The sequence below is a fragment of the Catharus ustulatus genome, chromosome 25, assembly GCF_009819885.2.
Source record: "Catharus ustulatus isolate bCatUst1 chromosome 25, bCatUst1.pri.v2, whole genome shotgun sequence".
In the NCBI taxonomy this organism is placed as follows: Eukaryota; Metazoa; Chordata; class Aves; order Passeriformes; family Turdidae; genus Catharus; species Catharus ustulatus.
Genome location: NC_046245.1, coordinates 1,149,626 through 1,384,232, shown reverse-complemented (window position 1 = coordinate 1,384,232; position 234,607 = coordinate 1,149,626). Strand labels below are relative to the sequence as shown.

Sequence of the window (234,607 nt, the reverse complement as noted above, 5' to 3'; positions counted from 1 at the left end):
GGCAGAGAAGGGCAGGGAGCAGGGCAGGGGCAGCTGCTGATGTTCAGGTTTGACACTGCAGGCAGGGAGCAAGAAGGGAATAGGGAGCAGGGAGCAGTGGGCAGAGGGCAGGAGCTCGCTGCTGTGGTTGGCATGAGCAGGCAGGGACAGGGGGAAGCAGGGACGAGGGAGCAGAGGGCAGCCTGGTGCTGGCTGTGCCACACGGCCGCTCCCCTGACACCTGCGGGCAGGTGAGGCTGTGAGCAGGAATAGGGAGCAGGAACTGGGACCAGGAATAGGGAGCAGGAGTAGGGAGCAGGAAGCTCTGAGCAGGCAGCACTGGGCACAGCACAGCCCTGCACTCACACGGCCACTCTGGCTGACACCCAAGGGCAGGAGCAGGCACGGAATGGGGAGCAGGCAGAGGGCAGGAGCCCAGCACTTGCACGGACACTCCTCTGACACGAGCAGGGCAGGGAGCAGGCAGGAAATAGGAGCAGGGAACAGGCAGGGAATAGGAGCAGGCAGGGAGCAGGGCAGGGAGCAGGAAGGGAATAGGAGCAGGGACTGGCAGGGAATAGGAGCAGGCACTGGGCAGTGGTCAGAGGGCAGCCTGGTACTGTCCCCTTTCGCTGCCGCTCTGCTGACACCCGCAGGCAGGGAGCAGTGAGCAGGCAGGGAATAGGAGCAGGGAATAGGAGCAGGGAATAGAGGCAGGGAATAGAAGTGGGCAACAGGCAGGGAATAAGAGCAGGGATCAGGGAGGGAATAGGAGCAGGGAGCTGGCAGGGAATAGAAGCAGGGAACAGGGAGGGAATAGGAGCAGGGAGCTGGCAGGGAATAGAAGCGGGGAACAGGCAGGGAACAGGAGCAGATATGGGCAGTGCTCAGCGGGCAGTGGGCAGGCAGGGAACAGGCAGGGAATAGAGGCAGGGAGCAGGAGCACACATGGGCAGTGCTCAGCGGGCAGTGGGCAGGCAGGGAGCAGCAGACATGGGCAGTGGGCAGGCAGGGAGCAGGAGCAGGGAACAGGCAGGGAATAGAGGCAGGGAGCAGGAGCACACATGGGCAGTGCTCAGCGCTCAGGAGCAGTGCTCAGCGGGCAGTGGGCAGTGGGCAGCAGGAGCAGGCATGGGCAGTGGGCAGGCAGGGAGCAGGAGCAGACACGGGCAGCACTCGGCGGGCAGAGGGCAGGCAGGGAGCAGGAGCAGGGAATAGAGGCAGGGAGCAGGAGCAGACACGGGCAGTGCTCGGGAGCAGTGCTCGGCGGGCAGTGGGCAGTGGGCAGCAGGAGCACACATGGGCAGTGCTCGGAGGGCAGCGCTCAGGGGCAGCGCTCGGCGGGCAGAGGGCAGGCAGGGAGCAGGAGCAGGGAGCAGGCAGGGAATAGAGGCAGGGAGCAGGAGCAGACACGGGCAGTGCTCAGCGCTCAGGGGCAGCACTCGGCGGGCAGAGGGCAGTGGGCAGGCAGGGAGCAGGAGCAGACACGGGCAGTGGGCAGCAGGAGCAGACACGGGCAGTGCTCAGCGGTCAGCAGGCAGCGCTCGGCGGGCAGAGGGCAGTGGGCAGCAGGAGCACACATGGGCAGTGCTCGGAGGGCAGTACTCGGGAGCAGCGCTCGGCGGGCAGAGGGCAGCCCGGCTGGCCCCGCTCGCCGCTCCCCGGCCAATGGGCTCGGCCGCTCCACCTGCCATCCCCGGCGCGCCCAATGGCGGCGCGGCCCCGGCGCTGCGCCCTCCGCGGCCAATGGGAGCCGCCGCTGGCTCTCGTTAATGATGCAGCAGTCCAGGGAAGACTATCACATGTGAGCTGGCCGCCTGCCAGCATGGAGACACCGAGAGAGCAAGGTAAACAACTTTCCAACGCCAAAATGATGACATTTAATCCCTAAATGCTGGCTTCCCGGCTCGACTCATCTTTAACCCCTTTCAGCTGGTGTGGAAGCGTCTGGAAGGCACCCGTCTACCTGTCCCCAGTGCTTTTAAAAACTGGACGACGTGCCCTGCAATGATCACTGCGTCACCGTTTGCCACTTTGCGAACTACGCAGTGACAAAGCTGCGAGCTGCGAATGCGGGGCGCCCGTTAACCCCTGCGCCGAGCCTGGCCGGCGTGCCAGCCTCCAGGGACACGGGGGGGGACAGAAAGCCCAGAGAAGCCGGGAAAACAGCAGTCTTTGCAAAGTTGTCATCTCTCCCCCACCACTACTACCCTCCTCTGCAGCACAGCAATGCCGGCAGGAGTGACATTAGTACAACCTGTGCCGTCGCTCCATTGAGAAAACAGCTCTGACGCAGAACAGAGCAACCCTACCCAGCCAAAATCACAATCAAGGCACTTTGGGATCCCAACTTAGGGACGCCGGGGGAAAGGGACGCCCTGCAAATAATCCAAATCCGCAACTGCTGCTCCGAGCCCCATCTTGATCAAAGGGTACGTACGTGAGGGAGACGAACCGGACCGAGGAGCCGTGCCCGTGCACCATCTGCGCAGCCCTCCGCTCGCTCTGGAGCGCCGCAGAAGAGAAGGTTCCAGAAATTTCCTTCCCGTTAACCCTTTCGGTGTCTGCCCACTCTCCCTCCCCGCGGGATTAAGCGCGCCGGGTCTCCAGCATCGTCAATGGGCGAAGCCTCCTACGCCAAGCGAGCCCCGGTCCGGGGTGCAAATGGCAGCGGATGGTGGCAGGAGCCCAGTCCGTGGTGTTGGTGCCACTTCTCTCCCTGGAGCCCTCTGTGCCTCTCTTGCTGCCTCTCTCCCCTCTTGCTGCAGCAGGGCTGTTGCTGGTAGACCTATCGACGGAGCTTGCTCTCTCACTCTCTCGCTGAGCTCTGTGACGCAGCTCTAAATTCTCCAGCCTGCTCCTTGTGTTATAAGAGCGGAACTGCAGCTTTCCAGGGAGCCCGTGCCAGCGGTGCCAGGGCCAGGCAGACCGGAGGGAACGTCGCTCCTGGACTCTGCACCTTTTTTTGGCAATTATTCTGTTCCTCACCTCTGTTTCTGCATTTCCTCCCCGGCTCTCAGCCTCGCATCTCCCTCTCTGCTTCTGAGTCATACTTACCAGGTTAACTCTTTTAGGATTGGTAGTGAGCAGTAGAAATCTCGAGTGATAGCAGCTGAAACCACAGCCAACTTTTTTGGTGTTTTCTGCTTTAAAAAAACCCAAAGCAAATCTTGCTGGCTCTAAAAAACAAAAACACGTGCACACACACACACGTTGCAGTGGAGAGTTGGTGCTTTCTGATTAACTGTTTCGGTGACAGGAACCACTGCTTGACTTCCTGAAATAAAATATTTTTAGGCCCAAGTCCTGCAAATCCTCAGCAGGCAGATCCCCTGAAGCACAAGGCACCTTAAAAAGGAGGTGCTGCTGTGAACAAATGCAGGACTTCTGGGCATTGGGCTACTGCTGGCCCTACAAGACCCTGCTCTGCTGGCCACAACACACTGCTCTGAGCGTGGTTCAGCTGCTGGGCAGATGGGTGGTGTGAGATAAGGTGCTGGAAGTGCTGGAAAGCCATAGGATCTTCTTAATCTGAGCAGTATTAATAAGTGTTATCGCACACCCAGATTCAAAACGCTCGGCGTAGGCAGGGGAACTAATAACTGTGCTCCTGGAGTCACCAGAATCCAATAATCCCCGACAAAGACAGTCCGCAGGCAGCTCTGCATTTCAGCACAGCAGGCATCCTCCCCAGGCCAGGAGCCTTTTGCAGCTGCAGCTGTCTCTTTGCCTCTGCCCCCCAAATCCCTGCAGTAACCCCGGTGCCCTGGCTCTGGGCAGGGGAAGCAGAGCTCTGCCAGCTCTGGAGTGTGGAGGAGGATCCGAGCTGGGTGCAGCTCCTGGAGAGGCAGCGCTGGGAGGGAGGTGATGTGCACACCCAGAGCAGTGAGGAGCAGTCCATCAGGAGCCACGGAATGCAGAGAGATCCCTGCTCCACTCCTCCGTCTGCCATTTTAATTCCGACTTCAGAGCCGGCTGCGAGCGTTGGGTTTTTCACTACAACCAAAGCTGAAGTCACCACGGTTTTTTCTCCTCGCAGCGTCTGAAGAGCCTGAGCTATTTTGGGATTTGTCTGTACTACACTGAAAATGACACCTGTTACGCACAGGCACAAATGAGAAAAATTACAAGTGCCTGGTTCCTCTGGCAGAATCCTACAGAAAATGGGGTGGGATCCTTGGGGCAGGGCTGGGTGAGCAGCACGGGCTCTGCTGTGGGGTGAAGGGGGTGACCCCGGGGGGCTGAACAAACACCAGGACGAGAAATGTGGAAAGTCTGTAGTAGCTGATGCAAGGGGAAATCAAGCCTCCATGTGACCAGAAGAAGTAGTGCATGATCAACTGAATGCCACAATACATGGTTTCTTATGCAATCGAGCCCATGGGACTCCAGGCCTTACACATCCACTTTGTGGCCAAAGCTGCAGGGATTAACTCCTTCCTTAATGACTGGGAGCAGCGCAGGCTCCTGGAATGAGTCATCCCCGAAGCAGCCGGGCTCTGCTGGGGCTGGAGCTGCCTGTGCTCTCTCAGTCACCCCCATTCTCTCTGGATGCTGGGCCAGGGAGGGTTTTCCACCTTCCCACTTCTCCCCGGTGGTTTGCACCACGCTGTGCAGGCAGCACCTGGAGGTGCACGGATGTGACAGAGCCAGATGAAACTGCAGAGTGGGATGGAGCTCAGAAATGGGGCAGTTCACTGGTGCTTTCAGCTCACACTGCTTTGGTCAGGCCTGAGGGGTGTTTAGAATGTGAAACCAAGTTGGATTTATTTCAAATTACTCTTTCTGGTTGCTTTCAGCATTTATTTTATGGTTTGTTGTCCTTTGAAAATCACCAGCCCTGGAGTGTTTCTATCCTTATCTGGCTCCAGGTACTTGCTGGTGGCACTCAGGCTCCCGAGGAGAGCTCAGAGCTCTGCTGCTCTGGGGAACAATCAGCTGTGTAAGAGATCTTGGGGCAATGGAAAACTTCAGCCCTAGGAACGGGGTGATGAGGCCTAAAAACATAAATTCATTTTCTGACAGTCTTGGGCAGGATTCAGCATTTTCTGGTTTGAACATCTTTGACATTCTGCTATAAAAACCTAGGCTGCTTTTCTGGTTTAACTGGAGCCCATTTCCATGTGTTGCTACTGGTTTGGGGGTTTATTTTTTTAGCTTTTTTTTCTTTTCCTTCCAGACTTTAGAAGTGGAAGGCAGAGCTTTGGTTTTGTAAGAACTGCCCATGAAGGTGCAAAGTCCTGGGTTAGAAAGCAGAGTTGGAAAATGGGAATAATCCATGGCTGTGGTCTGAGACAGGGGGATCAGTGTCACCACTGGAATGGCAGGGTAGGAATCTCTTCCAAAACTGGGGGTGACCCCATGGCTGGTCACAGCTGGGCCCTGAGTGTTTACAGTGATGATTAATAAAATAAAGAGTTTTTATAGTGCTGAATGTCATAACAAGATCTCAGGATTTGCAACTGGGGTGGTTTGGGCTGGATGTTTGGGGAAAATACCATTTTTAGAGAAGGGAAGGAGGGGATTGACCCTCCAGGCTGCCACTGACAGTTCCCTCAGCACCACAAAATAATCAGGGAGTGATTCCTCAGCTTCCAGAGGAGCTTTGGGGCTTGCCCTGCTTCTGTGCCAGCCTGTACCTGAAGCTCCATCCTCACTTCTGCTGTGCAATTTTCTGCTGGCACTCCCCAAATCCCACCCTCGTGCACATCATTATTGCTGCTGGGGGTGATAAAACAACCTGAGGGAGGCCCTTGGTGCGTTTTGAGTGCTGGAGGAAACCCTCGTGGTCCTGCCTGCACTCCCAGCTTCCTGCTGGGGAAGCCTTGGCTGGGTTTGGGTTTAAATGCCATGAGCCACACCTTCCCCCAGCACAGGAAGCACGATTGTTAAAATCAGGGCATGTTCCTGTTTAACTGAAGGGCTGAGATAAATAATCCAAAGGCCTGGTTGATGCCAAGTGAATTCCTGCCCGGGCTGCAGCAAGTCTGGGCAGCTGTAAATCTGTAACCCCTCGACCTCCAAGGGGAGTCTTGGCACATCCCTCGGGAGTGGCTGGGCACAAACGGAAGGAGCAGAGAATCGGGCAAAGGTGGACAGGGCAGTGGAAAAGTTTCTTCACTTTACCAACCCACACAGGCTTAAAAGCTGCTTCAAAATGCAGAGTAGTCGGTTTTTCTGGGGCTGGTGTGGGGTAGTGGTGTTGGGTTTGTCAGTGATGTCTCATCCTTACAAAGCACTGCCTCAGTGAGGAACAGAGTCACGGCAAACATCCAGGTCTCCTTTTATTCCAAAAGGTTTATTGTTTTCCAGACAAGCTTTAGTGAATTCCAGAGGAATGGTCAGTGATTCCTTTCTTTACCAGCCCAGCAGAATCACAGAATGGTTTGGGTTAGAAGGGAGCTTAAAGTTCATCCAGAGCCACCCCTGCCATGGCAGGGACACCTTCCACTGTCCCAGGCTGCTCCTAACCCTGTCCAGCCTGGCCTTGGGACACCTTCCACTGTCCCAGGGTGCTCCAAGCCCTGTCCAGCCTGGCCTTGGGACACCTTCCACTGTCCCAGGCTGCTCCTAACCCTGTCCAGCCTGGCCTTGGGACACCTTCCACTGTCCCAGGCTGCTCCTAACCCTGTCCAGCCTGGCCTTGGGACACCTTCCACTGTCCCAGGCTGCTCCAAACCCTGTCCAGCCTGCCCTTGGGACACCTTCCACTGTCCCAGGCTGCTCCTAACCCTGTCCAGCCTGAACTTGGGCACTTCCAGGGACCCAGGGGCAGCCCCAGCTGCTCTGGGCACCCTGTTCCATTTGGAACACTCTGCTACTCTCCCTGGGGTCCCAAGCAGCAGGAGGAAGAGCAGATCAAGAGCAATAAAAACAGATTTCAGGGCGATTCCGTGGCTGTGTTTGGGTGGGCACAGCTGACAGCCGCACAGAGAGCAGGGTGGGGGTCACAGGGAGGTGGACTGGGACAATCCCCTGGAGCAGACAGTGCTGGGCTCTAACACCGGCACTGCCGAGCCCTGGGATCACTGCCGGGCACTGTCGGGGATGTGCAGTCACATTTGCACGGAGAGTTTGTGAGCCCAGCCCACGGCACAGAGCAGGCTCTGGAATGGGAGCCCGCGGGTGAAAACCCAGCCCTCCCTCTGAGAACCTGGAATTTTTCCGCTGAATTCTAAGAAACGCAGCTGGAGGAGCCGGGATCCTTTTCAAAGGGCTGGCACCGCCTTGGCATCCCTGCTTCTTCAAAGCAATGCCGGTGTTGGAGTCGGGTGTTTGGGTATTTGGGATCCTCAGCTCGCTGCAGAATTCCCGGGTGGCACAGGGACCGTGCCGGGACCCCCGGGACCCTGCTCTGACCCTCGGGACCCTGCCCTGACCCCCGGGACCCTGCCCGGACCCCCGGGACCCCCGGGACCCCCGGAGCCGCGGTGGGGGCAGCGCTCGCTGCGCTCCCGATGCGAGGAGCCGGCAGCGCGGAGACAAAAGGAATTATTTCAGCTATTAGCTGCTAAGAATAGAGGCGGCGGGGGTGCTGAGGTGCCTGACAGCGCAGCCGGAGGAGGGGGTTGCAGGGGGAGCACGGAAAGAGCCGAGAGTCAGCCCGGCCCGGCGGGGCACAGGGGGTGGGCAGGGTCCGAACCTGTCCTGTCCATGTCCCGAACAGAACCGGGCTGGGGCACAGTGGGGTAAGCAGGGTCCGAACCTGTCCTGTCCCGAACAGAACCGGCTCCGGACAGGCACAGGTGGGGTGGGCAGGGTCCGAGCCTGTCCTGTCCATGTGCCAAACAGAACAGAACCGGACAGGCACAGGTGGGGTGGGCAGGACCCAAACCTGTCCTGTCCCGAACAGAACCGGACAGGGGCACAGTGGGGCGGGCAGGACCCAAATTTGTCCTGTCCCGAACAGAACCGGACTGGGGCACAGTGGGCTGGGCAGGGTCCGAACCTGTCCTATCCGTGGCCCGAACAGAACCGGTTCCGGGCTGGGCAGAACCCAAACCTGTCCTATCCATGCCCCGAACAGAATCGGACAGAGACATAGGTGGTGTGGGCAGGGTCCGAACCTGTCCTATCCATGCCCTGAACAGAACAGAACCGGCCCCGGGCTGGGCAGGACCCAAACCTGTCCTGTCCCGAACAGAACCGGCTCCGGACAGGGGCACAGGTGGGGTGGGCAGGGTCTGAACCCGTCCTGTCCATGTCCCAAACAGAACAGAACCGGACAGGCACAGGTGGGGTAAGCAGGGTCCAAACCTGTCCTATCCATGCCCCGAACGGAACCGGCCCCGGGCAGAACCCAAGCCCGCCGTGCCCGAACAGAACCGGCCCCGGGCTGGGTTTGCCGGGCAGTTTCGGCACCAGAGCCTGGTTTTGCCTGCGGAGCATCCTCCCAATCCCGAGGCCGTGGGAGGAAATCCCCGAGGATCCGAACCCCGAGCCCTGCTGGAGGCACCGCTCCCACCCGGGCACGGGGCAGCGGATTCGGAGCAGGGGAACATCCCCGGGCCGGAGGAGTCTCCTGGTGCCGGTCCAGCTTCGTTCCAGGGGGTTTTACCAAGCGCTAACCTCGAAATTCCCTCTGTAAAAACCTCATAAAAGGTTAAAGATACGCACGGCAGGTATTTAAATCAGTAAGTGCTGAGGTGCTCAGAGATGGTTTTCACATCTTTTCCTGCTGCTGTTTAACCAAAATCCTTTTGGTATCACTGCGTGTTTTTATCCAATATAGCTTGGAAGAGGCAATTCTCCTTCTGTGCTGTTTGTGCAGCGCAGGGTACAACACATTCCTGATCCATGACGAGGTTTCCAAACTCCAAAGTAAAATGAATAATAATGATAGTAAACGTTGTATAACTTTTTTTTTTTAATACAGCAGCCTTTAATTCTGGATTTTCCAGTTATTGTTCGTGGGGGGAATTTTTTTTTTAATAAAACAAAGAATAACAATGAAATGAAAATAAAATCGATCAATTTAAGGTTTGTAAGAAAAGAAAAATCATTCCCGGGTGCCACTGCAGAAAGAGTCGAGCTGGACAGAATTAAACATCTCAGCTGGAGCGTGGACAGGGCAGCAGACAGCCTGCTAAAAATAGATTAATCCCAATTACAGGCACGCTCCTGCTTTCCCCAGGTTGCAGGGGGCGGTGAATGGAGCGGGGCTTGGACCGGGGGCGCTCGGACCCTCCTTGCCCGACCCGGGGGCTCTGGGGTGGCCCGGTGACAGTGACAGTGACAGTGACAGTGACAGCAGTGACAGTGACAGCAGTGTCCCCTCCTGCCCCCCCTGCCCAGCTTAGCTCCGCTCCCAACCCGCGCTGAGCCAGACCCGGTCCAAACTCAGCCCGGGCAGCTCCTCCTGCCTGACCCGTGCCAGGCTCTGCCGTGCCACAAATCCCGGCCGCTCTCATTTCTGCCTCTCAGCAGCAGCCTTGCAATGTTTAGTGGGAAATAAACTGGTTTAAGCCCCTGTTTTCCAAACGCTGGTGAGTTTATTTGTGCTGTCCAGTCTGGGAAACTCTGTGGAACAACTCTTTTCCCACCGAAGGGATGGATGTTAATTGCCAATTTAAATATTTAGCCAGAAAGTGAATCCCTTCAGCTGTAATAGCTTAATTTTGTTTAGTCACAAACCAGGAATGGATGTTTTCTCTGGGTTTCTTTTCGTTTCTGTGGCAAAAATCAAACTTCAATGTCTTGCATTCACCTGAACAACTCCTGCAAGTAGAGGTGGAACAGCATGGACTTCATTTAAATGTCCAGCTGAGCCTGATGGGATGTTTTATTTCAAAATCAAAGTCCTGGTGAATGCCAGGACAGCCCTGAGCGAGGCAGGATCGTGTCCAGGTAGCTCTGATGGGGATAAAGGTTTGGTGTGCTGGGCAATTTCTGCTAAAACTGATCAGAAAAATATTTCCATTTACATTTTTAGGGTTCGTTTGTTCTTTGCACTGAATGCAGATCCAGGATTTGGGGGGGTTGGTTGTTTGTTTTTAATTAAAAGAAAGACTCAGTTGATTCTGTGGGCTGCTGGGCTCCCCTGAGCTGACAGAAATTCCCCTGCCCAGGGGAATTTTAGGGAATGGAACACAAACCTGTGAGGAATGGCTGAGGGAACTGGGGTTGTTTTTTATCCTGGAGAAAAGGAGGCTCAGGGGTGACCTTATCACTCCCTAAAATTCCCTGAAAGGTGGCTGGGTCAGCTGGGGTTGGTCTCTTCTCCAGGCAGCACTGACAGAACCAGAGCACACAGCCTCAAGCTGTGCCAGGGCAGATACAGGTTGGACATCAGGAAAAAGTTTTTCACAGAAAGAGGGATAAAGCACTGGAATGTTCTGCCCAGGGAGGTTGTGGAGTCACCATCCTTGGGTGTGTTTAAGAATGGATGTGGCACTGGGTGCCATGGTCTATGGGAGATGTTGGGGCTGGGTTGGACTTGATGATCTCGTCATTCTGTGATTGTGATTCTGGGATTCTGTGATTCTGTGATTTTTGGGATTTTGGGATTCTGTGACTCTGTGATTCTCTGATTCTCTGATTGTGTGATTCTGTGATCCTGTGATCCTCTGATTCTGTGATTCTCTGATTCTGGGATTCTGTGACTCTGCGATTCTGGGAATCCGTGACTCTGGGATTCTGGTGTTCTGTGATTCTGGGATTCTGTGATTTTTGGGATTCTGTGACTCTGGGATTCTGGAGTTCTGTGATTCTGGAGTTCTGGGATTCTGGGATTCTGGGATTCTAGGATTCTAGGATTTTTGGGATTCTAGGATTCTGTGACTCTGTGGTTCTCTAATTCTGTGATTCTGTGATACTGTGATCCTGTGATCCTCTGATTCTGTGATTCTCTGTTTCTGGGATCCTGTGATTCTGTGATTTTGGGATTCTGTGATTTTTGGGATTCTGTGATTCAGTGATTCATGATTCTGTGGTTCTGTGATTTTGTGATTCTGGGATTCTGTGATTTTTGGGATTCTGGTATTCTGTGATTCTGTGGCTCTGTGATTCTCTGATTCTGGGATTCTGCGACTCTGTGATTCTCTGATTCTGTAATTCTGTGACTCTGTGATTCTGTGATTCTGTGATTCTGTGACTCTGTGATTCTGTAATTCTGCGATTCTGTGATCCTGTGACTCTCTGTTTCTGTGACTCTGTGATCACATCCCTCTGCCCCTGTGCCCGTGCTGCCTTTTCAGGCTGGGCAGGGTTCGGGATGTGCCGCGATCCGAGCGAGCCCCGCTCCCACCCCGCTCTGCCCCAGCCCCGCTCCGGCTGCCAGGGGAACGCCCAGAGCCACAACCTCGCTGCCACGCAATGATTTATTCAGCTCTGAAAAAAAAATAAAAAATCCTGAAGTGCTTTTTATTACCGAAAATTATCATATTTGGGATTATCATATTCATCAGCTTGGCTGGCCGGGTCCTGCTGCTCCTGCTGGGATTGGCAGCGCTGCCTGAGCTCTCCCTGCCTCTTGTCTCAGCCTGCAAACTCGGATTGGAAATTATTTTGGCCGGGGATAAACTGGCCTAAATAATTTGCTTGTACAGCGCTGAGCCACAGTGGCCTCTGGGTCTCAGCTGAGCCTTCTGGAGGCTTCTAAAAATAAAGAGTTCTAAGCTATTATCTTTTAAAATACTCGGGAAAAAGAGGGGGAAAGGCGAGGATCCTTTCACAGCTGTTTTGTCCTCAAACTGCCAAGATTTATTTTTTTTAAATGTGTTTTCTTGATCAGTTCTCTCCATAGCCTTTCATTAAAAAAAGGGCCCACAAATTTAGGATAGGTGTTTTGTACTTCCTTAGCAAAAATAATTTGAAAACCACCAGTAACTTCTGAAATCCAAGCTACCACTAATAAAATAAAAATTAATCCTAAAGCAGTATTTTTATGCATGAGTTGATTGCTCTTTCCAGCCTGGAATTATTTTGCAAACAAAGCTCAATTAGAGAATGAACTTTTCTGTTTTTTCTTTCTGAGAAAAAAAGAGAATATTGTCATTTTCCAAGCTATTTTGGATTTTTCCTTGTTTAGCAAATTCTCATTAATCTCATTAGTCCCACCACAGATTTTTTATCCCCCTACCAGAATGGGAGAACTTTGAGTGATTCCTTTGTATAACTCATAAAGTAGAAAACAAAACATTAAACATTACAAACTAAAACAGATGAAAATACTTTCAGCTTTGCTCATGTACCTGCCAGTTATTTTCCTCTTAAAACCCCCACCAACACGTCCCAGTACACCCCAGTATATACCAGTAAATCCCAGTACATCCCAGTACACCCCAGCACATCCCAGCACATCCCAGTACAACCCAGTACAACCCAGTACATCCCAGTACACCCCAGTGTATACCAGCACATCCCAGTACATCCCAGCACATCCCAGCACATCCCAGTACACCTCAGCACATCCCAGTGCATCCCAGCACATCCTAGCACATCCCAGCACATCCCAGTACCTCCCAGTACACTCCAGTACATCCCAGGACACCCCAGTGCATCCCAGCACATCCCAGCACATCCCAGTAAATCCCAGTAAACCCCAGTACATCCCAGTACATCCCAGCACACTCCAGCACACTCCAGTACATCCCAGTACATTCCAGTACACCCCAGTATATCCCAGCACACCCCAGTACATCCCAGCACACCCCAGTACATCCCAGTACATCCCAACACATCCCAACACATCCCAGCACACCCCAGTGTATACCAGTAAATCCCAGTACATCCCAGTACATCCCAGCACAGCCCAGCACATCCCAGTACATCCCAGTACACCCCAGTACATCCCAGTACATTCCAGTACATCCCAGTACATCCCAACACACCCCAGCACAGCCCAGCACATCCCAGCACACCCCAGCACATCCCAACACACCCCAGCACATCCCAGTACATCCCAGCACACCCCAGTACATCCCAGCACATCCCAGCACAGCCCAGCACATCCCAGTACATCCCAGTACATCCCAGTACATCCCAGCACATCCCAGTACATCCCAACACACCCCAGCACAGCCCAGCACATCCCAGCACACTCCAGCACACTCCAGTACATTCCAGTACATCCCAGCACATCCCAACACACCCCAGTACATCCCAGCACATCCCAGCACACCCCAGTACATCCCAGCACATCCCAGTACATCCCAGCACACCCCAGTACATCCCAGCACATCCCAGTACATCCCAGCACATCCCAGCACATCCCAGCACATCCCAGTACACTCCAGTACATCCCAGTACATCCCAGTACCATTCACCAAACTGAGTGCAGGTGAGCACTGAACTACCCAATCTACACAAATAACCGGGTCAGGATTTTGGAAAATTCTTGAGAATCCTGCAGACATTCTGCAAATTTGAATTTGTGGAGATGGTACAAAATCACTGAGGCACATCCATGGGGAACCAGTGAGGAGCAGAGGAAGGAACTGGGGTGAAAAATGATCAGAAAAAATTCAGAATTTGTAGGTTCAGAGCGATGGGCTAAAAAAAAACAGAACCAAAGCCCAGGTGGGCACCCTGGGTGCTCTCAGTAGTGCAGGGGGAGCTGCTGCAGGGGTGGCAAGGGTTGAACCCCGAGCTGTGCCCAGTTTCTCCTCCCTGGGCACTCCCTGGGGGCACAGCAGCTCCTGGCAGCATGGGCAGGGCTCCTTGCTGGGTTTGCAGCGCTGCAGTTCCGTGACAAGCTGTGCTGGGCACAGAACTGTGACACAGGGCACACACAGCACCTGTGGGAGGCCAGGTAAACACGGCAGGGACAGCTCCAGGCCGTGCCCAAACACAGTTCCTGCCCATTTCACTGAGAAATGCATTAAATCTTATTTAAAGTGCAAACTCTCCATTATTCCCCCTCCCAGGGCTTTAGGGAAATGCTCAGGCTGGGAATGCTGTGGCAGGGCCAGCACTGAGAAATGCATTAAATCTTATTTAAAGTGCAAACTCTCCATTATTCCCCCTCCCAGGGCTTTAGGGAAATGCTCAGGTTGGGAATGCTGTGGCAGAGCCACTGCCCTGGAGACCCAGGTAAGAAAATATTGGGAGCACCAGGGAAATGCTCCTTTGCAGTTTAAAGGTAAATATTTCTTTCCCAGAATACCAAGGTTATTCCTGCAGCACAAAGAACAAAATCTTGCTTCTGTGAATCCCTGGAAGTGTCCAAGGCTGGGTGGGATGAGGCTTGGAGCAGCCTGGGGTAGTGCAGGGTGTCCCTGCCCATGGCAGGGGGTGGGATGAGATTTAAGGTCCCTTCCCACCCAAACCTTTCTGTAAATCCTTTTCACAGACACCAGGCAGGGAAATCCATCCCTGGCATTTGCAGGGGATGCTCAGAATGGTCCAGGGATGTTTCCAGGCTGGAGCTGCAGTCAGTGCATGGCTGGAAAGGATGGGAACCACCAAAGCCAGCACAGCTCAGAGGGAAGGAAAGGCAGAGGTTGTGGGATGGAGACCACACAGGTTCACTTGGGAAGGACCTACTGCCTCCTAATAACCTGGAATAAACCTCCCAGCTCCCCATCTCCATGGAAACTCCCTCCTTCCAAACTCTTTGAAGGCAATTTTCTTCCTGCTCCTGAGCTCTCTGCTGGTTCTGGAGCAGAGCAGGCTGAAGGGCTGGGCTGCAGGTGAGCAGCCAGCTGTGCCTTTGGCACAGGGGACAGGCAGAGCTCTGTCCCTGCCAGGACACACCTGGGGCACCTTCACTGTGCAGGAAAAAGCAAAAACCTTTGGTGTTCTTGTGCTGCCTGCTCAGAGCAGAGCTCAGAGGAGCCACCCGGGGTGATGGCACCTTCTAAACCCTGGCACCTTCTAAACCCTGGCACCTTCTGAACTCTGGCACCTTCTAAACCCTGGCACCTTCTAAACCCTGGCACCTTCTAAACCCTGCCCCACCTGCCAGGGCCACCCTGGGGCCCAGAACCATCCTGAAAACAAACACTGATTGAATGGAGCATGCACACAGCACAGGATTTGTTTCAGTGACTGAGAAAAGGGATGGGAAGAGTTTTGTCAGCCAGGCCCTACGTGAGAACAAGCAGAGGAAGCCCAGCCTGTGAAATATTAAAGCTCCAAAATGAAACTCTTGTTTACATAACCACGGTCACTGCTGCTGTGGAACACGGCCCTTTGAACCAGAAAAGACCTTTCCAGTGGGCACTGGTGTGCTGCTCTGTGCCAGCCCCCAGTGTGTCCCCATTCACCTGTGCAGGAGCAGGACCCAGCACTGAGAGCCAGGAGCTGCTTTGGGGCTGAGCCCCAGCCCTGAGCTCCTGTCCCTGAGCTCCTGTCCCTGCTGCTCACAGGGTTGGGAACCCTCCCTGGTGCCCTTCCCACAACTTTCCTTCCCAAAACTTCACAAAACTTCCCAAAACTGCCCTTCCCAAAACTGCCCTTCCCTAAACTTCCCTTCCCAAAACTGCCCTTCCCAAAACTTCCCTTCCCAAAACTTCCCTTCCCAAAGCTTCCCAAATCTTCCCTTCCCAAAACTGCAAAACTGCCCTTCCCAAAACTTCCCCAAACTTCCCAAAACTTCCCTTCCCAAATCTTCCCTTCCCAAAACTGCCTTTCCCCATCCTCTTCCATGGAACACCTGCAGGCCCCGAACTGGGTTTGGTGCCTTTAGCCCAAGCTGAAAACTGAATTTGGGGCTGTCCTGTGCAGAGGTAGAAATAGGATCTGACCATTCTGTGGGTCCCTTCCAGCTCAGGGCATTCCATGGTTCAATGTTGTTTTTTTCTCTTTGAAATAAGGAATAAAACTCTCTGCAGAGAACAGGGAAATGTCCTTGCTGCTTCAGCCTGGCTAATAACAAATATAACAACACAGCGGACTAAAAATAAGAAAATTTAAATGCAAAATATAAAAAAAGAACTTCATGGAGTTTCCCCCCTGCAGTGTCTTGAAAAAACCTTCTAAAAAGCTTTTTACCACATGGCTAAACACACCTTTATTTATTATTTTTTAAGAAAAGGGCATAAAAGAACTTAATCCAAACTAAATATTTAAGCAAACAGCAATTAACTAACAATGATGAATGGTAAACAGTCCTAGTCCCACGCTAGACCGGGACTTGAAAGCCAGTTTATCTAAGCTAAAGCTGCTCAAGGGGAAAAGCAAGTTTATTGAGTAAACTTTGCCTCAGCCACCTTGCTATTAAACCAGTCCACACACAGAACCTGCATCCTATATTCTGGGAGGAAAAAAAAAAGAAAATAAAAGAGCAAGAACGTAACAGCCCATGGCATGGAAGTTCCAGTTCTGTGTGCAGCAATTATCCCTGAATAGAAAACAGGGAAAACACGAAGCTGGGAAGCTGCTCCTTCCACCTCCGTGGCTTTGGGATAAAATCTGAAATAGTGAAAGACCCCTGAAATTCCACCTGGTGTCCCCGTTTGGGGCTGGGGCTGTCACTGCTGCACTGGGAAGGAGGGAGCCTGGGCTGAGTTACCTGAGATTTTATCCACGTGGATCCTTTTATTTAAATGTAACATACCAATACTAACACTCATACTAATACTAATACTAATACTAATACTAATACTAATACTAATACTAATACTAATACTAATACTAATACTAATACTAATACTAATACTAATACTAATACTTATTATTGTTATTATTTATTTTATTTAAATGCAATATAATTATATTATCATTATTAGCATGATAATTAGCATTATCATCATTATCATTATCATTATCATTATTGTTACTATTATTTCTAGTATTCCTATTTTTTATTATTCCTATTGATATTATTGCAATAATCATCATCATTATCAGCATTATCATGGCTTTAAACCCTCCTCATGACTCTGGAGAAGGAGGGGCCGTGCCTCCCACTCCAGTCCCTCCCCTCGGGCCCGGGGGGGTCCCGGCCCGAGCGAGGAGCGGGGGGAAAAGGGGAGGGAAGGACGGGAGTGGGGGGCGAGCCGGGGATGGGCACGGGATGGGCAGGAGATGGGAAAGGGATGCGCGAGGAGGGATTCAGGCAGGGGATGGAGCGGGATGTGAGCGGGGATGGAGCGGGGATGTGAGCGGGGATGGAGCGGGGATGGAGCGGGGATGTGAGCGGGGATGGAGCGGGATGTGAGCGGGGATGGAGCGGGATATGAGTGGGGATGGAGCGGGATTTGAGCGGGATGTGAGCGGGGATGCAGTGGGGATGAAGCGGGGATGTGCGCTGGATGCAGGCAGGGGATGCGCACGGGAGGCGCGGGGATGCGGCGGGGATGTCAGCGGGGATGCGAGTGGGGATGTGCGCGGGGATGTGCGCAGGATGCAGCGGGGATGCGAGTGGGGATGTGCGCGGGGATGTGCGCAGGATGCAGCGGGGATGTGAGTGGGGATGGAGCAGAGATGCGGGCAGGATGCAGTGCAGATGGGCGTAGAGATGCAGCGGAGATGTGCGCAGGATGCAGCGGGGATGTGTGCGGGGATGCAGCGGGGATGTGCGCAGGGATGCAGTGCAGATATGCGCAGGGGTGCAGTGGGGATGTGCGCAGGTATGCTGCAGGGATGTGCGCAGGATGCAGCGGGGATGTGCGCAGGGGTGCAGTGGGAATGCAGCGGAATGAGCGCGGGGATGCAACGCGATGTGAGCGGGGATGTGCGCGGGGATGTGAGCGGGGATCAAGCGGGATGTGAGCGGGGATGCGGCGGGGATACAGCAGGATGTGAGCGGGGATGCGGCGGGGATACAGCGCGTTGTGAGCGGGGATGCGGCGGGGATACAGCGCGTGGGACGAGCGCGGAGATCCAGCGCGAGGTGCGCGGGATGTGCGCGGGGATGCAGCGCGACGTGCGCGGGATGTGCGCGGGGATGCAGCGCGAGGTGCGCGGGATGAGCCCGGAGATCCAGCGCGACGTGCGCGCCATGTGCGCGGGGATCGAGCGCGACGTGCGCGGGATGTGCGCGGGCTGCGCTCGGGCTGTGCCCGGCCCCGCTCCCCCCGCTCCCCGCTCCCGGTACTCGCCTGGTGCAGCATTCCCGGCCCGGCCCCGCTCCCGGGAGCCCGCAGCGAGCTGGGGCGGAGCGGGGGAGGCCGAACCCCCTTGGACCTCCGGGATCCCTCGCAGAGGCGGCGGCCGCGGGGCCAAGGTCACCCCGCAGCGACTACAATTCCCAGGAGGCAGCGAGATGACGAGAAAAGGCTCGGGGGGAGCGGAGGAGGAGTGAGGGGTCCGCTCCAGACCCCTCCGAGCTGCCTTCCCCCAGCGCTCTCCTCTTCTTGCCCATCGGAGCCGGGATGTCCCATCCCAGGGGATGGCAGCGCAGCCTTTGGGAATCCGGCACCAACAGACGCGGATCTATTTCGGGATTTTCCTCGGCTATAAAAACAGAAAAAAAAAGCAGCATGAGGAGAAATAAATGTCTGGCGGTCGGGTTTGAAGTGCTGCGTGTTCCTTGCAGGGCTGCAGCCCCTGCGTGTGCCGCTGCACATCTCCGGGACCACCTTCCAGGACCTCCGCAGTCATTAGTGGGTATTATCCTCACTCCCTCTCAGGAAGTGCTGGGATAATCATTCCCCATTTAACGGCTGGGAAATTTGGCACAGCGCACATTAAGTGATTTGCTGACAGGCACACAAGAAAATTGCGCTAGTCAAGCGTTCTCCCAATTATGCCATCCTTGGAACTGCATAATTTCCCTGCGTGATTCCAAACACGGCTCAGACTCCTGGGCAGGGCTTCATCTCTGCAGCGTGTGCAGCTCAAAGCAGCCGGCAGGACCCGCCCGTGTCCCCTCCGCGGGGCTCCTGGGGACACAAACCCAGCTCCGGGGTCCCGCTCACCCACCCAAAGGCGGGCAGGACGCGCAGGTATAACCTGGGGGGGACACCGGAGCTCTGGGGATGCTCGGGGTGCTGCTCAAACCTTCCGCGAACGCCGCTTCCCTGCAGAATCCCGCAGCCCAGTGGAAATTCCCCAGCGGTGCCAGCGCCGGGGCCTCCGGGGACCGGCAAAACCTCCCTGGAGCCAGCCAGGAGCTGGGCAATGCCATGGGGAGAGAGCGGCGTTCCGGCACCGGGGAGGGACCCTGGGCAGCGGGGAATGGGGGGAGCGGGGATTTGGGGGAGTGGGGAATTGGAGGGAACGGGGATTTGGGGGGAGCGGGGAATTAGGGGAGTGGGAAGTTTTGGGAACGGGGAATTTGGGGAGCGGGGATTTGGGGGAGTGGGGAACTGGGGTGAATTGGGGGAGCGGGGATTTGGGGAGCGGGGATTTGGGGGAGCGGGGAATTGAGGGGATCAGGGATTTCGGGGAGCGGGGATTTGGGGGGATTTGGGGGGATCGGGGATTTGGGGAGCGGGGATTTGGGGAGCGGGGAATTAAGGGGACCAGGGATTTGGGGAGCGGGGATTTGGGGAGCGGGGATTTGGGGAGCGGGGATTTCGGGAATCGGGGATGCGGCCGCCGCTGCCCCCGGCGCTCCCCCGCTGCCCGCTCGCACTTTCCAGGCTCCCCTGCCCTCATTCCGATGGGCCCTGCCTGCCCAGCCTCCTAATCTGCACTAAGTGGGACTGCCGATGAACGCTGCGATAAATTTAGAAAGAAATCTTTGTGCGGGTCAGAGGAAAAACACGGCAGGGGAGGCCGAGCTGCGGCTCTGGTTTGGCCGGGCTCGCTCCCAGCAGGATTTCTCAGCGCTGGATTTCTCAGCCACAGGGCTCAGAGACGGGCCAGGCTCTGCTGGAGTTTGTGAGCCTCGGTTTAAAATGAAGATTTTAATGTAATTTAGTGGGGAAGGAGCGGGAGGAGGCAGCGGAGGCTGCGCTGTCCCAGCTCCGATCTCGACCTGACATTTCAGCCTCTTAAAGAGCAAGTTCGCCTTGCCCAGGATTGTTTATAAGCACGAGCAGGGAAAGCAGCCGTGTTTAATTCCTCTCTCTGGCTCCTGCCTGCTCCTTCCCAATCGCTTTTGTTAATCTCTTAAATTGTTTTCAAACAACAACAACAAAATAATGGCATTAGCGGTGCAAAATCCCCCGTGAAATCGCCAACCCAGCCCCGCTTCTCTCTTTAAAATCTGAACATTTCAAACCGTTTTATCACTTGCTGGTAAATTATATTGTACCATCGTGAGGAGAGGAAAAGAAATTTCTGAATGTATTTCCTTTAATAAGCTATTAAGACCTTGTACTGCTAATTAAACTATTAATTAGACGTCTTATCATTCCTAAACACGTTAGCACGTTGCCAAAGCAGCAGCGAGCCTCTGGGGCAGGCAGGAGATAAGGAAAGAAGGATGAAGCAAACATGAAGATTTAAAAAATATGAAGGAAAAAAAAATCAAAAGAACTATAAATAGCAAATAAATAACTAAGAGTCAGAAGGGTTACGTATTGCTTAATTTATAGGAATAAAAAATAAGGAACTTGAGAATGGATTTCCTACAGAGGAGCCTTTGGAGCATCTTACACAGGAGAAAAAGGGACAGGACTTTTCAGACCTTTGTTTTTCTGCAGTCAGAGCAGTGGAACCAGAAGTGGAACCCATCTTCCCCAACACCAGAAGTTGCCATTAGAAAATTAACAGAAAAAACTATTAAAAAATGGTGGGGTTTTCCTTCTCCAGAAGAAAAACACAAAGAATTTTCAATAGGAAGATCTTAACTACGAGGAATTTCTGCATCTGGCTCCCCACTGACCCACAATCAGCATCCCAGGCTCACCCAGCCTTGTCTTTTTGAAGTTAAAAAAGAAAATTTCCAGGCTCACAGCACTTGGCTGTCCCTGGTCTCTGCCTGTCTCAGGGTTTGTGACACATTAAAATGTTTTCAGACCCCAATTCCTCAGCGTTTGCCTTCGACAGTGGATCTCAAGGGATGGATAATCTCATTTATGTCTGTTACTGCAAATCAAAACAGCAGCAAATTAAATGGATCTGAAGGCTGAGATTAAAGGCTCCAAGCACATGGGAAGTGCCTGTAATGCAAAGAGATGTAAATATATATTTATTTATATTTTAAATGGAAAAGCCCTACACAGATGCTGTTCTTTGACCTGCAAAGCAAAGACGGAACCATGGAAGCATTAAGGTTGGAAAAGATCTCTAAAATCAATCCCAACCACTAATCCAGCACTGCCAGATCCACCACCATGGTTGGTAAAGGAGGAAAAAAAAACAAAATGAGCTTGATCATCATCCTTTTCCATCATCATCCTTTTCTATCATCATCCTTTTCCTTCATCCCCCTTTTCCATCATCATCCTTTTCCTTCATCCCCCTTTTCCATCATCCTTTTCCATCACCTTTTTCCATCATCATCCTTTTCTATCATCATCCTTTTCCATCATCCCCCTTTTCCTTCATCATCCTTTTCCATCATCATCCTTTTCCATCAGCATTCTTTTCCATCATCCCTTTCCATCATCCCCTTTTTCCATCATCATCCTTTTCCATCATCCCCCTTTTCCATCATCCCTCTTTTCCTTCATCATCCTTTTCCATCATCCCCCTTTTCCATCATCAACCTTTTCCATCATTCCCCTTTTCCTTCATCATCCTTTTCCATCCTCATCCTTTTCCCTCATCCCCCTTTTCCCTCATCCCCCTTTTCCAACTCTGGGAAGTGTCTCTGATGGTGGCTGAGGTTTAGGCTGGCTCAAAGCTGCTGCTCAGAGGGACTGAGCCCAGTCCTGGCTGGGATTCCAGGCATGTCCTGGCCCCACTGATGCTCCTCCAGCTTCTCCTCCTGCAGCCCCTCAGGTGGGGCCCAGGATGTCACCAGAGCCCTCCTGTGCCACTGAATCCCTGGGTCAGACCAAAAATCCTGCCTGGCCTTGCAGGGGATGCAGCAGCAAAACCCCCAGGGGTTGTGCAGGATCCAACCCTGAGCAAGCAGATGGGAAAGGAAGGGATGTGAAAAATCCACGCTGGAAATGTGGAAACGCTGGAAATGCCATCGTGGATGTGCCCACTCCTGGAATGTGAGCTCCAAGTCCCGCTGTTCACATTATCCTTCCATTATCCCTTGGTTACACCGAGCCGGGGCTCTGTGCTGGGGCAGGATCTGTTTTTTGGGAGCAGCTTTTGCCAGGGCAGCATTCCCCGAGTTCCAGGTGCCCTCTAGAGCCGGGCTGGGAGCGCTGTGGCGGAGCTCAGCCGGCAGATAGCAGCATTGGAGCGCGGATGTGCCTCCTCTGCAGCATCCCGCTGGAATTAATAACAGCAAACAGAAAGGAGCCGCTGTTCCCGTGCCACCATGGGCTGTGAAGGGGCTGTGGTGCTGCAGGGCAGGTGAGTCCTCACTGGGAGGTGCTGGTGTTACTGGGAGAGGATGAGAGACATCCAACCGAGGGGCACGGGTAATAAAAATTAATTAAAACTTGTTTGCTTTCAGCAGTTTGGCTTCAGCAGTGCTCAGAGTAAGCTGCCTTCAATTCACAGGAGAATTTTGAGGTAGTTCAGATAGGAAGGTGTGCTTTCACTTCTGGGAAAAATCTTTGATTTCAGCTGGCAGAAAGGTTTGGGGGCTGCTTGGGTGGGTGGCAGGCTGGAAAAAGGACAGGCATGGCATCCAGTGGCAGTGCTGCATTTCCATCTATTTCTATTTCTATTTCTATTTCTATTTCTATTTCTATTTCTATTTCTATTTCTATTTCTATTTCTATTTCTATTTCTATTTCTATTTCTATTTCTATTTCTATTTCTATTATTTCTATTTCTATTTCTACTTCTATTTCTGTATTTGTATTTCATTTTCATTTGCATTTGTATTTGTATTTGTATTTGTATTTGTACATGTATTTGTATTTGTGTTTGTATTTGTATTTAGCACCTCGTATCCCCCCATTCTTCCCCAGAGGATGTTTTCATGCCGGTTATTTTCCTCTCGAGGGTCCCTTTCAATACGAGGCTCCTCATCAGCCAAAGATGCTGTGGGAGCAGAGGGTGAGCTCATCAGCCAGGCAGGAGCACTTGCATCAACCTTGAACCCCGTTTATGGGAAATCAGGCTGCTGTTGGAAGTTGAAATAGATTCAACCCCCCCGACAAAAAGGCAGCTGTGAGACTGCAGGGGATGGTGAGAGCAGGGGGCAAGGAAGGGATGGAAAGGGGCTGATAAGGAAAGAATAATAATAAAAACCTTTTCGACCGGGCCAGGGCTGTTTATACACAGGCAAAAACTTCCTGAGCTGGAAGTGCAGCTTTGTCCAGCCTTGTCCAGCCTTGTCCAGCCTTGTCCAGCCTTGTCCAGCTTTGTCCAGCCTTGTCCAGCCCTGTCCAGCCTTGTCCAGCCCTGTCCAGCCCTGTCCAGCCCTGTCCAGCCTTTTCCAACATTTTCCAGCCTTCTCCAGCCCTGTCCAGCCTTTTCCAACATTTTCCAGCCTTCTCCAGCCCTGTCCAGCCTTGTCCAGCTTTGTCCAGCCCTGTCCAACCCTGTCCAGCCGTGTCCAGCATTGTCCAGCCTTATCCAGCCCTGTCCAGCCCTGTCCAGCCTTATCCAGCCCTGTCCAGCCTTTTCCAACCTTTTCCAGCCCTGTCCAGCCGTGTCCAGCCGTGTCCAGCCGTGTCCAGCCCTGTCCAGCCCTGTCCAGCCCTGTCCCAGCCTTTTCTGCTGGCTCAGCACCAGTCCTGCTCCCGGCATTTTTCCACTCTGGAGCCTTTGGAGGAACCTTTTGTTTTGCCAGAGCACTTGACTGTAAGTTTATTGTCCCTGCTTGGCCCTAGGACATCCCCTGAGCTGTGAGAAGTGCACCTGATGAGATCTGCAGCTCCTGCTGCTGCTGAGACAAAGGATTGCCAGAGGAAATGTCCCCAGCTCCTGTCCCACCTCCCGGGCTAATCAAGCCTCTGGGAGCTTTCCCTGGGAAAGGAATTTGGTTTTCCAGCCGGGCTGCCAGAGGTCAGGCTGCCCCAAAACACCAAATCAGGGCCTGGGGATGTCCCTGAGGAGCTCCTGGTGTGCCTGTGCCAGGGAATCAGTGCTGGGAAGGGTGAATATCCCAGAGAGGAGAGGCAATCAGGAGAGATCCCCACTCGAGCATCTCCACAAGAAAAGGCTCTGAGGGGCTCCCCTGCATCCCCTGCACATTTCTGGGGCAGGAAACGCTGCAGAGTGCCCAGAGTGAGGGAGCCCTCACAGAATCCCAGGATTGCTGAGGCTGAAAAATCCCTCTGGGATTATTGAGCCCAATCCCCACCCTGAGCACCCAGAGCCACCTCCAGGTGCCACCTCCAGGGCTGGGCACCCCAAACCTCCCTGGGCAGCCCTGCCAAGGCCAGGCCACCCTTTCCATGGGGAAATTCCAGCTGGTGTCCCACCTGAGCCTGCCCTGCTACAGCTTCCCTGCTACCAGGGCAAACCCCAGCCCTGCACATCACTCTGGACTCTCATTTATCCTCCCAGGAATTAACTGGGGTGTTTTAAACATCAAAAACCAAATCCAGCCAACGAGGTGTAACAGTGCTGCACATCACTCATCCTGCAGACGTTTTTTGGGAGAGGAATGTGCTCAGAGCAAGCCAGAGCCTTTAGTCACAGGGTTTGTGCTGGGAAAGAACCTCTCTGCGAGGCGTTGTCCTCCCATCCTGCTGGCAGCAGCCAGAGCCACGCATCCCACAGGGATAAACACGCCGCAGTTCCAAGGACACAACGGAGAAACCGGGGTTTAGTACTTCATTATTTTTCTTTTTCCAGCCGGGATTATTTACAAGGAGATCTGGGAGAAGCAATTCACACCAAAGCAAACAGCCTGGAATGTTTTAATTGCGTTTAAGCGACTCTTGCACCCACAAAAAGCAGCCCCAGGTGGTGATGGATGCTGCTGTCATTGCTTTGAGCACGGTACCAGAAAAAAACCCTTCCCCTCAACACCGAGAGGAGGTTGGGATGAATTCACTCGTGAAGGTAGAGCAGTTCAAGGGCCGGGTTTGGGCTCATTTTGGGTGTGGAGGTCGCTGCTGGTGCTCGTGTTGAGCCCCCACCCCTCCTGTCTGGCACCAGCAGCACGGGGCTGGCACAATCAGGGCTTTGGCTCCCTAAAACGTGCTTGGGATGGGGAACAAACCTGCCCAGGGTCCCTGGTTCCCCTGCTGTGGCTCCAGCAGCTTCCCTCAGGAGCAGGGTGAGCACAGAGAGGGCTCAGAGGTGCTCCTGTCCGTGCTGCTGGGTGTCCAAAATGAGAACTCAGCTCTGTTCCTGTCCCTGCTGGGTGCCCAAAATGAGAACCCAGCTCTGTTCCTGTCCCTGCTGGGTGCCCAAAATGAGAACTCAGCTCTGTTCCTGTCCTTGCTGGGGTGCCCAAAATGAGAGCCCAGCTCTGTTCCTGTCCCTGCTGGGTGCCCAAAGTGAGAACTCAGCTCTGTTCCTGTCCCTGCTGGGTGCCCAAAATGAGAGCCCAGCTCTGTTCCTGTCCCTGCTGGGTGCCCAAAATGAAAATTCAACTCTGTTCCTGTCCCTGCTCCTGGGGTGCCCAAAATGACAACTCAGCTCTGTTCCTGTCCCTGCTGGGGTGCCCAAAATGAGAACTCAACTCTGTTCCTGTCCCTGCTGGGTGTCCAAAATGAGAACTCAGCTCTGTTCTTGTCCTTGCTGGGTGCCCAAAATGAGAACTCAGTTCTGTTCCTGTCCCTGCTGGGTGCCCAAAATGAGAACTCAGCTCTGCTCCTGTCCCTGCTGAGGTTCCCAAAATGAGAACTCAGCTCTGCTCCTGTCCCTGCTGAGGTTCCCAAAATGAGAACTCAGTTCTGTTCCTGTCCTTGCTGGAGTGCCCAAAGTGAGAACTCAGCTCTGTTCCTGTCCCTGCTGCTCCTGGGGTGCCCAAAATGAGAACTCAGCTCTGTCCCTGTCCCTGCTGCTCCTGGGGTGCCCCAAGTGAGTCAGCTCTGTTCCTGTCCCTGCTGGGGTGCCCAAAATTAGAACCCTGCTCTGTTCCTGACCCTGCTCTGTTCCTGCCCCTGCTGCTGGGATTTGGTGCTGCCCCAAGTGAGAATCCAGCTCTGTTCCTGTCCCTGCTCCTGGAGTTTGATGCTTCCCAAAATGATGGCCCAGCTCTCTGTTCCTGACCCTGCTGGGGTGCCCAAAATGAGAGCCCTGCTCTGTTCCTGTCCCTGCTGCTCCTGGGGTGCCCAAAATGAGAACTCAGCTCTGTTCCTGTCCCTGCTGCTGGGGTTTGGTGCTGCCCCAAGTGAGAACCCTGCTCTGTTCCTGTCCCTGCTCTGTTCCTGACCCTGCTGCTGGTGCAGACAGGAACCCCCAGTGCAGAGTTTTGTCTCCCTCATCCCTCTGGGAGCTCTCTGGCACCTCTCACACCCAAATTCCTGCCCCAGGGAGGGTCCCAGCCCTGGCACCCTCAGAGCCCCACAGCCCTGCCCGGTGCTCTCCATCTCACTCAGGGATAAATCGCTGGCTCTGCCTGCCACAGCCCCCAGCCCCTGGCAGGATGAGGCTGGGGATGGTTTTTTCCTCTAAAAATAACTTCAGGACACAGTCCTGGTAGGATTCAAAGAGAAATGAGCTGACATTTCAGCCTTCAATTCCATGTGGGAAGTTTTACACAGAGCTTCAGCAAATTCTGCTGGAGTAGGAAAGAGTAAAGGAGCCCTAGAGCTCAGGAAGGGGTTAAATGCCTGATGGTCTCACAAGAGGAAGAAATCCTGCACTTAAACATAAAGATGAGATTATAAACAACTCTGTTAACCAAAACTATCTGAAACCTGAGAGGCTTTTGTCACTGCAATCCCAATTTAACTGCTTTAGTCAGCCTAACATATTGCTCCCAGAAATCTGGGCTGCTTGGAGTCCAGCTCTGCTGAAGAGCTGGGGAGGGCTAAGGGCACTGGCATTTGTCCTGATGTTCTTCTAACAACAAAAGCACAGAACAGCTGCAAAAAAGTGTCCTGTGTGGTCAGAGGGAGGAGAAGGAGGAGGAGGAGGCAGAGAAGCTGCTCTTTGGCAGCTCTGACCCTCAGTGTGCTTTAGGCTGATTTTAAAGTTCTTCACAGAGACAATAACAACAATACAGAGTGTCTGCAATTCCCTGCGTGTCCATGCACAGAAATGTGCCCTGCCTGTGCACAGGAATGACCCTGCCTGTCCCTGTGGTGGCCCTGGGGACTCGGGGCCGGTCACATCTCGGTGTCAGCGGGGCTGTGCTGCCGGCCCGAGTGGCCGTTCTTGGAGGACGCCTGGCCCGTCCCGTTCTCCTGGGTGGCCCCGTTCAGGCTGGGCACGTTGGGCTTCTCCTGCAGCTCTGCTGGCTCCTGGGACGGTGTCATCAGCAGGGTGTTCCCCTGGCTGCCGTGCTCCGTGTAGTAGGGGTCTTCAGCCTGGCGGGGACACAAGGGACAGAGTCAGGGAGGGGAAAGGGCTCAGGGCTCTGCCCACAGCCCCCAGCAGGAGGGACAAACACACCAGGCCAGGGTTTGCTGACCAGAACCAACGTGGAGCAAGAACCCCCCAGGAGCTGCAGTTTTTCCTGCAGCACCTGCAAGAGAAGCTGCCAGGTTTTGTTGTTTTCTCCTCAGCAGGTTTGGGAGCTGACTCTGCTTTGGGACAGAACCTCAGCTGGCCACTTTGGCCGAGGAAGAATCAGCACTGATGGAAATGATGGAAATTGTCTCTTTTTCTTGCCTTCCCTTTCCTTTGAAGTGCAGGGCTCGCTGCCAGGAGTGGCAGAACTTCACCTCTGCAGGGCTGGGTGCTGCTGCTGCTGCCAGGAGGATCCCAGAGCTGCCTCCAGCCCCTCACAAGAATTCCCCAGATGTTGTGCAGCCCTGGAATCAGCAGTGGTGATCCCAGCTGGCGATTCCCAGCTGGGATCTCCTCAGCAGCACCCAGCACTGGGCACTGCCAGGGGTTTCCATGGCACACAGGGGCAGTGTCCCTGCCCTGGCACAGCTGTCCCCACAGCTGGGGACATCCCTCCTGGCCAGGGAATGTCCTGGTGGCCTCCAGGACACAGCTGCTGGGGAAATCATGGCCTCACTCTACTCAGGGTCACTGGTGGGGAGGAGTCCTCAGGGTCAGCCCTGCCTGGAAATGGGAGAATGGAAATAGGAGATTTCTGCCTCTTTCTTTCTTGATATGTTTTATTACCACGGCTGGTGGGGAGGAATTGCCTTTATTGCAGCACGGGTACAGACACGGGACTCACACACGGAATGGAAATGAAAGGGCGTCACTTTTAATGACACATCCACAAGGCTCCAGTGCCTCTGGGAGGCTCTTGCTGGATGAGCTCTCAGTGCTGAGCAGAAACCAGTGCCAGACCTGGAGGTGTGCGGGAAAGGGGCGCTGCTGCTGCTGCTGCTGCAGGAGCTGATTTTGGAAGACCAGAGAGGTTCCCCCTGCCCTGCCCCTGTCCCTGTCCCATGAGCTGGGGGTGAGCACAGAGCCACAGGGCTTGGGGACCCCCCTGTGCTCCCCCCAGCCCCTCTCTACCCGCGGCTCTGCCACCTGTAAGCACTGACCAGCCTCTCTCCGGCGGGGCTCCAGCTGCGCCTCTTCATCAGGAAATAGCCAGCCAGCCCCAGCAGGGCCAGCAGCAGCCCAGATGTCACCAGGGCGATCAGGGTCCTCCTGGCAGGGTCCTGCTGGCTCCTCCCGCTCTCCTTTTTAAGGGATGCTATTCCAAACTGGAAAAAAAAACCAAAACAACACCAAAGGGAGCCGGGAGTGGGACAAACAGGAAACGTTTGCATCTGCTGCACAGGCTTCAAACAATGCTGCTCTCACCTCCTTGGGAGGCTGCACGTCAGCAGAGCTGGGATTTGCTGCCCCAGCCCTGCCCCAGCCCTGGCTGCCCTCACGTCCTCATTCCCAGCCTGCATCTCCTGTGGCACAGGGGGTTTTGTCCTCTGAGCACAGCCCGGGGTTTGGAGCGCCCAGCTGAGATCTCTGAGCTCTGCCCTACCCTGGGGCTCAGCCCCACGAGCCCCTGGCATTCTCAGGAGGAATTCAGTCGTGTCAGCCTGCTCCTTTGAGGAGGCTGAGTGCCAGCTGCATCCTGAGAGTTATTGCTGGGGTCCAACCCGTGCTGGGAACTCGCTGCAGAATTTCACTGAGCCATTCCAGCATTCCACTGAGCCATTCCAGCATTTCACTGAGCCATTCCAGCATTTCACTGAGCCATTTCAGCATCTCACTGAGCCATTTCAGCATCTCACTGAGCCATTTCAGCATTTCACTGAGCCATTTCAGCATCTCACTGAGCCATTTCAGCATTTCTGCCCCCATGGGCTGGACTGGTTCTCTCGTGCTGCCTCACAGCCTTGCTGGTGGCTGGCTCCAGCCACACAATCCCAGGCTGGTTTGGGCAGGAAGGACCTTAAAAACCATCCAGTGCCACCCCTGCCATGGCAGGGACACCTCCCAGCTGCTCCAAGCCTGGCCCTGGACACTTCCAGGGGTCTCTGCACTCCTCAGGCACCTCCAGGCTGGAGGCAGGTGCAGGTCTCAGCATCTCCCCCATCCTCAGCTGACCACCTGAACCCCTCACCCCTCCACACACGTGGCCAGGCACTTTTTGCAGCTGAATTCGCTGGAGGGATTTACCTTTTCCCAGTCAGACTTCTGGAGCACGTGCAGGAGTTTGTCAGGATCTGAAAAGGTTTAAAACAGGAGGGCAGATCACACACGTGAGGGATGCACACCACACATGGCACATGTTAGGTTTGTACATCACACATCACACACATGAGGGATGCACACCACACATGGCACATGTTAGGTTTGTACATCACACATCACACACATGGCACATGTTAGATGTGTACATCACACATCACACACATGAGGGATGCACACCACACACGTGGCACATGTTAGGTTTGTACATCACACATCACACACATGTTCACATGTTAGGCATGTACATCACACATCACACATCACACATGAGGGATGCACACCACACACATGTTCACATGTTAGGTTTGTACATCACACATCACACACGTGAGGGATGCACACCACACATGTGGCACATGTTAGGCTTGTACATCACACATGACACATCACATACATGAGGGATGCACATCACACATGGCACATGTTAGGGATGTACATCACACATCACACATCACATACATGTTCACATGTTAGGTATGTACATCACACATCACACACATGAGGGATGCACGCCACACACATGTTCACATGTTAGGTTTGTAAATCACACATCACACATGAGGGATGCACATCACACACATGTTCACATGTTAGGTTTGTACATCACATATCACACACATGTTCACATGTTAGGTGTGTAAATCACACATCACACACATGAGGGATGCACATCACACACAGCACATGTTAGGTTTGTACATCACACATGACACACATGTTCACATGTTAGGTTTGTACATCACACATCACACATGAAGGATGCACATCACACACATGTTCACATGTTAAGTTTGTACATCACACATCACACACATGTTCACATGTTAGGTTTGTACATCACACATCACACATGAGGGATGCACACCACAGATATGTTCACATGTTAGGCATGTACATCACACATGACACACACATGGCACACATCACACCCACACACCCCATCCATGAACCACCCCTCCCAGGCACTCAGGAGCCAAGGCTGGAGCCAAGGCTGCTCCTGGGGCAGTCCCACAGCTCCAGGGATGCAGCAGAGCCCCGGAGGAAGGAGCAGAGCTGCAGGGAGGTTTCTCCTGCCAGGCTCTGTGCCACTGTCCCCACTGTCAGGGGATCACAGCCAAGGCTTGGCCTGCACTGACCTTTCTCTCCTTTGAGGGTGAGGAGCAAACAGTCGCTGTCCAGGCTGGATGGGGTGAGTTTGATCTCACAGGGGGAGTCCACGCTCTGGCTTCTATTTCCACATATTGCTTGAAATAAATCAAACCCCTTGCTGCCTAAAAATTGTTCCTGCGAAGTTTTCAGAAAGAGCAGCCATTAAACCAAGCAAAATGAGCGATTCCCTGCCCCAGCCACGCTGGTGGAGGTGTTGTGCTTTCCTGTTTGAATTTTGGGGGCTCCTCTGAGCCCTGCAAAGCTGAGCTTTGTCAGACCCTCCCTCTCACCCCAGCACTGCCACAGCCCCAACACCTTGGAGGTGGAGATGCCCCTTTCTCTTGTCTTCACTTAATGAGGATAAATTAAATGGAGATATTATTAGCAGCTCTTGAAAATGGCATTTAAACAAAGCTAAATTTAGGCTCTGAATCGCATGGCAAGTGTCCCCAGTTTTTGGGCTGGAACAACTGAAGAGCCCTATTGTTTCAGAGTCCCACCAGGGGCTGGGAAAGGAGGGAAATAACAAAAAACCATCGAGCCTTCCTGTTTAGGAAATGCCTTCAGTGTTTTTGCTAGGTTGCTGATCAAAGGCTAGGTAAAAAAACCACAAATTTCTCACATTTTAGAGCTGCACCGACTCTGGGCTGGAAGAGGAAGGGGAGTGAGGAGCTGCAGCCTTTGTTGGGCCAGTTTCTGGATCAGACAGGATCCAGGCTTTCTCCTGGGGACAATTTTCAGCCTCAGCCAGGCTGCAGGACAGAGCTCAGTGTTGCTCAAACCCTTCTCAGGCTCCTTGGCACCCTCCCAGCCGAGCTGGGGCTGTGCCCACCCCACTGAGCCCTGCCCTGCCCTAAACCCCAGGCTGGGGCTGGGGAAGGGAGAACCCCCCTGTGCTGGGGAAGGGAGAACCCCCTGTCCTGGGGAAAGGAGAACCCCCCTGTGCTGGGGAAAGGAGAACCCCCCTGTCCTGGGGAAAGGGAGAGCCCCCTGTGCTGGGGAAGGGGAGAACCCCCCTGTACTGGGGCTGGGGAAGGGGAGAACCCCCTGTGCTGGGGAAGGGAGAACCCCCTGTGCTGGGGAAGGGGAGAACCCCCCTGTACTGGGGCTGGGGAAGGGGAGAACCCCCTGTGCTGGGGAAGGGGAGAAACCCCTGTGCTAGGGAAGGGGAGAACCCCCCTGTCCTGGGGGAGAACCCCCCTGTCCTGGGGAAGGAGAGAACCCCCCTGTCCTGGCCAGGGCTCAGTGCCCTCCTCCTCCTCCTCCTCCTCCTCCTCCTCCTCCCCTGGACCACGCTCAGGTCCCTCCATCCTCCCAAAATCTCAGGGACTCCTCCACTGGAGAACAACAAACAAATCCCTCTCAGCTGTTTCTATAGAGCTTGGCTCAGGGGGGAGGAAGGCCAGGATGGAACAAGAGACCCGAGTGTGTATTTTCCTTTCTGTGCTGTGGAAAGAACTCGCGGCAGTGTCAGAGTTTCCCTTCGCAATTAGCTGTGCATGGTGCCAGCTGATTGCTCATTTGCCTCGGGAAAGGCCAGCAGGAGAGGGGGACACACGGCCCCTCCTGCCTGGCCTCTCCAGCGCTGCTTTATCTGCTCCCCAAGCTCAGCCTGAGCTGCCAGGGCTCTGCTGTGGGGTGGGAGCCTCCAGAAAACTGCACTGGGAATTTGGGGATATTTGGGTAGCTCCAGGTGCAGGGAGGGTTTGGGGTGTGTGAGTGTGGCTCTGTGGGATGTGGATGTGCTGGATCCATCCTGTTAAACACGGGGTGTGGATGGTACAATCCCTCCAAAGCCATCTTCCCCTGGAACTTGCTATAATAGATAAGGTTTCCTAGATACCAAGGCTGAGCCAAATTCCTTAAGAATTTGGTCACTCTCTGACACCTTGGAAGAGAATTGGTTAGAAATTAGTTTGTGTCATTGGTCAGTTCACCTTTAGAACTTCTCACTTAGATTGGATGCTGTTCTTTGTATAAACTTTTATTGGCTGTGGTTTGAATACTCCCTGAACCTATAAATATAGATAAATATATAAACCCTGTAAATAAAAGTAAACCCTATAAATGTGGCTGTGTGCCCTTTGTCTCTGAGAGAATCCTGCTTGACCACCCTTCCCATGAAATAAAGATTCTTGTGGAACACAAGCAAGGCTCTGATCTTTCTCTGCTGGCTGATGTGAGCTCCTGAGAGATAACTAAATGATTTTAGCACTCTCAGGTCCTGGTAAACACCACCAGGGACCAAAAGAAAAGCCACAACAGGATGCACAACCCCGTGCCCAGCCGGATCAGAGCCCACTAGATGGCAGCTGAGATCGGAATCCCGCAGGAGTTTCCCTGTGGGTTCCTGCTCCAGCGCAGCCCCTGGAAACAGGAACCAGCCTAAATGCCATTTAATCACTCATCTGCCCAGGAAAGCCGAGTCAGACTCACTCATCCGCAGTGGCAGCAGCGTGGCTCGGTGACAGAACTCAAATTGCGTGCTTTGGATGCATTTCACACCCAGGGCATTGCTGTCCCAGCACATCCAGCTCCTTCCACCCTCTGGGGCACCCTCAGAGGGAAAGGTTTTTCCTCCCCCCCACAGCAGACCCCTCTGTGTTGTAAATGCCTCATTTTTGGTGCACAAGGCCAGGGACGGGCACAGAGAGCCTGGGATTCTCTCGGGAGCTGTTGGGGACACTGAGCAGCTCCTTCCAGCGCCCTGTTTTCTTTCCTAGGCCATTTGGCAAGACAAAAAAAAGGCACTTTTGTTCCCAACAGGGAAGAGGAAGAAGAAGAACAAAGGCAACTTCCTGCTGCACGCGGTGGGAGATGCTTTAGAAGCTGAACAACCCCAGAGCTCAAAGAAAAAAGGATTTGTGCAAGGGGGAGGTCGCGTTTCCCCTTTGGGATGCTGCTGGCACCATCCCCTCTGCACCAGCCCAGGGGTCACTGATGGGACCCCCAGACCCCAAAGAGCCTCTCAGGGGTGCTGTGGGACCCCCCCAGGCCCCGTCACTCACGCAGGAGCTGGACTGGTTGAGCTGCAGGCAGATGGCTCCGGTGTCCCCCTCGCCTCTGGCCGTGTGACACTGGATGGCAGGGAGGGTAGGCTGCAAGGAGAGCACACAGGGCTGGGGTCAGTGCCCTGCTGGCGGTTTGGGGACACCCCAGCCCCCCCAGGCTGCCCCACACTCACCTCAGGGCTGTGCAGGGCTGTGGTGGCATTTGTCACCGCACGCTGCTCCTGGGTGGCCGCAGAGCTGGTCCTGGCCACCGTGGGAACCAGGGTGTGTGCCCCGTCCTTGGGCTGGGTCCCTGGGGGGCTCTGGGTTGTGGAGACCCCCGGGGTCCTGTCTGGCTTCATGGGGGTGACTGTCAGCGATGTGGGGGATGTGCTGGGCTGGGGGCTCATCCCCTCCTGCCCAGAGCTCTCTGTTGATGTCACTTTGGTGGCCACAGGCCCGGCTGTGGCTCCAGCTTGGAGGAAACACAAAGAGAAGGGCACAGGAGAAAGCTTTAAATGCTGGAAGCTCCAATATGGGTTTGTCAGAGGCAGCAGCAGCACCAGGAAGAGTCGGTGGCTCTCCAAGGAGCCCTCGTTACCCTGGTCCTGCTCCTGATGGTCACACACACCCCAGTCCTGCTCCTGATTGTCACACACCCCTGGTCCTGCTGCTGATTGATTGTCACACACTCCTGGTCCTGGTGCTGATGGTCACACACACCCCTGGTCCTGCTGCTGATGGTCACACACCCCTGGTCCTGCTGCTGATGGTCACACACATCCCTGGTCCTGCTCCTGATTGTCACACACCCCCCTGGTCCTGCTGCTGATTGTCACACACCCCAGTCCTGCTGCTGATTGTCACACACATCCCTGGTCCTGCTGCTGATGGTCACACACCCCTGGTCCTGCTCCTGATGGTCACACACAGCCCTGGTCCTGCTCCTGATGGTCACACACACCCCAGTCCTGCTCCTGATTGTCACACACCCCTGGTCCTGCTGCTGATTGATTGTCACACACTCCTGGTCCTGCTCCTGATGGTCACACACAGCCCTGGTCCTGGTGCTGATGGTCACACACAGCCCTGGTCCTGGTGCTGATGGTCACACACACCCCTGGTCCTGCTGCTGATTGTCACACACACCCCAGTCCTGCTGCTGATTGTCACACCCCGTGTTTGGGGACAATGGCTCCTTCTGGGCCACCAGGGCAAAGGTGCCACTGCCCACCCCCAGCTCCTGCTCAGCCCCAGAGACCCCAACCAGCACCAGGGAAAGGCTCCCTGCATCCTCCCATCCCTTCAGAGCCCTTCAGAGTCTCAGCTGGGCCTCCCTGCATGGGATCCCACTCTGGTTTGTGTTGAAGGGACCTTAAAGCTCATCCCATCCCATCCCATCCCATGGATCCCATCCCATCCCATCCCATCCCATCCCATCCCATCCCATCCCATCCCATCCCATCCCATCCCATCCCATCCCATCCCATCCCATCCCATCCCATCCCATCCCATCCCTGCCATGGCAGGGACACCTCCCACTGTCCCAGACTGCTCCAACCTGGCCTTGAACACTCCCAGGGATCCAGGGGCTGCTCTGGGCACCTGTGCCAGCCCTGCCCACCCCCACAGGGAGCAATTCCTTCCAAAAACCTCATTTCAATCTCCCCTCCTCCAGCTTAAATCCATCCCCCCTTGTCCTCGCCTCCCCAGGGGTCTCTTCCAACATGTGTGAGATAAACACTGCTGAGCTTTTTGTTTTGACCAGGATGGGGCTGAGCTACCTGGGCTGGGTGTCCCAGGTGCGATTTTTTGGATGGAATTAAATCTTTCACCATATTCAACCTCTTTTTTTTTCCTTTTTTTTCTGAGAGCACAAACCATGCCTTAACAGTGTGAGCCCGTGCACTTCATAAATCTAATTATCAACACAGAATCTCCCAGGAATCACAGAGGCAACAAGGGGAGAGGTTACCAGAGGTTGCTGTGGCACTGCTGGTGTCTCCTGTGGCCGTGCTGGGTGTGCTGGCATTGCTGGCTGTGTCACTGCTGCTGTCCCCGGGTGTCCCAGCCGTGCCTGTTGGTGTGGGGGTGTCTGTCGTGGTCTGTGCAGCACAGCCTGGGGGGACAGGGATGTGTTAGGGGACAGGGAGATGTTAGGGGACAGGGAGATGTTAGGGACAGGGAGATGTTAGGGGACAGGGAACTCTTAGGGGACAGGGAGATGTTAGGGGACAAGGAGATGTTAGGGGACAGAGAGTTCTTAGGGGACAGGGAGCTCTTAGGGACAGGGAGCTCTTAGGAGCTGCTGAACCCCCAGCCCAGCCCTGACCCCTGGGGCAAAGCACAAAAGGTTTATCTGCTCTCCCAAATTCACTTTTTCTTGCCCCAAACTGGCAGGGAAGCCTTGGGAGAGGCTCAGGGGTGACAATTTACATCTGGGTGTGCAGCAGAGTCTGGTGCAGCCCTTGCAGGGGCTCCGGGGCTCTCAGGAGGAGGATGATGATGATGATGACGATGATGATGATGATAATGATGATGATGATGGTGATAATGATGGTGATGATGGTGATGATGGACTCCTCGCCACCCTCACCCCACCCCATCCTCAGCTCCCCGGTGGATGCACAAAGCCCTGCACAAAGCTGGATTTCAGCGTTTGGATTTATAATCCTGGGAGGAAAGAACCAAACCTTGGAAGAGATCACTTGTGTGCCTCAGGACAGATAAGTTGGATTTACAGTTGCAGGCACAATCTCAAAGTAAATAGAAACATTCCCACTGGCTTGGGCTCAGCCCTGACTCATGAGTGAAAACATCTTTGGAGGTAAAGCAGAGTGTTTGGAGAGTGGCTTGCTGCTCTAACTTAAAGTTTATATATTGCTTCCTGCTGCGTTGCAGAGATGACACTTCCAGCTTTTCCTTCAGAAATGTGAGTGTGAGTCAGTGAAAATGCATTTCTCCCCATTCCTTCAACTTCTCTCTCCCTAAGATCTATTCCCACTTTTAACAAACAGCTCCAGTCTCTACCCCAGGGCTCTTGGTGTTTAAGATTCTTATCCAGGCACTGAAGAGAAAATCATACAGAATGTGTTGTTTCATTTGTAGTCCTGCCCAGGGGAGCCCCAGCTCCAAGAAAAGTTACTTCATCCTCCCAAACCACCCTGAGAGATGGAGCAGCTCTGGCAGGTCCTGAGCAGCACAGGGCACTGGGAGCTGGGCTTGGGCACTGGGGAGGGCCTGGCAGGAGCTGCTCTGTGTCACCAGGCAGGAATTGGCTGGCTCAGCTCCTCAGAGCCCGGAGGGTTTGTGGAGAGCAGAGCCCAGGGGCACCGGGGCTCATTCTGGCAGTGGGTGGCCAGGGCAGAGCTGCTGTGCTGGTCCTGCTGTGGGAAATGGGGAAATGTGGGGCCCAGGCTGGTCCTGAGGGGCTGCCCACACTGGTGCTGCTCATCCTGATCCATCCTGATCTATCCTGATCCACCCTGATCCATCCTATCCAATCCATCCTGATCCATCCTATCCATCCTGATCTATCCTATCCATCCTGATCCATCCTATCCATCCTGATCCATCCTGATCCATCCTGATCCATCCTATGCATCCTGATCCATCCTGATCCATCCCATCCATCCTGATCCATCCTGATCCATCCTGATCCATCCTGATCCATCCTATCCATCCCATCCATCCTGATCCATCCTGATCCATCCTGATCCATCCTGATCTATCCTATCCATCCTGATCCATCCCATCAATCCTGATCCATCCTGATCCATCCTGATCCATCCTGATCCATCCTATCCATCCCATCCATCCAATACATCCTGATCCATCCTGATCCATACTATCCATCCTGATCCATCCCATCCATCCTATCCATCCTGATCCATCCTGATCCATCCCATCCATCCTGATCCATCCTGATCCATCCTATCCCAGCCTATCCATCCTGATCCACCCTATCCATCCCGATCCATCCTGATCCATTCTATCGATCCTGATCATCCTGATCTATCCTGATCCATCCTTATCCATCCTGACCCATCCCATCCATCCTGATCCATCCTGATCCATCCTGATCCATCCTATCCATCCTGATCCATCCTATCCATCCCATCTTATCCTTCCCATGGTTCCCATCCCACTGATCCCATGGTTCCCATCCCATCCCATCCCATCCCATCCCATCCCATCCCATCCCATCCCATCCCAGCTGCTCTGGCTGTCCCTGCTGAGGGCTCAGTGCAGGTGTCTGGAGCTGGAATTCAGGTTCTGGCACAGCTTTCCTTTCAGGGGGGAGAAGTTCCTTCTCCTCCAAGACAATCCAGTTCCAGCTGGTGAAGTCACTGAGTTTTCCTGATGACTTTTAGCAAATCAAAAGCAGGAGGTGCTACGGCGTGCCCAGAATGAGGAGCAGCACAAAGCCAGAGCCAGGCTTTACGCACAACTCCGTGTTTTTGTGGCCATGAGCAGGAAATTTTACATCCCCAGAGCATCCCCAGAACAATGCAGCGCCTGGGCTTGACCTCCCCGAGTGCCACAGCCACCCAAGCGCCTTTGAACTCTTCCAGATGTTCCTAAAGCACCCCAGGTATTTCTAATCAAAGCCTTTCCAGCTCTGAATATTGGAATGGAAGCCTGGCTATAGCTCAGTGTGATTTGGGAGGGGAGCTGTCACTTTGGATTTCTTTTTCTTGCCTTTCTTGGAGCATGTGCAGGAGCTTTTCCACAAAACATGGATGAGGTTTTTTATTTTGAAAACTTTGGGCTCATGAGATAAATAATGATCCAGATGTGGGCTGGATAATCCACGTGGTGCTCAGCTGAAGAGAGTTATTTATTGCACCATACATTTTTAATGGCTTCATTAAACTTTGTCAATTTGTTAGGATTGGGGGTTTAGAGTTTAAGCCAAGCTATTTATTAACCTGGGAGAAACCTTCACCTGGCAATGCAAGCACATGCAGGAGTAAAACCCTGCAGAGATGGGAAAGAAAATTGCACTTCACAGCACCCATTGTGCTCACCCACCCAGGTTTTAAAAAGGAAATTATTTTCTAAAGATATTTTTATAATGGGGCTTAGGAAGGATCTTAGATTGAATAAAGAAAAGGCAATAATAGAAATGTTAAACTTGCTCCAGGACTCATCCCAGAGCCACAGAACAGCTCTGCAGTGGCAAAGGTTCAGGAAAGAGGAGGAAAGTTTCCATCCCTGGATCCCAATCCTGCACCCACAGCAAACAAAACTGAGGGAGGTGAATCCCAGTGGGAATCTCTGGGCAGGACCTTGTCCCTCCTGAGCTGCTCCTGGCTCAGATCTCCTGGTCAGCCTCTGGCTCAGCCTGTGGGTCCTTGGGCACCTGGCACACGAGCCCTGGGCCAGGGGAGCCCCTCCAGCTCTGACTTTAACTGAGTTCATTCCCAAGCTCCACCAGCGCTCCAGGAGCTCCAGGGGCTGCAGCAAAGGGGTCCCTGAGCTGGCACAAGGACACTGCTGGTGCCAGGGCTCCAGGAAGGAGGGTGAGGAGCCAGGGGAGCAGAACAGGAGGATGAGGAACCAGGGATGTAGGAACAGAGGGTAAAAGGACCATGGGATGCAGGAGAAAAGCCCTGGAGCTGTGGGATGCAGAGCCCTGGGACTGGAGCTGTGGGATGAAGGAGAGGAGCAGCTCTGGAGCTGTGGGATGGAGAGCAGCTCCAGAGCTGTGGGATGAAGCAGAACAGCTCTGGAGCTGTGGGATGCAGGAACATCTCTGGAGCTGTGGGATGCAGGAGAGCAGCTCCAGAGCTGTGGGATGAAGGAGAACAGCAGCTCTGGAGCTGTGGGATGAAGCAGAACAGCAGCTCTGGAGCTGTGGGATGCAGGAGCAGCTCTGGAGCTGTGGGATGAAGGAGAACAGCTCTGGAGCTGTGGGATGCAGGAGAACAGCTCTGGAGCTGTGGGATGCAGGAGCAGCTCTGGAGCTGTGGGATGCAGGAACAGCTCTGGAGCTGTGGGATGCAGGAACAGCTCTGGAGCTGTGGGATGAAGGAACAGCTCTGGAGCTGTGGGATGAAGGAACAGTTCTGGAGCTGTGGGATGAAGGAACAACTCTGGAGCTGTGGGATGCAGAACAGCTCTGGAGCTGTGGGATGAAGGAACAACTCTGGAGCTGTGGGATGAAGGAGAACAGCTCTGGAGCTGTGGGATGCAGGAGCAGCTCTGGAGCTGTGGGATGAAGGAGAACAGCTCTGGAGCTGTGGGATGAAGCAGAACAGCTCTGGAGCTGTGGGATGAAGCAGAACAGCTCTGGAGCTGTGGGATGAAGGAGAGGAGCAGTTCTGGAGCTGTGGGATGCAGGAACAGCTCTGGAGCTGTGGGATGCAGGAACAGCTCTGGAGCTGTGGGATGAAGGAGAACAGCTCTGGAGCTGTGGGATGCAGGAGAACAGCTCTGGAGCTGTGGGATGAAGGAACAGCTCTGGAGCTGTGGGATGAAGCAGAACAACTCTGGAGCTGTGGGATGCAGGAACAGCTCTGGAGCTGTGGGATGCAGGAGCAGCTCTGGAGCTGTGGGATGCAGGAGAACAGCTCTGGAGCTGTGGGATGCAGGAGCAGCTCTGGAGCTGTGGGATGTAGGATCAGCTCTGGAGCTGTGGGATGCAGGAACAGCTCTGGAGCTGTGGGATGAAGGAGAACAGCTCTGGAGCTGTGGGTGAAGGAACAGCTCTGGAGCTGTGGGATGCAGGAACAGCTCTGGAGCTGTGGGATGCAGGAGAGGAGCAGCTCTGGAGCTGTGGGATGAAGGAACAGCTCTGGAGCTGTGGGATGCAGAGGATGCAGAGCCCCGGGGCCGCAGCCAGCCCCAGCTCCCCCCAGCAGCCCCTCCAAGGACTCCAGCCGGCATTACTCATGCCTTTCCAGCTCCACAGCTCTCAGCCATGTGGCAGGAATTCAAGCGGGTGGAGCCCTCTTCCCTCTGGAAATATCTGATAAAAAAATCCCTTCCCTCCCCCTTTTCCTTCTGGCAGACAGGATGTGGGTGTGGGGCCGGGGCTGGGGGGCTGGGGAGCCCCCCGAGCTGCCCCAGCAAAGCCTAGTTGCTGCTCCAGCTTTCCTTGGGGCTGGGGGAGCCCAGCACCTCCCTGGGGTTGAGATTTCTCCTGGCTGGAGCAGCAGCCTCTAAAGGATGTTAAACTCCAAAGGATGTTAAACTCCACAGCTGGAAGTTTTAAAGTCTCTTTTTCCCTTCCTGATACTCAGAACTTTCCTAAGTGTTGCAAAAGGAGTGGAGGAAGGGAAGAATGTGTGAAAACAGCAAGAAAAGGGATTTTTCTAAAAATCAAGTTTGGCGACAATGAATGAAAAATACATAAAAAAGAAAGATGAAAGGTTAAGTGAAAGAAAGAAAAGTTTTTATTAGGAACAAATACAACCCATGCTCACTTTTCCATGTGAGACCAGCACAGGACAGCTCTCCTGGGCTTTTTCCATCCCCAATTTTCCAACACAAGCTGCTCACAGCATCCTCCCAGGAGCTTGGCAGGGTGTGGGAGCAGCACCCTGCACCCCAGGGATGCCTCAAACCTCCCCCTGACACCCGGGAGGGAGCAAAAAGCAGCAGGAAGAGGCCACAAGGAGCCTTGCCAGGGCTTGGGGGATTCGTTCCTGTGGGGTTGGACCCGCTCCCAAAACCCAAACTCCACTCCACACCCACTCACAACATTTGTAGGACTCCTGCCCCTGTCCCAGAGTGGCACAAGGGATTTTTTTTCCTATAAAACATTTGGCTGAAGGTGTGCTGGGAGCAGGAGGAGCTCCCACCCTCAGCATCCCTGCCAGGAGCAGCTGGAGCCCAAACCCACAGAGCTGGGATTTCCACAGGAATTGATTCCAGTGGATTGATTCTCTGGGAGTCCCCACGGAGCTGAGGAACAGGCAGAACCCCAGGGATCAACTCCCTGATTTCCCCACCCAGCAGAAATCCCCTCTTCCCCTTCCCAGGCAGGAATATCCTGCAGGAATGATGTGCAAGGACATTTTGCATTAAAGCCCCTGCTGCCCAGTGGATTCATCCTTCCAAAATCCAAGCTTTGCATCACTGTTCCATCACTTTTGTTTTGTACAAGGAATCAAGGTTTGGAGCTCAAAGTTTGCCTCACACCTTTGTCTCGCTCACAGCCCTGAATGCCATTTTTCTCAAATAAAATTGGGTTTTTTTGTAGTTCCCTTTAAAATTAACATTAAATTCCCATAAAATTAGCAGAGACTGGAGGGTCAGCCAGCAACTCAGGTGAACAATTTACCTGGGCAGCCAGGGGAACATGAAAGGAGCTCTGTGAAACAGGAGAACAAAACCCAGCGAATTCCTGCAATAGATTTCGTTGCTCACATTTGTGTAAGAAAAAATTACATTTGAGGAGACACCCGCAGGCTGCTGGCTCCTGTCCCAGCACACCAGGCAACACACAGAGCGCTGCTTCACTTTTTTAGTCCTTTTTTATTACCTCATGGCTGTTGGGTTTGGGACAAAAATGATAATATTTCCCTAAAATACAACCCTTTAAAAAGCAGCACCTCGAGAAAAACCTCGGTGCTGCTATTCATTGCTTCGTGTGATGAATATTTGAAGAGCTGCAATAGGAGATTTTAATATTTATGGAGATTCATTTGATTTTCAGCAAATGTTTAGTTCCAAGCACAAAACAAAAGCGTGGCTCATTCACACCAGCACAGGCTGAGACACAACTTGAGCTGTGGCTGCTGCACTCCCATCCCCTGGTGTTAGCCAGGATTTTGTGAGTTCAGATCCCCATTCCTGCCCTTTGCAGAGCAGCAGGGAGGTTTTTTGGTTTTTAGTGGGATGCTGATGCACAGGCTGCTCTGTGAGATGTCACCGCAGAATTTTTGGGTGGGACTGACCCCCAAACTCCTGGAGGAGCCTTTTCCCCCCGAGCTGCTCCCAGGAGCTGTGAGAGGGCGTTTGGGGCATCACTACTCACCAGCCAGCTCCAGCAGGCAGACAGAGATGCAGAGGAGCTGCCTCCACTCCATGGCTCGGAGAATTCCCAAAAAATCAGCGCTGCCTGCTCGCAGCGCAGCAGATCCGGCCGGGACAGCTCAGCCCTGCAGCTCTGAGCTCATGCAGCTTGGTTGGAGTTCAAGCCTTTGAGATCACTCACTTGTGGGGTGGGTTTCTCTTCAGGGGTTGTGCCTGTGGCTCAGGACGGCGAGGTGGAGTTTCTCCGCTTTGATTTCCCACTTTTATACAGTTCATGGCAACCTCACTATCACTTAGGTAATTCTCTCCTCCCCACTTTCCTGCCAGCAGCTTCAAAACAAACAAAAGATCGGCCCTCTCCCCAGCGAAGGATCCCAAAGGCTCGCTGGGATTAACTCTTTCCTGAGAGCTGCTGCTTTGCTGTCCAGGGGACAGAGCCGGGAGGGGACAGAGACTGCAGGGGACAGACTGGAGGGGACAGAGTGGAGGGGACACAGCTGGATGGGACACAGCCCAGAGGGGACACAGACGGAAAGGGACAGAGCCCAGAGGGGACACAGACTGGAGGGGACACAACCCAGAGGGGACACAGCCTGCAGGGGACACAGCCCAGAGGGGACACAGTTGGAGGGGACACAGCTGGAAGAGACAGACTGGAGGGGACAGAACCTGGAGGGGACACAGCTGGAGGGGACACAGACTGGAGAGGACACAGCTGGATGGGACAGACTGGAGGGGACAGAGTGGAGGGGACACAGCTGGATGGGACACAGCCCAGAGGGGACACAGCTGGATGGGACAGAGCCCAGAGGGGACACAGCCCAGAGGGGACACAGACTGGAGGGGACACAGCCCAGAGGGGATACAGCCAGAGGGGACACAGCCCAGAGGGGACACAGACTGGAGGGGACACAGCCCAGAGGGGACACAACTGGATGGGACACAGCTGGATGAGACATAGACTGGAGGGGACAGACTCGAGGGGACACAGCCCAGAGGGGACACAGACTGGAGGGGACACAGCTGGATGGGACAGACCCTGGATGAGACACAGCCTGGAGGGGACACAGCCCAGAGGGGACAGACTGGAGGGGACACAGACTGCAGGGGACACATCTGGAGGGGACACAGCTGGATGGGACACATCTGGAGGGGACACAGACTGGATGGGACACAGCTGCAGGGGACACAGTTGGAGGGGACTCACCCTGCAGGGGACACAGCCCGGTCCAGCTGGACGCAGGGATTGCAGCCCAGCCTCCAGCTGAGCTTCCCTCAGAGCAGAGCACACCCAGCCCAAGGGGATGGGGACAAGCCCCAGCTCCAGCCCAGCAAGTCCTGAGTGCAGCCCCAGCACCGTGGAAAACAGGGGAATGCTGAAAATGGGCTCCAGAATCAGGAATTTTCTCAGCCAATTAAGCAAGGAACTCAAGGATGTGAAATCATCACTGACCTGGAGAGAAGTGACTCCTTTAGCTCCACTAAATCTGACAGGGAGCACGAGTGAGAGGGGTTAGGGAGCTCTGGGGCAGAGAAAAACCCACAGGAAGAATTTTGGCATCAAACCTGGAGCAGGAGCAGGACAGGAGAGCAGAAACTTCCCTGGGCTGGTGAGGAATTCTTTGTGGGAACCCTGGGAGCAGCACAGAGCTCTGGCTGTGGGGTTGTTTTTTATTGTTTGAGTCTCACCAAGAGGGAAACTTGGCTGGCTGGTTGTTCAGTGCAGACACAGCTGGGAGCAGCTCAGGGTGAGGGATGCTCTGTGCTCACACAGGGATCCCTGTGCATCCCTGGAATGTTCCAGGCCAGGCTGGATGGGGTTTGGAGCACCCTGGATAATGAAAGGTGAGAGGATCCTCAACATCCCTTCCAACCCCAACCAGTCTGGGAGTCAAATATTGACCTTTGGGTATTAAAAAAAAAAAAAAAAAAAAAAAAAAAAAAAAAGAGAAAAAAAAAGAGATGAACACTTGGGAAACTCAACTCCAGTTCAGCCTTAATTCCATCTTTCCTTTCACAGCTGGATGATGAGGTGACTAAAGGAGTCATTGGGAACAGGAAATCGAAAAATGAGGTGGACAGGAAAAAAAAAAAACTGTGGAAAGAAGGATGAGGAAGATGAGGAAGCTCTTACTCAGTGCATTATCTTTGTGTGGATGCTCCTGTGACACTTCTGAAGTCACAGAATCACAGAAACTGGTTTGGGTTTTAAGGGATCTAAAAACTCATTCCAAGCCCTTTTCCTGGGCAGGAATGGCCATCATTTGCCTACAGCCAGAAAAGGATTAAAAAACATTAAAAAAAAAATGACAGGATGGTGTTCCTACAAAGAAATCCTCAAATAGTATTTCCACATTTATTGTAGGACAAAAATTCCAGTAGCTTTTGCTTTTAGCATAGTAGAGGAGTTGGATGAGATGATGTTTAAATGTCCCTTCCAACTCAAAGCGTTCTGTGATTCTGTGGCAGGAAAATGATTCTTGGAAGGAAACATCTGTAGCTCAGCAAAGGGCTCCAACATCTATATAAAGATTTCTATTATGTTCAGTAATCCTTTACTGACTGACAGAGACACACAGCTCTATTAAAAACCAAAATATCCTGGTGAAATGGGGTCTAAAACCTGAGCGTGGGCACAGCCCCGCTGACTCCAGCAGCTCCAACCAAGAATTTCTCCTATTTTCCCTTTTTTCCCTTTTTTTTTTCCCCTTTCTTCCTGCCTCAAACACACAGACACATTGGGAAGCGCCTGACTCAGTGTGTAACCAGGTTTTACATTGCATATCAGCCCAGAAAATGAATTCAGAGATGAAATGTGAAAGGCAGAGTGAGACAGGAGTCTTATTTAAATAACAGATATGGTTTTGTCTATGAAAGTGAGAATCTGGGTTGAATAACACGACTGAAAATCAGAGTGATAGATCCATGGAGTAGTTTGGGTTGAAAAGGAATTAAAACAATTCCCTTCCACCCCACTTTGCACAGCCCAGGCTGCTCCTGGATGATCCAACAGGATCATCCTGGTTTGGTTTCACCTTTCAAAACCAGACCAGAAATAGAGAGCTGGACTAAAAATAGGCCAGGCTGGGTCTGGCAGACACCGTGCACGGGAAGCTGGCGGGTTTGGTTTGCAGTGGAAGCTGGTTTGGATGGGGAGGACGTTCCCTGTGTCAGGGATTTCATTCCTGCTCATGTGTCAGACCATCCCACAGAATTCCTTTTTCACTGGGAAATCCAACATTTCCTCAAAAGAGGAGCCACAAACCCACAAAATAAGAGATTATTGAGATTATTCTTTAAGTGAGTGCACTGTCCTCAGAGGATTGCTGTGCACAGATTTAGGGATTTTCCATCCACCCAACACTCAGGGTTTGAGCCTGGTGGCTCCTGTGGCACAGGGTGGTGGCACTGGGACCGTCCCTCCCCAGGAGTGACAAAAATCTGAGTCAGCCCAGCAGGATGTTTCTGTGCACACACATCCCAACCATCCCAAATATCCAGCTGTGAGCAGGCCCTGCAGTGATTTCTGTTTGTTCCATGGGTGGGAGGTTTCCCCTTTCCTCATGGACACCACTCTGCCCAAACCCGTTCGGAGCGTGCCGCCAGCAAATCCTGCACGATTATTCCCTTTCTCTCAGAGCCCCAACACATTTTTATAGCCAGGAATTGAAAGGCCACAGTCAGGAACATGCCCTTGAATTATCTCACAGCACTCAGCATCAGCTGTATCAGGTTAACAACGCCTGAGCCAACTCCAACCCAACATTTAGGGGATCGAGTGTCCAAATTTTGTACAGCACGGCGATGAAGGCTCGCTCACACGGGTTGGGATTTTGTCCAAGAGTTTAAGGGTGATTTAATTTAATTGTAAATGATGCAATAGACATATGGCTGGGAAGCTATATGCCAGGAAACATGTTTTCTATAAGTATTTTAGCAGGCAGATGGCACACAATGGTTTCGGTGCAGTCATTTCCTCACCTCTTAAAAGTTGCTATTTCGGACAGATGAAATAATCCCATTCCCACCATCCTCCCAAGGCAGCAGCACTGCTGACCCAGAGGATGTGCAGCGTTTGAGGGCTATTTCTGTGCAGAATCACATCAAATAAATCAACCTCACAGTGCCCTCCCCATTGCCATTCAGGAGTTTCAAAGATTTTTAATAACATTCCCACTTAAACTGCAGTGAGTAATAACTGCACAGCACTGTCAGAGGCACGTGGAGGCACTTGGAGCAGAGCCACACCACGGGGAAACCCCAAAAGACACAAATTCTGCATCCCAAACCTCACCCTGAGCAAGCAGAGCAAATTTTCCTTCTGGGAATGATGGTCCCTCTCCTACATCCAGCACACTCAGCCCCCAAAAACTGCCGAGGGAGGAGGGGATGCTGCAGGAGGAGATCCAGTGATGGGCAGCCAGAGCAGAGTATGGAGCTGCAAATAAAAAAATAAAAATGGGTTTTAGTGAAGTTTGGGTTGTTCCTCGAAGGAAAATGCTGTTGGGATCACATCTGCTTTGATGCAGCACCAAATCCAGGGGTGAGCAAGGGCAGCTCCTGTCCCTGCAGGAGAGCACAAACCCTGCTGTGAGCAGGCAGCTCCTGAGGGATGGAGTGATGGGGCTCAGTTTGTGAGGAATAGATTGATGGGGTTCCCTTCAATCCCTGAGGGATGCAGTGATGGGGTTCAATTCAATCCCTGAGGGATGGGCTGATGGGGTTCAGTTCAATCCCTGAGAGATGGAGTGATGGGGTTTAATTCCTGAGGGATGGAGTGGTGGGGTTCAGTTAATTCCTGAGGGATGGAGTGATGGGGTTCAATCCAATCCCTGAGGGATGGAGTGATGGGGTTCAGTTAATTCCTGAGGGATGGAGTGATGGGGTTCTGTTCAATCCCTGAGGGATGGAGTGATGGGGTTCAGTTAATTCCTGAGGGATGGAGTGATGGGGTTCAATTCAATCCCTGAGGGATGGAGTGATGGGGTTCCCTTCAATTCCTCAGGGTTGGAGTGATGGGGTTCTGTTCAATCCCTGAGGAATGGATTGATGGGGTTTAATTCCTGAGGAATGGATTGATGTGGCTCAGTTAAATTCCTGAGGAATGGACTGATGGGGTTCCCTTCAATTCCTGAGGGATGGAGTGATGGGGTTTAATTCCTGAGGGATGGACTGATGGGGTTCAGTTCAATCCCTGAGGAATGGATTAAAGGGGTTCAATTCAATCCCTGAGGAATGGACTGATGGGTTCAGTTAAATCCCTGAGGAATGGATTAAAAGGGTTCAATTCAATCCCTGAGGAATGGACTGATGGGGTTCCCTTCAATCCCTGAGGAATGGACTGATGGGGTTCCCTTCAATCCCTGAGGGATGGAGTGATGGGGTTCCCTTCAATCCCTGAGGGATGGATTGATGGGGTTCAGTTCAATCCCTGAGGAATGGATTAAAGGGGTTCAATTCAATTCCTGAGGGATGTATTGATGGGGTTTAATTCCTGAGGAATGGATTGATGGGGTTCACCTAACAAAGGGCAAAGAGCCCCCAAGCTGCCCTGACAGCACCATCCTCATTGTGATCTCCCTGAAAACTTACCATTTGTTTTATTGCACCGGGATTTGCACAGTGCTGTAATTACAGTAATTTCTATTTTAATTTCCCTAGGAAAGAACTGTTATTCCTAATTCCCATATCTTTGCCTGAAAACCCCTTGATTTCAAAATTATAATAATTTGGAGGGAGGGGGTTTACATTTTCCATTTCAAAGAGAAGCTCCTGCCTTTCTCAGCACACACCTGTCCTCCAAACTAAAACAACAACTTTTCATTTTTTGTCCATAGATAGCCACACCTGATTATAAGCTGCACTTTGGGTTTGGACCAAAATTTTAGTCAAAATTGTGTGGTTTATAATTGTAAAATTACTGTATATTGTAACTCTGGGGCAGGAAACTCTTCTTTCAGAAACTCCATCCCAGGGCATCCTTTGGAAGGGCATCTCCATGGCTTGGAGAGGTTGGTGCCTCAATTTCTGCACCTGAGCATCCTGAAGAGCCCTGGGCACACTCAGGACCATGCTGGGGACACTGGGAGCTGCTAAAACTCTCCCTAAATATTCTATTCTCGGTGAGAGCCATTCCCCTCCCAGCCCCAAAACCACAATTTGAGGGTTTTGGGATGAGTTTCAGGGCTGTGGTTGTGTTTTCTCGTTCTCTCTGCTCCTTGCTGTGCTGATGGGGAGATATCATCTCCTTCCCGTCTCAAATCCTGGAGGAATTCCTTCCCAGCACAACAAAGGGCTTTATTTAGCTGGGGCAGCTCCGTGGTTTCCTGCTCCAAGTGCCACCAACTGTTTCCAGGTCACTGCAGCGGCTCCGTGCCCATCCTGTGCCAAAATTCCATTTTAAAATTTATTTATTTATTTATTTTTAATTTCCCCGTTCCTGCAGCAAAAGAATCTCCTTGTGAAAAACATGTTTTACTGTTTTGGTGAAATTTAAAAGGTTTAATAAAAAAGACAATAGGAGACACACATAAAGCAAAGGGTTAAAATGGTTGGGTGCTTGGTAAGGTGCTAAGAGCACACTGCTTTGGGAATGCTTCTTTAAATACGTTTTACAATACATTAACTTGTTGTATATTTATAGTTTCTTATGTTTAATGAAAAGTTTTGGGAACTGTTTAGCATGGCTACTTTTTGGGTTTGCTATTTTAGAGCATGTGTGTTTCGTGGCTTGTGGTTTTAATTATTTTATTTTATTTTATTTTATTTTATTTTATTTTATTTTATTTTATTTTATTTTATTTTACTTTATTTTATTTTATTTTACTTTATTTTATTTTTTATTTTTTTATTCTATTTTATTTTATTTTATTTTATTTTATTTTTTAATTTGGGTGGTGGTTTTGGCTTTTTGCAGCCGGTGAGTGTTGATAATTGTTGTGTTAGCTGTAGGGCCCCCATCACACATTTACGGGTTGTTATCTCAACTAGGCAGGCAGTTTAAACATCCTATCTTTAAAAAACTTTTGTTTAACTTTTGCTATTAGAAGAAAAGAAAAAAAATCCCTACATTTATACAGAAAAGCCATTTTAACATTATACATACAGCATTTATCCCAATAGTTAAAAAACCCGATAATTCATGTATTTATAACACCCTCCTCACAGTCTGCCCCTTCTCGCTCGTTTTTTCGAGGCAATTCCTCCCAGCTCGTTCCACCTCCGGTGAATATTCCCCAGGGGAAGAGTTTCATGGAAAAACGCTCAAGTGCCGTGATTTCCATCTCAGCCCGGCCCTTCAGGAGGGATGAAAGAGCTGGGAATAGCTGAGCACACAGGAGGCACCAAACGAGCATCGCCTCGATTGGGTTCGAACCAACGCGCTCAGAGTAAAAGTTTCAGGATAAAACTCGGCAGCAATCTCTCCAGCAGATGGTTTGCCTGACTGCAGTCGTGTGTGCAATTCATATTTGCTTTATTATTTGAAGATATTGATTTTAGCAGAGTGATCATACCGAGCGATTTGTTTTAATAGACCACTTTTATTAACGGTGTGTGAGACTTGCAGCAGCCATGCATCTTTCTTTCTCCTTTTTTTTTTTTTTTGAGATTTCCAAGAGCTTTTTGGAGTAAAATGTATGATCTGAAGAGCACAGGTCTGAGGTTCTGAAGGGTTTTTTTTCAGCTGTTTCTCCTGGAGAAATGATTCTGCTGTGAGTGTTTGAGTGTAGCTGTGGCAGAGGGTGATAAATAGCAGGGCACAGTTAAATGCAGTTTATGGGTTATGAAGAGGCGAGAATTTGCTCAAGTTAAAAAAAAAAGAGAATATATGTATATATAAATCATATATATGTGGGTTTTAATTCTAAAACCAATCTTTTAAATGCTGTCCCATCCCTGAAAACGTCCAAGGCCAGGCTGGAGAGACTTGGAGCAACCTGGGAGAATGGAGATGTCCCTGCACATGGCAGGAGAGGAACTGGAGGATTTTAAAGGTTCCTTCCAACCCAAAGCATCCTGGAATTTTATGGAAATCCCTTGGGAAGAGTAAATAAGTGAATAAATAAGTGAAATACCACCTAATAAATAAGTAAATAAGTGAATTACCACCCCTACAGGAGGTGTATCCCTGTGTGCCTTCAGATGCACAAGGTGGGATTTTAGGCAGCAGCTCTCAGGGTGTTGAGGTACCCAGATACCCTCAAAATCTGTTTTATTTTAATTTTTTTTCTGGAAATTTCCCCATTAGTTCGAATTTCAAACTGAGTTGAAGATAGCAGGAGCAGGAAGGGAGGAGAGGACAGAGCTGGACCAGTGACGTTCCTGTCCCATCCATCAGAGCCTGGGCAGCGTCAGATTCTCATTAATGTGATTTCATTGATTGCTTTCCATTGCTGCCCCCTCCAAAATGTGTAACTGTAATAATCAGCGCCGTGAAACACCGATAAAAATCATTAAAGCATAAGTCTGGTAATTCAGAGCGGAGATTGGCTCCTCCATCCGGACCTGAAGATGCTAATTACGATTTATTCCTCCCGTTTCTGGCTGTCACAGGAACATGGGAGCTGGGGCTCTCCATCCAGCCAGCAGAATTCGAGATGGATGAGATGCAGAATTTAAAATTTAATTCCAAATAAACACTGCCTGCAGTGCTGCTCGTTCTGAACCAATCATGGGATCGTTCAGGATGGAAAAGAGCTTTGAGTTCCCCAGCCCTGCACATCCACACATCTTTTAAATCCCTCCAGGGGTGGGGACTCCACCCTGGGTCACCTTTTCCAATTCTTGACCAACCTTTTGGTGAAAAAATCTCTCCTATTGGCTGCTTTTATTGTTTAACTGTTTGTCTTTACAAATATACTTCAAATAGAAGCACCTGATGGGTTGCCTTGTTGATCCCAAGTTTCTACTTGCCAGAAGCATCCTCTCTGCCCAGGGAATGAGGGAAAAAAAAAATAAAAATCTCAGTTCATTGCCTTTTGTTTCCAGGGAGATCCCCCCTCCAGCTGTAATTCATGCAAAGGAAGCACTGCCTTAAAAAAAAATCCCAATTTTGGTGGCGTTTCTGAGAGAGAAACCCAAACTGTGATGAGGAAATAAAGGAATGGCTTTGGGTAAATATCAGCTCGGTGCCAGCAGCTCCTGGAGCATCAGAGGAGATGTGGAACCCTCAGTGGCAGCGATGAAAGCAGCCCTGGGGAACGGGCTCTGCTCTCCACCCTGCCAACTGCTGATAATAAAGTGCTGCTCTTTCCTACCTGGGAAATGAGGTCCCAGAGGGATGAGGCTTTCCATTTTTCAAAGGAGGATTTGTTCAAGTGCAGGGACTGGAGCATCCTCGGTCATTACTGCTCCTGCTGCTCTGGGAAGCGCCAGGGCCTGCATCCCAAACCTCCTTTTGTCTGGGGTTTGAAGTCCTGTCCTTGCTCTTAGAGGGATAAATAAAAAAGAAATAGAAATCTAAGAGCCACTTCTCTGGTTGTCTCCTGAAGAGAAGGATGCAACAGCAGAACTATTTTAACTGCAGTGCCAGATGACCTGAAAAAATGACAGGGCTCTGCCAACAGTGAGGAGCTCCCAGCTAAATTCAGACACCGCTTATTTATTGATGTGTTTGTACAATAGGAGTGGCTGGCAGGGCTGCAGGCTCCCAGGTACCTTCTGATGGCTCATAACAAGCACAGACAACACAGACCCACAGTGAATAATAGAACAAAAAGCTCCCAGGATCACTGGCAATCAAAGTGCATAGGGAAGTGGATGGTATCCAGTGAAACCTCCTGGGGCAGCTCAGGAGGAGCTGGGACTCACAGGGCAGTCACATTCAGTGGGGACATCCCACAGAATTATCACTGAAATCATTTTTGTGCTGGGTTACCCCACAGAGCAGCAGTGCTGGTGGAGGGTGGGACTGAAGGAGAGGTGAGAGTGGGTTTGGATGGAATATTGGGAATAAATCCTTCCCTGGGAGGGTGGGGAGGCCCTGGAATGAGGGTCCCTGGGTCCCTGGCAGTGCCCAAGGCCAGGTTGGACAGGGTTGGGGCACCCTGGGACAGTGGGAGGTGTCCCTGTCCCTGGAAGGTGTCCCCAGGGATGGGATGAGTTTTAATGTCCCTTCCCACCCAGCCCATTCTGTAACTGTGGTTCCATGCCTCCATGAAAAGGCATCCAAACCATGGGCACCACCCCAAAATTTTCCTCTCAGTCCTGTGGTGAAAAAATATATTTATGCAATAGTAAAAAATGCATTAGAAATGACCAAGGTGCAGAATTTCTGCAGGAACAGAGTCAGGCTCTGGGTGCTCTGGGAGGGTTTCAGGCTCAGGAGGAATTTTCCAGGCACAGCCCCTGTGTCCCCTCCAGGCTCAGGGTGGCCCCTTGGTGGCCACAGCAGGACCCCAAGTGCTGCTCAGGGTGGCTTTGGCCAGGGAGGACTGAGGGAATTCCCACGGGCAGTTTGGGGTGAGGAATCCCTGAGTTGTTTTTCCCCACCTCAAAGGATTTTCCCTGGGATCCTGTGGGATCCAAGCCCATCTGTTACCTCAGGGATGGGGAGGTGATGGGAGGTGATGCTGCATCATTTACAGAAAGCTCTGGGGTGGCCAAGGGCACACGATCGATCAGGGCAGGCTCAGGCTCCATCACTTACCGGGAGAGCTTCAGAGAGAGCCCTGGAAATGCAAACCCCGTCCTGGGACCTCTCCTGGCCACTCTCACATTGATTGTTGCAGGTTTGCAGGTTTGTTTTCATGGAGGGAAGGAGGTTTGTTTGCTTTTTCCTCCCCCTGGAGTTTAGCCATCATCTTTTCTCATTAGGAGGGTGGCAGGAGGTCAATAGAGGCTCCTGCCTGGGTCGGATTCCTCCGTAATTTGGAAGGGAAATTTCCAGAGCTGCAGTGCCCGGGGCACCTTGCACAGAGAGTTTGAGAGCAAACCATGGACCACACACCCCTTCCCCTGCCCAGCTCCTTCATTAAACACAGCAGCTCTGAAATTACCCAGGAATAAGGGATAATTGTGGCTCTGCCGTTCTCCAGGATCGCCCTGCTGCCTTGCCCCAGCTCCTGCTTGTGGAATTTTATTGCCAAGCACAGGAACAAAGGACAAAAAAACGTCCCCAGGCAGGGTTTGTCAGCCTGTCCTACCCCAGGTCGAGAGCTGCCTCCCCTCCCTCTGCTCCCCCCTCCTTGTCATCCCTCTTTCTGCTTTTTGATTCCCGTAATTATTTTGGAATCTGGAGAATAATCCCCCGTCAAATCCTGCAGAACAAATTGAACGTCAGGTTTCCAAACCCTCCCGATGAAGCAGATGGCATCACACGCCCGTGAATCCCCTCCCAACTTCCAGAGCATCCAAGGGCTGGCAGATGATCCATTAACGGGCAGATTAATCCTGGGCTGCACAAACAGGGCAAGGCAAAGACAAAACCCTCCATGGCAGGGGAAGGAATGAGCTGGTGTGGGGCAGCTCCTGGAGCAGAACCCTGGGCCAGGAGAGGAGCCCAAATCAGAGCTGTGCTCCCCCAGGGACCTGCAGGAGAAAAATAACTTTGTGCTGGGAAAGGCAGGGCTGATGATTTCAGTTTGTGGTTCCTTCTCTGCCCTTTCCAGCAGGACTCCACCTTCCCACGGATCCTCTCCCAGCCCTGTTTCCCATTTTGGCCAACTCTGCCCCAACAGCAGCCAGTGGAGGATTTTTGGTGCTCTGTGAACAGGCAGGGCCCCCCCAGGGCAGCATCAATGCCACCCCCTCCCCTCCCTGCCACTGATTTGCTTGGCAGGTGTGAAATATTAATTGCCTCACATGGGAGCTTGGCTCACTGTCTGTCGCGTTTGACTGAAATATCATTCTCTGCTGCAAATATAATTACTGGGGGTCTGGATTTTAAAAATAGCCTCTCGCCTGTCTGTTAATTAGGAGCCACGCTTTGCTACACAAGGAGATATTTTGGTTAATTATGAAAGAGAAAAGGACAAATTTGTCACGTCTTTTGTTTTTGTTCCGCCGCGTCTCCCGGTGACAGCGAGGGGAGCGGGGATGGAGCTGCTCAGCCGACAGCACCAGATGTCCCCAAAAACGGGGAGGGGGCTGGGGCTGGGGGGTCTCACAGCTGAGGGGGTGCTGTGCCTCCCCTCTCACCCAGGAGTTTGAACAAAGGCAGGAGGATTCAATCAAAAGGCAGAGCTGCGCTGCAATCCTGCCCACGATGCGCAATAAATCTGATTTATTCTCGTTCACATTGAACAGCAGGGCTGCAGCTCCTGCACCCAGCACAGCCTCTCCTGCCCACCCCCAGAGGTCACACAGCTCCATCCTGCCCGAATTGAGGAATTCCATCTCCTCCGGATTGCCCACGCCACTCTTCACACCCATCCCTGGTTTCTTTCTTAAAAAGAGAGGGGAAAAAAATAAAAAAAAAAATTAAAAAGAGAGGGGAAAAAAAAAAAAAAATCCCTTTGCAGTGCAAAAGGAGGTGATGAGTTTGGGAATGGCAGGTGAAGGTGCTGACAAACCTCCCCTGGGCCTGTGTGCTAATTAATAAAGTGTTAATAAACCTGCAGGAGGCTGAGGATCAATAAAGGTGCAGCATTCCTGCCAGGAGCAGCACAGGGATGGGGAGGATCCCATGGAACCCCCAAATCTTGGCCTTGCCAGACACCAGACACCCCTCTGGTTAGGAAAACCCTCTGGAACAGATCTCAGCTGTGGGAATAACCAGCTCACCCCTGGGTTTTAGGGATGGGCACAAGGAGGGTGAGGAGGAGCCAGCAAACAATAGGAATTTACAGAAATTCTTCATGGATTCCCTCCTCTTTCCCCAAATTTCAGTCCTGTGTGTGTAAAAGATCAGCAGCTCTGCTGTGCCCTAAATGCACTGATAGGCTGTTTCCTAATTATTTATGTAATTATCCAGCATTTCAAAGAATCCATGATAACAGCTCAAATTGATGTATTAAACAAGCATAATAATTATTCCAACAATATTGAATGGCTGCTCTGTCAAATAATCATTTCATAGAGATGAAGAAAGCGTTCAGAAATAGCACCATAATTCATGATGCTTCCAGATTAATGTCACAAAAGTTCCACATCCTGCTCCTGACAGGCAGAACTTTCTGTATGGAAAATTAAATATGTATACACAGAGCATATATGAAGGTATCATACATCAAACCTGGTAAGAAACAATACAAAGATGGGGGGGAAAATCACTTTTTTTTAGCCTGGAATGGTTTTGCAAGGATTTCACTGCTTCAGACACTTCTGCAGGTATCAAAGTGATCAGGAGTAGAAAGTGTTGTCTCTAAAACAACAGCCTGGAGGCTTCTTTGGGGCCCAAATTTCATTCCAAGAATTCCCTGAACCCCAGTCTTCTCTCAGTAGTAGGCACTGGAAATAGTAATAATAATAATAATAATAATAATAATAATAATAATAATAATAGTTCCAGAAGAGCACAGGAAAATGCCACTAAATGAACTGCAGCAAATCTGCACTTCCCTTCTCCTCCTGCTGATCCTCCAGGAGCCCTCAGAAAAGTGGCACAAATTTTATAACCTTGTGGTGAAGATTAAAAAATAAATCCCAGTAAAAAACTCCCTGTGAATTATTGAAAGTGCAGCTCATTACAATGGCAGAAATGAACCTTTATTTCCAGTAAGTGACACTGGAGCAGGAAAATGTTGGGATAATGATGCTCAGGCAGAACAATTATTTTTTGTGATGGAGGAGCACAGAGTTTATCACTTTGATTACTGCCCTGATTGGGGTTTTTGTGCTCCCAGCTCGGAGATGAGTAAATCAGAAAGGTTCTTGGAGCTGCCTCACCCTGCACCCTCTGCCTCCAGCCCCGAATTTCTGCCAGCCCAGCTCCTCATTTCACAACAACCTCACCCAAACACTGAGCTTGGAGCAGAGCTCAGCCCTCGCACGTCCCACCCTTGGCGTGTCCGGGCTCAGGGCGTGATGCTCTTGGTGATGATCAAAAGCAGCTGCAGCAGAGAGGGGAATCTGGGGGTCCTTTCTTGTGGGAAAAAGAACAACAAATCCTGCACAGGCTCAGTCTGAGCTGAGCACACCTTGCAGGGGGATCCAGGGAGCTCTGGCACTGTGGGAACACAGGACATCCCTCTGGGTGGTTCCAGACCCAGGCAGGGGCTCAGGACCCCTGTGCCTTGGATTTCTCTCCCTGGGAAAAATTACCACCCTTACATAAAGAATTACAAGTCACAAAAAATAAGTAGAGTGCAAGTTAGATTATTAAAAGGTGAAAAAGCAGGTTTTTAAGATTATTTATAATAAGGGTCTGGGGTCAGGATGGAGGAACCTGGGCGTGTTCTGTCCTTTCTCCTTCTTCCTGCACCCATCTTTTGGGTGATGTTGGCACTTTTAGATTGGTTCAGAGCAGAACCAGACTGTACAATATAAGTGATAGGTGTTGGGAGATAATTGTAAATAATGTTGATGTAGTTTATAGTATAAAAAGATAATCCCACCCCAGGGTGGGCAGTGCCTGGGGCTGAGCTGGGAACGGACCTGGGCTGGGCAGGGAAAGAACTTTGAGATGAGATAAAATAAACAACTCTGGAAACAACAGAAGAGTCTCCTGACTCTTTCTCTGGTTCTGGGACTGGGACACAGAGACTCTAAAATAATCCAGAGACTCTAAAACAGCCCAGAGACCCTAAAACATACACAGGAGGGCTCAGGCTCCAGACACCCCCGACCACAGCACCCTCTGTTCCCTCTCCTTTCCCTGGCACTCCTCTCTCCGGTTCTGTTTTGGTGACACTTCCCCCAGTACCATGTCAGAGTGACGTGACATAACTTTTATCAAGGGGAAATTTAAGCCTTAAGTGCCTTTAAAACGTTGGCATCAGTCAGCAGGCTGTGCTCTCTCTCTCTGAATATTACACCCATTATGTGTAATTCTTTCTCCTCTTGGAGAAATATTAGCATGTACTTTTCTCCTCGTCAGTCATTCCTCCTGACCTTTGCATCATCAGCCGGGCACATTTATTCTGATGGCTGAGCCTCCTGAACATGCCAGGTGGGAGCAGGATCCTCCTGCTTTCATCCCTGTGAAAAACACCTTTTACTGTTTTGGTAAAATTGAAAAGGTTTAATAAAAAGATAATAGGAGACACGCATAAAGCAAAGGGCGAAAATGACTGGGGGCTTGGCAAGCTGTTAAGAGCACACTGTAGCTTTGGGAATGCTTTTTAAAATATGTTTTATAATACATTAACTTATATGTTTATGGTTTTTTATGCATAGTTTAATTAGTTTAATTTTTAAAATAACTATTTAGCATGGTTACTTTTTGGGTTTGCTGTTTTAGAGCATGTGTGTTTTTTGGCTTGTGGTTTTAATTTTTTTTGTTATGATCCACAGCCCCTAAAGCATTTTGAGGTGAGAACCACCCCACTGAGTCTGTAAGTTCTCACTTGATTTTATCCTTCTTTTCCAAATGAGGCAAAACCCTTAAAACTCAGAACAGAAAAACACAGAGCCTTGTCCCAGCCCCAGGGTGACATTCTGAGGACAAACTTTCAGATTTTAAAGCCAGTCCATTTACAACCTCCTGCTTCTACACATAGATCAGGATTTTTACTTTTATTTTTTTTTGTTTATGTGTTTACAATTTTCTCTGCTATTCACGCAGGTCTGAGCTGCCAGCAGGGCTGGGAGGCCGGGACATCACAGATCATTTTTCCAAACCCCTTGTCCTCGAGTTGATCCCCAGCATCTCCGAGCTGGAGGGACAGGGCTGACCTCGGTGTCTGTGCCCGGTCAGCAGCACATCCAGGGCACAAACAGGGAAACCTCGAGCCAAACAAGACCACAAAGCGCTGTCATAAAGCAAACGGAAAGAAACCCGATATAAATCCGGCGTCAGTCCCCACCCAGTGCAAATCCCTGGGATCCCTCCCAAGCCTGGCCAGCGCTTCCCTCCCAGCCCAGCTCACCGAGGCCACGGGAGCTGCTCCAGGAGCAGCCGGGAAAAACAAACCCTGGGAAACCACCAGGTGGCAGCCGGGGCGGAGGGACGAGAGCATCCCGAGCATCTCCTGTATCCTCTGAACCTCCTGCATCCCGAGTATCTCCTGCATCTTCTGAACATCCTGCATCCCGAGCACCTCCTGCATCCCGAGCACCTCCTGCATCCTCTGAACCTCCTGAATCCTCTGAACCTCCTGCATCCCGAGCATCTCCTGCATCCTCTGAACCTCCTGAATCCCCTGCATCCCGAGCATCTCCTGCATCCTCTGAACCTCCTGAATCCCCTGCATCCCGAGCATCTCCTGCATCCCAAGCACCTTCTGCATCCCCTGAATTCCCTGAACCTCCTGCATCCTCTGAACCTCCTGTATCCCGAGCATCTCCTGCATCCCTAGAATCCCCTGCATCCCACGCATCTCCTGCATCCCCTGAATCCCCTGCATTCTCTGAACCTCCTGCATCCTGAGCATCTCCTGCATCTCGAGCACCTCCTGCATCCCCTGCATCCCAAGGACCTTCTGCATCCCCTGCATCCCCTGAACCTCCTGCATCCTCTGAACCTCCTGCATCTCCTGCACCTCCTGCATCCTCTGAACCTCCTGCATCCTGAGCATCTCCTGCATCCTGAGCATCTCCTGCATCCCCTGAACCTCCTGCATCCCCTGCATCTCCTGCATCTCCTGCACCTCCTGCATCCTCTGAATCCCCTGCATCCCGGGCACCTCCTGCATCCTCTGAACCTCCTGCATCCCCTGCACCTTCTGCAGCCCCTGCACCTCCTGTATCCCAAGCATCCCCTGCATCCTCACTGTCCTCAGCCGCCTGCATCAATTATCCCTTCCAATTGTAATTACAGCGCTCGCACAAATTGCACGCTATTAATCACCACAGATCCTAATTGCTGTGCCCACCGCCCCCCTGGCAACCCCCCCTGCCCCTCACCCCGAGCTTCTGCTGCTGGTTCCATCCCTGCCCTGCTGGCCGGGGGGATGTGCGAGGTTCTGCCGGAGCAAACACCCATCCTGAACCCACTGCTGGTGCAGACACCCCTGTCCTGCCCTCCCCGGGAGCCGTTTGTTCTAATCAGCCTCCTTTGTGTGCAGCTCCCGCGGTTCTGGGGCCGTAATTGTGGCAACAGATGCTGGGGGAGAGAAGTTCCAGTCTGGGAGCTCTGGTGCTGCTCATTACAGCCTCTGTGAGCGGCCACTTGCACCCCAAAGCTGCTGTTTAATGAGCCTGGCTCAGCAGCGAGCAGCAATTAATCCTCAAGCACCTCGGCTCGGGCTTGATAAATGCAAAGCCAGTGAGTTAAAGCGAAAATAAGGGAAGAGCAAACCCTCCTGAAATCCTCCAGCACAGGGCAGCCACAGCAGTGCTGTGGCATGGGGAGGAGTGTGTGGTGTGCATGGACCCCACAGCCCATCCCTGTCCCAGTTCAGCTATTTCAGAGGGTTTATCCTGAAATGCACGGTGAGGAGGAGCTGAAAACCCTCCCGTGTGGAAATGGGGACCTGTGCAAACGTGCTCAGGAGATGGGAGCAGCTGCCAAAGCGAGTGGAAAATTAAAGGGATTGTTTTACAAACCCTCCCAGGGCACAGGGCTGGCCCTGACCCCCAGGGTCCCCTCAGTCCCTGCAGGGCTCAGCCTTTGCCTGGGCTGGAAGAGAGGATTTGCAGAGCCTCAGCTCTCAAATCCCCTCTGCCAAAGGCTGCTTTCATCCCCAGAGCACTGAAAGGCAATTGAGGGGGATGTGAGCTGGGTTTGAGCTGCAGGGAGGTCATGAAGCGCTTCAAAGTGTCCTTCCCTCCGAGGGCAGTGCTCTGCAGACAGGTCAGGGATCCACCTGCACGTTTAACCCCTTTTTGAAGTGGGAATTCCTCAATTCCAGATGTGGGAAAGCTCAGGGCACTTCAGAGCCTGGCAGGAGCCCCACTCCTGTGCTGTGCAGTGGGTTTTTGTGCTCAGGAGTCACCCTGCAGCTGAACTGAGCTCACTGAAGGTGTCACAGCTGCTCTGGGGTGGCTGTGGCAGTGTCACCACGGTCAGGATCCCAGCTGAGGTGAAGGAGCAGTGCTGGGTCACGGGCCAGGCAGGGCTGGCAGCTCTCAGACACTCCCAGAGGTGCTCCAGAGATCTCCTGGCATTCCTCACCCACCAGGCCTGGATGAATTTCCTGCTGTGGGTTATGAGAATCCACTCTTACACTCCAACTTAATGAGGTGTCTTAAATGTGGATTTAATCACGAGCATTAAGGTAACGGTCACTGCGTTCAGACAGCAGAGTGAAAACATCTTTCCTGAGCACACAGCTCTGCTGCATCCTTATTAATCCAAAAATCATCTCCATATTAATCACTCCACAGATTATTACTGCACCCATATCCCTTTCCAGGCTGCTAATCCTCCAGCTTGTGCTCTGGGGGCCGTGGATGGAGGGAGGGAATTCTGCCTCATTTCAGAGGTGCAGCCTTGGAACTCCCCATGCACACTCCCCATCCAAAGGCAGCCAGTTCTTCAGTGGCTGTGTGGAAATGAGGTGTTGCTTTGAGACCTGCAGTTAGCACAGAGCTGAGACCACTGTGGATGAATTTCCTCACCCTGGCAATCCACACCGGGCTCAGACAGCAATCCAGGGAATTGCAGCATCTCCAGAGGGTGCTTGGCCTTCTGGAGACACTGATCTCTTTATTCCCCTATAGCAGGTGAAGTGGATTCCATCCCTCTGCAGCTTCTGGCCAGGACCAGCATTTTGCTGCCAGCCTTGCTCCCAATCCTTCTGGAAAGTTCCAGCTGTGCTCCTGCTGCTGCGCAGGCAAACAGGCCAGGCCAGGCACAGAAATCCTCTGAGCTCAGTGGGTTGGAGCGTTTCTGCTCCTTGGAGCATTTCTCCTCCTCTCTGCTCTGAGAGGAATGTTGGATTTGTCTTTGCAAACAAGCTGTGGGTCTGCTGGTGGATAAAACCAGCACTGAGAGATAAAAAACAATGGGAAGGATTCCACTGATTGGTGAATGGAATAAGATCTTTGCCTTTACAAACAAACTGCAGGTTTGCTGAGAAATGAAATTGGGTGTTGGAAGATGAAAGAAGCAACGAGGAAAACTATGAATTCTATAAGAATTAAAAATTAAAGGGAGGGTTGGACATTAGAGGGGAATCTCAGGTATCAATGTTTGGGAAGTCTGAGCCTCAGCAATGGGGACAGAGAGAGGGAAATGCAGATGGGAAATCAGGATAAAAAGGGAACTGCATCCTCCAAAAATTGGAGAAATCCCAGAAAATGCCCCATGGCCTGTCCCTTTATTGGAATAAAGCAAAGGGACTCCTCTGTCTCCTTTTTGGGCACAAACCTCAGGTGTTTGTGGATTTTCCTGCCAGTTTGTTTGGTGTTTAGGTCCGTGTGCCTTGCCTTGAGCCAGCTGAGCTGCCCTGGGCTGTCACAGGCTCAAATGCTGCTGGAGCTGCTGTAAAATATGCATGAGGGCTGTGACCCAGGCTGTGAACCCCTGTACAGCCCCGGGCGATGCCTTTGTGGGAGCTCAGAGACAGCGCCGGTTCCCGCTGCACAAATCAAATGAACGTGAGAAGAACGCTCAGGAACACGTGCAGGAGCTCCTGTCCCCTGAGAGCATCCACAGCTCCTTTGTGCAGCCTGAACCAGGCAAAAATAGAGGAACTTTTAAATGTTCCCATCCTCTCCTCAAAGCTCAGCCTAATTGAGGGAGAACAAAAGAGAAAAGGGAGAAAAGGGAAAAAAGGGAAAAAAGGGAGAAAAGGGAAAAAAGGGAAAAAAGGGAGAAAAGGGAAAAAAGAGAAAAAAGGGAGAAAAGGGAGAAAAGGGAGAAAAGGGAGAAAAGGGAGAAAAGGGAGAAAAGGCTTCTCCTCTGCAGGCAGCAGGGGCTGGAGCAGAATGACAATGCCACAATTCCAGCTGTGACACAGCCATCCCTGGTGTGACACAGCCAGCCCTGGTGTGACACAGCCAGTTCTAATGTGACACAGCCATCCCTGGTGTGACACAGCCAGCCCTGGTGTGACACAGCCAGTTCTAATGTGACACAGCCAGCCCTGGTGTGACACAGCCAGTCCTGGTGTGACACAGCCACTCCTAATGTGACACAGCCAGTCCTGGTGTGACACAGCCACTCCTGGTGTGACACAGCCAGCCCTGGGGTGACACAGCCATCCCTGGTGTGACACAGCCAGCCCTGGTGTGACACAGCCATCCCTGGTGTGACACAGCCAGTTCTAATGTGACACAGCCATTCCTGGTGTGACACAGCCACTCCTGGTGTGACACAGCCATCCCTGGTGTGACACAGCCAGCCTTGGTGTGACACAGCCACTCCTGGTGTGACACAGCCACTCCTGGTGTGACACAGCCATTCCTGGTGTGACACAGCCTCTCCTGGTGTGACACAGCCAGCCCTGATGTGACACAGCCAGTCCCAATGTGACACAGCAGCTCTGCCACCCACCAGCACCTCAGCACGAGGGGTCAGTGTGTCCAGAGCCAGCTCTGGCATCCTGGTCACATCCTGGTGGCTCCTGGACAGCCCCTGTCACCCCAGCACCAGGGGTCAGTGTGTCCAGAGCCAATTTTGGCATCCTGGTCACATCCTGGTGGCTCCTGGACTGTGACTGTCACCCCAGCACGAGGGGTCAGTGTGTCCAGCCCTGTACCCAGCAGGAACAGGAATGGATTCATCCCTGGTGTGTCTGCAGTGCTGAGGCTCTCAAATGGAATCCAATCTCCCCCCACCCTGGCACTGGGGCTGTGGCTGCCCCTGGGTCCCTGCAGTGCCCAAGGCCAGGCTGGGCAGGGTTTGGAGCACCTGGGACAGTGGGAAATGTCCCTGCCATGGCAGGGGTGGCACTGATGAATTTTAAGATCATTTCCAGCCCAGCTCATTCTCCACCATTACTCTTGGTGCACAGACAAGCCCATTCCCAGGAGCAATAAAGGCGAGCAGGCATCATAAACCTGCAGTAATCAAATGTGAAAAGAACAGCCCAATTCATTAATAGCCAGACAAGCTGATAGAGACATTGTTAATTATCAAATATTGCCATGGAGTTCATTTTTACCTGAGTTGTTTAAGCCTGACCATCCTCCTCCCCTTCTCCTACACATGTTGCCCCGGGGCAGCATTGAACATTTGTAATTAGATTCCTTCACTGGAGTTAATTATGAAGTGACAATAAAGCCTGAGTGGTTCCCATTTCCCTAAGTATTATTTGGGACTGAAAAACAAAACCTTTGTTTTGGCATCAATATTTGTAATTTTAAGTTTAACCTGAACCTCGGGGTGTACTCTTGATCCAAATAGATACAGACATGTTCATGTTGGGTTATGCTGTACATCTATTTTATATTGTGGTTTTGTACTTTCACATCATTTTCCATCCACTTCCCTGCACAGACCTGTCAATATATTGGAGCACAGACAAGATTTTTCTTCAGGATGATCTCTAAATTAATTAATGAGTTTCCATCCTGTGGATGTCAGACTGGGACAACATCAATATCTTGCAGGTTCCAGGTGGACTTTGCACCTGGGGGTAAAGTGCTTCATGTTTTATTATTATTACTTTTAAATTTTAATTAAATTATAATTTTTATAGCCCCAGCAGGCGAGGGGTCCCAGATGTCCCCTGGAAAGATCTGGAATTGAGAGGAGGGGATTGAGTGTGGGTTTTAGTGATCTGCTCCATTTTAAGCAGAGAAATCTCCAATAACACAGAATTAAATCTCCATTACAAATGAGTTGGCCACTTAAATATAACCAGACCCTGCATAAATAAAAAGCAGGAGATTTCTGTGGCTGTTGTTGCCAGCCTGAGATCACTGTCTGCTCCCATACAATTCTATGTCACCCTCCAGCTAAGCACTCACAGAAGAGAAAAGATGCTGAAATTCAAACAGGTCAAAATTAATGCCACGGCTGCGTTTGATAATTGGAAGTGTCACCTCCATTAGCTCGCCCTGATAACCAGGCTGGAAAAGGCAGCACCAGGACGTCCAAAATCTGCTGCACAATCTGCAGAGTGACAGTGATTGAACACCAGGAGCACCCCACGTCCAGGAGGGGCAGTCAGGGCTGGCCAGGGGGGTGACAGGGACAAACTGGGGGTCAGGGGACACCCCAGCACATTTTGCTGCAGTTTCAGTTCTGGGACCCCCAAAGTTCCCGTGGGAAATCCAAACCTGCTCTCCTGACTCTTTCCAGGGCTCTCCCCTGGCTGTGGGGGATGATGAAGGGATCCAGCCCATCTGCATTTTATATAACCTTTATTAAGCATCACTTGACCTTGTCAGTGCCAATAAAGGCCTGTGAAGTGCACGCCAGATTAAATGTAATTTTTAATTGAGTATCCTTATTACATCTATTAACAAGGTGCAGATGAATACAAATGACCCCGCGGTCGATGCTGTCGATGCATGTTGGAATTTCTTTCTCCTTTGCTGAGCTGAAGGAGTCAATAACCTCCCAAAGGGTGCCCAGGGAGTGCAGATTTTCCTGGCAGCTGCTGTCCTGCCTCCAGGCTCTGCCCTACAGAGCAGTGGCCACAGCTAAACCAGGATCAGCCCAGGATTAGCATCTCTGAAGGTAAAACACTTCCAGGAAAGCTCTGGAGACCTTGGCCCAGTTTCTACTGAATTCTTTAAATTCAGATTTACCCAAGGCACAGGTGAAAAACAGGAGTCTCCTGTTTTATTCCCTAATTCACAAATGATGTGAAAACTCCTCTGAATGGTTCCAGGGCTTTCAGAGCCCAGGGGATCCATCTGGGGAGGATAAAATCTGCTGGGAGACAGCAGGATGGGGCCACACTGCCCCCTGAGCTCCGTGTCAAGCTCTGCTCCCAGTTTGAGGGAAATAAGCTGGAATGAGCTGCCTGAGGAGCAGAGAGCTGCTCTGACACGATGGATTTGCTTTCCCTTCAAACAGGAGCAGCTTCCCCTTCTCCCCATCAGCCCCACACTGAAACCAGCAGATTCAGAGTCAAATATCCATAAAAATCCACATTCCAGGGCAGCACTGAGCTCCTGCTGTGACCCTCAGTGTGCCAGGCCTTCCCCTTCTGGCTGAGATTTTTCCTTTTTAGTACCTAATTTGGAAAGGAAAAAAAAAACACAACCCCTTGAGATCCTCCAGAAAAAGCAGTGAGACCTCTTATTCCATATCCACATGTTTAATGCTTCCTTAAGGGTCTCCATTTTTCTGTCACTTATCATCATCCAGAGTAATTTTGGGCTGTTAGAGAAAGTTCATTGCTGTAATTGCGACCATATTGGTCATTAAAGTTGACAGACAGCTGCTGGAGAAGTCACTCGCTGATTCTGCTGCTCAGCAGATGCCTCTCAGCGTTTGCTGAGATGTTGGCTTGAATTTATGAAGTGGAAGCAAAAGTGTTTCACCCCCAGGACTGTGATTTCAGCGAGGGGGAAACATGAACTCACCCAGGTCTTTTATTTGCAAACAGGGTTTGCTGCTCCTGCTGCAGCTGGAGGGGGAAATAAATGGAATTTAATGCAGAAATGGAAAATTCATTTCTGTGAATATTGGGGATCCCCATCCCAGCTCACCCCAGTTTCACCACCCAGGGGTTATTTCCAGATATCCCATCCCTGGAGCAATGTGGGACAGTGGAAGGGGATGAGCTTTAGGGTCCCTTCAAACCCAAACCAGTCTGGGATTTCCTCATTCTCCCATTTTTGCTGCTGGGATTCAGTAAATAAATATTCCTCACACAATAAATGCCACCCAGCACGTGCTGGGAAATAAGGAGCCACTCAGGAGGGTTTTTTTTAACCAGTAAACTTTATTTATATATAACAACAGTACAAAGTGAGTCCTTGGCTTGCAAAATAGGAGTGTTTCATATTTACAATAGGTACACAATAATATATTAGAATAATAACAAAACCCCCTTTTATTTCCTTGGAACATTTTTAAATACTTAAACTTTCTTACATTTGTTTTTGTTTTTGTTTTTTTTTTTCCACAACACTTGTAAAAACAACAAAAAACAGACAATCATCTTAAAAAAAAATATAATACAGAACTCCAGTGTGTCAAGTATAACGGGGAGGGGAGGAGCCAGAGAACGACACGGTGGAATGGGCACAGATACAAATCAATTCCTCGTTCCTGCCAATACACAAATCCCCTAAAACGGGTAGGGGTGGGTCTGGAGGGAGAAGGGGAAGTAGAAATCTGTTCCATGGCTGGTACCTCTACATTCTGTGACTTTTTTTGGGGGGACTCCAGAAGCTTTAGTACCTGTACATTCCCTTCCCCTTGCTGCTTCTCCTGAGGGCCCCTGAGGTGCCATCAACACCAAAACTCAGCAGTAAGGGAAGGACATTTCCACTGCATCTTCTGAAGCCATGAATTAACACAAAATCAGCTCAGCTCCTCTCCCTCCCCTCTGTGTCCTCGGCATGGAAACGCCGGCTGGAGAAGCTGTTGCATAAACTTCCAAGCTTATTCGAAAGAGAGGTATTAAAAATCCCAAAGGAAAGGCCATACAGGAGATCTGTTGGATTTGGCAGCCTCGGGAGGCCTGGGGAGTTTGGGATATTTGGGATATTGTCCGTGCAGTTGGATGGGCCCTGTGGTTCCTCAGTGCTGCACAAAGGTCAATCCTTTCAGGGCTGTGTTCCGTGGACACGAGGGGAGGAGAGGATGGGAATCACAGACAGAGAGGGATCTGAAAGAACAAGCACAGAGCCACTGCCATGCTCACAGCATGGCCACAGCACCCTGGGTGCCACCTCAGCATGGTCACAGCACCCTGGGTGCCACCTCAGGACAACCACAGCACCCTGGGTGCCACCTCAGCATGGTCACAGCACCCTGGGTGACACCTCAGGACAACCACAGCACCCTGGGTGACACCTCAGCATTGCCACAGTACCCTGGGTGACACCTCAGCATGGCCACAGCACCATGGGTGACACCTCAGCACGGTCACAGCACCTCCAGGTGACACCTCAGCATGGTCACACCATCCTGGGTTGCCACCTCAGCACTGCCACACCATCCCCAGGTGCCACCTCAGCATGGCCACAGCACCTCCAGGTGCCACCTCAGCATGGTCACAGCACCCTGGGTGACACCTTAGCATTGCCACATCACCCTGGGTGACACCTCAGCACTGCCACAGCACCCTGGGTGACACCTCAGTGTGGTCACACCATCCCAGGTGCCACCTCAGCAGGGTCACAGCACCCTGGGTGCCACCTCAGCACGGTCACAGCACCCTGGGTGCCACCTCAGCATGGTCACAGCACCCTGGGTGACACCTTAGCATTGCCACATCACCCTGGGTGCCACCTCAGCACTGCCCCAGCACCTCCAGGTGCCACCTCAGCACAGTCACAGCACTCCTGGGTGCCACCTCAGCACGGCCACAGCACCTCCAGGTGCCACCTCAGCACGGTCACAGCACCCTGGGTGCCACCTCAGCACGGTCACAGCACCCTGGGTGCCACCTCAGCACGGTCACACCATCCCCAGGTGTCACCTCAGCATGGCCACAGCACCTCCAGGTGCCACCTCAGTACTGCCACACCATCCCCAGGTGTCACCTCACCAACCTGGGCACCGACACCCGGCAGGGACTGCAGTGGCTTTTCCAGCAAGGAGCAGTCAGGCTCTGCCATCCCACACTGCCCCACCCTTCCACCTCCCCATCTCTGACCCCAGCACCCAGGAGAGCACCCTGGGGTGCAGGGCACACACCACAGACCCCCAGCTCTCTTCCAGGAGCCAGGAAGGCACCAGGCAGCACCCACAGCCACTGGTACATGACCTGCCCAGAACAGCACCCGAATCTGGGGCTTTGCAGGGTGCAGGGGCTTTGCACAAAGCCTTCCAGACAGCCAGAACTGGTCCAAAGGTTCCCATCCTCTTCCCCTGCAAAACTAAACCGTCCAAACTGCTCTGGAATTGCACATTTGGGGCTGCTCAGCATCTCTTACTCTGATTATTTCCCCACTGAACTTCTCATCAAGAAAACCAAACCATGCTGCCCATGCAGGTGGCCTCAGAGCTGTCCCCAGTGCTTTGCCCTCAGCCTCTGCCCACTGGTTTCAGATTTTGGGTCCAGGCTGGGTGTTCTCACCAAGGACAGGACTGTGCTCCGAGCTCTTCCTCACACACAGCTCTGAGCAATGTCACAGCTCTGAGCAATGTCACAGCTCCCTGCACTATTGCCTTGCAGTTCCTGGTACAAATGTTCTGGAATAGGATGGCTGAAGCTCTGTGGCATTTTAATGCATCTTTGATGTCAGTTATTTACCCTCCCCAGAACATTTTTTTCTTCTCTCCAGGGCACAGCCACGCGTGAGCTCTCCCAGATGGCCCAGCTTGCTCGAGTCAGTCTGGTTTAGTTTCCTTTAGTTTGGGGAGCTGAGTCCCTGTGACAGGTGAGCTCTGACAGTGCAGCAAGCTGGATGGAGAACAGGCAGTGACAGCAGAACGTGGCTGGGCTGTGCCAGGGAAGGAGCTCGGGGCTCTGGAGCAGCACAGGGACTGTGCTGGGAGCTGCTCTGCCCTGTGCCAACCTGGCCTTCCCCATCCCTGCCGGCTCCTGGGCACTCCTGGGAACAAAACCTTGTTTGGAGGCTGTGCCCAGTGAGGAGAGGATGCTCTGACCCTTTTTCCACACAGACTTAAACACCAAACAAGGAGCTCGGAGGCAGCAGTGTGCAGAATGCAACCCCAGAGCCTCAAACCCTCTCCCTTTGCCCACCCAGGCTGTTCCCTACATTGGGACGTGTTTTGTGGAGTCCAGTGGGAGCTGGGAGGGAGCACTGACGTGGGGATGGGCCACCAGGATTTTAAGACAGAGTGTGGAAGGCACTGCTGTGATGAAGGTCTCTGTTGGCACCGTCCCCAGCGTGTCCCAGCCCCGAGCCCTGCAGGGAGGCACCGCTGTCCCCACGCCACCCTTGAGGGAAAAACCTGCAATTCCACACCTGGAATGCTGCTGGGATGCAGCCAGGCCATGGCAGCAGTTCTGTTTTTCAGTGCTGGTGCCCTCACCGAGCTGCAGACAGGATATCCAGGCTTTGCACAGATATCCACGCTGGATTTCACAGCTCCTTGGCCATGCTGATCCCTCCTGCCCCTCTTTAAACCCATCCTTGATGGCAAAGCTGGGCCATGGCTGTCCACACCCTGGGAGCCTTGGTGGAGCAGCAGGGCTCACGGGGACCAGCCTTGCCTGCCAGCTCCACTCTCCTACGTGGGTTTTAAGAAAGGCTTTCAAGGTGGAGAAGCGTTTGATTAGCACCTCGCTCCCCCTCGGAGTGGGTGCTTTGATAGCTCAGGAGCAGAAGATGAAAAGGAATTATTCAAGCGGTGACACCAGGCAGAGAGATCCCGGGAAGTGACGTCTCCCCTTTGATGTCGGGATACCTGAACGGAGCCAACTGGAGGCTCCACCACCAGCGTGCAGGAGGGAGGGGGCAACGAGAGGGACGTGAAATCATCTAAGGCAAGTGCCCCCTCCTGACCAAACCTCCAGTCCAGTTTGCTGCGAGTGCAAAGAAAACGTCATGGTGAGATCTGAAGCTTCCTCTCCCCAAAGGAGGAATGGAAATGTCGGATGCAAACAGGGCAGGAGATTCCCAGCGCTTCGCCCCGGGGGATATGTTGCTTCAATCCATGTAATTGCCTGTAAAGATCCATAATTAATGTCAGCCACCATGAGAAGATACTTGGCAATGCATTTCCAGGCCACCCCTGCAGGCAGGACTGTGCTGCTCCCTCTGCCATCCTCCTAAAGCTTTTCCAGATGATGGAAGAGGTGTTCTTGCTGTTTGCTTCGGAATTCAGTCTGAAGTGTAAGAGCTTGCAGGTCTGCTCCTGCTGCTTCCCCTTTTTTCTCTCTGCTCAAATCATCTCACAGCTCATTGTCCCCTTGTCTCCTAAATGTTCTCCCAGAGAATCCAGGGGGTGCTTGGGGACCTCCAGTTCTGCTGAGAAAATACAGGGGAGCAGGGAATGACCAAACCTTGGCTTGGAGTGCTCCTGGCCAGAGGGGAGAGAGCAGCAGGAGGAAAGCAGGATTAAAAGGGATGCACACAAAGCCTCTCCAGGAGATGCAGGAGGAGCTGTGGGGCAGGGACAGCATCACCAGGCCCAGGTGATGCACAGCCAGCCCTTTGCTTTGGGCTCTACTCGTATTTTGTGAGTCCTGCAGAGGTAACTCCCCTCACTGATATTTGGAAGTGTTTGGAAGTCGTTCAGGAATTTTTTGGAGTGCTCTCTGGGTTTCAGAGTACCATGAGAACTTGGTGAACCCAAACCAACAACCACAGGTGGAACAGATTGGAAATCCCTCACTGAGCTGTGTGATGGATCACTGTGAGCAGCAGGAAGGGAACCAGCAAAACCCAGCAGGATTCACAGCCTGACCCTGTGGTACCTGCAGCAGAGCAGCCATCCTGGGGCTGCTCCAGTGACATTCCTGGCGCTGGGCTCCGCAGTGCCTGACTTTAGTAGGACTTTTGCACATTTTTTTTCTTAGAAATGAGATCCACTGTGCAGGAGCAGGATCCCTGGAAGGGAACTCTGGGATAACAGGCAGTACAAACTCTGCTCTGCCTTTCAGTCTCTGTTTCTGCCACTCTCCCCCTGTCTCAGTAAATCCAGTGCTCAGGCTGCTGTAAATGTCAAGCACTTATTGCACAAGGTTGATTATTATCATCAGCATTTTCTGCTTTTCAGAGAGACTCACAGAAGTGGATTACTAAAAGAAAGTGGACTTGGCATGGCTTTTACTGAATGGTAATTAAACCAGGTTTCCTGAGTATTTCTCTACAAGCTTCTCCCCTCCCCTGGTGCGGGACTGCAGGACACAGAAATCCACAGGAGCCCTGCTGGGCTCCTCCAGGAGGAATGGTGGAGGAGGGGGATGGAGATGGAAATGGATTTTTCTTCAACACACACTGGCTGCAAAGGGAGATCCCAGCCTGGTGTGGCACTGCCTGGGCAGACACCAGGAATTATTTTGCTGCCATTGCCAAGCTCCTGCAGCCAACACTTGTGTTTCCATTCGGCCTCCTCTCCCTGCCCTCCCCACTGCAGCCTGCACACGTATCAATATTTACTACAGAGAGAAATATTTACAGCATTCCTTCCCCTCCTGGCACTCTACAAAGGGACACACATAAGCTTTGGTGTCTTTGAAAGGAATAACACTCACAAACGTTTGCCTGCCACTGGCCCCAGGAACGTGAGCCGTGGGGGCAGCGAGGAACTGAAGAGAACAACGAGACGCCGACACAGAGACACGACAGCAGAGCTGGCTGGCCCAGGGAGCTGCTTAAGGTTTGATCCTGCCTGGAGTGGAGATTTCTCTCCTTTTCCCAATGGAAATGCAAGTCCTGGCCCTGGGTGAGGCAGCGGAGACACCCAAAGGGAGCCTGTGTGTGCCCAAGGACTCCGCACGTCCAGCAGAAAAACAGCAGAAACCTGCTCTCCCAATGTCCAGGCTTTTCAAGTATTGTAAACATTGGGGTTTGGGGAGTTTGCTGTGAGAAATCGGAGGTGGATGCTGGAGACCCCAAATCCAACCCTGGAGAGGTCAGCACAGCTCTGCCTTGGCTCACGTGGTACCTGCAGGAACCAGCAGTGGCCACTGATGGATCATTGCTGGGTCACCACGGCCGTGCTGGACACTGCTGGGCACTGCTGGACACTGCTGGGTCACCATGGCTCTGCTGGACACTGCTGGACACAGCTGGACACTGCTGGGTCACCATGGCCATGCTGGACACTGCTGGACACTGCTGGACACTGCTGGGTCACCACAGCCATACTGGACACTGCTGGACACTGCTGGACACTGCTGGGTCATCATGAGTGGTCTGGACACTGCTGGACACTGTTGGGTCACCATGGCTGTGCTGGACACTGCTGAACACTTCTAGATCACCACAGCCATACTGGACACTGCTGGACACTGCTGGACACTGCTAGGTCACCATGGCTGTGCTGGACACTGCTGGACACTTCTGGATCACCATGGCTGTGCTGGTCACAACTGGACACTGCTGGACACTGCTGGATCACCACAGCCATACTGGTCACTGCTGGACACTGCTGGGTCACCACAGCCATGCTGGACACTGCTGGACACTGCTGGGTCACTGGCAGCCACCAAGGTGAGATGGGGGTGGAAAAGGGAAAAGCAATGAAATTCAGATCTTTCCTCATTTGACAGTAAATGGGATTTAAAAAAAATATAAATTGACACTATATAAATACATGGATAAGCTGGATTTCCAGACAGGTCGGATGATCTGATGGTTTTGCAATTCAGGTAAAGTTCCTTCTAGTGCCTCGAGGTTCCTCAGCCACTGGACTGTTCTGGGGCAGAGCTGCTATTTCGCTTGTGTGAAAAGGTGTGGTGCAGGCTTGTGCTCCTATTTGTTGTAAGAATCCAAAACGAAGACATTTCGGTTTTCCAGATGTTCCAATGGGTGTGAGAGTCTGTTCATGCCTGAGCTGTGTCCTCTGAAGGCTCTCAGGGACAGCATTCAGAGCTGATCCTTCTTGCCAGGATTATCTCTATGGCCTCTGTGGTTTTTGCTCTTTTTTTTTTTTTCTTTTTCATATTTCTTTTTTTTTTTTTTTAAAAAAAAAACTTTAAATAAAGTTTTATTTTCTAATATACATTAAACAATTTTCATGCAAAGCAGCAGTCGTGGAGACATCCAGACTTTCCAGGTTCCTTCTTGAAAAAAAATGATGCACCTTGCTTGGACTTTGATTGAGATGTTTCACCTTCCCTTCCTGCCCTTTCCAACTGGATCCTGTGTGACTTTTGAGCACAGCCAGTCCTTGGGCCAGGCTCTGCTCTCTCCAGAAGAGCCTTGGGGGTGTGTCCAGTGCCTTCCTTGCTTGTTGTCCCTCCAGATTCCCGAGAGTCCGTGCGATCCTCTGCCCTTTGCTGCCCGTGACCTCTCTTCAGCTCTCGAAGGACATGGCCCCAATGAGTTGCTCTACTTTGTACGCCAAGCGCTGCCTCCGAGCCTGCTCATCCTGCTCCAGAGCCCCGATGAGCTGGGGAGAAAACAGCAAAAGGGGAAAAAATTGGATCAGAGAGAGAAACCAGTGAAGGGAGGGGGTGGGAGAGGTGGGCAGCGAGATGTGAGCAACTCCAAGGGGGGAGGTGTGAAATCCCAATAGAGAGAAAAGCAACTTGGCTGTTGTTGGTTTGTTGGACCCCTCGATTCCCATTCAACAAAACTCACTCTGGAGCCTTGGACTCCACATTTCTTGTCTCATTTAGCAGGAAAGTGATGAGATTTTTCAACCCTAATGGGAAAATAGCCGTGGCATTGTATCACAAATGGCTACACGCAGTTCAGTGACAAAACCCTTCCGTTTCACGGACATAATTACAAAATCAGTTCTTCTTGCAGCGAAATGAAGGGGTGGAACAGATGGCGAGAACTTGGTTTCAAGTGATGCATTCATTAAAGGAGCTCAGGCTGCCAGGACGCCTTTGCAAACAGGAGCCTGTGCCACTGCAGCGGGGATTTGGACCACGCTGCTCCCGAAGGACACCCAGGTTTCTGGGGAGCTTTGATGGGTCATGAATATTTTCCACTGCACTGGGTGCATGCCAGAGCGGAGGTATCCAGGTGCTCCCGCAATATTTTAGCTCTCAGTGCTCCTGGGGAGGATGCCACAAGTGCAGCCAAACCCGAACCCTTCTGTGCATGAACAGCGGGGCAGGAGCGGCGCCAGCTACGGCCGGGCTGCAGCCAGGGAGGGAGGGCACGGAGCTCTGGGAGGGATCCTGACACAAATCAGTATCACTTCTGCTCTCCCTCCATGGGGGTCTATCACCCCAGGGGACACCATGGCCCAGGGGACACTGCCATGGCCCAGGGGACACCGCTATGGCCCAGGGGACACCGCTGCCCAGGGGATGGCATCACTCTAGAGGACACAATGGCCTCTGGAGCACCATGGCCCAGGGGACACCACCATGGCCCAGGGGACAACATCATGGCCAGGGGACACCACCATGGCCTAGAGGACACTGCCATTGGCCCAGAGGACACCACCATGGCCCAGGGGACACTGCCATGGCCCAGGGGACACCGCTATGGCCCAGGGGACACCGCTGCCCAGGGGATGGCATCACTCTAGAGGACACAATGGCCTCTGGAGCACCATGGCCCAGGGGACACCACCATGGCCAGGGGACACCACCATGGCCTAGAGGACACTGCCATTGGCCCAGAGGACACCACCATGGTGCAGAGGACACCACCATGGCCCAGGGGACACCGCCACGGCCTAAGGGACACCACCATGGCCTAGGGGACACCATCATGGTCCAGGGGACACCATAGCCTAGGGGATGCCATCACTCCAGAGAACATAATTGCCCAGGGGACACCATGGCCTAGGGGACAGCACCATGGCCCAGGGGACACCACCATGGCCTAGGGGACACCACCATGGCCTAGGGGACACCGCCATGGCCTAGGGGACACCACCATGGCCTAGGGGACACCGCCATGGCCTAGGGGACACCATGGCCTAGGGGACACCATGGCCCAGGGGACACCATGGCCCAGGGGACACCACCATGGCCCAGAGGATGCCATCATTCCAGAAAACATAATTGCCTGGGGGACACCATGGCCCAGGGAACACCACCATGGCCCAGGGGACACCATAGCCCAGGGGACACCATCATGGCCTAGGGGACAGCACCATGGCCTAGGGGACACCACCGTGGCCCAGAGGATGCCATCATTCCAGAGAACATAATTGCCCAGGGGACACCATGGCCTAGGGGACACCACCATGGCCCAAGGGACACCATTGCCCAAGGGATGCCATCACTCTAGAGGACACCATGGCCCAGGGGACAGCACCATGGCCCAGAGGAAACCACCATGGCCCAGGGGACATCAGTCATGGCCTAGGGGACACCTCCATGGCCCAGGGGATGCCATCACTCCAGAGAACACCATGGCCCAAGGGACACCATTGCCCAAGGGATGCCATCACTCTAGAGGACACCATGGCCCAGGGGACAGCACCATGGCCCAGAGGAAACCACCATGGCCCAGGGGACATCAGCCATAGCCTAGGGGACACCTCCATGGCCCAGGGGATGCCATCACTCCAGAGAACACCATGGCCCAGGGGACACCATCATGGCCCAGGGGACAGCACCATGGCCCAGGTGACAGCACCATGTCCCAGAGAACACTGTTTCCCCGAGGACACCATCCCTCCAGGGGACAGCACGGCCCAGGGGACACTGCTGCCCACACCCACCTCCTCGCTGTACTTGCTGACGTAGGAGTAGATCTCGTTGAGGGCGCTCAGCATGTTGAACTCCACGGCGTGCAGGCGCGACTGCTCGGCGAGGTAGGCGTTCATGTCCTGGTCGCTGATGGCCGGGAGCTTGGCGATGTCTGCGTAATACCTGCAGGGGAAAAATGGCAAACAGGAACGCTCCAAATGTCCCTGATCCCCCTGGGATTTAAGCTAAGCTCTGCAGGGATAAGAACATCATTTTGCTTTGTGTCTACATCCAGCAGAACAGGACTGTAATGAGCTGAAAACAAGAGCAGCGATGCTTGGCAGGGCTCAGAACCACCCTGCAGCATCACTGCTGCTCCTCGTGCTCCCCTGGCATCCAGGATGTTCTGCTGTGAGATCCGTGGGGTTTCAGGGAGGATCAGAGCCCCCTGCACCCCTCTCCCACATGCTGCCCTCACCTCTCCACCCAGCTCTTGTAGCTGGGGATGTCCTTGGCGTACAGCAGCTTGTTGGAGGGCGAGTCCTTGCCCAGGCGGTGCTCCGAGGTGGAGCAGGAATCCATGAAGGTCTGAGCCACCACGGACAGGCAGGCGTCCGTGATGCTGCCCTTGTGGATGTCGAACACGAACTGAGGGTTTTTGATCACGTTCACCCAGAAGCGCAGGGGGAGGCTGGGAGGGAGGGAGGGAGAGAGAAACAAAATGAAATGAGGAGGCAAAATGAAATGAGGCAAGGAAAGGGCACTTGCTGCAGATGGTGCTGCAAGGCAGAACATGAATGGTGGGAAGAATGAGAGAAGAATTCACACAGGAGCTGGGCCAAGCCACCAAGCACCAGTGCTGGGCTGTGCTGGACCCTGGGAGCCGCTCCAGGCTCGGATCCCACCCGGAGCAGAGCAGGAGATGAGGGGCAGGGTAGAGTTGGGCACTTTGGGGGGCTGGGGGAGCAGGAGGAGCCCATCAGAGGGGTTGGTGAGAGCAGGGGCAGTCCCAGCACTAATCAGTGCCCAGCCACGCTCCAGCACCTGCGGGTAGGAACCACAGGCTTTGTCCCCAAATCCCGGGGCCTTTGCAATCAAAGGGGAATTATTATTCCTTTTTTTCCTCGGCTGTATAGCAGGATCAAAAAAGCAGCTGCTGCTTTCTATTACCTTTCAAGTCGCAGCTCTCTCTGTCTCTGCTGCTCGCTGAAGGCTGCAGCTTTAACTCTTGCAGTGCTGCAGGAGAGCAGCTCAGCCCCAGCCCCAAGCCCAGCTCCCTCTTCCAAACTTCCATTTGCTTTGACCTGCTCCAGGGGAAGCCTTCTCCCATGTCCCCACCAAAATTCCCTTTCTGGAAATGCTGCAGCTCAGCTGAGATGGGGAGAAGGAAGGTCCAGGCCTGGTGGGGCCTGATGGCTCTGGCAGACCAAACTCTGGTGGTCATTGCTTTATTTTTTCTCGTAATTTCTTGTGATTCTACAGATTTTATCCCAATAACTACTTCTTCGAAGGCTTTAAATGAATTGTTTTGAGCTTCCCACTGCCTTAGCAGGGAACCAGCTTTTGCAGCCATGATTATTAGAGCCTTTTAATCCACGAGGGACTCAGGGGAAAATACCAGGTCTTTAGAGAACAACCGTGCGTTGTGGTTTGTTTTTTTTTTTTTCCCTTTCTTGCAGAGGTAAATTTCCAACCCACAGAGGTTTTAATCCTCAAATAGCAGCAGAGGCAGAGATGTGAGAGCTCCCACTGTTTGGAGGGGCTGGACCTGGTTCCTTCTCCCTGTGCCACCTCCTGCTGATGCCCAAAGGCTGCAGGTGCTCCCCAGAGCGATGGGGAAGGAGCAGCCCCTGGCTGAGCTCTGTGCCCAGCGCAGGGCAGGCACTGCAGCCTTGCTCCACACTCTTCCCAAAATCCAGATGTGCAGATCCACAGCCTGAGAGCTGTGTCCAGCTTGGGTGAGCACTCAGAGACAGCCAGGCCATCCCCCTTCCCTTCCAAATCAGAATATTCCAGCATTTTAGGAGCCTGTTGAACAGCACACAGGCAGCCCAGGCCAGGCTCACACCCCATGGGCAGCACAGCTTTGTGTCCCGCCTTAGGGCACGGCTGGGAATGAACAATTCCCCACAAATTTAGGGATTTTTTCCCCCAGAATCACAGAACACTGAGGTGTTTCCCGTTACCAGTTGCTCTTCCAGGTGTGCCGCACGTCGGTGTCGTGGATGCCGTGCTTGTCCGCCTGCTCGTCCAGGAAGTCGAACATGTACTTGATGGCGAGGGGCAGGGCGCTGCCGCGGTGCACCGTGCTGAACAGCGTCTCAAACAGGTCATCCACGAACTTCTGCAGCGTGCCCTGGGGCAGGATAACCTGTTAGACACCTTCTAATTTTTTTTTAAAATGTGATTTTATTCAGGGGTTTGTTCGCCTCTGTTCGGGGTGGGGGGAAAGTGAAGTTTTCTCTCTACTGAGGGTTTCAGAATTTCTGGGTGAGGCCTTAAGGGCTTCAATTCAACCAAAAGGAGATTCCCAGAGCCAGAAAATACAGAGGGGTAAATGAACATTAGCAAACATGACCCCTGGTGTGATCAGAGACACCTGGTCTGGGAAATGATTGGTAAGAGAACCAGAGCATGAGGACCAAATTATCAGGGAAAGGATCAATAACCAACAGGAGATCAAATACTAAGGATTGTGTAATTTAGAAGCAGTGAATGTGAATTTCTTTGGAGGTTTTATATATAAATACGTGAAAAATGGGGTAAAACCCCACATGTGATGGAATAATTTTCACTGCACAACCCAGGCACATGTGGATGAAATAATTCCTATTTTACATCCTGGCCAGAATAAAGTAATACCTAATTCTGTAATATTGAAAAGATGTCATTGGAGAGTTTCTGTTCTTCCTGCAGGTTTGGTGACAGGAGCAGCAACCCAGGGGGTGAGGGGAGGGACACTAAAGGGACACCAGATGTTGCCAGCCCCAAAAAGTGCCACCACAGATCCCATGGCATCCCAAGATTGGGATTTTTTAAACACTGCTGGAGGATCCCAGGGGAAAGCTCCAGCCTGCAGCTACTCACTCATTTACTCCTTATTTCTAACCTGAAACAATTTTATTTTTTGCTTTCCAAAGCACAGCTGTGTTACCCACACTGATGAGCACATGGGGAAAGGCAGGAAAACCATGTCTGGTCCAGGACATGGGCAAATATTTCTTGCTGCACTCACCAATTTCTGTTTTAACACTGTGCAAATAAAAATAGAGAACTGCAATTGCCTTGAGCGTGAGGAAATCTGGGCTGTGCTTTGGAAAGCAAAAAATAAAATTCCCCAGTGGAATCCAGCCCAGGTACCTTTGTAGCCAGGAGCCTGGTCAGGTAGATCTCAGACACCATCTTGCTGCCCCGGTCTCCCTCCTTCTGGTCGCCGTGGTCGTGGTTCTTGACCAGGTGCCAGACCTTGACGCCGCTCTCCAGGTCGGGGGTGATCATGGGCGCGCGCGAGCGGAGGCTGTCGGGGCTGCCGGTGTAGCGGAACGTGGAGTCTGCCAGGGCAGAGAGGCTGGTCATGGTCACAGCAAAACCCCTCTGCTCCTCCCTCAGTGCCCTCCAAATCCTTGGCACTGTTTTTTTTTTTATTATTTTTATTATTTTTATTTTTTTAAATTAAATGGAAAACCACCGTGGTTTTGTTTTGCGCGCGTTCTTGTTCTGCGCCGCAAAATTTGGTGTTTGCCAAAAATCTGTGCTGGTCTCCATTCATCAAAAAAACCTCAGAATTGAGTTTGTATTTTTTCTCCCATATACTGCCTTTCCTGCCCCACTCACATCCCTCCCTGGGGTGAACTCCTGGTACAGACCCACACAAAAATCCTCCCTGAGTCACAGCTCACACACACTGACCCCAGGCAGAAGCAGAGCCCTGATTTCAGGATTTTGTAAATAATGAGGAGCACAGCCAGCACAAAGGGCAGGAGAAACTGCTTGAGGCTTTCAGGACTCAAACTGAGCATCAACAGCAGAGCCTGAGGCCAGTCCTGCACCCTGTGCCATCCCTGGGCTGAGCAGGTCCGGAAATCATGGGGGAATGTGGCCCTATTAAATCTAAATCTAAATCTAAATCTAAACCTAAATCTAAATCTAAATCTAAATCTAAATCTAAATCTAAATCTAAATCTAAATCTAAACATAAGTATAAATATAAGTATATGTATAAATATAAATATAAATATAAATATAAATATAAATATAAATATAAATATAAATATAAATATAAATATAAATATAAATATAAATATAAAATTTATTTTATCTTTCACTTCCCAAAGAATGTCCTTCCCTGGATCCCTAGCATCTCCAGGAGATGAGGAGCCCAAATGTGCCCTGCTGGATTTTCCTCCCTGCTACATCCCTTTGTTCTCTGGGAATCTCTCATGCATTTTCTCAAGTTTAGCCTTCAGTTCCCTGCTCACCCTCCTCGTCAGGAGTGTGGGGATCGATCGTAAATCAGCTGAGGGAAATACTCAAGTCATTACCAAAGTAGCTGGATTTTCATCCCTGATTAAGGCTTAGATAAATGAGTGCTCCAACTGATATAATTAAGGAGACAGACAGGGGGACAGCTCAGGAAGCATGCAGTAATTCTATTTTTAAACATATCTCTGTACTGATATATAACAGGGGAAGTAAATAAGTATCTAATTTAAATTCTGCCGGCACAATTAGAAATATTAATCTTAACGTGAGCAATGATGGCTCATATTGGCGCTTTGCAAAAGCTCTTGCAGCTGACAGAGATCAATGAGCACTGAGGCTCAGGCTGTGACACCCAGCCTTGGTTTTCCATTCCCTGGGCTCTGGGATGTGTTGGACACTCGTGGGCCAGGCACAAATCCCTTTTCTCCTGGATTTTACCTCAACTCTCCCCTGCTTTTGGCTCCTCAGAACACTTGCTCGAGCTAAAAGCCAACATTATTTTGGGAGCTATAAACAGGAGGAGGAGATGGCTTTGTCAGGAGACTTTTTGCTGGTAAAACACTCTGTGAAATGAACGATAATGAAAGATCAGCACTCGGGAGATTTTGCCACTGCTGCCTTTTATGGAAGTCTATTATTACAATTATTGTGGATTTAGTGTTCCAAGCGTGCACCTGGCACCTCCAGGCTCATTTTCTCAGGCTGCAGCATCTTCAGGGACCCTCTGGAATGTGCTGAGCCCTTCTATTATGCAAATGAGGAATTCCCAGGTGTGCACATCCCTGCACTCTGTGCTAAGATTGCCCTTCCCCATTTGTGACCCATTAAGATCCTGCACTTGGGGAGGAAATGGGGAGGGATCAGCTTTGTCTGTGCTGCAGGGGAAGGGCTCCAAGATCCTCTCCTGCATCACCCATCCCCTCTGAGCCCTCAGAACCTTCCCAATTCCCACATTCCCAAAGGCTGCTCCTGTGCTGGGCATTTCCTTTTCCCTCCTCTCACTTTTCCTGGTCCTTCTGCTGTTTTCACAGCAGGAAAAAACTTTGCAATCCAAACCAGTATCCAGGGAAGTTTTTTCTGTTTGGATTTATTTGTTTTGGGTGGTTCTTTAGGGGTCCTGCTGCTTTTTCCCCCCTAAATCCCAGTGAGCCATCCCTCCCATCCCCTCTCTCACCGTATCTGCTGATGGATGTCCTGGAGATGCTGGCAGAGGCAGGGATGTTGTAGGAGGAGGTTTGCTTGGGGACCAGAGCCACCACGGAGCGGTCTGACACCTGGGGAGCAAAGCAGGAGCAGCTCAGGGGGATTCCCTGGCCACTCTGGGACCCCTGATCCAGCAAATCCCAAGGGGAGCTCAGGACACAGCCCCAGGCTCCAGCCAGAGCCTGAAGTAAATTAGGGATAAATCAAAAGATGTGGTGAAGATGCTTTTGGTCGTTGTGATTTAAGATTATGCCTTACCCAATAAAAATGAGAATCTCAAGAATTGTTGTGATCCAATTAAAGTAACAATGCAGAGGGAATAAAAGGGCTGTAATAACGTTATGGGCCATAAAACATTCCTATTAAACCATTTTTTATTTTAGCAATTTTTACGAACTTTAAAAGTTTGATTTACAGCAGAGCAAGTCATAAAGCCATCTTTCAGGGTATTTAATTGTTATCCCTTTACTGCTCCAGAGAAGGAATTAAACACTGGGAAGTCAAACTATAAATGAACATTAGCGCTAACAAGGTTTTGTTACAGCAGATTTTAGTAGCCATGTTTAATTTTATCCTCCCTATAAATCTGGTAGTCACTGGAAGTTTTCTAACTTATTCCCCTTAATTAAGGATCTGCAGGTTTCCAGGGATTGGGCCTGAGTAGCTTTTAATTTTGAACTTGTGACCTGTGGTGCAGCACAGGGAGGGAGCAGAGAGTCACCACGGCTCAGCACAAGAGAAATGCCCCTTCCTGATGCAGGAATTGCTTTTTTTTGGGGCTAAATCCTGCATTATTTACCAGGAATCTCTATGGAGGGAGGTTTTCTGCTCCCCCAGCAGCTCCAGGGGTTTGTGCAGCACCAAGGGGAGCAGCACACCACGACCTGTGCTGCCTCCAAAGCCTTGGGCTCCATCCAGACGAGAATTTCACAGAAATCTGAGCTGTTATTATTGCTGCTGATAGTGGAAATAATGGTTACCAGTGTTTCACAGCACAAAAGTGAGATTTTTCTAAGGAAAACACCCCGAACACCTCCATTATTTCCTTTGCTGCTCCTGCCTCACTTCATCCCATTTATTAAGTCGGTGGAAGGAGTGATCAGTGCTGATATTATTTTCTTTTAGCTGCCACTTCTCCAGGGAGAAACCCGAGCTCAGGGTGCTCCCGTGCCAGATCCATTTCCACCAGGGCTGTGCTGAACAGAGAGGCACTAAAAATTCCACACACACACAAAAGAGGGTTCTCACTCTGTAAATTTGGGGTGGGATGGCTGCTGGCAGCTCAGCCCCAGCAGCTGCAGCTCAGCCTCAGGTGCACACAGCACCCCTGGGATGCACTCCCAGCTGCCTGCCTGCTTCACAGCTTCACAAATATTCTGATTATTCTACAAGCTGGGGTACAAAACACCTTACAGGCAGGGGGAATAAAAGCTGGGCAGGGGGAGAAGGGAGCCCAGACCATGGAGTTGTGTTTGGGAAATCACGATGACGATTCCATCTGCACCACCCTCCCCTCCCAAGCCTCGTTTTCCACCCAAAACTTCCCTTTTCTCCTTCTAATTTTTCACTGAAAGCAGTTTCCTGGTCTCCAGGCTGGAAGGGGCTGACAGGTATTCATGCTCTGCTGCCTCTGAGTTAACCCTGCGTGAGCCACTGTAAATCATTCAATATTAAATTCAGTGTTTCATTTTTCCTGAGTGAAACCACACGGGGCAGGACTCTCCCATGGAGTTTAATAGCCATGAAACCAAGAGGATATGACACAAATGTAACACAAATCCTTGCCATGTGTAACAGCTCCAGAGAATTTAACAAAGAATCACACTTATTTAAGCTACACATCTATTTTTATAAATGAAGAAATAAGCAGGAGGTGCATAGCTCTCTCTATAATTTCATGAAGTGGTTTAAAACTATTAGAAAAGTGAATATTTCTCTTTAATTCCAATTTGGGTTTTGTATGTGAAGGCTCCCCATGAGAAATGCATTTGATCAGTTATTGTGTTTTTGTGATTCTAATGCAGAAAACAAAAGCAAAATGCAAGGTGCAGGAGTGGAGCTGGGAAACCCTGGGGATGGAATCAGCACCCTGAGGGCACAGTGAGGAGGAGGAGGGTGCTTTGGGATCTGTTTTACTGTGCAGTCCTGGAATATCTGTAGTTTTGATACCTAATGAAAACTTCTACTCCAGCAGGGAAAAAAAACCAACAAATTGGTAAGAATAAAAAATAATAATAATAAAAAAAATCTGTTAGTTTTTTGCAAAAGCCTCTCCTTGACAGGATTTCTGCTACAGTTAAAAGAATTTGGCTTCTCTTTAATGCCTGAGACAGCTCCTTTGGGCTGAGCTACTCGGGCCAGAGCAGGCAGACTCGTGTCACTCCTGGCTGGATGTTTGCCTGCCAACTCCTCCTTTCTTCCAGAGCAAACCTGACATTCAAACGGCAGCGAGAGCTGCAGCATCTCCAGTGCTGCGAGGGGTTTGTTTATTTTAAGGGGAAGCTTTTGGCTGAGGTTTTCCCACAGGCAGTGGAATGAAAGTTCTCCCTCCCCCAGCATCCAGCACACATCAGACAGGCACAGCTTTCACTTGTGACTTCCTCACGATGACTTTTAAAGATCAAGGCACAATAAAGTCTCGCTGCTTCCCTGCATGTTGGTTAATCCCTTGCAACTGTCAGGTAAAACAGATTTTTAGGAACAATGGAATTAATCTGCGCAACTCCTCTGACATTTTACGGTAATCTGTGTTTAAATCCTGGGGGCTGCTTGGCAAAGTTGACCCTGGAGGTGTTTTTTAACATGCACTGTGCATATTGATGGCACCGTGCTGCCTGCTTGCAGGGCTCCTGTCAATACTGGCTCCCGTTCAAGTCCCCCAGCGTGAGGCAGCCTGATGGGCTGGAGATGCTGGATAAACAGGGAGAGATGCCAGATTAAACACTGAGCACTTCTGGGGAGGTGCTGATGGGCAGGAGCAGGTTACAGGTCCCAATTAATGCAGTTATCCTGTGCTGCAGGCAGGCTGGCAGGGAAAGCCTTTGATTCCCTCCAACCAAACCTTCCTCAGCCCCTCCTCACCTCTCCTCCCCTCTTTTGCTTGGATTCCCTCTAACCAAACCTTCCTCAGCTCCCTCTCTCCCCATCTTTCACACTGCAAGGAGCCCTTCCCAGCAGACTCTGCCCTATCCAGAACCTAAAGATGGCAAAATTTCCAAGGATTCCTCCTCACCCACCCTGTCTGAGCACCCTCACTGCCTGGCTCCACTTTCCTATGAATTTAAGCCTCCCCTGATGCCCTCCAGGCTGTCCCAAACCCCCAAACAAAGCCCCAAACCCTCTGTGCTGCCCTCCAGGCTGTCCCAGACCCCAGACAAAGCCCCAAATCCCCTGTGCTGCCCTCCAGGCTGCCCCAAACCTCAGACAAATTCCCAAACCCCCTGTGCTGTCCTCCAGGCTGTCCCAGACCCCAGATAAATCCCCAAACCCCCTGTGCTGCCCTCCAGGCTGTCCCAGACCCCAGATAAATCCCCAAACCCCCTGTGCTGCCCTCCAGGCTGCCCCAAATCCCAAACAAAGCCCCAAACCCCCTGTGCTGCCCTCCAGGCTGCCCCAAATCCCAAACAAAGCCCCAAACCCCCTGTGCTACCCTCCAGGCTGTCCCAAACTCCCAAACAAAGCCCCAAACCCCCTGTGTTGCCCTCCAGGCTGTCCCAGACCCCAGACAAAGCCCTAAACCCCCCCTGCTGCCCTCCAGGCTGTCCCAAACCCCAGACAAAGCCCCAAACCCCCTGTGTTGCCCTCCAGGCTGTCCCAAACCCCCTGTGCTGCCCTCCAGGCTGTCCCAGACCCCAAACAAAGCCCCCAACCCCTTGTGCTGCCCTCCAGGCTGTCCCAAACCCCCTGTGTGCCCTCCCCAGACTCCTCACCCCAGCAGTGTCAGCCCAGCCCCTTCACTGCTCCCCCTGCCTCTCTCCCATGGCTGGCAGGTTTAATTCAGCCAATTTTCAACTCTGCTGCTCCCTCTGAGCTCGGTGTCTGCTGCTTTCCCCCCAAATGCTGGAGCACACGGATCCCTCCTGGTTTATCACATAAACGTGACCTCCCTGTCTGCCTGGGCAGATGAGACCCTTGGGAATGAGGTTCCTGAGGTTCTTTTCCCTGCTGGCAGCTGCCAGAGGGGCTGTCCCTCACCTGATAGTGCACCAGGGTGTTGAGGCGCTTCCAGTCCCCCTCGATCTTGGTGGTGATGTCCTCGTCCTGCAGCACCACGCGGGCGATGCGGCCCTGCCGCCACTCTGGGACAGGGGACAGCCACGGTCAGAGGGGCCCAGCCCTGCAAACCCCCCCCTCTGCTCACCCCCCTCCCACCAGGCACCTCCCTCCTACCCAAATCCATGTCCACAGCTCTGGGTCTTTGGGAATAGGGGACGTTTTTGTACACGGCGTCCAGGATCTTCTCCTTGACCTGGGTGATGGTGTCGCAGTTCAGCACCTTCACGGGGATCTCTGGGCTGTTCTCATTGTCTGGGTTCACACAGTTCAGGATCTGAAAGAGAAGAACCCCACCATGCTCTACAGGAGTCACAACAACCTCTTCCCATACAAAACCCCACTGCAGCCCCAAATGCATCCCTGTGGATGGTACAATTCCTCCAAAGCCATCTTCCCCTGGAACTTGCTATAATAGATAAGATACCCTAGATACCAAGGTTGAGCCAAATTCCTTAAGAATTTGGTCACTCTCTAACACCTTGGAAGATAATTGGTTAGAAATTAGTTTGTGTAATTGGTCAGTTCACCTTCAGAACTTCTCACTTAGATTGGATGCTGTATAAACTTTTATTGGCTGTAGTTTCAATCCCCCCTGAACCCATAAATGTGAGTGTGTGCCCTTTGTCTCTGAGAGAATCCTGCCTGACACCCTCACATGAAATAAAGATTCTTGTGGAACACAAGCAAGGCTCTGCTCTTTCTCTGCTGGTTGATGTGAGCTTTCTGAGATATAGCCAAATGATTTTAGCACTCTCTGGTCCTGGCAAATACCACCAGGGACCAAAAAGAAAGCCATACATCCCTGCTATTGCATCCATAATATTTATACAATTATTGCTGGGAGGGGAGCTCTGGGTGTCCATTTTCTGCAGGAGGGCAGTGCCCAGAGCACAGGGAGATAAAACCTCACACCAAACCTGCAAACCGGGGACACACCTGGCTGGGACAGGGCCATGGCACCTCAGGCAGTGTCCTGAGGTCACAGCTGAGGATTCCCCACTCACCAGGGTCTTGTACTCGATCTGCTGCCGGATGAGCTTGTCCTCGCTCAGGGAGTAGCGCGCCTCGCCCGTGATGGCATCGATGGGGCCCTTCTCCATCTGCTGCTTGATGGCACAGTAGAGCATGAACAGGGGCTCTCCAGCACACTCCTGCACGAGAGGGGCACACCACACTCACCAGGGTGAAGCTGCCTCTGCCCCGTTTGGCACAGGATTCCTCCCAGCTCAGCCCCACTGACTCAATCTCAGCGTGCAGCCCTGCAGAGCCACAGCCAAACCCACGAGCTCCACTGCTCCATGGCTGGCTTTGGAAAATCCCTCCTGAATCTATGTGGTTGTAAAAAAATGGAATTTGAGGTGTCGAGCTCACTGTTCGCTCCCCTGGAGCACATTCAGTGAGGCTTCCAAAGCCACAAATTAAGTTAAAAGCTATGGAGGCGTGAAGAGGTGAGAATTTCCCTCAGGTACCACAGAGGTGGAACAGAACCTCCTTTAGTGGGAATTTCCACCTCTCCATCCTTGCTAATCCATTTTTTGGAGGCTGGTGGAAGAGTTTCACCCCTGGGGAGGGTGAAGCAGCAGAGGGATCCCCTCTTTACCTTGAGGAATCGGTGCAGCAGGAAGGCAAACCAGTTGGTCAGCATCTTCTCGGCCACCGACTCGGTCCTGGGGAGGCAGGAGGGGACACATCACACACGGAGCCCCCAAATCTGCACCTGGCACAGCCCCCATGGGTGAGGACAGCGCTGTCCCCGTGTCCCTGCAGCGCTGCCAGCCCTGGTGGGGCTGGGGACAGCCGGGATGGGGACAGCAGGGATGGGGACAGCAGGGATGGGGACAGCCAGCCTGGGGACAGCAGGGCTGGGGACAACCGGGATGGGGACAGCCAGCCTGGGGACAGCAGGGCTGGGGACAGCAGAGCTGGGGACAGCAGGGCTGGGGACAGCCAGCCTGGGGACAGCCAGCCTGGGGACACTCGGCTCCTCGCACGTGGCACAAATTACAGGCTGGCTCAGTAAATCACAGGGATTTACAGCAGCTCCTGGCAATCAGGGACAGCCGAGTGACAATGGCAGGGAAATTGCAGCTTTCTCCCCAGTCCCACCCAGTGTCCTCTCCCCACATTGTGCCCGAGATTATCTCTAATTTCAGTACAATGGCTCCTAATGGTGGTTTTTAACGCTGCCTCTGCAGGGCCCAGCTTTACGGCTTCCCTTAAAGCTCCACAGCCCCTGGGATGGGATGGGATTTGGGATGGGATGGGATGGGATCAGTGGGATGGGATGGGATGGGATGGGATAATGGGATGGGATTTGGGATGGGATGGGATTTGGGATGGGATGGGGTGGGGTGGGATGGGATGGGGTGGGGTGGGATAATGGGATGGGATTGGATTTGGGATGGGATGGGATGGGATGGGATAATGGGATGGGATGGGATAATGGGATGGGATTTGGGATGGCTCTGCTGGCTGCAGGGTGTCTCATATTGGAGCCCCAGCCCCATGCAGGGAAGAGCTGCTGTGCTGCAGCCTGGTCAGCTGTGACCATGACCCTGGCCAGCTGTGACCATGACCCTGGCCAGCTGTGACCATGGCATTGCCAGCACCACCAGCCTTCCCCTCACTGACACCAGATCTGGCCCAAATTCCAGCAAGCAAAGAGGGATGGATGCATTCCCTGCATCCTTTCCCTAGGGACTGATCCCTCTGCCCTCACCAGAACCAGGTCACCTCCTCCCTGTTCTGGACACGGTCACACCTCACTCCAGACCCATTTTCTCCATTCTTCCCCTTAAATGAGGGACTGCCTCTTGCTGGGAATCCCCACAGCATTCCCAGTGCTTGGAATTACAAGCACAGACCAAAGGAGCACAGGGCTTGATTCCAGAGCCAAGCAGATCAGGAATAAGCAGGAGCCAGAGATTTCAGCAAACAAAAAGTGACACCAGTCGGCCAACAGAGCTGGGGTCACATCATCCATCATCTCCTAGGATGGCAACATCTGTCAGGAATCCGTGAAAACGTCTGCAGATCCCCAAAGAATTTAAGCCTGAATTGATTAGCTGCCGAAAATTTCATCCTACAAATTGACACACACATGGATCTCCTGTTTGAAATACTTCAGGCACCCAATTAAAGAGCACCAGCACCCTTCCAAACAGCTCTAGAGAATGGAGAGGCAGTGACATGAGCCACAGAAGACGTGAAAAACTCAGAAAATAATACATTCAGCACTTCAGGGGGAATATTTATTTAATAAACGACTTTGTTAATAGAATATTAAATGAAGAATTAGCCCTCCCAGTGAAGCTGCTGAGTCCTGTCCCTGTGGGCTGCTCATGGCCTGACACCAGCTCTGCAAAAAGCACTGAAATGTGGAGAGGCAGAGAAATTGGGGCATTTTCAGGGGAGAATGGGATGGGATGGATGGGATACTCCAGGCCTGGCTCTTCCCTTTTATTTCTTTATCAGAAATACCAGATCAGCTGAACAGAGCAGCACAAAGAAACCCCTGGGAGCATCCCTGTCCAATCCCATTTCTCCTGAGCTTCCAGCACGGAATCTGCTCCCAGCACAGCCTGACCATGAGATATTTGCAGAGCCCCAGTCCTGGGCACAGCAATGGACTCAATACTGGGCTCATCCTCCCTGCCCTGTGCTGGCTGGGAGCTCCCAACCTCCCTGGGAACGGCTGCATGGAGCATCCCTGCCCTCCTGTGCCCTGGAAATGGGAAACTGCCTCACAGCCCAGGGCCTGGCCTTCCAAAGGGCTCTGCTGAGCCCCAAATCTGCTGAGCCCCCAAATCTGCTGAGCCCCAGATCTGCTGAGCCCCCAAATCTGCTGAGCCCCAGATCTGCTGAGCCCCCAAATCTGCTGAGCCCCAAATCTGCTGAACCCCAAATCTGCTGAGCCCCAAATCTCCTGAGCCCCCAGATCTGCTGAGCCCCCAGATCTGCTGAGCCCCAAATCTGCTGAACCCCAAATCTGCTGAGCCCCAAATCTGCTGAGCCCCAGATCTGCTGAGCCCCAAATCTGCTGAGCCCCAAATCTGCTGAGCCCCAAATCTGCTGAGCCCCTGATCTGCTGCCAGGTTTTGAGCTGCCCCAACCAGCAGCGCTCTGTGCCATCACCGGCCTCTTGATGCTCTGAAAGATTTGCCCCAAAAATAAAAAATAATCTCCTGGAGATTACAAGGGAAGAGAATCCCCAGCCTTGGAGCAAACCCTTCTCCTGCTGGCCACAGGAGGAGGGCACAGCAGCTCCAGAGATGATTTTCCAAAGGAGCTGACGCCCGGCCCTGGCTGCTCCGCCAGTTCCTGAGGCACCGGCGAGAAAACAAACCTAAACACAACGAGCTGAGAGCAGCTAAAAAATAAATATGTATTTTATTAATTCTCCCTGCTCTATGTAGGTCTCCAAACTGCTGTTGCCAGCAACCAGAGCAGCTGTTTGATTTAACGTCAACTTTCTTGCTGTCTCCCGCGAGGGGCAGCCGTGGAAGAAAGAGAGAGGAAGAAAGAGGGAAAGAACTGAGTGTCAGTTATCAACTGCTGCCACCAGAGAGCTCAAAACATTTTAAAAAATAGTGTTTCACTTCATGGCTGATCACTCCTTATTAAGTCAGAGCAAGGAGTTCCAGGCTGGGCTGGAACAGGATTGGGAAAGGTCTCCAGCCCAAGGTTTAATAGGATCTGGAGTATCAGGACAAGGAAAAAAGCTCTTAAAATAAAAGGGAGTAGATTCAGAGTTGATATAAAGCAGGAATTGTTAAAAGGGTGGTGAAACATTGCCCAGATTGGTGGTAGATGCCCCATTCCTGGGAAGATCCAAATTTCTATAGGTAAATTCTGGTGGAGGACAGACAGCCTAAAGGACAAACAACCTAAAGGACAGACAGCCCCAAGGACAGACAGGACAGACAGTCCACAGCACAGCCCAAAGGACAGACAACCTAAAGGACAGACAGGACAGACAACCTAAAGGACAGACAGCCCACAGGACAGACAGGACAGACACCCAAAGGACAGAGAGCCCAAAGGACAGAGAGTCCACAGGACAGACAGCCCAAAGGACAGACAGGACAGACAGGACAGACAGGACAGACAGGACAGACAGCCCAAAGGACAGCCCACAGGACAGACAGCCCAAAGGACAGACAGCCCAAAGGACAGACAGGACAGACAGGACAGACAGGACAGACAGGACAGACAGCCCACAGCCCTGACTCCTTGCTGGCTGTGCAGCGAGGAGGGGGCACAGCTCTTATCACCATCCCAGTGTTTTTTGGAGAGCCAGGAAAAGTCATTATTGATGGCTGAGGCAGAAGACGCCTTCCCAGCGACTCGTCGAACCACGGGGGAAATTAAGGCGGCTTCCTTTGCCAGGATGAGTTATTGCCTCCGCAAACACAGCCAGATTTAAAGCAATTTCCTGTCAAGTATATTCATTGTGGCTGCAGGGACCCCTGAAATTTTCCTGGAGCTGTGAAATGCTCCCCTCTCTCCAGTGTGGTGCCAGCAGAGCCCCAGCACAGCTGAGGGGCAGCGCTGGCCAAGGCTCTGCAGGACCCCGAGGATGTGCAGAACAGGGGGAGCTTTTTCTCTGTGGTCATTGTTATGCCCCACATTCATGCTCATCTTTTCACAATTTTCTTGGTGCCACTCCCCAGCTCTGCCTTGGGTGAGCTGCTCAATCCATCCTGGAGCTCCTGGCACACAAATGCTGCTCCCCAGCCAGGCAGAGCCAGAGAATCTGGTTTGAGACTGTGAGCTCCCAGAGCAGGGCTAACCCCACGTCCTGAAGATGGGTGAGGAAATGAGAGGGAATCCTCCATGGAGAGCTGAGATTCCCCCCAAACACCTGCAGAGCCACAGAATGCTGCTATCCACCAGCTTGGGCACAACCTCAGAGAGCACTGAGCACAACCTGAGCCCAATCCCCACCTCACCAACCAGACCAGACCACGCTGAGACCCCCCTGGGCAGCCCCTTCCAGCCCTTCCCACGCAGAAATTCCTCCCGGCACCCCCTCCCCGGCCTCACCTGCGCAGGAGCAGCTTGGGGTGGTTCTTGTTCTCCAGGTTCTTCTCGATGAGGTCGGAGAGCAGCTGCTTGAGGACGTCGGTGGCGTACTCCAGCTTGCCCTGCAGCCCCGTCATGATGAGCGAGGCCACGTTGCCGCGGTCGCGCATGGAGAAGCTGCGCTGCAGCTCCAGCGTGCGGATGAAGGTCAGCAGGAACACCTTGTTGTTGATCAGCTGGGCAAAGAGCTTCAGGGCCTTCTCCACGCTCTGCTGCCCGTTCCCCTGCACCTGCGGGAGGAGAGCGCGGCCGTCAGCCACGGCACGGGGGGCAGGGGGACAAGGGGACAAAGGGACAAGGGACAAGGGGAAAAAGGACCAGGGGACAAGGGGACAAGGGACAAGGGGACAAAGGACAAAGGGACAAAGGACAAGGGGACAAGGGGACAAGAGGACAAGGGGACAAGGGGACAAGGGGACAAGGGACAAGGGGACAAAGGGACAAGGGGATGAGGGGACAAGGGGACAAGGGGACGAGGGGGCAAAGGGACAAGGGACAAGGGGATGAGGGGACAAGGGGACAAGGGGACAAGGGGAAAAAGGGACAAGGGGACAAAGGACAAGGGGACAAGGGGGCAAGGGGGAAAAGGGACAAGGGGACAAGGGGATGAGGGGACAAGGGGACAAAGGGACAAGGGGACAAAGGGAAAAGGGGACAAAGGGACAAGGGGACAAGGGACAAGGGGAAAAAGGGACAAGAGGACAAAGGGACAAGGGGACAAAGGGACAAAGGGACAAGGGACGGGAGGGCAGTGCTGCAGCACCCAGGGGTCACCCTGAATTTGGGTCACTCTTTCCTGGGGTCACCTTGCCCTGGGGTCACCCTGCCAGCACTGGGGAAATCACAGGAGCAGAGAATGGTTTGGGTGGGATTTTTGATTGAAAATCATCTCATCTCACCCCCTGCCATGGCAGGGACACCTTCCACTAATCCAGGGTGCTCCAACCCAGCCTCAGACGCTTCCAGGGATCCAGGGACAGCCACAGCTTCTCTGGGCACCTGTGGCAGCCCTGCCCACCCTCCCAGGGAACAATTCCTGCCCCATATCCCATCCAACCCTGCCCTCTCCCAGTCTGAATCCATTCTCCCTTGTCCTGTCCCAGCAGTTCCTGGTTATCAGTCCCAGCTCCAGCTCTCCTGTCCCCCTGTCAGAACCTGGAAGGTGCTGGGAGGTCTCCACACAACTTTCTCTTCTCCACACTGAACATTTCCAGCTGTCCCAGCCTGTTCCAGTCCCCTGAGTAATTTCCTGGCCTCCTCTGGACTTGCTCCAGCACTTCCATGTCCCTGGGGGCATCAGAAGTGTGCACAGGATGGTTTAACCCTGGCTGCCCCATCCCTCAGGGGCTCAGCATCCCCTGATGTGGGTTTGGCCCATCCTGAGCAAAGCTCCCCCTGCACAGCTCCCCCGAATCCTGGCTGGGAGCTGCACTCTGTGCACGCCATAAAGCAGCAGTTTGAGCCCAATGGCCCCCGAAATGACACCCAGTTCTGCTTGTTCTGCACAAAAAGTGACACTCTTGTAAGTAAATTAAATACTAATTTAGACTATTGCTTTATTATGGGCCAAGTGTAAAAAATTAATTGAGGCTTTCAGCCAGTTGTGGATTCAAGTAATTCATTACAAGTGAAAATGATGAACTGCATGAAGCAACTCTTTACCAAACATCTTGGAGAGTTATGTATTGGTTTTACTAACGTTACATAATTAAGCAACTGTGTAATTGGCAACACATTTATCACTTCTGCAATTCTGTTTTTCATGAGTGAAAAAGAAGCATTCATATTTGTTTGCTGGAGCATCAGCTTCTTTGGCAACTCCAACAGCAAACATAATGCATGGAGCTGGAAAACTCGGAGCAGGAATGGGCTGGGAGAGGCTGCTTCTGTTTCAGCAGCACCACGGTGACTGCTTGGTGCTGGTGGCCGAGGAAAAAAACCCAAATTAATGCTTTAATGGTGGGAAGTGCCTGCCTGGAAAAGGAATCCAGCCCTGGAGCAAGCAGGGCTCCTCCCTCCCAGCTCTGTGAGGAGCAGACAGGATTCCAGGATTTACTGGGGCAATCCCAGCCTCTGAAAAGCTGAGCTCTGGATTTCACACTGGAGGATGGCAGCCCCATCCCAGGGTGGGGATCACAGCCCCGTCCCAGCTGTGAGATGATGTTTATTAATCCCCATCCTTGGTTTGGCCTCTCCCAGGTGAGCAGGGCCCATTTGCCAGGTGCACTGATGGACCCTTGAATGTTCCCAATTCCTCTGTACTCCCAGGGAAAGTTTTCCATATATTTTTACACACTCCTGGTGGCAAAACCAGGGAGATGGAAGTGTTTTCTCAGAGGCTGGAATGCCTGGGCATTCTCCTTGCCCTCCTGTGGACACGAGAGGGAACAGCAGCAGGATGCTCTGGGCAGGATGCTCCAGGCACTTCTCCATCCCCTGCCCCACGAGGAGAACTTTAGAGCACACCACAACTGCTCTGCCCTGCTCTGCTGCTGCCCTAGAGCGATATAAACCCCCATAAAATAAAAATAAACCAACAGCAGGGAGGAGAAACCGAAAGAAATCCAGCAATATGGCAGGAGATAAAACTCCAAGCTGGGAGTTAAAACAAACTCAAGGCTCAGCCTGCTGACCCCAGGGCACCCAATAACGTTTGGTGTGGAGCCAGGAAGGTGCTGCAGGGTTTCCTGCTGGTTCCTGAGGCTCGGGGGAATTTGGAGAGCTGAGGTTACCTCGAGCTCCCGCAGCACGGGGTGATCCTCGATGCCGGGGAACAGCACGCGCATGGCGTAGGTGCGGTAATCCAGGTACGGGATCCCCGAGCGGTCCAGGTCGCTGGTCAGCTCGTTGATGTCCGTCTGCAGCTCTGCAAAAGCTGTTCAGGGGAGAGAACGGCACAGGGAGAGCTCAGGGAGAGCTCAGGGACAGCTCAGGGAGAGCTCAGGGACAGCTCAGGGAGAGCTCAGGGACAGCACAGGGAGAGCTCAGGGAGAGCTCCACTCTCCCCCCTTCTCCAGGAGGTTTTGGGAGAAGGTTTAGGGCAGGGCTGGGTGCCTGCTCTCCCCGTGGGCTCGGCCCAGGGAAGGATTCCAGGGAGCTCAGACAGCCCTGGAGGCTCTGTCTGAGCGGCTAAGGGTGGGAGAGCAGCGCTGCTCTGCTCGGGAGAACAAAGCTGCGGTTCATTTGTATGCAGTTCACACCTGTGCACGCACACCTAGAGCACCTTTAAAGGCTGCACAGAGAAACGAGGATCTGTTTTCATAACTCCGTGCCTCCCCTATTTTCCTTTCTTCTTGTTTTCCTCCTCTATCAACAGTTGCCAAGACAATCAAATCTGATGCAGATCAAATCTGAGCTGCTGCAGGGGTCAGGGAAGGATCGTTCTTCCTCCCCTAACACCGTGTTATACAACTGGATGTGTCTCCTCGTGTTCCCTCTCCAGAGTGTGACACGCTGGCTCAGGAAGCCTCTGTGCCCCAGCTGGGCTGTGCCAAACCCAATCTGGGGCTGCTCCTCAATATATCTCAATTTTTGCCCTGTGCTTTCAAGGCTACCCTCGAAATCAGCTGAACAAATCCAATGCAAGTCTCTGTTTCCACTATGAAATCTGCAGCTATTTATTTCACTTTGATTGATTGAGCCCCTTCCCAGGTGGGAGGATGTAGGAAACAACAGCAGCACAAAAATCCACCTGCAGACCCCAAGGAGAACCCACAAACAAAACCTGAGGAGAACCTACAAACCCCAATAAACACCCACAAACAAAACCTGAGGAGCACCCACAAACCCCATGAAGAACCTACAAACCCCAAGGAGCATCCAAAAACAAACCCCAGGGACCATCCAAAAACCCCAAGGAGCACTCACAAACCCCAAGGAGCACCCATACACCTCCATGGAAAACCCACAAACCTCAATGAGCATCCACAAACCCCAAGGAGCACCTAAAAAAACCCCAAGGAGCACCCACAAACCCCAAGGAGCACCCACAAACAAACTCCAATAAGCACCCACAAACAAACCCCAAGGAGCATCCACAAACAAACCCCAAGGAGAACCCACAAAACCCAATAAACACCCACAAACAAACCCTGAGGAACACCCACAAACCCCAAGGAGCATCCACAAACCTCAATGAGCATCCACAAACCCCAAGGAGCATCCACAAACTCCAATAAGCACCCACAAACAAACCACAAGGAGCATCCACAAACCCCAAGGAGAATCCACGAACCCTAAAGAGTACCCACAAACCCCAATAAACACCCACAAACAAACCCCAAGGAGAACCCACAAACCCCAATAAACACCCACAAACAAACCCTGAGGAACACCCACAAACCCCAAGGAGCATCCACAAACCCCAAGAAGAACCTACAAACCCCAAGGAGTATCCACAAACCTCAATGAGTATCCACAAACTCCAAGGAGAACCCACAAACCCCAATAAACACCCCCAAACAAACCCCAAGGAGTACCCACAAACAAACCCCAAGAAGAACCCATACACCCCTGAGGAGAACCCACAAACCTCAATGAGCATCCATAAACCCCAAGGAGAACCCACAAACTCCAATAAACACCCCCAAACAAACCCAAGGAGCACCCACAAACCCCAATAAACACCCCCAAACAAACCCAAGGAGCACCACAACCCCCAATAAACACCCCCAAACACACCCAAGGAGCACCCACCCAGCTCCCCCCTGCAAACCCCGGGCACTGGCGGAGCTGTGACCCCACCCAGGGAGCTGCAGCGCCCGGGCTGGGCTGGCACTGACCCTCCTTGCACTCCAGGGCCACCCGGGACTCCAGGTTGTCCATCTGCATCTGCAGCCTCTTGAGGGTGAGGTCGTTCTCGCGGGACTTGCGCTTGTAGGCGATGAGGACGATGATGACGATGACGAGGAGCAGCGAGCCGCCGGCCGCGATGCTGACGATGGCGGGGAGGGTCAGGAGGCTGTCGGACACGATGCTCACGGAGCCAGGCGAGAAGAGCACGCCCCCAACACGCACCTGCAGGGTGGGCACAGCTTGGGGTGCGTCCCTGAGCCCCGTGGGAGCACACAGCACAAAACCCCAAATGCCTTCAGACTCTTGGGGCTGCTTGTGTGAGCGCAGGGAGGCTTCAAGGGATGATAAATGTGCCAGCCCTTCACTATCTGGGCTTTGTTCTTACTATCTGATGGCTCCATTTGACTTTCATTTTATAAGCTTTCAACTCCTTTTGGTAAACCGTGGACATTAACAAGCCCCTGATGGTTCCTCTGACAAGAGAGCAGAGTGAGTGCAAGGGCACAGCAGAGGAGGGGGCAGAAAGCCCCAGTGAAAGCTGTGGAGCAAACAGGCTGCACTCAACACCAGGCCAGGCTTTTCTTGGATGTGCCCTGGCCACAGATGTGAGCAGCTCTCAGCCAGGCTGCGCTTGTGGGAGTCACACTGTGATAATCTGAATGGGTTTTGGATGCTGAACTTCAAGGGAAATAAATCACAATTACAATCTCATTTGGGCTCTGCTCAGGCAATTCGGCAGCTGGGGTTTGGTCTGCGAGAGGAGCAGAGGTGCCCAAAGCCAGAGCAGAGAGAGGCACTGACTGCTCTCCTGGATGTTGATCCAACCACTCCAGTGCTCAGATGTTCCTGGCTCCTGCTCCAGGAAAAGGCAGAACCTTTCCATCCACTTGGCAGGTCAGGTCTCTCTCCGTGGGCTGATTAAATCCCTCCAGGAGGGAGCACACTGGGAATGGTCTCAAGTTCACGCAGAGGAAGGATGGCAACCAGTGCCAAAGGCACTGCCAGAAACATTTGTTCCTTCTAGAAGGCTCTGAGGGGCATTTCTCCTTCTAGAAGGGAGTGACTCTCTGGGAAGGACAAAGTTTCTTCATGCTAATCCACACCAATATTTCAAAATTGCAATTCAACACTACAGGGGGCTGTGTATCTGAGGATGCAGGGTGGGAGCAGAGGGGAGGGGGATGCTGATGGGATGCTGACCCTCACCATCACTTTGTGCTCTGTATCAGAGGATGCAGGGTGGGGAGCAGAGGGGAGGGGATGCTGATGGGATGCTGATCCTCACCATCACTTTGTGCTGTGTATTGGAGGATGCAGGGTGGGAGCAGAGGGGAGGGGATGCTGATGGGATGCTGACCCTCACCATCACTTTGTGCTCTGTATCAGAGGATGCAGGGTGGGGAGAAGAGGGAAGGGGATGCTGACCCTCACCATCACTTTGTGTTGTGAATCAGAGGATGCAGGGTGGGAGTAGAGGGGAGGGGGATGCTGATGGAATGCTGACCCTCATCATCACTTTGTGCAGTGTATTGGAGGATGCAGGGTGGGGAGCAGAGGGGAGGGGATGCTGACGGGATGCTGATGGGATGCTGATGGGATGCTGACCCTCACCATCACTTTGTGCTGTGAATCAGAGGATGCAGGGTGGGAAGAAGAGGGGAGGGGATGCTGACGGGATGCTGACCCTCACCATCACTTTGTGCTGCCCGCTGAGGGTGGGGGGCTCGCACAGCAGCTGGGTCTCGGACACGGTGACGGCGCAGGGCGTCTCCCCGATCAGCACCGTGTAGTTGAGCTTGGCTCCTCCGGGGGCGGGCGGGCACAGGTTCCTGCCCTGGGGACACGGGGACACGACACCCACAAATGTAGCACGTCCCTCCAGAGCTTCCACCTCCCTCCCAGCTCTGTTTAGGGTTGTTAACCAACCCCTCATCCCTTCCCTCCCTCTGTCCCTCGGGTTTTTGGGAAGCAAGGCTCTCCTACCTTCAGGATGATGGGAGAGCCTGGTTTCTGCTCCAGCACGCCCGTGGAGCTCAGCATTTCAAACGTGGGGTTGGGGTAGTAGATGAACTTGGTGTCGTTGTAGACCAGCAGGGACTGGACGTTGTTGAAGATGAAGCCGAACTCGTCCGGGCGCTCCACGGCGTCCAGCCCCGGCCGGTACTCGGGGGTCAGCGGCGGTGCCAGGCACCACAGGGCGGTGGCATTGACCACCTTGCACACCTGGGGAGGGGACATCTCAGACACACAGCAGGGAGCACTCTGAGATGGGCTGGGACACTGAACTGGGGACACTGAGATGGGCTGGGACACTGAGCTGGATTGGGGACACTGAGCTGGGCTGGGGTCACTGAGCTGGGCTGGGGACACTGAGCTGGATTGGGGACACTGAGCTGGGCTGGGGACACTGCCCTGAGCTGGACTGGGGACACTGAGCTGGACTGGGGACACTGAGTTGGATTGGGGACACTGAACTGGGCTGGGACACTGAGCTGGGGACACTGTGATGGGCTGGGGACACTCTGAGCTGGCCTGGGGACACTGAGCTGAGCTGGACTGGGGACACTGAGCTGAGCTGGGGACAGTCTGAGCTGGACTGGGGACACTGAGCTGGCCTGGGGACACTGGGCTGGGGACACTGTGATGGGCTGGGGACACTGAGCTGGACTGGGGACACTGAGCTGGATTGGGGACACTGAACTGGGCTGGGACACTGAGCTGGGGACACTGAGGTGGACTGGGGACACTGAGCTGGGCTGGGAACACTGAGCTGGGCTGGATTGAGGACACTGAGCTGGATTGGGGACACTGCCCCGAGCTGGGGACACTGCCCTGAGCTGGGCTGGGGACACTCTGCCCTGAGCTGGGGACACTCTGAGCTGGACTGGAATGCTCTGGTGGGTGAGAAGTCCAATGGATTCATGCTTAGCTGGAGATATTTAATATCCAGGCTTGATGCTCTGTGATCTCAGAGGTTTTTTCCAGCCTCACTGACTCTGTGCTGTGGTTTGGGGTAATCTGCTTCTCCTCCAGCCTCTCCTGGGGTAGAGATGGAGGGTGAGGCCAGAATGAGCCGTGTTTCAGTGGAGCTAAAGGCTCACATGGCAACTCTTACTTCTTTTTTTTTATTTTTTTCCCATTTTTTTCCACTTCCCTCCTCTCCAGCTCTGAAACAAACCTGTACAATGCCTGCTCCCTGCTGCAGAGGGGGGATTAGAGGCCATTCCCAAATGCCAGCAGGGAAGGGAATGGACTGTGTGACACTGGTGGGCAGGAGGGAACATGAAGGTCACCTCCAGCTGGGCTGAGGACACCCACAGCTCCTCCAGTCCTCAGAGCAGGGAAATCACTGATTTATGGGGCTCTTGCCTTGTAAAGCAGCAAGAGCCCAACCATTTGGCCTCCCTCCACAAGTGAAAGATTTAATTTCACTCAATTTTGTGTCTTCAGAATTATTTTTGTAGCACTATAACTGCAAGTGCTAGCAACAAAATTAGATGTCTTTTTAAAAAGAGCTCAGATGAGAAAGGTCTTGAGGGGGAGAAAAGGAATAGGAAAAGACCTCTAAGTGATTTGCCCTTTCCAAGATAATACAGACTCAGCCACAAAGACCACTGCATAGAAACAACATATTTCAGTTTTACTTGATCAGAATAATTTCTAAAGTCCTGGAGGTACAACTCTTACTTGTAGGACACACAAGGACCTCGCTCAGCCCCCATTTAGCTGGGGGTTCATCTCAGTTTCTCACTGAAAGGATGCAGATGGGGGAACGGGGTAATTTCACATTTTTGTGCGTCAAATTCCCTCTTCCCAGTGTCGCCAGTTTGGGGGAGTGCAGGAAACCCCCCAGATCAGCTTTTGCCATGGCAAACCCCCCCAGCCAGAGGGCTGCAGGGTCCTGCTCCCACTGCCAGCCCCTACTCACGTTGACAAACTCCTTCCCGTTGTGCTTGACACGGATCCGCGGCTCCTGGATCACATCCAGGTTGGTGCCAGTGACGGTCAGGGGCGTGTGGCCACTGTGGGAAAGGCAGGAGAGCGTGGTCAGGGGGCTGAGCTGAGCACAGAGCCTGGCCTGAGCACAGAGCCTGGCCTGCAGCCCCAGCAGGGTCAGGCTGGGGAGGATGGGACAGCCCAGGCTGGAGCAGTGTCCCCATGCTGGGACAGCAGTGTCACCCTGCTCCTCACACTGCCCTTTCCATCAACATCAGCTCTCTCCTGGCTTGCTGGTTGCTGCTTTTGTTGCATTCCAGGACCACAGGAAGGATGCTAATGAGCAGTTGTGCAGCAGAGAGGGGAGCTGGGCTTTGGTTGTGCCCCCTTTGGTACAGGGTGTGCTGAACACAACCCCAGACAAATGCCAACCCCAGAACTGCCCAGCCCTGTCCCTTTCAGGATGTGCATTCCCTTTTTTTGGGCTGGGTGTGTGCAGAGGAGCCCAGAGCAGGGCAGAGCCAGGGAGGTGCTGTCAGAGCTGGTACCTGGCAATGCTCCACTCGGGCTCGATGTGCTGCACCTTGGGGTCATCGATGTACTCAAACAGCAAAGTCCTCTCCAGCTGAGCCCTGTCCACGCTGACAGAGACCTGAACAGCGCCCAGGCCGTGGGCTGAGGGTGCTGACACACAAACAATCTCATTCATGGATCGCCTGCACAAGAGGGAAAGGAGCAGCATTAATGGGGTGGTGCTGTAGGAAACAACATTTGTCCTGTCCTGGGGCAGCTCAGCGAAGGGCTGAGCCATCAGCAGCCCCAGAATGGTACCTGGGAAGCTCCTGAGGTGGGCAGGAGGGTTTGGCATGGCCAGGAGGGTTTGGCATGGCCAGGAGGGCTTGGCACAGAAGGAAGGCTCTGCCCACCGCGCGAGCGGCGCAGCCTCCCTGGGATCCCTCTTTGTGCCAAGCTGCAGCTCCCGCATCCCTGAACCCGCTGCCTTCTGCTGGGCGTGTGAAAACAGATGGCTGCCTTTTCAACGGGATGCATGAGCTCAGTGAAAAGCCAAATTCTTCCCCTCCCCAGCCCGGCACACACGAGGCTCTGTGAGTGCACAATGGCCCCGCCTGGGAAGGGCCGCGGCTCCGGCACCGCTGCCTTGGGCTTTGTGTCCCCGTCAGAGCGGGGTGACCTCGGCTCAGCACTGCCTGGCTGGACACAAGAGACCATCTGCTGCCACCAGAGCCCCAGAGAAGGTCGAGGCAGCGGCGCAGGGCGGCACTGAGAGAGCACAAAGGAGGGATGGAGAGGGGAATGAGCTGAGCATCCAGAGCAGAGCCGGGAGGAACCACACGGCTCCTTGGACACTGATCCTACAGAAAGTGCTGGAGGGACATCCCTGGCAGCCCAGGGCTCCTGCACAGCCACCTGAGCTTGTCCTTTCTGCCCAAACCTGCCCCCAGCTCGCTGGGCAGTCCTTTCTGTGGCTCCTTTAGCTTTGGGTTCTCCCAGGGGAGAGGACAGGCAGGTCTGCTGTACTTCAACCAAAACCTGGCACTCCTGAATGGAACCTTCCCCATCCTCACCATCCTCAGGGCCTTGTGGAGGTGTCTGAATGGCTGAGGCTCAACGTCCCTGCTCTGTTCCAGCAAAGCTCTGAGGCTGTGCCTGCCAGGGGGACAATGTGTGCTCCCTTTTCGGGGTCCTCACACACCAGAGGGACAATGTGTGCTCCCTTTTCGGGGTCCTCACACACCAGGGGGACAATGTGTGCTCCCTTTTCAGGGTCCTCACACACCAGGGGACAATGTGTGCTCCCTTTTCAGGGTCCTCACACACCAGGGGACAATGTGTGCTCCCTTTCTGGGGTTCTCACACACCAGGGGGACAATGTGTGCTCCCTTTCTGGGGTCCTCACACACCAGGGGGACAATGTGTGCTCCCTTTTCAGGGTCCTCACACACCAGGGGGACAATGTGTGCTCCCTCTTTGGGGTTCTCACACACCAGGGGGACAATGTGTGCTCCCTTTCTGGGGTCCTCACACACCAGGGGGACAATGTGTGCTCCCTTTTCAGGGTCCTCACACACCAGAGGGACAATATGTGCTCCCTTTCTGGGGTCCTCACACACCAGGGGGACAATGTGTGCTCCCTTTTCAGGGTCCTCACACACCAGGGGGACAATGTGTGCTCCCTTTCTGGGGTTCTCACACACCAGGGGGACAATGTGTGCTCCCTCTTTGGGGTCCTCACACACCAGGGGGACAATGTGTGCTCCCTTTCTGGGGTCCTCACACACTCCCTGCCCTCTCCAAGGAGCAGGGATGTTCAGGAGGGCGTGGAACAGCAGGTACCACAAAGTTCCCAGCTCACACCTTGGCATTTCCACCCCCACAACTGAGGGGACAGAACCGATCCCCTGAAACACCTCCAACCAATTGTGCTTGGTGCAATAACACATCCACCCCTTCCTGCCCTGCTCCTTTTCCTTCCCCTATCCACCTTGGTTTAATTTGGCCACAAAGGCTTCCTTGTGTGCAGAGTGGGATTCTCCAGCCCCTGTGCTGAGTCTCAGGTCATTCTGAGCAGCCTCACAGTTTTCCTGCCCTGCCCAGCCCAGACCCTGCCGTGCCTGCCCAGCTCTGGCACGAGCTGGGAGTGATGCAGGGCTGCTGCCAGAGCAGCTCCCAGCTCCCTGTGATCAGCTAATTAGCTTTCTGTGCTATTATTGTGTCGTCATGGTGAATCTACCCACTCCTCCGATCAGAGAGGGGAGAATGGGGGAAGCTGTAATTAGAGGGAATCTCATTAGGAGCTGCTTCATCTCATCAGGCTCCCCCACGCCCTGGAGTCCAATTGGAGTCCAAGGCAAACCCAGAGCACAGTGTGGCCCCAATGAGGGATGGGGCTCTCACTGCTGCTCCCTCCTCGCTCAAGTTTCTGCTTCCTGCTGGCATTACAACACCCAGGGAATCCTCCAGGTTCTGCAGGGTGCCAGATCAAGATCAGGTTTATAAGGGATGGTGTTGCAGGGCTGATCCTACACTTCTGCTGGTGCCTGACTCGTCTGAGGGAGCAATTCAGCATCTTTGTTTTGGGTGTGGGAGGAAATAGTGATGGGTTGGTTACACTGGGGTAACACCTGGAGGACTGAGATGCTCTGGAAGGTCCTGGAAGGTCCTGGAAGGTCCTGGAAGGTCCTGGCACCATCCCAGGGTGGATTCAGAGCAAGCACTGCTGATAACCCAGAGTGCTCCCACGCCTGAACGCCCACAGCTCCCACAGCCCCTCAGGCTTTTGGATGAGAAATTCACCTCCAGGGCTCTTTGCTTTCCCAGAAAATTCCTCAGCTCCTCCTGGGCAGCCTGAGTGAGGATCTGGGAGGCAGAATCCCTTTGGGTGCCAGGCTGCCACCCAGGCTGTGCCACTGCCAGCAGGGTGGGCAGGGCTGTGTACTGATGCACACAGATGTAAACCACACGGCTCTTTTTTAACTAAGCCCCAGGAAAACCCATTAAACCCTGCAAATGTCAACTCTGTGTTTACACTGCCGGGGAAAAAGCAAATTTGCCATCGAAATCCCAGCAGAGATTGATGGCTCTGCAAGTTCCTCAGCAGGAGGTGTGAGCAGACCTCGCCTTGCTCTGCCCTGAGGATCCCAGACCATTTTTAGGAGGTCGAGACACCTGCAGCAGTGGCTGCAATAAAAGCAGTGCAGCTCTGTGATGAGAGAAAGGAGATATTTCTTATAAATGTTCCTTTTGCCTCAGAGCAGCCAGGCTGGGGGCAGGTGCTGATGACCAATATAAGCATATTTCCATCACTGTGATTTTCAGAGCAGTTACCACTGGAACAGCATTAAAATGAAATAATGAACAGCTCTGACACCGATGGATCCCTCCCTTGCCATGCAAGCCTCCATCACAATAAAAGAGAAGATGGTTTCATGCAATAAAAGAGGGAATGGAAGCCTTAGGGGCTCCCAGATGGAATTTTGCACGCTCAGCTCCAGCAGATCCGTGCTGGGACGGGAGCAGGGCGTGCTGCAGGAGCCTGTGCTGGTCCTTACTCGTGGAACTCGCAGGTCTGGTTGCCCAGGAGCACGGAGACGCGGCTGCCAGCCCCGAGGTAGTGGCCAGAGATTGTCACCATGGTCCCTCCCGACTCTGGGCCACGGCTGGGGCTCAGGAAACTCACAGCTGGGGTCTGCAGGAAGGAAAGGACAAGCTCAGTGTGAGCAGGGAGCTGTGACAGCGGAGAGAGACATCCCTGAGTGCCCAAGGGCAGCCTGGGCAGGGCTGGGAGCAGCCTGGGCTGGGGGAAGGTGTCCCTGCCAGGGCAGGGGTGGCTCTGGGTCCTTGAGGGTCCCTCCCAACCCAGACCAATCTGTGACTCCATCATCACTGCCCTGGAGGTGCAAAGCTGGACCCAAGCACTGTGGCAGCCCTGCTTTGTTCACAGGGTGAGCTCCCAACCCTGCAAGCTGGGCTTGTCGAGTGAGCCACCAAAAACTGTGCAAAGCTCCCCCAAAAACCCCAGCAATTCTGGATGGTTCTGCTGCAGCTGAACCCCTTCCATGTGGCAGCTCAGCTCCTGGGGACACACGTGCTGTCCCCCAGCAGGACACTCACCACAAACATGTACTGCTGTGCTGACTTGGCCGTGAACTCGGGCTTGCACTCTCCGATGCACAGGAGCACTGGGCCGGAGCTGATCCCTGGAAGCGCCTGCCCCATTTCACAGACGATCCTGGAAGCAGAAATGCCGCAGGGGAGCTTTGGCAGGAGGTGCCAGCAGTGCCCTGCACAGCTCCACGCTGCCTTTATTTCTCCTTTCTCTCCCCTCCTCCTCTTTAACTTTGATATCTGCCTCTTTGGAAGAAGTTAATTACTGAGTCTATTTTTACCCCGTGTAGTAATTTAAAGGAAAAAAAATCAAAATTAGACATAATTATTACAAGCTGTAAACTCCAGAGCAAAGCAGAGCACTAATGGCAATATATTAGCCAGTAGCAAAGTGAGTGCAAAGTCCTCAGAGTAACAGATGAGTTCATTAAGGGAACAGCTCACACTGCAGACTCCCAGTTAATCAAAACTGGAGAAGCCTGCTGGGGGATGATAGAGACAGCCCTGGAGAGCAGCTCCTGCTGGGGGACAGGCCAGGCTCAGCCCCGTGGGCACATCCTGAGGCTGGGGAAGCTGCAGGGCCAGGCAGAGCTGCTGGGGCTATCCATGGCTGATCACTGTGGATGGATAACCCCGAATCCCAGGGCACAGGGGATGTGTGACACCAGCTGGGGATGGGATCAAGTGGATGCCAGTCGTGCCAGCAGGTCTGGGGGAGGTTTTCAGAGGGGCATCAGCTGGCAGGGCTCTCCAGATGGACATGGATGCTGCCTGCTCCCACAGCAGGGCTGGAAGATAAATCCGAGAGCATCCCTGCAGGCACTGGGGAGCTGAGGGTGGGAGGAACCTGAGCAATCTGAGAGTGGGAATAATTTGCCTCAGGATTGGAGACCTGGGGATGAGTAATTTGCCTCAGGGATGGAAAGCTGAAGGTAGGAGTAACCTGCCTGAGGCAGGAGGTGCAGTTCCACCCAGGAGGAGATGCCTGTGGGGATCTGGGAGTGGGAGCAGAGGAGAGCCAGAGCAGCCTCTGCCTGCTGAGGCTGAAGGAGAAGGAAGCACTCACTGCTCTGCCTATCACAAAGACATAAAAGGCCCCAATTTGGGGAGGCAGCAGCGTTCCAGCTGCCTCCAGCAGCATAAAATCCTTTGCAAATAAAAAATAAAATAAAAGACTGGAGGAGAAAGGAAGCTGGTGCACAGGTGATGCCAGGAGGAGCGATGGAATGCACTCATGCTGGTGCAGAGTGGAACGGGCACGTCCTCAGTGCTGCTCATCAGAAGGGGCTGCCTGGGGAGAGCTCTGCCTTGGCAGAGCAGGGATTGAAGCATCTCAGCTCAGAGCCTTCCTCTGCCACGTGCTGCTCGCTCTGCCTTTCAACCAGACATGGCCCTGCAGCTCTCTGCTGCTATTCCTCCACCTCTCCCTCCTCCTCCTCCTCCTGCTGCTGCAGGCTTGGGGCCATGGCAGACTGAGGAGGGAGCAGGGCCTCCCTGGAGAGCTGTCCCCTAGACAAAAACTGCTCAGTCACGGTGACTAGGCTGAGAAACCCTTCAAGCCCCCTGCTTTATCTCCTTGTACAACCTTGTACAACATTCCCTCAACCCCAAAACCGTTGGTTCTTTTGCCAAGCCATGGAATCCCTATAAAAATTCCTGCTTTACCCAGTTCAGTGGACTGCTGCTGGACTCCCTGTCACAGGAGAAGACAATAAATGACTCTGGAACCTGCACACTGTGCTCTCATCTCTCTGCCCTGGCTGAGGTACCTTGCAAGCTGAGTGAAATCACTCTGAGCTGAAATCACTGAAGAGCTGATCTCCTGAACTCCAGGCCTTGCTTGCATATTGGAACCTTGTGGCTGAGCCTGCCTAAGACTCCAGGAAAGGCTGTTCCTTGCAGGACCCTCTATCCAGGGCTGACAGACCCCAGGTACCGGCCACAACAAAAAACAAAGCCTAGGAAGTGATTGCTGGCACCCCATGGGGGAGAGGAGAGGAGAGGAGAGGAGAGGAGAGGAGAGGAGAGGAGAGGAGAGGAGAGGAGAGGAGAGGAGAGGAGAGGAGAGGAGAGGAGAGGAGAGGAGAGGAGAGGAGAGGAGAGGAGAGGAGAGGAGAGGAGAGGAGAGGAGAGGAGAGGAGAGGAGAGGAAAGAGAAGAGAAGAGAAGAGAAGAGAGAAGAGAAGAGAAGAGAAGAGAAGAGAAGAGAAGAGAAGAGAAGAGAAGAGAAGAGAAGAGAAGAGAAGAGAAGAGAAGAGAAGAGAAGAGAAGAGAAGAGAAGAGAAGAGAAGAGAAGAGAAGAGAAGAGAAGAGAAGAGAAGAGAAGAGAAGAGAAGAGAAGAGAAGAGAAGAGAAGAGAAGAGAAGAGAAGAGGTTTCTCTCTGCCACAAGGAAACACCAAAACCTGACTGTGCCAGCCCGGGTGTGGGACAGGGCACAGGGGCCGGGTACACCTGGTCCCCAGCCCTGCTCGAAGCCAAACCCCAGCAGGTTCCTTGTTACAAAATGATGCATTCTCAGAGCTGTAGGGTGCTGATTGCCGGGCTAAGTGGCCCTTTCACCAACATTAACCTAATTGCTGGCTGATAGATTGCGGGGCTGGAGCATATGGCAGAGTCATTACAGTCTTGGAATTCAGTCTGCCCACAGAACCCTTAAGAGGGTCCTTTTATCTGTATTCATCTTTAAAAGGCAGCTCTCATGCTAACGCTTGCTGTTATCTGCCCAGGGTAAATGTTTTAATGATGTTAACAAACTTTGAAAGCTCAAGAGCCGTAATTAGAGTCATGATTATAAAATCAGGGTTTCATACCATCAAAGGGGGATAATTTCATAATCTTCCATCCTTTATTTGAAAAATAAAATATTACAAAGTGCTGCTTAGCAGAACAGCCCCAACTGCTCGCAGTGATGGGGTATTGGTGCTGTGCTTGGAGCCATTCCTGCAGCAGCCCCAAGCACCCCTCACCCCGTGATCCCAAAGTCCTGGCGCTCTGCACTGACCAGCAATGCCCCTTCTGCCTTCCAGATGGGGAAAGAAACACCAGGAATGGACAAAACCCAACCAACACCAGCACTGCTGCTGGTGACAGGTCCCTGCTCCGTGCTGGGGTCTGAGTGGGAGCTGCCAAACGCAATTCCCAGCAGAGCACAACTCCTCAAAGCTGCTCCCAGAGCTGCTCCCAACCCAAAGCTGCTCCCAGAGCTGCTCCCAACCCAAAGCTGCCCCCAAAGCTGCTCCCAGAGCTGCCCCTAAAGCTGCTCCCAACCCAGAGCTGCTCCCAGAGCTGCTCCCAACCCAAAGCTGCCCCCAAAGCTGCTCCCAAAGCAAAGCTGCTCCCAACCCAAAGCTGTTCCCAGAGCTGCTCCCAAAGCTGCTCCCAGAGCTGCTCCCAACCCAAAGCTGCCCCCAAAGCTGCTCCCAGAGCTGCCCCTAAAGCTGCTCCCAACCCAAAGCTGCTCCCAGAGCTGCTCCCAGAGCTGGGGCAGGTCCGTGCTGCTGTGACCAGCCACGGGACCTTGGCCACCTCCACCCTCCCAGCCCTACTGCACAGGACTCCACCCTGCTCTGCCATCAGGAGATGGCACCACCCAAGGGGAGACATCCCCAGTTCCTCCTGTGCCACCCCACAAACATCCCCAGCACCCTCTCAGCCCCTGGGCTCCCCCAGCACAGCCCCTGGGGCAGGACAGGAGCGGCTGTCGCGCTCTGGGTTTATTTTCCCTCCCCTCTGGGGTTTATTTTCCATCCCTTCTCTTACAGGCCTATTTTCTAATTTTGGGCTGACATTTTTCTCAGCGAAACAAATGAATTGACTCCAGTGGAGGCCCACTCAGACTGCGGGGCTGTCAGCGCCTCGCTCTCCTAACAAATGGCTGCGCGCAGCCGGCGGCGCCGGCGGAATTCCAAGTGGGATGGGGAGCGCCAGGCTGGGCAGCAGCAGCAAGGTGCTCATCAGCAAAGGTGCTTAGCCAAGCAGGAACGGCGGTGGAAGGAAACAGAACATTTAATGAAAGCTTAAAGGGCTGCTGAAACCCCTGCAGGGAAGGTCCCGTGTGTGGGAATGTGAGGGAATGTGCAGGGATGTGCAGGGATGGGCAGGGATGTGTGGGAATGTGCAGGGATGTGCAGGGATGTGCAGGAATGTGCAGGGATGAGCAGGGATGTGCAGGGATGTGTGGGAATGTGCAGGGATGTGCAGGGATGTGCAGGAATGGGCAGGGATGTGCAGAAATATGCAGGAATGGGCAGAGATGTGTGGGAATGTGCAGGGATGTGCAGGGATGTGCAGGGATGTGCAGGGATGTGCAGGAATGTGCAGGGACATGCAGGTATGGGCAGGAATGTGCAGGAATGGGCAGGGATGTGCAGGGATGTGTGGGAATGTGCAGGAATGGGCAGGGATGGGCAGGGATGTGCAGGAATGTGTGGGAATGTGCAGGGATGTGCAGGGATGGGCAGGGATGTGCAGGAAGGTGCAGGAATGTGCAGGAATGTGCAGGAATGTGCAGGGATGTGCAGGGATGTGCAGGGATGTGCAGGAATGTGTGGGAATGTGCAGGGATGTGCAGGGATGGGCAGGGATGTGCAGGAATGTGTGGGAATGTGCAGGGATGTGTGGGAATGTGCAGGGATGTGCAGGGATCTGCAGGGATGTGCAGAGATGTGCAGGGATGTGCAGGGATGTGCAGGGATGGGCAGGGATGTGCAGGGATGCAGGAATGTGCAGGGATGGGCAGGGATGGGCAGGGATGTGCAGAGATGTGCAGGGATGTGCAGGGATGTGTGGGAATGTGCAGGGATGTGCAGGGATCTGCAGGGATGTGCAGAGATGTTCAGGGATGTGCAGGGATGTGCAGGGATGTGCAGGGATGTGCAGAGATGTGCAGGGATGTGTGGGAATGTGCAGGGATGTGCAGGGATGTGCAGGAATGTGTGGGAATGGGCAGGGATGTGCAGGGATGTGCAGGGACGTGCAGGGATGTGTGGGAATGTGCAGAAATGTGCAGGGATGTGCAGGGATGTGCAAGGATGTGCAGGAATGTGCAGGGATGTGCAGAGATGTGCAGGGATGTGCAGAGATGTGTGGGAATGTGCAGGAACATGCAGGAATGCGCAGGAATCCCTTCCATGCCCACCTCCACAGCCCTTGCTGCAGCTGCCCGGGCTCTGGGTGAGTTTTTGACCCCTGATTTTGTGGCTGGGGGTCAGGGAGGAGCTGTGTGGGGTGCCCAGCCCCGGGGAGCCGCGGTGGGGACAGGGGAGGGGACACTCACTGCTCAGCCACGACGTAGTGCTCGGGCAGGGGCGTGCACTGCACCCCGGCCACCTGCACGCCCTGCGCGATCTCCGAGAAGTCCAGGCCCAGGTTCACTCCACGGATGGTCACCCTGGTCCCTCCTTCTGGGGGCCCTGACACCGTCAGGATCTGCAGGGAGGCAGAGCACAGTGAGAGGTGAGGTGACATCCCCGAGCTGCAGCCCCAGCCCTGCTCTGCGAACGCTTCTGCATCGTCCTCCTGCTGCCAAACCAGCCAGGGCCAGCCCCTCGTGGCTCTTGTGGATGTCCTGGAGGAGCCCAAGGATGCTGAAATCCATCTGTGCCCTGCTCCAAGACAGCACTCCAAGGTCCAAGAAGAGTGGGCAGTGCCATTGCCCAGACAGGGCAGGAGGATAAACCTGGCTCCCATCTTCTCTACCCAGAACAGGGTAAGTCACCTTCTAGAAGCAGCCTGGTGCTTGGGAGAACTTTACCTCCTGCCTTGGCTGTTCTCTGAATGTTAATGTCACATTTTATTAGTGACTTGGCACTTCCAATGACTTAAAAATGTTAAAGGGTGAGGTGTGTGCTTTCAAGCTGCCTGTTTATAGCCTGCCTCAGCCACAATCATCCCTGCTTCCCTGGACTTGCATTAAGGACAATCTCCTCTTCAATTAGGGGTATAAATTTCAATAATGCATGGTCACAAAATTTGGGCCCAGAACTCTCAGACAGTTATCCTGAATCTGCCACCGCTCTGTTGTTGCTCTTGGGTGAGTTTCTAATCTTCCCCGTGCTGCAGCTGTTATTAATAAATAAACACAATCCATAATAATGCAATTTAATTAATTTAATGGATAAATCTTGTTTACGCTTCTTTGTTCCTCCCTTGTCTTTGGCAAAGAAAAACTTGAGCTCTTCAGAACCTTTTCCTTGCTGTTCCCAGATGGATGGTTGGTTTTTTCCACCTTCTCAAGAGAGAGGAAGGCGGCCAAGCACCAGTGCCACCAGGACACCATGTCCCCACAGCAGGACACCCCTGTCCCCATCACTTCTGTGGTTCCCAGTTCCCCAAACCATCTCCAAAAAGACACCCAAGATCTTCAAGATGGAATTCCACCATCCCTACTAAGCCAATGGTCACATCCACCTGGTTTTTGGGCACGGCCAGGGTGACTCCAGCACTTCCCTGGCCATCCTGTCCCATTTTTGGCCACATGTGCTGAGGTTATTCCAACTCCAGAGCCACCCCCTCCTTCCTCCACATCCTTTAACTCCCACCTCCCTCTCCCCTGCACGGCCTGATGGAGGTTTTTAATTTCTTCACCACTCACTCCCTGTTGTGCTGCTGCTCCCTGTAACTCACACCATGGCCTGTCTTGTATCATTTAGCTCTGAGAGCTCGACGTGCCCACAAACCCACCACAAAACCACGCTGGATTGTGTTACCCCGAGTCCTGGAGGCCTGGGAGCGTTTACATCACTCCTTGGGAATCACCTGAGCTTGCCTGACAGTTACAAGTGTCCTTTGCAGCTCTGGATGATGTTAAAATGCATTTACTGGAGCACTTGCTCCGCTGGGCTCGTTGTCTCATCACTCTCAAAAAAAAGAAGTCGGCGCTTGCCATTTCCTGAGCTGAGCACAAGCAGAGGGGCTGAGCGGCCTCCTCGAACAAAGCCCAGCTGATGCTGTATTTTAAAAATGTCCTGACCTGGAAAATCCCCAATATGGAGCTCCACTCGACCTAGATTTTAGTGGCCACTAATTGAACAGTTTTGAAGTAACTGTGCCATAAAGCAGCCCCAGGGTTAGAACAGATGCATTCAATTAATTACAGCTGGAGAGATTCAGTCAAAATCGCAGAAAGAAGATAAGTCTTAAAGGTCCCGGTGCACCCAGAGCTGGGGACCCTCCCAGCAGCATCCCTGGGCTTCTCACAGGGGTGAGGATGAGGCACCTGCAGCCCAGCCAGCCTTAATCCCAGCTGGGCTGTGCTGGGAGCTGCCCAGGCTGCAGGGCTGCCAGTCCAGACTTCTGATCTGAGGCAGACAGGATTAGCAAGAAATATTCCCCAATTTCAAGAAAATCACTTCACTAGTCTGGCTTTTGGCTTAGAGCTCTGTGGAGGATGAAAAGGAGCTGCAAAGGGCAGCTGAGAAAGAGCCAGGCCATTACCAGGAATTGGACATTTGCTGCTTAGAAATCTGCACCTCAAGTTTTTAGCTGAACTGAAGCAGCTTGAAAGTTACAGAGATGTGAGCGGGGTGTGGGAGGCAGAATTATTCTGAGCAGGTCACCTCTCCCCAGTGCAGGAGGCAAATCCCAGTCCCTGTAATGATGCTGGGCAGGATTGATCAGGTGTGCAGCTCTGTGTCATTCTTCAGTGAGTGCTGGGACTGGGGGTGGCAGGAGCTCGGTCACCCTCACACCCTGCCCTTGGTCCAGATTCTGTTATTGCTGCTTTGGACTTGAAACCAAGGTGGGGACCCCAAGGCTGGAATTCAAGGGAACCTCAGGGCTGGAATCCAAAGGATCCCCAAGGTTGGAATCCAAGGGATCCCCAAGGCTGGAATCCAAGGGATCCCCAAGGCTGGAATCCAAGGGACCCCCAATGCTGGAATCCAAAGGATCCCAAGGCTGGAGTCCAAGGGATCCTTGAGGTTGGAATCCCAGGATCCCCAAAGCTGGAATCCAAGGGATCCCTGAAGTTGGAATCCCAGGATCCCCAAGGCTGGAATCCAAGGGATTTCCAAAGCTGGAATCCAAGGGATCCTCGAGTTTGGAACCCCAGGATCTCCAAGGCTGGAACCCAAGGATCCCAGGGATCCAGGAGCCCCATTCCAGTGCTGAATCCCAGCCTGGAAAAGACACGATTACAACAATGAGGGGTAAACATTCTCAGTGTCACCTCTTGCTGCTCCAATCTTTCAGTGTTTCTGACACCAAGCTACATTTTGCCTGCAGAAGAAGTCAGTGAGAAGTCAGGGAGAGCTGAGCTGGGGCTGACTGGGAGCTGAGCTGGGGCTGACTGGGATCTGCTGGGGCTGACTGGGAGCTGCTGGGACTGACTGGGAGCTGAGCTGGGGCTGACTGGGAGCTGCTGGGACTGACTGGGAGCTGAGCTGGGTCTAACTGGGAGCTGAGCTGGGGCTGACTGGGAGCTGAGCTGGGTCTAACTGGGAGCTGAGCTGGGGCTGACTGGGAGCTGAGCTGGGGCTGACTGGGAGCTGCTGGGACTAACTGGGAGCTGAGCTGGGGCTGACTGGGAGCTGAGCTGGGGCTGACTGGGAGCTGCTGGGACTAACTGGGAGCTGCTGGGACTGACTGGGAACTGCTGGGACTGACTGGGAGCTGAGCTGGGGCTGACTGGGAGCTGCTGGGACTAACTGGGAGCTGAGCTGGGGCTGACTGGGAGCTGAGCTGGGGCTGACTGGGAGCTGCTGGGACTAACTGGGAGCTGAGCTGGGACTAACTGGGAGTTGCTGGAGCAGCTGGAGGAAGCCACTAACCCTACACAGCAACCCTGGCATCTGTTTGGGTGCAGACAGAGCACCCAAGCATTGGCACAGCCCCTGCCCCCTCCCCAGACCCCATCCACCTCCATCCTCTTTGTGCTTTTTTTGCTTTTTTTGCTTTTTTGCTCTGGATGCCGGCTGATGAGCCCAGCGGGGAGGCAGCACACGAGCATTGTCATCCCGGCATGATCCCTCCTTGTCTCTGCCTCAGCTGATGGCACATTCAGAACCTAATTGTTATCTCAGCAGAGCAACTCCATTATTCAGGCTGACACTGCCCCCCCTTCAGCTGTTTGTTGCACTGATGTTATATTAATGAGGCCTGCAAATAAATGAATAGGAGATCAGAGCGCCGCTTGTTCGCCAGAAACTGATTTTTATTTATTTATTGCTAAGGCCACAGGCCGGGTGGAAGTTTTAAGATGCTGAGGGGACATTGTGGGGAGGGCTGGGCCTCTCACTCAGTGACAGGACTGCAAATACCCCTCTGCTCATTTACTTTTAGAACTATTAAGACACAATCTCTTCTTTTTTATGCATCTCCCAAGGCGCTGGCGCCTGGGAGCCAGGCCCTTGACCTCAGCGTTGTCACAAAGAGTGAACCTGGCCAGATGAGGCAGGAGGAGTGAAACCAGCCCTCATTAAAGCTCTTTTACTGTGGATAATCCAGGCTGCAATGTGAGCTCCAGCAGGAGAGCAAACTCTGCTCCCCAGTCCTGTCCCTGCTGTGCCCAGGGGACAGGGACGTGTCACCAGTGCCAGCTCTGGAGCTGCCAGGGCCAGGTCAGTCCCAGCAGGGCAGGGTGTCCTCCCAGCTGCACAGCTCTGCAGCACTGCAAAGGGGTTCCCAAAACCCTGGGAAAACTCAGAGGGTGGGGAAGGACCCAACAGCAACAAAAGCTGGGAAGGTCTCGTGGTCTCCTCCAGTCTCACTCTGAGAGCTGAGACACAGGGGATGGAGTCAGGAAATCTGCAACAGCAGAGCTCTGCTCTTTCCTCCTTGGACAGAGCCCAAAAGTATTGCTTTCAAGTTGGACAGTGATGAAACACTTGGTGGCAGTGCCCTGCCTGCTGCCAGAGCCAGCCTGGCGCTGCTCACACGAGTCACTCGGTGCTGAGCTCAGCGTGCTCTGCCCGGCTCCAGGAGGGACAGAAATCATTCCAACACTTCTTTGACTTGACAACTTTCTGCGTGGTTTGTGGGGAAGCAAATCTCAGTAGAGGCTGCTTTGCTTCTTGCAGCATAACCTTGTGCAGCAGAGCAGTGCTTGGGCAAGAGAAGTTTGGGTTGTGCCCAGTGCAGGGCAAGGGGAACACCCAGGGAAGACTTTGGGGATCGTTTTATCTCTTGGTAGGACTGCTGGGACTTGGAAAACAAAGAACCAACCGAGCAGGGAAAGGAGAGGCTTCCAACCCCTTTTAAATGCTTTCCTATTCCTGCACAACCAGCCTCAAAAAAACACTGTACAAAACAGTGCCAAGAGAAAAACCTGCACAAGAGAGAAACCTGAACAAGAGAGAAACCTGCACAAGAGAGAAACCTGCACAAGAAATAAACCTGCACAAGAGAAACACCTGCACTAGAGAAAAACCTGCACAAGAAATAAACCTGCACAAGAGACAAACCTGCACAAGAAATAAATCTGCACAAGAAATAAACCTGCACAAGAGAAAAACCTGCACAAGAGAGAAACCTGCACAAGAAATAAACCTGCATTAGAGAAAAACCTGCACAAGAGACAAACCTGCACTACAGAAAAACCTGCACAAGAAATAAACCTGCACTAAAGAAACACCTGCACAAGAAATAAACCTGTACTAGAGACAAACATGCACAAGAAATAAACCTGCACAAGAGAAACACCTGCACTAGAGAAAAACCTGCACAAGAAATAAACCTGCACAAGAGAAAAACCTGCACAAGAAATAAATCTGCACAAGAAATAAACCTGCACAAGAGAAAAACCTGCACAAGAGAGAAACCTGCACAAGAAATAAACCTGCATTAGAGAAAAACCTGCACAAGAGACAAACCTGCACTAGAGACAAACCTGCACTAGAGAAACACCTGCACAAGAAATAAAACTGCACAAGAGAGAAACCTGCACTACAGAAAAACCTGTACTAGAGACAAACCTGCACAATAAATAAACCTGCACTAAAGAAACACCTGCACAAGAAATAAACCTGCACAAGAAATAAAGCTGCCCAGCAAAGGTGGAACACTGCTGGCAGAAGGCCTGAGGCAGAAATTCCAGAATGTCCCTGGCATTACGTGGTGATGTCCCTGAGGATGGATGGACCCTCCTCAGCAGCACCGTTCTCCTGCCAGCCCCACCCAGCCCCAACACAGCAGCAGCCTCTGTGCTTCCTCCTCTCCTCCACAGAAGGAGCTGATGCCTCCCTCCCACGGGATCTGAGCCAGTTTAGTTAAACCAGTTTAGAATTTAATTTAATTTAAGAGGAGACTTCCACGCTCACTTGGGTTCAGATTCAGCTGGCAGGTTTTGGGTGCTGAGCAGCCCCGCCACCAGCATTGCTGTGACAGACAACTCTGATCCTGCTGTGTGACACCTTTCCCAGCATGGATACACACCCAGGGCAAGGCAGGCTTTTTTTGGGGATTTAATGAACCGAGAAACCCAAACCTTCCTTCGTTCCCAGCGAGAGGAGCGTCACTCCTCACGGCAGCGCCAGCAGAGCGAGCGCAGCGTCACCGCTGAGAACGCTCCTGGGACACATTTTGCATCCCTCAGTGGGCTGAACAGAAACAGCAGAAGCGCCAACTCCAGACTAATTAGCTCCCTGTTTAATTAGCATTCCCGCAGCAGTCCGTGGCGGTCACCCCGGCGCGGGCGGCGCGGCCGGCGAGCGCCAACCGCCCGTGGGCAGCGCCTGCACACCTGGCCGGGTGCCAGTGGCTTCCCAGAAACTCCTGGGGTGTTTTATCCCCGTTCCTCCCCGGCTGGGTGTGTTCCCAGGGCGGGGAGCGCCGGAGCAGCGCGGGTTGGGGCATCGCGGGCTGGGGCAGCGCGGGCTCACCTCGGTGATGCGCGGGTTGGAGCACTTGACGTTGTGGCCGGACCAGTGGAGCCAGGGGGAGCCGCAGTGGGGCCGCAGGGTGCACTTGGCCTCGCCGCTGCACCAGCCGCACTCGAACTTGGGGTCGGCCTTGAGGCACAGCCCGCAGCTCTCGCGCTGCGCCGCGCACTTGTACAGGTGAACTGCGGGGACACGGCGGGGACACGGCGGGGAGGTCAGCCAGGGGACTCAACAGGGGAGATCAGCCAGGGGAGATCAGCCAGGGGAGCTCAGCCAGGGGAGCCCTGGGTGCTGCTGGGGTTGAGGGGTTCCCTTGGGGTGCTATTGGGGTTGGGGAAGTCCTGGGGTGCTGCTGGAATTGGGGAATTCCATTGGGATATAGCTGGGATTGAGGGATTCCCATGGGACAACTGGGATTGGGGGATTCCCTTGGGGTGCAGCTGGGATTGGGGATTCCCTTGGGAGAGCTGGGATTGGGCATTCCATTGGGGTATATCTGGGATTGGGGTTTCCCTTGGAATACAGATGGAATTGGGGAATTCCCTTGGGAGAGCTGGGATTGGGAATTCCCTTGGGAGAGTCGGGATTGGGGATTCCCTTGGGGTACAGATGGGATTGGGGGATTGCCTTGGGGTACAGCTGGAATTGGGGGATTCCCTTGGGACAGTTGGGATTTGGGAATTCCATTGGGACAGCTGGGATTGGGGATTCCTTTGGGGTACAGCTGGAATTGAGAGATTCCCTTGGGGTATGGATGGGATTGAGGGATTCCATTGGGACAGCTGGGATTGAGGGATTCCCTTGGGAGAGTTGGGATTGGGAATTCCCCTGGTGTACAGCTGGGATTGGGGATTCCATTGGGGTACAGCTGGGATTTGGGGATTCCCTTGGGGTGCAGCTGCTCCTGGATTTGCCCACCACAGCACGAGCTCATCTTTGGCTCCCCAAGCTGCCCCTGCATGGGTGGATTCCAAAACCAGCACTGCAGGGAGCTGCTCCCCTGCTCAGGGTGATCCTCAGGGGTCTCTGCCCCAGCAGCCCCTCCCCAGACCCCCCACCCATGAGCTGGAGCCAATCCCAGCAGATTTTACCTTTCAGGTTCTCCGGGTTGTCAATGACAAAGTTCCCGTTCCAAACCACAGCAAAGTCCACTGGCAGGTTGCTGATGTCCATCCCATCATAGAGGTACTGCAGGGTGAGACCACAGTGAAACGTCTGGGGAGACAACACTCACACACACAGAGGGTTTATTCTGAAAGAAAACATCTTTATTCTCTGCTTAAAAACATCTGCTGGTGCCTGAGACAGCACATTTTTATACTCAGTGTGCTTTGAGTCCCTTCTCCTCACCAGGAAGGGATAATTAAATGAGATCCAGCCCTTGTGAGAGGTAACAGATTAATTATTCCACTCGCAGTGGTTGCTCTCATCACTCAGTCTCTGGCTCACCAACACAACCCCTCCAGTTACCCAAACTGGGGCTGCTGCCTCCAGGCTGTTCCTGCCCAGTTTGTGCCTCCCAGTGAGACTGGGAGCTCCCAAACCCCGCTGCAGAGCTTTGCAGGGGGAACAGGAGAGAGCTGAGCAGCAGGAGAGGGTGCAGAGCCCCAGCCCCAGCTCCAGGACAGCACTGCCTGGAGTTGTTCCCCTTCCCATGGACATCCTGCCCTGAGTGAGGCTGGGAATTCCCAGGGAATGCTGAAATTCCCATTTTCACACCCAGCACTGGCCAGGCCTCACCCTGGTGATCTCTTCAGGTCAAACAAGAGCTGCTAAAAAGGCTTAAAAGGGTGAGTGAGCCTTGCCATCCTCTCTGTGATGAGGGAAAGGGGGTTAGAGCAGGGCAGGCTGCTCTGCCTGTCCTGGGCAATTTTAACTCACATTTCTCTGTGCTGGCTCACCCTGCCTGGTTTCACTAAGCTGGAACAAGAAGCTGTGAGTCCAGAATGGCCCTCACATCCTCCCCCTACCACTTCCTATCAGCCCAACAGCAATAAAAGTGCTTCTCTAACGCTAATAAATCACTCTGCACAGGAGAAGTTCCATCTGCTATTAATACATTTATTATCCACCGAGCTGCAAGGCCCAAAGATGGCCAGCGATGAACAAACACCCAGAAAAACTTTTAAAAATTCAGAACTTCATTAACAATTTAAGGCCATCTGAATATTCAAGTGGAGCCTGTTGTGCTGCCTAAAACAAACTGACTGTGCCCTGTTTGCCCAGGGTGAGCAGGGCAAGGGCCAGGCTGGTCCCTGCTGGCTCTGAGGGACCCAGAAACCCCAAATTCGGGCTGTGGGTCGGGGTGGGGGTGCCTGCGTTTGCCATTTGTGTTTTGGCATCCTGAGGGACCCACCAGGGTGAATCTGGGGTGCTCTGGTGAGGCTGAGCCCTGTCCTGTGGAGGGGAATTATCCTGCCCTGCTCCTGGGGAGCATCACCCCAGTGATTCCCTGTCCTTGGGGTGATTTCCCTGTCCCTTGGGGTAATTCCCTTTCCCTTGGGGTGATTCCCTCTCCCTTAATGTGATTCCCCTTCCTTTGGGGTGACTCCCTTTTCCTTGGGGTGATTCCCCTGTCCCTTGGGGTGATTCCCTCTCCCTTGGGGTGATTCTTCTCCCTTGGGGTGATTCTCTCTCCTTTGGGGTGATTCCCTCTCCATTGGAGTGATTCCTCTCCCTTAGGGTGATTCTCCTCTCCCTTGGGGTGATTCCCCTGTCCTTGGGGTGATTCCCTCTCCCTTAATGTGATTCCCTCTCCCTTGTGGTGATTCCCCTCCCTTGGGGTGATCCCCCTGTCCTTTAGGGTGATTCCCCCTCCCCTGTGGTGATTCCCCTTCCTTTGGGGTGACTCCCTTTTCCTTGGGGTGATTCCCCTCCTTTGGGGTGATTTCCCTGTCCTTTGGGGTGATTCCCCCTCCCCTGTGGTGATTCCCTGTCCCATCCTCTCTCTCTTCCCTGGCACTTTCCCCTCCCTCCCTGCTCTCCAGCGCTGCTCTATTCATCCAGCACCGTGACCTGGGATGTGACAGCTCCCGATAAGGGCTCTGTGATTCTCCTTATCTCCCCGCGTGTGAATTAGCCTGCCTTCACACCTCTGCATTCCCTCCTCCTCCCCTTCCCCTGGCTGAACCCCCCACCAGCATCCAGAACCCTCCAGGTATGGCATCCCCTCCCTTCCCAGGCATTCCCCAGCCAGGATTTGGGAGGATTTGGGGGGATTTGGGAGGATTTGGGAGGTGCTGCTCTCACCGAGCTGTTCTGGCACTGCACGCTGGAGCTGTTGAAGCGCAGGGCGGGCACCCTGTGGATGATGCCCTGGATGCTCAGCACGCACTCGTAGCCCCTCTGCCCCGACTGGGGCTGGGGCAGGTTCCTGGCCTTGAGCGTGATGGGCTTCACCTCTCCCACCGGGATCAGGATCTCCTCGGTGGGGAACAGCTGGGGGCAGTCCTGGGAGGCAAGGAGAGAACAGGGTGGGTTATGGGGAGGTGATGCTGTAGCATTTCAGCCTGTATATATTCCATATATTTGTATTATTGTATTATTAGATATTATTATTATTGTATTATTCAGTGTATAACTCTGAACTCCACACTCAGTGTCACTGCTGCTCTCCCAGTTTGGGCAGACACAACAATTCCTCTCCAGGCTGGGAATCAAGGACTCCTCCCTGCCTCAGGCCTGGAGAATTTGAAACAAAACTGAGTTGGGGGCAGCAAACTTGGGGGAAATGACTTCATTACCTGAAGATGTAATTTCAAGATTAACCCCCAAAATGCAAATGGACCAAACTTATGAAAGTGTGAAAACCCATTGTCCATTTGGGTGTGACCCATTGTCCCTTTTGGGTGTGACCCATTGTCCCTTTTGGGTGTGACCCATTGTCCATTTGGGTGTGACCCATTGTCCATTTGGGTGTGACCCATTGTCCCTTTTGGGTGTGACCCATTGTCCATTTTGGGTGTGACCCATTGTCCATTTGGGTGTGACCCATTGTCCATTTTGGGTGTGACCCATTGTCCATTTTGGGTGTAACCCATTGTCCATTTTGGGTGTAACCCATTGTCCATTTGGGTGTAGTCCCTGGGGGGCTTTGTCTGCCCAAAATGCATATAAATAGAATATTAAATAAATAAATATTTCAACAAATAGAAATAAACTGCTTTTTATTCCCTTCATTTTGTCTGGCCTCTGTTTTTAGGGACCCCAAAGAGGCATCAGTGCAGCTGCAGGTGTGGCCAGGTCTGGATGTCCCAGGCCAGGACCAGCCCAGAATCAGCCCAGGACCAGCCCAGGACCAGCCCAGGATCTGCCCAAGACCAGCTCAGGACCAGCCCAGGACCAGCCCAGGACATTCCCAGGACATTCCCAGGACCAGCCCAGAACCAGCCCAGAACCAGCCCAGGACCAGCCCAGGATCTGCCCAGGACATTCCCAGGACATTCCCAGGACATTCCCAGGACATTCCCAGGACATTCCCAGGACCAGCCCAGGATCTGCCACTCCCCAGCCCAGCTGCAGGTGAAGTGCAGGGACACAGAACCCCCCTGTGCCAGCCCCTGTGCCCTGATTTCCTCACTGCTCACCCTCTTTGGGGACAAATCCAAGGTGTCCTCCCCGCTCTGAGCTTCCCAGGGGTTTTATCTGCAGAGGCAGCAGCTGCTGCTGTCCCTCCTGAGCTCAGCCCTTATCAGCTGCCCCAGCCCTGCTCCGGGAGGGGACAGGCACAGGGGCTTCTCCTGATCCCATTTCACCCCTCAGAGCCCTGGTGCAGCACAGAAGGATCAGCCCAGGGAGTGTTTCCCTCACTGTTGTGCTCTGCTCTATCTCAGTAAAATCAGCCCATTAATTCCTGAGGTGATGCTGAGTTCTGCTCTCACTCCTCTCCACGCTCCACCACCTCTGCCTTCCTGAATCTCCCACCAGCTCCTGTGCCAGGGCTGCCTGGTGTTTTCCTGGGCTGAGAGTGCCTGGGTGGGATTTGTGCCTCTGCCAGCTGGGTGGGCAAAGCACCCGACCCAATCTGCCCCTTCCATCTCCAAATCACAGCACGGTTTGGGTGGGGAGGGACCTTAAAATTCATCCCTGCAAGTGTCCAAGAGCAGCTTGGATGGGGCTTGGAGCAATCTGGGATGGTGGAAGGTGTCCCTTGCCCGTGGCAGGGGGTGGAATGAGATGATTTTTGAGATCCCTTCCAACCCAAACCATCTGTGATTCTGTGAAACACCATTGCACGGCAGAACAGATCTCCAGTTCACCCAAGCACAAACCAAATGTCTAAATAAACCCTGAGATGGACCCAGAAAATGACTTATCAGCTCCTGGTAGCTGTGTGACATCCCTCCCGTGAGATCTCAACATCCCAAACATTATCTCTGTACAACACACTGGGAAATTCAATTTTTCCTCAATTTCTACACGGGGAACTGCAACACGCTGAGACAAAGGCTCTGCCCAGCAGCTCTATTTACATTCTGCTCAGCTCTAATTTGCTTTGATCTAATGGAACAAGGTACCTAAGCACCTGTAAGCACCTGACACTGAATGATTAATCCCAGACTAAAGCAGGAGTTTAGAACAAACACGTGTCCATTCCTTCTGTCAAATCCCAGAGTGGCACCCCCAGCCCTTTGCCCCCCAGCCTGGGGATGAAAGGAAATCCTGCTGATGGCAATGCCAGGATCCTGCCAGGATCCACCAGGACAGCGTGGCCAGGGGGAAAATCCCCCCTCCCCAAGGCAGGCTCCCCCTCCAGCTCCATCCAGGCCATGGGCAGTTGTTTCACCACTGAAAATGAGGAACAGATGCTCCCTGCTCTGGAGGAGCCACTAACTTAAACTGCAGCCTCATAAACCTTTCCAGTGGCACTTTTCCCCATATATATTTTATTTTATTTTATTTTATTTCTAACGGGGACTTTCACGGATTAACAGCCAAGAGTGATTTCAAACTCCATCAGCTGCGCTGGGGAGGGGAGGGAAGGGAAATCCTTCCCTGCAGGGGAGTGGGGTCACAGGGGAGGGAATGGCATTGGAGTGGGGTCACAGGGGAGGGAATGGCACTCCCTGCAGTGGAGTGGGGTCACAGGGGAGGGAATGGCATTGGAGTGGGGTCACAGGGGAGGGAATGGCATTCCCTGGAGTGGAATGTTCAAAGGGAAGGGAATGGCATTCCCTGCAATGGAATGGGGTCACAGGGGAGGGAATGGCATTCCCTGCACTGGAATGGTTCACAGGGAATGGCATTCCCTGCACTGGACTGGGCTCACAGAGGAGGGAATGGCATTCCCTGCAGTGGCATGGTTCAAAGGGAAGGGAATGGCATTCCCTGCAGTGGATGGGGTCACAGGGAAGGGAATGGCATTCCCTGCAGTGGCATGGTTCAAAGGGAAGGGAATGGCATTCCCTGCAGTGGAATGATTCACAGGGGAGGGAATGGCATTCCCTGCAGTGGAATGATTCACAGGGAATGGCTTTCTCTGCTCCCCACTGATCCTGGGAGCACGGATCCAACCCCAGCTCACCGCCAGCAAACTCCCAAATGCATTCCCTGCATTTTCCATCCATGACTCTGCACATTTCTTGCCCTCCTGAAGCACCACACGCCGGTGCCACCTTGCACTCAAGCCCTGCCTGCCCTCAGGGTTTGCATTTCACCTCCAGGTCACATCGAGGACCAGCAGGAGACACCTCCAGAGAGGAGCCTGGCCCCATGGATCAGAATGAAAATCAACCTGGAGCTGCAGAATCCTTTACCCCATTATGGCTGAAAACAAAAAAATCTCCACTTGCATCACCAGTGGGAGAACTTCAGCGCACAGTCCTGAAAATAATGAATATGTTATGGACCATTATCCTTCCTGGCCAGCTCTGTCCGTGAGGCGACTGCTAAAGGAGGGAGCAGAGGGCTCCCATCCCCAGATCTGCTCTCTGCTGCTGAAAATGCTGCCAGCAAAAATTGTTCTGCCATCATTAGAGACGAGTGGGGCAAAATTGATTTTTTAATTTTTTTTTTTTCCCATTCCTTTGGTCCCAGTGGAAGGGAAATGTCACATTGGGGATGTGGGGAAGGCGAGGCAGGCACAGCCCCTCAGTGCTGGCTGACAGCTGCAGTGATCACACTAATGAGGGATCCACCTTTGGGATGGAGAGATCTGGAGGAATCTGACTCTCCAGACTCTGGAGAAGCCAGGCTGCTCGTGGGAGCCACGCTGCTGCAGGCAGGCACTGCTGAATTTCTCAGCTGAGCTGGGGAGGGCTCGGGTCAGCTCGGACCCTGCAGGTCCTGTGAGCCATTCCCAGCCCCAGTGCTCAGCTTCCAGGGCTTTCCTTGCTCCAGTTCGTTTTTCAAATTGCTGCTGCAGTGATGTGCACCCAAGGCCCTGCACAGCCACATCCCTGCATCCCCAAATCCCTGAAAATTCACATCCCTGCACCCCAAATCCCTGCACAGCCACATCCCTGCACCCCAAATCCCTGCACAGCCACATCCCTGGACCCCAAATCCCTGCACAGCCACATCCCTGCACCCCAAATCCCTGCACAGCCACATCCCTGCACCCCCAAATTCCTGAAAATTCACATCCCTGCACCCCCAAATCCCTGAAAACTCACATTCCTGCATCCCAAATCCCTGCACAGCCACATCCTTGCACCTCCAAATCCCTGAAAACTCACATCCCTGCACCTCCAAATCCCTGCACAGCCATGTCCCTGCACCCAAATCCCTGAAAATTCACATCCCTGCACCCCAAATCCCTTCACAGCCACATTCCTTCACCCTAAATCCTCTCAAACTCACATCCCTGCACTCAAATCCTGCATCCCCACATCCCTGCACCCCAAATCCCTGCACAGCCACATCCCTGCACCCAAATCCCAAAAACCCATGTCCCTGCACTCAAATCCTGCATCCCCACATCCCTGCACAGCCACATCCTTGCACCGAAATCCCAAAAACTCACATCCCTGCACCCCAAATCCCTGAAAACTCACATCCCTGCACTCAAATCCCTGCACAACCACATTCCTTCACCTCAAATCCCCCCAAACTCACATCCCTGCACTCAAACCCTGCATCCCCACATCCCTGCACAGCCACATCCCTGCATCCCCAAATCCCTGAAAACTCACATCCCTGCACTCAAATCCCTGCACAACCACATTCCTGCACTCAAATCCCTGCACAACCACATTCCTTCACCTCAAATCCCCCCAAACTCACATCCCTGCACCCCAAATCCCTGTATCCCCACATCCCTGCACACCCAGCCCTTCCCACAGCCCCTGGGAGGGTTTTTGCTCTCCCGTGGGTGCTGCTGCAGGAGAACAGCCTGGCAGGGTGCTTTGTCCCTCCACCACCTCTCCCAGCTGCTCCCCGGTGGGTAGATAAATTATTCAGATAAATTATTTTGTTTTGAGTTCATCACCAGCCTGAGCAGCCTCTGCTGATGCCGGTTCCCTTCAGAGGGATTTCCCAGGGAAGGGGTTGGCACCAACCTTGTCCCCCATCCCGATCTTCCTCCCTGGGTGAAACACCCAGAAAACAGCTGGAACACACAACTTGTTCCATAATCAGTTTACTTTGTTTTTTAGTTCATGAGAGGTAAATCCTGCAGCGAGTTTAAAGGCCATTATCGCCTCCTCTCGCTAAACAAACAGGCAGAATCCTCTCATTATCCCCCTTGACTCGCCTGCGCCAGAATAAACACGGATCAGGAAGACAAGGCTGCGGTGCCTGAGTGGCACAGACTCTCGGGGAATATTCTGCCTGTGAAGTATCAGCACACACAATTCACAAAGACATTTTATGCTTCTCCAACACTTTTTAGCCTCAAAGACTCCAAGGTCTATAAATACCTTAAAGCCCGGCGTTGTGCAGCTGTCTCTGGAGCAGAACAGAGCACCCATGGTTATTATTTGTGTTTAACCGAGCAGTTTTAGTAGGTCAAACCTCCTTGCTCTTATTTGAAAAAAAAAAAAAATTGCCTAGAAATGGCAGGCAATTCTTCTGACTGCAGGATTTAGCCCAAACGGCAGAAAATAGACTGGTTTTGTACTTTCCATCTTCACAAAACCCCCGCAAAGTCTCCGCAAATGTTAACTCGCCGCGCATTATTTTAAAATTATAAACATAACCCAATGTGGCACGTGAATGCAAACCCCTGGTTCACAGTCGTGTTGCCAATGATATAAATTACAGTCCCTGTCACTCATGGAAACACATTACCCTTCGTTTCTGCCCCTGGAAAGGCGAGCAGAGCCCGTTCCTTGGAAACCAGGCTCGAAAGGAAGGCAGCTGGAGCGAATTCCTTCCCCACACCATCACCCCGAGCTGGGCATGTGCTGTAACCTGGGTCCTCTCCATTAATTCGGGATGTTTACAGCATGGAGGGAACCTTTCCCTGTTATAAACAACCCTTTGTGTGCCAGAGGTGAGGTAGGAGCAGCTCCCAGCACAGGGCCAGGTCAGAGGCAGGAACATCCCCCAGGGCTCTCCTTCCCTCCCAACACCAAACATCCACACCAGGGATGGAAAAAAGCATTGCCACAGCTCTGAGCTGAGGGGATTTTGCTGAATTCACGCTTTTTGCTCCTATTTCTGGCAAAGGCATCTCCTCAAAGTCAGGGGTGACCCTGCACATCCTTGGCTGGCTTTGGTGGCCCCAGATGTGGCGCTGTCACCTCGGGCACATCTGGGCTCTGCTGTGATGGGGACTGGCAGCACAGGCTGAGGACGGGCTGGTTTTGTTTTGTTTGCCTCGAGGAGCACTCAGCACCCAAGGGCACAGCCAGGGGCAAGGGCGTTGCCATAAAATCGGAGGGAATTCAAAGGAGACACAAGGCACTGAAATCCCCGGACCTGAAGCTCTCCGTGCCCAGATCAGCGTCCCTCTGTGGAAATGGCATTATCAGCACACCCTGGACATCAAAGAGGGACGGGCTCCCACGTTCTGGGCAGCTAAGAGGATTTATTTACTCCTAGCTCTCCTCTGGGATGGGTGTAAGGATGTTTGTGCATCCACATTCCTCCTCATCTGGAAGTTTCAGACATTGAGAGAGAGAGACATCATAAAACCTCCCCCACACACAGACCAAACCACATCAGACACATTAAAATGGAATCATTTGTTTGGTCTGGAGCTCTGTAAAGTAGGACAGGCAGTGCTCCACAGCAACGAGGATCTCTTGGAGAAATCCTGGTTTAGTGGGATCGAGGTGTGAGCTGCCAGTGAAGACTCTGACCAGGAAAAGGATGAGGAAATAATTGCTTCTCTAATTATTAACTCCTAAAGAATTGGTTGCCTGGAAATGGAGACTCAGAGGAGCTGGGAAATGGGGAATTTTCTCCACCTCAGAAATTCCCATGAGAGGGAGGATGTCAGGAGCAGCCAGCTCTGTCCTGCAGGACCCCTGTGCTGTAAAGGTTGTGAAAGGCTCTGCACTCATTACCAGCGAGCCCAAACCACACATTCCACATTTTCACTTTTCCCAAAGCACCCACCCACCTTTGGGGCTGTCCCTGAGCTCTCCCTGGGTCTGAGCACACAGCTCCTGCTGCAGGGCAGGTGCAGGGATGAAAATCCTCTCTGGGCTGTGTTTTATGGAGGGCAGGTGCAGGGATGAAAATCCTCTCTGGGCTGTGTTTTGTGGAGGGCAGGGCAAAAAGGCAGAGCTGGCTCGGTCAGGAGGGGCAGAAGCTTGCAAGGAGCACGAGCACAGCTCATGGAGAAGGAATTTTGAATTTTTCTCCCCATCTCCTGGTGGCTGTGAGCTCCTGTTCCTCCTCCAGACAGACTCTCCAGGGAGCATCAAAGGGAGCTCGTTACACATCCAATCCCGCGGGGACGCCACTTCTGATGGGCCACGGGTAAAAGGGAATATTCAAGATATTTTCCCTTGAATTAAATATAAGGGTGCGAGCAAATGTGCAGAGTGTGTGAACACGTGTGTAAACCTTACGTAAGGAGAGGCACAGGGGACTCAAAGTAGGGCACAGGCACGGAGCTCCAAACACCACTGGCTGTGCTGGGGAGGGAGCCAGGCTGAGCACAAACAATTTCCTAATACATCAGGCCGTGACACAATGAGAACATTGTGATCTCAATGGGTGTAGGAGAGGAAACTCTTCACGAGGCATTTACAGATTTCTGTGTTAGTGGAGAGCCCGCAGCAGAGGCGTTATCACCACGCTGTGAGAAGAGGAAATAAATAACACACACATTTATTTGGGGTGGTTCTGCCTGTGCTCAGAGGGCTGGGGAAGAAATGATGGACAGCAGAGGATTGTGTGGTTACCATCAGGTGTGAGATATCCCCAAACATCCCCAGCTCAGAAACAACCTCTGCAAGATGAAGACGACAGAGGAAGCCCTTTGGAGCCACGACAGCCCTGTGATCCCAGCAGGAACCTGCAGAGATACCAACTCCTCCACTTCTCCCTCTGTGTGATCTCAGGCGGGTCCTGGGTGCTCCCAGGAGGAAAGCTGAGATAATGGGATTGTCCTACTTTAGCAGGGACTTGTCAGACACTTCTGAGACCCCGGGGTCGGAGAGCCAGAGAACAGAGAACTCCAATTGTGCAGCCTGGGAGGACAGGGATGCTCTGAGAGTGCAGGAGAAACCCCCCCATCACTCTAGAGGAGGAGAAGCAAAGGGGTTTGCTGTCTCTTGATATGGTAAAAGGAGCTTTCTTGGCTTTGAACTGGATGGAGAAAGCTCTTGGTTTGTTCCTGGGGTGGATGCTTCTCCGCATCCCTGGATTTGCAGATTCCCACCCAGGTCGTTATGCAGCTCATGAATTACTCTCCCCTTTACCTCTGAATCTCCTGGCAGCATTTTAGCCAGGGAGACACAGGAGTGGAGTTTACTCCTAGTTCAGCAGAGCCCTGGAGCAACCTTCAGTCTCTGCTTTTTGACACCTCGGTGTTTACAGCACTGACTGATCTGTTCTGCTCCTCTCAATCTCCATCACCCACCGACAGGGATTTGTCTGGATACTGGCACACCTTCCTCTCCCTGCTTTTTCTCATGGATGTCCTCATTGTTGCCTTTCCCACTTCCCAGGACTCTCAGGATTTCCAGAGCAGCTCTCAAACCATTCTCCCAGGACTCCCAGGATTTCCAGAGCAGCTCTCAAACCATCCTCCCCTTGCAGCTTTAGGAGCTGCACTCATTTCAGGTGCTGCAAAGCTATTTGTAGGAAAGGGAGGGCAAAGAGCAGGACCCTGCCAGCATCAGGGCCTCATGAAGATGAAGCAGGCAGGGGGATCAGGCAGCACAAGGAGTGCAGAAACCCAGAGCAAGGGTTCCTGGCAGTGTTCAGTCAGGAATCTGTGCTAACAAACCCCTTTCCTCATGGATCCCTCTGCCCTGGGACTCACAGAGAGCTGGCAGAGCCATTCCATGCCTTTCCAAGTGTTAAAAGCATTTTTGGATGGCAGCCCCACACCTTTTATGAACTGCTAAGAGAGATGGCTCTGGAACCTGAACCAACTCCCTTTTCCAAACCCTGGGCTGAGCACTTTGGTAATTCCCTCAAAGTCAGGCTCCTGCATCAATCCCAGCCCCAGGCACACAGAGCAAAACCCTCAGCAGAGATGCTGAAAGCTTCTGTGTTTGAGGAGTCTCTGGGGCAAAGCAGTGCAGTAATTATTGTAATTAATGAACCTGGGCATTCCCACACAGCAGGGGAGGGATCAGCTCTGGTGCTCAGTGACACCAACACCTCCCTGCCTGGGAGCTGCATCCGCACTTTGGGCACCAAAGAGACCCACGGGGCTCCCACAAACAGGGGCTGGGCTGCTTGGGGCATGGAAAAACAGAGCACAAAGGGCAGGAGGGCAGTGTGGTACCTCAGAGGTGTTGATCCGTCCCTCCTGGAAGGAGCAGGTGGTGGGGTCGTGGGTGCACAGATTCCGGTACTTGCACCAGTGGCAGCGGAAAGCGCTGTTCACACAGGACAGGCACCTGGGGGGAAAGGAGGGGTTAGCACAGGGCTCAGCACCTTGCAGTCACCTCCAGGCCTTGCCAGAAATCCAGGCTTCCTGGGAAAATAATTTATTTTTGGGGGGGTGGTTTTGATGTAGCAGAAAACAAGGAGGAGGTTTGGGAAAGCACGCACGCTCAGCAGGCAGGCTGGGGGCAGCCTCACAATTTATTCCACAGTAAAATGCAGGCTGGGATTTATTGCATGATGCTGGATTGGTGTAAAATAGAGCAGGGCGTTGCACAGGCACCAGGCTTGGGTTTTAGTTCCTAGGAAGGAAGGCAAGCCTGGCAGAAATGGCATCAGTTGTTCTACAAGTCAGGAATGCTTCAATCAACAGCAACACTTCTGGCCTTGGAGTGCAGAGGGTGCAGCAAGTGCTTTTGATTCATGTTGGGAAAAAAAAAAATAACAGTTTCTGAAATGTTTTTGAAAGAACACAGACCCTTTTCAGCCCCAGGGAACCCAGCTGCCAGCAGAGGGGCTGGGTGGGTTTTGCTCCCCACTTGCTGCTGCCACAGAGATGCAGAGCTGTGACAGCTGCTGCTCCTGGCAGGTGCCACCTCCTCCATCTCCGAGGCCACTCCTGCTGCCACGTGGCAGCTCCTGGTGGCACAAGGATCAGCTGTGCCCGTGGATCCATCCCATCCAGGGCTCCAGGCACTGGGGCACTGCCTGCAGAGGGAAGAGCCCGGGGATGTGCTGGAACAAGGCCAGGGCAGGGACACCAATGTCACCAGGGAAGTGGCAGCGTGGCCTCAGGCCTGGAGCTGTGCAGGCAGGGGTTGGGTCTGTGCCAGCTGGGCACAGGCACCAGGGCAGAGCTCAGTGAGCTGCTGCCACCAGAACGAGCCCAAAGAACCCAACTGTGCCCTCCTGGTGCATTCCTGGTGACCTTAGCAGCCAGGGCAGCTCATTCTAACCATGCACAGAAGACCTGGGGGAGAACACCACGTGTTTAATGATTCATTCATGTCTGACCCATCTCTGTCCCTGAGTGGGTCTGCAGCACCTCACCTCACCTGGCCTGGCCCCCAGCACTCCCAGCAGGGGTTGCTGGAGCTCCCAGTTCCCCTCTGAGGGAGGAGAATCTCCCTGGTCAGTGGTGTGGATTGGTTTGGTTTGGTTTGGTTTGGTTTAGTTTTCTTTGCTTTGCTGTGCTGTGCTTTGCTTGGCTCCTCTCCCTGTTCTGTGGTTTCTGTGGTTTCCTGCTGCTGCTCCCAGCTCTCCCCAGGCCTGGCAGCAGGACAAGGGATCCCAGCAGGATCCAGAGCTCCCAGACTCACCCCAGGTCACCACCTTGGCTCTTTCACCCCAGCCTAGCTTTCCCAAGGACTCCTGTCTCCTTTGCTCCTTTCTCCAGGTCCTCACTGACCCTGTCCCACCTGCAGCTCCCTGGGGACACAGAACCCACATCCCTGAGCTCTGAACCACCCCAGCCCATGGGGCATCACAGGAGGGTCCCCAGGACCTGCCTGGCCATCCCCAAACCCTGCAGGGGTGTGTGTGCCACCCTGCCCCAGAGGGCTGCCCTGCTCCCACACACCCCAGCGCTGCAGCTGAGAGCTCAGGATCAATAGATCAGGATCAATAGATCAGGATCAATAGATCTCTCCTCTGCTGCCTGAGCCCCGGGCTGTGGCTCCTTTTTGCTGGCTGTGATTCATTCCTGCCAGGCTGGCTGTGCCCTCCTTGAACCCCGTGATAACGAGTCTGGGTGATGTAAGTGCTGCAGAATTTACCACCCTGTAAGCACTTCATCTCCAGACACAACAGGGCAGGCAGGCCAGCACAGCCCAGGAAGGATGGATTGCCTCTCCTGATCCAGAGCTCAATGCCATTCCTGGTGCAGATTCCAAACCAGGAGAACTCAGAGGAGCCTGGGGGCTCTGTGAGTGCTGACCCAGGAGCTGAGGAATCATCAGGATTGTGGACATGGATCCCACAGGCAGCACAGGGGAACGAAGGATTCCCTGCCAGCCCCATCCCTCTGCTCTGTTCTGTGGCTCACAACAAAATTTAAATTAAAAATGAATGCCTGCCTAGAAAAACCAGAGGGCAGCCAAGCCCATGAGCACACAAACACACAAACCCTCGTCCAAGTGCAGCAGGAAAGGCCCTGGAGCCTGAGGCTTCAAACCCAGCACAGGGAGGTTGGGAGTGACCTTGTGCTGGCCCTCGGTGACCCCAGCAGTGTCCCCTGCCCCAGGACATCTCCCAGCCCTGCCACCCCCACCAGCTGCTGGCAGCTCCTGCCCACAGTGCTGCAGCTTGTTTTGTTTCAGACAAATTCTCGTCTGTGAATGTGTTTTTAAGGCCGGCCAGCTGCCTCCCAGTGCCTGGGGGGATGTGATTCCACCTTCCTCAGCAAAACTGAGCCCCTCCACGGAGCCTCCCACACCTGGGCTGCATCCCACCTTCTCCTTCTGCATCCCACCTTCCCCTTCTGCATCCCACCTTCTCCTTCTGCATCCCACCTTCACCATCCCCTCCTGCATCCCACCTTCTCCTTCTGTATCCCACCTTCACCATCCCCTCCTGCATCCCACCTTCACCTTCTGCATCCCACCTTCCCCTCCTGCATCCCACCTTCACCATCCCTTCCTGCATCCCACCTTCTCCTTCTGCATCCCACCTTCCCTTCCTGCATCCCACCTTCTCCTTCTGCATCCCACCTTCCCTTCCTGCATCCCACCTTCACCTTCTGCATCCCACCTTCTCCTCCTGCATCCCACCTTCTCCTTCTGCATCCCACCTTCCCTTCCTGCATCCCACCTTCACCTTCTGCATCCCACCTTCTCCTTCTGCATCCCACCTTCCCTTCCCTTCCCTTCCCTTCCCTTCCCTTCCCTTCCCTTCCCTTCCCTTCCCTTCCCTTCCCTTCCCTTCCCTTCCCTTCCCTTCCCTTCCCTTCCCTTCCCTTCCCTTCCCTTCCCTTCCCTTCCCTTCCCTTCCCTTCCCTTCCCTTCCCTTCCCTTCCCTTCCCTTCCCTTCCCTTCCCTTCCCTTCCCTTCCCTTCCCTTCCCTTCCCTTCCCTTCCCTTCCCTTCCCTTCCCTTCCCTTCCTCTCTCAGTTGCAGGATCGCGCAGCTTGGGGGCACCAGCAGGTTGAGGTTGTTCCCCTGCAGTCTGAGGTTATTCCCCAGCAGGTTCAGGTTGTTCCCAGCTCACTCCCTGGGCAGGTGGCTGCCCTTGTCCCTTGTCCCTTTTTCCTTGTCCCTTTTCCCTTTTCCCTTGTCCCTTTTCCCCTGTCCCTTGTCCCTTGTCCCTTTTCCTTGTCCCTGCTCTGACCCAGGCACTGTGCCACCCCCCTGGCTTGTCCCAGCTCCCACTCCCCAGTCTTTGGGGCAGGATTTTGGCTCTTTGGGGCAGGATTTTGGCTCTGTGGGGTAGGGAAGGAGCACTCACAGCTGGTGGGCGCTGCAGTTGTAGAACTTGAACTCGGTGCTGACGAAGGTCCTGCCGGTCTCCCGGGACTTCAGCTGGAGCACGACCCCGAACCAGTCTGGGCACACAGAGCAGAGCAGAGCCTGTCAGTGCTGCTGAGGCAGGAGGGGAGCAGCAGCACCCCCGGGCTGATCTGCTGCCCACTGAGCCACCTGCAGCTGGGGCAGCTCGGGATTTCATCCCACCCACACCCTGCCCTGGGTGCTGTGCCCAGAAATGCCCCAAAAACCCCAGGGCTGATGGCAAAATGCATCAGAGACGGGGAAATGCTGCCTTGGAGTGGGTTTGGAACCTCCACCTGCTCCCTGATTCACTCTCCAGTATAAAAAGTGAGATGTTCTGACAGACAGCCCAGGAATAGAATTGTGGAATCAGGGTTTGGGTTGGAGGGGATCCTCAAAACCCAGTGCCATGGGCTGGGACCTTCCCCCATCCCAGGTTGCTCCAAACCCCATCCAGACCCATCCCTGAGCACTTCCAGGGACTGGGCTGCACAGCTTCCCTGGGAATCATCTCCCAGAATTATCTCCTAGAGAAGGAGCTGCTGGAAGCTTGTGAAGCACCAGTGGAGCTCTCCACAGCCTGAGCTCTGGGTTAATTAACACCAGGTTGTTCTTTTGGGGCTGCTGTGGGGAAGCCCATCCTGACCCTGGCCCAGACTCCATAAAATGCCTCAGAATCACCAAGACATCACCAGGACACCTGGAAGGAAGCCAAGGGGAAAATGAGCTCCAGGCCAGTGGCGCTTCAGTTACAGGAAGAGAAAATCTGACAGCGGTGACATTAATGAGGAGATCAAGGGAGAAACTGCAGCCACCAACTCGTGGTGCTGAGCCAGGCCTGGGGGACATTCCTGCTTCCCAGATTCACCTGGTCTGGCAGGGCTGAGAGCTCCTGGCCACCCTGAGCCACCCCAGAGGAGACAGACAGCTCCTGTCCTGCACTGGGGGCTGTCCCAGCACAGGGAGGGAGGGCAGGGTGAGCAGTCACTGCTGCCTGCTGCCAGCCCATCCTGCCTGTGTGGGATGCAATTCCTGGGGATGCTTTTCCTGGGGATGCATTTCCTGGGGATGCAATTCCTGGGGATGCTTTTCCTGGGGATGCAATTCCTGGGGATGCAATTCCTGGGGATGCAGCTCCCTGGGTTCAAGAGGCTTTGACAGCAGCAGGGATTTCTCTGGCAGCAGCCCCAGAGGCTCAGGCTGTACTCCCCAGGCTGCCCTGCCCTGTCACTGCCCTGCAGCCATCACTCACCCTGATCCACGGGGATGGCAGGGACATCCTTGGCTGCTGGGGACACACAAACCACCTGGCTGCCCGCCACCTGCCCCTCCACCTCGCTCAGGTTCCCGAAGACGCAGCTGACGCCGGCGCTCAGGTCTGGAGCGTCGCTCACCCGCAGGCTGAGCTGCAGCAGGGACACCAGGGAGCAAAGCAGAGCTGTGAGCAGGGAGAGCTGCCCAAATCTCCCCAAATCCACAGTCCTGGCTGGTTTCCCATTTTGAAACGACACCCTGAAATCACCCACCTGCCCTCAGCTGGCAGCTGCCCTTTCATGGGGAAGGGAGGAGGAAAAAGAATTCAAGGATGTTCTTTATGGGTGCAGACCCAGCTGGCTGAGCCTTGGGGTGCTGCAGTGGTGGCAATGGCAGATTTTTGTCCCCTGGTTGCTCCAGAGAAGCTTTGGCACCCTCAGTGCCTGTGCCAGGACCCTGAGAGCAGCAGTGACCGTCCCCAAACCCCTGAGCTCAAACCCCTGAGCTCAAATCCCTGAGCTCAAATCCCCACTGCACAAATGGGGGATGCCACCCTGCCCTGGCCTGCGAGGAGCAGGTCCCCAGTGTCCCCTCCACAGCTGGGAGTGTCCCCTTCACATCTGGGGGTGTCCCCTTCACATCTGGGGGTGTCCCATCACATCTGGGGGTGTCCCCTTCACATCTGGGGGTGTCCCCTTCACATCTGGGGGTGTCCCATCACATCTGGGAGTGTCCCCTTCACATCTGGGGGTGTCCCATCACATCTGGGGGTGTTCCCTTCACATCTGGGGGTGTCCCCTTCACATCTGGGGGTGTTCCATCACAGCTGGGAGTGTCCCTTCACATCTGGGGGTGTCCCCTCCACATCTGGGGGTGTCCCCATGGCAAACCAGTGCCTGCAGGGCTGAGTCCCCTCTCCCCACAGGGTTTTTGCATGGGGGGCTGGGGCTGGGGCAGGGGGAGGCAGCAGCACCAGCTGCCACAGGGGCCTGGGGGGCTCTGGCAGCAACAGCTGGGAAGCTTCGGAGAGCCAGGCCCGAGCACGGCTCACAGAAGAGATTTTGGGAAACAAAGCCTTCCCTTTCAGCAGCTCCAGAAACCAGGGAAACGTGAGCTGAGGCACCAGGGGAAGGGGAATTTGTTTCTGCCACCCCCCCTCCGCCCTCTCCCCGGCTCGAGTGACCCCTTGGCTCCCCCGTCCCTCTGTGACTTCATGAGAAAACATTTGTGCCAGAGGGAAGGGGGGAAGGCTGGGAGCGGAGTGTTCCCTGCTGGAGGTGTCCCCCAGCCCCTGGCCCAGCCCTGCTCACCGGGAGGCTGTGCTGGGACACGGAGATGCTGCTGGGCTGCACGGCCACGCTCAGGCACTGCCCGATGCTCCCAGCGAAGCGGAACGGCTCCTCTGCGCGCTCACAGCGGTCCCTCGGCGAGCACCTGCACACAGAGCACCCAGAGCACTGAAAACCCACTCAGAGCACTGAGAACATCCACCCAGAGCACTGAGAACATCCACTCAGAGCACCAAAAACCCACCCAGAGCACTGAGAACACCCACCCAGAGCACTGAAAACCCACCCAGAGCACTGAAAACACCCACCCAGAGCACTGAGAACATCCACCCAGAGTACTGAGAACATCCACCCAGAGCACTGAGAACACCCACTCAGAGCACCAAAAACCCACCCAGAGCACCAAAAACCCACTCAGAGCACCGAAAACACCCACCCAGAGCACTGAGAACATCCACCCAGAGCACTGAGAACACCCACCCAGAGCACTGAGAACATCCACCCAGAGCACTGAGAACACCCACCCAGAGCACTGAGAACATCCACCCAGAGCACTGAGAACACCCACTCAGAGCACTGAGAACACCCACCCAGAGCACCAAAAACCCACCCAGAGCACTGAGAACATCCACCCAGAGCACTGAGAACATCCACCCAGAGCACTGAGAACATCCACCCAGAGCACTGAAAACCCACTCAGAGCACTGAAAACACCCACCCAGAGCACTGAGAACATCCACCCAGAGCACTGAGAACACCCACTCAGAGCACCAAAAACACCCACCCAGAGCACTGAGAACATCCACCCAGAGCACAGCCCTCACCCTAAACCCTTGGAGGTGATCCACAGCAGGAGCACATTCCACACCCCAAACCCTGGGAGATGATCCACAGCAGGAGCACAGCCCTCACCCCAAACCCTGGGGAGATGATCCACAGCAGGAGCACAGCTCACACCCCAAACCCTGGGGAGATGTTCCACAGCAGGAGCACAGCTCACACCCCAAACCCCAGGAGATGATCCACAGCAGGAACACAGCCCACACCCCAAACCCTGGGGCATGATCCACAGCAGGGGCTGGTGATGCCCTGCACTGGGAGCAGGTATTGGGCAAAAAATATATTCTGTGATCAGCAAAACCACCAAGTCTGAGTATCCCATGAGTAATTCCTGCACTGGGACACAACACAGAGCTCCAGTCCCATGTGCTGGGATGTGTGGGGTGAGCCTTGGACTCATCATCTGTGCACAAACTAAAGCAGAAGGCAGTGACAGGCAGGGACAGGATGATGCCTGTGCCCTAATTAAAACCACACTGCTGAGGGTGAGGCATGGCCAGGAATGGGAGCTCCCAGCTGCTGCCAGCAGTGCTTGGCTGCTGCTCCTGCCTGGAGCTCCCGGCTCCTTCCCGTTCCCAGCAGCAGGAATCAATCCTCAGAGCGTGCCAGGGTGGCTGGGACTGCTCCTGGCACTCCCTGTGCTCCAGCACGGCTCCTTCTCCCTGCCCTGTGCTGCAGGTGTCCTTGGGGCAGAGGGAAATCCAGCTGTTTCCAGCTGTTCCCAGCGCAGCCCCCACTGGGAACCAAGGGAGGACCCTCAGTGCTCCAAACCAGACTGGCATCCCTCCAGGATCTCCTGGTTTGTGTCATTTGGGGAAAATCCTTTCCTTCCAGCCCCCCTCCATGGGTGCAGGTGACAAACTCGCCTCTGAGGTCCCTTTGAAGCCGAGCACTGAGGGATTCTGTGGAACAGTGGGAGTGAGGCCGTTTGCTGTAGATGAAGGCAAAGTGGAGTTTCCACTTTCCCTCTCCAAACCACCCCCCTGATCCCCAACAAACGCTGGGGCTGCTCTCCTCAGCCTCTGCCTTTTGTACCTTTTCCTTTGGAGCATAAAGGAGCTACATATGAATGGTGCCAAAGGAAGAAATATCGAGGTTTAAGTGAATCTCTAAGATAGCCCTAAAGTGAGCTCTTGACTGGAGCCTTTATCTCATTGACTCGCTGGAATGGCTCTTTTTTATCATCCTATTTATGGCAACAGCCCCAACAGAGATAAATAGGCCTGGAGACAATAACACACTGCAGAGAGCAGCACGGGGAAGTCTTGCAGGCTTCAGATCCCAGTGGGCTGGAGAGATCCTGGAACAATCTCCTGGAGGCTTCTGACGGCTCCCAAAGAGCAAAGGATCCCTGTGTCCATGCAGGGGATGGACAAACCACCTCCCTCTGCACCCCTCACCCTCTCAGCCATCCCTAAACACAGGTGAGCATCCCCCTGAGCCAGCAGGAATGGGTGAGAACACAAGGGGAGAGATGACAAATTAAATACAAACACTCCAGCACTTGGGGACTCCAAACAAAGATGACAGAGGCTTCGAGGAACAGCAAGATGAACTCAATTATTCACAGCTTAAAAAATAAAGCTAAAGAATGATCAGTGCTCCGAAGTGCAGGTGCTTGAAGGGAGAGTTGAGAAATCCCTCTGGGGAGGAGCCCTGCTTGGGAATGGGTTAATGCTGAAATGTCACTGCCAAAAGGGCAGAGGAAATGACACTCCTCTCTCCTCTTGTCACTGAGGGTTTTGTCTCTGCAAAATGAAGATAACAACCTTTACCTGCTTCCCAGGTGGCTTGTGAAGATGCAGCTCATTAGCATGAGGGAAGTGCTGGCTGATCCTTCAGAGGAGCAGCAGCAGAGCCCCCAGCCCAGCCCCTGCTGCACAACCCCTGCCCTCGCTGCTGTCCCTGCCCAGGGATGGGAATAATTCCCTTCTGACAAAGCACTGTGGCACTGAAGACTTTAGGACAAAGTCTACAAAGGGTGCAAAGTGCACAAAGGGTGGCTCAGCTGTAGGGCTTGCTTGGAAAGGAAAAAAAATCTGAAAAACCCCAAAGGACGCCCCGAGCGCCCTGGGGTGCTGCTGTGGGATGCTCAGAGCTCTGCTGGCACCCCCAGCCCCTCCCTGAGAGGATGCTCAGGGGCTGAGCTGCTCCCCCTGCCCCTGCCCTGCCCCAAGCCCTGCAGGGGCTGCAGCTCTGCCCCCCCAAGCCCCGATCCAGGCCGGATTTGCGGAGGAGCCTGCAGCTCCCCTCCGGCACCTGCTCCCCAGGCACGGGGCCAAGCGCTGCCGAGCGGGTCCCTGCCTCTGCCTCCCCCATCCCAGCCCTCCCTGCATCAGTGGAGCTGGCACAGGGCCGCAGGGATTTCTATTCCCTGCTCCAGGCTCTCCCCTCCTGTGCCCGGTGTCTCCCTTCCGCCTTAGGAAGTGCTCGGCATTGTGGCAGGGCGCGGAAAGGAAGGGCACGGACACCTCCTGAATGCAGAGAGAATTCCTTGGGCTCCCCTGGAGCTCAGCACCCTCAGCCCTTTGTGCTGCTGAGGGGAGGGGGCTGCCAGCCCCCAGCCCTGCTGCTGGATCCCCCCGGGATGGATGGAGCTGGGACCCTCTGAGCAGCTCAAACCTGCCCTGGCAGGATTTAAATTTCCCTCCTGGGGCTTCCTCCGTGCTCTGCCCTGCTGCTGGGACCTGGCTGGGAGCACAGCCCCGCTCACAGGGCACATCTGCTGCTGCCTTTCAAAATCTCATATTTAGGATTTGCAGCCTGGGCAAAGAGCAGGAGGGTGAAAAGCACCAGGAGGGTACAAAGAATCAGGAGGATGTGCAAAGCACCAGGAGGGTAAAAAGAACAGGTGGGTACAAAGAACCAGGAGGGTGAAAAGAACCAGGAGGGTGTGCAAAGCACCAGGAGGGTGTGCAAAGAACCAGGAGGGTGTGCAAAGCACCAGGAGGGTGTGCAAAGAACCAGGAGGGTGTGCAAAGCACCAGGAGGATGTGTAAAGCACCAGGAGGGTACAAAAAACAGGATGGTGCAAAGAACCAAGAGGGTGCAAAGAACCAGGAGGATGCAAAGAACCAGGAAGATGTGCAAAGCACCAGGATGATGCAAAGCACCAGGAGGGTGTGTAAAGCACCAGGAGGATGTGCAAAAAACCAAGAGGGTACAGAGAACCAGGAGGGTACAAAGCACCAGGAGGGTGTGCAAGGAACCAAGAGGGTACAAAGAACAGGATGGTGCAAAGAACCAGGAGGGTGAAAAGAACCAGGAGGGTGTGCAAAGCACCAAGAGGGTGTGCAAAGCACCAGGAGGGTGCAAAGCACCAGGAGGGTGTGCAAAGCACCAGGAGGGTACAGAGAACCAGGAGGGTGTGCACCAAGCCTCCATCCCCACCAGTTTAAATTCTGGTTTTTTTCACCCTGCCCACTGCTCCTGAAGCAGCAGTGGATTTTCCTTCACCTCCCCCCAGGAGCTCAGGGATCTCCAGTGGCATTGATCTGCAATGCAGGGAGTGTCCAAAGGAGAGAAAAACGGATTTAACAACTTGAGCCTCATTCATTTTGCGTGGGAGGCACGGGGCAGCTCTGAGAGCTGCTTTTATCACCGGGAAACGGCCGAGGCTGGACTTACATGTGGTGGAGGGAGCACCAGCCACAGTGGGGGTCCCCCGAGCTCAGGCACTCCTGGCAGGTCGTGTACTGCTCACAGGACTCCACGGGCACCCGGGACACCTGCAAGGGAAGCACAGAGCCTCAGTGCCAGCTCAGCCAGAGCACCCCAGAGCCACAGAACACAGCAGCTCTGCACGATGAGGTGAATTCATTCCGACATCCAAGGATTGGGATTGTTGGGGACTGAGCCATGAGCTCAGCCCGTCCCTTGGGTGAGCCCCAGCCAGGCTCCTCCAGTCCCCCTGGTCAGAGCCTCCCATGGGGCTGGAGCTCAGCCTTTTCCTCCCTGATTTACACTTTGCTTCCCTGGGGGAGCTGCTGCAGGGAGGAAATCTCTGGGATTTTTGGCAGTTTGTTCAGTCTGGGTGGGTGTTTCTCTTCTGTGGCCACTCTGAGCCCTTCCAGCAGCAGCCACTGGGGTCCCCCCTGACCCACTGGGGGTTCCTGTCCCTTCCATGCCCCAGGATGGATTCCTTCCCATCCCAGGGGTGCCACAGAGGGGAGCTGAGGTGGGAGCAGCCCCGAACGCTGCTGTAAATCCCTGTCACAGCACACGAGCAAGGTCTGAGGTGCAGCACAGTCCTGACCTATTTACCAGCACTGAAACCCCCAAAGGCTTCAAAACGACACCAGGCTTTAACCACAGGTCACTGCTTGGCTCCAGCAAAGACGTTTTTAACCTTTTTAACCACTTTAACCTTTCCAACACGTCCTTTGCCACCTCCAGCATTTTTAACTGCTCCAACCTTTCCAGCCCATCCTTTGTCACCTCCAGCAGCAGGGTGGGTTTGCATCCCCTGGCTGGAGCTCCCTCTACAAAATAGGGAAGGAATTCCTTCCTGTAAGGCTGGGAGGCACTCAGGAGCTCAAGATTTCGTGGGCTCTGTATCCCTGGAGGTGATCAAAGCCAGGCTGGACAGACCCTGGGACAGTGGGAGGAGTGCAGGTGATCTCTGAGCTCCCTTCCAGCCCAGCCCATTCCTTGCTTCTGTGATTTTATTCCCATTTCCCCTATCAAACCCTGCAGATAATCCTCCCCAGCAGCAGTGCCTGCAACTGGCTGGGAATTCAAACAAGTGTTGGATGGCTCTGGCTCTGTCCGCCACAACAGCACCCGGCTCCCAGCAGCCGCGCTGAAAGGAGCAGTGTCTGCCCAAACAACGGCCACTGTCACGCCAAGTGCTGTTGACACAGTGAGAACCCAGTTCCTCTCTGAGCACGACACCAATAGGGCTGGCTGCTATTCTTCTTGTTTCCTCAGCCCCACTCGACAGCTTTTCCTGAAGCGCAGATCGCCCGGGGAGGAGCGGGGTTGGTGTTTTCTCGCCCAGGGGGGGTTTGGTTTGGGAACCTGGAAATTGTGGGGGGGTGTGAGGGGCAGAGTGGGGTTGACTGGATGGGAACAGCTTCAGGAATGGAGCAGAAATTCAGGATCAGAGGCTTGGGTTTGGATCCTGGCTGCAGGGTCTGCACCTCGAGGTGATCTGTGTGGTTTGCTGGTTTTCATCTCCCTTCTACAAAGCACTTTAGAGGTGGGGTGGGAGCAAGCCCAGGAGCCTGGGGGCAGGAACAGCCCCCCAGGATGGCCCATCCAGGATTTATCCGTGCCTGACACTGCCCACACCCATCCCACCCCACTGACCAGCACTTCCCAGGGCACACCAGTGCTGCAGCCACCCCCTGCTCTGGCTGCAGAACCACAAGCAAACACACGTTTTCCAAACCAAACAAACATCCCACAGCTTTCAGCATTCCCTGTGGGATCACCAGCCAGCACAGGACCAGGGAGGTCACTGGGTTTGCCCTAAAATCAGCCCAGCATGCTGAGCTGTGAGCCTGGAGGTCAGGACAGCCCCAAAATCCCCCAAATTCCCCCCAAATCCCCCAGCCCTGCTCACAGCCACAGAGGGAGGCTTGGCAGGATCTGTCCCCGTGATTGAAATGCAGCTCAGGGCTCCTTTGGTGTTTGTGAGGAGCTGGATGCTCTCGCTGCGCTCTATAAATAACGGAGGGCTGGAATTATGTGAATAAGAGTTCATTAGAGATGATTTGATGTTGAGCGCTTAGTTTCTTTTTCTGCTCAGAAGCTGCACATGATAATTCTTTAAAAGCCACACAGAGGGTTTTGAACAATGTCTCTGGGGGAGCATCTGTGTGAAGGACAAGAGCCAAGAATCCAGCACTGCTGGGGGATCTCCTGGCTCCCGAGGGCACAGCCTGACCTCTCTTCCTCTCTCCCTGCCAAAACCAACCTGCTGCTCCCCCGTTCCGTGATAAAGCCTCGTTGTTGCTGCCCCTGACTGCCTGACCCATAACATCAGCAAAATAAAATCAATTTAAAATAATAATAATTAAAAAAAAAAAAAAAAATCGGTACAGACTCTCCAAAACACACGAATTCTAACTCTGCCAGCCCCCACAGCAAACAAGTGCAAGAAGCCAGCTCCAAATAAATAAACAAATAAATAAATAAATAAATAAATAAATAAATAAATAAATAAATAAATAAATAATAAACAGCCAAAGCAAAGTTTCCACAGCTTTTGCGTGCTACCAGGCCAGGCCTGTGACCTCCCCTGGCTGGACACAGCCCCTGGAGCATCTCAGAGCCACGGCAGGCTGCCCACAGAGCCCTCGGGGGGCTGGAGTTCAAACAGAAAATCTATTTTTAATGACTTTGGGGAGTGGAGTAGAGATGCCAGCTAGTTCAGTGTAATTAAAGCCATCTATCACTCACTGAGCAGGAGCCCAAAGTTGATGAACTTTCCAATGAGATTTGATTCTTTCCTTTATTCATGAGAAAACTCCGCTTTGTGCTGGGGCAGGAGACGTGAAAAAGTGTGGGAAGGAGCAAGGAGAACGCCTCAGCTGCAGCCATGAAAGTGTCAGGGTGACAGGGAAAATCAAGCCAGACTTTTCCAGAGGGCTGGAAAAAGTTTGACAGATTCCTCTTCCCACTTCTCCTCCTCCTGTGCCTCCAAGCAGAGCCCCAGGTGGAATATCCTGCTAACCTTGGCCAGGAAAAATCCCAGTGTGAGGGATGGGAATGCTCTGGCTCTGCTGAGCAAAACACGTGGGTGCAACAGCCTCAGGCTGGGGAAAATCCTGCCTGGAACTGCTGCCCCTGAGATCTCAGACCTGGAACTGCTGCCCCTGAGATCTCAGACCTGGAACTGCTGCCCCTGAGATCTCAGACCTGGAACTGCTGCCCCTGAGATCTCAGACCTGGAACTGCTGCCCCTGAGATCTCAGACCTGGAACTGCTGCTCCTGAGATCTCAGACCTGGAACTGCTGCCCCTGAGATCTCAGACCTGGAACTGCTGCCCCTGAGATCTCAGACCTGGAACTGCTGCCCCTGAGATCTCAGACACACCAGACTGATCCAGCAGTGAGTGTGGAAGGACCAGGAGTGAGTGGGGTGTGGGAAATGCATCCATGGGGCAGGGCCAGGACACAGAGCAGAGGGGAAAGGGGGAATTCCAAGCACAGATCACTGAGGAGTATCCCCAGGATGCTGAGGAGCTCCTGGAGGTGGGGATGGCTCTGAGCTCCATCCCTGAGCCCCAGGGATGCTCAGAGCAGGCAGGAGCAGTGAGGGGCAGCTCTGCCCCAGCTCCAGCTCCAGCTCTGCTCCCCCACAGCCCAGCAGAGCTGGGAGGGCTCCCAGAGCCCCCACCAGGCTGTCAGAACCAAATCAAGGCCGGGAAGTTCTGGCAGAGAAGCAGCGAGTGGGAGAGGACACAGAGACAACGTTGCCATGGCTACGAGGGGATTATTTAATTACAGCGCTGGGATGCACGCGGAGAGAACCCCTTCAACTCTGATCCAGGCAGCCTCGGCACTGGGGCTGCTCTGAGAACCTCATTAACATCTGAGGAGGACAAGCTGTGCTGGAGCACAGGCTCCCATCACATCTCCAGCTCACATCCCCACCGCCTTGGCTCCCTCAGACCCTCCCTGCACCGTGCCAGGCTCCTGGGGGCGTGATGAAAGCAAGGACAGCCTCCTCTGGGAAGCAAGAGAGGCTGAGAAAATAGCAAATATCCCGAAGTGAGGCTTGCTCGAGCAGGAAAATTGTCCTGGAGCCAGAGTTTGCTCCATCCATCCGGCCCAGCATCCCGGCAGGGCTCGGAGCAGCCTCATGTTCTGGCACACAGGCTCCTGCAGACAAACGCCTTCCTGTGGTTTACCACGGCTCGAGTTAATCATCACATCAATATGGAACATCTGAGCGGGGTTTGTTGGAATAACAAAGTGCCAGGCAGCGATCCCAGCCCCGCTCCCAGCACCAGCACAGTCTCGTTCAGACCTGCAGCAGGGGAAATGAATTTTCATCCCCAGATGTGATTGTTGGTGGGATGCTCAGTGTGCTCCTCCTGTGCCCCTGGAGGGTGACAATGACACTCTGGGCTGCAGGAGAGGCACAGGGACAGGTGTCCCTTGCCTGGCACAGGTACCAGGTGTCCCATCCCTCCCCTCCCAGCTGTGGGTGAGGCTCAGCCCAGCATTGGGATCCCACCCTGGCACCCAGCCCTGCTCAGAGCGGCCCAGCAGTGCCAGCCCTGTGTGACAGGGACACTCCACAGTGCCCTGGCAGCCCCAGCTCTGCCTCCTGCCTCTCATGGACCATCTGCAGCTGGGAATTGCAGGGTTGGGATGCACGGCCGCCTCCATCTCCGTGTGCTGCCTCCAGAGCTGCACAAACCTCGTGCACACACCAAACCGGGAAACAACTCCTTCATCTGCAGCACTGAAATAAAATCTGGAGCCCAGACCTGGCTGAGGTGCTCACAGGGGTGGCAAATACAGCAAAATTCACGGATTAAATGTGAGCTGCAGGCACACCTTCCTGCCTGGCTCCTGTGAGCTGTCACCAGCTCGGTGTCACCAGCTCGGTGTCCCCAGGCAGGGATGGCAGCTGGAGGGGACAGGGCTCTGCAGATCCCTCTCTTGTGGCACCCAAAGCACTCAGCTGCTTCAGAGCTGAGCCACAGAGCCCCTCCCTGACAAGAAAAGGGGGTGGTGAGGGTGTGCCAATAACGAGGAATGGGATGCTAAAGGCCTCCCCAACAAGGACAGGGCTCTGCTGTGCTGGCTCCACATCCCTGGAAAACCTCAGGGGAGCTGTGGTTTTGTTCTTGACTGCACAAAAAGGTTCAAATGAGTTTCTGGAAGTCAGGACTGTGATCCCCTGCCCCTCCCCAGCCGGGGTGACACAGCTCCTGCTGCTGGGGGACTCCCCTGAGCTCACTCTGGGCTCCAGGTGACGTTCCTGGAGCAGCCAGGGGCACATCCCCGCTCTCCTGCCAGGGGACATCACTGCTGCCACCACGAGTGGCTCCGTGCCACCCCGCCACGGCCACCAGCTGCTGAGCACTGCCCTTTGATCAGCCCAGGCCTCAGGGGAACTCATTAATCAGGATGAAACGGGGACAGCCTTCCAAAACTTCTGGGCTCAGGTGGGGATCAATCCAGCACAGCAAACTTTCATCTCGCATCAGTTCACGGCCCCTGCGCTCCCTGCTTTGCCTGCCTGCCATGGAACTCCTGGCGTGCTCCCTGCAGGCCTTTAAAAGTTTTACCAGAGCTCAAAAAATTAATTAAGGTGAATAATTATAAAGTGTGCGCTTCTTCCCCTCTCTATTTGGCGAGAAAACAGCAAAAATAGAACTCGGAATCATTTTGGAGCGGTGAGCGATGTAATTAGGTGTTCAACCAACACTCACAATCGGGCTGTGCTTATTAAAATTACTGTTTTAGTCGGAGCATTTTGCCAGAGAATCATTAACAGCACAATGCTCCCCTTCCCCGGGACTCTAATTAGGCTTGGACGCCTCCAGCTCAGGGATGCCCAGCCCTGCTGCCCGCCCAGCCCTGCAGGTGATGCTGCCTGGGCTGCTCCCAGCTCCGGGACAGGGACAGGGACAGGGATGGGAACAGGGATGGGACAGGGGCAGGAACAGGGACAGGGACAGGGACAGGAGAGAGTAGGGACAGGGACAGGGACAGGGACAGGGACAGGGACAGGGACAGGAGAGAGTAGGGACAGGGACAGGGATGGGACAGGAGAGAGCAGGGACAGGGACAGGGGACGGGAACAGGGACAGGGACAGAGACAGGGAGAGGGACAGGGGACAGGGACAGGGATGGGACAGGGACAGGGACAGGGACAGGGACAGGGATGGGACAGGGACAGGGACAGGGACAGGGACAGGGACAGAGACAGGGGAGAGCAGGGACAGGGGAGAGCAGGGACAGGGATGAGACAGGGCCAGGGAAAGGGGACAGGGACAGGAACAGGGATGGGACAGGGGACAGGGACAGGGACAGAGATAGGAGAGGGATAGAGACAGGGACAGGGACAGGGGACAGGGACAGGGACAGGGGACAGGGACAGGGATGGGACAGGGACAGGGACAGGGACAGGGACAGGGATGGGACAGGGACAGGGACAGGGACACGGACAGGGACAGGGACAGGGACAGGGACGGGACAGGGATGGGACAGGGACAGGGACAGGGACAGGGACAAGGACAGGGACAGGGACAGGGGCAGGGGATAGGGACAGGGACAGGGACAGGGGACAGGGACAGGGGACAGAGCCCTGGCATTGGGCACTGGAAGGAGATTCGAGGTTCCATTCTGAGGGTGGGCACAGAGCAGCTGTGGCTGCCCCTGGGTCCCTGGCAGTGCCCAGTGGGGTTTGGGACACCCTGGGACAGTGGGAGGTGTCCCTGCCATGGCAGGGGTGGCTCTGGGTGGATTTTAAGGTCCCTTCCAAGCCAAACCATTCCATGATTCTGTGGGGGTGCCTTAGAGGGGGGACACACCTTGTGAGGAACCAGAGCACCCAGCTGGGATCACCCTGAGCATCCCTCAACAACATCCCTGCTCCGAGCAGCTCTGGGGCTGCCTGGGAACGATGGAGCCTCCAGAGCTGGATCCCCACTGCAGGGATGGCCGTGCTGGGAGCAGCAGCCACAGCTCTGCTGTGAAAAGCCCAAATCCCAGGGTGTGGATCCCAGGGAGGCTCCGAGCCTGCTCTGCCGTCTGTTCTCCTGTCTCCCCAGGAACAGCTCTGCCAGACAGCAGAGCCCCTTCCCCCAAGCTGCCAGCCTGCAACTCACGGATTCACTGAAGTTGTTAAAAAGGACTGTGGCAGGCTAAGATAAAACAGAAGAGTTTAAAATGACAAACAGACTCCTAAATGGGACTAGAGTCTTAATGAAAACAGTAATGAATGAATGAGGCAAGCAAATATTCCCCATTAATATTAGACAGATAGATTAGATCCCTGGGCGCTGCATTTAAAACAGACATGAAATTACTTCAATTACTCTGCATTGATAAATAACAAGGCCGTATTTACTGTTAAAACACATTTCCTCCACCCTCCCCCATGCTTCTGCTTCTCAAGAGGGAGAGGGGATGTCTGAGAGGATGCAAAATGCACTGGGGCTGGGCAGAGCTGGGCAGCTCAGCAGCCACCAAGGTGTGCCAGGGCACCTGGCCTGGAGGAGCAGCCCCAGCAGCTCCAGCAGCCCCAGCAGTGCTGCTGCTCCATCCCAGCAGTGCTACTGCTCCTGCAATGACAGTGCTGCTGTTCCTGCAATGGCATTGCTGCTCTTCCTGCACTGCACTGCTGCTGTCCCTGCCCTGGCATTGCTGCTGTTCCTGCAATGGCAGTGCTGCTGTTCCTGCCCTGGCATTTTTGCTGTCCCATCCCTGGCAGTGCTGCTGTCCCTGCCCTGGCAGTGCTACTGTTCCTACCCTGGCAGTGCTGTTTTAGCCCTGGCAGTTCTGCTGTTCCTGCCCTGGCAGTGCTGCTGTTCCTGCAATGACAGTTCTGCTGTCCCTGCAATGACAGTGCTGCTGTCCCAGCCCTGGCAGTGCTGCTGTCCCAGCCCTGGCAGTGCTGCTGTCCCAGCCCTGGCATTGCTGCTGTTCCTCCCCTGGCAGTGCTGCTCTCCTAGCCCTGGCAGTGCTGCTGTTCCTCCCCTGGCACTGCTGCTGCTCCATCCCTGGCAGTGCAGAGCCACAGCAATCACTGAGCCACTTCAGACCTGATGCTCACAGCATCCCTCCCTCTCAGAAATTCACTCCACTTCCCCTTGCTGGTGGGTACAGCTGCTCAGCATCCTCCTTTCCACGCTGGGAAAGTGAGATTAACCTGATCAGAGGCCTCTTCTGATGAAGAGATCATAGATGGATAATTCCTGGGTGTTTGCTGGCATTTACATGCTAATGATGAAAGGCACTCTGCTAAAGGTAATGTCAACACGAGTCCCTTGTCCTTGCATCTCAGCCTCCAGCCCAGCCATCTGTTCTCAGGGTTCAGAAAAGCCCTGGAGAACAGGTTGCTGCTAGAGAAGCTGCAAAAGCTCCTTCCTCAGCCTGTGGAGTGTCCTCAGAGGCTGGGGATGCTCAGAGCTGTGGGATAAAGAGCACTGAATCCCACCCAGGCTGCACTGGACAAACCACAGATGTTTGCTGCTACAGGATCTTAATATCTGCAAAAAAACCCCTCACTCAGCCTCATTACATATCAGCAAACAAGAGAGATGTGGAATTTCTCATTTCAGGGGTGCAGGAGCAGTGAAGCATCCAGAGATCCTGAGCCCAGAGCCCAGGTCCCACTGCAGATCCAATATCCTGGATTTCCTGAGGGAGAGGAGGGGAACAGCTCCCTGCTCCCCCAGCTGGGATGCAATCCCTTGGGGAAAGGCCACACAGCAGCTCCAGGGTGCTGCAGCTGAAACACTGCTGCTGCTGGAGGATTCAGAGTGTGGGAATGGGGGGCAGGAGCGCTGAGGGGGCTCTGGGTACGAATTCACTTCCCAGGGAGGCACAAAACCCAGGCTCGGTGCTTTCCCAGCCAAACCAGGGGTAAAACAACCAAGTGGAGAGGGAGGAATGCTCAGAGCTCTTCCCACAGCTCGGGGGATGGATGACCTTTCCAATACTATACCTGTATAAATCTTACTTAATGAAATAATACAAAAAAAAAATCGAAGAAGGTTAAATCATTCCCTGCAGCAGATTTACACTGGAAACGAAGCCTGTTCAGACAGGGCTTGGTTTACACAACAGCCCTTTAACATTCCTTTCCTAAGGACTGGGCTGAGCCCTGAGCAGCCCTAACCACAGGATGAGTGATGTGAGGAGCCAAGGCAGCGTGCCAAGACGGAGGCAAAGGAAGCAGCTCCAGCCTGGGCTTTGCTTTAAACACAATTTGGGGTTTCGCTGGGTCACGAGTCACAGCGCTGCGGTTTGCACCCATCAGAGCTTCCCCACAACATCCCTGTCCCTGGGGCCATGACTTCATTTGTGGTGCCACCACAAGTGAGCAATTCAAACCCCCCCTGCCCTCCCTCCCTCCCCTCCCGGAGCAAACTCTGCTCCTGCGGCTTGGAAGCGCCCCTGGGAAAGCGGGAGCACCAAGCAAGAGCCTCCCTTTGTGGGAAACACGAGCTGGGATGGTTTCTGCAGCCAGAGAATCTCGGGTGAAGGGTTCAGCTTTGATCTTTACCTGCTCCTCCTTGGGCTGCACAGGAGGTGTGGGATCAAAGAGCAGCTCTGGGGCTGTGCTGCTGCTCTGACAGGGCTGGGATGAGCTCAGAGCTTCCCCACAAACTGCATCAGCCCCAGAGCTGCCACCCCGAGGAACTTGTCCCTGGGAGCCACATCAGCCCCTGCTGTGAGCAGTGGCTGTGACATCAGCTCCTCACTGTCCAGCTCCAGCGCTCAGCACGGTGGCATTTTGGGCAGATAATGGCATGAAACGATTCCTGCTCCACCAGAGCCCGAGGAACTTGTGCATGCATTTCCATAAATATCGCTGGCGTCAGTGCAGCACCAGACCCAACAGACTGCGAGGGGGATCCTGCAGACTGCTGCTGAGCCTACCTCCAGATCAGCTCCAGGAAAAGCTCTGGGCTTGGGAGGGATTGGAGAGGACAGAATTAACTGGCTGCTGGGGGAGCTGGTAGCCCTGAGCTCGCAGAGAGAACAAGGGGGAATCACTGCTCCAGGAGGCTGAACGTGGATGGGACCTGCAGGGATGGCTCGTTCAGGACAGCCTGGGAATGCCAAAAAGCACAAAAGCTGATCCATGACCTGCTCTGTCTCCTGCCTCTGGCAGGGAGCAGGGCACAGGCACCCACGAGGGTGGCTCTTTGTGCCACGTGAAAGACACAAAACCATCACTTGTGGATGGTCCCTGGCACGATGTCTGTCATCTGCAAAGCTCCCAGCAGGGGTGACTCCCCCTGGAAGGATCTTCCCTGGCCCCAGCTGCCTCCCTGCTGGAGCCCAGTGCTGGAGCAGCTGCTCCAAGGGCATTTCTCTGCAGGGTGGCTGGCAAGGGACGGGGCTAATAGTCCCACTCCACGTGTGACCTCTCTTCCCCCTCTCCCAGCTCCTAATTGCCCAGCTGAAGGGAGAGGGGCAGCCCTGGGCTCTGCACAGCAATCCGAGGGAAGGCAGCTCCCCCCATCCCACCCAGCAAATCAGGCCAAACCCTCGATAAGAACACCAGCTCCAGTCCTCCAAAAACGAGAGCAGCTTGTGGGGTTTGAACAAAGAGCTGCTCATGAAAAGGCGCCTGCCATGGCTCGGTCCCTGTGCCCCGGCTGCCTGACAATTGGCAAATGAACCTCGGTGCTTTTTGTGCTCCCCCTCTTTATTCTTTGCTCATAAAACTGGCAGGAACAGGGGTAGGACAGAGCTGCTGGCGGCAGCTGTGTTCAGTATGAAAAATGAGCAGCACATGCACGGGAGGCAGCTGGGGTCCCTGGGGTTATTTCCCTCTCTCAGAGGGGCCCTCAGCTTAACCCTTGCTTTGCTGTGTTGGAGCAAAGCAGCCAAAGCCACAGCTCCGGGTCACACCTGGCGGTCCCCAACACCTGGCGGTGTCCTGGGCCTGCAGAGCATTCCCAGAGGTTAAAGGGGAGCTGCAGCCCTGCTGGAACAGGCACCGTGGGTGCACCCAGCCCAGCAGGGCACAGCTGCTGCCAGCAGCAAGGGAACGTTATCCCAGTTTATGGGGAGGGAGCAGCGCTGGGCAGGGCAGTGGGGGCAGCACAGGGGTGGCAGCAGTGACCTGTGTCCATCCTCAGGCTGTACATCCCCAGAGCAGTGCCCAGTGTCCATCCCCAGACCACTGCCCAGTGTCCATCTCCAGGCTGTCCATCCCCAGACCACTGCCCTGTGTCCATCCCCAGACCACTGCCCTGTGTCCATCTCCAGGCTGTCCATCCCCAGAGCAGTGCCCAGTGTCCATCCCCAGGCTGTCCATCCCCAGGGCAGTTCCCTGTGTCCATCCCCAGACCACTGCCCTGTGTCCATCCCCAGGTTGTCCCTCCCCACAGCACTTCCCCGTGTCCCTCCCCAGAGCCTGATGGGCTGGGGGTCCCTGCCTGGCTCTTTTGGAGAGCACAGCTGTGCCCCAAATCCCTGCCAGTGTCCCAAAGCCACCTCGGAGGCAGAGCTGGATCCGCCTCTGCCTCGTGCCTGGGCACAGGGAGCAGGAATGTCCTGCTGTCCCTACAGAACCCCCTCGTGCCTGGCCACCTGCCACCCCTGGCACGCAGGGGGACGTGGTGGCCACGTTCAGCTTGCCCTCCTTGCAGGGGAACAAGCCCAAGCCGTGTCCTGCCACCCACCCCGTGGGGCCCCACGTGCCCGAGTGGCCACGGCGCAGCAGGGTGGGCACAGCCCCGCATCTGCCCGCTCCCTGCAGCCTCCCAGGCTGTGCTGGGCCTCAATGCCGCCTTTGTTCCCGGCTCTGGCACGTCCGAGGGTGTCAGTGACACTGAAAAGCTTTGACTGGCCCTTTCTGTTTGTGTTCTTGGCACACGCAGGCAGCGCTGCAATGGCCCGAGCCCGGCTCTGCACCTCGCGTGTGCCCGACAGGATTATCCAGCACAGCTCTGCCCAGAGAGGGGCTGGGCACACAGTGATGCCACCCAGCCCCTCTGGCTCCTTCAGTGCCCATCTCCCCCTGCCTGCTTTTCCCACATTGCCCAGAGTGCAGGGAATGGCCCCGAAGCTGCCGGAGATCCAGGAGAGTTTGGGCACCGCTCCCTGGGATGCACAGGGTGGATTTTGGGGTGTCCCTGCAGGATTTGGACTGGATGATCCTTGTGGGTCCCTTCCACACTCCAGGATTGATGAATCCTGGCTGGCAGAGCTGCAAGGTTCATCCCTCAGAGCCCACATCCCATGGATGCTGCCTTTCCAAGTGAGCAATGCCAGGGAGACGCAGCACAGCCCTGCTCAAACCTGCACAGGCACAAAGCTCTGCTGCACACAGGGCAGGAACACCAGCAGCCCCCAGTTCCCCATTTCTGAGCCATTCAGGGCTCTTCAAATCACTCAAACACTGCAGAAACCTGGGAGGAACATCCCAGGCACGGCTGCTTTGTGTAATTTTATAGAGCCTTGAAAATCCAAAGCATCTGAGTGCCCTAAGTAGCTTTAAAGGTCACAGAGTGGAATCACTGCTGCTTCCTCAGCCTGGCAGGGCCCTGCTTTGTGTTTTTTCCAGGAACACTCTGCAGTCTCCACGGCTTTTTAGCAGGATTGCTCTCCAGCTCCAGCACGCTGTCCTTGCCAGTCAATTTTCTGCTACTCCATCACTCTCCCATTTGTGTATCATTACATGCTGCTGTCAAAAATAATTTAGGGACCTGACGGGCAGCGTGAGGAATGAGCCCTCCTAAGCATATCCCAAACTCTCGAGTTCTGAGGGAAAATGAGCCCTAAGCCCTTGTGGCCACAGAAGGAGCCCAGTGTCCATGGCAGGGTGAGTGCCACACATGGAAAAACCTCAGGAGAGGACAGGGCTGAGCCTCGGGGCCACAGCCAGCCCAGGGAGCTGTCAGAACACAAGGTTTGGTCACTCTGAGGTGATTCTCCCCACTCCATGCACACCAGATCACTTTGGGCTGAAGTTTAACACATTGTTGGCATTGGAGACTGGGAAAGTCACTGTGTTTTCCCAGTTTACTGCTCTGACAATGCATTTTGTTTTCCCATAGAGAATGCAGGGCTGGGCAGGAACAGGATCAGGGAATCCTGAACACCCTGAGCTACAGGGATCCAGCCCCTGGCCCTGCACTGACACCCCAAAATCCCACCCTGGCCATCCCTGGAGTGGTGTCCAAACTCTCCTGGAGCTCCTGCACCCTCTGGGGGAAGAATTTTCCCTAAATACCCACCCTAAACCTGCCCTGAGAGCTCCAGATCAAACCCCTGTTTCACAAAGGGCACCCAGAGATGGGAGCAGGCAGCTCCTCCTTTGGCAAGCAGATATCTGGGGTTTATAATGGATTTATTTATTTATTTGGGGAGGTTTTCCTCCTTTGGAGGTGTCACCAAAGCCCTCAAAGCCCATCCTGAACAGCACAGACAGACCCAGCTGCTGCTGCAGTGCTTTAACTCATTCTCATACATTTATGCTAAATTTGTCCCTGCATATTTTCCTCCCAAGCCTAGTAATCAGCAGTGGAAATAATTTGCTGTTGTCTGCTCTGATGTTGCCATCTCTTGCACACACCCAAGTGACAAAGACATCAGGCCCTCAAAGTCCGATTGAAGAATAATTGCAAATCCAAAGTGGCACTAAATGTTATTTTCTAAATAAAATGTGTTCAATTACGGAACATGGCGCTGCCAAGCATTAAAAAAGATTAGTTAGAGGCAGAAAAGAAATATTGTTCAAGCCTTCAGAGACTTCATTACACACACAGGATACCCCTGTGTTCTTTGGGACAGGCAGGGGGAAAGGGAATGCAAAACTGTGGAAATAGGGAATGCAAAACTATGGAAATAGGGAGTGCAAAACTGGAAATAGGGAGTGCAAAACTGTGGAAATAGGGAGTGCAAAGCTATGGAAATAGGGAGTGAAAAACTAGGGAAATAGGGAGTGCAAAGCTATGGAAATAGGGAGTGCAAAGCTATGGAAATAGGGAGTGCAAAACTATGGAAATTTTTCCAGCAGCCTGTGCTGTCCCAGGTGGGCCTGGATGCCTCTGCACTGCTGGATTTGCATCTCAGTTGTTGGATGAATATATAGGGAGACAGATATGTGGATATATGGATAAATATAGGTGAGAAAGGCAAGGTGGGTGAGGAAAAAGCAGATAAATAAAAAGCAGAGAAAGCAGAGAGCAGAGCAATTCCTGCCTCAGGGCCTGCAGGGAGGAGAAGGCTCAGCACAAGGATGGGATGGGATGGGATGGGACGGGATGGGATGGGGATGGGATGGGGATGGGGATGGGGATGGGATGGGGATGGGGATGGGATGGGGATGGGATGGAGATGGGATGGGATTTGGGATGGGATGGGATGGGGATGGGATGGGGATGGGATGGGATGGGGATGGGGATGGGATGGGGATGGGATGGAGATGGGATGGGATTTGGGATGGGGATGGGGATGGGATGGGGATGGGATGGAGATGGGATGGGATTTGGGATGGGATGGGATGGGGATGGGATGGGGATGGGATGGGATGGGGATGGGGATGGGATGGGGATGGGATGGAGATGGGATGGGATTTGGGATGGGATGGGGATGGGGATGGGGATGGGATGGGATGGGATGGGGATGGGGATGGGATGGGGATGGGATGGAGATGGGATGGGATGGGATGGGATGGGATGGGATGGGATGGGATGGGATGGGATGGGATGGGATGGGGATGGGATGGGATGGGGATGGCAGCCAGCCCTGGGTGCCCAAATCACCCCAAACCTGCAGCCAGGGCCAGATCTGGGCACAAACCCAGCAGCTGAAGCCCAGGGCTGTGTCTGTGCCTTGTCTGTGTGCTCATAAACCCAAATATTGCAGCAGCTGCTCTCAGAGGTTCAGCAGAGCCCAGGCTGGCCGTGGAGCACAAAGACAATCGTATTTCACCCCGCAGGAGCTGCTAAATTCACACTTAGAGCAATAAAGGCACAGCCAAACAAACATGACCCCGAGTGGGATCGTGGCTGTGGCAGGCACATCCCAGCTACACAAACGAGATGAGGAGCATTTATCTCAGCTCCCTCGTTTCACAGCTCTCCCTAACAGCTCTGGCCCCTGGAATTAATACCCAGAGCCCAGGCAGAGTTATTTACATGGCTGCTCTCCCTTCCTGCACAAGGATTAAAGGCCAGGTGAGGTTTCTTTGCACGGCAGGTTTTTTCATTATTATTCTTAACTTTTTTCAAATATTTTATTTTAAGATAGGATAATTATCACCTGAAATCATTGAGGTGCAGATGCACCAAATGCTGACCTGGGGCTGCTCCCCCAGTAAAACCCTCCCTGTGCTGGGGGAGAGGGCAGAGCAGCCCACACACAAGTGCAGATGGATTTATTCCAGCCTCTGCTGCAGGGCTGAGGGCTGGGAAGCCAAATCCCTCTCTCCCAGGGTTTCATTAGCTGGGAATGGCTTCCTAACGAGATTTACACCCAGCCTGGAGCCTGCACGTCCTGCTCTGCACCCACAGGCAGGGGGGAGCTCCTGTCCCTGGGGCTGTGACACCATCGGGGACAAACCCCACATCAAACCCTGCTGTTTGAAGTGACACAGCAGGAAAAAGTCTGTTCCTGTGTGGGGAGCACATCCAGGGAGGGAGGGAGGGATGGGAATGTCCAGTGGGATCCCAGGGGCAGCGCTGCTCCACAACCCCACAGACACCACAGGAGGGGAGCCAGGGCTGCTCTGGGGCTGTCCCTGCTCAGGGATCCCTGCAAGGACAGGCAGAGCCCCAGAGCAGCCAGCCCAGCCCTGAACACTTCCAGGAACCCCCTCTGCACTGGAGCCTGGCAGGGAGGGGACAGTGAGCCACTGCCCCTGGTGCCACAGCTTCAGAAAATACCCCAAAAGAGCCAGAACAGCATCTGGGCACTGCTGTCGGGCCCAGGGTGGGATTTTGGGGTGTCCTGTGCAGGGCCAGCACTCAGTGATGCTCGTGGTGGCTCCAGCTCAGGGAATTCTGTGATTCTGTGATTCTGTGATCCCCTGATTCTTGATCCCCTTGCTGCCTTTGAAGGCTCAAGTTCCTTTTTGGGTGGGATTTTGGATGGGATTTTGGGTGGGATTTTGGGTGGTATTTTATGTGGGATTTTGGGTAGGATTTTGGGTGGGATTTTGGGTGGGATTTTGGGTGGGATTATGGATGGGATTTTGGGTGGGATTTTGGGTGGGAATTTGGGTAGGATTTTGGGTGGGATTTTGGGTGGGAATTTGGGTGGGATTTTGTGTGGGATTTTGGGTGGGAATTTGGGTAGGATTTTGGGTGGGATTTTGGTGGGATTTTGGGTGGGATTTTGGGTAGGTTTATGGATGAGATCTGGCTGTTCTGGATTGCTGCATCCCCTCCATCACCCAAACAAAGCCTCAATCCAGCCCCCAGTCCCCCCCTGCCTCTCTGGGAGGTTTCTCCTCCAAATCCAACACTTCCAGCATCCTTGGACGAGGTGCCAGGGATGAGCTGGATCCCAGGCCACCAGCCTGGACCATGCAAAGACCTAAAATGGAAAAACCCAGCTCCTTTCTGACTGCCTGGAGCCTGCACTCTCCTCTCTGCAGGCACGGGAATGCTGTTTCTGGCACAGCTTCTCCAAATAAAAGTGTGGTCAGCTCTTTTTGGACGGATTTTGAGCAAATTGTTTTTGTGGGCAGCGCTGTCTGCTCGCTCTCACCGAGGCCCAGCCACACAGGGAGGAGTTATTTGTTAAACCCCATCGTTCCCCTGGCTCCTCCACAAAGAAAACAAAAATAAAAATACTCAGAATCCAGTTCTGAGTGGGGTATTAATAGCACCCAAGGCACTGACAGTTGTGAGTCACTGAAATAGAGGGGGAAAAGCCCAGAAGCAAAAGGCACATCCCTGCCTCTGGGAGTGCAGAAATTGGGGAATTCTGCAGTGTTTGGGCTGGGTTAAAGCTCATCTCATTCCACCTGATACAACACTTGAGGCTGGCCTTGCTCCCTGCTATCATGTAGAACAGGATAAGGTATTAGAGGCTCTTTATTCCAGGGATTTTTTTCAGTTTATTTTTTAGATGGCTTCCATAGGGAAAAGGTAGGGAAAAGAAAAAGATTTTTAGGGTTTCAGTTTTTCTATGAGTCAAGAAAGGAGAGGGGAAAATCTCGGCTTCTCACCAATAGCCTTTCAAAAGGTCAGTCCATAAGTTTTACAGGAGTTACAGAATTACAGAGTTACACAAACACACCATGTTTAAAGCATCAAAGTACAGAGTTACAACAGATGTGGCACCGGGCAGGGTCATTAAGGGTGTCACTAATGAAGCAAAAGGCACATCCCTGCCTCTGGGAGTGCAGGAATTGGGGAATCCTGGAGAGTTTGGGCTGGGTTAAAGCTCATCTCATTCCACCTCCACCCACTGAGACACCCCCAGTGCCTGGGGCTCCTTTTTGTGCCCTCCCTACCCAAACCTTCCTCCTCCTCCTCTGCTGCTGATTCCTGGAGGGTTTTTAATTCAGTTCTTGGAAAGCATCTCTGGCACCTGCACAGCCCAGGGAGGTCTCCACAGCCCCACTCCCCTCTGAGAGAGAACAGGAACACAAATCAAACAGCCAGGAGGGCACAGAGCAGATGAATTTTGGTGTGAGAGAAACTGGAGAGATGCTCTGAAGTGGAGCCAGGGAGGAGGGGAGCAGGCAGAATGTCACTGCTGCTGGTGGCACAGCTTGAGCAGAGTGCCCCAAGCCCAGCCAGGCTGGGTGCAGAGTGAGAGCAGCTCCCTGCAAAGCTCCCTGCTCCTGCTGGGTGAGCTCCAGGCTGCCCTGACCAGCAGGGCACATTTGGAATATTTTGCTCCATCTCAAGCCCAGTTAAAGCAGGGTTCCAGTGCCAGTTTCAAGCACACCCCAGAGCACCTGTGGCAGCTGCTGTGCAGCTGAGCAGGGCTGAGGGACATCCATCCCCTTTTTGTGCCCCCTGGGAGGGAGAACCCCCAATTTCTCCCTGTCCAGGCTGGGAGCAGCCCTGCAGCGCTGCAGGCTCACCCTGTGCTCTGTCTGTCCCTCTGCAAACAGCACAGCCCTCAGTGCACACCCAAACCCCAGATTCTCTGCCCTGCTCTGCCTGCAGCTGGAATCAGCTGATGGTTTGGGGGATGCTGCTCTGTTTGTGCCTGGGGAGGGATGCTCTGTGAAACCAGGGCTCCAAGGCACCAACAGCAAATCCCCCCTGGAGCTTTGCTTTATTTGCCATCAAACCCAGAAGTTTGGCTCTTCCAAAGGTTTGGAGGGAAGAGAGGAAGTTCCCAGAGTCTATAAATATTCCCAGGTGTAGCTTGGCAGCAGCAGCTCACACGAAAAACCCTCCTGAGCACCTGCAGGGCTGCCAGGAAGGATCAGCCCTGCTCAGCCAAGCCTGGAAAGCGCCGCTGGCTACGGCCACTTCCAGCTGCTCTGCAGGGAGGGCAGGAGCTCCCAGAGCTCCCAGAGCTCCCACAGCTCCCAGAGCTCCCACAGCTCCCAGAGCTCCCACAGCTCCCAGCCCTGGTGCCCAGCACACCCCCCTTGGGGATGGGAGGCTGCAGCATCCAAGGGGTTTTGTGGAATCAGCTCCTCATGGATATTGATCCATTCTAAAGCTCCCTCCACAGCAATAGCTGCACCTGGGGAGGTGATGCCCACATTGGTGGGGTCTCTATAAAATATCTGGCACTGCAAAGCACACCCTGTGCCTTCTCTGCCCTCATTCTCCTTGTTGGAGCAGCGACCTGGGCAGCAGGGAAGTGAAGCATGGGCTTTGGCTGTGGGACTGACCCAGGATGGGTCACACAGCATCTCTGAGCTTCAATCCCAACCTAAAAACTGAAGGATGGGCTTTGGCTGTGGGACTGACCCAGGATGGGTCACTCAGCATCTCTGAGCTTCAATCCCAACCTAAAAAAGCGAAATTGCTGCTCCCAGGATAAATCTGGGAGTGGAGAGCAAAATGTTCACAAGGCTGCTGCAGAGAAATCAGTGGGAAAAGGCAGAGGGAAAATAAAGAGAGAAAACAACAATCCCCCTGTGTGAGCAGCACGTTCCAAGCTTGATTACAATGAAAATAATTTCTTTAACACCCACACAGAAAGCTGCAGGCCAGGATTGCTGTTCCCCCTCTCTGTCTGGCCCCCAGCACTCCTGGCAGGGCTCTGGGCAGGGCTGGGGCAGTGTTTAGTCTGCCAGGCACATTCCTGCTCGCTGCTCAAATAAATACAGGATTATTGATGGAGCTGCTTCCCCTCCCAGCAGGCAGAAATGCCACAGCTGTCCAGTGGGACAGGGATGGGGCTGGAGGGACACCTGAGGCTGGGGGGATTCTGGCTGAGGAAGGATCTGCAGCAGTTTGTGTTCAGGATTTCCGTGGGGGATGCTGGATGTGCCCTCCAGGAACATCCCAGAGAAATCCCTGTGCCTCCCTCCAGACCCACACTCCAGAAATTTTTTTGCCACAGTGAAGTTATAGCAGGAAATATTTTTTTCCAGAGGAGGAGGAGGGCGAGAAGAAGCAAACCTCACAACAAAGTTGATTTTTTTCTGCGTTACAACCAGCCTTAACTTTTATATTTAGTCCCAGCTTGCAAGACCATCCCAGCCACTTTCCCTGGGGCACTTCCATCATTTTCAACCTGGAACCTGCAGGAGCCTGAGTCAAGTTCCACCTCATCTGGGGGAGCTTTTCAGAACTTCAGGGGAAAAGGGAAAAAAGGCTGAAGATGCTCAGGGTGCCTTGGGCACTGCCAGGGGTGAGGCAAACACGTCCAGGGATGGGGGAAACACTTCAGGGATGAGGAAAACACTTCAGGGATGAAGCAAACACGTCCAGGGATGGGGGAAACACTTCAGGGGTGAGGGAAACTCTTCAGGGATGAGGGAAATTCTTTTAGGGATGAGGGAAACACTTCCAAGGGTGAGGGAAACACTTCAGGGAGGAGGGGAACAATTCCAGGGATGAGGAAAACACTTCAGGGGTGAGTCCAGCCCTCCCAGCCCTCCCAGCCCTCCCAGCCCTCCCAGCCAGGATCCAGCAGGACCAGCTCCTGCCCTCAGCCTGCACAAAACTCACAATAATGAAGTGATCCTCCACACCACAGCCCTTTTTCCATTTCACCCTTCACTGGATCATTTTATGCATCTATTCCCATTGCTAATTCAAACTAATTAAAGTATAAAATAGAATAATTTGTGCAATTTCAGAGCTCCCCTCAGCATATTGTGAGTTATGTTTCCTTGCTGTTGGTGCCTGATGTGAGCAGCTCCCGGCTCAGTTCCCTCCAAACTCATCTGCTGGGGAGACAAATGATTCCAGGGACATGGGGGAGCTTTGAACAGCAACAGGAATCCAAATTTGCTTTTCAGAGCTGAGCACTGAGTGTGACATTCCAGATCTCTCCCTCAAAGCCCTTTTTCCTCCTGGGAACTGGTGAGGAAAGCTGGGTCTGTCTGTCCATCCAGACAGGGAATCCTGCAGCAGAGCCAGGGCTCAGCACCCCAAACCCAGCCTGCAACATCTGCATCACCCAGGGAGCTGCACCAGGCTCTGGGGGAGTGGGAGGTCCATGGATGAGCTTTCAGGTCCTTTCCAACCCCAAACAATCTGGGAATCCATGAACTCAGCTTATTTCAGGATGGAGCAAAAAATCCATCAAATGGGACAGGTCCCACTGGCCCAGGCTGCTCCAAACCCTGGGCAGCCCAGCCCTGGGCACTTCCAGGGATGGGGGAAAGGTCCCTGGATGTGGAGGTGATAGCACAGGATTTAAAATGTTTCTAAAATCATGGAATTGTACACAACAGATTCAGGGATGCAAAGAAAGGCTGGGTCTGGCAGGGCTGGAAAGGGAACCAGGCCTGGGAACGAATGTTGGGCTTTGTCTTTATTGGATCAGGTGAAACTGCACCTGTGCAATCATCATGTGATAAATAATGGGATTGGTAAATGTAATAATTGTTTGGTAAATTGGATATATTATTGTTAAATCATAATGAGAATCATGAGAAGCAATGCAATGGTGACAAGAACCATGAGAAAGGATGTTTGGGGAGCTGATGGAAATCACAAGAATCCATGCTTGGATAAAATCAGTGTGTACAATAGAACAATGTGGGTTTAGTAATTATTATACAACAAAAAGGGAATAAAAACCTGTCCCTCTGGAATCCATGTGGAGTCAGATTTGGGTTTGCACCCCTGATCCCAGAGCTCTCAATAAATCACCTGCATGGAATCATTGATTCTGCACTGACAGAGGGACACCAGAGCTGTCCCCAGCCCCTGAGGTGTCACAGGTCCCTGTGTAGCACTGGGAGCTCAGGTTCTGTCACTGAGGGAAATCCTGAAATCCTTCAGGACTGTGGTGTCTCACCTGAAGGGGAACAATGGATCCATGGAAGAGCAGGAATGGGGAAGGGAACAAACACGTGGGAACCCTGTGGCTGTGACTGGCAGGGGAAGAAACAGCCCCAGCACAAAGCAAACCCAAAACAAAACAAACAAACTGCAGCAAGGGCAGCCAGCACTCCAAGGAACAAACACAGAGCGATGTGTGAAACACAACTCACGCAGGAAAAACAAACCCACCGACCCTGAGCTCACCCTGACCCCATCCCTCGAGGATTCCTCACCCCTGAGCTGCCCAGGTTGGTTTGGTGTGTGCACAGGGGCTGGGGGAGGCTGGGCCAGCCTGGGCAGCAGCTCCTGAGCCCAGCAGGGCTGACAAATGCGCTGGCAGCGGGAGAGCAGGGCTGCCAGCAGGCTGTCCCACCTGGCTGGGCTGAGCTTTGTGGTCAATTGATGTTAATTAACACATCCTCCTTGTCAGAGAGGTGTTGTTAATCATCTCAGACAAGTTTTTTAGTGGAATTTCTTAATTATTCCTAATTGGCCGCGGGGAGGGAATGGGGAAATGGTTGAGTGGGGAATTTTGGGGAGGCTGAGGAGGAGCAGGGGGTGAGGAAGAGGAGCACAGCCCTTCCTGCAGGGGATCCTGTCCCCATCCCCAGCTCCATCCCTGCCCCAGCTCGAGGGCACAGGGGGAGCAGGTGCAGGAGCCCACAGGAGACAGGGTTTGGACACCATTGGGGGGATTTTGGACACCCTTGGTGGGATTTTGGACACTCCTGGTGGGATTTGGACACCCCTGGGGGATTTTGGACACCTCTGGTGGGATTTTGGACATCCCTGGTAGGATTTTGGACACCTCTGGGGGGACTTGGACACTCCTGGGGGGATTTGATCACCCCTGGAAGGATTTTGGACATCCCTGGTAGGATTTTGGACACTCCTGGGGGGATTTTGGACACCCTTGGTGGGATTTTGGACACCCCTAGTGGGATTTTGGACACCTCTGGTGGGATTTTGGACACCCTTGGTGGGATTTTGGATACCCTTGGTGGGATTTTGGACACCTCTGGTGGGATTTGATCACCCCTGGTGGGATTTGATCACCCCTGGTGGGATTTTGGACGCCCCTGGGAGGATTTTGGACACCCTTAGTGGGATTTGGACAGCCCTGGTGGGATGTGGACAGCCCTGGTGGGATTTTGGACACCCCTGGGAGGATTTTGGACACCTCTAGGGGGATTTTGGACACCTCTGGTGGGATTTGGACACTTTTGGGAGGATTTTGGACACCTCTGGGGGATCCAGCCAAGCCCTTTTCCCTGTGCCAGTGTTCAGAGTTTGCTGACATTATGTCCAGCTAACTGGCTGTTCAACTAGCAGATAATGTAGTTAAAATTTTAATCAGTTCATTTTTTCCCTCTTGATGACTCCAGACCCTTTTATCCACATCTCTTGCATTTTTTATCATGTTTTCTCAGTTCTTTTCAGGACACCATGGGTGTTTACAGCCCTGCTGCTCCAGGACTGATGGGCTCCCCTGTTTTTCTCAGCCCTCACTCCAATCCCAACCTCTCCTAAATCATCTGGGCAGCTCCTGTCTGCCTCCCCCTCACCCAGCATCCAGAAATTTCACTCCAGAGCAAAGCAATTCTCCCAGGACTGAAACTTCTCGGGGTTAGAGGACAGGGGAATGCACAACAAATTATCCCTGGAGAGCTGCAGCTCCTGGCACAGGGGCACTTGCAAAGCAAATATTTCACTGCTCCCAGAGCAGCTAAAAGACAATTTCTTTACCTAAAGTGATGGATGTGGAGAGGGAGGGGGGAATTCAGAAAAGCAACAGGTCTGGGAAGAATCCAGGAGGGGCTGGGGCTGCCCCAGACCTGGAGAGTCCAAACCAGCTTGGATGGGGCTGGAACAACCTGGGCTGCAAAGAGATGAGTTTAAAATCCCTCCCAACCCTTCTGTGGTGTCTGATTCCACCAAAGAACACAAAACTGTGTCCTCCAAAGGTTCTGCCACCATGGGCACACCCAGCTGTCCCTGGAGGAGCAGGGGATCCCCAGAGCTCTGCTGTGGTCACTGGAATTCCCTGCCTGGTCCTGGGCTCTCATCTCAGCCTGGGGAACGCTGAGGCTCCCAGGCAGAGCAGGAAAACAGAGGGAATTCCTCAGAAAAGCAGAAGGAAATCATCCTGAATTCACCACAGGGTGACCTGTGCTGGTCCCCTCAGCACAGAACTCACAGTGAATTTGGGGACAGCACCCAAAAACTGGGGTTTGGGGCAGAGTAACTGTGCCAGACCCACTGCTATTGCCACCCTGGAATAACAAAGCTCCTGCAATGCCACTCATGGCAATTATCTCCATAATCCCCATCATCTCCATCATCTCCATCTCATCTCTCTCTCCATCATCTCCATAATTTCCATAATTTCCATCTCCATCACCTCTATCATCTCCATCTCATCTCCATCTCCATCCCCATCATCCCCATCATCCCCATCATCTCCATCATCTCATCTCCATCATTTCCATCATTTCCATCTCCATTTCATCTCCATCTCCATCACCTCCATCATTTCCATCTCCATCCCCATCATCTCCATCACCTCCATCACCTCCATCATCTCCATAATTTCCATAATTTCCATCTCCATCATCTCTATCATCTCATCTCCATAATTTCCATCTCCATCATTTCCATCTCCATCATCTCCATCTCCATCATCTCCATCATCTCCATCAATCATTTCCATCATCTCCATCTCATCTCCCCCAGCTCTCCCCAAGCCTTGCCCATCCTGTGTGCAGAATTGGGCTTTGTTTGCTCCACCAACCCTGGGAAATGAATTGCTGCTTTAAATAGGGTCAGAAGCACTTCTCTTTCCCCTCAGAGTGTTTGAAACCAGGTGCTGCAGGAGGGAACCTGAAAGAGCTCCTAATAACCACCCTCCAACCTCGTGGTTCAGGAGCTCTGTGCCTGGAAGCAAAGTTTCTTTATTCCTCTCTCCCCCAGATTGGGCTGTGCAACTGTTGCTTCTGTGCTTTGTGGGAGTGAAATCAAATGTCAAATATTCTGCTTTGGAAGGAGTTGGCAGCGAGACATGAAAGGCTCAGGGAGAGCTCAAAAAAAGAGGGAGGAAAAAACTGGAGCAAAGCACAGACAGGGCTGGGACAGGAGCCAGGGGAGTGGGGAAGGGCTGTGCCTGAAGCACAGCTCCAGATCTGAGCAGGGACAGGCTCTGCTCTGCATTTCAGTACAGAGCTGGTCCTGCTGCTGCCTGCACAGGAGGGAGGTGGGCTCTGAGCCAAGGAGCCCTCCCTTGGTTCCTTTATGGGATCATCCCCATAGCCTCATCCTTTATGGGATCATCCCCACTGCTCCATCCTTTATAGAATCATCCCCACAGCCCTGTTCCCTCAGCCCCATCCTTTATGGAATCATCTCCACAGCCTCATTCCTTCAGCCCCATCATTGGTTCCTTTATGGGATCATCCCCACAGCTCCATCCTTTATAGGATTGTCCCCACAGCCCCATCCTTTATGGGATCATCCCCACAGCTCTGTTCCCTCAGCCCCATCCTTTATGGGATCATCCCCACTGCTCCATTCCTTCAGCCCCATCCTTTATAGGATTGTCCCCACTGCCCCATCCTTTATGGGATCATCCCCAAAGCCCCATCCTTTATGGAATCATCTCCACAGCCCCATTCCCTCAGCCCCATCCTTCATGGGATCATCCCCACTGCTCCATTCCTTCAGCCCCATCCTTTATGGGATCATCCCCACAGCTCTGTTCCCTCAGCCCCATCCTTGGTTCCTTTATGGGATCATCCCCATAGCCTCATTCCTTCAGCCCCATCCTTTATAGGATCATCCCACAGTCCCATTCTTTATAGGATCATCCCCACAGCTCTGTTCCTTCAGCCCCATCCTTGGTTCCTTCATAGGATCATCCCCACTGCCCCATCCTCTATGGAATCATCTCCACAGCCCCATTCCCTCAGCCCCATCCTTTACAGGATCATCCCCACAGCCCCATCTTTGGTTCCTTTATAGGAACACCCCCACAGCCACATTTCACTCAGCCCCATTCCCTCAGCACACCCCCAGGGCTGCTCCCAGACCCCGTCCCCAAGCCCAGGGCAGCTCAGGAGGTGTCCCCAGCTCTGTTGGGGAGCCCCTTTCCCAGCTGGACTCCCCAGCCAGGTCTCAGAGCCCTGACCCAGCACTGGCTGTTCCTGTCCCACCAGACACCCAAATCCCAAATCTGGACAATCCCCCTGTTAATGTGCAGCCCATCCCTGCTAGGAGCAGCTGCTCTCTGTGGCATTTTGCTGGGGCAGAATTTCAGTTTGTTCTCAATTTCCAGCCTGCAGAGTCTGTGGTTTTTTGGGTTTTTTTGCTGTACATTCTCAGTCCTTCCAAGGGCAGCTCCCTCCATTTGCAGCCTCAGCCCTCTGGAGCTGCTGCACCTCTCTCCTCCCTCTCCTCCTCCTGCTGCTGACCCCTTTTCAATCATCAGCTTCTTTCAGAGAGAACCCGGGGAAAAAAAATATATATTCTGGTCTGCACTTTGCTGAACTATCGCACTGTGACACTGGGGTCACAGTGCTGACAGGATCCATATGCATGGGTGCTGGGATTTTGGGAGCCAGAGCACGAATTGCTGCAAGGGCAGCAGCAAATCCTGAGGCAAACCCTGCAGGAATGAGAGGCAGCAGCCCCCAGCTCCTGGAGTCTCCCCAAGGCAGAGAAAATGGAATTAATGTTCCAGGAATATTCTATTATTTGCTAATTCTCTTCACATCTTTTTGTTTCACAATTAAGCAAATTAGTGCTTTGATGAATACTAAGACGCTCTTGCCTCATAAAAGATGAGTTAGAGGCATTCCCCCCGGACTTTGCTCCTAATGAAAACAGTTCCTCAACTGTTTGAGATCCACCCTGGGTCGTTTCCTCCCTGGTGGGAGCAGGGCAGCACGTGGCACAAAGTGACCAAGCATTTCCATTTCAATAAAATAATTCAATTGCAAAGTTTGCACGGATCCTCATTCTTGCCATCTAATCCCAGCCCAAGTTTCAATGGGATGTGAAATTTGGGGCTGCTCATGCAAGTGTCCAAAAGCACAAAATGCCTTCCCCAGCCTCAGGGATTCACTCACTCCAGGCTTTCAGCAGGGACAAGACTTCCCCCTCCTCTGAAACAATTCCTCTCTGCTTTTAAATGACTTTATAACCAAGGAAAGGATTTCCCAGTTTTTTTTCTTTTCTTGCTGTAGGTCAGAAAAACAGCTCTGCTGGCTGTGGGAGGAGCTGGCAGCTCCCAGAGCAAGGTGCAGGGAGAGCTGCTCCCCACCTCCATCAGAACATCCCTGATCACAGCAGCTCCTCCTGCAGCACCTCTGAGCAGTTGGGGGAGGACAGGGGGAAACAGAGACAGGAAATCACTGACAGGGGGTTCATGCACCCAGAACGATTTCACAGCACCCAGGCACCTCCAGCTGCAGCCCCTCTCCTGCCCCCAGCACCCAGAGGCACCAGCCCTGTTAACCTGACCCCCCAGCCATAGGAACAGCCAAAAATCGCTCAGCAGAGCCAGTGAGCCCAGGAATCTGAGTGCTGGGGGCTCTGTGTGGCTCTCAGAGAGGAACAGAAGATTATTGGCATCGTTGTGGCTCCCCCAGCACAGCCTCCAGCCATCAATTCCCACCACAATCACTTTTTTGGGGTGGGCACCACCCCAGGGCACGAGCAGAGCTGGCACAGAGCAGAGCAGGGTTAGTGGGGCTTGGTTCCCCCTCTGTGCAGCAGCAGCACTCACTGGCAGCCCCTGCAAACACTGTGAGGAATAACTGAACAAAGAAATAGAGAGAGAAATAAAGGCACCATCCATTCAGCCATCCCAGCAAGAGTTTGGGGCAGAATGGGCAGCCAGGCCTTGGCAGGAGGTTTGGGGTGCCCACCCTGGAATGCTGATGTGGCACTCAGAGCTCTGGGCTGGGGAGCAGGTGGGGATTGGGCACAGGATGGAATCAATGACCCTGGAGGGATTTTGCAGCGATTTGGGGATTCTGTGCTCAAGGATGCTCCAGACAAACCCTGCAGCAGCCCTGGGATCCTGCTCAGGCTCAGCACTGAGGCAGGAACACCTCAGAGCCCCAAAGCAGCTCAGTTCCCACTCCTGCCAGCCAGGAACAAGCAGCTAAAACTCTCCCCAAGCCCTGACACCAATCCCTGCCCGGGGACAGACAAACCCGAGCTGCTCTGTCCCCATCCCGGCACCGGGGCTGAGCTCTGTGTGCTGAGCCCATTGCTGAGGGAAGGGAGCTGGGCTCAGCTGGGCAGGGAGGAGCAGGGAGGGAGCAGGGAGGGAGCAGGGAGGGAGCAGGGAGGGAACAGGCACTCACCTGGCGCTCTGACATCACGTACAGGTACTTGTGGTCGATGGAGAAGGCCATGTCCCGCAGCACCGGGCTCCCGTCCTTGAACACCGGCACCACCTCGTACTGGATCCCGCCCTGGGGGGGCCCATCAGCCCGGATCTGAAAGGAGAAAATCAGACAGTCAGGGGGGCTCACAGCAGCCAGAGTCCAGCTGTGCTCAGGGGGATGAGGTAGGAAAAGGAATTAACGAAAAAATCTCAGCTCCAAGCTGGAGACAGAGCAGCGTGGGAGCAGGAGCTGGAGCAAAGGTTCTGTCCCCACCGCAGCCAAAGTGGTTTTGCCAATCCAGGAGAAATAATGAGAGAGTTTTGTGGAGAGCAGAGAGACTGCCAGTGAGCTGTGATCGACCATCCCCTAGGAGGACAAATTGTAAACTTTTAAGATTCTCTCTAAAACGAGCCTGAAAGGAGCCCACAAAACTCTACAGCCAACAGCAAAGCCGAGATAGCACAGAGGTATTTTTTAATTCCACCTATGGAATGATGCTTGGACAATCTCCATCACCTCCTCCTGCCACAAAATCCTCCTGGAGCTTCATCCCTGCTTAAAACCTGGGGATGCTGCAGCCACTTTTGTGTGTGCAGGATTCAGTGAGGCACAGCCAGCCCAGCCTGCTCTTCCCAAAGTTCGTGATGGATGTTCTCGGGGGCTGTGCGAGGGAAGCGGGAGGATAAACAAACTTTGCATTGTCCTTCCCACCTGGGTTTGTGTTTGGAGAGCCGCTGGATGGCAGCGGGTGTGTGCGGGGCTGGAGAGCCAGGGGCCGGCGGCGACAGCGCTGCTGGGCCGGGGAGACGGGAATTACCGGGAATGTGCTGGGAATTACCGGGAATGTGCTGGGAATTGTCGGGAATTGTCGGGAATGTACTGGGAATTACCGAGAATGTGCCGGGAATTACCGGGAATGTGCTGGGAATTACCGGGAGTGTGCTGAGAATTACCGAGAATTGTCGGGAATTACAGGGAATGTGCTGGGAATTACCGGGAATGTGCTGGGAATTACCGGGAGTGTGCTGGGAATTGTCGGGAATGTGCTGGGAATTACCGAGAGTGTGCTGGGAATTACCGGGAATTGTCGGGAATGTGCTGGGAATTGTCGGGAATTACCGGGAATGTGCTGGGAATTGTCGGGAATGTGCCAGGAATTGTCGGGAATTGCCGGGAATTGTCGGGAATTACCGGGAATGTGCTGGGATGAGCCAGGAATTGTCGGGAGTTACCAGGAATGTGCCGGGAATTGTCGGGAATTACCGGGAATGTACCGGGAATTGTCGGGAGTTACCAAGAATGTGCCAGGAATTGTCGGGAATTACTGGGAATGTGTCAGGAATTGCCATTTATTTTCTGCATTTCTCCTTTTCCTTCAGGGCTATGAAAGAACTTCGGGGGGAATGTGAGGGCTCTGTTGAACACCCACAGCCGGGCACAGGAGCCTCTGGCAGGGCTGAGCTGCCCAAGCCTCAAAAGCCCCGAATTTACAGAAAGCAAAATCCCCCAAAAGGCAGAAGGTCAAATCCTGCTTTCATTCCGCCTGTGAGAATTAGGATCATCACAACCCCCGTGGAATGCCCAGAATTAGAGGCAGATTCACACCAGTATGAGCCCAGTGCCTTACTGGGAGCTGCCACCCGAGTGACCCAGCCTGCAGCAGGGACAGAGGGACAAAAATCACCTGAGGAACAAAGAGCAGGAGCACGGGGCTGTCAGGGACCCACAGGCACCACCACACAACCTCTGATTAATGGCCAGACGGGGATGGGAGCCCGGACATGAAGGATCAGCAGCCTTTGTGAAAAACAACTGTTTTGCAGAGTTCCCCCAGGGCACCGGCAGCTCGTTAAATTGAGCTTCTTTCGAGTAATGAGGTCAGACAGGGCTAATAAAGAGAGATACCACTGGACAGGGCTGGTGCAGACCGATTCCAACTGGGAATTGCAGCTCGGGGCTGGAGACAGCGCCGATGGCTCCTCCAGCCGGGGTGAGGCTTGGAGCTGTGCCTGGGGTGGGAGTTTTGGGGTGCTGGGCGCTGCCTGCACCCTCCTGCCCCCAGGGAGCTGCCCCGGGGCTCTCTGTCACGGTGAGGTGGCTCAGGGCACGGGACAAGGGCACAGCAGAGCCACTGCCCCCCTCCCTGGGTGGGTGTGGAGCCCCCTGGCCACAGCCCGGGCTGGGGGCACCCACTGGCACCAGGATGCTCCACTGCATCCCTTGCTCAGGGCTCGGTTTCCGTGGCAACAAATGATGATGTCAGAGAAGAGCGATGATTCCTGTGGACGAGGAAGAAGAAAGGGATCATCTCACACAGCAGGAAGCTTCTTGTTGACGTTTGGAGAGCGAAATAACTCCTCTGCCTCATGGATGGGTGCCCTCCTGGGGCCAGACAGCTCCTGAGCTGTCCTGGAGCAGAGGTGTGGGACCTTCATCCTGAATCCAGGGCTTGTCCTAATCCAGGGTTTGTCCTAAATCCAGGGTTCTTCCCAAATCCATGGCTCTTCCCAAATCCATGGCTCTTCCCAAATCCAGGGCTTGTCCCAAATCCAGGGTTCTTCCCAAATCCAGGGTTCTTCCCAAACCCAGGGTTCTTCCCAAATCCAGGACTCTTCCCAAATCCAGGGTTCTTCCCAAATACAGGGCTCTTCTCAAACCCAAGGCTCATCCTAAATCCAGGGTTCTTCCCAAATCCAGGGCTTGTCCCAAATCCAGGGTTCTTCCCAAATCCAGGGCTCATCCTGAGTCCAAGGTTCATCCCAAATCCAGAGCTCTTCCAATACCCACGGCTGTTTGGTTTGTCCTGTTTGGTCCTGTCCCCTCTCCCCCCGTGTTTCCTCTCCTGACAGGATGATGATGGGCCTGGGAAGGGTTCAGGGAAGCAGAGGCACCTCAGGGAGCTGGAGCAGGCACAGCAGAGCCCAGGACACACCGCAGGCTGCCCTGCTGGGACATGAACCCCAGGAGCTGCCTGGGCCAGACCCAGCCCTTCCCTCCTGCTGGATGTTTACAAATCTCTCCTGAGAAGTGCCTAACGACATAATCTGCAAATCCAAACTGATCCCTGGCTCGCAGGGCCGTGGGGAGCCCCGGTGGAGGAGCAGGATGTGCTGGGTGCAGGGAGCTGCAGAGCCGGGCTCACACTGAGCTCTCTAATACCCCACAAAGCAGCTGCGGGCTAAGCTGGGCTTTATCAGCACAGATTAGCGAAATAGCACATTGTGCCAGTGGGATGGGGCCGTGCAGGAGCCACTCAAGGATCTAATCTGACATGGAGCTGCTCCACACCTCTCGGAGGAAAGTTGCCCTCGGGTGCTGGGAGATCTCTGCACTCCCAGTCCCTCCCTGCAGGCTCCCATTAGAAGACATCGAATCTCTTTGTAGGAACTTTCCATGATTAAATTACCTGTCTGTTTTCATTAGGGGTGTTTCCACGAGGCTGACTCACGATGGAATTCCTGATGCCAGAAAAAACAGCTGAATAAGTCCCTGCACGAGGGGACGGATTCCCCACCCCGGATCCTGCAGCGAGGCCACCCTGCAGCTGCAGCTTCCCCCTCTCTGCAGGTGCTGAGGGGTCCCAAAGCGCTTTGGAAGAGCCAGGGGGGCAGTGCAGGGGCTCCTGAGAGCATTCCCAGGGCCAGGAGCAGCAGGCACTGCCTGAATTTGCTTCTTTTTGTAATGGCAATGAAAAAAGCTGGGCCTGGGGGATGCTCCTGCTCCTGCATCCACAGAAGCCTCCAGGAGGGGAGAATCCAGAACTGGAACTGCAAATTATTACCCAAAAAAGTTTCCAAGAGCCCTTCAGGCCCTCTGTGAAATTCTGGGAGTAAAGAACCCCCCAGACTCCCTGCCCACATCTGGACTGGACCCATTTCCAGGTCATCACCAAACCCAGAGGAGTGTGGGGGTTTCTGAGCGTCATTCAGCCACTCCAGCCCACATCTGGGATTTGCAAACACAGGTGTGCCAGGGCCCCAGGTCCCAGCAGGACCCCTCACTGTCCCATCCATGGAGAAGCCCAGCCCCAGAACTCTCCCTGCACCTCCCTCCTGCAGGCAGGAACAGCAGGAATGGGCTGGGAAGGCTCCCCCTCGGAATTCCAGTGAAACTGTAATCCCATTAAATATCTTCCCTCTAAATCATAGATGTGTCCATGAGAAAGTTAATGACAAACCTCACATGCACATTCCATTAAAATCAGCATATCCAATTAACTTCATTACCTGCAGGCTCCCTCATCTCCCAGTCTCTTCCTCTCCTGTCACATTTTCTTTTTGCATTTCTCCCAAATGAGGGGGACACTGAGAGCCCCCTGGGTTTATTGGGGGGCACTGAGAGCCCCTGGTGTGATTGGGGGGCACTGAGAGCCCCCTGGGTTTATTGGGGGGCACTGAGAGCCCCCTGGGCTGGTTGGGGGGCACTGAGAGCCCCTGGGTTTATTGGGAGGCACTGAGAGCCCCCTGGGCTGGTTGGGGGGCACTGAGAGCCCCTGGGTTTATTGGGGGGGCACTGAGAGCCCCTGGGTTTATTGGGGGGCACTGAGAGCCCCCTGGGCTGACTGGGGGGCACTGAGAGCCCCCTGGTGTGATTGGGGGGCACTGAGAGCCCCCTGGGATGATTGGGGAGCACTGAGAGCCCCCTGGGCTGGCTGGGGAGGGCACTGAGAGCCCCTGGGTTTATTGGGGGGCACTGAGAGCCCCCTGGGTTTATTGGGGGGGCACTGAGAGCCCCCTGGGTTTATTGAGGGGCACTGAGAGCCCCCTGGGTTTATTGGGGGGCACTGAGATCCCCTGGGCTGGTTGGGGGGCACTGAGAGCCCCCTGGGTTTATTGGGGGGCACTGAGAGCCCCTGGGCTGGTTGGGGGGCACTGAGAGCCCCCTGGGTTTATTGGGGGGCACTGAGAGCCCCCTGGGTTTATTGGGGGGGCACTGAGAGCCCCCTGGGTTTATTGGGGGGCACTGAGAGCCCCTGGGCTGGCACTGGCCCCAGGGGGAGAGGGCTCTGTCACTGCTGGTGATGCAGCACTCAAACAAACAAACAAACAAACCAACAAACCCAAATTAACTCCCATCTCCACATCTCCAGTGCCAGGGGAGGATGGCTGGGACTCCAGGGAAGGTTTCCTGCCTGTGGCAAGTGGCTGCAGCCTGCCCAGGCCAAAACAGAGACCTGGACACTCAACCTTAGCACTTCTGAGTGTGAGCTCACCTCCAGGGAGAGTCAGAGAGGTTTTGAAACACAAAACAGATTTAAACCACACTTCCTTCCCTGTTAAAGCTCAAACCACACTCTACAGGCTGCTGCACCAAATGGATTGTGGATGTCCCATCCCTGGAGGTGTCCATGGAGGTGGGACAGGGCTTGGAGCAGCCCAGGACAGTGGGAGGGGTCCCTGCCAGGGAACAAGAGGAGCTTTGGGGTCCCTCCAGCCCAAAGCACGGTCAGGTTCACTGAGCCCTGCCCAAGGACACCCAGCCAGGCCAGGGAGCAGCTCTGGGGTGCACCCACAGTGTTGGGTGTGCCAGGAGAAGAGATTCCATGAGCTCTCCCATCAGCACAGCTCTGCCCATTCCCAGCAGGAAGGAGATCAGGAGAAGGATCCCTTGCAGGATTTCTGCAGGAGGGCAGGGAGCCGATGGCTGGGGTGAAGCAGCAGCTCAGACACCCTGACAGAACAAACCCTGACGAGAAATTGGAGAGGTTCTTTCCTTCCCCAGCTTGTGCAGAGCTGATGGAGCAGGGAGCAGGGAGGATGGAGCAGGCACCATGCAGAGCCTAATCAGCAGCCCCATGTCTTTAATTTATTACTGCATGAGAGGCTCGTTTAGAACAAAGCTGCCAGTTCGGGAGATCATTCCTTGAAAAGACTTTTTATTTGAAAAGCTGTCAGCTCACACCTTGTCACAGCCCCACTTGCAGCAGCAGAACTTTAATAACATGCCACCTCATGCAAATGAGCTGCTAATTAATTAAGTAGTATTCTTCCGGGGATGGATTCATTAGAGTGAAATTTGGGCTGCTTTGGATGGTGCTTTAAATCAGCAGCATTGTCTTTTCCTGGAGTCTCCCTCCCATCCACAGGGAAGCTCCTTCCCCTTCTGTGCCCCCAGGCTCTGCACACCCTGCTGCTGGAACCAACTCTGCAAGGCACAGACCGGCCCTAAATCAGCCAGAACCAGCACTGAGATGTACAAAATGATGTATGAGGTGCCCAGAAATGTTTCTTGCACAGCACTGAGGAAATGCAGTGCAGGAGAGGGCTCAGCACAAAAGCAGGAGCTGAGGATGATCAATCTGGGGGCTCCAGGGAATGCTGACAAGGAGCAGGGCTGATTTCTTTTGGAGCACTTGTTGCAAGGAGAATTGCTGGGGGTCCAGGGCTGCCAGCAGCATCAAACACAGCCCTCAAAAGGTGAGAGCACTCAGGGTCCTGGGGATTTCCTCTGGGGGAGGAGAGCTCAGGCACAAACCTGATCTGTCCCAGTGAAGAGCCCCAGGGAGCAGGGACTGCTTTCCCTGAGCTCAGCAATGATCCCCTTTTCACCTCCTGGCTGATTTTTGAGGTGTCTCAGAGCCTCTCTGGGCTCTGGCAATCATTTTTAGCAGCACTGCTCTGCTCCATTTTGGCACCGAGCAGGGGGAGCATCAAAGGGACGAAGCTTTGGCAGGAACCAGGCGGGTGTGCTGTGCCACAGGCTGAGCCCTCTGCCATCCCCCCCTGCCCCTGCCCTAAATCAGCCAAAACCAGCAGGGAGATGTAGAAAATGATGGATGTGCAGCCTCAACCCAGCTCCTGTCCCTCCAGCTGGAAGGGGAGCAGAGGAAAGCACAAAGGAAGGAGTGGGGCAGCTCCAGGAACAGGCAGAGAGGGGATTTTATTCCCAAAGCTTCCTGCTCTCCGTGGCAGCCTGGAGCAGGGTTAGCTGGGTGAGCTGAGCCACAAACCCTGAGCCATTCCCTCCCTGCCCTCGTTGTCCCCAGGAGCCCAAAGGGACACACGAGCCAGGACAGGAATCCACAACTCCCTGAACACATTTAGGGCTGGGGCAGCATTTGGGGACCAATATCAGCCCAAGTGAGGGAAAGCAGGGCTGAGTGCAGAGCCTCACCTCTGTGATGGGCAGAAAACACGAGAGCAAGCCCAGGGCTGGTTTGTCCTGCTGTTATTTAGGGCGAGGGAGGTACCAGGTATGTGCTTGTCACAAACCATTTGCAGCTCTTGCCCAAAGCCCCCGAAATAGCCCTGCATCTGTGTGATCTGTGCACAGCTCACCTGGGCCCTTCCAGCTGAGTAATCCTGCACTGCTCCCTGCCAGGCTCCCTCTCCCAGCAGCATCCTCCTCCAGCACCACATTTCACAGCTGAAGGGATTGGTCTTGCTTAGTTTGCTTTGTTGACCTTGAGTGGCCATGTAAAATGGCATCAAAAGCCACTTAGACAAGACTGGCTAATGTGGAGTTTGCTCCAAACGAGCTTCAGTCAGTCGTGATTCTCCCCAAGGAGGAAAAAACTAAATGACTGTCAAAAATTGCCACACAAAAAACCCTGCTGCTCCAAAGCCACAGCTTCCAGCTGATCAGGTGGGAGCCACAGAGTTCCTCAGGAAATGTTATTCTCTTTCCTCTTTGAAAACATCATGTAAGCAATGTGTTTGAAATGGCTTCGGTTTCCTGCCCAGCACCTCCGGGGAATGCTGGAACACGAGCCAGGCTCTGAGCCCAAGGCCAAAACCCAGAAGGAAATAAGAGAATCTAAATTTTATTGTCTTTGGGGTTTATAAACCTGTGGATAAACGCTGCCTGGTGGCTCTAGGTCGGGCAGGAGCGATCAGGTGAACAAGGAGGCCGTGCATATTTTTGGTTTCTCTTGTGCATGCAGAGCCAGTCATGTGTTACTGATCAGATCTAACCTTGCTGGGGCACAGGATGTGAGGAAATTACAGAGAGCTCAGCTCAGCTCAGCTCAAACCCTGAAATGAGCCTGTCCCACATTGCTGGGTCACTGTGCCCAGCAGGACTCAGAGCTGCAGGTGGGGATGGGCAGGTTCTGCTTGGGAATGGGGGCAGAGTTTTACTGAGTCCCCATCCCATGGATCACATCCCATGGATCCCATCCCAAATCCCATGGATCCCATCCCACGGATCCCATCAATCCCATGGATCCCATTCCAAATCCCATCCCATCCCATCCCATGGATCCCATTCCATGGATTCCATCCCATCCCATCCCATGGATCCCATCCCATGGATCCCATCTCATCCCAAATCCCATCAATCCCATGGATCCCATCCCAAATCCCATCCCATTCCATGGATCCCAAATCCCATCCCAAATCCCATCCCATCCCATCCCATGGATTCCATCCCATCCCAAATCCCATCAATCCCATGGATCCCATCCCATCCTATCCCAAATCCCATCCTATCCCATCCCATCCCATCCCATCCCATCCCATCCCATCCCATCCCATCCCATCCCATCCCAAATCCCATCCCAAATCCCATCCCATCTGAGGTCACTCTGCCCAGCAGGACTCAGAGCTGCAGTGGGAACAGACAGATTTTGGTTGGGAATTGGGGCAGAGTCTCACTGAGTGTCTGTCCCCTCCCTGCCCAGCAGGACTCAGAGCTGCAGTGGGAGCAGGCAGGTTCAGGTTGGGAATTGGGGCAGTGTCACTGTCTGTCCCCTCCCTGCCCACCCCACCCTGCCAGGGCCGGGTTTGGCTGCAGGAGCTGCCCTGCAGGGAGGTCGTGTGAGGACACAGAGCCCCAGCCAGGCTGGCACTGCCCCAGGCTCCCTGCAGCTCTGCCCTGGCCCTGCAGCCTGGCTGGGCACCCAGAGCAGGGACAGGCTCTGTGTTGGGGGCTCCTGCAGGACCAGCAGGGCTGCTCCGTTCAGGGACATTTGCTGGTGCATTCCTGGCCTGGGAGCATTAAAGGCTCCTGATGGGAGGCTCCACAATATAAATCCAAGGGGCTGAATCGCTCCCTATCTGCTCATTCATGCCCCAATCTCCATCAGAGACATCTGAGGCAGCTCAGGCTCCTGGTGTGTGAGGAAAGCTCCTCCTGCCCCTCTGAGCTGCTTCCCCAGAGCTATTCTGGGGCAGATCAAGGATAAAAATAAAAATAAAAAGCAAAATCTCTTCCATCTCCGCACTGAAACTCCCTAAGCCTTCGGCACATGCCCTTTCCAGCATCTCAGAATTAATCAGCAGATAAGCAGATGAACTGGTTCTGCATAATCTGGGTGTGCAGCACATGGAACGGTGCTGAGCACGGCCTTGAACGCACTGGGACCTGCTGGGCTGGGCTCAGGGTGCACATCTGTCCCCCTGTCCCTGTCCCCCTGTCCCTGTCCCTATTCCTGTCCCCCTGTCCTTGTCCCTGTCCCTGTCCTCCTGTCCCTCTGTCCCTGTCCCTGTCCCCCTGTCCCTGTCCCTCTATCCCTGTCCCCCTCTCCCTGTCCCTCTCTCCCTGTCCCTATCCCTGTCCCTGTCCCTGTCCTTGTCCCTGTCCCTCTGTCCCTGTCCCTGTCTCTCTGTCCCTGTCCTTGTCCCTGTCCCTGCCCCAGTCCCCCTGTCCCTGTCCCCCTGTCCCTGTCCCTGTTCCCCTCTCCCTGTCCCTGTCCCCGTCCCTCTATCCCTGTCCCTGGTACCCAAGGCCCCAAACCCACAGCAGGATGGGCTCTGGCTCAGGCTGGGTGCAGGGGTGGCACAGACAAAGCTCCAGCCCATTCCTGCTCTCGCAGCCATAATTGACCTGTAGATAAACACATGGCTTCCTCCTTAATCCCCTGCAGCCTCATGAACATCAGCCGCGCTAAATTTTTCATGTAATTAAGAGAAAAACCCTAATCCAGTGTAATTAGCTCCCTGATTGCCAACGTCAGGCAGCAGAGCAGTGTTTGAACAGCAATTCAGGTCTAGCTGGCTAGGCAAACACTGCGTGTGTGGTTCAGAAATCCAACACTGCAACACCTCCCCCTGTGCTGCCCTCCCTGAGCAGCTCCAAGCGCTGCAAGGGGCCCCATCTCCCCAAAGTGCTGCTCCAGTGACATCCCCAGGGGCTGGGCAGGGAGCAGCAGCTCCCCCAGAACCCCCCCAGAACCCAGAACCCCCCCAGTGCTGCCCCAGCAGAATCCACACCGAGATTTGGGGACAGCACCAGCCCTGCCTAAATTCAGGATCTCAGAGTCACAGTGAGACCCTGATGGAGAAACAATCTCCTCGTGGGGGATGCTCAGCATCAACAGCACAGCCTGCAGGGCTGGAGGCGCCCACACCCAGGGGTTTCATCAGAATTGATCAGAATTTATCCCAGCCACACAGCCCTGATGGCTTGCAGTGATATTTTTCTCTTTCATTCATATACATGAAGGCAAAATTTGAAGAGTGAAATGTTCGAATTTTGGGAAGGGGAAGCAGATGGGAGAGGAACAGAGAACGAGGATGTGTGTGCCAACGGGGAGGCAGAGAAACCAAGAAAGCACAGAGAGAAGACACCTTCACTTAACCATTTCATCCATCCCCAGGAGGAAGCTGAGCTGCTGAAACCTCTCCAAATGTTTCTGTTTTCTTTCTAAAATTCACCTGTGACAAACTGCAGACCCCTCCAGCTCTCAATAATCACACCTTCATCTTCAGAGCTAAACCAGCCTCCCAAAACACAGAACTGAAAGTGGTGTTATTGCAGGAGTGTCTCAAGGAGGATTTCATTCCTCAGTGTCACAAAGGCTTTTCCTGCTGTTGGAAATAGGTCTTGGTCTCTGTTTTAGTGCTGAGTTTTAGTGCCTGGGACAGTGCAGCCCCCCAGAACAGCCCCCCCTGAGCTCAGAACCATCAGAGAGCCCTGAGTGCCCCCAGAGCTCTGGGTCCCTGCTGGGGCAGGTCAGAGGAGCCCTGGGGGTTTGTGCAGCTCTGACCCCAGCTCTGTGTCCTGCTCCTCCATCCTCCCAACCCTGTGCCCTTTGAACACAGCCAGGGAGATCTCTGCAGACAAAAACGAGTGAAAATTTATCAATTCCAAGCTCCTTTTAAAGAGAAACCCCAGAGGAGAGCGAACCCAGGTGCTGCTGCCCCTGCCTGCCTCTGGACACAGGGAGGGACTGGGCAGAGCTGCTGGGGATGGCAGCACAGGATGGATTTCAGCAGCAGCACAGGATGGATTTCAGCAGCAGCACAGGATGGATTTCAGCAGCAGCACAGGATGCATTTCAGCAGCAGCACAGCAGGGACCTGGCACAGCTCTGTGCTCTGACACTGCTCCCTTTGCATGGAGACAGCTCCTCCAGCCAAATTCGGCCAAAATCCACCCAAAATCCAGTCAAAATCAGGCCAAAATCCAGTAAAAATACAGCTAAAATCCAGCCAAGATCCAGCCAAAATCCAGTAAAAATACAGCCAAAATCCAGTAAAAATACAGCTAAAATCCAGCCAAAATACAGCCAAAATACACTCAAAACCCAGCCAAAACCCAGCCAAAATCAGGCCAAAATCCATTCAAAATCCAATCAAAGACAGCCAAAATCTGGCTAAAATCCACTCAAAATCTGGTCAAAACCCACCCAAAATCCAGCCAAAGAAGCAGGGAGAGGTGTCAGGGTGCTGCAAGGGGCAGAGGAGGAACAGGAGCTGCTCACCATCACCCCAGACAGCTCTGGAGTGACCTGAGGGACACCCCATGCCCTGGGGCTCTGTTTTCCATCCCCTGCCCCAGAAGCTGCAGCTCTGACAAGGGGACTTGTTTGAATTCTCTCACTAAAAGGAGCCCAGGTATCAAATACTCCCAAAGCTTTTAAAACCAGAGCTACAAACTGAGCCAAGGCTCAGAGCTGATAGGGAAAGTTTCCTCCCAGGACAGATTTTCCCAGTGCTCAGTGTCCCAGGAGCTGAGCTCCTCTTCCCTCCCCACTGCAGCAGAGCCAGCACAGCCCCTGCACCTCCCCACATCTGCAGGGTGTCACCTGCTCGTGATTGCAGCCCCCTGCTCTGTCACTGCCCTGATTTATTGCTCGTGTCATGGTTTGCACTCAGCTGTGAAGGAATTTTGCCGTGACCTAAAAGCACCAGAGTGATTTTGCTGGGCTTGGAGGGCTCTGGCCAGCCCAGGTGTTTCCCTGGCTCTTCCTGCACTTTGTGCTTCCAGAGCCGGGCTGGGAGCTCTGAGCACCTGAGGTTTGTGTCTCCAGCAAAGGGCTGCAGCAGCCTCTGCTCCCCAGAGGTTCTGTGCCTTGAAAATTTATTCTAAAGCAGCTTCAAACCCTCCAGTTTTCATTATTAATACGACTCCTTTCATCAGAGTCCACTCATCTTTTTGCTTTCTATTTCTGTCTCTCCCCTTTCATTGTTTCCCTGGTGCTTCCATGGGAATGGCACCGAGACCCCGACCCGCTCCCTTCCAGCAGCAGGAATTTATTCCTTCAAAGCCTCCTCCCCCAGTCGAGGGCTTCTTGTGGGGTTCTTTTCCCCCCTTCATTTTAATTCCATCTGTATTTAATCCCGGACAAACACAAACAACAATCTCAGCTCCCTAAGGCCACCGCTTTGGAAATCAGTTCCAGCCAGCTCCAATTAGCAGGCAGGCAACACGAGCAGCTCCTGGATCCTTGGGAGCCAGCCAGCCCACAAGGTCCTTTTCCCCAGACTGTCCCTTTTATTTTTTTTCCCTTCTGAAGGACTTGCACCATCATTAGAGTCACAGGCTGTGCAAGATGAAACGCCCTCCCTTTGCTGTGGGGATGATGTTCCGTGGCCTCATTAATGCTGTTTGTGGTTCTGTGCTCCAGCACCTGAGTTTACCTGCAGGCTTTGATTTACAAGAGGATCCCAAGGCTCTACAAGTGCTGAAGAGAGACTTGATGGGTCACTTTAGCTTCCCTCTCAGCCTGCACTTGAAACTGCTCCTTAACAGCCTCACCAGGGCGGGCTGGGGGGAGGCAGCTCCTGCCAGGCACCGACCTGTCCCTTCTCAGGGCACCAGGATCTCTCAGAGACACCCTGGAGAAGCCTCTCCCCTCTCAGGGCATGGCAGAATCTTCTGGAATTACCCTGGGGAAGCCTCTCCCCTCTCAGGGCATGGCAGAATCTCCTGGAATTACCCTGGGGAAGCCTCTCCTTTCTCAGGGCATGGCAGAATCTCCTGGAATTACCCTGGGGAAGCCTGTCCCCTCTCAGGGCATGGCAGAATCTCCTGGAATCACCCTGGGAAAGCCTCCATTGTTATAAGTGCACGACATATTGTTGGCTTTTTGCAAATATTGAAATAAATACTATATGTATAATGTTAAAATAGCTTTTCTGTATAAATATAAGCTTTTTTTCTTTTCTTCTAATAACATCCAGTGTCTCCCCAGCAAGGGCCAGTGTGGCAGTGGAGTGGAGGGTGTGTCCTGACCAGCCCAGGGCTGGGAGGGATGGCCAGGGCAGGGATGGGAGGGATGGCCAGGGCAGGGATGGGAGGGATGGCCAGGAAAGGGATGGGAGGGATGGCCAGCCCAGAGCTGGGAGCATTGGCCAGGGAAAGGTTTGGAGTATTGGCCAGTCCAGGACTGGGAGCATTGGCCAGCCCAGAGCTGGGAGCAATGGCCAGCCCAGGCCCATCTGGAGTCTCCCCCAGGTTTCTCTGTCTCTCCTGCTGTCTGGCAGGGAATGCACAGAGCCAGATCCGGCTCTGCTGGGCTCCAGCTCAGCCTGCTGCCAGCAGCTGTCGCAGGGCAGGCAAGGATGGGACAGAAAATCACTTTCCTTGCTGCAAACCCCTTCTCCAGCCTCGTTTCCCCAGCTCAGCCCTGCACTGACAATCCCACTGTTCCCTGTGTGCACACACCTCCCCAGCAGGCAGAGAAAGGATTTAAGGATTTCCCCCATCCCTGCCTTTTCCTGCCACGCAGGGATATCAGAGGGAGCAGCGTGTGCAGCACACAGATTTATCCACCTGCCCTACCTGGCAAAACTGATTGGGTTTGACAGACGTGCCGGCGCATTAACGACCAGTTTAGCATGGAAACGAGCGGAGCACTGCTCCTCACAGATGTTAGCAGGAGAAGTTTATCTAAAGCATATTTTATGGCTGTGAAGAATGTATTAGATCAGCAGACTCAAGAAAAAAAAAAAAATATCACTACAGGCTCCTTCCCTAACAAATACACACAAATTTTGGAAATCAAATAAAACAAAACCTCCCCCGAACAAAGCGTGACACACTTTACAAACCAAATTCTTCGCTGCTGAGGTGACTTCAGCTCTTGGTGAGGACTGAAGAGATCACCAGGAAGGAGAAAGGGGTGGGAAGCACCACACAACCCATCCCCATGGATCAATCATTCCCAGGACCTGCCTTCCCCCTCCAAACAAGTGATTTAAGCCCTGTTATTTTAGAGAGATCTGGAGGCAGAGCAGCATTAATGGGCTCCACTGTCTGCAGAGTGCTCCTGCTTAGATACCCACAGAGCCCAGCACGAGAGGCACCAGGCTGAAAAATGTTCCCTCTCAAGCAAAACAGACTCGCACTTGGATTGCACAGAAATTGAAGCAACAAAAGGTCTCTGAAGCCAACTGCCATCTCGCTGAGAAACAGGCTCGTCACTTTGTACACCCATCTGGCAAGGACATACTTTCCATTTCAGCAAGTGCGAGGATGGGTGGACGGCGAGGGGAATGTGAAAGCGGCAGAGAAAGGAGAAGAATGCGAACCTGCGGGACAACACTGCTGCCCTGTCATGGGCACTGTACTCCATTCATATGAAAATCCATACGGCTGCTACTGTTGCGTGCACTCTTCTTACACAGCATGAAATTAAAATTCCTCCTCAGTCCCACATTGCCAGCACTACAGAGCGACTCCAGAGCAGACAATTTATCCTTTGGCTTCCTCACACGGGCTTGTGCTGGGATTGGAAGCCGGTGGGGTGAGGGAGACGAGTCCATTGCCCACGGGGACAAATTCTGCCTCCCAAACAAATCCCAGAGAAGTCTTGCTGGCCTCGAGTCTGGCTGTTGGTTCTCCCTTCCCAGCGCAGTTTCACATCCCTAATTCCCCCCAGGCCCCCCTGCCACTTCCCTTCTTATCTTCCCAGAACAAACTCAACGTGCAGGCTAATTTCAAGGAGTGTTTCACCCAGAGTCCAGCCAAATGTCAGTGGATCTGCTGGAAATGCAAATTGAGACAATCATGCAAAAGAGAGGAGGGCTTATGGATTGTGCAGGAGGGCAACAGAAGGCAAATAAAAGCTGACAGGGAGAGGGGAACAAATCTCCCGTCTCGAGCTGTTGATTGTTGCACAAATGCCCGGTGAGCAGCAAAGACAGATTCCCCAAAATGCCCAAATCCCATTGATCATCTCTGCCAAGCTGCCTCCAAACCCCACCTATCCCCGAGCTCCCAAAGCAGCACTTCACTCCCACCGCTCCCACCCACTCCACGGGGTGTGAATGACAGGGAAGGGATGGGGAAGGGATCTGGAGCAGAGCTGAGGAGCCTGGGAGGGTTTTTTTGTGGTTTCCCAAATTCCAAGGAGCCATTGAGTTGTCAAAAGCAATTGCAGCTCTCACAGAAAGTGTTTTATTTTGTGCTTTTGAGAAAGTCGGGATAACTGTGAGATCATCTGGGGACAAAGTGAGGGGGAGATGCTGGAGACGAGAGCTTGATTAGCTCAAACCCAGCCACGAGAATTTTTCAGATACCAGCAAATTTGTTCGAAGGTTTGCTCATTATGTGTGCAAAGAACCAGCAAGCAGGAGGACAGGATCTATAGTCTGTGCCGTAACGTGATATAGAATTAATCCCCTCAGGTTGCAAAATTCCTTATAAATTGCAAGGGGGACGCTATCTGCTGTGTTGTGTTTTATCACACTTCCTGTCAAAATATCCCTGGCAGGGAGCCTTTTTGGAGATGCAATCAGCACCAAGCCTTGTCTGGGGAGGAAGATTTGAACTGAACAGCAGCAAACTCCAAAACGTTCTTGGGAGAGCTTTGCAGAGAAACCCCTTAGAGCAGGGTTAGTGGGGTCTGGCCTTCTTAAATCACCTCATTTCTGGCTTTGCCCAGCCCCAGATGGAGCAGAGATGCTCTCAGGTTCTATTAAGAGCAGCTCTAATCCAGGCTGGCTGCTTCAACCCGCCCTGAGCCGTGCAGGGAGCACAAAACACTTCCCAGAAGTGTCCCACGAGAAGTTTGTCACTCCCAGGTGAGCGGGGCAGCGCTGCCCTTTCACGCCCCGACTCACAGAGCCCGAATCATCACCGGCCCGTGGAGCAGAGCAAAGTGAGCAGGGCTGAGCTGCTGGTGGCTCTGGGGTGGGGACACCGCGCTGCTCCAGCGCTGGCCTCGCTGAGTGCTCACGCTTGGCTGCGCCCCGCACTTTTGTGAGGCGCTCCGGTGTTTTTGGCAGCCGCTGAACTGGAAGGAAAAGGGTCTGATTATCTCCTCCAGCACCTCAGTGCTGACCCAGACCACTGACCCCTCTCCTGTCACTCTACATTTGCTCTGGATGTTTTACACAGCGAGGGGGCAAAGCCTTCACAATTGATCCAGGCTGCATGCGAAGGCTCCGCGGTTACCGCGTGGGTTCAGCTCCATCTCCTGCTCCAGGGCTCCTGATCTGCCTGTCCTGCTCACGGCAGAGATCTGGGGGGCAGGGCTGGGCTCAGCACCTCTGCCACAGGCTGGGCAGTTCTCACTCACACAAAAGCTTCTCCATGTCCAGGGGCTGTGTAAAAGCCACATAATGCAGGCTCCGTTTAAATCGTCTTTGGCACACATCACAGAACCCAGAATGGTTTGGGTAGGAAGGGACCTTAAAGATCATCTCATTCCAAACCCCCTGCCATGCTGGGGACCATTCCACCATGCCAGGTCACCCATCCAGCCTGGCCCTGAACACTTGCAGGGATGGGGAGCCCAGATGTTGAGGATAAACAGCTGCACTGGGTTTGTGCTACCTGAACCCTGAAAACCAGCCTGAAACCACTCATTGCTGTTATGTGACACCAGCCCTGACTCACAGCCTGGCCTGCAGCTTCAGGGTAAAGCTCTCTGCAGCATCCAGCAGGCATCCAAATCCCCCAAAGTTTCTCAGCCCTGCCTGATGTGAGCAGAGGTTTGCCAGCCCTTCCAAGCCGAGCTTTGCTCAGCTCCAGCTGAGCCTGGCGTGAGCAGATTGTGTGAAAGATGAAAAATCACCATCTGGATTCCTGCAGTGGAGGCAGCCAGGAAAGTTTCTGGAGAAGGCACCGTTGTGTGGGAATCTGCAGAAGCGTCCCTGCAGCAGCAGCAGCTGCCAGAGGAGCGCAGGGGCTGCACCAGGTTTTGTACCAAGCTCTGCACCAGGCTCTCATCAAGGTTTTGCACCAAGCTTTGCACCAGGCTCTGCACCAGGCTCTGATCAAGGTTTTGTACCAAGCTCTGCATCAGGTTTTGCACCAGGCTCTGCACCAGGCTCTGATCAAGGCTCTGCACCAGGTTTTGTACCAAACTCTGCACCAGGTTTTGTACCAAACTCTGCACCAGGCTCTGATCAAAGTTCTAATCAAGGCTCTGCACCAGGCTCTGCATCAGGTTTTGTACCAAGCTTTGCACCAGGCTCTGATCAAGGCTCTGCACCAGGCTCTGACCAGGTTCTGATCAAAGTTCTGATCAAGGCTCTGCATTAGGCTCTGCACCAGGCTCTGCACCAGGCTCAGTACCAAGCTCTGCACCAGGCTCTGCACCAGGCTCAGTACCAAGCTCTGCACCAGGCTCTGCACCAGGCTCAGTACTAAGCTCTGCACCAGGCTCTGATCAAGGCTCAGTACCAAGCTCTGCACCAGGCTCTGCACTGGCACACGAAGCCCTTGCCCAGGAGTTCTGGCTCCAGCCCAGTCCAGGCTGGGAGCTGCTGCTGCTCTGACAGGGGTTTGGCACTCACAGAGGGTTTGGGGTGGGTTCATGTTAAAGACCTTTGGCCACGAGTCAAGGACACAGGGGTGGGGAGGGGACCATGGCAGCCCTTCCCCTGCAGCAGGAGATGAGCTGGGGGCTCTGAGCTCCTGACCCAGCTCCAGAATCTTTGTACAGCCCCAGGCACGTCCCTGTGTCCTCCTGTCTGGCTGTAAACAGAGATAAATGTGACCCTCATTTCCCTGCTGCTCTTGGGGACTGTGGGCAGGGAACTCCAGCACAGTGGTGGAGGGATTTGCTCTGTATTAGTGCAGAATCAATAAATAATGGCCAGGTCCCTGCTGATATCCCAGCAGAAAGCTTGAGCAGAGGGAGGCAAAAGGAGGGAGAAAGAGGAGCTGGCACAGGTGCTGGATGCATTTTAAAAGGAAAGTGGGACTGGCCAGGCCCTGATGTCTCCTCCAAGAAGTTGTAGAGCAGTGGGGATGCAGGGACAGCCCCAGTGAGCTCTGGGCAGGGGGACACCATGGGGACACGGTGGTGGCACAGGGTCCCCACCTGCAGCTTCCCACACTCTGGCACAGAGAGGACCCAGCCCCTCTTCCATAAATTCATTTTTAAATGAGCTGCTCACATCCCCAACCTCCCTGCTCACATCCCAACCTCCCTGCTCACATCCCAACCTCCCTGCTCACATCCCAACTTCCCTGCTCACATCCCCCTGGTGAGGAGCAGCCAGCCCCAGGGATGTCTCGTGGGGGTGGAGGGACAGGAGTTAAACTGGCTCTGCTGCTGCAAACCAGCTAAAATCCAGCAGTGAAACATCTGCTCCTCAAGCCCAAAGCACAGCTATCTGCCAGTCCAGCTGGCAATTCCAGCAGAGCTCCAACGCTCCCAGGTCCCAGTTTGAGGTGCAGATGAAATTCCTGGCTCTGGCAGATGCTCCTGGATGTTCTCACCCCAAACCCTCGGATCTGGGGGTGGGGTGTGGAGCTGAACCCAGCCCTGAATTCAACATTTCCAACCTCTTCTCTACCCAGCAGCACAAAGCACTGAGCAGCACCACCAGGAGAACAAGAAATGGAAAATCCAAATGCAAGGAGGCACAGAAATAAGGAGGGAGAGATCAATGAAATATCTTTACTTTGCTATCCTAGCGGGGTGTGAGTTGGGAGAAAGTTCCCAGAGGGCACATGAAACTCCTGCCAGCTGCATTTTCCTTTCAGAAACCCCAGTCAGGCTGACAGAGCCCTCAGATTAAGCAGGGATTTGCTCATTCTGGGATTTTGCTGTAATCCAAACCACAATTCCCTGATAAGCTGTTACCACATTTGTGAACCAACGCGTCCCAGATGCTGGGGCTGCCAGGAGAGCCCACAAACCAATCCCTGCAGGGGCTGGTGGCCAATTCCCAGCTGCCAATCTCCCTTTGATGAGCACAGGCAGCAGGAGCAGCTCAGCCAGGTGAGAACACCCCAGCCCTGGGGTGTGTGGCAGGTCCCAGAGCACTGCTGCAATATTTATCAGCCTGGCACGTGGGGAGCACGCGTGCCTGCACTGCCAGGACACACAGGGGGACAAGGCTGGTTTGGGACAGCAGCCCTCCAAAAAACACAGGGGGTGTAGAGCTAGCAAGCTCTGCTTTCCCAAAATCACTTCTTATAGCTGGTTAAAACTCCTTTAAAGTTTTGCCATCTGATTCCTTTTAAAAACCTCCTTGGCCATAGCAGCGCTCACATAAAAGTCACTTTGTTTTTTTTGGGAAATTCATTCCCAAAGGCATTTCCAGCTGCTCCCAGGGCTCAGGAGAGCAGAGAGGGGCAGAGCCTGTGAGCACAGCCCCTGCAGAGGAGCCAAGGGCAGGGGTGTGATGAGCAGGGGGCTCAGGGGGAGCTCTGGGCTCTGACACTCAGCTCTACCTGCAGAGAATGAGGGACTGATAGGAGTCCAAATATGTAAAATATGAGGGGTTCTGTTCCAGCACTGATGGGAAATGGCTTTGTTGTTGAGACAGGAGCAAGGGAAAGCTCATCCCTCCCCTCTGGCCGAGGCTCTGCAAGGGTTTGGAGCTGCCCACATTCACCACCCCAGCAGGAAAATTGTCCCCAGCCCCTCTGGGTGCCAAAGCCCCCCCTGCTCTCTGCCCACCCCTCTCCCTGCACTCAGCCCTTCCTCAGCACCTCCTTCCCTTCTGAGAGAGCCTCAGGAAGGCACAGACCTCACTTCAAACAAAGGCTGACACGTCTTGAAACAATTATTGCCCATCTTGGGGGGAGGAGGAGGGCTGGCAGAAGATTATTTTGGGAGATTAGGTCTAGAGTGACTGACAAACTGATATGCAACAGCGTTTGTTTTTAATCTGAAACAGGTTTGGGATAGAATTGAGGGAAAAAAAATCAAAAAACAACAAAAAACCAACAAAAAACCTGCAACCACCCACTGGCAGGAGCTGCTGGGAGGCAGGGGAGCTGCAGCCAGCAATACTAATGTGATTCTCAGCCACGCTGTGCCTCACAGGACACGTCCCTGTCCCCAGCACTGGGCTGGGAACGAGCCCCAGGGACAGAGCCAGGACCCTCAGGAGAAGTGGTGGCACCCCTGGGGCATCACCCCCAGACCCCCAGAGCCCCCAGGGCACAGGGCTGGGCTGCAGCCAGCAGTGCCACTGGGGAAAGGTGATTTGTGCACCAGGCCACTCCACTGAAATCAAAGCATTTCCAGTTATCTTTGGGTTTCCAGTGTTTATTGGGTGTTTTATTGCTGTGTTTTTGGGTGCTTTATTCCTGTATTTTTTGGTTTTTTATTCTTGTATTTTTTGGGATGTTTTATTCTTGTATTTTTTGGGTGTTTTATTCCTGTATTTTTTGGTTTTTTATTCCTGTATTTTGGGGTGTTTTATTCCTGTATTTTTGGGGTGCTTTATTCCTGTATTTTTGGGGTGCTTTATTCCTGTATTTTGGGGTGTTTTATTCCTGTATTTTGGGGTGTTTTATTCCTGTATTTTTTGGGGTGTTTTATTCCTGTATTTTTGGGTGTTTTATTCCTGTATTTTTGGGGTGCTTTATTCCTGTATCTTTTGGGTGTTTTATTCCTGTATTTTTGGGTGTTTTATTCCTGTATTTTTGGGTGTTTTATTCTTGTATTTTTGGGATGTTTTATTCCTGAATTTTTTGGGTGTTTTATTCCTGTATTTTTTGGGTGTTTTATTCCTGTATTTTGGGTGTTTTATTCCTGTATTTTGGGATGTTTTATCCCTGTCCAGCCCAGGGAAGTGTCAGAGGCTGCACCCACAGCTCCCAGCCCTGGGACAGCCCCAGCCCAAGGATTTCCCGGGCTCCAAGCCCAGGATCTCACCAATAAACACACCAGCAGATGAGCAGGGACACAGCAGCTGTGGGAGGAGCGGGGGAATTAAATTAATCCCCTCATGATCAACCTGACCCCTGGAAAAATCTGCAGGGATGGCCGGGAAGGTTCGGGGCAGAGCTCTACAGCTCAGCTCAGCTCCTGCAGCTGCCAGCGCAGCCAGGCTGGGCTCTGACCCCCGGGGCCAGCAGGGCCACCACGGGGACACTGTGCCACCTGTGCCACCTGTGTCACCTGTGCCACCTGTGCCACCTGTGCCACCCAGCCAGGGCCACTCTGACAGAGCCACCTGTGCCACCTGTGTCACCTGTGTCACCCAGCCAGGGCCACCACGGGGACACTGTGCCACCTGTGCCACCTGTGCCAACCTTGCAGAGCCACCTGTGTCACCCTGGAAGAGCCACCTGTGTCACCAGCGGGGCCACTGTGCCACCCTGGCAGTGCCACTACTGTGCCACCTGTGTCACCTGTGTCACCTGTGCCACCCAGCCAGGGCCACCAGCGGGGCCACTGTGACACCTGTGCCACCTATGTCACCTGTGTCACCTGTGTCACCTGTGCCACCCAGCCAAGGCCACCAGCGGGGACACTGTGCCACCTGTGTCACCTGTGCCACCCAGCCAGGGCCACCAGCGGGGACACTGTGGCACCTGTGTCACCTGTGCCACCCAGCCAGGGCCACCAGCGGGGACGCTGTGACACCTGTGTCACCTGTGTCACCTGTGTCACCTGTGTCACCCTGGCAGTGTCACCTGTGCCACCTGTGCCACCCAGCCAGGGCCACCACGGGGACACTGTGACACCTGTGTCACCTGTGCCACCCAGCCAGGGCCACTCTGACAGAGCCACCTGTGCCACCTGTGTCACCTGTGCCACCCAGCCAGGGCCACCAGCGGGGACACTGTGCCACCTGTGTCACCTGTGCCACCCAGCCAGGGCCACCACGGGGACACTGTGACACCTGTGTCACCTGTGCCACCTGTGCCACCCAGCCAGGGCCACCAGCGGGGACACTGTGGCACCTGTGCCACCTGTGCCACCCAGCCAGGGCCACCAGCGGGGACACTGTGCCACCTGTGACACCTGTGCCACCCAGCCAGGGCCACCAGCGGGGACACTGTGACACCTGTGCCACCTGTGTCACCTGTGTCACCTGTGCCACCCAGCCAGGGCCACCACGGGGACACTGTGACACCTGGCAGTGCCACCCAGCCAGGGCCACCACGGGGACACTGTGGCACCTGTGCCACCTGTGCCACCCAGCCAGGGCCACCAGCGGGGACACTGTGCCACCTGTGTCACCTGTGTCACCTGTGTCACCTGTGCCACCCAGCCAGGGCCACCAGCGGGGACACTGTGCCACCTGTGTCACCTGTGCCACCCAGCCAGGGCCACCAGCGGGGACACTGTGGCACCCTGGCAGTGTCACCTCTGCCACCCTGGCAGTGCCACCTGTGTCACCTGTGCCACCCTGGCAGTGCCACCACTGAGGCCACCTGTGCCACCCTGACAGAGCCACCTGTGTCACCCTGGCAGAGCCACCACTGGGGCCATCTGTGTCCCCTGTGCTACCCTGGCAGAGCCACCCTGGCAGTGACACTACTGAGGCCACCTGCGCCACCCTGGCAGTGCCACCTGTGTCACCTGTGCCACCCTGACAGTGCCACCACTGAGGCCACCTGTGCCACCCTGGCAGTGCCACTTGTGTCACCCTGGCAGAGCCACCACTGAGGCCACCTGTGCCAGCCTGTCAGTGCCACCTGTGTCACCTGTGTCACCCTGTCAGTGCCACCACTGAGGCCACCTGTGTCACCCTGGCCGTGCCATCTGTGCCACCCTGGCAGTGCCACCAGCGGGGCCACTGTGCCACCCTGGAAGTGCCACCTGTGTCACCCTGGCAGTTCCACCTCTGTCACCCTGGCAGTTCCACCTGTGTCACCCTGGCAGTGCCACCTGTGCCACCCTTGGAGCAGGGAGCTGGGACAGCCAGGCTGGAAGGGAAAGGCCATGGAGAGGGAGAGGCAGAGCCAGGCAGTGCTGGCACAGCTTTGACAGCAGGGGCACTTTGGAAATCGCTTCTTCCTCATCCTGAGCACAAAGCAGCCCAGCAGCAGGGTCTGTGCCTTTCCTGGGGATTTTTTCTTGCCCATTTCTTGCTCTTTTTTTGGAAGAAATTTGGTGGATTTTCTTTCACTGGCCCTGTGCTGCCAACAAAGACCTGGCTCAGAGCCCCAGTGAATCAATCTGAGTGAGGTGATGCTGGGGCCTGGGGAGAGATTTAAATACCAGGGCAGATTTGGATAAGCAGAGATGGGAAGGGGAAAGGAGGTGAGGATGAGTTAGGGGAGGAAAGCTCAGCCATCAATGCAATCCTGTGGAACACCCCAAGAGTGTCAGTGCCTGGGGTCTGACAGCCACACAAACTCACAGGCTGCACCCACAGACAGCTCAGCAAACATCCCAAATGTGGATCCCACAGAGGGGGCAGCTCCAGCCTCTGCCCACCCTCAAACCTGCCCAAACCTCCCCCCAAAGCTGCCAGGTGTGTGCAGGGACAGCCACACCTGCCCCAGGTGCTGCTCTCAGCTCAGGGAGGCTCAGAACCGACAGCAGCTGCCTTTGTTCATCTTCTAGCAGATTTTTAATATAGATTTTAATAAGTTAAAAAAAAAAAATGAGCCCCAAATCCACCCCAAAGACACCTGGAGGCCGTGGCCAGGCTCAGGATCCTGCATGGAGAAGCCACCAGCAGTGCCACCAGCAGTGCCACCGGTGTCACCTGCAGGGGCAGGGACAGGCAGCACTCAGGGCTGGCTGCCAGATGGCAGAAGGGAACAGGCTCTCAGTGTGGAGGGATTTCTGTGCCTGCAATCCAATCCCCTCTGCTGAGCTGCTGCCAAGAGCCCTCCTGGCCCCGCTGGCACGCAGAGCTGCCAACAGCTCCTGTGGAAAGTTTGGGAGGGGGAGAAACAATGGAAAATGAGGGGAAAAAATCTCCTTCTTGAGATGGATATCTCCAATTGGATTGATGTGGAAGAATAATGAACAGGGAGCCCAAGGCACAGGGAACTGAGCCCCAGCACGGTTCTGGATGGGCTGGAAGTGGCAGCACACCTGAAGGGGGATCAGCACACCTGGAGGGGGGATCAGCACAGGGGGAGGGGGATCAGCACACCTGGAGGGGGGATCAGCACACCTGGAGGGGGATCAGCACACCTGGAGGGGGGATCAGCACACCTGGAGGGGGGATCAGCACACCTGGAGGGGGATCAGCACAGGGGGAGGGGGATCAGCACACCTGGAGGGGGCTCAGCACACCTGGAGGGGGATCAGCACAGGGGGAGGGGGATCAGCACACCTGGAGGGGGCTCAGCACACCTGGAGGGGGGGATCAGCACACCTGGAGGGGGGGATCAGCACAGGGGGAGGGGGATCAGCACAGGGGGAGCTCCCTGCTATCCCCATTCCCAGCACGGACAGGCAGCTGAAAGCAGATTTATCTGTTGGATAATAAAGGCAAAAGATTCTCAAAAGGGACGAGTTTGCAGCCAAATCACCAGGCTCCTGTGCTTGTCTCTAATCCCTCTCCAAAGTGTCAGTGTTAGAGGAGGGGGAGCACGGGGGGATCCTCACCCAAAAGCAGCAGAGCAGCCGTGCCTGCAGCTCCCGTGGCAGCCAGGAGCTGCAGAGGTGCAGAGGCACAAAGAGGAGATCAAGGCTGAGAGGCTGCAGCCAGGCAAGGAGAGGATGGGGAACATTCCTGGACGGCTGACAGGGAGATGCTGAGACCATCTGGGTGAGGGGAGGGAGGGCAGGAGCCAGGCCAGCCTGGAGGGATCAGCCTGGCCAGGGCAGGGCAGCCCCTCCCAGCCTCTTCCTCCTGGGGAGGGGAGAACAGCAGGCTGCAGCTCCCAGAGGGGCACAGACACACCTTGTTCATCCAGCCTGGGGTGGAAGGGACCTCAAATCTCATCTCATTCCATGCCCAGGGACGCCTTTGATCATCCCAGGCTGCTCCAATCCTGTCCAGCCCGGCCCTGGATGCTTCCAGGGATCCAGGGACAGCCACAGCTCCTCTGGACACCTGTGCCAGGTCTGCCCACCCTCCCAGGGGAGGATTTTCCCCAATATCCCATCTAAACCTTCTGTCTTGGAGGGTGAAGACATTGCTGTCCTACCCTGGAGGCACCAACAGAGCTCAGAGCTGGGCACAGAACATTCCAGCAATGCACAGAACATTCCAGCTGGGCACAGAACACCCCAGCAGTGCACAGAACATCCCAGCACAGCTCAGAGCTGGGCACAGAACATTCCAGAAGTACACAGAACATCCCAGCCATGCACAGAACATCCCAGTAGAGCTCAGAGCTCAGAGCTGGGCACAGAACACCCCAGCTGTGCACAGAACATCCCAGCAGTGCACAGAACATTCCAGCAGAGCTCAGAGCTGGGCACAGAACACCACAGCAATGCAGAGAACATCCCAGCCATGCACAGAACATTCCAGCAGAGCTCAGAACATTCCAGCAGCACACAGAACATCTCAGCAGAGCTCAGAGCTGGGCACAGAACACCCCAGCTGTGCTGTCACACTGTGACCCCAGCAGGTCACCCCAGCCCAGCTCTCATCCTGCTCATCCTGCTCATCCTGCTCATCCTCCTCCTCCTCACAGCACAGGGCAGGGCTCTCCTGCCCTGGAGCCATCCTGGGTGTCACTGTGACAGCAGGGACAGTGTGGGCTGATGCAGGGACAGTGTGGGTGGATGCAGGGACAGTGTGGGTGGATGCAGGGCCCAGCTGGTGCCTCCCTCACCTGCCCCAGCCCATCAGGAGAGTGCCAGCAGGTTTTTGGGACAGGGATGTTGGGAACAGGACCAGGAGCTGGTGACACATTTGTCACAGGGCCCTGAGCAGCCATCAGGCATTAATGACTTGTGGTATCTGCTGGTCTGGGTCAGATTGTGAACAGTGACCCCAGAGGAAGGGTCTGGCTCAGGTCAGATTGTGAGCAGTGACCCCAGAGGAAGGGTCGGGCTCAGCCCAGGTCACATTTGGAGCAGTGACCCCAGAGGAAGGGTCTGGCTCAGCCCAGGTCACATTTGGAGCAGTGACCCCAGAGGAAGGGTCTGGCTCAGCCCAGGTCACATTTGGAGCAGTGACCCCAGAGGAAGGGTCTGGCTCAGCCCAGGTCAGTGTGAGCAGTGACCCCAGAGGAAGGGTCTGGCTCAGTTCAGATCAGATTTGGAGCAGTGACCCCAGAGGAAGGGTCTGGCTCAGCCCAGGTCACATTTGGAGCAGTGACCCCAGAGGAAGGGTCTGGCTCAGCCCAGGTCACATTTGGAGCAGTGACCCCAGAGGAGGGGTCTGACTCAGGTCAGATTTGGAGCAGTGACCCCAGAGGAGGGGTCTGACTCAGGTCAGATTTGGAGCAGTGACCCCAGAGGAGGGGTCTGGCTCAGGTCAGATTTGGAGCAGTGACCCCAGAGGAAGGGTCTGGCTCAGTTCAGATCAGATTTGGAGCAGTGACCCCAGAGGAAGGGTCTGGCTCAGGTCACATTTGGAGCAGTGACCCCAGAGGAAGGGTCTGGCTCAGTTCAGGTCACATTTGGAGCAGTGACCCCAGAGGAAGGGTCTGGCTCAGCCCAGGTCACATTTGGAGCAGTGACCCCAGAGGAAGGGTCTGGCTCAGCCCAGCAGCCCTGGCAGCTCTGCAGGGCACAGGGAGGCTCCAGGTGCTGCCTCCCATCAGCATTCACTGCAGGCACCGAGCTGCTCCCCGGGAGGAATCAAAGCCTCATTGATATGTGAATTATGAATGAAACCTTGAGCTTTTAAACTTTTAACCTGTGCATTTCTAAGAAAGTCTTAATTTAGCCGGAGACACGGCAGGAAAGAACAATGGTCCAGGGCAAGGCTCTGGATTTTCTGGGCTTTTAAAACAGGCTGCTTTCAGAGGGATGTTTCTGCTGGGCTGTTCCCAGGGCAGAAAGGAAATCCTGATCCACACTGAGCAGAGCTGGGGCTGAAATCTGTGTCACCCTGAGCTGGGCTGAGGCTGATTGGCATTGACACCTCCCTGCTCCCAGCCCTGCCTTCCAGGGGATGCTTTGGGTGAGCACACCCTGAACATCACCTCCAGTGTGCTGGTGGATTTATCCCTGACTGGCAGGAGAAAGCAGCAAAGGGGATTGGGGAGATTTGGTGGGTAGGGGTCAGCTCACACCCAACAGAGCCAGGGTGGGCCAGGCTGCTGCAAACAGCCCTCACTGGGGAATAAACTGTGAAGAAGAGCTTGGAGCAGCTTTGCCTTGGGCTGGGAGGGGCTGTTGAGCCTTTTACCAAAATTTCAGGTTGAAATTCCCAAAATTTGAGGTCGAATTCCCAGAATTTCCTCCTCACTAATTAATTTCCAAAAAAAAATTCCCAAATTTGTTTTTTCTTCCTCACCCAAAATTCCCCAATTTTTTTTTCTCCTCATGCAAAATTTGAGGTGGAAATGGTCAAAATTTGAGGTGAAGTTTAAAATCCTGCCCAGTTTCCCCTCCCTGGAGCTCACCCAGACCTCTCCTGGCTGAGCAGGGCTCAAGGAGGTTTTGCTGATTTTCCAACCTGGGGCACATTGCTGCCATCAGAGCTGGGACTGAGCAGAACAGAAGTGAGCCAGGGAATGCAGGCTCTGCCCTGCTGGGGAGCATTCCCAGAAAGAAAACCCAATTCCCAGAAAGAAAACCCAATTCCCAGGAGAAAAAAAAACCAATTCCCAGGAGAAAAAAAACCCAATTCCCAGGAGAAAACCCAATTCCCAGGAGAAAACCCAATTCCCAGGAGAAAACCCAAACTGTGCAAAGCCCAAGCCCAGCCCAGGGAGAGCACAGAGGTGTCACAGTGAGCTCAGGGCAGGGCACAGAATCCCACAATGGTTTGGGCAGGAGGGGAGCTGAAATCCCAGCCCAGGGACACTGTCCAGCCTGGCCTTGGGCACCTCCAGGGATCCAGGGGCAGCCACAGCTCCCAAAAATCAATCTGAAACCATCATGTGAATCCTCCAGCTCCTCAAAGTCCAACAGAACCTGTTACAGTGGGGTGGAGCAGGGCTGAGCACAAAAAGCAGCTGAGGAAGGCTGGAGAGGAGGGGATGTGGAGCAGGGGGGACCTGGGGCTCACCCAGCATTTCTCCTGCTGCTCAAGGGGAGGAATCAGCAGAACTGGGGCAGAAGAGGCAATGCCACCCTTGGGAGTGCAGGGATTACACATCGTGAGCCAGCAAAGCTCCTCGTTTTCAAAGGAGGGAAAGGGGAGAAAAAAAAATCAACCTTAAAAAAAAGTAAAAATCAATCAGCCACAAATTATAAATAAAAGAGATGAAAGTTAAGAGCGAAACGAAGCAGAGCCCCAGGTGGCCTCTGCCTGGGGCACTCCTGCTAATTTTAGTTCTCAGCTCTTCCCAGGCCGTCTCCTTCCATGAGTGAAGCTTTAGAGCATTTACTGCAGCTCCCAAAAATGTTCCACACTGGGGTGGTCCAGCCTGGCTGGGGAGGGGGGAAAGGGGAAGGTGAGGAAGGGTCCTGTGGGAGCCATCCCTGCTGTGACAAACCCTGTGTGTCCCTGGGGTGCTGGAGGTGCTGGGGGTGCCACTGAGAGCCCACCTAACACCTCCCTGAACCCCAGTTTGGGACCATGCTGGGTGGGTGTGCCCAGCCCTGCAGCCCCCTCCTGCTCGCCCCTCTGCTGGGATTCCCTCCCACAACCCCCCCAGTGTGTGCAGGGGCTGAGCACAGCACCCAGAGCCCCTTCCCCACCCCATTCCTGCCCCCCTGCCCAAACAACACCGGCTCTGGGGTGCTGGGAGAGGGGCTTGGCCAGGCAGAGCCCCCCAAATTCATCCCATGGAGACAAACAGCAGCAGCCTCCCTCCCAGAAGCATCCTACCCAGCAGAATGGATTTAAATACCTAATGAAGGAATAAATCTGGGAGCTGGAGACATTTACTGCGTCCTTATTCACACAGAGCCTTTGTGGGGGCGGGGGCCCAGCACCTGCTCGGGGATGGATGAGGCAGCATCCCATTAACTGAGCTCTACCTGTCAGGGGGATTGAGCACTCCCAGCCCCACATCCAGGGCTGAGGACTCAGAAAAGATGCAGAGCTCTCTATCTATCAGCAAGGACCTTCCCTGGGGGCTGGGGGGACGGAGATGGATGGGGCCACTTTGCTCTGCATGACACAGCAGGGATTGCTCTGCTCTGCTGTAAACCCCCCCAGGCAGCGTGGCACAGGGCAGGAGTCAGGAACTCAGCCCAGGCACACAGGCAGGGCTGTGCTGGAGCTCAGGGGATGCAGAATCCCAGAGGACAAAGAGCCCTGAGCTGCTCCAGCCTGGCAGAGCCGGGTCCTGGGCCACACTCCTGCAGCTGGCAAAGCTCAGCTTGTCTTTGTTGTGGTGCAGGGTGATGAGGAGGAGCAGCCCAAGGGCAGAGAGAGCCGAGCTGGGGAGGGAGGCAGGCACAGCAGGGTGGGCTTGTCTGGGCTCACAGAAATTCCACAGCCCAGGGAGGCTGAGCTGAGCCCACGGCCCCAGACAGGGGCAGGAGCTGCCACAAAGCCGGGTTTAAATCTGGGTGCCAGGAGCATCCCACACATCCCCAGCCCCACCCCACAGCATCAACACCCCACGGGATGGGGGTGGCACTCACAGCTCAGCCCTGGGCGTGTTCTGCATTTCAGGGAACAGAATGCATGGGCATTCAAATATTCCAGAGGGATGCTGAGGGACAGAGCAGCAGCACCTGCTCCGTCCCCACAGCATCCAACAACATCCCAGAGTATCTCAGAGCATCCTACAGCATCCCAGAGCATCCTACAGCACTCTACAACATCCCAGAGCATCCTACAGCACCCCACAGCATCCCAGAGCATCCAACAACATCCCAGAGCATCCCAGAGCATACTACAGAATCCCAGAGCATCCTACAGCATCCCAGAGCATCCAACAACATCCCAGAGCATCCTACAGCATCCCAGAGTATCTCAGAGCATCCTACAGCACCCCACAGCATCCCAGAGCATCCTACAGCATCCCAGAGCATCCAACAACATTCCCCAGCATCCCAGAGCATCCAACAACATCCCACAGCATCCCAGAGCATCCAACAACATCCCAGAGTATCCCAGAGCATCCAACAACATCCCAGAGTATCCCAGAGCATCCTACAATATCCCAGAGCATCCCAGAGCATCCAACAACATCCCAGAGCATCCCAGAGCATCCAACAACATCCCAGAGCATCCTACAGCATTCCAGAGCATCCTACAACATCCCAGAGCATCCTACAGCATTCCAGAGCATCCTACAGAATCCCAGAGCATCCTACAGCATCCCAGAGCATCCCAAAGCATCCTACAACATTCCAGAGCATCCTACAGCATCCAAGCACATCCCAGAGCATCCCAGAGCATCCTACAGCATCCAACAACATCCCAGAGCATCCTACAGCATCTCAGAGCATCCTACAGAATCCCAGAGCATCCTACAGAATCCCAGAGCATCCTACAACATCCCAGAGCATTCTACAGCACCCCACAGCATCCCATTGTATCCTACAACATCCCAGAGCATCCCAGAGCATCCCACAACACCCTACAGCATCCCAGCCATCATCTGGGTCTCAGCTTTACCTCCCCCACATCCCAGTCACAGCCAAACCCATCCTGCCCTTTCCCTGCCCTCCTGCCTCCCCTCCCTCCCCAATACCAAAGGTCAGGTTTGAAATTCAGGGGTCAGGAGGAAGAAAGGAGCAGGGTCAGGGGTGAGGGAAGCACACAGGGAGGAATTTCACCTCACCAAGCGTTTGCTTCCACGAATCAGCAGCTCCAGAGCTCCTGCCTGGAGTGGGGGAGCTGAGCTGGGCCAGGGCAGTGCAGGGAGGATTTGTGGGGACAGAGCAGGATGTCCCCCACCCCACTGCTCCCCTCTCCTGACTCTTCTTCCCTTTTTTTTGGCTGATCCCAAGCTCCTCCAGATACCAGCACAAAAACCCCTGGGGAACACCAACCCCCAAAGCAAAGCTGCAGCAGAAATGGAGAGAGAGGAGGTGACAGAAGTGCTGAACACAGCTGGAGTTCCTGAGAGGCAGAGGAGCAGGGAAGGGAAGGGAAGGGAAGGGAAGGGAAGGGAAGGGAAGGGAAGGGAAGGGAAGGGAAGGGAAGGGAAGGGAAGGGAAGGGAAGGGAAGGGAAGGGAAGGGAAGGGAAGGGAAGGGAAGGGAAGGGAAGGGAAGGGAAGGGAAGGGAAGGGAAGGGAAGGGAAGGGAAGGGAAGGGAAGGGAAGGGAAGGGAAGGGAAGGGAAGGGAAGGGAAGGGAAGGGAAGGGAAGGGAAGGGAAGGGAAGGGAAGGGAAGGGAAGCAGGGAAGGGAAGCAGGGAAGGGAAGGAGGCAGAGGAGCAGGGAAGGTCCTGCAGGCTCCCCTCCAGGTCCCCATTCAGGGCAGGCAGTTTGGCTCATGCTGCCTCTGCCCAGGCAGGGGCTGGAGAGAACAAATCCATCATCCCACAGTGCTGATGTCATCACTGTGAACAGCAGCCTTTGGGGTTTTCCTGGGATTTCCATTATCACTGCTCTCTCTATCTGCCAGACACTTCCATTAGCTCTCCCTCCTCCTGCTCCACAGCCAGGGCTGGGCACTTGGGGAAAGCCCAGGAGGATTCCTGCCTGCTCCAGGGTTTCACACCGGGCTGTCTCTGCCAGGAAGGCACAAAAATTCCTGTGCTTGGGAGGGGAGGGATGCACTCAACACCCTAAGGAACCCATAAGGTGGATAAAGAGAGCAGAGAGCCAGGGATGAGCTGGAACATCCCCTCTGGAGCACAGGGACACAGCAGCTGCCCCACGTGGAGAGGGACTGTCCCCATCCTTGTCCCCATCCCCATTCCCCATTCCCCATTCCCATTCCCATTCCCATTCCCATTCCCATTCCCATTCCCCATTCCCATTCCCATTCCCCATTCCCACTCTCCATTCCCCATTCCCATTCCCATTCCCATTCCCATTCCCATCCCCATTCCCACTCTCCATTCCCCATTCCCATTCCCATTCCCATTCCCATTCCCATTCCCATTCCCCATTCCCACTCTCCATTCCCCATTCCCATTCCCCATTCCCATGAAACTGGAGATCTCCTTCCACATAAGAAGTACAGCTGCAATTGGGAAATGTGCTGTGAGAGCAAAAAAAAAAAAAAATTTAAAAAAAGCTGTTTTCATGTAAATGCCCCTAATAATAAAAGTGAATGAAGAAAGCAACACATCCAAACAAGAAATAGTAGATTTGTGCTGGAGAAGCAAAACTGATTGTAAAAAAGAGAGCTTTATCAACAATTTCCAGAAGGCATGGGCTGCTCTTTAGTGCTCCTGGAGGAATGCACAGCTCCTGCTGGACCTGGCTGCCTGGTGCCTGTGATCACAGCCAGCCTGGCTACAGCACACTTGAAAAACACAAAACTTGTTTGTTTTCCCAAGCAAGCACTGAGCTGCCTCCCTCTCCAGACCTGTTTGTGCTGCACTCCCCTGGCAATCCCTGCTCTGGGGCTGCTGGAATCAGCTCAGTCCCAGCCCCAAACTCCCCTAAAATTGAGGGCAAAGAATAAAAAATGTGCCCCATGCAGTGGGATGTGCTTTGCTCCGAAATCCACAATATTTAAACACATTCATCAGCTGATTGCTGACGAAGGGCAGTGTTTGCTTTCTTTGCACTTTGCATTACCAGCTCCCAGCCCAGCTGTGAGGTCACAAGGTGCAGATATCTGTTCCAGGGGGGAATACAGGGGCAGGAGCAGCCTGGGTGTGTCTGACACTCCTGAGTCCCTTCCACTACACTGCACCTTCCAGTTACTCTAATTATTCATTTCTCAGGGTGAATTGCTGGTGTGAGAGGCTCTGCACAAAGAAGAGAAGCAGAGTAACCAAAGTAACCATGTATAGTTCAACTAGTTTAACTTTTTCTGAGAACTATTTAGTGTGGTTACTTTTTGGGTTTGCTGTTTTTTGGCTTGTGGTTTTAATTTTTTATTATTATTATTTTTTAATTTGGGTGGTGGTTTTGGCTTTTTGTAGCTGGTGAGTGTTGATAATTGTTGTGTTGATTGCAGGGTTTTTATTACATGTTTACAGGTTGTTATTTTGACTAAGAAGGTAGTTTAAGCATACTATTAAAAAAAAAAACGTATTTAAACTTTTACTATTAGAAAAAACCTACATTCATACAGAAAAGCTATTTTAACATTATATATACGGTATTTATTCCAATAGTTGTGAAAAGCAACAATGTGTCATGCATTTATAACAATCCCCCTCACCTTTTCCCTTTTCCCTCCACTCAGCAGCTCAAGGCAGCTCCTGTTCTTTCTGGGGATCAGTGGCACCTCCCCAAACAAACACAACTGGCGCTCCAGGTTGGTGGCAATGACCAATTGACATTTTTAATGTCTTTAATGAGCTGGCAGGGGCAGAGGGATGGGGCAGGATGAACAATTCCCACCTCCAGTCCCTGGTGTGCTCCCAGCTCCCCAGGATGCCCAGGCTGCTTTGCCCAAGGCCTGCAGGCAGGTTTGTGAGATTAAAGCCCCACACACAATAAATAATTTAGCAGCTAACCACAAAAAAAAAAACCCTCCTGTGCTGTATAGGAGCGAGGCTGTATGATGTGTACATTCATTTTAAATCACATCACTTTCATGTCCCTGGGTGTGTTTGATGCAGAGCTGTGTAAGGAGGGAAGGGAACACCAGGAGAGGGGCAGGGCTGGGGGGACAATCGCTGATGGAGCCTTAATTAATTAATGAATGCAGCCTTCCCTTGCTTCCTGTGCTCCCCTTTCTGCATCCCTGGCCAAGGAATCACAATCCCAAACCCTCATTCCCCACATCATTCCTAGCAGGTTCATTTTATTGTTTTGGTAAAAATTAAAAGGTTTAATAAGAGACAATAGGAGATAAACATAAAGCAAAGGGTTAAAACTGCTAAGAGCACACTTTTTTTTGGGAATGCCTCTTTAAATATGTTTTACAATACATTATTTTGTTGTATATTTATAGTTTTTTTATATATAGTTTAACTAGTTTAACTTTTTTTGAGAACCATTTAGCATGGTTATTTTTTGGGTTTGCTTTTTTAGAGCATGCGTGTTTTTTTGTTTGTGGTTTTATTTTTTTTCTTATTATTTTTTTAATTTGGGTGGTGATTTTGGCTTTTTGCAGTGGGTGAGTGCTGATAATTGTTGTGTTAGTTGTAGGGTTTTTATTACACGTTTACAGATTGTTATATTAACTAAGTGGGTAGTTTAAGCATACTATTTTTTAAAAAATGTATGTTTAACTTTTGCTATTAGAAAAAACTTACATTCATACAGAATAGCTATTTTAACATTCTACATATAATATTTATCCCAATAGTTGTGAAAAACCAACAATGTCATGTATTTATAACAACCAGGGATGGAGGGAGAGGTGCAGGCAGCATCACCAGACACCAGGGAAAGGCTCAGAGCCACCAAACCTCAGCCCTGCTGCTCTTCAGAGCATCTCAGCCCTGCTGGTCCCTAAATCCCAAAAAATTCCAAATCCTTTTTGCAGCAGCAGCAGCAGCCCAGGGGCTGTGGCATGCCCAGGGCTCTCCCAGCACATTTGTGGTTTCCACATTTGTTTTTACTGCCTGGAGGAGGCATTTAGAGAAGCAACAGAGCCTGGGCTTCTCACAGTATTCCTTGCCACCCAGGGATTTAAGATCTTACAAATGGACCAAAACCTGTGTTATTTTGACCTCTGAGGATTTTAAAAGCCTGCAGAAAAATATGTTTATAGTAAAGAAAGCATGAACTCCTCGACTCACCAGTGGAAAGGCTGACACTGCCCTACCCCCAAACCCAACAACATCCAGAGCAGCAATTCCTTCAGCTAAACAGGGACAGGCAGCAAAAACGAACAGGAGCTCACAGAAGAGTTTGGAATTCCGTGATGTTTTTCACCAAGATCATTTCAAGTGGAAACTCGTTATTGAACTTGATGAAAACGTCGTGAAACGGAGGAGGAATAACTTCTGCCTCACCTGATGCTAGGAGGGAGATAATGCCTCTGGGAGAAGGTGTGGGGATGAATTATCCCCAAAATATGTCCAAGATAAAAATCTTGTTTGGATGGGGCGCTGGGCTGAAGGTGAAGCTGTCCCTGCTCACTGCAGCACCAAAAGGCCTTGGAAGGTCCCTTCAAGCCAAGCCATTCCCTGATTTCAAGGCAGGTGTGTTCCAGGCAGGATGAATTCTCAGCACTCACAGCCTCCTTGATTTAGAACCGAACCAAACGCAGTCCTGCCCCCCAAAATCTCCAGTTGATTTTTCAACCTGCGTAAAACCCGCAGTCATCCCCATCTCCTGAGCCAAGGAATGAGATTAAAGCAGCTCACCTGGCTGCATTTCACATCCCCAGCATCTCCTGAACACCTGTCCCTTCGCTCTCCAGCAGCTATAAAAATATCTGCCAACTTCTGCCTTTCTTCTGATGTGACTTGCTCTGGCAGGCACCAGATAACACAGCCAGGGAGGGGGTGCTGGGGAAGATTTGAATTTAGTGTCATTGAGAGGTGGCAGGGACATTCCTGAGTGCTCAGACCCACAGTCTAGAGGGACTTGGCAGCTCTGCCCCATCTCCAGCCCTGAACACACCCCAGAGCTGTCCCCTGCCTTCCAGCACCTTTCCTATTTCCCTGCAGGAATTACTGTTAATATTATTGATTCCAACTTCTGGCTATGAAAAATAATAAATGTGAGGGACCAGGGGGCATTTTGGGGGCCCATTTCAGCACAGTTGGAAGCAAAGGGGAGTTATTTTCTGAGACTAGAAAATTCTTATTTAGGGAAAAAACCAATCCCAGCTCCTCCAACCACAGCAGCAAGTACAGTACTGAACAAACACGCCTTATTTCACTCCTAGAGCAAAAATCAGACTTCTTTTCTCAATTTAACAACTTCTTTTCAATTAAACAACTTCTTCAGCTGAACAAGAACCATCTGCCCTCTCACACCTCTGCTGGGACTGGGGATCTGCACTCGCAGGGTGATGGATTGACCACGGCGCCAGCAGAGCCCCTGACCTCCCAACCTTCAGCTAAAACCAGGCAAATCCTTTGGAAGGCGCCTGCAAATGGATGATTTTCATCTGCTCAATAACAGCCTGGTGCCCTCTTGGCTTCTCCACACGCTGATGCAACCGAGTTTTTCCTGAAGTGTGGCGGGATGCGCGCGGGGGCGATGACGGAGGATGAGATAACCATCCATAGGATGAAGTCATCTAAGGACAGGTTGGGACATATATATTTCATTGTGAAAGACCTCCTTTATCCCCACTAATGGAAGGAATTAAATCAGCCAAGCTGAATAAAACTCTCACGTCCCAAGACGTAACAACGCACTTAGAAGTTCTCTGTTCCTCTGGCGGCGCGATCCAATCGCTCATCGCTGTTCCTTGGGAAAGGGGAGCTGGGACAGAGTTCAGGAATTCAGCAGGTGACAAAAGAGAGTCCCAGCCCTGTGGGTTTCTCCTGCACACAGATCCTGAGCAGATTTTTGGGAGTGAGCCCAGGATGGATTTTTCCACGTCCATGTTCACTCAGGACAGTGTCACGGGCCAGGACAATGTGTGACACCCATTTTCCCATTTTCCAGGAGAATTCAGGGTGATTTCACTCACACACTTTATCCTTCACCTCAGGGCACCTGCAATAACCACACCTGGGCCCTTGCCTGCAGCACTGCAACACCTCCACGTCTCCAAGCACACAAATTAAAACCTTATCACCACCGAGCGACTCAGCGCTGGGTGAAACCCAACTCCAACGTCACTGCTCCAGATTCCCCTCGCCTGTACCACCCAGGAGCATTCCCAGCTCGTGGGAAGGCAGGCAAGGCTGCAGGAACTGCATTTTTCCTCCAGCCAGCATAAACAGCATGATGGAAAAATGATACCTAGATGGCGACTGGCAGACAGAGCAGAGACATTTATTTATTCTTGATCACAAACAATGTCCTGCATTGACAAGCTGAATGAAGGGCACTTCACTGATTTATTAGACCTAATAAGAAACAGACCTCTCGGGATGAAATACAAGATTGATTTTTAGTGGTGAGCCTTGCTGCCATCCCAGGCACGGGGCTCAGGCTGATGAGATGGAACCAGGCGTGCACAGGGACACGGGGCTGACACAGCTCTGCTGGGCCAGGGGAATAAAGGGGAGGGTTGGCAGGGGAAGGGAGATGGGGTGGAGGCAGGGAAAAAGGGAGATGGGGTGGAAGCAGGGAAAAGGGAGATGGGGTCAGGCAGGGGAAGGGAGATGGGGTCAGGCAGGGAAAGGGAGATGGGGTGGAGACAGGGGAAGGGGAGATGGGGTGGAAGCAGGGGAAGGGAGATGGAGTGGATGTAGGGGAAGGGAGATGGGGTCAGGCAGGGGAGGGGAGATGGGGTCAGGCAGGGGAAGGGAGATGGGGTCAGGCAGGGGAAGGGGAGATGGGGTGGAAGCAGGGAAGGGGGGAAGGTGGAAGCAGGGGAAGGGAAATGGGGTGGAGGCAGGGGATGGGGAGATGGGGTCAGGCAGGGGAAGGGGAGATGGGGTGGAGGCAGGGAAAAAGGGAGATGGAGTGAAAGCAGGGGAAGGGGAGATGGGGTCAGGCAGGGGAAGGGAGATGGGGTGGAAGCAGGGGGAGATGGGTGGAGACAGGGGAAGGGAGATGGATTGGAGGCAGGGAAGGGGAGATGGGGGTGGAAGGAGGGAAGGGGAGATGGGGGTGGAAGGAGGGAAGGGGAGATGGGGTGGAAGCAGGGGAAGGGGAGATGGGGTCAGGCAGGGGGAAGGGAGATGGATTGGAGGCAGGGAAGGGGAGATGGGGTGGAAGCAGGGGAAGGGAGATGGGGGTGGAAGGAGGGAAGGGGAGATGGGGTGGAAGCAGGGGAAGGGGAGATGGGGTCAGGCAGGGAAAAGGGGAGATGGGGTGGAGGCAGAGACGGATTAGAAGCAGGGGAAGGGAGATGGAGTGGAGGCAGGGAAGGGAGATGGAGTGGAAGCAGAGCAGTAACAGCTCTGCACGCTGAGGGCTCCTCTTTGCTCCCTCCATCCTCCTCTCTCCCACTCAGGCTGTGGATCCCAAGAGCAGCAAACCACTGGGAAGTTTAAGGAATGGGATTCCAGCCCCTCCCCATGGATCTGCCTTCCAGAGGAGCCCCTGGAAGCGCAGCAAGTGCAATTCCCACGGCAACCTCAGCACCTCCCAGCTCACCACACTGGCTGAGCTCCGTGGATGCCGTTTGCCATCAGAAAAAGACAACCAGCACAGCAGTGCTTAGCTTGAGGCCCTATTAATAGCAGTTCTAATTATATGGCTGCAAATTTAATTCATGGCAATGATTAGTGTCAAAATCAAAGGCATCACACATCAATATTGGTAGAATTGTATGAAGCCCATAAACAGAACAAGCGAGCTGACACATCTCCCCCCAGCACTTAGTTGCTGTTAACTGTTGCATTAATGTCCCTTCTCATTTTGCTTGATGGAAATGGTTTTATTGCAGGAATCCACGGTTCTGAGTGGTTATGTCTCCAACATGAGCCCCTTTCCCTTTCTTCCCACAGGCAGGAGGCTGAGGTGCTTTGGAAGGAAAGCAGGAGGGAAAATTCCATCCCTCGTACCTGTGCCTGAGCCCAAGGGCCACAGCACCAGCAGCATTTGCTTTTCACCCTCTCTGAGGCAATTCCTGGGGAGCAGAACCAGCAGGAGCTGGGAGTGTGGCAGCAGCAGTGAGGTGAAGAGCTGAAGGCAGCAGTGAGATCACCCAGAGCTTCCAGGGAGGAATTCTCACTGGGGGAGCACAGGGAAATGTGAAAGATTTCGGAGCCATCTCCCTGACTTTCCTCCAGCTACACGAAAATGCCTTCCCTGAAAGCCCAGACGGAGCCAGCAGAATGTCTCCAAAGGAAATCAGCAGCTGTGGGCGAGGGAATAGGTGTGGCAAAGCTTTCAGATATTAATTGTGTGGGTAGAGCTGAGACGGAGGAGGACACCAAGGAGATCAGGTGGAAAAGGCATCTCCACAAATCCCTGGCACTTGCAGAGGTGCTGAACATTTCCACCATCGTTTCACAGGTGGGGAAGGAGAGATAAGGAGAGTCCTGAGCATCCTGAGCACTCATTGACTTCGAGACATGTCTGGTTATCTTGGAACAGGCACAGGATCTGCAGACAACCTGTTAACTTCCCCCGGGTCTCACCTCCTCTGCAGCCACAGCCCCTCAGCTCAGTGCAGAGCTGCTTCCCACGCCTCACCTGGGCTCCCTCAGGCCATGGAAAAGATAATTCCACGTGTCAAATGAGGGAAAATCTGCTAAAGGTGTAGACAGAGTGTGAGAGAGAGCAGCAACATCCTCATCCCCACAGAGTGGAGGACGATTGTTGCAGTTAATTGCAGAGGGATGGATCCCATCAGCTGCTGTTGAATAAGAGCAGATGCCATGAAAACCTGGCTCAGTGAATGGCTGGGATGAGCTGACTCCAGAGATGGGCCAGTTTTCATCCAACAGATGAAGGATTGCACGTGAAGGATTCCACAGCCCTCCCTCTGGACAGCAGAGCATGAATAGATTAACTTTGCATCCAAAGTGTTCAGTGCAGAGCAGCAGCAGGAATGAAACCCTGCTGGAGACACTGCTGCTTCTGGAACCCTCCATAATTCAGGGAACAAGCCTGGAAATTCCTCGTGTGCAGGCACAGCCCCTTGGCTTTGCTGCTTCTGAATGAGGAGCGTCCCCTGTCACACAGTGAGCACCAGGCTGCATTCCAGGCTGCATTCCACGCTGCATTCCTGCCTGCATCCCTGCCTGTATTCCAGGCTGCATCCTTGCCTGCATTCCTGGAGCATCCCTGCCTGCATCCCTGGTTGCATTCCTGCTTGCATCCCTGCTACATTCCTGGTGCATCCCTGCCTGCATCCCTGGTTGCATCCCTGGTTGCATTCCTGCTTGCATCCCTGCCTGCATCCCTGCCTGCATTCCTGGTGCATCCCTGCCTACATCCCTGTTTGCATCCCTGCCTGTATTCCTGGTGCATCCCTGGTGCATCCCTGCCTGCGTTCCAGGCCCTCTGCCTGCACCCCCAGCTCTGATCTTGGCAGGGTTTGGGATGTGCTGAGGGCTCCTCTTCCTTCCATGCAGCTGAAAATGCCTGGCTCTCCCCTGCCATGGCTCTCCCCTGTGCCACGTACGGGAATCAGAGAAGTGAAGGGCTCTGCCTTACAAGCTCCCTCTCCCCCGCGTTCAGAATTGCCCCACTGACACTCGAGAGGCACCAGGGAGGCTCCTAATTTACTACTACTCAGCACTTGTAAAGTGCTGAATGAATATTAATGAGCTGATGTAATTAAAATGATGCAGACATTCAAGTGTAGTATCTGCCTGTCCTTGTATCTTCCTGGATAGATGAGGAAGAAATTCCCTGCTGCTTAAGGACTCAAAAAATTAACAGCCTGCTGTTGATTACATTTGTTAACTCTTTCCCTGGCATGAAGGAGCAGGGACTGCATTTAACAGTTCACCTAATGCTGCCATTTAGAGCTGAGGTTAATTGGAAGGGTCTCAGCTTGCCACAGCAGCAGCTCCAAGGCTGATTTTGCTGGAGCTGGATCAGACCCACTGCTGAGCTGCAGCTCCAGCTCTAAAGGCCAACAAGGGCTCTCACACATCTCTGTTTACTCCCCAAGGCCACTTCCAAATTTATTTTAAATGCAGAACTCCTTCGAGAGTTCCCTTCCAACTCAGAATATTCTGTGCTTTTGTGACTCTGAAGTGGGGAAATCCCAGCTGGACTTCAAAGGCTTAAAAAGTCATTCCAGGTCAGGTTGGACAGGGCTTGGAGCAGCCTGGGCTGGTGGAAGGTGTCCTTGCCCGTGTCCCTTCCAACTCCAAACATTCAGTGACTCTGTCTGAGCCCTACCAAAGCCCTCCTCGGTGTTTGTGATGCAGAGGACAAGGAATGTTCCAGGGCTGATCAATCATCCAGCAGGAGGGACAGGCAGAGGGAAACAGGAGGACTCTGCCCTGAGGCTTGGTTCCAAAAGCAGCCACATTAACCCATTCCTATCTCTCCATGACCAAAATCCTGCCAGCACCAGCAGCTCCAAAGGCTTTTCACTCACAGCCTTCTACAGCAGCTGCAGAAGGATTGCTGGGAAACAAAACTACTGCGAGATTTCCATCTGACCTCCTTTGGTTCCTCTCCCAGGACCATCCTGCAGCAGCTTCAACTTTACTTTTCCCAAAACCTGGCACTTCAGAACAAACCACACTGGCAACACTGAGAGTTGAACTCTGCCTCTCCAACTCCAGGCCACGACCCAAACCCTGCCGTTCCCACTCCTGCCCCACTCCCAGCAAGACACAGCAGCAGTGACGCACAGCAGAGCAACCTGAGAGAGACAAAAGCCAGCTCCTGGCTCTGCACAGCCCAGACAAGCCTTACCTTCTTCAGCCTGCCCGTCTTGGTGCCCACAAAGACCACGCTGTAGCCGTTGTAGACGTAGGAAGCCACGGAGGTCATGCGGTCGCGGCTGGAGGTGAAGAGCGTCACCCCGTCCACGGGCACTGAGCCCCCCAGGGGCTGGTTGATGTCGAGCCCACAGAAGTTGTCATCGATGGGGACTGGCTGGAAAGACAAAGTTTGGGGCAGCTGTGAGTGAAACAGAGCCCGGGGCAGCCCCACACATTTGTGCCACCAACGTGCCACCAACGTGCCACCCGCTGCCAGCTCCAGGCACCTTCCCCAGGGCTCCTGCAGTGCCAAAGACTCACAGGGAGCTGCACACCCTTATTCTGCCTTAACACCATCCCTTCCCTCATTGTCATCACACCATAGGATGAGAGCATGGATTAAAGGGGAAGGGTGCTCTGAATTTAGGGAAACTGAGGCACGGAAGGACTGATCCCACTCTGCAAACTTGAATTCCATGGGATCCCAGCTCTCGAGGGCTCCCACAGCCAGCACCCCACCCATCCTCACCGCTTTGGTGCACTGGACATCCTTCCCCAGCAGCCAGTTGAGCTCCAGGTTGCCCTCGCCCTGGTAGCAGGACTGCAGGCGCTCCTTGATGTGGGCGTTGACGGTGCGGATGGGGAAGGCGCAGAGCGCGGAGTCGTCGGGGGGGTGGTGGTACTGCTTCTGCCCCTTGGAGAAGATGGCAAAGAGCACGTCCTCCTGCGCTGTGATGTTGAGGGCTCTGGCCAGCACCTCCCCGGGTTTGGACAGGTAGGCAGCCTGCAGCAGCCGGTACTCAGTGTCGCCCTTGACGCAGCCGAAGGGCAGGGACACGTACGAGTGGAACTTGGGGTCGTCCTTGCACAGGCGGACGATGCGCGAGGTGTAGAAGAGGTCGCTGGCGGAGTTGATGGAAACGCCCTCGGGGGTCTCGGGCTGCACGGTCAGGAAATACACAAAGTTACCGCTGGCGAAGCCGTAGATGTAGAAGATGTCAAAGTGCGAAACCAGAGCCAGTGTGTCCGAGGGGATTTTGATGAGGGACGAAACAAAGTCACTGTGGAGCTCGTAATCCAACATCGCCGACGACTCCGGGTCCCGGGGCAGTTTGCGGCTGGACAGGGTGGGGAAATAATCCTGCTTGCCATCCACGGCCGTGCCGATGAAGAGCTTCCCGTCCTCGCCCTCGGAGCGCACGATCACCCCGTACATGGTGCCCGTCTTGTTGACGCTGGAGAGGTAATGCTCCTTCTTGTGCGAGGGCTCCACCAGGATGAAGAGGTCGTCGAGGCGCAGCAGCTTGCAGACCCCCTGGTAGAGGCTGCCGCACGCCAGCAGCCGGTTCTCCGAGTAGTCGATGATGAGCAGCTTGTTGACGTTGTTGGTGAGCGTGAGGACCTCGCTGCACGGCTGCACGATGAGGGGTGGGTAGCAGGATTTGTTGTCCTCCTCAGGACCGGTTTTGTGAGCCACCAGAATGGTCAGGTTCCCCGAAAGCTTGTAGACCCTGTTGATGGCCCCCACGTAGACGGCCCCGGTGCCCCGGTGCACTGTCAGGTGGTTGAACGTCCAGTCCCGGTTCTCCGAGTGGAAAGTGTTGAACAAGGCATTGCTGGACACGTTCCGGGACAGCGATGCCAGGAAGAGGCAGAGCAGAGCCACTGACCAACCATCAGAGTCCGGTGCCCGAGGCCAGTTCCTCCTCTGATCCATCCTGGGAAAGGCAAACTCCGCGTCCCCTGCGCGTGTCCTGAGTCCTGGCAATGTCCCTCACATGGTTCTGTGGAGACAAGAACCACCCAGGGTGAAGGATTAGATCCCGTGTGCCCTGCAGATAAAATTCAAAGGAGGTTTTCTAATTACACAGTCCTTGAGATAAAGGGAGGATGTCTCTAAGCACAGCGGAATTAAGCAAGTCCACAACTTACTGGAGAGCAGTTCAGGCTTGATGCTTTGCCACTTGTTTCAGCCCCTGCATCTTAATTTGTGCTGGGGTTTGGCTGTTTCGAACGTGCTCTGCTCAGCCAGGGAGGGGAGAATCAGCTCCAGCCCAAGACAAAGCCTGCAGCTCACAGCCCCTGCCATCCATCTGCAATCTTGGCTGCAAGGATGTCTCCTGCAGGGTGTGCTGCTGGAAGCAGCAGAGGAAACAAGAGCTGTTCTTTACCTTTAAAGCCTCTCTGACTGAATTTGGGAACCTGAGGAAGAAGCCTCGTGCAGGCAAGTTCATTGAGCACAAACACACTGAAGGTGATGAGATCTCCGCTCAGAGCCTCCCCAGAGCCAGAAGTGCCTCTCCAGCAGGTGCTTTTTCAGCAGGAACTCCTTCACAAGGCACTTTCCTGCCAAAAAGCAGCTGCCACCAAGGTGGGAGCACACGGTTACATCAGCCACCAAACCACCAGTCTGGAGCAGCTTGCTTGACCTGACCACAGAAGTGTCTGAGTGCAAGGATGCAGAAAAACACCACCAAGTTCTCCTTTCTCCCAAACGTTCACTCCTTATGTGCTCCAGGCTGGGCAGGCAAAGGAACCCTCCAGAGACATCATCCCTCAGCCCCACACACCCCATGGGAGCCCTGCCCTGTGCAGATCCCCCTGTGCCAAGGCAGGAGCCTTGGCAGGAGTGAGTAGGCCCAAGCCCTGGCGGGAGTGAGTAGGCCCAAGCCTTGGCGGGAATGAGTAGGCCCAAGCCTTGGCGGGAGTGAGTAGGCCCAAGCCCTGGCGGGAGTGAGTAGGCCCAAGCCTTGGCGGGAATGAGTAGTCCCAAGCCCTGGCGGGAGTGAGTAGGCCCAAGCCATGGCGGGAGTGAGTAGGCCCAAGCCTTGGCGGGAGTGAGTAGGCCCAAGCCATGGCGGGAGTGAGTAGGCCCAAGCCATGGCGGGAGTGAGTAGGCCCAAGCCATGGCGGGAGTGAGTAGGCCCAAGCCTTGGCGGGAGTGAGTAGGCCCAAGCCTTGGCAGGAGTGAGTAAGCCCAAGCCTTGGCGGGAGTGAGTAGATCCCCCTGTGCCAAAGCAGGAGCCTTGGCGGGAGTGAGTAGGCCCAAGCCTTGGCGGGAGTGAGTAGGCCCAAGCCTTGGCGGGAGTGAGCAGGCCCAAGCCTTGGCGGGAGTGAGTAGGCCCAAGCCATGGCGGGAGCGAGTAGGCCTAAGCCATAGCAGAAGCAAGTGGGATTTCGGAGAGGAATGTAAGAGATCAGGAAGAGCTTGGTACAAATGCTTAGCATGCAGTTTTATGGAGATTTGCGGGAAATATTGTATCTACCTGGCTAGACTACATGAGGACTAGATTGAGCGATGCTATCTAGTTACAAGTAAGCAATATACCTTAGTTACACGAATATTATTGGTTGGTTATTTTTAGCTACAATAGAAAAAGTATATAAACTTTGCTTTATGGATCGATAAATGGCTTCATGGCTTCTAGCAAGCAAATCATGAAGACGCTGTCTCTTCCACTGCCATCAAGTTCCCAGGGCTGCAAACCACCCTGAGCTCGCGGGTGTCACCGCTCTTTAGGCTTGTTCCTGCCGGGAGTGGAGACAGGAGCTCCTGGGAGGTGACAAAGGAGCTCTGTCCCCGCGCTGCCTCTCCGTGTCACTGACAGCACACACGACAGCACAGACAGCAGGAATGGCTTTCTCATTCTGCTCAGGGACACATTTCCACAGCTGCTTCCCTCTCGCTGCCAGGCTTGGCGTTCCCACCTTGGGCTGGGGCAGTTTGTCTGTCCCGGGGAGGACACGGACCCTGCCACCCTCGCGGTGCTTTGGGGACAGTTGTGGCACAGAACAGCTGTTCCTGCTGCCTTCCCCACAGCCAGGGCAGCACCAGGGGACTCCGAGGTTCTTCCCTCTGCATTTCTGACCCAGAACCTCTCCAAGTGGCACGGATCAAAGGTTCCCAGGGACCTGGGAGAGTCCTGGTGACACATGGTGACACCTGATCATGGGGCACAGGGGTCTCAGAGCGGCTTAGCCTGGAACCCCAGAGTGCCCCAATCCTGGGACATGGTCACCTGCAGGCTCTGATCCCAGGGGAGCCCCAAAAGGGAGAGATCCCACAGAGAACAGCAAGGCCCTGCTGTAGAGCTCTGCACACACAATTTTCCAATTCTTAAAGAGTTCCGTTGCAAAGTGACACAAGGACAGTGCAGCCCATAATGAGTGCATTGAAATAATGGAACTTTGCACACATCTGGATGTGTGGGACAGCAGCAGCAGCCCTGCACTTGGACCTCAGCAGTTCTAGATCTTTTCCAGCAGCATTCCCAATCCCAGCAGAGCTGTCAGCCCCAGCCCAGCCCCTCTGCTGTGCCTCACAGCCAAGGTTTGCAGAGCATTTGTGAGCAGTCACTGCCAGCAGCAAGAGACACCATCCAGGAAGGAGAATCTGCCTTTCAAGCATGATCTGAGCACGACAGACCATGGCCATGAGCTGCCATCCTGCCCAGCCATCCCCGGATCTGTGTCACCCCCAGGGCTGGGACAACGGGAGGGCTGAGCAGAGCTCAGACACCAAACAGCCAGAGGAACCCTCAGGAGCCCCAGCTGGGATTTTGGGGAGGAATTCTTGGCTCAAAGAGCAGGCAGAGCTTGGCAGAGGTTGCCAGCTGTGGCTGTCACATCCCTGAAGTGCCCAAGGTCAGGGTTTGGAGCACCCTGGGATGGTTGGAGGTGTCCCTGCCATGGCAGGGCTGGCACTGGAGGGGTTTTAAGGTCCCTCCCAGCTCAACCCATCCCTGTGGAGGAGGCCAAACACCTGGGGAGTTAAACACCAGCAGAATGGGTGATTTTAACTCTGATCCTTAATACCATTTGATCATTAATTTTTCCTCTCTTTCTTTCTTTTTTTTTTTTTCTGAAGAGAGTTTTTAAATACAGCCTCAGCAGCAATCTGCAGCTATTAGTAACGCAAGGTGAAAGCGAGAGTAAATTCAGGGACACAATATAAACCCAAGCAGCTGAAAGGCCTCAATTAGGCTGAAAGGAGTTATCTGGTATTTAAATAATTATTAGATTGAAGGAATAATCACAGGTCTGAGCCGATTTTTTCCCCCACTGTCATCCTAATGGAGACTATAATATTATTATTCAAATGCCCATGATTCTCATTGAGGGGGGAAGAAAAAAGGGCTCGTTTAATCTCCATGTGACGGGGCTTCAGGAGGCACCATTAGTCATTTCTCTCATTTCAGCTGTCACTCACTCACGGGCACCACAGTTTGTCATTAGTGGCATTTTGTGCAGACCAAGGGAAAAAAAGAAAAGAAACAAAAACAAAACCAGGCAAAAAAAAAAAAAAAAAGAGAAAAAAAAAAAGAAAATTAAAGGCAAAACAACAAGAGAATCTCCTGTGGCAAATGACGGCTCAAAGGCACAATTCTGATGTCACCAGTGTGGCAGCTGTGTTTGCCTGGTGGGGACAGGGGCTTTTCTTTGGGGGTGGGGTTGGTCTGTGAGCTGTGATTTACACTCAGCCCTCCCCCATCGCCTCTGCTCCCTCAGCTCCTGTTTCCTGGGATATTTCACCCCCTCTGGATGTGCCCTCCAGGACACAGCAAAGCATCCCCAGCACCCTCAGTGACCCCAGAACCTGCACTGACCCCCATCCTCATCCTCATCCTCACACACACCCCCCTCCAGCCCCACAAGCTTTTCCCTGCCTGTCCTTTTTTCTGTCCCTGTTTTCCCCCCTGCCCAGAGGCCACCAGGGTCCCCAGGCAGGGAGGAGCAGATTGGGCCATAAATCCCCTGCTGGCTTTGTGGGGGCTGTGTCCCTGAGCAGAGCCTGCTGAGGAATGGCAGAGCCAGCCAGGGGTGGGGAGAGGGGCTGGGATTGCTCCCCGAGCTGGGCTGGGTGCTGTTCTTTCTGTTCTTTGGAGCTCCATGAGATTCATGCTGGGAGAGGGGACAGTGGCCAGCACTGCCCTCCCTGTGGCCACCAGGCTGTCACAGCCCCCACAGGGTCACCAGCAGGGCAGGCTGACAAACCCAGAGACAGAACAAACCCCCAGGAACAACCCCAGCCTTGCTCCCTTCCCCTTCCACCAGCTCCATCTGGGATCTGACCACAGCATGAGGGGAAAAGCCCCAAATTTGGGGAATTCTTTGTGGCAGGTGGGATCAGAGATGCTGGACCCTCACCCCTCCTGCAGCACATCGGGGATTTTCCTGCACTGAAGCTGCTGCAGTGATTGATGCCCTGGCAGGAGTGACATTCAGGACACATTTGTCAGCTATGGAGGAGACCTTACAATAATTAATAGGGTTTGGGTTTAATTAGACAAAGAGTCTGAGCCAAAGTGTCTGATGGAAGCTTCCCCAAGGCCTGGGATGTTTCCAGGGTGGATCAGGGGTCTGGATGCTCAGTGCTGCCCCTTGGCCAGGCCACCACAGCCAGAGGAGCCCCAGATCCCCCTTGGCCAGCAGAAACCTCCCTGCACTCTCACACAGGGTACAGAAACCTTGCCCCAAGCCCAGGATTTCCCTGGCTGTCCTGGAGCAGCTCTGGCACTCCTCCCTCCAGACCCCAGCAGTGCCCAGCAGCCAGAACCACCCCAGAGCCTGACCCCGAGGGAAGTTCCTGGCACTCAGTGTGAATAATTGGAATTCTGTGATACAGAGCCATGAGGACAGCTCCTACCACCTCTCCTTGCCCTTTTTATTTAATATTTTGACTCCAACAACAATAAGAGCAAGTTGTAAATCACCGCTGAGGAGCCTGGAGCTGGCTCTGAGGTTTCTCCAGAGGTTACAGCCCCACAGGGATGACAAATAGCCAGCTTTTCCTAAAACACAGCCTGAACCCTTTGGGTTTTGGACCGAAATCCACCCTCCTGTCCCCGCTCTGTGCTGGCAGCCACCGGCAGGAGCCGTGCCAGGAGCTGTGCCCCCCTCCCCAGAGCTGCTCATTCCCATGATGGCATTCCACAGGCTCGGCAGCGTTCTGAGAAAGAGTTAAGAGGGCAAAACACAGCATTGTGATTATTGCTTCCTCCAGGCCTGGGACAAGGAAGAGGAGGGGAAGAACAGAGCCCAGCCACGAAAAGGCATTTCCCTGATAACAAACACCATCACAGGAATTATGCACAAAAATTTGTCCAGAGCCCAGATATTTGTTTATACAACACACACTGTGCAAAGCTCTCCCCTCCACCTCCCTCCTGTGCACACACATCCCAACAGGTCCAGAGAAACAGAAAATGCAGGCAGGGCTCTGCCCTGAGCCCCACATTTGGAGCTGCAGTTTGGAGGACAAGGACACAGCACATCTGGTGGCACCCCTGGAGTGTCCCAGATTTGCTGGCCAGGCCTGGACAAGTTGTGCTCCCCAGGGAGATGCAGAGCAGCAGCACAGCTGTGGCTGTCACCCAGCTGTGCCTTACAGCTGGAGCCATTTAACCCAGCAGCCCCTCAGGGCTTCCAGGGAAATCCATAACTCGGACAGCTCGGAGCAGGAGTGAGGCACCTTCTCCGTGCTGACACTTGGCACCTGCTCTGTGAGAAACCACAGCTGGCAGCCTGCAGAGCACTGCTGTGAAACTGCTCAGGAGTTACCTGCTGGGACAGGGGAGCTGGGCCAGCAGGGTTTTATTCCCCAGGCAGTCCCCAGGGACAGGCTGGAGGTTGGTGACAGCCTGACGTGCTGGAGCACAGAGCAGGACAGACCCTGGCTCTCCTGGCTGCCTTGAAGTCTGACACCGAGGGGAACTGAGCACTTCTGAACTTTCAGAGCTGCTTTAGTCAGGTTTTGGGGAGGCTCAGGTTCAGCCAAACCTGTGTAAACAGGTCAGTGCCTTTGGATGATGTTGAAAGAGGAATTGGACAGAGCTGGGAGTGCTGCAAGGCGCAGCTGTCAGAGCCCTCACTCCAGTGGTGCTTCTCCAAACAGCCCTCAAGGACCCCCAGAAACAGAAGCCAGGCAATCCAGGTCACTTTGATGTGCCTCAGAAAGTGCTTTTTCTGCTTTCCTACCTGAGTCCTGATGGACTGAGCTTTATGCACCTCTCCACCGGTGCACCTGAGCATCGTTTGATTATTCATGGACTTTATTCCCAACAAAATGGAATTTAATGGCTGCTGACCTTAGGTGCAAGCAGATTAAACGATGAAATGATTTGCCCAAGGCTAAGCAAAAGGTCCCAGTGGCAAGGCAGGGAGTTTTATCTCAGCCCAGCACTGTGTCCCCAGGTGACATGCAGCTGCAGTTTATTACAAGAGAATATTACAGAGCAGCACCAGGGAGGATCACAGAGCGGCCACCGAGCTGCGGGAGGAAAATAAGCAGCAGCTTCTCCTGGCCTCACTCCAAGCACACCACAGGCAAGTGAAGAACCCCAGCTTCAAATTAAATGGGTCCCCAGCCACTCCATTAAACAGAAATCCTGCAACAGAGCTGCTGTGGCTGTGCCAGCCCCTTGCAGCGAGCGGGGTTGGTTATCCCCTCTGGCAGCCAGATGGATTTACACAGTAGCCCAGCGCTGTTACCTAAGTAAACCAGGAAATGGGACATTTGTTAGGATGAGGTTCTGGGATGCTCAATGCCCAGCTGTGCAGAGCTGGATCTCTCTGAGCCAGAGGTGCTGGGGAGCACAGCAGGGTCTGTGACACCCCTGGGCACCTTTGGGGGGTCCTGGTGGGGTTGGGGTGCTCCTCCAGCACAGGGATCAGCCCCCAGCCAGCCTGCCCACCCCAGGCCGTGTGCTGCCCACCCCTGGGACAGGCTCCTTGCTGCTCCATGCCCAGCATCAGCTCCCTGCTCCCCTCCAGGGCCAGTCCCAGCAGCAGCACTTTGGGAAGCTTTGGGAAGGCAGAACACAACTGCACAAAGCTCTTAAACGAGCAGGAAAAGCAAAGCAGGCACATGAGGCAGGGCAGGGCCCCACAGCACTGAAGAACCCTGCAGAGCCCATTAACCAGCCCTGTCCTGCTGGGCTGGGAGCTGCAACCAGCACCAGCTCCACCAAGGAAATGCCTGAACCCCCAAAACCTCTCTGGCTGCCCTTCCAAGGGCATCCCTCGGGTGCTGGGTTCTGTTTTTGACAGAGTTTCAAGGTGTTTGAGCCCTGGGAAGGATAAAACAGCTCCATGCCTGCCCAGTCTGCTCCAGCCAGCAGCAGAAGGGGCTCAGAACCAGGGGTGGGGGGTCTGGGGGTCCCAGGTGCCCCAGCCTCGTGTCTGAGGTGCAGGCAAGGAGCCCAGAGCCTGGAGCTGTGTCCCCTCTGTGCCAGCAGCAGCAGCTGAACGTCACCTCCTCTCCCACAGCGCTGGGGCATCAATGTCTGCCTGAGAGAGTGGCTCCTTCACACTCTGTGCTCCCTGCTCCTCTGCCCTGCTTTTCAATTTCAGAGCTCTGGCAGATCTCTGATTAATTCAAGCCTGTTTAATAACCCTTCTGTTTAGATGAAACGAGCTGTCTTGTTTTCTTTATTTTGAACACTAACTCTCGTTCCTTTGCTAAGGATCTCTGTCATTTAAAAACTTCTCTCTCTCCAACCAAGCTGATAATAAGATGGAGAAAGCAGCTGCTGACGTCCACGTCTGACATCAGCCAGAAGGTCTGAGGATAAAGAGGGGCTGGACACTTTGATGGATGAGATATCCCAAAAGCCTGAGCAAAACCAGGAACTTCACACTCCCCGTGCAGCTCAGAGCACAAAGAGCAGCTGTGGGGACAATGTGGGTGACAGCAGAGGAGGCTGCAGCACCCACACCCCTCATCCAGGCAGGGTCACCGTGGTTCTGCCTGTGGGGGTGGGAAATGTCCCATAAAAAGCCCTGAGCTGCTGCTCAGCTGTGCCCCTCACTGTGCCCCTGGCGTGGCAATCGATTGGCCATGGGCTGCTCCAGCTGCTCCCAGCCTTGCCCCAGCCTCTCCTGCTCCTGGGCTCCCACTTCCCTTGTCACCTGCTCTGCTGGGACATCCTCACCCCCCTGGCACTGCCCATCCCATGCCATCCCATCCCATCCCATCCCATCCCATCCCATCCCATCCCATCCCATCCCATCCCATCCCATCCCATCCCATCCCATCCCATCCCATCCTATCCCATCCCATCCCATCCCATCCCATCCCATCCCATCCCATCCCATCCCATCCCATCCCATCCCATCCCATCCCATCCCATCCCATCCCATCCCATCCCATCCCATCCCATCCCATCCCATCCTATCCCAGCAGGAGTGACCCACACCAGGAATTCCAGCAGGACCCTCCTGCCTCCCTGCATTTCAAAGCTGTGCTTGTCTGGAGAGCAACTGAGTCACTTCCTCCCCACATCCAGCCTGTGGGACGGGCTCCAGCCATCCTGGAAAACAATAAATCCTTCCAGGACGTGTGAGCCACATTTCACCATTTCATCTGAGTCCCCCAGCCCCTGGGCTCAGCTCTGCTGCAGGGACACTTCCCACCCCAGCCCCAAATCCCCAGGGCACTGCTTGGGATGGAGCAGAACAGGGATCAAAGCCCCCTGAGCAGACACATCACCAGGATGGGCCAAGAACTGACCCAGAATTTCCAGGATTCCATAAAACACACGGAGATCCCACAGGGAGACGAAGCTGCGGCTGAATTTGGGGCAGGATGGCAAACCCAAGGACTCATCACAAAAGGAGTTTCCCCCCAAAAACACAACAAAACAATTTGTGAGAGCCAGTGCACCACCACTCTCAGCTTTTATAAATCCCCCTTTTACAAACACAAACTGCTCCTCCAGATCCCCAAAACATTCCTACAAAGCTCGAGGATTTTGGGGGCAAAGCCCAAAATCAACAATTGGAGCTTCTCTGGCCCTAAACCTTGGGAGCTTTCACCAAAACAACCAAAACAACCCAGCTGAGATGCTTGGCTAAAAAAAACCTCCCAGATCTGAGGAAAACGGGAGATTTTGGAAAATCCAGGAGCACTTGAGTGCTGCTCCCTTTGTCTTTGCTGAAGCCAGAAGCAAAGACCAGCTGAGTTACACTGAGGATCACGAGACTTTTAACCAAATGATCCCACACAGACGAGAACAAACTGAATGACAAGGAAATTAATATGACATCCCCTTCAGTAACACGATGGCTAAAGCAGATAATCTGCCCAAGTGTCATGTTTGTAATGGGAGTTTGCAGAGAGTGAAGCAGCAATTCACAGGCATGAACAAATCAGCCAATATTCTGCTTCTTCTCATGTTAAAATTTGCAGTTTGGGAAAAAAAATAATGTGTTTTTTTAAAAAAAAAATCTTGGGAGGAGAAGGAAATTAGGCCAAAATAGTTTGGTTTGCAATGTTTGCAGCTCGGGGGGTGTGAGGCAGGTCCTGCTGGGCAGGGGGAGCTGCCCAAAGCCCTGTGCCAGCAGGACTCACCCCAGGGACACCATCCCTGGACTAAAAGTCAATTAAATCTCATTTCAATGACAGGGCTGACACAGAGCTCGTTGGTACAAGCGTGTGAGGCAGTGAATGGGTAAAATCCAGCACATTCAGAATCCACAGCCAGAATGAAAAACCCCCTGTGCAAAGTCACCAATTCCACCCAGCCAAACCTCCCAGCGACCCAGCACCCTGCACTGGGCTAATTTTTATTTTTTTTCATTTAACCAAGTTACACAACACCCTTGGAAATCCTCTCAAGAGCCTCTGCTTTTGTTTTCTCCCCAGGGGTTTGTTCTGGCACTGCTGAGCTGAGCCCAGCACAAGCCGGGGCCACCTCGGCTCGGGGGAATTCATCGGGTGGAACCGATGGGACCGACTTGTCCCTGCCACACAGAGCTTGTCCCTGCCACACAGAGCTTGTCCCTGCCACACAATCCCTGCCCTGAAAAGCAGAGTTACACAAGCTCTTGTAGCAGCACCTCATTATGGCCAGGGGACAGGCGAGGGGCTGCCGCTCTCCCCGCGAGCTTGGCCCGAGCTCCTCGGTTGCTACGAGATTTTTAAAGACAGTCTGGACCTGTCACCACTGAGCAGGCTTTGAACACAATTCCTGCTCCAGGAGGCTCCTCAGTGGAGCCAAACACTCCAGGAGAGGGCTCGTCCTCACTGCTGCTGGGATTAACTCCTCGAGAACTGCAGGGGAACGTCCCAGCTGGGGCAGGAAGAGCCTGCAGTGCCACAGCATCCCCCAGCCCAGCAAACCCCCGGGGATGTTTCCCTCGGACCCTCCCAGTCCAGTCTCACAAGGGATGATGCCTCTGATGTCAAATTCATCTGGAAACCCAGAGGGGCAGACAGCAAAATCAGGAGTTTTGGAAGGTTTAAGGCAAACACAAAAGTGTTTCTCGATCCAAGGTGGATTTTGAAAAGCTCTCACTGCCAGTTTGCTTACTCTGGGTTTGCCATGGAATTACAGAATGGTTTGGGTTGGAAGGGACCTTAAATCTCATCCAGTTCCATGGGCAGGGACACCTTGACTGGCCCAGGTTACTCCAAGCCCATCCAACCTGGCCTTTAAGGTCCTTCCCAACCCAAACCGTTCCCCAGTTCTATGTTTGAACTCCAAACCTGTGAAATGATGCATTTTAAGCACAAGTATAATCGAGGCAGTGAGGAAACCTCCAGGCACGCTCCCTTTTCCTCCCCACCTCTTCACACTTCCATTAAAAATCAAAAGGAAATTCACAGGCTATGTTTTTTTTTTTGGTTCAAATAACATTCCAAGCTGTGACATAAGCCAGCACAGACAGGAAATATGATCATGAGGCCAGAGCTCCATCCTCTGCTCCTGTCACTGCGACTTTTTGGGGACTTGGCAAATGACTGAGCAGAGGAGACAGCCGGCGTGTTTTATGGAGTTGAACTGTAACATCCCTGTTCCGCAGCCAACTCCCCGTTCCTCTGCTCTGACACCAATAAATCTGCCCAGCCAGGGGGAACAAAGCTCTTCACACGAGTTGCCCACACATGAACCCCTCAGATTCGGCTACCTGGGCAAGCACCCAGCCTCTGGGCTCTGCCGTGGGTAAATGCTCCCCAAAAAATGGGAAATGCTGATTTCAGTGCCTTCACCTGGGGGGTTAACCCTGCCACCAGCACGCTCACATCCACCACAGCTTTCCCAAGTGCCAATTCCCAGAATCTCAGCCTCCCATCCTGGGGGGAAATTGCCACTTTGGGCTGGGAGGAGAACCCTGCCAAGGCAAACCCTGAGCGCACAGACAGCGCCACACAACCCAAACAACCCAGAGCCTCCTTGTCCAAGGATCAACCCCAAAGGAGCACAAACTCACTTTTTGGAAGCTCATTCCCAGGTGAAGGAACCAAAGCAGGGAGATTCAGGAGCACCTGGAAAACACCTCCAGATCTCTGCCCTTCTCTCGCCGGGCACGAGGGACGGCCACAGGCTCCCACCCGACAGCAGAACCGCCACAAAGGAGAAACTGCACATAAATCTCCCTGGGAGGAATCTGTTCCCAGGCTGGCTGAGGCTGGAAATGACAGGAGGAACTTCTTCCACGCTGAGTCAGGGAGTGACGGGGCCGCGGTGGCCGCGCTTCCTCCCCGGCGCGCGGCAGGAGCCGGCGGCACAGCCAGCGCTGCCTCGCAGCTTTCCTGTTTTCCTGAGCCTTCCCAGACAGGGAAATGGGGCTGCAGAGCCTGGCACTGCAGGGGTTAAACCAATGCTGTGTCAGTGCTGCCAGAGCCATGCAGGAGCTGCGAGGAGAACGAGGAGAACGAGGTTTGTGCTCCAACCTGCACAGGTGCGCGCCTGGAGCGGCCATGCAAGGATTGTGGCTCTCCCATCCCCTGCCCCACTGCTGGAAATGGGATTGGATTTGTGTGTGCATCCCAAAGCCTTCCCCACACACAGCCCAGCGCTCCCACTGCTCATCCCCACACCCAGGGCAGGTGGGAGCTGCTGGTCCAGCCCTGGGAGAGCCCCCAGCCCTGAGAGAGCCCCCAGCCCCTGCGGGTCACCAGAGGGGCAGAGGCTGTACCCACACTCAGCTCTCCCTCCCCTGAGCGCTCTCCTGCTCAGGGATAATTCCTGCTGTGGGTTCCCAAAGGCTCCTGCCAGAGCAGCACCTGCTGTGCTCCCCCAGGATCGGCTGGGCTGGGACACAGGACAGGGTTGGTGGCTGTCACACTCACAGGACGGTGTTGGTGGCTGTCACACTCACAGGGACAGGGTTGGTGGCTGTCACACTCACAGGGATGGTGTTGGTGGCTGTCACACTCACAGGATGGTGTTGGTGGCTGTCACACTCACAGGGACAGGGTTGGTGGCTGTCACACTCACAGGGACGGGGTTGGTGGCTGTCACACTCACAGGATGGTGTTGGTGGCTGTCACACTCACAGGGACGGGGTTGGTGGCTGTCACACTCACAGGGATGGTGTTGGTGGCTGTCACACTCACAGGGACAGGATTGGTGGCTGTCACACTCACAGGACAGTGTTGGTGGCTGTCACACTCACAGGACAGGGTTGGTGGCTGTCACACTCACAGGGATGGGTTTGGTGGCTGTCACACTCACAGGACGGGGTTGGTGGCTGTCACACTCACAGGACAGTGTTAGTGGCTGTCACACTCACAGTGACAGCTCACAGTGCTCCCCACTGCTGCCCCAACCCACTCACCATGCTCAGGGCAGCCAGGCTGGACCCTGCCCTTCCTGTCCAGCTCCAGCCCTGAGACACCAGGCTTGTGTTCCAGTCCTGAGCCCCACAGAGCCCCACAGAGCCCCACAGAACCCCACAGAGCTCCCACAGAGCCCCACAGAACCCCACAGAGCCCCATAGAGCCCCCACAGAACCCCACAGAGCCCCACAGAGCCCCCACAGAACCCCACAGAACCCCACAGAACCCCAGAGAACCCCACAGAGCTCCCACAGAGCCCCACAGAACCCCACAGAGCCCCATAGAGCCCCACAGAACCCCACAGAGCCCCACAGAACCCCACAGAACCCCACAGAGCCCCATAGAGCCCCACAGAACCCCACAGATCCCCACAGAGCCCCCACAGAACCCCACAGAGCCCCACAGAGCCCCACAGAGCCCCCATAGAACCCCACAGAACCCCACAGAACCCCACAGAGCCCCACGGGTCCCCACAGAACCCCCACGGGTCCCCACAGAGCCCCCACGGGTCCCCAGCTCCCAGCACAGCCCTGGGGACCCAGCAGCAGCAGCGGGAGGAGGAGAGGTGAGAGGTCAGGGCAATATTTACTCAGACGTCACCTTTCACTTTTATGAAGTGGGGAAACGGTGCTGGAGCAGGAAAAGGCTGCGAGGGACGTTGGGGAAGCTGCTGACACGGCAAGCACAGCACGGGGCTGGCTCCGGAGAGCCGGGGCTGGCTGGGACAGACCCTGCAGCCCCACCCGGGGCTGGGGATGAGCTCCAGCTCCACCTGGGAATGGCAGGAGCTCTGCAGAGCATCCCCCATGGCACAGCGGGGTCATCCCTGCTCACGGAGATTTTAGGAGCTGCAGGACAGAACTTCCACAGGGGAAGATCTTGGAAGAATTTTCTGCCTCAGCCAGTGGGGAGATGGAGCTGAGTGTGGCCCTGGCACGGAGCTGGAGCTGCTCTCAGGGCAGTGCCAGGCAGGGAGGGGCAGCAGGGGCTGCCAGCCTGGCACGGCACAGCCTGGCACGGCACAGCCTGGCACGGCACAGCCTGGCACGGCACAGCCTGCCAGGGCTCCTCTCCCCGCGCCTTCCGAGATCATCCACACTTTTTACAACGTGACTCCGATGCCTTTTATCTCCGGCTCTGGATGCAATTTTAGCCCAGGCAAAGTGGGATTAAATTTTCATAGTAGGATACATTTATCTCGCTTTTCACTGCCCCCATCTCCCCCTCCCAGGTCGATTTGAGCCCAAACAGAAGCGGCGATTACAGCGAGATAACACGAGATGGGCGCAGTGCGATAAGGAGGGGAGGGTTCCCCTTTCCCAGCACCCCATTTCTGCAGCTCCTCACGGTCCCCCCGGATCAGAATTGCCATCGCAGCCCCCAGGATCCCGCAGCACAGCGGCTCCATCCCCGACACGTGTTGAATTCGTGCGCTTGGCACGGCTGCGCTTCCTCGCCCCACCCGAGCGGCTCCGCTCGGACACACGGACACGGAGCGAGGACACACGGACACCGAGTGAGGACACACGGCCACAGCCAGCCCGGAGTGTCCCCAAAACACCGAAACCCCCCCGTGCCCCTCCAGCGCTGCGTTCAGCCAAGCTCCGGGTGGATTTCCAGCCCTGGCCCCACCGCCCGCAGCTCAGCGCAGCTTCGCTCCTTGCTGGGTTTGTGTTCGGTTTTTAGTCGGATCCAGAGGACCCCTCTAGTGGGATGAGCAGGAATTTCAAGCCCACATCCCACCCCCAATTTCACCCCCGTGCTGGCTGTGGGGCTCGGGGAGGGCTCTGGGCTGCCGTGGGGAGCTGTCAGGAGTTCCTCAGCCCATTTTGCCATTTCTCCACTGGAGAGCCAAAACCAGGCTGAAATGTGGATGCCGGGGAGGTGGTGAGAACTGGAGAAAGGAGAAACACGGCACAGACGTGAGGATAAATCCCTTCCCAGCCTCAAAAGGAGATGGCTTCAATCAGCTAAACACCTTTGGCTACAAGGAGCCACCTGCGTGTGTCACTCGGTGCTGCTGGAGGTGCCAGGGCCACCCTGCGACCCAGCAGCGTGCGGGGACAGTCCGAGCCGTGTCCCTGCAGCAAATCCATTGATTTCCACTGCAGACAGCGGCCCCGAGCACAGCCCCGGGATCCTCCTTGTGCCGCTGCCTCGCTCCCCGCACAAAGAACCCGTGGCTGTGACTGTGGATGCTCGAGGTGACAGCGACACTTGGGCTCCTCCAGCCCGGCCGTGGCTCAGCCCCGGAGGAGTTCCGAGCACCTTTTCCCCCCCTGGATCCCCCTGCCCTCCCCTTCGCTGTTGTGGCGGTGGCCTCCCAGCCAAGCTGGTTAAGAGATTAACACTCTAAAAACCACATTTACTCTAATTAGCCATGAAATCTTTGTAACTAAGTGAAAAAATATTTCCCTTGAGGGATTTTTTGTCCATTCATCACTGTTTGAATTGCCAGGGAGGGGGGACCAGAGAGAAAACCCTCAGATCTAATGAATTAATAGCAGAATGCCCTGGGGGAGCAGCGGCTCCTCCACAACACGGGCACCTCAAAGGGGGCTTTTCACAGCTCGCCGAGGGGACGCTGCTGAATTATTTCGAGTTAACAGACTGTAACAGCTCTGCTCCCGTTCGCAGCTCCGCTCCTCGCTTCCCTTGCACGGGGACGGACAGACGGACAGCTGGGTGCCCCTGCCCTGCAGACAGCCGGGGACGGACAGACGGACAGCTGGGTGCCCCTGCCCTGCAGACAGCCGGGGAGGGGACAGGGCACGGCTGGCATCACCACCAGTGCCCCCAGTTCCTGTCGTAGCGGGAAAAACATTTCAGAGTTAGGTGGGAGGGGAGGCAGAGAATCTTGCCACAACTTAGGCCCATAAATATTTCATATCGCTGGAAGAAGAACGATTATATTCCTGCCAGCACTTTTCTTGTGTATTTTAAATGTGTCACCGCCTTCTACTTTCTCCCCCGTTTGTGTTTCTTGTAACAGGCCCATGAAATAAAGATTAGCTGAATAATCAAGAGTGTTTAGAAATGTGAAGGGGCCTGTCTCAGGAGCACTGCGTGCTCAGGTTCATCTTTCTCCAGGTTTTTTTTTCCCCCTGTTTTTGAGGATGCCAAAGGCAGAGGGGGGAGCGCGGTTTGCGCAGGAAGCGAGCGGGAGCGGAGCGGGGACGGGAGAGCGGCGAGCACGCAGTGCCCCGTCAGAAATGACAGGCTGAGCGCTCCAGGAGCAGGGGGGCACTCTGCCCCATTACATATTTATCGTTCCGGCTGCAGAGGGGCCAATTAAAGCAGCTTGATCACCGCCGTGTTGGAGCAGCCGCGGATGTGCTGGGAGAGGCGGCGTGAGAGGGGCAGGTGCGCTCGTTCCTGTTGGGATGGGCTGCGGGGCCTTCTGCGAGAGCCACGAACCAGCCCTGGGGAGAAAAGGTGCCTCTGCTCCAGCAGGACATCCCTCAGAGAGCCACGAACCAGCCCTGGGGAGAAAAGGTGCCTCTGCTCCACCAGGACATCCCTCAGAGAGCCACGAACCAACCCTGGAGAGCAAAGGTGCCTCTGCTCCAGCAGGACATTCCTCAGAGACCAAAGGTGCCTCTGCTCCACCAGGACATCCCTCAGAGAGCCACGAACCAACCCCGGAGAGCAAAGGTGCCTCTGCTCCAGCAGGACATTCCTCAGAGAGCCACGAACCAGCCCTGGGGAGAAAAGGTGCCTCTGCTCCAGCAGAACATTCCTCAGAGAGCAAAGATGCCTCTGCTCCACCAGGACATCCCTCAGAGAGCAAAGGTGCCTCGGTTCCCTCAGGACATCATTCCTTGGTGAATAAAAGTGCCTCTGCTCCCCTAGACCATCTCTCGGTGAGCAAAGATGCCTCTGTTCCCTCAGGACATCACTCCTCGCTGAAAAAAAGTCCTTCTGCTCCCCAAGAACGTCATCCCTTGATGAACAAAGGTGTCCCTGCTCCCCGAGTTCATCCCTGGATGAACAAAGGTGTCTCTGCTCCCCCAGTTCATCCCTCAGTGCACAAAGGTGTCCCTGCTCCCCCAGTTCATCTCTTGATGAACAAAGGTGTCTCTGCTCCCCAAGAATATCATCCCTCAGCGAATAAACGCATCCCTGCTCCCCCAGTTCATCCCTCACTGCACAAAGGTGTCCCTGCCCCCCCAGTTCATCCCTGGGTGCACAAAGGTGTCTCTGCTCCCCGAGTTCATCCCTCAGTGCACAAAGGTGTCTCTGCTCCCCCAGTTCATCCCTCAGTGCACAAAGGTGTCTCTGCTCCCCCAGCACAGCGTCACGTTGGCTCCCAGCAGCCAGCCCAGCTTCCCACCTTCAGCTCCTCACCACTCACGCACTTTCTAAATATCGGCTTTGCTTTCTCTCCCGGTTCAGCTCCTCATCTCAGCTGCCCACGGCATGAGACAGTCTGCACCTACATCTGCCCTAGCTTTCGGGCAACCTTTCCCAGGCATGCTCCAGACTGCCACATTTAGCTGCAACAGGAGTTCCCTAAGTAAGTTCTGGAAAGCCTCGTGGCGGCACCTAAATGGGAGATGTCGGGAAGAGGCTGCAAATCACACATTTCCCCGCGACTCCGCAGGGTCTGCCCGGCAAGCCGCTCCAAATGTCATCTCCATTTAGCTGCTTTGCGAGCCAATTTGTCACATCCTAATGCAATTTGCTGAGGAGAGTTAAAGAGCACAGGGCAGGAGCAGTCACCCCTTCCTCCTGCGGGCTCCAACAGCGTCTGCAGCTCCCCTCGTGCCCCCGGCTGGAATTCCCTTCTGCCGGGAAGCAGGGGAGGCTCGGGGTTAACGCAAAGAACCGGGCAGAGCTCGGCAAGAGCCGCTTCCATCGTGCTGGTGGATCCTGAGCAGCTCTCACACAGCATCTGCTACCTGCTTCCGACTTGTTCTGAGCCGGGGGGGAAACCCCACCATTAATTACATCGAACAACACCATAAAAACAATGAGCAGTAAATTGGGTTGGTTTATCTTCTGGCAACAAGCGCTGGGGATGTGGTTGGAAGAGTTGGGAGGGATGGCTGCCTTGCCTGATAAGCCATTTCACAAGTGACACCGCTGGGTCACGTCCCCCTCTGCTCGCACCGAGCTCCTCGAATCAAAGCGGTTTTATCTGATCCCTGCACCACCCACCCCAAAATTCCACATGTGAGCTTTGAGGGTCCTCAAAGTGACAACAAATGGCAAAAGGACGGCAATAAAGACCAAAAAAGCCCCGTTGAGTTCTAAAGGATCTAACACCTCTGTGTTAAAGGTAAAAAGCCAAACATCTGTTCCGAGGATGGCACAGATTCTTGCGAGGCATCTGTCCCTCAGCTGTAAGTAGGTCACTTCAGTCCCCGTTATCAATGAAGCCATCCCGAGCACAGGGACAGCACCACGTCCCCAACCCAGCCGAGCTCTGTCGAGCACATTGAAGCCACCAGTGAAGCATCAAGTGCCCAGCAAAGAGCAGGAGCAGCCTCCGAGCAGCGGTTTCACATCCTGGCACTCCGAGAAGTTCACGTTCCCACACCTCCAAGCCTCAGCTGCTGCTCACAGACGCACAGGGGATTTTTTTTTTTTTTCCCCTCTGCCACTTACTATTCACCTCGCTTAAAATTAACCTATTGACTTTCTGATACCCCTTAGAACACAGATTAATTGAACATCGCTCACTTCACCTCCAGGAACATGCGGGTATTGGCCGTAGCGTGAATGGAGACAAAGGCGGGGATGCCTGACCGTGCCAGGTTAAACGGAGGTCACGGCCGGCGAGGACAGCTCGCACAGAGCAGCCCGGGCTGTCACCGCCACCCATCCGCCAGCCCCGGGGCTGCGGGGACCGCGACCGCCACCGGGATCTGGGATTTCCCTCAAGGGAGCACAAGTGCGTTCGGCGCCTCTCCCTCATCACCGTCCGAAAAGGGTCTTGTGCGGATTTAGGAAAGTTTTAGTGGGGATTTGGTGTCTTTTCCCCTAAGATTCAGGGGTGTTTTCCAAAACGTGCCCCCTTGCTAACAGGAACTTTTTCCGGAGATGAGTTTATGCCGCTGCATCGGCTCCAGAGCGTGACTGAGCGGTACCGAGCGGCCGCAGAATTAGCGAGGAAGCAGCGATGTCTAACGGGAACGCGGAGCAGCCCGGGGAGCGAGCGGGGCTGGATTCCCTGGAGCCGGGCAGCCGTGGGGGGCTCCTCCATCCCTTCCCCAGACACCCCCGGCATCTCCGGCAGCTCCGCGGGCACGGCCGGGACCGGAGCCTGCGGGCACCTCCCCGCGCTCTGCAGCCCCCGGTGCCACCCGCAGCCCCCGGTGCCACCCGGCTCGGGCAGCATCGGGCGGCGCGGCCACCACCATCCCGATCCTCGCCCCCGCATCCTCCGCCGGGGGATGCCCGGCGCAGCCCCCACCCCGGCGGGCAGCAGCCCCTCGCCATCCGCCGCCACTCACCGGCCCTCGGCGCTCCGCTGCCGCCCGCTGCCGGCTCAGGGCGGGGGGATGCAGGCGGCCCCCGGTACCATGGAAATCCGGGGCCGGGCGGCCGCCGCTGCCCGCAGCTCCCTCCGCCTCTCCCGGCGCGGCGCGGCTCGGCTCGGCTCAGCCCCGCCGGCCTCTCATCGCCTCCGCAGCCGCTGCCCGAGTGCGGCGAGCGCGGCTCGGCTGCGCTGCGCCCTCCCCGGCATCCGCCCGCCGCCAGCCCGGGCGCGCTCCCCGCTCCGCGCCAGCCCCGCGCCCGGGCGCGCTCCCCGCGCCGCTCCCCGCCCGCTCCCCGCCCCCCGTTAACCCTTCCCAGCCTCGGGGCCGCCAGCGGGGCTCGGCACCCCCTGCCCACCTCACCTGCGCCCCCCTGTCCCCGCAGAGGCGGAACAAAGCGCCCGGAGCGCCCGGGGCAGGCTGGCCGCGCGGGGCAGGCTCAGCGCCGCAGCTGTCCCCGGGAGAGCCCCGCAGCTGTCCCCGGGAGAGCCCCGCAGCTGCCCCGGGAGAGCCCCGCAGCTGCCCCGCAGCTGTCCCGGCCTGCCGGGGCTGCAGGGAGAGGAACGGGGCTCTCGGGTTCTGTCCCCAGCTCTGAGCCCCCGCGCACCCCTCGGCTCCGGTGCTGGTCCAAGAGGGACCCCCGAGGTCTCCCCTGCTCGGTTTTCCCGGCTCTAGAAGGGGCTGGCAGCCTGGTTTTCCACCAAGGCCGGGTCAGCTCCAGCACAGCCAGACCTGGGTGCGTGCTGCAGCGCCCCTGAAGCCACTGACGCCCCTCACCTCCTGCCAAAAGCTGCCGGAACCGAGCAGAGTGGCCATGGCCAGCTGGGACAGGGTGCCCGGTGACCGCTCAGGGCTGGGACCCCTCCTTGGGGTTGGGTGGTTCCACCACAGAGCCACGACCTGGCCTTCCCTGCTGCCTCAGCAGAGAGACACCTGGGAGCTGCAGGGCACCCAAAGTGAGGAGCAGCTTCCAACACCCCACTGGTCACCTGCAGCGGCCCACAAGGGTTTGGGAACACCTGATCAGGGAGGAAAAGCCATTCCCAGCGGCACAGGACATCCTGAAAGCCAGGAGCACCCCAGCCCTGCTGACCTGACCCAGCAGGGCCACGGGAATGATTCCAAGGAGTGCAACTGGTGGAGGGGATCAATACCATGATGGATTGCTGTTTGCCACATCTTGTCACGGCGCATTTTTAAACCATTTTTCTATTACACGTTGGAGCAGTCGCTGGAGAAAATCAGAACCATCATCCTGGGCCTCCTCCACAGCAAACCTGAGAGACTAAAGCAACCCAACCTCCTCTTACAGTTCCCCTCCAGCCCAGCCTGTGTCACCCTCACTGCTGTCACCATGGCCACAGAAGTGGCCTGGCTGCATCTTCCCTGCCTGGTGCACGTTTGCAAGACCCTGCAAGAGCAGGTTTGGCTGGGAAAACACTGCTGCCATTTTGCTGTTTGCCCCTGTAGAGGATTCAGGGATTCTTGGGAAGTCCAGCAGGGAGCAGATCCAGGTCCAGCCTCAGCTCCAGGGCTTGGGCAGCCTGGAGAGATCCCCAGGGTGGTGTCAGCTCAGCAGAGGCAGAGCAGGCACTCAGTGGATGGCAGCATTGGCTCCTGAGCAAGCTCCCTCTCTGTTCCCAGTAGAGTTCCTGTGCTGCTCATTCCTGAAAATGGAACCAAACCCCACTGCAAACCCATCTTTGGATAAATGCACATCCCACTAATGCAGAACCTTCCAGGGCAGAACCTTCCAGGGCAGGGCAGCGTCTCCACAACCCTTCCTCCCCTCTTTGCAGGCCCGTGGCTGCATCCTGCCTCCTGTTTATTATTTATTGATGGTCACCTGTGCTCCTGGATGCAGAGGCTGTTTCCAGTGAATTATTACAGCATTGCTGGGCTGGGGAGCAGCCCCAGAGCTGCAGCACAGCTCCTGCAGGGGCACCTGAGCCAGGGGCTGTGCCAGAGTGGGGAGTGACACAGAGCAGGGGGATTCAGGGGGGTGTGCTGCCAGGATGAGTTCTGTGTGCTCAGGGGGATGTGATGAGGGGTTCTGTGTGCTCAGGAGGGTTCTGTGTGCTCAGGAGGGCTCTGTGTGCTCAGGAGGGCTCTGTGTGCTCAGGGGGATGTGATGAGGGGTTCTGTGTGCCCAGGAGGGTTCTGTGTGCTCAGGGGGATGTGATGAGGGGTTCTGTGTGCTCAGGGGAGTTCTGTGTGCTCAGGAGGGTTCTGTGTGCTCAGGAGGGTTCTGTGTGCTCAGGGGGATGTGATGAGGGGTTCTGTGTGCTCAGGAGGGTTCTGTGTGCCCAGGAGGGTTCTGTGTGCTCAGGAGGGTTCTGTGTGCCCAGGAGGGTTCTGTGTGCCCAGGAGGGTTCTGTGTGCTCAGGAGGGTTCTGTGTGCCCAGGGGGGTTCTGTGTGCTCAGGGGGATGTGCTGAGGGGTTCTGTGTGCCCAGGAGGGTTCTGTGTGCTCAGGAGGGTTCTGTGTGCTCAGGGGATGTGCTGCCAGGCTGAGGAGTATTTTTCTGTGCTGTAAATGTGAGATCCATGCTGAGCCAGCTGCTGGGGTACTCAGGGTGTGCTGGGCTGGGAGGAGCCCCCAGGAACAGCCCAGTCCAACTCCTGGCCCTGCACCAGGCTGCCCTCCAGGTGTTTTCCTCCTGGGTTATCTGCATCCACCTTCTCCTGGAAAGGTGACAGGCTGGGATCAAGGTCTGGGGGAAGCACCTGCCCCAAACCCAGTCAAGGGGTGGTGACAGATGTAGAGAGGGACACACAGGCCCAGTCCTGAGCCCCACACAACCTCTGAACAGGAGCACTTACCCTCATGCAGAGACACGAATTTAACAGCCTCTTGGTCCAGGTCTGACATCCCCCTCTCCTTCCCCAGATCTGGGGACAGAACAGGCCCTTGGACCTGCCTGGTGCCACCTGGGCACCCACACAGGCACACAGAGCTTCAGAGAAGGAACCAGGAGCTCGACAGCTGCTGGCCAAGCAGGGAGATACAAAACCACCTCTGAACCCTCTGCAGGAGCTCCTCATCCCTGTGCTCTGAGCCAGGGCTCACCCCAGCACCCTTTTCCTGAGGTGACAGAGCAGCAAAGCTCAGGGGGAACAGGCTGTGTTTGGATCCTGTATCACAATTGTTCTGTGTCTGTGGCTTTGATAAGAGCCTCAGAGCAGGGGAGGGTCACGAATCTGCCTGGTCAGGAATCTCTTGAGCCTCCCATCACCCAGAGCATCCCTCTCATCACCCAGAGCTTCTCTCCC

At 53.9% G+C, this 234,607-nt stretch overlaps 3 protein-coding genes and 1 long non-coding RNA gene across 7 annotated transcripts; 1 reads left to right on the top strand and 3 right to left on the bottom strand.

The window, feature by feature from the left end:
• Positions 1–17,067: 17,067 nt before the first annotated feature.
• Positions 17,068–18,380, top strand: LOC117007319 (antimicrobial peptide X precursor-like). Its single transcript, XM_033080376.2, has 2 exons — positions 17,068–17,234; positions 17,327–18,380. The coding sequence occupies exon 2, from the start codon at positions 17,336–17,338 to the stop codon at positions 18,164–18,166; it is 831 nt and encodes a 276-aa protein (XP_032936267.1). The 5' UTR covers positions 17,068–17,234; positions 17,327–17,335; the 3' UTR covers positions 18,167–18,380.
• Positions 18,381–24,603: 6,223 nt separating this feature from the next.
• On the bottom strand, positions 24,604–42,930 carry CD34 (CD34 molecule). Of its 2 annotated transcripts, none has more exons than XM_033080333.2 (9): positions 42,691–42,930; positions 35,680–35,823; positions 33,899–34,179; positions 33,723–33,812; positions 30,702–30,849; positions 29,491–29,537; positions 28,407–28,571; positions 26,131–27,263; positions 24,604–25,223 (listed from the first exon to the last, which is right to left on the bottom strand). In XM_033080333.2, exons 1-8 carry the CDS (start codon positions 42,740–42,742, stop codon positions 27,063–27,065), a joined length of 1,128 nt encoding a protein of 375 aa, XP_032936224.1. In that variant the 5' UTR covers positions 42,743–42,930; the 3' UTR covers positions 24,604–25,223; positions 26,131–27,062. The 2 variants fall into 2 exon arrangements, with proteins under 2 accessions (XP_032936224.1, XP_032936225.1); XM_033080334.1 differs by lacking the exon at positions 24,604–25,223 and adding an exon at positions 25,680–25,693.
• A 23,567-nt stretch (positions 42,931–66,497) lies between these two features.
• On the bottom strand, positions 66,498–72,439 carry LOC117007097. The gene is made up of 2 exons (XR_004420083.1): positions 67,849–72,439; positions 66,498–67,534 (listed from the first exon to the last, which is right to left on the bottom strand). It is a non-coding gene; the product is annotated as an uncharacterized LOC117007097 (long non-coding RNA).
• Positions 72,440–73,328: 889 nt separating this feature from the next.
• On the bottom strand, positions 73,329–231,420 carry PLXNA2 (plexin A2). Of its 3 annotated transcripts, none has more exons than XM_033079990.1 (32): positions 231,312–231,420; positions 210,820–212,122; positions 210,283–210,465; positions 168,468–168,602; positions 140,651–140,751; positions 136,205–136,328; positions 134,893–135,046; positions 133,600–133,696; positions 130,059–130,173; positions 120,455–120,655; positions 118,297–118,393; positions 117,206–117,387; positions 110,665–110,816; positions 105,395–105,512; positions 104,833–104,969; positions 101,311–101,478; positions 100,755–100,848; positions 98,810–99,049; positions 98,517–98,660; positions 96,814–97,048; positions 94,765–94,907; positions 91,994–92,262; positions 87,549–87,615; positions 86,953–87,099; positions 86,063–86,222; positions 85,868–85,971; positions 81,645–81,744; positions 79,349–79,539; positions 78,175–78,344; positions 76,467–76,679; positions 76,021–76,171; positions 73,329–73,776 (listed from the first exon to the last, which is right to left on the bottom strand). In XM_033079990.1, the coding sequence occupies exons 2-32, from the start codon at positions 212,005–212,007 to the stop codon at positions 73,681–73,683; spliced, it is 5,676 nt and encodes a 1,891-aa protein (XP_032935881.1). In that variant the 5' UTR covers positions 212,008–212,122; positions 231,312–231,420; the 3' UTR covers positions 73,329–73,680. The 3 variants fall into 3 exon arrangements, with proteins under 3 accessions (XP_032935881.1, XP_032935880.1, XP_032935882.1); XM_033079989.1 differs by having other exon boundaries at positions 210,820–212,074; XM_033079991.1 differs by lacking the exon at positions 231,312–231,420 and adding an exon at positions 223,503–223,597 and having other exon boundaries at positions 210,820–212,074.
• Positions 231,421–234,607: the final 3,187 nt, after the last annotated feature.

What these genes read in the sequence shown, in the direction of transcription:
- CD34 (XM_033080333.2), bottom strand. Translation starts at nt 42,742, where the DNA reads ATGGAGTGGAGGCAGCTCCTCTGCATCTCTGTCTGCCTGCTGGAGCTG. An exon ending in TCAACCAGTCCAGCTCCTGC is followed by an intron (nt 30,850 to 33,722) that starts GTGAGTGACGGG and finishes AAAACTTCGCAG; the next exon opens with GAACAATTTTTAGGCAGCAA. An exon ending in GCCCCGCCGGAGAGAGGCTG is followed by an intron (nt 27,264 to 28,406) that starts GTCAGTGCTTAC and finishes TGTCCCCGCCAG; the next exon opens with GCTGAAGACCCCTACTACAC.
- PLXNA2 (XM_033079990.1), bottom strand. Translation starts at nt 212,007, where the DNA reads ATGGATCAGAGGAGGAACTGGCCTCGGGCACCGGACTCTGATGGTTGG. An exon ending in CCCGAGTGGAGCATTGCCAG is followed by an intron (nt 100,849 to 101,310) that starts GTACCAGCTCTG and finishes CCTTTCCCACAG; the next exon opens with TGGCCACACGCCCCTGACCG. An exon ending in GGCCCTGGAGTGCAAGGAGG is followed by an intron (nt 94,908 to 96,813) that starts GTCAGTGCCAGC and finishes TCCCCTGAACAG; the next exon opens with CTTTTGCAGAGCTGCAGACG.
- LOC117007319 (XM_033080376.2), top strand. Translation starts at nt 17,336, where the DNA reads ATGGAGCAGAGATGCGGGCAGGATGCAGTGCAGATGGGCGTAGAGATG.